Source organism: Micropterus salmoides, unplaced genomic scaffold (genome assembly GCF_014851395.1).
Source record: "Micropterus salmoides isolate LMB-PRFRI ecotype aquatic unplaced genomic scaffold, ASM1485139v1 Ms_hic_scaffold_16, whole genome shotgun sequence".
NCBI lineage: Eukaryota > Metazoa > Chordata > Actinopteri > Centrarchiformes > Centrarchidae > Micropterus > Micropterus salmoides.
This window is the reverse complement of record NW_024040707.1, coordinates 13,024,309-13,312,666: the sequence shown is the minus strand read 5'-3', so window position 1 is coordinate 13,312,666 and position 288,358 is coordinate 13,024,309. Positions and strand designations below refer to the sequence as shown.

The 288,358-nt window shown below is 40.4% G+C and overlaps 12 protein-coding genes across 27 annotated transcripts in view; 6 read left to right on the top strand and 6 right to left on the bottom strand.

Moving 5' to 3' along the window:
* LOC119906237 (protein Wnt-7a) overlaps positions 1-751 on the top strand; it is an 8,415-nt gene extending 7,664 nt beyond the window's left edge. The window contains exon 4 of the mRNA XM_038723803.1: positions 1-751. This exon is cut by the window's left edge and continues 877 nt beyond it. The gene's annotated coding sequence lies outside the window, so the exon portion shown is untranslated.
* A 21,329-nt stretch (positions 752-22,080) lies between these two features.
* On the bottom strand, positions 22,081-24,526 carry LOC119904920. The gene is made up of 6 exons (XM_038721541.1): positions 23,784-24,526; positions 23,645-23,707; positions 23,451-23,555; positions 23,334-23,375; positions 23,096-23,224; positions 22,081-22,998 (listed from the first exon to the last, which is right to left on the bottom strand). Exons 1-6 carry the CDS (start codon positions 24,088-24,090, stop codon positions 22,715-22,717), a joined length of 930 nt encoding a protein of 309 aa, XP_038577469.1. The 5' UTR covers positions 24,091-24,526; the 3' UTR covers positions 22,081-22,714.
* Positions 24,527-31,033: 6,507 nt separating this feature from the next.
* Positions 31,034-54,697, bottom strand: LOC119905735 (fibulin-2-like). The gene is made up of 17 exons (XM_038723022.1): positions 54,559-54,697; positions 50,716-52,175; positions 44,795-44,909; positions 44,287-44,416; positions 42,599-42,800; positions 41,449-41,667; positions 40,597-40,707; positions 39,918-40,019; positions 38,984-39,115; positions 35,839-35,982; positions 34,876-35,016; positions 34,639-34,767; positions 33,907-34,032; positions 33,372-33,488; positions 33,135-33,263; positions 32,609-32,732; positions 31,034-32,166 (listed from the first exon to the last, which is right to left on the bottom strand). The coding sequence occupies exons 2-17, from the start codon at positions 52,070-52,072 to the stop codon at positions 31,809-31,811; spliced, it is 3,636 nt and encodes a 1,211-aa protein (XP_038578950.1). The 5' UTR covers positions 52,073-52,175; positions 54,559-54,697; the 3' UTR covers positions 31,034-31,808.
* Positions 54,698-60,634: 5,937 nt separating this feature from the next.
* On the top strand, positions 60,635-93,267 carry nup210 (nucleoporin 210). 2 transcript variants are annotated; one of them, XM_038722208.1, is made up of 40 exons: positions 60,635-61,251; positions 61,481-61,620; positions 62,991-63,122; positions 65,253-65,349; positions 65,617-65,767; positions 66,184-66,316; positions 66,548-66,706; positions 66,943-67,011; positions 67,115-67,221; positions 67,835-67,975; positions 68,113-68,250; positions 68,460-68,615; positions 69,232-69,430; positions 70,301-70,446; positions 71,461-71,679; positions 71,943-72,116; positions 72,559-72,751; positions 73,045-73,151; positions 73,620-73,724; positions 75,101-75,202; positions 75,379-75,507; positions 75,766-75,893; positions 75,968-76,103; positions 76,188-76,250; positions 76,729-76,908; positions 76,998-77,078; positions 77,228-77,359; positions 77,537-77,695; positions 78,003-78,094; positions 78,260-78,434; positions 80,639-80,814; positions 82,437-82,657; positions 83,025-83,161; positions 83,883-83,997; positions 84,407-84,553; positions 85,394-85,644; positions 85,762-85,963; positions 86,809-86,931; positions 90,887-90,955; positions 92,030-93,267. In XM_038722208.1, the coding sequence occupies exons 1-40, from the start codon at positions 61,043-61,045 to the stop codon at positions 92,131-92,133; spliced, it is 5,697 nt and encodes a 1,898-aa protein (XP_038578136.1). In that variant the 5' UTR covers positions 60,635-61,042; the 3' UTR covers positions 92,134-93,267. The 2 variants fall into 2 exon arrangements, with proteins under 2 accessions (XP_038578136.1, XP_038578137.1); XM_038722209.1 differs by having other exon boundaries at positions 60,636-61,251; positions 86,812-86,931.
* Positions 93,268-99,097: 5,830 nt separating this feature from the next.
* Positions 99,098-194,105, top strand: LOC119905314 (IQ motif and SEC7 domain-containing protein 1-like). Of its 8 annotated transcripts, XM_038722187.1 has the most exons (16): positions 99,487-99,746; positions 115,679-115,708; positions 124,809-124,916; positions 177,638-177,917; positions 178,154-179,433; positions 180,052-180,213; positions 180,625-180,747; positions 181,302-181,468; positions 181,706-181,845; positions 182,996-183,025; positions 186,151-186,276; positions 186,375-186,474; positions 186,689-186,850; positions 187,201-187,377; positions 189,077-189,126; positions 190,459-194,105. In XM_038722187.1, exons 1-16 carry the CDS (start codon positions 99,487-99,489, stop codon positions 190,993-190,995), a joined length of 3,732 nt encoding a protein of 1,243 aa, XP_038578115.1. In that variant the 3' UTR covers positions 190,996-194,105. The 8 variants fall into 8 exon arrangements, with proteins under 8 accessions (XP_038578116.1, XP_038578115.1, XP_038578123.1 ...); XM_038722188.1 differs by lacking the exon at positions 115,679-115,708 and having other exon boundaries at positions 99,098-99,746; positions 190,459-190,995; XM_038722195.1 differs by lacking the exon at positions 189,077-189,126 and having other exon boundaries at positions 190,459-190,620.
* Positions 194,106-194,824: 719 nt separating this feature from the next.
* gp9 (glycoprotein IX (platelet)) lies at positions 194,825-207,612 on the top strand. Of its 3 annotated transcripts, none has more exons than XM_038722205.1 (3): positions 194,825-194,960; positions 195,283-196,039; positions 207,507-207,612. In XM_038722205.1, the coding sequence occupies exon 2, from the start codon at positions 195,284-195,286 to the stop codon at positions 196,028-196,030; it is 747 nt and encodes a 248-aa protein (XP_038578133.1). In that variant the 5' UTR covers positions 194,825-194,960; position 195,283; the 3' UTR covers positions 196,031-196,039; positions 207,507-207,612. The 3 variants fall into 3 exon arrangements, with proteins under 3 accessions (XP_038578133.1, XP_038578132.1, XP_038578131.1); XM_038722204.1 differs by lacking the exon at positions 207,507-207,612 and adding an exon at positions 199,483-200,344; XM_038722203.1 differs by lacking the exon at positions 207,507-207,612 and having other exon boundaries at positions 195,283-196,970.
* Positions 197,390-200,656, bottom strand: LOC119905317 (haloacid dehalogenase-like hydrolase domain-containing 5). The gene is made up of 8 exons (XM_038722201.1): positions 200,537-200,656; positions 199,481-199,684; positions 199,216-199,328; positions 199,024-199,117; positions 198,881-198,914; positions 198,580-198,754; positions 198,294-198,482; positions 197,390-197,783 (listed from the first exon to the last, which is right to left on the bottom strand). The coding sequence occupies exons 1-8, from the start codon at positions 200,654-200,656 to the stop codon at positions 197,390-197,392; spliced, it is 1,323 nt and encodes a 440-aa protein (XP_038578129.1).
* cnbpa (CCHC-type zinc finger, nucleic acid binding protein a) lies at positions 201,744-205,928 on the bottom strand. Of its 2 annotated transcripts, none has more exons than XM_038722206.1 (5): positions 205,805-205,928; positions 203,569-203,689; positions 203,272-203,337; positions 202,858-203,056; positions 201,744-202,745 (listed from the first exon to the last, which is right to left on the bottom strand). In XM_038722206.1, exons 2-5 carry the CDS (start codon positions 203,684-203,686, stop codon positions 202,628-202,630), a joined length of 501 nt encoding a protein of 166 aa, XP_038578134.1. In that variant the 5' UTR covers positions 203,687-203,689; positions 205,805-205,928; the 3' UTR covers positions 201,744-202,627. The 2 variants fall into 2 exon arrangements, with proteins under 2 accessions (XP_038578134.1, XP_038578135.1); XM_038722207.1 differs by having other exon boundaries at positions 203,575-203,689.
* Positions 207,523-220,786, top strand: raf1a (Raf-1 proto-oncogene, serine/threonine kinase a). 4 transcript variants are annotated; one of them, XM_038722199.1, is made up of 17 exons: positions 207,523-207,612; positions 210,797-211,023; positions 211,184-211,296; positions 211,383-211,485; positions 211,580-211,737; positions 212,209-212,298; positions 214,551-214,704; positions 215,456-215,480; positions 216,115-216,224; positions 217,053-217,170; positions 217,378-217,462; positions 217,622-217,798; positions 217,892-217,938; positions 218,066-218,184; positions 218,300-218,431; positions 219,300-219,434; positions 219,530-220,786. In XM_038722199.1, exons 2-17 carry the CDS (start codon positions 210,823-210,825, stop codon positions 219,668-219,670), a joined length of 1,908 nt encoding a protein of 635 aa, XP_038578127.1. In that variant the 5' UTR covers positions 207,523-207,612; positions 210,797-210,822; the 3' UTR covers positions 219,671-220,786. The 4 variants fall into 4 exon arrangements, with proteins under 4 accessions (XP_038578127.1, XP_038578124.1, XP_038578126.1 ...); XM_038722196.1 differs by lacking the exon at positions 207,523-207,612 and adding an exon at positions 208,300-208,762; XM_038722198.1 differs by lacking the exon at positions 207,523-207,612 and adding an exon at positions 208,846-209,144.
* A 6,219-nt stretch (positions 220,787-227,005) lies between these two features.
* On the bottom strand, positions 227,006-238,239 carry syn2a (synapsin IIa). The gene is made up of 11 exons (XM_038723796.1): positions 237,893-238,239; positions 232,248-232,305; positions 232,047-232,138; positions 231,670-231,826; positions 231,404-231,493; positions 231,237-231,299; positions 230,489-230,631; positions 230,315-230,389; positions 230,130-230,232; positions 229,781-229,927; positions 227,006-229,292 (listed from the first exon to the last, which is right to left on the bottom strand). Exons 1-11 carry the CDS (start codon positions 238,237-238,239, stop codon positions 229,158-229,160), a joined length of 1,410 nt encoding a protein of 469 aa, XP_038579724.1. The 3' UTR covers positions 227,006-229,157.
* A 2,483-nt stretch (positions 238,240-240,722) lies between these two features.
* Positions 240,723-250,614, top strand: vgll4a (vestigial-like family member 4a). Of its 2 annotated transcripts, none has more exons than XM_038722357.1 (6): positions 240,723-240,832; positions 241,518-241,672; positions 242,509-242,671; positions 243,343-243,568; positions 244,229-244,343; positions 247,753-250,614. In XM_038722357.1, exons 2-6 carry the CDS (start codon positions 241,591-241,593, stop codon positions 247,950-247,952), a joined length of 786 nt encoding a protein of 261 aa, XP_038578285.1. In that variant the 5' UTR covers positions 240,723-240,832; positions 241,518-241,590; the 3' UTR covers positions 247,953-250,614. The 2 variants fall into 2 exon arrangements, with proteins under 2 accessions (XP_038578285.1, XP_038578284.1); XM_038722356.1 differs by having other exon boundaries at positions 240,751-240,902.
* A 14,578-nt stretch (positions 250,615-265,192) lies between these two features.
* slc6a1a (solute carrier family 6 member 1a) lies at positions 265,193-274,529 on the bottom strand. Its single transcript, XM_038723839.1, has 15 exons — positions 274,202-274,529; positions 272,801-273,186; positions 272,489-272,620; positions 272,235-272,335; positions 271,971-272,080; positions 271,684-271,816; positions 270,828-270,962; positions 270,640-270,743; positions 269,928-270,052; positions 269,627-269,739; positions 268,858-268,989; positions 268,514-268,616; positions 268,109-268,209; positions 267,778-267,945; positions 265,193-267,657 (listed from the first exon to the last, which is right to left on the bottom strand). The coding sequence occupies exons 2-15, from the start codon at positions 273,030-273,032 to the stop codon at positions 267,217-267,219; spliced, it is 2,130 nt and encodes a 709-aa protein (XP_038579767.1). The 5' UTR covers positions 273,033-273,186; positions 274,202-274,529; the 3' UTR covers positions 265,193-267,216.
* Between the last annotated feature and the right edge of the window lie 13,829 nt (positions 274,530-288,358).

The window sequence follows — 288,358 nt, the reverse complement described above, 5'->3', positions numbered from 1 at the left end:
GCAGGACACTCTGCTGTAGCTCTCACTCTGTGCACAGATGAAATGACACAGCCATTTGGAATATTTAACATACTGTATTTAGAGAATGAAAATAATTAATATTAATTTATTCTATAAAAAACTACTGATTTTATCCATTATGGATCAACAATAACTAAATGTTGGGAGGTTTTAGTTTATTAAAACAATCAAAACGTGTCCATGGTTAACACACTGGATTTGAACATGCCTGGAATAATGCGTGTTTTAGAATATTGTTGCAGATGAAACTGCTGTAGGCTACTCACATTAACCTTCTGACCCTCTCATGAGTTTGTCTTCCCTCTGTTTGCTGCTAGTCTAGAGAATCCCACTTGTTGAGGTAGAAGGCTGTGCGCTCTACTGACTGTCTTCAATGGCATTGCTTACTTCAAGCCGATTTAGCTTAACAGGACTTATTCACTGATCTAAAACACGGGCACATTTTCCACTTTTGGTAAATATTGGTTAATAGAGTATATTTTGTAAAAGCCTATTTTTATATGAATGTCTTATTTATATCTTTTGCATATTCATTGTCAAGTCCCTGACACCTGTTCTGAAATTCTTGTGAAAAAAAGCTGATATATGTAAGTTGGCCCCTGCTGTCACTGCCATAGTTGTATATTGTAAGTGATAGAAACTGTTTATATGTGTCTGTGTTCAACCGTCTTTGTTTACTGCATTTCATGACTACTACTGATGGAATACAGGAACAGAATAACACTAACAAGACATGATTTCCATTATTGCTTCCTCATAAATCAAGCCTCACTCGTATCATGACAAAAGAACAAATGGGAATGTCATATCATAAAGAGAAAAACCTACAAAGACGTTTTGCAAGGATAAAATATACTTTCACTTGCTGTAAATGGCTAAATAACAGTAAAAAACTAGTCTATGAAGTGATTGAAAATTGAAGGAAAGAAATTGAAATTGGAGAAACATTTTTTTGCCATATACTCAACATAGCAGTGGATGGTTGAACTTTTATGACATAAATTACCGTAACTGCTAAATTGACCGTTGGTGTTATTAGTTCTACATTCAAATGAACATAAAAGTAAATCTTTATTAATGGTGGCGATATTGTGGTTTGATCATCATGGGGCAATCCTAAAGTCATAAAATACAAATTCTCAAATATATGGTCACCATGGAGATAAATCAGTTTTCAAAGTGCTTATCCTACAAGTACAATGTGTGCGTTACTTGGCCACAGAAAGAGAGACGTCCTTTGAGAGGGGAAAGTTATTCAGGCTTAATTGAGGGCCCATCTTGCAGACTGGGAAGCAGTTGAATGTGTCAGAGGAGAAAAGTGTTTTCGCTCTAATGGTAGGGTACCAGTGTAATTGATGAGACTGGTTGGGCAGACTGTCATGGTGATGACTTGCTCAGTCGGGGGAGTGGGAGCTGTCAGGTGATAGATGACTCGCACATCTGCTTCATTCACTCCTGGGCCACTAGTTGCTACAACAACTCCAGTGCAGCAGAGAAAATGCAGGGCAGTCTCCAAGAGAGGCCGGCCGACGTGTCAGGGAAATGTTAACGATGCTAAAGCCCACAGTCGTTACAGATTCCACTCCCATCGGCCTGGAAGTGGAGTGGGAAGACAGGCCCAAGGTGTTGACGGAAAACCTGCTCCCAATAATCTCCTGGGATTGACAAATGTAGCCTGTAAAGTTTTCACCTGTGCTGTATTTTACAACATTTTCACATGGGCATTTTCCTTGTAAAAAAAAACCCCAACTACCTTTTCTTCCCCTTCCTCATTTAAAAAGCTGAGACACATGAGAATTCAGGTTTAATTTACAGTAGATTAGCCGTATCATGTGTCATTGGCAGCAATAATCTGCCCAGAATAAAGAGAAAAGGGCGTGAAGGGGATAATAACAGAGGCTTGTCTATGTCTGACAAAAGCTTTCAGCTTTCAAAATATTGATACAAAAGACTGACGCATAAGAAAGGCAGCTGCTTAAAAAGCACTGGTTAAACCTAAACTAGGGTTTTGTGTCTAAGACGCACATCACATTATGTCATGAACAAAACACTTACATCTCCTCTGTGTCACTGGTTTACTTTCACTTACAGTAAACTAACATTTGAATGACAAGGGCAAAATCCCAGTTTAGTGTGAATACTTTGAATGTGGTGCTCTTAGGCTACCATGAGGTTACATTAATGCAGATAAGGTTTAGGATTTACACAATTAAACATTTGATACTATAATTTACAGCATAACATGCCTTTTTTATCAAACAAAAGAAACAAACTAGCAATGTAGTTTAGCTATTGTTTCAGATAATCCACCTGCAGTGTTTTCCAGGCAGGTGCAAAACACCACCACACAGAGGCCACAGTCACTTCATCCCACATTGAGTCACAAGCATAAAATACCACCTTGTTTGATATCGCAGTATAAGTCAGACAGACACCCTGCAGGATCACTGAAATGCTAATTATACTCTTAGCTGTGTTTCTCCATAAACACGACCAGACCCATGCCAAGATGTTCTGGGGTGTAATATCAGTGTTGCTCTGAAGTGGGGTTGCGTTACTCTTTGGAGTTTTGTTTATAAAAAAAATTCACACAGACACACACACAAACGCACTCATCACCATCACCTGCAGTAGTTGGAAATTGGTGGTAGCTGCAGATTTATGATTGGTAGTCTGGCTCACTCCCTGTGTTATTGCTGGAGACCTGCCACAGCTTCCCTATCTGCTCCCATGACCTGTTACACCATGGCGGCCTAGCAGGCTGCTCCAGCCAACAATTAGCATCAAAGCCAACAATGAGTCTTTTTAAAAATGTATTTAAGCAAGATCCATCCTGCTTTCAGTTTTATCATTAGATCGGCCTTTACTGCACAACTGATCAGATTTGACAGCTGAAATTTATACTTAACTAATGGTGCTTGCATTTGTTGAAACCAGTGATAGAATTCAGGATATATTTCCAATTCACGTTGTGAAGCTACTACTACTCCCAGAATTAAAGTAACACATGAAACATAGCATCTTGCATTGACTTTTCCAATGACAAATGGAATAAATACCACCACTGAAGAAGGAAATGACTCACAGTTTCTCTGTAAAAGAGTTGTTAAATCCTACATTTTACAGGGCCTTCATTAACACAAGGCTCTTACTGTGTGTGTGTGTGTGTGTGTGTGTGTGTGTGTGTGTGTGTGTGTGTGTGTGTGTGTGTGTGTGAACTGTTCTGTTTCAACAGCTTCCAACCTTTCACTCAAACAAGTGGACAGCACTAAAGACAATAATTTAAAGGAGGAGGAGGAGCAAGAAAATGTGCTCTCCAGTTTTTCTCTCCCCTTCGCTCTCTCTGACCATAAATCTTCTGACACATGATTATGTCAGTCATACTTTTGTTTTTCCTCTGGTTGAGACATGCACAAGCACCTGAGCGCTGCACAGTAAATTGCAGAGCACAAGGTTGTCTTTATGTGATTCCAGCGATACTGTATGGGCACAGAGCTCATTCATGCACTCTCTTAACTGCGTACTGTTTGAGACTCTGCGATGGAAGCCAGAGATAGCCAGACAATATCCACTCCCCACAAGAGATATCCACAACTGTTTGGCCCTCACAGGGTCTATCTGACTTCCCATGGCCTATCTGATTTTACAGGTAAACACAGTGGTTCAAATAGCTTCAAGGCATTGTCAGTGGCATTAAGGTAAGAACACAGACTGGATCAGCTCTGTGGGGGGATTTTGAAGGAGCCATTTACAATGATTCAAGCGAACATACTGGCCCGCTTAACCTGCCTTTGAAAGCTTTTGAAATATGGAATCATGGAACAGTAATGCATCTGAGAAATGGGGTAATGAGAACTTTGAGTGAGTATGTTAAAAGCTACCTTTGATGGTGCGAGTGTATCTTCAAATGATCTGAGCACCCCATATGATACTTTTCCTTGTTTTTGGAGTGGTTTGGAACAAGGTAATGGAGGGCCCTCATACCTGCCCCCCCCCCCCACCCCCTCCCCCGCCTTGAAAACGTCACCTGAGCTAAGCTTACTGTAATCCTCCGACGTCTCAGGCGTCCTGACACGGGATGTTTTGAACAAAAACACCAAACTCACTACAACCCCGTAAGACTCAGAGACGCTTAGGAAATATCACTGATCTTCATCCAGCATCATGACAGTCACCAGCCAGCCAGCTGGCCGGCCAGATTCTTGACAGCCCTTCCTTGCCGCTAAAAAAAAAAGAAACTGGCATCTTCTATCCTTGATTTTATTGTTTTGTTATTGGATTGACAAGACAGCTACGCAGTATCACTGGCGAGCATTAACTCCTCATTTACCTCCTGATTATGAAACCTTTTCCTCACAAGCACTCACCTCACCAAGACACAGCTTTTATACGAGTATAGAAAAAATACTGAAGTGAAACACAGAATGCTCTTTTCCATTTGTATATTAGGCATTCAAGGTTGCCGATGTTTAAATTTTTTTGGTCAACTGTCAACAAACGAAAACTCCATAAACAAGTAAACATACTGCTTGTACTGATGGTGTCATAGCTTCCAAGCTCCTGTCTCTTGGCTGAACAGTTCAGAGGGAGTTGCAATGAATTCTCTCCTCTAGCATCTTGTAACCTGTCCAGACACGCTCCCAAATGTATCATTGCAGAAAGCTATGAAACAATTTGAGCTGATGCTGCCAGTTTAAATAACTAAACCGTGTGGTCAGAGCTATTATATCATTAATCTTCTCCCTCTCTCCACTTATGCTTTGCCAAGATAAGGAAACACCCTCACCTTCAACCCAAACGAGGTAAAGAGATACCTGAAAGTACTTCTTTTGATATGTATCCCACAATGCTGGTGACAAAAGTGTTTTGAAGTCAGTGCCACAGACCTTTTCAATCATGTTATCTTCCTTTAATTCCCTTCTGCTGGATTGAAACGCATATCCCAGAACAGACTTTGAAAGAAAATGATTTTGTGTGTACAGGTCAAAGTGGCCAATGCATGTGGTTAATTGCATACACAGTTCATATCACTAATGTCATGAACTGTAATAACTAGTTGTATGAAGTTGTATGTCTCTGGCTCCCTGTAAATAATAGCCAGTGTTGGCTGTAAACAAGATGAAGGTGTCTGTAGAGATGTCTGACAGGTGGTGTCTCAGGTCTTTCTGTTTCTGTTCACCTTTTCCATTCGTCACTTTTCCCCCTCCAATGCATGCACATTCTCTGTTAACTTCCTAATCCACATTAAAAAACGCAATTGAACCGAGTAGGTAACGTGCACCGAATGACCTCAGAGTCGTGGAGGTCATCTGGTGACAGTGCTAGATGAGGCGGTGACATTGCTAGATGATCCTACAGTTCAGTGTAGGGTCAGTGGTTTGTCTGTAGGGCAGGGGAACACAGCTGGATGCTCTGCTCTGAGGTCAGCTTCAGTGATGGTAATGAGATAAAGAATAGGACAAAAGGGAAACAGGGATAAAGAGAGCGATGAAGGGGAGAGAATCTCACTTTAACTCGCCTTCAATGATTTTACAGAGACTTTATGTCTACAGTGAGTTGATTTATGGTTTTTGTAATGTTATATTGCTGTTGTTGTCTTTACAATACTGAGCGCAGGCAATACAAATGGCATTTTTTTTGGCTGGCCATTCATTAGTGAGTGTCTCCTCTTGGCCTAGTTAAACCCAGAATGAAAGCCTGATGGGCAGTGACTCCAGATACTGTGCCAGACAGTGACAAACACCCTAAAGGGTTTCTGGCAGGAAGTCTTTAGATTCTTTGCTCTTTTGCTGCCAAAGAAGTGACCCTGCCATGCAATGACAGTGATATCAGTATAGGACGTGTATAGAGAAAACTGCATTATAAGGATCATAGCTAGGAAGTGGAAGCGTATTGCCTAAAGTTGCCATGAGAGGAGGAGTATAAAAATGATCCGCACTATGATCTGATGTCACCAGCGACTCCTGAATAGGGAACAAAAGCAGTTGGAGTGTTGTCAGTTGGCACAGATACCACAGCGATCACTTCCATCATAAATCCCCGCTCTTCAAAAAGATAGGTGTCTGGTGACAGGACGAGTAGGCTGAACAAAGCGACGTCTGCTGTGACAGAAACTCACATGAAGTAGAAGCCGTGCCTCAAAGCGCCTGAGCTGATGGTTTCTGCTGAGAGGAAAACCAGCATAGCAGATTGGTAGAATTAGGATGCATTCCAATAAGGGCCTTCCTCGAGAACTGTCAAGATTTTCTCATCCCGAGGCAGCCAGATATTATCAGTGGCTGAAAAGGAAATGTGCACAATGGTGAATATTGGGAGTAATTATTTTCACTTGTCATTTTGAAAAATTTTAAGATAAGTCTCTCATCTGTGTATTATGCTGTTAAATAGCAATCAAGTTGATTTATTTAGACCATCAAATCCAGTTGAACTGTTTTTACATGTATAATAATATATGAATGTTGATTTAAAATGACATACAGATACATCAAATAGACTGGATATATTTTAGAAGGTTACTGGATTCTCATTTTCTCCCTTAATAACGCCAAAATGCAAAAATGAATCATCTTAAACTTGAAGAACTGACTTTTTGACCACTTGGGAGCAGTGGAAACAAGCTGTAAACTGACATAGGAGGTGCATTCCAGATGATTGTAGCTGACTTTCGCTGACTTGATAATGTAACGTGAGCTGCAGGCGACTGCAGGGGCGGGGTATAAAAACACTATTGTCAAGTCGGATACATTGTACCTGCATGAGCTTGCTGTGAGCTTAAAAGACAGATCAATAAAAAGGTGGTTCCTACTTTGTGCAGCCAGAGAAAAGCAACTATGGTCGCCAGACTCTGCGCCTGCAGCTGCCTTGCTCCTGCAAGGTTTTAATGTCATGTGACACGGTGATGTTTTGCAGCGCAGGCAATGATATGTCCAGCATGCATCACGTTAAGTCAGTGCTGCAAAGCGCCGCATAAAGTCAAACGCAGGTATTATCTCCTTTTAAACCTGCAGTGCCGACTTTTGTCTCCCCCTTCTGACAGTGAGAGTAATTACACAACACTGTCAGCACGTGCTTATGATGTACAGGCTCTGCCCTATGACTCTCTTCATGCTGTTGCTACGGTTTCTCCCTCTTCAGCTCTGGCAAACCAATCATTGCTGATTGGCATGAGACATTGCTACGGGTGTGCCAGCATGGAACTGCCGCCAGAGACATCAGATTTTAAATCTCTTAATAATAAGCATTCTGTGAACACGTTCGGCAAAAGCTTGAATGTAACGTTTATTTATATGTAAAAATATTTACACATCAATCAGATGAAGCGCAACATTATCTTTCACTTACGGAGTCATGTTTCTGGCCACCAGACAAATGTAATTCCAATATTACTCTCCTTTTAGCTGTTTTTTGTTCTCCACCAACTCCTGAGGGAAATATATGTGAAGTTGTGGGATGTAAAGCCAAAACATTGAGCTGAAAGATGCTAAAAAGGGCTGTAGAGCTGAGGGGAACTGCAGAGTTGGTGGCGATTTTCTGTGGTCACAAGTGACCTTTTTCACATACAAGTAGTCATGTGATCCATTGTTAATATAAAATATTGATTATAGCCGCCTTAAAGAAAACATAAACTAAAGACTAGTGATGCTCATGCTGATGACAAACAAATTGGCAAGAGAGATGATTTTACAAGATGAATCTTGGCAGGAGATAACTGGAGATGTCCACACCAGAGCAACCTATAACAGGCGGAAGCTTGCTGCAGGTGGCAGGCCTTCAAAGGCATCAGTGGGAGACGTGTTTAAACATCAAACAACTGTGTTGCAGCATATAGGGAAGCTGCATTGTAAAGTAATGAGCACCCACAGGGTCAGTGCAGTCCGGGCAGATGAACAGTAAAATAATGTCTCAATTTTACATACAAAATCAGTAACAATGAGGAGTACTGCAACTCTTAAAGGTAATGAGCAGGCACCCTGGGGGGACAAACAAGCTATAACAACAATGACTCAATTATTTAGCAAAGCATCACAGAAAAATATGGTGTATATGATCAAATATTTGGTGAGTTGTAACAGATAAAATAGTTACTTCAGGCTGTTTTCATGTCTTTTTAATCAACTGTCACCATGACTGATAATCAGGGAAGAGAAAAATAGTGGTCGTATCTATTATGAGAGAATGCAAAGGAAGAGTCGCCCCCTACAGCCATGGACCAGTATCAAAAAGTATCTCCTCTGCTGCTTCTAATGAGTACAACGTTGGACCACAACATTCTGTATTTCAAGTTAGGAACTATTTCTCTGAGAAGAAATAAAAAAGGAAAACTGAGTGAGAATGTGACAGGTTTGTCAGAGCTCTAATGACAGGTTTATCTTGAAGAGAGACAGAGACAAACATTACCTCAGCGCTGCCTCCTCCAGTGCTGCTGCAGACTTGCCACACACCCCAAAGACAGCGTCAGTTCACCGAGTCTGTACTGATCTGTCCTGGGGGAAATTCCTTTCTACTACTGTCCCTCTCTGCAGCAGACTGTAGTTGTCAGTGTTGGGTCATATGATGATATATTTGTGTGTTTCTACAATGGAAAAATTCCACCAGTGTGAACATATGCACGAGCAGCAGGGCTGAAAGCTCAAACTGAAGACACGTGCAGGATAAAGATGGAGACGAGACACAAACCTCAGGTGAATCTACTTGGCTGATTGTTAAAGCCAAATAAAAAAAATTCAACAGTTTTAGAACATACATTATGCTTAATATAAGAGAACAGCATCAGGAGGTGGTTGATATTGGCAGTTTACATTTCACACTATTTATGTTCAACTAGCCAGTTCACTGTGACACCCACTGTGTAACTCTTAGATGTGCTAACAAATTTGGACAAATGACTGAAAGTGAACCAAGTGAAATTAACTCCTGCTAATAGTAACTGGTTAGATACTATACAATGTTAAGAAAGACTTAGTCCCTCCTTTCACAAGCTGCCTCAAAGCCAGTCAGGCAGGTTTTCTGTACTTACATGAAAAATGGCTTTGGTCCCTCCAGGGTTTTGGCAACATCTGAGAGACAGAATCTTTGCGTGCTAATATATATGTATAATTATATTAGTGTCTGTGTGCGTATGTATGTGTGTGTGTGTGCATTTAATTGAGAAATGGGAAACACAGACAAATGAAATTAAACACTGAGGCGTTGTGTGTATATGTGATTGGTTTGTGTGTTTGATACCAATGCTGGAGAGCTCTTAAGTTTAAGCTGGCATAGCTATTAAAATGCCTATCAGTCTTCCTTTGATACAAAGTACACAACAGGTGGTAAAGTTTATAAACCGACATTGGTCAAATCTCAATTAACATATCTGAACATCACAAATAAGACCAGGCGTACTTTTGCAGTCTGTTTCAAACTGTACAAAACCGTGAATGCCACTGGCATCAAGCATCCTTGTTGTTTCTTCTAGTCTTTCATGATTTGTGTTAAATTGTGCGAGATTCCTCCCTAAATCCTGGTAATCAATCAAAACCTTTCAAAAACAAGCCTTGGGCAACATATTCAGGAAACCCCCTGCTGTATCAGCGCTGTGGAGGAGATGTTGAAGATGACGTAGGTGAGTATGACCCCTTCTCTCCAGAGTGAATTTTTGATTAATCTCAGTCATGTCAACAAAATCAATATTTTGTTCTGTACAAGAAACAAGCTCATTGAACTTCACAATATCAGCTAACTAGCCTAATCTACTGCCCAAACAGATGTTGTCTGTGGTTTGATAGATTTGGGTGATAGCAGAATCTGTCTGGAGCACAGAGGCCTGCCAGATGCTTCTGTATCAACACCTCTTTTATCACCTGAAGAGAGTCATCCTGCCAACTATGACAGTAATTCCATCTGAGAGGGCCACACTGACAGAGGTATCATCCCAGCATCGATGAGTGGGATTGACTGCACACATTTACGTTTTGGTAACATGTTTTCTGAGAATTCTCCTGGGTAGTAAGCACTGTCGGCCAATGTTTGGACTTCCTGAATTTATGCACTTAATAAAAAGAAGAACAGCACATTCCTTCAGAGTTCTGTGCCAACCTGCATAACTGTATTTGCACATGGAAGCTACTTTTCATTTGTAGGAGAAAGGCAATAAAAGGGCTGCATGATGGCAGGTTAATCCTCCTACATTAACACCCAAGAACAGAATGATTTAACATCAAAACTCCAGATGCTTGCTGCTGGTAAAAGCAAAGGAAACAGTCAACACACTGCCTGATGACTTTCTGGCTTAGGTAAACAGAGTGTCTTATGGTAAGAAACCATGTTGTTTTATACTGGTCTGGTTGTACAAAGTCATGAAGTGTGTCTCATGCTATAATCAACTAATCAGACTAGGGGCGTCCGACCACAGTGTGGTCTGTCTCCGCCCTGTCTATCAAGGCAACTAGGAGCCTCAAAATAGGACAGTCACGGTGTGAAACAACTACAGCAGGGGTTTTTAAAGTCTGAGGTGGACCTCCCTAGGGGGGCTCCAAACAGTTTCAGGGGAGGCTCAGTGAATGGAAGTGAAACAAGATTATATTACTTATTGCATTAGTTATCAAAAGGAGATCACATAGAATAGTCTACATGTATGAGAGTTCAGAGATACAGTAGTTTTTGAGAACTGTTGTCGCCCCATCAGAGTCAGAAACTAATAAATGCCTTAGGACAGACCTTTTTTAAAACTATTTGGTATAGTCAGAAGTTATGTCAAACAGCAATATTAGGCTATTTTGGCTCAAATGTTGTGTGCCTATGGGTGTCTATGATCAAATAATATAATCACGATCTCATGAGGCATCCAGGAATTGATCAAAACTTACCAAGTAAACTAAAGATATGGTGGGGGGGCGCCGTTTCCAAAGCTTTGTCTGAGGGGAGGCCCGCAGTCTCAGACTTCAAAAAACCCCTGAACTAGAGCATAATGTTATGTTGCTGAAGATGTGGATGTGATGAGAAGTGGACCGCTGATTCTGATGAACTGGAGGTGAATAGGGTAGATGAGGGCCGCAGCGACTTCACACTGAGATAACAGCTGACAGGAGCAGAGAGGAGAACAGCTCTAAAGTTTGACAGTGACTACATGTTTGGCTAATGGAGACTGTGGTAAAATCTGGTTGGTTTAACTAAAGGGTGAACACCAATAGTCAGCTGATTAGAGAAGCAGGAAGAGAGAGAGTGTATGAGAGAGAGAGAGAGAGAGAGAGAGAGAGAGAGAGAGAGATGTGAATGACTGAAGCATAACAATAGTCTTCCTGGTTGAACTTAATTTCTGGAAGTGTTTTAAAGCACTGCACTGAACAGCTAACTCCAGTGTTTACTGTCAGATTTAGGTCCACATTTCATCTTCATAAAGTCCTTACTCTATAGAAAATAGCTACAATTGTACTCGTGCCAAAAATTCCCAGTCCCATAGGGCCCAATGACTTTTGTCCAATAGCTTTGACATCACTCATGAAGTGTGTTGTCTAGTGTCTAGTGAATGTCTAGGGAAGCACTAGCATTTTCCCTAATAGTAGCACTTTATTAAGTACGCCGACTGCCTTGGTGAGTCTCCTATATGATGGGCTATATGAACAGGCAACCTGTTCTCATCCCATGGCTTCACATACGGACGCTTTGTCAAGACCCCTTGGTGTCATTTCTAACGCCCTGGGTACCTTTCAGTGTCGTTTTTATACGTGTAAGGCTCTGTGGTGAAGTTAGCAAGAATAATTATGCGACATCTGGTTAGAATTGTTGTGAAACATTGCAGTTTGGTTAGGTTTAAGCAACAAAACTACTTGGTTAGGTTTAAGAAAATATTATGGTTTGGCCTAAAATAATAGTAATAGTTAAATAAGATATTACATATCTTTTGTATCATCAGGGTTGGACTGAGACTAAAAATCGCCCCTGGCATTTTTGGCCGAGGCAGCCCACCAAAATTGGTCGGACACCCCTCACCAATACACCATCCTTCCATTTGAGGGATCAAATTAGGGGTGTGGTGAAACACTGAGATTTAACATTTGCACAAAATTTGTGATAGGAGGGTGGGGGGGTCCTCCACCAGAAGATTTTTAGCATTAGCATTCTGGAGACATTTTCTGCACCAATTTGGTGTAAAAGTCTTTTATAAACAAAATTCAGGTTCACAATATAAAAATATAATAAAATATAATGCAGTAATCAGTAGCTTATTATTATTTTTTGCTTAAGTTACTTTTTTTGGACAGTGCAGTTTCTTTTATATTTACATTTCATTGTAGGTTTGTAGGTTTGCAAATGTTTTCAAAAAGTGGTGGCTATGTGTCCCCAGTGTAAATGACTAGGGCTGCAGCTAACGATGATTTTAGTATTCAAAGCTTCTATAGATTATTTTAAACGATTCATCGATGCGTCATTTAAGAAGTTGGCTGCTTTTGCTGCTGTTTGTTATTATAAAGATGGCGATTATAAAGACAAAGAATATGGGTGAAAGGATGGATTAGCACACGCAGGTAGCAGGGATTGTCTGAGCTACAGAGACAGCTGGAGGGGAGTTAAAAGGTGCAGCTCCCCATCACCCAGTTAACTCATGACTGTGAGGTTACAAAAAGGAGAACAACAAACGCACGTGTGCACATTTTTAGCTGAGGACTACGGCTTACTTTGGCTTCAACTCAACAATCAATCACGATTTCAGTTAAATGCTTAAGTTGCTGATACTGTTGTCCACTGGCAGAACACCAGCTGCTCTCTGATCAGGCGTCGTCGTACTGTTGCCGAGGCGACATAAATTTCGTTTTATGGTAGACTGACAGTAACATTACAGAATTGTTGTTTTCTTTAGCTTGAAATAATCCCATACTTTGGACACTTTCTCCTTTGTCCCTTGCTATTTTCTTAGAAGCTACTGCTCTGCCCCGGCAGCAAACATATCGGTTGTTTTCACGCATTATATTATTGACTTGCGTCAAGTGACTTTCGTTACATGACTTGCATAACATACTTATTTTAACCCAGACCATGATGTTGTCCTAAACCTTACCAAGTAGTTTTGTTACCTAAACCTAACCAAACTGCAACCGTTTCACAACATTAAACGCCACGACTTACAGAACGTAGTTAAGGTCAGGTCGCCGGTCGGTGGAGTGTTAGGGAAACACTCATCTAATTTTTTGGGAGTCATTGACAAATTACCTATTTTGTCATTTAGTTGGAGTTCTTGTTGCTTTTGAGATGATGAAATGCCTTGTGATTGAAGCACCAAGTGCGCTAGCGTGGGAATGTCGCCACAGACACCAGATTCAAAAACTCCAGTACACTGCTATATCTATCTACAAGTGGCACCAGTCAACAGGCATATAATGCAGGGAATATGCCTAAATGCATAAGTGTGCTTTAAATAGCCTCAGGTGTTTAGGTAAGTTAACTTGTACTCTATTTTATGGGAATAATAAGTGCCCCTGTGCACTGTGGGAGACTAAAATGGATTTGGCAGCTACTTATTACATTCACAAGTGCTAATTAAAATGTGGTAAACACCTTTGTTTATTTATCATTGTTTATCATCTTCTCACTCATGAAAACAGCAGAGTTAGCAAGTTTGCTTAAGGCATACCTGTTGTCATGTGCATTTCATAACTTCACTACATGTGGTGATTCCTGCCTGTTCTTGTGTGCTGGAACATCTTAATTTAAAAGGGTTCATGATTTGAAACAATGCATCTGATTCAAGTCCAGAAAAAGGAACAGGCATGTTTTCAGTAAGTTAAAGTCTAGCAAACAGATTTTTAGTAGCCAATTGTGCCAAATTTTGTACACCAGTTAACAAGCCAAAAATATATGGTAAGTGTCCTAAGCAATGATGGCTAGAAAACTACAATAATTGGACTCTTGCGCCTTTGTTTATATATGGTGATTGCAGGGCTTATTATTATAGTCTAATCTCTCAAATCACATTATGTTCCAATATTTTTGGATTCTGTTTTGTTCCCTGTATTTTTTTGAACACTAATAACAAATCCCCTTCCACGTTTTCTTTTGAGAACAACGTGCCACAGCACAGTCCACATATGTATGACGATCGCACCTTGAAGAGGAAAAATGCCTTTTGAAATAACAAACACTTGAAGCCAGCTCATTACTTAGGTGACATTGTTTCTTCCAAGGCAAGCCTCAACTCTTCATCATTATACAATTCTGCCCATTGCTCACCCACAGAAAATGTATTACCCTCACTCAGATGCACGTGGAGTAGACAGTATGCATTCCATAGCAGGTTGTCTGTGAGAGCCAAGCAGTTTGTGTGGAATGCCTTGCACCAGCTGCTGAGATGTCAGGTAGCCAATGTTTTTGACCACAAATAGATTATTGCAGATTAAATAGTCTTTCAAGGACACACAACCATACCATATTATGTGTACATTAGGTTATTGTGAACATCTGTGCTCTGTCTGTACTTGAGCACAGCAGTGCTTAGAGCTAAATGCTAACATCACCACGCTAACATGCTCATAATCGCAATGCGAATATGCTGTTGTTTAGTGGACAAAATGTTTACACTACACCTTAATTTGAGTATTAGCATGCTAACTCTTTCTTTATTAACACTCACCACAAAGTCCAGCTGAGGCTGATGGGAATATCCTGATGATGGCACAAGATAAAATGTTCCATGGCAATCCATCCAGCAGTTTTCAAGACATTTCACAACAAATGTCAACCTCATGGTGGTGCTAGTGTAAAACTTGGGGGACCACCAAAATTAGAAAGCTTACGTTATATAGCACTTTATCTTAGACACTCAAAGCGCTTCAGGTAGGTGCTCCTACCTGGGTTGGTGAAATATTTCCATCTGGACAAAAGTGGTGGACTGAGTGACAGAACAACATTGCCATCCCTTAACTAAAAACAGCATCTATTTTTGACATTTTAAGCTTCAGAGCCTTGCATTCATGTCTCTGCTCTATCCCAGTCCATATTATATAGATTATATTGCTAATATTGCCATTTTTGCCCTGGAGTTACTCTTATTTTAGTTTGCATACTAATCAGTTATATTCAGAAGCTTTTGTTGTTTGCATAACCGATCTGATGGGGAGGTGACTGGGTGTGGACTGGGAATGCACTTGCCTCAGGACCTCAGGGCTTCTAATCTGCACAAAGTACAAAAGAGAGAAACACAGCTGTCCTACTATTTTCTGTAGGTCTCTGTATTCCATGTTTGCAGCATTTAGCAGTCTTTGAAGTTTTGATTAGGCTCTGTAGTATAAATGACAACAAATCCAGTTGTTTCAGACCACAAAGATCTGCATTCTCATCATGCATCTTTGAAATCATTTTGAGTCATCGGCTCCTGTGGGAACAAGTCTGAAGATAACCCATTCAGGAAGCCCATATTAGAGTCAATGAGGCAAAGTGGAGTGAAAACACAGAAAACACAGCCCTGCAGGTAAAGATACTCATGTAAAGAGGAAGCTCTAAACTGGTTGAATAGACTGCCGTGCAAAAGAGAGAATGCCATGTTGTTAAATGTCAACAGAACAGGAAGAAAATGCACATGCATAATTTTACGTCATTGCACCTGGAACACAACTTAGGCACGAGCTTTTTAAGATGAGAGATAGTCATAGATATTTCGTCAATAGATATTCCGTCATTCAGACCAAACAGAACTTCTTTGTAGAGGGGAGATTATCTGACTGAGCTGTTGAAACCGTTGTGAAAGAACTATTCCCATCATGAATGTACCTTACAAACAACAAGGTCACTTGATTTGAAATTGACTAACAAAAGATAACAAACAAAATGTTTCCGCAACTGCAACTTCAAAGTCTAAGATTGACAAGCAGTAGATAGTCACAGTTTTATATCCAGGTTTTCACTCTCAGAAACCTTTTGGGGCCACCCAACTATTTCACCAAACAGATGTCATCAAGGTAGATAAGGGCCAAGCCAAAGTAAATAAGATGGCGTCACTGTTTCTTTTTTCCTTTTATTCTTTTTTTTAGTACTGGGTTCACTCACAAACTTACAAAGCCTCTCATTCACATTAAACCTGCAGTGCGGAAGCTTTGCGTCCCCCTTCTGGCAGTGAGAGTAATTACACACAAACACTGTAGACGTGCTTGTGACGTATGCCTACAGGTGAGTTTCCAGCAGGCTCGTGTTCAGGAATAATGATAAAAAAATACTGGAACATTTTCACAGTTCCAAGACAATAATCCATTAGTACATTAGTTAGTTTCACACAAATGCAAATTTTATATTCCCATCATATTAATCCACTTTGGCCGCTGGGTGACTTGCATGAATGCGAATAAATACAACCTGCCATTACTTTTGCTGTGATTTATTTTCAATAAACGGATCAAACTGCTGCCGAAATAACAACATCATGATGATTTGTTAAAAATATAAAGTCATGCTTTGTCAGGTCTGTCAGCAAGATGACAAGCTTATAACTTTTAAAATGCATGTTTTCTGAATGTTCAAATCAGTCAGGGCTATGCTATGCTAACTTCTATCATAATAAAGTACAACAAAAGCTGGAATCAAGTAACAGACAAATACTTCCTGAACTTACACCCTGTGTGTTGAACACCTCTGCACAGTTCCTAGGTAAGGACTGCTGGCCAATCAGAAGCAGAGTAGGGCGGGCCCTGGGAAGCTGGTAAACACGGCTTCGGTCCAGCTGTATGTCCCCTTACCAGCTTAGCAACATGGACCGGAGCATTCATAAAGTTTTAACTGAGTTCTGTCTCTACATCACAGTAACAACTTTATGTCCATTGACTGCCTGGAGGGTAGCTAGTGTTTGAAAGGGAGAGGAGAGGCAGCCGGCAGAAATCACGTATCTCCGCATCTTTGCATACACTTTATATGTAATCTCGCTGCGCACAATGCTAGCATTGCGTTGGGTGTGAAATAGGCATAATACCTACAGTACATAGCCTGCTGAAATATTTTACAAATACCAACCTGTCCAAGAGCAATAACACAACATCCGTGTCTGCCCACATTCCCTTCTCTTCTCTCAGTGCTCTCCAACGAGGAGAAGTCACACCACTGGTTATCCATGTTTGTCCTTGTCGTTTCTTTTTTATCTGGACCATCAGAAACCTTTCTTGGACCCTTCTTAGGTTTTTCCGCCATAGATTCTGCCATATTCCTCATAACTGCTTTAGCAATTTGTTTAATAAACATAAAAAATTAAACAATTCTCAATTCTCAATAATAAAAGTTCTCTCCACTGGACCATTTATTTTTCAGCAATGGCAGACCGTGGAGTTCTCTACATAGCACTGGGTTGATCCCCCCCTTCTGTTCTGTCAAACCAATCATTGCTGGTTGACGTAAAATCGTAGCGCCACAGTTCAGTTCAATTAAATTTTAGTTAAATTTTATTTATGTAGCACCCATTCATAACAGATGTTATCTCATTGCACTTTTCATATTCAGCAAGTCTAGATGTACTCTTTGTAATATTATTTACAGAGCCCCAACAAGCAAGCACTTGGCGACAGACACCAGATTTAAAAACTCCAGTATACTGTGAAAGAAAGAGAGACTTTCCTGGCAATGATAGACTTAATCGGACTGACAAAGATCAGTCAGCGCCACCTATGGGAAAGGAAAGTCAGCAGTTTAGAACTGCAGAACGAGATGAAGAAGGTATGTGCAGTATTTGAATGAGTACAATCAGGTGTTTTCAGGGTTCTGAATAGATATGCATCTGTAGGCTCTGGCCACGGTGCAGGGATTCAGTTCCACTGAAATGTTGGCTCAGAGCTGCCCTCTGTGTGCTTACCTGTGCTTGTGCATGAGTCTCTGCGCACGTGTGTGGGGCTCTTTGTGTGTTTGTTGCTTGCACCTTGCCTGTACCAAGACTTGCACAGAGTGCAAACAGGGCAGCGGAAGTAGACCTGTACATTTGGTGCAAGGATCTTTTGTATTAGTGCAGTGTTCTGCTATATGCAAACATGTCATGCATAAGATATAAAACAGCTTTATTTGCTGCCAAAGAAATGTTCTAGCCTGAGCTGGGTCCTAAACTACATCTAAAATCAGCTCTTATCTTTTAACTCTTGTATGCTTTCCCCTGAGTTTATGAAACTTCAAGAAATCAGCATCAAAGGTATATCTCCAGAATGTGTTTCTACCTTTTCATGGTCATTATTTTGTTCAAGGAATGCCTCCTGCTCATCTCTGATCAACTAAGTGCATACAAAAAGATGAGACTTCTCTTTTAAATCAGGCAGAAAGGAATGCACATTTACTCTTAGCTCACCTTGGGGCTTTGGCCTGCACCAAACATGTTTTTGAAGTACAGAAAAGAAGACTAATAGCATATACTGGGGGCTCCTGCATACAACTGTATCATAAACTGCTATTATGGCACGCTTCCAAGTTCTGTAAGGCTGAATTTGTATTTTTATGGTATCAAATACAAATGATTAACAAATTGCAAACAGTAATGTCTGAAATTTGCTAATAAAAGGGGTAGACCAAGCAAAATGTACCATAATCAGATTGTTCTTATTTTTCAACTACTTTGTCTCACATCTGCATGTGTAGAAATGTTGGTTAAGAGGACATTCTATATATATCTATAATATAAATTTACTCTGCAATTACCACGATGTTATTGTCATAAATTACCCCATAATTAGTTCTTCTCTGTGAAGATTTTGATACTAATCTCACAAAATGCCCATTCTTTTTTTCCAGAGCTGACGTTATAATCCTATAATGAATCTGTCCTTTAATTTTCAAGTAAAAGAAGTACTATCATTCCCTTGTTGTCTCTGTGTGTGTATGTGTGCGTGCGTGTGTGTGTGTGTGTGTGTGTGTGTGTGTGTGTGTGTGTGTGTGTGACAGAGAACACATGCGTACAAGTGGAGGCATGAGTGCGTCTGTACACTTTCACCAACTTTTCTAACGTGATTTTATGTGACAAAGTCCTGACCTACCACGAAGATGCCCACAAATTATATCAGAGATACTTCACACAGCCTTTTCTGGTGAACTCGGTCCTAACCAAAACATTCACACTTCAATAGATAAGATAGAGGAGGCACGCAACCTTTGTGGCTCTTAATGAGCCCTCACACTTTAAGCTTCCCAGGGAGTAAAAATCCAATGAAAGACTACTTTAACGAAACAATGACTAAGGTTTTCAGATTGGGAATACCCTTTCTCATTAAAGATTCTTAACTAAGATCCATTTCCCAAACTGTCTGATTCATCAGCTACCAAAACAAATGCCAAAATATAGGGGGATTTCACAATATCACACACAGAGTCAATTAAAATGCACCGTGTTCATGGGAATAATAGGAATATTGAAAATAACAGGGATACAACTTAATATGATGTCGGTTTTCTTGTGTTCTTAGAGTCGGATCAATGATGCTACCTACCAAAAGCCCTGATGACAAAGGTTGAAAAGCTTCTTCAGCTTAGCCTTAACCTTAATAGTCGCACTGTGGGGACACCTAACATAGAATTAAATGCAATTATGAAAAAATGTTTCCAACACAAGAGGTGCCTGTGAGAGGGAAACCAGGGAAGCTGTATTCATTTCACACAGCCCCGGGTGCTGAGAGGATATGGCAGTCCTTTTCATATTGGCAGCTGTTTGATCAGACTAACTGCACTCCTTAGTCGTACCATAGCTGCAGGTCTGATCTAAACTCCTCATCAGATTCAAAGGAGACACCGCGTCTCCAATGCACTCCAGGCTCTTTCCATAAACGCAGCTGAATTATTCCTTTGAGTGCCCTTGCTTGATACTGGCCTCCCTTTTTCTTTCAGACAGCAGGAGTCTTAACAACCACCAAACCTGACAGAGGTGGATATAGAATATTGCTGCCCACAGTGTCTTTCACAGTGTCACCGTTATATCTTCCAGCAAGGGTGTGAAACTTAACCATGAGGGTATCTGATAGCTTGTAGATCAGTTGCGGATGATAGTGTTCTCTATGCATTGTGGGAAATAACAGGGAAAGTAGAGAGCAGCGAAAGAAAGAGAGAGAGAGAGAAAGAATCCACTACAGACACTGGCAGTGAATGGAGCTGCTAGCGTGGCTCTGTGTTGTGTGTTGATCACGGTTATCATCAGAGCCATAGTAGATGACTGATAACTGAGGTGTGGTGTTGTGTAAGTGTAGTTGTGTGTATGCGTGTGTGTGCCTGTGTGATCTGAGTGACTGCACAACAAAGAGTCTGAATGGATTTAGTCAAAGCTCCAACGCTGATGCTGCTGCATTCCAGGAGGTTTATGATGTGAAACACCAAAGGAAAGGAAACAATGATCACATTCATGAGATGTCATTTTCTTCCACTTTTATCTGAGGAATTTGTCAAGGTTTTTTTCTTCCTTTTTTCATAACGTAATGTGTCCACCTTATCCAAAGTGGGCCTTTGTTAGAAGGCTCTATTTGAAAAAGCTTGACCTCATTCTCACTAATAAGGTGCAGGTCAGTTGACTCTACAGTAGCATCCATCCTTAGATATACATGCACTGTAGATATGTACAGTACATAGGCCCTGCAGTGTTTCATGTACACAGATTTGAGTGTAAGAGACTCATAGCTTTATATATGAGAATTGTGCAGAAAATTAACCTTTTCTTGGATCAAATTCTCCTCAACTCAAAAGAATATGTCTTTTCTTATTGTTAATGTACGGATGTTTGACCTTACCTGTGCATGATGCAGTGTTGGGCAAGCTACTTGGAAAATGTAGTCAGCTAAGCTACTAGCTACTCTAGATTAAATGAAGCTTCACTATACAGAAGCTACCCCCCAGTGAAAAGTAGCAAGCTAAGCTACAGCAATGTGGCAAAGGTAGCTTAGTTACATCTAAGCTACTTTTAATTTTTTAATATAGTTAGGTCTATATATATGTATATATACACACACATATATATATATATATATACACTTACACACACAGCATAGGCCTAGTTTATATTGAACTTACTTCATTCCCCGGTAGCAATAGAAGAAAGACTAAAAACCTGCTCCAAACAGTGTGTGTGTGTGTGTGTGTGTGCCATAGAGAGCTAAATTAGACACACAGAAACTCTCCTACTTACTGCCATATCATTGCAGCTAAATGTATTTCCTCATGCAACAAATGGAGAACCATTGTTGTTTGTATAAAGTAACTTAATTATCACATTATTAATTAATTATGTATTTTTTATTGTTTATATGTGAATTTGTGCTCTGGCAACATTGCCACCTAAACAACATTCATGGCAATGGGCGAGAAAGAGAGAGAGAGAGAAAAAGAAGAGAGAGAGAGAGAAAGAGAAAGAGAGAGATCTCTCATCTGATGGAAACAAGTTTCTGCCACTATATGTCAGAGTTTCCTCCTCACTAGAGGACGAGCTTTCCAGGATGGACCCTGATCCTTCTCACAAGAGGTGTTCCCCTGCAGCAAAGTCGCAGACATCAGCCCAAGGATCGGTGATGTCACCTTCACAGCAAGCTACACATACAGGTCCGTGTGTGGCGGTGGCGTCCCTTACTGATCCTTCAGAAATGCATGGGAAAATGTAGCGTGCGTGGAAGCTACCGTGCTACTCGGTCAATAAAAGAGTTTCGTTAAAGCTATTTGATTCAGAAAATAGCGACGCTACCACCAAGCTACTGAGAAATGTAGTTCAAAGTAACGGCGCTACTTGTAGCGACGGTACTGCCCAAAACTGGCATGATGGTATTTTCGCATTGATCTACTGAATGTTTCTCTGTGCTCACCTTAAATCTGAGGCAAAAATGTTGGAAACCAAGTGCGAATCATCCAGTGCACATACACTGAAAATTGACTTTCAGTAGCAGTTACAATATTTGCATATTTATAGATTCTCGATTTATTCCAAGTTTGTCTTAAAATATCTGGAGGGGGGTTTTAATTAATTATAAATTAAGTGAGGCTGCAACAGCTTAAAAGTACCTTTTTAGGGCCAAAGTGTTCTGATACTCTTACATTGCAGTGGAAAGTAGAGGTAAGAGACAGTTCTCTCCAGAGAAACAGCATTGGTTGTTTCCTTTAAGTATGAGGACTTGGTTGGATGGTTGTCTTTTATTATGGTTTTGATACAAATATGACATTTTCTTACAATTTGCTGCAGGGATGTTGTAAGACTCCATGTACACTTCTTCCACTAAAACTGTGGCACCTTTTTTCATTGTGTCCAATTATTGAAACCTCAAAAAACATGGGCAGGTTAGATGTAACTTACAGTACTCTCTGGTAAAGTGGCACTGTGGGGCCAAGGTTGGATAACCCCTAACCCTTGCTCTGGAGCCCTTTGGCAAATTAATCCGGCCTTGGGTAGGGCTTTAAAAGACTTCTCAAAAGACCATGATAGTAAAATATCTGTCCTTAAATCACTTATTCTTTACTTTGTATTCATTTGAGTCCAGGTTCATTTTGCTGAATTATTTCTTACTTTCTATGCATGCTTTTTTTGTCTTTGTTTAGCACCTTTAAAACTGTTTTACCCCACATAAATCTGACTTATCATTTTGTCAGTTTAACTACCTATAAAGCTTCCAGGAACTCAAAATGCAAGAAAAATGACATAGCTGCATTTAAAAAGATTAGTATTTGTAGATCTGGAAATTGTCATTTTGTGCTGTTATTAGTATACTTTTTATAAATGATTGGTGAAATTACACAAATTGGGCCCTTAGTGTAGAAAGAGCAGAAAGCCACTAAATGTTGTTCTGTGGTACTGGTCATCCCAAACCTCTCCCGCATGTTGTACCGAGACCACATCTCCCACTTCCAACTGCACCACTGCACCATTGGACGCATTGTCCTCAAGATCTACGGATATGGTTTCTCTGTCACCTGCAGTAACTATGAGATGTCCATTCTTGACAAGTTCCATTCTCATAAATGAACCCGAGTGTGCTGCATGACCAGTAAATCTGAAGTAATACACTCCTCTTACTGGTGCAGTGAAGTAACCTAAAACAGATACAGAAAAGAACAGTCACAACTGACAGAAGTGAAATTATTGAAACCAATAGGCCAATTTCTCAAACAAGAAGCCTAATCAGACTACCTGTGTTTGGGTTGTAGTGGTTTCCAATGTTGGTAAAGACATTTTTGTAGATGAGTGGAACAATGTCTTCATTGTCTGTATTACCTTCACCAGATGCCAGAAGGGAGGCAGAAAAGGCCACTTTTCTCACTTTTAAAGAACACAACACACAATCGTTTCGATTTATTTTCTGTACTTTCTGTCCATGGATGCTCGCACATGCACCTAACACATACACAGAGAGGGAAAAACTATGTACCTTTATTGGTATTTTGGAGTTCCTGCACTGCCGCCTTCTGTCCTGAAATCGCAAGATATAAATTTCATAACCATATGCACACAATTCATCACACAAATCATAACCCTCAACCTTTACCTTCCTGCTGTTTCTCCAGCTCCTCCATGCGACGTTCACTGACTGTCAATCTTTGCTGCAGAGAGCTGAGCTTCTGCTGAGTGACTGCAAGCTCTGTAGCTTGAGCTGAAGCGACAGAAAAGGTTTACAAGTCAGAGAAAAAACAGACCTCTTTTATGTTTGGGTGCAATGTCAAAGCATGGCACAGTGTTTACCGTCATTCTCCATCTGTAATTCCTCTGCCAAGCTTTCAGCAGCGGTGATCCTGGCCTCGGCGGCTGTAACAAGAGTTGTCATGTAAGCTCAGCTACATCTATTTTTTTTTTAGAAAGTGAGTCATTTATTATAGTGTACCTGTATTCTGCTTCTGCAGGGACTCCACCAGACCTTCAGCAGTTATTACTCTGGTCGTGAGGTGCTTCAGCTCCACTCTCTGCTCCACCACCATGTCTCTCAGATTCCTCAGCTCAACCCAAATGTCAGACTGAAGCACCAGCTCTTGTTCACCTCCCTCAGCTTCAGTCCTGGATCTCAGTGTCTGAGCCTTCTCTTCCCAGCTCCCGACAGCGTGAAGCAAGAAATCTATGTCACTGCTGTGTTTCTGAGCTCTGCAAAGATGGCAGAGTATCAGTACCAGCGAGAAGACCATGGAAGTCTTCATCTTTGCTTGGGAATGATCGGTGTTCTGTTTGCTGTCTGTGGCACAGTTGTGCACTGCATCGGCCTTTTATGGGTGAGTTCAAGGTCAGATGTGTCAGGTGGATGGTGATATGTCAAAGTTGTGAGAAAGCACACCTGTAACTTAGAGTTATCTAGCGGGTGGGTTAGATAGAAGGGGGGTGAGGACACAAACAGAGAGAGCAGTAACTGTGACTCAGTGGTTTTAAACACAGATGGTAAGTGGATCGTAAATTTGTACATTGGAGCCCTGCAATCTTTCCATATGCTGATCAAAGTATTTTATTTTGCCAAACTTCTTGTTCTGGTTTGGGAAAGTCTTTTACAGAGTAAAACTGGAATCAAAATCTGTGAATTTTAAACATATGTGAATGTGCTCACTCAAATGATAAAGAAACATACAGTCAGTAGTCACTGGAGTATATTTTCTTCTTGTTTTCTGACAAGGTTTTGAGTTAACAGTCAGTAAGTTTTCTGCCACCTCCCCAGTAGTGGACGTTAATGAGATTTTGTTTCCTGTAACAGTGTCCTGTTATTCAGGATCATCCATACACAGACAGAACTCCCTATGCATATGTATGCGCAAAAGCCCAGTATATCTATGCATATAGTCTCTCTAGGTACAAGACAAATATCTCAAAACATGGTAAAATAAAACTCTCTACATAACACTACAGGGGTAAGTTGTATTTTGGGTAAACCAAGGTTTTGATCTACATCATTATGACTTATTTTCAATAGCACACACAAACAGCATCTGATGTCATTGTCCACACTCAGAACTCAATCTCTGTCATACCTTTGCAGTGGCATTGTTTCAGTATGATTAGACTTTCCACTGTAGCACTGTCACTGTAGCTTTTTTCCCCCTTTCAGCCAGAAAAATGGCTCTACATTTCAGGTGGAGTTGTTTTCCATAAAGGATCTGGAAATATCTTAAACTCCATAAGTGCAAATGGGCATCCTTACAGTCCCCTAGGCTACCCGCAAGTTATTGTGAAGAGTTAGGGAAATTTCCCACTGCAACAAGACCATTATTTGGGCGTGTCTGCTTGTGAGTCATAAGCGTGTGCATCAGTGACAAGTTAGACAATTAGACAGAAATAACAACAAATCAACCCGTCGTTAAAAAAAATATTTCTTGAAGCGTATAAAGTGCAGTGAATGACATGATTTATGCTGATTGCTGCTTGTGTTTATGAATAAGAATATTGAGCAGCTGTCTGTCAGAATGAAACTTCACACTGCCACAGACAATAGGGTTTACACCAGATAAACACACAGGCATCAGTCTTTCTAACAAAACACTGCCAGCGCTCATGTGGTGGACAAGGGAACACAACAGAGTGAGAATGTTGTCTTTAGTACAGCAGCAGGTATACTTATGGTTTCATATCGAAACATTCAAGAATAGGCAGAACTGTCTTAATACAAATTTTCAGCATCCTTTGTTCACTATTTTTCTTCTCATAAAATACTTTGCTGTGGGGGTAAACACAAACAAATGTACATATGCCGCAGCAGATTTAAAGAAGAGGTTTTTCTGGAAAGAGAACACAGGGTTTTCTACCTTGGTGCCGGAGGGGGCAGAGATAAAGAGAGTAATAGTTAGACTGTGGTCACATTGGTATGCAGACAGTCATGAAAGCAGTGCAGTACCTGTTGCATCTTGCAAATTCATCGTTGAATATTGTGAAATTTCAATGCTTTTTTATAACAACTAAATGGATTGGTGGTACAATTAGATGAACACAAATTATTTGGATTACAGATGATCTACTAATGTACACTTGTCTACTGAAGCATCCTCCTCCTCCTTATCAGTAACTTAATCATCAAAGAGACAACATAAATATATAACTATAGTGTATAGATGTTTACGACTGTAAAATGGCACCAAATATTTTGTCAAATCTGGCAAATATCAGTTGGAACAAAAGTGTAAGTCCTGTATAAATTTACACTTGTTTGTTTTCCTCTATGTCATAATCAATCCAGTATTGCCCGATTTTTAAACTGGATTGTATTGGTCAACTGGCCTTCATAAATTTAACACTGGTTCCATATCTGCATATAAAAGCTAGGGTTGGCAACACATTTTTTGTCTTCTCATGTCTTAGGTCTTCTCCTCTTCATTTATTCTTTATATTCCGACAGCAATCATTATATCAAATGCTCTGATACAAAAACATTTTTATCCAGTACCTTGCAAAATGCAAAATGTATATAGATGTAGAGATATTTCAATGGACAAGTGAAAATTTTGACCTGCGTGAGAGGTAAAGTCAGGAAATCACATTAGGATTGTCCATCTTGGCACCACAAACATATTTACCAAATTTCATGGCAATTCATCATCAAATAACTGTTGAAATATTTCAGTCTGGGCAGAGCGGTGTGGGCTGGTGATGGCGCAATGGATAAGATACATGCCTTTGGTGTGAGAGACCGGGATTCAATCCCCCACTGTCCATCCACCAACGTGTCCCTGAGAAAGACACTTAACCCCTAGTTCCTCCAGAGGCTTGTAAACTGTAAGTTGCTTTGGATAAAAGTGTCAGCTGAATGAGTGTGTAAGTGGTGGACCTGCCAACAGACAGACCAACATTGCTGTCGTAAAGCATTTTGCTTTTAATTACCTAGCTGCACTGAAAAATTAAGTTGAGCCAGAAAAGTCATACTTGTTCTTCCAAACAGTAATCTTAACAACGCTTACACTCCGCTTACAAGCTTTTTTCTCAGAATCTTACTGTTTCCCTCAGTGGAGCTTGTTGAAGAACAGACATCAACATGACCTAAACATGGAAAACAGTTATTACATTTTATTTTTTTTTAAAACAGCAAAATCCCTGTTATTCTGAATGATCCACAAAACACACTGTCAACAGTTTTTAGGGGGAGTATTTCTTCGATGAAAACTGTTACCACTGAATGTAATCATTTTCAGTTGCTGAATTTGTGAACACCACAAAGTAACATTATACGGAGGTTAAATCTATCTACTACTACGCAAACTATCAGCATGGCTGCACACCAAAGTATTTCTTTGACACATTTCATACTGTACAGTCCGACAAATGTGAGCCTAATTTTGAGTGATACAATGAAGTGCATCCAGAAAGTAAGTAAAAAAAAACATGATTTGTGGTGCCAAAAGTCAAACATGCCAAAGATGTCTGGCATTACATTCTGTCAAAATGGCAGTTAACAAGGCAGCGTATCATCTGTGGCTCCTCTCCATACGGTCAGAGAACCTGTTGCTGAGGTGTCGACCTGTCATTAAGACGCTAGTAAATCTTCCCACCCAGGGAGCCTTGGAAAAGAGCTTCCCCTCAGGACAATCCGCTCCTGCAGGGATGAGCCTCACTTTGCTCTGTGTCTGCCCTCTGGGATAAATCTCATACTCTAAACTGGATATTTGAGGCGATATTCATTCTGGCCTTCTCACAGGTCAGACTGGAGGCAAAATGTCGCTTTCAAGGGCTTGGTTAGAGTTTTCTGTGGGATCAATTCCATCCTAAAAGGTGAATATAGTAGGGGTATGGTGCAATATCTGCCAAAGTATGATAAGATGACACCTAGGCAGAGCTACCTGGCGCCTCAAAGTGACTGGCAACCTCACATACCTTCTTTCATTTTCCTCTCAGGCAAATTCCTCTCTCACTGTCTTCCTTTCTGTGTTTCTCAACTCTTCTCTCTTCTTTGCTCTTTTTTTCTTTTCCATAGGGGACAAACATAATATATCACTTTTGCTTTTCTTCTGGAGTTTTTTGTTTAATTTGAACATGCTGAGGTTTAACCTTACTGATACTTTCTCTGTGCTCACCCAGATCATGGGCCAGATAAATGTGACCCACCCATGGAAATCATATATGCTGCAGGGTTGTTACACCTTTTAATAAACTCTGCTATTGGGTTTTTCACAAGCTGGGCTCTCAGAGGCATCTCTATTGTCTCCTAATGTAATTAAGGTGTTATGTCAATGATCAATCATCATACCCTATTGTCAATATAATTGCTTTTAATAGAAATGTTGACACACAACATAATCTACAATAATAAGTCTTTTTGTGGTGCAGGTAATCACTCCACAAATTGACCAATCACACTTCTGTGCTTCAAGACCCACATCCTAACCCGCCAATCGTACTAAGCAGTGGGAGGACGGAGGTTGAGACAGCTACTGTATGCTGCAGGTAGTTAGCCTCAGCCTAATCTAATGATGCATACTTCCCCCTGTTTATGGCAGCCAGGGTAGAGGGAGCGCTAGCCTGTGCTTGTCTGCTGCTGAGAATGCCCATTAACGCTCTTTTCCCCCTCAGGTGATGACCACCTGAGCTATCAAAGACAAGCATGTCTGTAACACCACCCTCCCTCTCCTCCCCCTCTCATCAAACTATATCTCCGCCTTTGCTTCGACCTCAACCCAGACACATGCTGTACAGTTGCTTGCACAGTACAGTGCAGTTGTATTTTTTCCCTCCAAAAGTGCCATTTGAGAGTAGTTAGTTTATATAACATTGTCATCATCATTGTTATCATCATATTTTTGAATATATGTCAATATGCAATTCACATTAAAGGGTCACTTCATTAAAATTATATTTTTCTCATGCCGCTCACCTCATGTGGTATCTAGCTATGCAAGCAGTTTTGATTTGTTGGCTAGTAGTTTTGCTTTTGTCGGTGGGTTTTGTGAGACTTCTGCAGAGAGAAAAAAAAAATGTATTTAAGAATTTGACACCAAAGTCTTTCTGGCAACAATGTCCCGGGATAATACAAATATTTATATGTGAACAGTGTTCTTACTTTCTTGACATATATTGCATGTCTGTCTGCAATATATCCCTTCTCTGTTGCTCTTCCTGAGGCTTCTTCTGTTTTTATCAAGGATCCAGGGTCTAACAATGGACGTGGTCATATGCTGTACAGATTGTAAAGGCCCTGTAGGCAAATTTCTGCAAGTTTTTTTTTTTTGACCATTTTATGTCTTTAATTAAATACTGTAAAGAAGAAAGATGACAGGAAACAAAGCAGAGAGAGACATGGGGATTGACATGCTACAAAAGGCTACAGCCGCACTACAACTACAACAGTCAAAATTTACCTATTTTTGGTCTGAAGTTATGCGTTAACTTTGCCAACATGTTGTTTGACCCATTCCTAATTTTTTATTTTTATATTACTGTTATTAAGCCAAAAACAAGTATTTGACCCAGACAGCCTTACCTTGAAACCGTCACAAATGTAGTAGTACAAAATGATGTGCATGATGTTCAAAACTGCAGAGGAAACACATATTATTTGCAATCAGTAACACATACTGATAAGCAAGTTCAAGTAAAAATAGCTAGAGTATATTAGAACAGTTTGCAAAGTTTGGTAAAATGGCTCACCAGTAAGATAAAAAATAACTCTCACACTGGGTCGAAACAACCCATAGTCTTGTGTGGTTTTCTACCCATGCTGGGTGAATTTAACTCATATTGCGTTGAAGCTATATTGACCCAACTTTTGTGTGTTTTTTGTGTACACAGTCTTCTGGTTTCAGCTAAAAAGGCATCTCCACTGGAGCAATGAGAGTTGAGTGCCTTGCTCAAGGGCATGTCATCATTTACTGCTGACTGAGGGGAGAACATTCCCTGTTCATTTTCCTCAACTATAATACTGAGGCTACACAGAAAGCTTAATGATCTTTAGTACAGTTCATTACAGTTCCCTCTTCCTTTGTCCAGTATATTTCAAAACTTCCTGTCAGTGTCTCTAAACCCATGATAGATGTGTGTATCTTCCCCTGTCTGGGATGTGTGATTCACTGTCCCTGAGACATAGCACCACCTAATCTTGAAGAGCAGATAAAGCTAATTAGGGGAAAGAGACATCAATCACAGCTCTAAGGCTGGTTATGTATTGTACATACCAAGAGTGGCATCTCAGTCACTGGGTGTGCTTGAGTCAGTCATATACTCGTAGCTATTATTATGAGTTATGTTAGGAGGAGCGTCTTACACTCAAAGAATGAGAAAGCTTTACTTAATGTTTCCTTGATTCTTTTGGGACTAACCAACAACTGTTCATTTTCACCAAGCAAGGAATAAGGGACTAAAATTAATGCAGAAATCACAGAAATCAGTCTCTTTTGTTGAAATGACCTTCAACATTATAACTCATCTCAGAGACCAGAAAAACTGGCGAGCAGCCATGTTTGGATGTGCAACATGCATTAATACAGCTGTCACAGAGACACACACACCCTTTCCTGATAATTACAGCAGGTCCAGGAGATTCGCTGAACTGAGGAGAGCAGAAGATGACCTTATAGCTTTACGTAGAGCTTAGAAAAATAAAATCATCTTAGCTCCTTTGTTTATAGATGTTTTATACTTTATTTAGTTCATATTTCTACACAATTATATTTTTATTGTTTAAAAAACTACTGTTGCCTTGGAAGAAAGCCAAAATGTCCAGGTGTAGGACTGCACTCACCCTGTAGATGGGAGTATAACTCTTTCTATGTTACAATCTACAGTATGGGGTAGAACTTGTTTAGAGCCTGTAAGACCTAACATATAAATATAAAAAAGACTATAAAGAATGTTATATTATGTCAGATTTCAAACACTACATGATCATTGCTTTTATTAGATGCCGTAGAATGTGTGTGCGTCAAGGAGGCATGTGTTGAAGGATGATGCTCATGTTGAGCTCACTTGCAAGGTGTGAACAGGCATGTAAATAGGTATAGATATTTACTGTGTGACATGCCCTGACAAGAAGGGATTATATACTTTAATAATAATGTTTACTATATACAATGGTGCATAATTAAACCAGTTTGTCAAGTGGAAATGACTAAGGAAAGACTATGAAACAAAAATACACACTCCTCCTCAATAATTATTATCCATAAATGAAAGTTGCCAATACTCACCAAATCACGTAGGTGTTTATTATTTTTAGTAAAATACTGTAGCTTATGAATCTAGCATAAAAATATGATACATCCATACATAATGTGTCTCATACAAAAATACACCATATAGAATAATATAAAATGATAAAATATGAAGGGTAAAAGAAAAGAGACATACTAGTTTAGGCGCTGTAATGGAAACTCATCTTCTGCTTTTTGTCACATTGTTATCAAATTACACATCTTCATCTTATAACAGGATGATATGAGCAATAAGTCTCTTATTACAAAAAAAGAGCTGGGAAGAAGCTTGAGATTGCCTGTTATCATTTTTATGCTTTACTTACATCGGGTTAAGATCATCAAAACAATGGCAAATTGTTTCATTCTGGTGGTATAATAAATATCTTTGTATCTCTAAAGTTATTATTTTGGATTCAGATATTAATGGGTTTTTGAAAATATAGAATGTATTTTCCTTAATGGAAATTACTTACATGTATAATTCCAGTGGAAAATGAAAAAAGATAACTTGCCATTACAGGGTTTTCATGCAATTGCTGTGAAAACAAATGGGCATAAGGCAGTGTTCAACAGTTTCTTTCTGAATATTCCACAACTCTTACAACAATGCTTAAATATTAACTTCAACTGGACATAAGCAAGATTAACTACTAAAACCAATCATGACAGACAGTGGAATACTTTATGACGTTGTTAAATAGTGATATGAAAAGTCTTCAGGAACTGAATTAAGGTCCATAGTGGCCACTGCACATCTCTAACTGTTAGAGGGGGTTGGCTGTGATGAAGACGTAGATCCTGGCATGGAAAGTGGTGAACGTCCCCTGTCTCCAAAGCTTCATCTCCACATTGATTAAGAAATCCCTTGGACCCTCAACCTGTCGATGCAAGTACACAGCACCTGTGTAGGCATTCAGCTTCCGGGTGCTGAAGTAGTTTTCCTCATTGCCCTGCGTGATGCTGACGATGACGTTGTCTCCTGAGTAGGCAGGGGAGGGTCCGATACGGAAGATCTGTGCAGGGATGACGATGTTGGACTGGAAGCTGAGGTAATAGTAGGTGATCCTCAGCGGAGAGTTTTGACACTCCAGGTAGTTAGGACAGCTGATCCGCTCACAGCGCCTACAGGGGACACAGGTAAGGCAACTTTCTTTGTATTCAACATTTTTCAACAACAAGGCAATTCTAAGTTCTTTAAAAAAGAAATAAAACATGTTAAGACAAGATAAATATTATAATTAATTAAATATTTCAAGATAAAAAAGCATCATTTTATTACTGAATTATTATTAAATCAGTTTCCTATACATTAATTCTTACTGAATACTAATTCTCTTCACTCACACTCTGTCCAATAAAGACGGAATGCCCAACCCCCCCCCGCCCCCCAACCCCCCCACCAAATTGCCCAACAGTTAAACTGACTGAGTTGTCCTTATCGACTTTAAATAGATCAAACTCCAAATATATCATAAACTACATAACAGAATATCAGCATTTTGAAAGATCAATCAGGCATCATATTGAACATTGGTATGGCTTTTAAACAGATTATATCACTCACGTGTCAGACACCTTGCGGTAGTTTGGTGGACAGGTGAGAGAAAGGCAGCGGTACCCTCCTTGGATGTTGTAGCAGGTCTCGGCCAGAGAGCAGTTATGGGCGCCTGTAGCACACTCATCGATATCTAGAACAGTTAATGCACAAGGGCTGGTTTACTGCCTGGAGCCGAAGAAACGTGCTAGTTACAGTTGGACATTGAGGAAAAGCCTCATTGCCGAAACATGTAGGACAAAACTAATCCTTGTGGGGAATGAAAAAACTGCTCAAGTAAAAAAATTCAAATTAGCTAGACAAGATTTTTAGTACAATAAAGTTTTATAGCCTGTGTAATTACTGAGCCACTGTAAAAGTACCAATTATATTTATCTGTGCAGAACATTACACTCAATGTAGAGTTAAATGGGTGCAGAGACATTTTAAAAATCTGTTTCAGAGCAGAATTCAATGAGGTGCATGTGTATTGAAGCAGCTACAATACAGTGAGTGTATGCATTTTGTTGGTTTTGTTTTTTAGAAGGGTGTTCACCTCTGCAAGAGCGTCCATTTGGAGACATGGTGTATCCATATTCAGGACAGGCACACTGGTAACTGCCAGGAACATTCACGCACTTATAGGTGCACAGATGGCCGATGCTCTGGGAACACTCGTCGATGTCTGAGCAAAAAGGAGGAAGTAAATCATGTGAGATTGATTCATAAACCTGTCTGAACATTAGTTTCGTATAAATATGGTATTTGTGGTGTGTAATAGAGTGTGCCCCACCTTCACAGGTGTGCCCATCCTCCCTGAGGTGGTAGCCCTGTCTGCAGTAGCACTGGTAGGAACCATAGATGTTGGCACACTCCTGATTGCATGGGCTGGCCAAACACTCATTCACATCTGGAGATTAGAGGTTAGGGCTCATTACTGTCACAATTGACTTGATCAAAGGGTTTTCAATGTTTTTATCCTAACATATAAACAAGATGTTGTGATTAAGCCAATTATGTTTTTACTGTTTTGTGCTTGGAGGCATGGTATGACATACAGTGTAATACACTAATACCTCTAACTGCCGTTCCTCTTCAGCAATATACTGTACAGTGGCCAGCTTTAATATCAGCTCAGTCTAGGAATAACGCAAACACACAAACACACACACACACACACAGGTCTGGTACACCAACAAACACAGTCAGACATTAAACACGCATATTTTCACGCGCAGATTCACCAAAACATACAACCACATGCACCAACACGTACACATGCATGCACCCTCTCACACCTATGCAGGCAGACACTTATACACACACACCTTCACAGTTCTTCCCATTTCTGGATAAGCGGAAGCCAGAGGTACACGAGCATTCATAGGAGCCTGGGGTGTTCTCACAGGTCTGGGCACACAGGCGGCCTGGATAGCGCCAGCACTCATTTACATCTGATAGGAAGAAGCAGTGTCATCATACCTCTGTAAGTGTGTATTGCATTTATGTATATGTGTATTATGTGTTCAAGTGTACGTGTGCAACCAAGCAGGTGTTTGTGTGTATGCCTGTGTGCGTTTGTGTGCATGTCAACGTGAGTGCAGTGTGAGGGGACCAGCTGCCTGCTCATAGTCTAAACACTTGAGCAGAGTCCATTATCATGAGAGTCACAACACAGTGAATCACAAACAGAGGGAGCAGCAGCAGCAAGCAAGCAAGCAGCAGGGGCAGAACAGAGTCCTCTGCAGCAGGAGACGTGATCACCCCAGTCGCTACTGCAGGAGGCAGCAGCAGAACCCAGGAAACAGCAGCAGCTTTCCCACCACAGAATAATAAACAGGAACAGCAGAATGGGCAGACAATGAAGAGGGGCGGCTGTAAAGTAGTGCAAATGAGTGATAAAGTGATGAAGGGGGAAAAAAAGGTAAACAGAGAACAGTATAAGTAGGAAAGTGAGAGAAAGGAGGGTTAAGACAAAATGCATAAAGCTCCACTTGTGTCTCTTAAAATGTAGCAAGTGTGCTACTTCTGAATGATAATGTGTATTATGTCCAGCATACCTACACACATCCTCCTGAATGAATCATACTGATAGCCTGTCTGGCATTCACAACGATAGGAACCAGGCAGATTGTGGCACAGCTGGCCCTCTCCACATCGATGCAGACTGCCCTGACACTCGTCCACATCTACAAGGCACACAAGAGATGGAAAAATCAATTAAATGACAATTATTCAGCTGCCCCCACTTCATGAATCAATGTCGTTTGTTCATGTGTAACAATTACAAATCATACCAATACATCTGGATCCATCAGGACTGGCATGATAGCCGCGGCTACATATTATCTTCCTCTGGCACATGTAGGATCCCACTGTGTTGATGCAGTTAAAATCCTGGCTACATGGCTGGGCCAAAGCGCCACACTCATCAATGTCTGTCAAAAGGAGAGAGAGAGAAAGACAGAGAGGGATGAAGAAGAAAAAGAAAGACAGATGAAGTGAGGAGACCTAAAGGCACAAAGGCATGCTCTTTAGCCACACTGTGGTATCAAAGCAAACACACATCACACAGTTGCATTCCCATGGATAACTTTGTTGTGTGTGTGTGTCTGACATTTTCTCAATTTTGTCATTTCTCAGAGCATTTCTTTTTCACTTCTTTTACAGGGGCGTCGGCTGCCTCGACTTGCCCCAGTTCCTGCCCCTGGGGGCTAATTCCACAGCATCAGTTTGTACTGTAGGAGGACAGAGGACTGGCTTTTATCCACCCCTCTGCAGTCCCTAACAGCAACCTCTCTGATCTCCTGTCTGTGTGGCATTTAACCCCTCTGTTGCTGCAGCTATGCTGATTCACCTGCACGTCGTACTGCCGTGCGTGTATGTGGACTATGATTCACCTGTGGGGAAATTTTGTGGTTGGCTTGGTTCACTCGTGTGCTTGGGAATAAGATTGTGAATCTCTAAAAACAAAAACTATACTGACTGTTATGTAAAACCACACAGAAGACCCTTAATTGCTTGTTAAACCCTCATACAGTGACACAAATTAAAACTGAATCTTTTTTTTTTTCCCCAACCAAACACTTTCTCGGTTTATTTCCTCTGTTAGCACAATTAAAACCAGAAAAAGGATGATGAATTGAGTGAAAACCTCCATATGTTTTGCCCCCACTCCCTTGCCCAAGACAGGGAACAATTGTAAACCTCACTGTAAAAAACTTATATCATCATCTCAGTAAGAAAGTGAATTCCTTTACCTATACATTTGCCCTGTGCGTCCCAGTTAAAGCCCACTGGACACTGAGATCGAGGTATGGGGTTGCACCTGAAGGAGCCCTCAGTGTTGACACACTCAAAGCCAAGTCCACAGTTATGGGTCCGCTGCACACACTCATTGATATCTGAGGAATAAGATGAATAAATGCGCTAATGAGGACTGAATACATTTTTAATTGCAAATAAAGCACACCTCAACCATTATTTGTTTGAGGCTAATAATCCATAACGTGTTAACTAAACAGTGCATGCTACGAGATCCATACATGTAATGCCAAATTTCGCCACTGGATGGCACTGTGGTTAAATGACAGATTCGACAGGCTGCTGTTTATTTATCTTAATGCTCTCCCTGTCAATACTCTAGAGGTTAATCAACACTAAAATAATTGTATTGGAACCTCTTCTATATCATCATCTATACTAATAGCTCTTGTTAAAACCAGAATGGCCTGAATGACAGTTTATTATTTCAACTAGATGAATACATCTAATGAGTCAAACCAGCGGAAGTCACATGCAGTAGTCTTCGTGAATTAACATTGTGGTTTATTCCCCTAGAGTACTCTAACACCTGTCTACTGAGGGACTTACCTACTGTCAATCAGCCTTCCACATCTGCCACAGTATGAACCAAAGCTGGAGGGAAATCTCAAAAGAACACAAAATGTGTGTGTGTGTGTGTGTGTGTGTGTGTGTGTGTGTGTGTGTGTGTGTGTGTGTGTGTGTGTGTGTGTTTGTGTGTGTGTGCATAATGCATGAGTGTCTTGAGTTTTCAGGGAGGCTTGCAGGATTTCACTATATGTAATTGCTGTAGTATGGCCTAAACCAGCTCTGGCAGGCAGCCCTGCTGATACACTGTAGGGTAGGTGTCTAAACAGCAGATAGTGATTGAGCATCTTGCTCCTGACACAAGCCTGGCAGAGTCGGCAAGAGCTGAGTGGGCCCGGCACCGGCGGAGACAGAGACAGAAAAGCCAGGAAGTAGGATAAATGTGTGAGTGATTGGCAGTGGCCTCCCTGAAGGCAATGGGTTCAAGAAACCTACAAGGTCAAAGAGTCTATGTGCTGTACGTGAGAATTTATCCCCTTGAACACTTGGTTGTTTTTTTTTGACTGTTTTCACTCCCTGTATTCACAGGGTTATGGCATAGTCACTGCATAGTTCGTAAGTATTGTTATTTCCAGAATGAATTTGGCTGAAGAAGATAATAAGCATATGCAAGGACACTTTTTATGAAAAGAAACGTTTTACACAGTTTAATTAAAAAAATTTTTGCCATTGGCACGAAGGTTGGTCCACCACTTCAGTCTAGATGGAAATATCAGCTATTGCCATGAACTTACAGGAGTTTTTGATTCCTAGTCAATAAATCCTAATGACTTTGGTGACCCTCTGACTCTCATGTCAAATCTCAAAGTCATGGTGGTGCTAGAGGAAAGCACCACCATGACTTTGAGATTTGTGGTTTTGAGTGAAATAGCTCAACAACTATTGGATAGATTGCCATACAGTTGGTACATTTATGTCCCCCTCAGGATGAATTGTAATAACTTTGGGGATCCTCTGACCTTTTTATCTTGTATTGTGAATGTGAGCTTTTAGCAAAAGCACTGCTCTGCCTAAATACAGCCTCACAGAGTAGATAGCATGACTGCAGACTTTTCCTCTCATTTGCAGACTTTTTAAAATAATAGATAGACTTTTTAAAATAATAAAATATATGAATGAAGTATGAAGTATGATTAGAATATTGGTGTTCCATGGATATAACAACCACATTGACATTTTTTGCCTTAGTACAATAAAGTTTAAAAAATCCACTTGTGTAAAACATGAAAACGTCACTCCTTGTCACTTCTGTTATTTTTAATTCCATTTATGATTAATATGTTTTGACCCTAATATGTCCACTATGCTTTGGATGATGTGAACAGGAAGTGTAATATTGCCATGAGTTACTGTGTTAGCTGTAGGCTACACCTGAGCCCCTGAGCCCCTGATATTGTTAACATTTTGGCAAATCTGCACTATAGAAATTCATGCTGCATTGGCTACAAGCAATTCATGTTTGCACTGATGGTTTTTGATGGTTAAAAAAAGTCAAAATTTGTTGATTATGTGCCAAAATCTTAAATAAGAAACTGAAACTGGAAAGAGTAAGTTGTACTGATTTAAGCAATATGTGTGTGATATCTGGACATTCTGGTGTGATTGAGCTATGACACCAAAAACAAAGAGTGATTTTTGGCACAAAATGTGTCAATCTGGTGTTAAGGTTGTTGAACACACTGGGTCAGGAAGACAGTGAATATTAATGCAAGAATGCACAATTAATTCATGGTCTTATCTGAGTCATTCTGTTTCGAGAAGGGAGAGGGACACAATTTAGTTTCTTCCAGTGTGGTGACTTTGCTTTATTTGTCAGAAGAGGAAAAAGGAGAGTTTCATTACAGTCTCTTAGTAAGCCATGAATAGGGAATAGGTAGCGCAACACAAAGCTGTTTTTTCACTCTGCACTTATGCCAACGGCCTGAAGTGGCAGCTGTTTGGAGGCTTACTGTTAAACATACTTTCTTGTTAAATGCTCATTTTGCCTGATTAAACATTCTTTAAGGAGCTGCATATTGGCAGAGTCTCCCATCTGCAGTGGAAAACAGCACTTACAGCACATAAACTAAAACTCATCTTAGTGGTCCTTCTTCCTGAACATCCTGCTTTATGAATGAGACTTCTGCACAGGCCCAATTTATGGTGCATGGAAATAATGAGACGTATTGGGAGGTTTACTGCTTCCTCTCAAAGTTGGGCGCCACCAACAAAGACACACCAACTAGCTCTTCAGAGTTAAGGGCAAGCAAAGATTATGGAAGTGGCTCTCTGGAGTAATATTTCTTATTATTCCCTCTTGTCTATGTGCTAACATGTGAAGTTACACAATCACTGGATGTGGAGAATTAAAAAAATCTAATTTTCAATACTTACTTTCAAGGGTTTGTTTGCCTGAACAATGTGCCTTCCTTACATTGTGAAAATACAGTAATACAAATGCTCTCCTGCTGGTATTTACAACATATTCATTGTGGGTAAAAGTGAATACTTTGATACTAATAAGGTATGGTGTACCTTCACATATGTTATTGTTGATCTGGTATCCTGGGGGACAGGTGATCAGTCTCTGACAGATGTAACTCCCTGCAGTGTTCACGCAGCGCTCATTCAGCTGGCAGTCATGTGCGGACAAACACTCATTTATGTCTGGAAGTTTAAAAAAAAAGAATATAAAGGACAAATGTGTCAGTGTGATAAAAGAGAATTACTAATTGAACAGTAGAAGTACAGGATATACAAAATGCCATCAACTGAGCCGTGATCTGTGTGTAACAGTCAGCAGTTAGAAGCCCATTAAAAAGACAGGTTGGGCCCTCCACTGGGAGAGACATTAGGGGCAAGGCCACTGGGCATAACATCCACACAATGAGAAACTTGTCACCATACCTAGCCCCTCTTTGTGTCACTGCCACGGTTTGCTGCTGTCAAACAGGAGACAGACCAGTGGTTATGGCTTAACTTAAAGATACAGTAAATCCCCATGGAGACAGCTTAGAAACATATAGCAGTAGCTGATCTGCCTTAGGATAAACCACGCAGTCCATCACCAATCTGAGTGGAAATTAAGGGTAGATATGGGATGCAGTTCGTAAGATATATCGTGATAATGCATGGATAGTCTGTTAGAGACCTAGATCAGGAACAAGATGAAAAGAACATCTTTTTTTTGTGTGCATCACAGTGTGTTGCTAAGAGTGAAGGGGATTAGTGCTGTATCTCCAAATCTAGAGGCGCTGATTAGAGAAAAGACACATCAGTGGCAGACAGTCTTGCCAAGAAACTCTCCTCAACTGGAACCAAACTCCTCTGGCTGAAATAGAAGAAGTGAAATGAGGGCTGACATTGCGAGTTATTTTTCACTTCTATGATTGCACAACATTTCCACATGTTACCATGGTGTGATGCAATAAAATGTTTTCAGTATTCCAACCAAGTTTTAGGTCCTTACCCTCACAGGAGCGCCCGTCAGCCATGAGGGAGAATCCTGGGAAGCAGGAGCATTGTGGCCTTCCACCCACTGAGGTGCAGTGTTGCTCACATGGGCTGTTTCCTGAAAATAATACTGTACAGTCAAATACAATATATATGAATAATACTGTACTACAAATTCCATACAAGAGCATTCAGGGTGAAACAGAGGGGAGCTTTGTGGCTCTGGGTGGGAGACAAGAACACTATTTACAATATTGCCGTTTGCTCACTTCCTTTTTCCAGGTTGATCCCTGACCTGGTCATATTGTATTTCCTACTTTTGGCGCACAGTGTGGTAGACCTCCACCCTGGTGTCATAGAAACCAAACAAGACAAACAAAATGTGGCCCTGCACAGATTATGATATGGAGAACCCGTGAGAATGGGTGGCTGATGCTGAAAACAAACTAACCTTTGATACCATCTCACCACTTGTGTTTTGACATTTGCAGCACAATTTTAATTGAAAGGGTGAGTTTGAAATAATAACATGTCAATCTGTGGCAGCCTGATCTCGCTTCACATCTACACATATTCGACTACATCAAGATGCATGTTCCAGTCTCTGATTAAGACGTAAGGATGAATGAAAGTGCTCAGGGTGTGCTGTCAGGTCTGCAGCACCTTTTCCCATCATTAAGCTGTACGTTTCTAACCTTCACAGGAGTTGAGTGGGACACGGGGCTCGGTGGGAGGCAGAGGTGGGGAAGTAGGCTCTGCTGCCGCTCTGTCAGTCTCCTTCAGTCCGTTCTCCTTGTCCTCCGTATCTGCAGAAACATGAGTCTCATCACACTGTAATTAAAAATTCCACCTCTTCATTTACTCCGGTCTTAGTTAGAGGCTTGAACCTTATGCAATTCCTGCATTTTCATCCAACGATATGAGGATAGTTGCCACAGATGTAAGATGTAATAGCAGTAAAGGTGAGACAGAAAAAAACATTGCCTGCAGACAAACATTTGGTGTTATTAGTGATCCTCATCCCTCACTGTAATTTGCTGAGAGCTCTGGCATAAGGATCCTGTTGAGACAGGCTTGTGTTGGTGAAAAACACTGTTGATTAAAGTCTGGTACACAATGTACAGCATTACCTGAAAATACTTCTGAACCGTACACCTGAGCAGACCTTCAGTTTGTGCAAAGAATGATTTTCAAATAGTGAAAATGCTTTCTTTTTCATCTGAAAAGCTTTTTGACAACAGCAGAGATGTGATTAGTTGAGCGTTGCTGTCACTCCAGGAAAGGGATGTTAGTGTGTGATTAAAGTAACTATTATTAGCCAGTATTAGGCCTTGCAGACAGGAAGGAACTCAAAGAGACCAGGAAAATAATACACTACGAATGTGTAGACAAATTAGGACAAATGGGATCTTCCTGACAGGAATACAGACTGTAAATCATATTTCAAAGAGCAAATGGCACAGAGAGTCACTTTCCTGTGTACTGGCATCACTGGAAATATCTGCTAGATCTTTGTGACAAAATAAGATTGGTGGTCTTCACTTTACCTTGCGCACAAGTGACAGCGTCCTCTTGCAGCACGTATCCAGGGAAGCACTCACACCGGAAAGAGCCTGGCGTGTTGACACATCTGTGGTGGCAGATGTTGCCCTCATATATCAGGCACTCATCCATGTCCTCCACTTCAACAGGACCCTCCACCGCATTCTCCCCATCCCGCTCCTCACCAATGGAGAAGGCCTCTTTAGGGTACGGGCTGTCAGATACTACAGCAAACAGAGAGAGTGGCTGTTGTTCCCGCAGGCAATTAAACTGTATAATGATATAAAACTGCATTCAAAGTTTAAAATTGTTTTATCACTTCAAAGGAAAACAGCTTTTAAATATAATAATTACAGGAAAGACATAATGGCCACAATAATTAAATATAAATTTAATATATAAAATATATATTTTTTTATTGTAATGTTTATTTTTGCAGGGATAAAAATACACAGCATCATCCACTACCACATACCACATTATTTATGTTCTAAACAAGTTTGCAACACCGTTTCTTAGATGGGCTCTTAAAAATACACATGCAGTTACAATAAAATAACCATTAAGTGCATTAATAATATTATGATTGATCTCTTTCTTTTTGCTTTGTGTTACCAGAGCTGCAGCAGTGTCTCATGCCAAATGGAATGGGTCCAAATGTTTGTCATGATGTGGAAACAAAAATTACCTAACTGACTAATTAACCATAACAGAAGAAAACATAATGTATGGCACCTGATCATCCATGACCACACGGTTTTTACTGCAACATGGATGGTCAAGTTCTTCACCTTGTACAAGCCAAACCAAATCAGTGCAAGAATTCTACTAACAACATTGTGGTTTACTGAAAAAGAATTGAATGCAAAGCCAGGCCGGCAGACAGGCATTAGATCTCTTAGAGTTACATTACAGGATATGGGCTATTATACTTTGTTCTGGGAGGCCAGTGAGGCACACCATTTTTCAGCAGGGTTTGGAAACCTTACTATAATGCTTCCTTTCAACAGCTAGTATAAAGAAAATTTATTGTCTTTGGTTTAAAACAGTACTTTTCTCTGGCAGTGCATCAGTGTCTATTACATTCCCCCACCTCCCTTGGCATGGAGCATGCAATGCATGTGTATTTGCTTGTGCAATATTTGTTGACAGTACCTTTTTTTGGTGTTGGAGTGGGGTTGAGAGAGGGCCTCTCTCTGACAGAGTGCCAGTCATCCTGATTCCCAGCTGTGCTGTCCTCCCCATCGCAGCAGGTTAGAAATATGTGTCTGCAGTGGAAGCCCAGGTAGGAGTGGGCTTCGCAGCGATGCCCCTCACTGCGGAACTGCAGCCCCAGAGAGCAGCAGTCACAGCACTCCTGCAGGTCACACAGTCAGTCTTTACACATGTAGTCATAGATCATTTCGCTCTTTACAGTAGCTGTTGTACTTAACATTTCAAAATCCGTTTTTATGAAAAAGCCTACACGGAATGGTCCATACTGTTAGCAAGGTTTGTTTTTAGTCACGCTAGCGGCACAGCTCTAAGGATGGCCAGTCTGAGCACTTCGGTCAAGACTGAAATATCTTGATAATTATCAGATAGTTATCAAGATATTTCAGTATTTCAGGATTGATATTAAAATTTGTACTGACATCATCCGCATAGGATTACTTTTATGAGAAACTTTTTTGGGGGGGTAAAATATCTAAATATTGGATGGTTTGTCGTGAAATTTGACAGATATCTATGGTGCCCAGAAGATGAATCCTAAAGCCTTTGGTGAGCCTTTGACTTTTCCTTTAGTGCCACCATTAGGTCAATACCTGCAAAAATACATTCCCATCATTCTCAGCTGTACTCTGTGTTTCTTATTAGAAAATGCTAGCCTGCTAACACTAAAATGGTAAACATTACTTGCTGAACATCAGCATGTTAGCATTGTTATTGTGTGAATATTAGTATGTTGAAGTTGGCATTTAGCACCACTGTGTCTAAATAGCCTCAAAGAGTGGCAGCAGACTATTAATTTGTTGAACTGAACTTTGATAGTTACAAACATGAATTTGGACCAACTCTTCTCTTACTCACAGCCTCTCACTCTGTTTCCCTGTACCTCACAGCTAGATCACCACTTAAGAGTGCATGGGGGCAGAGCAAAACATAAAACTGAAGTAATGACCACTGTGATGTACAGTGGCTGTATATGGCATAATATTACTAAATCTACAGGGGTCTACAGAAAGGTGGTGAAAGCCAATATTTAACAGCTGCACTGCAGCATAGAGTCGATAATGGCTCCATGTTGCTCAAGGGCCTATGAGCAGGTGAGTAAGTATCCTTCAACACAGAGGTCAAGCGGAAAATGAGTGGTTTTGGGAACCTGGCCAAACGTGATAGAGTGACACAGTGCCCATAACTTGACCCTCATTAATCGCCATAATAGCTATCTACCACTGCTACTGTTTTACCACATCAATTATCAGTGTTTCAACATTTCAGAGAGGCCAACAATTGGCTTATGACATTTTTAATTGCTGAGGTCTGCTTTGATGATTGTAAAGATTTAGGACTGTAGGAATCTTCAGTTGTAATTGGCCCTAAATCATTTTGTCTAAATAAAATAAAGTAATTGAATTGGCACCACATGCTCAGAGGAGATATGATGAATAAAGTTGCTCAAACATGGCATAGAGACTCTTACTGGCTCCAGACTAGTACCATTTTCACATGTTTTCAATTCTACAATGACTAATGCATTAATCAAATCAATTAATTTGAAATTTACAATGTCATTAAGTTTGACTGTGAACCCAGTGAACTGTGTTTACCCTTTGCCGTAGCATTTGATCACATATACTTGCCTTGTAGGAATCAGTCCTACATTTATTGCTGGTGTCCTCTTGACACATATCCCCTGCTCTGGCTGCATTCATTCCAGCCAAACACCGACTTTCTCTCAGGGAACTGAGGCAGCACTGTTGTTGGGCAGTCCTGGCAGAGAAAAGCAAACAGGAGAAAGGACTGCAGAGGTGTTTGGACTGCAACGGTGGCCCTGCAGCAACAACGAGTGGGCCGTTCTTCCCACAAGTGCTGCTACAGAGCTGACTGAAATGTGTTTTCAAGTTAAAATTTAATTAGTCTTAGTCTTAATTAATCTTAAAAATTTACTTGATTGATCTTGCAAGAAAACACCTCATAATAAAATATGAGCATGTTTTGTCATTATGTCTCTAATCTAGCTTCACATTCACATTGTTGATGAGTCCGGTGAAGTAGATAAACAGCCTATGTTTCCACAGAAGGCTATTTAAGATGATTTACAGTGTGCAGAACTAAATGACGTGAAAGGGCGTTTAATAATGACCTTACCAGCAGATGGAGTGCCTATCTTTCTTGGGTAGGTCCATGTTGTTGCAGTGACCATTAGCTGAAGCCCATTTCTCCCCTGTCTCACAGCAGGTCTTCACCAGCTCTTTGGCAGACACTATAATGAAACACAAACACCCGGCTCCAGATTTATCCCTCTCAGTGCAGCCAGTGTTTCAGAGGAATCACATGAAATAAAGGTTACAATGTGAATTCAGCTGGAAACGGATAGTTATTTACTGCAGTAGAATTTCATCAGTATGATGCTGCAAAATCTGGTTATAGGATATTTGAAGTACAACTGAATTCTATCTTTTGTGAAACAGATTTAGAACTGGTTTTAGTGACTTTACGCTGAGAAAAGCAAGTACAATCTTTATTTTTCCTCTCAGACTTCTTGACTCTGCTCTCACTTTCATTGGCAGGGAGAAGTATGAAACTCAAGACTCTGTAAAATTACCTTCAGAGTAAAATTGTACTGTTTGGTTAAATCCTGGCTAATCAGAGCAGAAGCAGAGTGAAAGAGTAACACATTAGCACTTCATTTCAAACTGGGTCAGGCAACAGACAGAGCAAAAACACATTTTCCAGTTTACGGGGAAAATGTATACGTGTTCCTTCAATAACAGGGCAGCGCATTCCAGCTTTGATTTGTGGCTCCTGCACTACTGTAGGAGACACATCTCATGACATTCATGCCTTCACAGTCAGTCACACCATACAGTGCAAAACATCTGTCAATCTGGATATACACAAAACACAGTGTTTTTTACCATTGAGAGTTTTAACGGAGTGTTGAGTGTTTTAATTTTAAATGAACTAATCCAATCTAATCAGAACCAGAAATAACCCTCTTAAATGTTTATGTAACATGTTGCATTTATTTACTGCATTTTTTTATTATGTTTTATGTGCTGACACTGGCCCTCACTGGATTTCTGATTATCACAATTATGTAGAGTAGAATAGAGTGATAGTAGCTATAGACTATATACAGAGTAGGTTTTTTTTTTTGGTATTTAGAGGTTGATAGTGTAGATATGTTGCAAGTGTCTTTCCAGTTATAACACAGATGCAAATCGATATCAGAAAACAGATTATAACCAGAGTCTAAAGCCATACTGGCGGCACTGTAAGTCTGCACTTAGGCTTTGTGCTTTGAGCTAAATGCTAATATCAGCATGCTAATATGTGCCCAGTGACAATGCTAACATACTGATCTTTAGCAGGTAATGTTTACCATGCTCAGAGTCTAGCATGTTAGCATGACATTTGCTAATTAGCTCTAAACACAAGGTACAGCTGAGGCATGCTGTACCTTGAAAACAAACAAAAAATGTGAATGCTAAAGAAAAGGTCAGGGGATCACCAAAGTAAGGAAGATCCAGGGGACTGTGAATGTTCATGACAGCCCATCATATATTTGCCAACACTGCCATCCCTAGAGCCACCCCGCTAGTGTGGCAAAAAATTATATGAACAACCTTCCGTCACCTTTAATTGGTCTCTCGTAGCATGGTCTGCTCTAATGTAAGGTTCAAATGACGGTGGTGGTCATGCAGACGAAAGACCAAGCAAAAATCTTATTGCAATTATAAATAGATGAAGCTCAGTACAGACATTGGAGAGCGCCCAAGGTCATTCTAGCATTTTAACTTCCACATCCACTTTATTTGTTTTCATACTTCTTGACTTACCTATGTAAGATGAAGGCAATTACTCAGAATAGAGCAAGTGACTGCTGTAGTGTGCATAATTTAAAGGTTTAGAAATGAGAAAATCTAAACCTTGAAAGGCACAATGACTCTTTGATATATAACTACAGTATCTGTGCCAGCCATGGAGTTAAACAAGTCCCTTTGAACCTAAGTGGATGTATATTAAGAGACAGAGAACATAATGATTCATCCTCTCTCTTTTGCCTCCTATTCATTTTCTCCAGGTGGATTCAATAAAAACATGACACAAATTTGCTCCATGTGTATATCCAGAATGTACCATGTTTACAAAGGATTTAGAGGGTGAAATAACTTTGGATAGAGATTGCATTTCACCAAAATAGCTACTTGGGATGAAAACAACGATAAACTATTTTAACCAAGCTACATCTGAGACTAACCAGGTTTCTTCCTGTTTCTTTGACAGACCTTCTAATTAAGCCTGTATTGCAACTCTTTCCATTCAGCAGTGCAATAATTAGCTAAGTTGATTTATTGGGCTAGCACAATGGAGTTCTATATAGTATTCACTTGAAAGGTGTCTGAGGAGCATCTCCGTGTTCCAGGCCTGTCATTATATCTGGCCATTAGACTAACATTAACACCAGATGCTTTGCTCTTGTCCAAATCCAGAACTTGTGACATCACACCCTCTGAAATCTATGGAGCAAGAATAATAACCAAAAAGGGAAACTTGCAACATGTCTAGATGTGTCATAAAGCGCTGCCACTAATCAAGGCTCATGTGTCTTTTCTTTTGTGGACTTGGCAGTGATTTACAATACAGGTGGGCTGGAGTCAACAGAACCGACAAAGTGAATAACAGCACATGCCGAGGGTCCATGACATACGAATCATGCGGTAGTACATGTCAGATGCTGAAAGCTTAAAAACCTGTCCGTGTGTATGTGTGTGTGTGTGTGTGTATTCAGAATCTGTGTAAAGCTCAGGAGGAAGTGACACAATGTTCTTCTCACCTAAACCATGAGTACTTGAACAGATACAGTGCCTTTTGAAACACATAAACACTGTCCAAGAACAGCTGGTTGTGACATAACAGGGAGGGCTCTCCTGCGGTCACCATGACTTCATCTCCTGGCCAATTCAGGTTCCAATTATTGACAACTTATGTCTTAATCTCTCTAAGACTGTGATCCAACAATCGTGTGATCCATCTTTTTGTAGTGTTAGTCAGGATTAAAGTTAGTTGACCCAAACCCAGGGGGCTTGTCTCAGTCTTTGATGGTTTCATACCATAATGTCCAAACCAGTGACACTTCCTTTTAACCTGAGATGATGATAACCTGAAAGAAACACTAAAATAAACACTGCCAGTACTTGTCGCTAATGGTGCATTTAATTATTGTGACTTATAGCTTGTGTTTCCTAAACATACCACCCGTGTCCTTGACACACCCAGGCAGGCGCAAGCCCATGGTGTTTTGTAGTCTCTGCCATGCAACATCAGCATTAGAGATTCTTTTTGCATTTTAAATTGGTTAAGTATATTCCACTGCACATCTCTGACATAATACTCTCCACAGTCTGGTAATTTGAACCTGTTTCCCATTGCCTTATTATGTCTTATATATTCCAAGGTGTGTTCACAAACCAGAACACAGGAAATTTGCTCATTTCTTGCCAGAGGAAATCCGTCCAAATCCTGATTTTGGACCTGATGGACGAAAATAAGAGTGAGGAGTAATATTACTTAATTTGTTGGTATAAGTTCCATCAGAAGTATTACTATTTTCTGCATTTGATCTGTTAATGTGCTACTATTCACTACCAGTCTCAGAGTGGTTTCCTACATCTGGAGCATATGTTTTGTTTTATTTATGATCATGGGTGACATGTGGATAAGGCGGTTTTTCAGTAAGGAGCAGTGAGCTATCTTCTCCAAACTGATCTTCACAGTAGTGGAATTCACCCATCTTTTCATCCTAACGAAAATTATACATCTGCTCAGCCCACTCCTATATGCAGCATGTTGTGACAGTTCTGTGGATAAAAACAAGCACTCAGATGCTTTTCATGCTTCAGTTTTCTCAACTTCTCCATGTCTAATTTTCTTCTGGTTTAGTTCAATGTTAAGGTTGGTGCTTGGTAAAGTAGGAAGGTACGTTACTGAGAGGAAAAATGTGTGGAGGTATGCTTCAGATGAGGTGATTACTGAGAAGATTGGGAAACCAGCAGCCTCACGCGAGACAGGTAATCACACCAGCTCATGAGGGACCAGTGAGTAGCGTCTGGCAATCAAGCCACAACAGTGGTCTCATTCATCACATGGGTATTATGCCTCTCACAGGTACAGCCCCCAAGAAATCCTACACTAGGTCCAGCCCAGTATTGGAAAGCCTAAACAATCCCATCCCCCTTCTGAGCACACAGTCATTTGGTTGGAAAGAGAGAGGGCAAATGGGCAGGAGTTATTGACTGAAAGAAAAAAACATTTATTTTGGGCCGTGTCCCCCGGCAAACACAGCCCATTTATGTTTAGTGAAAAAAGGTTGTGTTCTTGTTATTCATGCTTTCTCTTTTGCTCGCCAAATACCTTGGCATCCTCCGCTAATAGCATTGATAACAGGCATTTGTCAAGACTCTTATCAGCTGGGTTTTTCCTGTCTGTGCTTTAACATGTCCAATGACCTTCACTAGTGAACCCTAAAAGTGTCATTCCATCCTCCAAACTGAGTGGCCAGGCCAGTTAGCTCGAGCTCCTTATTCCAGGAGAAAAAGCCATCCTGCTTTGACTTTCAGCTCAAACTCTCTTCCATGAAGCTATAATTCACAATTAAATAGCTGAACTTTATCCTAATGCACTTATGGCCGGTGTGGAAAACCTTTGAGGACGTCTGTCAACGTAAATATCATTTCTTTCCCCTTAGTGAACAAAAGTATTTCTATGTTGGCTCACAGATGTCCACACATAGTTTCACATTTTACCCAGACTTGACCTGAGTATGGAGCCAAAATGTGTCATGGCAAACAGCAACTAACGGTCAATTTGTAACCTGTATGCTGCAACTTTATGCTGGTAAATTAACTTGACAGGTACCTCTGGAGTTCAATCCCACAGAAACACCTCAGAGATGCATTCAGCATATACTATACATACCTATGGAGACCAGGTGCTGAAAGGAAAGAAAAGTCCTGACAGGTCTCAACAAACATCATACTGCTGTAAAGTAGGTTAACCACACACCTCTAGATTGCGGTTTGCTGGACAAAACACTACTAATAAGAAAGAGTCCTCAGAACCCTGAACCTATTTCTTTAGTAATTCTATCACTGAAGTGGTTATAAGGATGAAATGAAAATGCTAATACATTTCACTCATTCATAATTTAGTTTAGTAACTCTCTTCATAGGGAAGTATTGTAAAAGGCTATAGTGAGACTACCTGGTACAGCCATAATTTATGGGGAAATGGTTAAATTAGGCTTTCCTTGGCTAAAAGGTTAAAAAAGGAATCATTAACACATATGGAATTGCATAAAATCTAAAGCAACACAAATTTGCATTACTATTTTTTTCATTTAGAACGTATATGTAACCTAACTTTACATTTTAAATAAGATGTCATATGTCACATTATCCAGTGCAGTGGAACTCCTCTTCTAGACATCCTTGTAACCACTTCATCGTCTGATTTCTCTCCTAGTGCCTGCAGTTGATTGGCCTACATGCCTTTAAGGCTGATCTGTTTGACAACATGCTGATAATCACATGAAGGATACAGGCAGGAGGCACAACCCCAGGACTTACATCGGAGCAAAGTAGGGAGGGAAATTGCAATTTTTACAGATTACAGGGTTTATCAGATATTAGAAGTATAATAATGTAGATATAGCACCAGGCTTGGTATTACTCACTATTTACAAACCTCAACTTGAATGCATGAAAATTAGTACATGCTAAGAATAGTTCTTTTGTCTACTGAGTAAGGTAGATAAATGCTATCAAGGGAGAACAGACTTTCCATGGACAATTGTTTTTCCTGGAGTGCTGCCAGGTTGAATAGAGTGATTATAAATTCCTCCTCAAAAGACAGGATGTGAGAGAAGGAAAAGGAAGATGTATTTTGAAAATTCTGTATTCTGATCTAGGCATTGAACAAATCAAAACATTTTGCTTCAGATTTATTTTAAATTTAGCTGCTTTCAATTACTTTAGAAGAGTTGGGATACTGTTATACTAACTTACCTTCTGTGTCTCCCTCACCATCCTGAGAGCGGTAGTTGTTGAGTGTTTGGGGTTGTCTTTGAGGCTGCTCTCCATCCTCCTGCATCCTGACTGGAGCTCTGCTGGTGGGATTGAACTGTATTGTGGGGTGTGAGCTCCGCTCCTCTTTACCAAGCAGCTGCCTGTGCTCCACTGACACTTTTTCTTGTTCCTTATGGCCGACAGAATGGGAGCCGCCATGACTCTGTGTGCGACTGCCCTGACTATGTTTGTGAATGCCAGAGTGCATTCCCCCTTTGTTTGCATGGGCAGTGTATTCTGTGTCTTTCAAAGTTTCCTGTACCACTCTGTTTCTGTCACTGTTATGTCTAATAGTCCTTTCGCCAGTTTCCAGTTGTGGCCTGTGGTTCTCTGTGGTCTGTGTGGTTGCTGTTATTAGGGATGTTGATGTTTCGCTCTGAGTCTCTCGAGTGGTTGGATCCATGTTATGTGCAACCTCAGCCTCACTGCTCCTCTCTGGATCAGGGCTTTTTTGTGTCTTCCTCAGGTCATGTCTACTGTCATCATGGGAGCTGAAGGAAGTGGAGCTTGACTCTTGGTAAACTGGTGTTGCTGTAGTAGATTCCAGTGGTTGGGCCAGATCATGGATAGTGGAAGACGTTGGCCCTGCCAGTGTATAGTCATAATCCTCGGTGCCAAAACTGGGTGGGTCCTGCTTATACAGTGGTAGAGTGTTTCCCAGTGCCAGCTTGGAAAATGGTTCCACAGGACTCTTTTGGTGGCTGCCATGATGGCTGCTAGGGTCTCTCAAAGGGTTGTTGTTCTCAGTAGTTGTAACCCACATGGGTTTATTAGAACTACGAAGGTCACAACCAGGGATAGGTGAACACATTAGCCTTCCACCTTCATTTGGACAGTGGCAAACATGGCACGGGTCTATCTGATAGGAGTGTCCTGCCTCATACTTCTTGCTGCGTTGGGTACAGCCAATTCGCTCACATTGAGGACATCCATCTGCAGGTTGTAAAATATCAATGCAGTTGGGAGGAATTTCAGGGCACGGAATAAAACGGCAGCTTATTTTCCCTCCTCCCTGGGGACAGGAGCATTCAGTGCTTCCGAAATCCACAAAGTAAGATTCCCCCTCTGGGACTTTCCCTTTCTGGAAGCCTGCTTGGACGCAGTCGTAGTACTGGTAACGCTCACAGGTGCAGCCCATTAGTTTACATGTGGGACAGCAGGCACCTTTCTCTAAAACCGTTTCGATGCAGTTCTGCAGAACAGGACAGTCCACACCTGTGCAGTCTTCCTGGCTTAGACAGGTGTCCATGCACAAAATAATCCAACATAAAAACAACATTGCCTTCTGAATGTTCATTTTGTAAAAAAAAAAAAGAAAGAAAACAAGGCAGTTCTTCAAAGTTAGTGTCTCTTCAGGCTAGATTTTATTCCAGATGAGAAAGAATTTTGTGTCTTTTAGCCTGTGGAAGTAAACAGTGGTTAATGATATATTTATAGTTCTCTGGCACTCGGCTTGATAACAATCACTGTTCTATTATTTTTGGTTTGTTTTTACAGTTGTTATCAAAAACACATGTTTTAACGGAATAACCTGTCTGCTTTAATTTGACCTAATGCCAACTGTAAATTTTTCCATCCTACTCTTTTGGCACCACAGGGGATGAAAGCTGTGGTTTATATGTGGTTGCACATTTGGCTGAAGTTAAGGTTAACTGAGGGACATATGTTGAATAAAAACCTAACAAAAAATATCAATTGTTGATAAAACAATGCTGAAATAACAAACTTTCTATGACAATGTTATAGTTTGCTACACAAAAACAGTGTGTTAATTGTATTGCACAGAGAACTACTTATCTACGTTATTGCAGCACATGTTAGTTTATTCTCAAAAAATTGTTTTGCCTCCCCGGAATATGGTGGGGATGTTGCGCAAATACTTTGCAGTCATTTGAGTCCATTGTTCATTTCTGCCTATAATAGCAGGTGGAGCATGAACTGTTTCAGCGAGCCGGGCTGTTGCAGGGATAACACACAACTAATACCGTGTAAACTAGCAAAAGTACTAATATAAGAAAATATGACATATTGTAATAAATAAAAGTAATATAAAGCATAGAAACAACTGGATTTGGTTTTTACTTCTGTACAGATACAGAGTGGCTGCACAAAGTCAGAATGCGACAGGCTTGATCCTGTGAGTAAGTGACATGACTTCAAATCAGAGAGCATATTGAAAACCAGGTGTTTTCTATTTTACTTTTCCTGTTTTTCCTCGCAGCTTGCATTTGTGCCAGTCGCAAAAAAGACTTATGTGACATCTTATGCATACTCTGGTTCAAAATTAGAGGATAAGAACAAATCATCCTGCATGACAAACTTGTCTTTAGACATTTCCTGCTGGAATGTTTCTAACCTAAAATAGTGGTTCTCTTTTGTAGACTATTTTGTTATCACATTTTTCCCACACTGAACCTTCTTGGAACAGATTCCCACCAAATGAGGAGCAGCTACAGAAAGCATAGGGAAGAAGATGTTTAGCCTATACTTGCTCTTGGAAGTGCATCAGTATCCTGCAGCAACATACAGTGTGTACAAGTAGGTATGGTACAGCTTATTACTCTTGATGTTTTTAGGAAATAAAAGGACATGTGGGAACCTGATTATTTCAATTGCACCTGCCTACCTGTGCATTGTTATTGGGAAATCTAATTCCAGCCTGTGTGCTGAGCAAAACATGCAGTGCATCAACTTAAAATGAATAAATGCAATTTGGAGGCCTTCAAAATCATGAAGGGGTCCTCAGAATTAACACACCATCTGTAGCTCTGTCTTTCTTCATAACTCAAACAAAGCCACAGAACAAGTGCATTGCAGCTATTTGTAGAGAATCAGTTATGTCTTTGTGTGCTGCAGGTACAAAATCATTTTTACCAGATCTGGCCCACTGATGTGATATGTTGAACTCAGCCCTAAAAGCACCAAAACCCCAACTCTGTATGTTTTCTTACAACATTCATAGAAAGTGAAGGGGGATATTTAACACAGGAAAGAATGTCACTTAGTGATAAGGAAATCAGATGGGCTGAGCATGACATGAGCATCTCTTAATACCTTGATGGGGCTTTTTTCTGTTAACGAAAAATAGTCTGTTGGGTTGTTTGTTTAGCTATCTGTTCAGGGAATGCCCTACAAAGCATTTCAAACAGAGACTGTGTGCCTTGCCATCCCAGTAGCCTAAAATTGACCTTTATCCCTTTGCTCACTGAGACCCGCGCGCTCACGCAAATACACACGTGCAAACACTGTTTTCCCGCATCTACTAATTCCTCAAACCACGAGTGAAACTGAAACTGAAACGTCAGTTCCCACTGAAATGACGGACACAAGAATTCGCTTATTTATGGAAGATTATTTGAAAGTAGGCTACACACTTTGACTTCGCTCTCAAATTGAGGACTTCAGCAGTAGGCTATTTGCGGTGATCAATCCCTTCAATGATTTCTCAAGACGTAGCCTTGGAGATGAGTTTAACATTTGAACTTCACTGTCGTATCTATAGGTAAACATTAAATAAAAAATATAGTCTAGGTTAATAACATTGTTAATTTGTCGGTTTATCATATAGCCTAACCAGGAACATTTAGGCTGCGATAAATTAACTCTCAAATAAAACCTACACGGTTGGAAAAAATGATCGTATGGATATAAATCTAAATAGCCTATTTGCGCTCACATGTTTTCCAGTGGGATTCATCAAGTAGAAATCAAAATGGTCAATAAGCTAAATCAAAGCGTGCACTCACAGCGATTGTTTTTATCCATAAAAGTCCTGATGCTTACCTTGCGTCTCTGACCTTGCAGTGCTGGTGTGCTCCAAAAGGAAACTTGTGCGTAAAGTTTATGTCCCGACTACGACTTGGGAAGATGGGAGCGCCCTCGCTCCCTTTTTTTGGGGGGGCGGGACAAACTTCCATAGAATTATTTCCAATCTTTCGAAATGAGTTTTGTTCCCTTTTCTACATTAAACCATCCAAAATACGAGCGATGACTTACCAACAGACGTCGATGTGAAATGTGTGCAAGACTTATGACAAAAAAGTGCGATGTCTCAAAGTTAATTAGGATGCTGTGTAAAATTATGATACCGAAATAATTGTGCATGGCTCTTGTAATATAAGTCATATAATATTACAATTCGTAGCTTGCATTTGTACATATTGCATGTTCACAACTATTACTGTTTAACCAGTATCTTTGCAGCCCACAGCTTCCACTTAGGTGCCACATTATTCACTGATATGCTGTTTACTCTTAGAGTTGCCAACAAGCCATAGTCCTACTGATAAATCAAGCTCATACAAACATCATTAGACATCACATGATGTCAGTGATCTTTTAGCATAGGTTAATGGTATTACAGCTGTAATTACTGAAATTTGATATACTGCATGGTACAGAGGTCTGTCCAAAACAGACTACTGTGGAATTAATCTTTTCAATATCTCTCCAATTTTCTTTTAGTTTGATCTTCAGTTGGTCATTGAGTCACAAGTGAGAATAAATATAGACAAAAACTCCCTCAGTGGATGAACAGACTGATCACAGGCACAAAGGGCACTGGGGCCATTGGCCACTTTGTTTCAGGAGTCTCCCTTGACTAATCAATGACAGAGATGAGTCAGTGGCCCCATTATTTGTCCTCTCTGTTCATTACAATCAAATGCATGCACAGCTGCACCAGTCACACCCTATGAAGCCCCCCCAGATGCTCTTAAATGTCTTTCCTGATTGAGTGAAATGTTTATCTCATCTAATTCGCGATTCAGCTTAAAAATGACTCTCCATTTCTGCATATTTGTGATTTGTGAGCACTGTATTGAACAAAACTAGAAAAGAACATGCAGACCCATATAGTCTATGGACATGAATAACAACTCTCTTAAGTCCCGGATGACAGACCGGTCCTCTAAGCTGATGTCTACATCCACTTGCATACTAATGACGGTATTGATTTTCCTGGTTCAGTGTTAAATGTTATCTCAGTCTGACCTGTGCTTGGTAGTCAAGCTGTGTTATGCCACTACAGATGACACATGTATGACGCAGGTCCACTGAACACAATTTCAACTCAAAGTTAAACCACTCACATGGTCATTAATAACCTGGACACATGAGCTAAGTGGCCCTGGAGTTGGCTGTTGTCACTCTTCTGTGCAGCACTGCCCTGCTGTGGAATCTAAAACACAACACAAACAGCACCCATAATCTGCTTACCCTCTTAGGCAAGTAAAAACATCATCAAAGGAAATCTAATTTTACTTTCTTCTACAGATGTTGTACAAATGACAAAGATTACATAACACACATTACCCATGGTCACTTGCTATAACACGTCTGTTTCGCAGTTATCACTACAGAAGTAAATTATCCCTTGTGCCATTTCAACAACTATACATGCTGCTTTCAGTTCTGAATTGTACACTTTCAACAGTCCCTACATGAACATAAATCATCTCTGTAATGAAAACCAGGTGGCAAACAGAAATGAATCCCTAAATGCTTCATGCCTTGTATGTTTAGAACATTTGAGGTCGTCTGACGCCATAGAGATGTCCTCATGTCACAGGCAGGGACCAAATGGACTGTTCCCCCCACAGTAGTTGACCTCTCCTTCTGGGGCTACAAAGCCTCGGTTCAGTAATGTCTCTCAGCCTGCAAGATAATGTCATCTGACACGCACTGATTTGGGAGAGGTAATTGCACCCCACACTGTTGTAATTTCTCATTCATGCATGTTTGAATGGTGACTTATGCCACTACTAATTGCCCAAGCCTACTGACTGCAACCCTGCCTCGAAATAATGTGCCTAATGGGCACTTTCTCTGTTTCACACTAGGAATATTAAATTAAAAGTTTAATACACTGTGTTTATTATTTGTTTTCCGAGCCAAGTGAAGTAATTCTTGCTCAGTTCTTTTGTCGATAGCATAGCCTTAATATTCTTCTGGAATTTCATTAATACTGATGCCAGTGATGGTGACGTCATTGTCCACTTGGGTCCCCTAATGCAGCAGGCGTTAATGTTATCTGTCCATTGTTGATACATTGTCCTGATCTTCTGCTTTTGTTTAAACAGGTGGATAGAGCCTAGTGTTTGTTGTAACCTTTGTTAGGTCAGAGAGGGGTGGGGTGGTTTAAATTGATATATTGTATACCTCAGTCCATTAATGTAAGTAATTTCACAAGTGCATACACATACAAAGTGCCAGATAATTATTTTTAATCTTCTAATAATAGTGTTTTGGCAGTTATGTACTTCACATGTGGTTAATGACCAAGAAATGTTCTAGACTCAAAAAATATCTTACTTGCAGTCAAAAATGTTTTCTATCAACACACTGCTGGAGGTCTATAAGATAAAGTGAAGAGAGGAAGTCTTTAAAGTAAACCAGCAAAGACAGGGCACTGTGGCTCTGGGGGGGTGGGAGGGGGTACACCATAGGAAATGAGGACCCAAATGTAATGTGGTTAAAGTGACTCCCCACCTGTGTCTCGTAAAGACTTTCCAGTGTGTAGCTAAATGGCATGTCTGCTGTGGGGTTCACCTAATCACCTAATGTCACAAACTACTTTCAAATAGGTTCTACTATTAATATAATTTTACTTACTAAATGAGAAAAAAATCTCTTTGGGTTATGAATAAAGACTGGCTAGTATAAATTAAATGTGGGGCCCATGAATGCATTTTGGCAAGATTACACCTCCAATGTCAATAATCCACTCCGCTCTATCCACCTAATACCTATACCATGGAGATGGCAAGGGGATTTAAGGCATGTAGTTGAGATTGCGTAAAGAAGTTTAATACTTACAGCACAGCTCTGTTGACCTGCCCAGTAGACCAATGTTGTGTGGGCCAAGATAATCTGAAAGTGAAAAGGTGCATTACTTCTCAAGGGAAATGGTGATCCATAAGGAAATAGTTTTAGTTCTTTCATCATAATTAAATTATTATAAATAAAAAATTAATTATTAACTAACCCAACATGATGTTCACTATATTTTGCAGAGAAAGCTGTAGAGTCAAGACCCTGTGGACATCAGCAGCCTTATTATATAATGGTAATCATTTGAGCTAGTCCCACCTCCTTGTCCTTTTTTGCAATACTTGGAATACACAAGATAGCTCCCCGAGGCAAAGGCTGATTTCACTGGATAACAACACCTTTTATTATGCCTACTTACAGCAGTTTTAACTGTGGCTCACACCTTGAGGACCTTTAAGCGGTGTACTTCTATATGAAGCAGTGAGCTTTCCAAAGCCTATTACATTTTTGGTAAAAGCCGAGCCACCAGTTGAGAGCATTGCCATTGAGTAAGCGTTCAAATAAGTGCTACGGCCTTCTGCACCCACTTGTTTGGACCAAGCATGGTGGCCAAGAAAAGTTCCTGTCTTCACACCAGGAAGGACGTGACTGCTGATGCATGCCAGATGAGGAGGAACTAGACAGAAGTGGAAAGCAGCTACAACCATTTGTGACATAGGACAATATTTTATGTGCAACATATGGGTGTTGATGCACGGCCAATTACGCAACATAAAAGTGACTATACAACACATTGGAATCTGAAAGGTCATCTTTCAGGAAATAATAGGTGATTAAATGTACTGCCAGCAGTAACGTTTAAAGAGTATGGCTGTTTAACTCACTTAAAAACACAGCCACAAAGTCAGACAATTTTAAATAAAAACTATTTACAACCATTTGAGAACTTCCCATTTTTTCACTGGATATACTCAATGGTTGTTGAGATCTAACTTGGCCAGGTTTGGACTGAGGAAATCACATCAGGATTTATCCACCCAGAAACAACTCTACATTACAAGTAATTTTCTCTTTGAATGAGTTCAGTCTGGTGCTGCACTTTGTGTTGTCTAGACTTGAGTCTCCATGTGAAGTGCTACAAACACAGAGCATGGCATTCAGGTATTGTTTTCCAGGTTCTCAGACATTACATCATTCACTCCTAACATCAATTGTACACTGCCCATGGATAGGATACAAAGATGAAACTAAATGTAAGACCGAAGACCACACAGAGTGGCTTTGTCAAAATAAATGAAAGTTGTTCTGTCTCAGGTTTCATTCTCAACTGTCATCATTGTTCTGAAGAAAGATATGTCATATTAATTCAACCCCAGATAGTTTGAAAAAGTCAAAAACACGTTGGAACAGCCATAATTTTAGACCATGTTACCTTTGTAGTGTCAATGCAGAGTATATTATGTGTAGATTACTGCAGTTGCATCTACTGTATGGTCATAAAAGCCAGCCTATTGCACCACAGTACCAGTCAGTGATGGGCTTTCATTGCTAATGCACTCTGACTCAAACAATATGTCACCTTTGGCACAAAACAGCATTATGTAAGACACTTCAAAACCACAGTGTATCTGCTAATCAAGCTGTGTAGCTCTCGGTGTCTAGAAACTTGAAGCACAAACCAGGATGAGCAGTGCTGTAATAACTTCAAAGCAGATCAGAGGATGGATCAGAAATAATGCAGTCAATTGAACTGAGAATGTATAATTAAAATTCCGTTAACAATTCATGTGTTATCCCAGGACCGATTTTAATGCCAGACAATGATCTCACACACAAACATACTAAGGGGAGTTTTGCTTATGATTTTACACAGCTTTCCACTTCCAAACATATTGCCATTTAGCTAATTTTCAATCATCATAATTTGAACCAATTTGTTAAATATTACATTGGTTCAACGTGACTGATGACTATTTCACCCATATTTCACATAAGGAACATGTCCCCTGCTCATTGCTGTCATCCATGCCTGGGTGACAAAAGTATACAGGTGCAGCTTTCAGTGACACCTAGGGGTGAAAAGTCTGCATGTTCTTAACTGAATGCTTCTGACAGCCAAAACTGGGTGCATCCAAAAGACATAACACAAGAATGACTGGCAGCCAGGCGTTTATGGTGGTCTGCCTTGTCCTGTTGTTCAAATTAATTTAAAGATTAATATACAACAATATAAAATCAATCAATCTGTACACAAAATGATCCAATTACTTGTGTCAGCCAACTTCTGAATGCCCTCCTCGTCACATTCATTCAACATGCAGAGAAATCAGCCTGTTGGCTGAGTGTCAAGGATTAGTCAACCACTTATCAAGTTACCACTAGAGCAAGAATTTACAAATGTATCAGTTTACCTGTGCAAATAAGTAAGCAATGAATCATAGCTTTGTGAATGAACAAAAACAGTTTTTAATACAGTTAATCCAACTTTACAGTCATTTCCGAGGACATCTTTACCGTTGGTATCATATTGCGGTGTTTCAGGTTTTGTCCACCACTACATACAGGAAATGAGGGGGACAAATTATTACAAATAATTCTCAATTTACAACAAAACACAATTTACAACTACACTGGAGATGAATGTACTGAATGCATTTCTCTGACACAGTGCCAGTAAAGCTTAACATGACACAAAGATGGGCTTTTGGGTTGTATTATATTGTATATGTGTACCTATAAAGTGGTAACTCAGTGACGTTTTTTCAGTGACATATAAAGTTGCAGAACTGGATGTGCCAAAAAGGGATGGAGATGCTGCTTGACAACATCTGGAGCATTGTCATTTCAGTTGATTTTGTCATTTAGTAGTGCACAAACAATTTTGCATTTAATCAAATTACCACAAACCAAACACACTGTGAACACGGGGCTTTCCCCTAAGGATCTGAGGCCTCACGAAGCAGCCCGATTTATGAATCCAGGCTTGCAGTTTCGGATTATTCAATTCAAGTGTTGAAAAAAACAAACTGTCTCTTTAAGAAGGCGCGTCATCACCCCCGTTGCCCACCCTCGTCTATGACGTTTCCCCACTCCCGGCATGCACACTGGAGGTCCAATTATTGCTAATGGCGGGTATTTATACGAAATATGCGTATTTTAAGCTGTCGTTTGCTAACTGTATATATTAATATAAAACTGGGGATTTGAAATTGATAGTCGCCGTGTATTCCGAAGCATATTCGAAGATAAACAAAGGGAAGGACCTGAATTACAGGACTAAAGCTAGAAGAAGACATTAACTGTTATCATCATGTGGCTGCTAACGTTATCTGTTAACGACACAAACTGAAACTGAGTAGGAAGACTTTAGTAGCGATGTTAGCTCACCTAAACGTGTGTCCCAGAGCCACAACTCCAAAACTACTTGCACAAACAGTTCACTTAATGGGAAGGGGGAAGTTTTGCTAGTACAGAATATAAGCGTTCATTCATTCGGATGTTGGTTTCATTGCCAAAAAAATCACCGCAATCTCATAAAACGGAAATGGTTCAGTTAAAGTTATCAGTGTTGGTATTGCTATTATTAAAAATCGTGATTCAAGTTAACGGTACCTCGAAACTAAATATTCCCAAAGTGTTGCTACCGCTTGCTAGAAGTACAAAGATTAACTTCACATTGGAAACTACTGAAGGGTGCTACAGATGGTGAGTAGACAAACCTGGAAGTGTCATATTGCATGAGGCATGTAAGGCCACATGGCTAAGTATGCCGCATACACTGAAGTCAGTTCATGGCAATGCGTAAGGGCCGAAAACAGCTAAACCCTTTCTAAATTTGACTTTAATTAATGTTCAATCCAAGTTTATTGTAAAGCTGCAACTATTTCATCATTGTTATTGTGACAAAAAAAAATTTCTGGTCATATCCTTCCAGGTCCTCCACCAGACCAGAGGTAGCAAGCATCCAGGCTGTGGACGAAGAGACGAGCAGAGGCTGCTCCCGGAGAGCTGTTCTCCAGGCTCTCTCCACCCAGCCTTCCAGACTGACCAGCATCATTCTGGCTGAAGATGTTGGTAAATAAAATACAACACAAGTAGCTCATTCAAGAATTGTTCCTACGTGAAATTTGTGCATTGTTGGTTCAGTTGTTCATTTTATGAATTCCTTTGAAAGTGTAAATATGAGTCAGAAAAATAGAGCATGAAGTGTGCTTTGCTAACTGTTTACATTGTTACTTGGAGATAAACAGAAATACTTACAGGCATGCAAATGCAAGGGTCCAATGTAGAAAAGCAAGAAATCTGAATTATTCTAGATTTTTCCCCCAGCTGTGTAAAAACAGCACGGAAATGAGAGAAAATGAAATACCCTGGAAACTGTTGTCCCGGGAAATTATTTTCCTGTTCTGGTTTTTGTATTTTTATTTTGGGCTGCCTGCATTCAGAACAATTTATATAACAAATCTTTAAAAGGTTAAGATGAGAAATGCTCCATGAATTTGTCAGTTACACAGAACACCCTGGGTCATGTACACGTCACATACATTAGAAAAGGCAACTTGCTTAAGCAGCCCAGCGGTTCTTGATAGGTTTAGGATGCTGTTGTTTACTTGGTCTTCAAATCGGTACACTATGTAGGCTATACATGTGAGTATAGAAATATAAGGTGTGATATGTGTTTGTTATACCAACTGAATGTCGTAAGAATCCCCTGAAAAGATTAAAATCTTGAAATTAGCGCCGGAAGCTATTGAAATGGTCACTGTTCAAATTGCTGCTGAGATAGAAATATGTCTAGAATGTAAAATGTGCCCTGTTCTCTTTAGAGAAGCACAACTAATAGACATTCTATTGCACAACCCTTTTTTCTTCCTTCTTTGCTGTTGCAAGTTGTATGTCATCTGTTGCCTGTGACACTGTTGGCCAGTCACGGATGAGTGGCAGTTGTGAGCATTTGCATCGTAATCAGGAAAATTAGACACATTTGGCCCTTCCACATACATCCTAATTGTTTCTTTTAAAGTTCAGACCACAGTCACTGATTTTGAATGTGGCCTTACTCGCTCCAGCTGTTTAGGTTTACCAAAACCATAATCAAACATAATCTATCGCTCATGCAACGGCCCACTTAACAGACAAGAAAAGCCACAACATTTGACTTGATTGATAACTGTAGAGCATTTTGCCAAGAGAGGATGCTTTAGACCTGTCACACTCTTTTACCATTTCCATAACTATGATAAATTATTTTGTGTTTAAGCAATGAGGTAGATTATGCTTTGTGCCTCCACAAGAATTCCTGTTCTGCCTTTTTAAATTACTGTTCCTTTAGAACACCAAGCCGTTCATTTCTGAGGTTTTCCTTGTTTGCTGAGAGTACAATATTGTAGTATTGTACAGTATGTACCATGTATATCATATTTTGTCCTCTCTTCCATTCTCAGTCACAGGACAGGTGCTGCGTTGTGACGCTATTGTCGACATCATCAGTGAGATCCGGATAGTGTCGACCACCAGGGAGTTACATCTTGAGGACTCCCCACTGGCACTCAAAATTCATGCACTGGACTCTGAAGGTGACACATGCTGGCTTATTACAGGATAAAGTAATTGTTTTTATAGGCTAGCAGTGTTATGGATAATATATCCCCATAGACTAATAAAAATAATTAGGGTCTGAGCATGAAACCTGCGATGACCCTATTGAAATTGAAGCAATTATTTTTGTGCAAATGAATTGCAAATTTAAAACGTGCTTGAAAACTCACCAAACTTTGCACCAAAGTCGGGTGGGGCGAGAAATTTTGTATTTTAGGGGTCTCGCGCATGAACACATCTACATGCCAGTATTCATGAATATCATAGCACCACATACTGGCAACAGGAAGTGACTACTTTTTTGCTGTGATGAACTTCTCCTAACCGGTTGGCCACATCCACTTCAGAACTATCTCTGACAACCCTTAAGACATTGATGCTACACTATATTGCCAAAAGTTTTGGGAAGGCTCTCTACAAGGTTTAGGAGTGTGTTTATGGGAATGTTTGACCATTCTTCTAGAAGCGCATTTTTAAGGTCAGGCACAGATGTTGGATGTGAAGGCCTGGCTCGCAGTCTCCACTCTAATTCATCTAAGGTGTTCTATTGGGTTGGGATCAGAATTCTGTGCAGGCCCGTCAAGTTCTTCACACCAAATTCGCTTATCCATGTCTTTATGGACCTTGCTTTGTGCACTGGTGCGCATTCATATTGGAACAGGAAGGGGCTATCCCTAAACTGTTTCCAAAGTTGGGAGCATTAAATTGTCAAAATCTCTTGGTATGCTGAAGCATTAACAGTTCCTTTCACTGGAACTAAGGGGTCAAGCCCAATCCCTGAAAAACCACCACACACAATAATCCCCCCTCCACCAAACTTTACACTTGGCACAATGCAGTGAGGCAAGTACCAGACGGATTGCCAGACTCGTCACACAATCACTCGTGATTCGTCACTCCAGAGAACACGTCTCCACTGCTCTAGTGTCCAGTGGTGGCATGATTTACACCACTGCATCCGACGCTGTGCATTGCACTTGGTGACGTAAGGCTTTGGTGTAGCTGCTCGGCCGTGGAAACCCATTCCATGAAGCTCTCTACGCACTGTTCTTGAGCTAATCTAAAAGGTCACACAACGTGTAGAGGTCTGTAGCTATTGAATTCGCAGAAAGTTGGCGACTTCTGCGCACAGTGGCATTAGCATGCTCTGACCCTGCTCTGTGGTGCTTTATGCGGCCTACCATTCTGTGGCTGGGTTTCTGTTGTTCCCTATCGCTTCCACTTTGTTATAATACTACTAACAGTTGACTGTGGAATATTTAGCATTGAGGAAATTTAATGACTTGACTTATTGCACAGGTGGCAACCAATCACAGTACCACGATTGAATTTTTAATTTTTTTTTTCAAGTTTTCCCTAAAGTTTAATATGCCATTCTATTTTTGACGGAAGCCGTGTCAAACGTACTGGGCCATAACATAATTACTGGCTGCTGTTTAGCGCCACATGGGGGACACAGGAAGTGACGTTTAAGTCATCTATGCAGAGTCCCAAGTGCCCGTTAATTCGGAGCAGCGGCAGAGCTGCGGGCGAGGACGCGTCCAGTGCTGCTTGCAAATATAATTTACATCAATACTATGCCATACTATATTGTGCTTCTCTAAAGACAGAGTGATGTCTGAGCTGACTCTAGGCAGTGTTTTCTTTCACCTCAGGCTGGTACTGTGAGGTGGCTTGTTTGTTCTGTTTGGCTGGTTCCATTTAGGGCAGACACACTTAGTTTAATGAGCTGTAGCTACAGCCTGATTCTTTCTGATGATGGCTGTAGGGCCTGGTGTTTTGTCTTTCTTTGCTTTTGTTTTCAAAGCAAAGAAAGCTTTTTAGAGTCCTCAGATGGAGTAGATTGCAAAATGATAGAAAGTATCCTGTAATGAAACGACTGTTGGTTTTGTTTGAGCTAATTAGATTGCCAGGAGCTTTCAAAAAATTGAGCTCCGCGTCCATTATACTTTCAAGTATACCTCAGTCTGATAAGACAAAGGTCTATGCAAATATTCTCTGTTCCTCACTATATCTCAAATACCCATTAATGAATAAACCCATATTTAGATTTAGAGTTTGTAAAGTCTTTAAAGAAATAGGGTTTGACTATTGTCCTTATGTTGCAGGAAACACCTTCAGCACCCTGGCAGGTCTAGTGTTTGATTGGACCCTAGTGAAAGACGTAGATGTGAATGGATTCTCTGACTCTTACAATTCGTTAAGGTAGGCTTCCCTGTGTGAATACACCACTCAAACTCCACTGAGCAGTCTTTTTAAATTTTTAATTTAGAATGTCTGATAGCTAACCAAAAGTAGACACAATTGTCAACCTGCCTCTGATAAAGTGATACTGTTGCGTAGCCAAAAGAGTGTAATGTTTTTATTTTACTTCTTGATTCCTCTTCCTTTGAAAATTAATAATTTTTTAGGTCAGATGCAAGGGACCATACTGAGTCTCAGATGTGTTTCTGTTTCTTTACTCTCCTTAAGGGTTCTTAAATTCTCTGAGTCTACATACACACCCCATGGATATATATCTGAAATGGAGCGTGTTGGGAAACAGGGCGATATTATTTTGGTGTCAGGACTGAAAACAGGACATGCTAAATTGAAGGCTAAAATACAAGAGCCATTATATAAGGTAAGCTGTTAAGTGGTACAAAAGATGAATTTCTTGGCCTAGACGCCAGCACAAAATTTTAATATTCCACTTTATTGTTAGTTTCGTAGGTTTTTTTTGTTGCAGTATTTGATATAGAATCTCTTGAGATGCAGATATCATAAATAGTAATCACTTCTTCCTGCCTTTTATAAGTGATGTCACAGCAGTAGTGACAGTTATAGTGTCTATCTGTACAAATATATACAATAATTGTATGTATGTATATCTTCAAATATATACAATAATTAATCAAATATTAAAAAAGCATTCATGTGCACTGTAAATTGGTTTGATTTTTATCTTATTTTTGAACACAGTAACCCATTTTTTTTCAAGTTTGTTAAGGCGGGAAGATTACACTGTTTTGTTCCGTAACTATGGTAACTGTGCCACAGGATGTGGGTGCAGCAGAGGTGAGACTGCTGATTTTAGAGAACATCCTGCTGATTCCTGCACATGATGTCTACTTGCTGGCGGGAACTTCCATCCGATACAAAGTCCTGAAGATAAGACAGGGCACAATCACAGGTCCATTATTTTAGTTTTACTTTAGTTACTGTACTGTTTATGAAGCTGTATTTTGCAAACTCACAGCTCATAATGTTCAAGCATCAGTTTGATATCTAAAAATGTGAATTAAAAATGTGGTTTAGTCATTGAAGTCACTGAGCAGCTGTGCAATATTTCCCCCGAGTTTCAAATCTGTCTAGTTCAGAAATGCCAGCCTTAAACTAATTTATCTGTGTTGTTTCTGTCCAGAGCTCTCTATGCCTTGTGATCAGTATGAACTGCACCTTCAGAACAGTGTTGTTGGCCCTAATGGCAACCAAGGCGTTGCTGTGGCCAGTCTGGATCAAAGCACCTCCAAAGTTACGGCAGTTCAACTGGGACACATCAACGTGGTGCTGGATCACAAGAGTATCCTTTTGACAAATCGTACTTGCACTCTGTAGAAGTCATTGTAATGTTGTGTACTTTGCCTTAACATCAGCATGACTGGTGTTTTTACACCAAAGTTAGTTTTCTATCTGTGAGGAGTCTGATTTAAAATACTAACTAGTTATTGTGCATTTAACAAAAATTAGGCAAGTAAGTTTAGAGCTGTTCTTGTATATGTGTGCCTTGCATACTTTTCCTTAGTAACATCTACTTAGGCCTTCGAATGCAAGGAGTGTCTCACCTACCCAACAGCACGCTGTATGTGGTTGAACCAGGCTACCTAGGTCTGTATCTTGTTCTCACAATTTAAACATAATGAGAAATGTTTCACAGTCTCCATACTTAAAAGATGTAGCTAACCTCCTGTTTTCTCTGTAATTTGTTTAGGTTTTAAAATCCATCCAGGGGACAGCTGGGTTCTTGAAACAGGCAGAGTTTATGATATCCTCATTGAAGTATTTGATAAATCCGGCAGAAAAATATACCTCTCTGATGTAAGTATGCTTCATTAAAGTCACTATGATCATTTGTGTGTATTTGTGTGCGAATGCTGAATATATCACTGGAGCATGAGACAGTAATTGGGAAAGTCCGAAAGGTATTCTTCTAAAATAAATTCTGTGACCAGCATTGTGGTGTTGTAACTGTCGATTAATATCAGATAGTTCACATTTCATCAGTAGTAAAGAACACAGCCTCTGCTGTAGTTATATAAGCAGTCTAAACTGTTTTTCTTGCTTGTTTTTATTAGTGGTGATATCGGGCCTGCTTTCAAATAATTGGAATAGGATATTCCTAGTTCATGTATAATGGAAAACTGAAAACCAAACCTTGGTCATCTTTAATCAGCTGCAGTCTGAAAGGCATCTGAGAGACAAGAGATTTAGTGCACATTGAGCCTTTCTTCGCTAGCCTGTGAGTTTTATTAGCCAATATTTCAATCCGGTTATGAGACAATGGTCATCATTAAAGTATGAACAAATCAAGATCTTGACAACATTAAAAAATGACCTCAGAGTCTGTAAAAGTTTTAAACCAGGCGTCTTTCCAGAGGCATACAAAGGCAGAGGTTTAAAAATCTGCGTGTGGTTTATTTTGATTTTGCAGAATGTCCGTATTGGCACTGGCTTCCCTGCGGAGTACTTTGAACTCCTGGAGTCTTCTCAGAATGGATCATATCATCGCGTCAAGGCGCTCCAAGAAGGCCTAACTCTCATTGATGCTACTCTAAAAGCTGTCGTGGATGAAGTGAGTTTAATTGCAACTGTGACTCGTAGCAGCCTGTGTTTCAGCTGGATCATCATTATTGCATTAACCTTGGACCCCTTTTTTCCACTTGAGAAAAGAGAGCTTGAACATTTCCTGTGTCCTCTGTTCTCTTTCAGACTGGAAGGGTCCACACACTCGCCAACCCAGTCCACAATGAACAGGATGTAGAAATATATAACCCTATAGTGCTTAGTCCCAGTATTCTCACATTTCCATGGCAGCCCAAGGTTGGAGCTTATCAGTACACAATAAAGGTAATTATTCCTTTTCAGAATACATACAGACTTGGTGCTTGAATGGCTTTTAATCTGTCACAAGTGTCGTGCATGTGACACCTTTTGTATGAGACAGACTTAGTTGCAATTACTCTTATTCATACTTTACCATAACACCCATGTTTTTGGCACTGAGTGGTGTCATTCTGGTGCACATAATGACTCCTATTTTCTGGTGCTTGTGACAGGCGACAGGAGGGAGTGGAAATTTCAGCTGGTCTTCCTCCAATACAGCTGTCGCCACAGTGACTGTGAAAGGAGTGATGACAACAGTCAGTGACATTGGCCTCAGTGTAGTTTATGCTCACGATCTACGCAACCCACTACACTTTGGCCAGATGAAGGTACGTTGACCTGGAAAACTTAGTTATGACACAAATTCTAATCCTGATTGCTTTGATTACTAATTGTATCCCTTTTTATAGTCAGGATGATTATCAATTGCACTTTAGCACCTTAGCTTAACATACTGTTTCCTTTTTACAGAATCTTTCATTTTTTTTTCTTTTCAAAATGGTACCTACTTGTTTGGCATCATTGGGTTTTACATGTATTGTAAAATATATTAATCACCTTTTTGGAACTGAAAACAGTTTCAATATTTTATTTGGGAGAGCTTGAACAACTCTCCAAGTTTGGACTTTGGATTTTATTTCACTTTGTTGCTGTATATAAGTCAGGATTGGTTCTGCTTTCATTTTTATTAAAGACTGATTTGTCATATCTAATGGAAGTATTTCATATATGTGAGGAGGTCAGATAACGACAGATAATGGATCATTTACAAAGTGTGTTATTATTCATGAAAACATAAAATTGTGATGTATAGGCCTAATAATCTAACTTAAATGTGTAGCCGTAAAAATAAATCGCAGTCGTATAGTTTGAATCTCCCCATTTTACTATCACTCCCAGCCTTCAATCACTCTTTTATACCTCTTTGATCCTGTTCTCCCCCAGGTGTATGTTGTGGAGCCCGTGGCCATGGACTTTGCTCCCTGCCCAGTAGAGGCCAGGGTGGGCCTGGTTCTGGATCTGCCCCTCCGGATTTTAGGTCTGCTGGAGGAAGTGGAGAAAGAGCGGGTCATGTTAAGCGACTGCTCCCACTTTGACCTGCAGGTTGAAGAGGAGAACCACGGCGTCTTCCAACTGCTACAGGGTTAGTCTGTGTGATCTGACCTGATCATATTTTGTGATGCAACAAATGTTCCAAAAAATAAAATGAACACACACATCCTGTTGTGTAGCAGCTGGTTTACTCATCACATATTGATCATGACTCATTGCTCATGGACTCCAGGTTGAATGGCATTCAGTTAAGGGCACTAACCAATGGATGCTCATTCACTGATCACTCTGTTTTGTGTTTTTCAAGAACCCGAGGCAGGCATGAAAGTGTATTGAGGGTATGGTTTATTTAGTGAACATACATGTGGGGCTAATATGAGGACAGTAATTATGTTGCTCACTTTCTTTAATGAAAATGTGTTGTCTGCTTACTGATGTACAGTCCAGTGTGCCATGTAGGAGGGGCACCCCTTGTGTTCATTGTGGTTGTTGCAGTAATAACTAATAAATCTGTACAAATTCCCGTCAAAGCACTAGTGCAGGAAACTTTAAAATGTGAAATATGAGTACCAGAATATATTTTTTGGCAAATCGTATTAGTCTGCCACCAAATAAATTCACTGCGAAACACGTAGCCTGTACTTGACAAACAGTATGGCACAATCCTATCTAACACTGAAGCATTTTACATTTTTTATGGCTTTCAGATATTCATTACAACATTTATCTCTTTGAAAGTTCCTCTTTTGGTAAGATGTACGGTCTTTAATTTCAGAATCTTGCATTATTAATCAGAAGAGTGGACTGGGACAAAAACAAGCAAGACCACTGTACTTGCGTGGGGGGAGATAAGAGATAAATGAGTACACCTGTGTGAACAGTTGTGGTTATTTGTACATTGTCATATTGCAATTCTCTCAAACTCTTTGGCTTCCTCCAACACTTCTTTGTCCTGATCCAGGGAGGATGGCTCCAGGCCAGGACCACTGCAGTGGGGTGAGAGCCAAAGCCCTGGCCCCTGGGTACACCATGCTAACTGTCAGCTACACCCACGGCAACGTTCACCTCAGTGCCAAGATCACCATTGCTGCCTATCTTCCTCTCAGAGTGAGTCCAATGGTTTTGTTGTTCTAGGACCTTGCTTATCATGAACTTTAGATGTATAATTTTGCCCTGTTAGTGGATACTTCTCAAGGCCTCAGGTACATTTTTAGTGATTTATTTAATAGAAAACTTAGTGTTAACATTTTCTTTTTGAATGCTATAAGGTTTCTGCAGGGTGTAGTAATCTTGAACTTTACCTTTGTTTTGATTTGCTTAATTTTTTTTCAGCTCACCACAAATCACCAATTAGCTAGGAAACAAAGTCACTCATGCGGGCATGTGCACATTCATACACACAGTCTCTTCTTGCAGTCATGGCAGAAATGCGATGATCAGCAAGTGTTAAAATGTTCGCCTCCTGGGTTTCCTCTCTGCATTTTAATTATGCATTATACACTTGCTACACTGTTTTTCTGCGCCTGAGCTCTAGTACTGCACAGGAATGAAATTTCTTCATTCATCCAAGCTGTTGTAACTGTAGATGTACTGAATTTAACAGCATCATACATATTATGATGAGGTAACCAAATCTCTCAACTAAAATATTTTGTCATTCATGAACCACTGATAGCTATGGCTGTCTTTCATGTTACATTCAGGTTTTCAGTACAGTAACATGCTTGTTTGATGCACCACTTTTGAAGTTATGTATATTTAATCATAGGATTGAGTAGTATTCTTCAAAATATTGCAGACATGTTTGTGATGTTTCTTCACTTCTTTTGCCCTGGCAGCTAAAGATTGACCCAATTTTCTTTCTTACTGTGAAATACTGTGTATTTCAGCTTAGCATTTCTCCAGCTTAAGCTTAAGTGCCACTTAACACTAGAAGGCCCAGGCTTGTAAATAAATATCTGCTTTTACTTTTACATTGCAGTCTCTTTAGTTTTTTCTATGTTCTGTGTTATTACATCTTGGTCCCCTTGTTTACATTTGTAAAAGAATTTCTTCCTCAAAGCATCCAGCTGTAACTCTATGAACTTCTAGATTTCATAATAAATTGATGTTATTTGGCAGGCGATTGACCCCGTATCTGTGGCCGTGGTAACCCTGGGATCCTCCAAAGACATGTTGTTTGACGGCGGGCCACGACCTTGGGTTTTAGAGCCCTCAAAGTTCTTCTGCAACTTGAGAGCTGAGGATGAGGCCAGTGTGAGCCTTACTCTGACCAGTCCCTCATCTCACAACTACAATCAGCACTGGGTCAGAGCAACCTGCAGGGCCCTGGGAGAACAGGTGGGAACTACTGAAATCATGCTGTTTCTCTTTACTATTCATACCAGCAACTATAGAACTGTGGTTATATTTCCTCACATTTTTTTTCTTGTACTTTGAGAATAAAAACAATAGCTTGAAATCCAAGCTTTATAATTACCTACATTCATATTACCACAGGCGTGTCGTCACTGTAGTACTATGATGGCTCAGAATGGTTAAACATATACAACTGTAGTATTTTGTCATCAACGTTAACTGAGTTGTCATTATGTTTTTTTCAGGTGCTGGAGGTGATGGTGGGAAACAAGCCCAGTGTGACCAATCCTTATCCTGCTGTGGAGCCAGCAGTCGTCAAGTTTGTATGTGCCCCTCCGTCTCGCTTCACCTTGGTCCCAGTGTATACCAGCCCACAGCTGGACCTGACCTGCCCACTGCTGCAGCAGAACAAACAAGTGGTATGTATGTCAGTGTTTACCATACGTTCATTTATTTGTGGCGGGCCTGCCACAATATCAATGCTGACCGCCACAAATTGATTTTTCAACTTTTAAAAAACATTTTTTACTAGGCCTATTTGAAATCGTATTTGAATGCAATGCGGCATAGCGCATTAGCGCAGCACATCCTCACCCGTCTTTCTCTCTCTTGCTCTCCCTGGTGAACATAGCTGCACAAATCTGTCCAACACAGCGCTATCAATTTCGGAGACCCAGCTTAAAAAAGTTATTAGCAAGCATGTAAGGAGCCTAGCTAATAAGGAGAGCTAAGTTATAGTCAGAATACACCTGGGTTTTCGAGGCTAGCATGCTGTATATAGCTGGTAGTCAATGTCGACTGCAAGCGTATCTACAATATTTTTTCATAAAATGAATTGATCAATACTTTGTTTTTTTTTAGGTACCTGTTTCAAATTACCGAAACCCCATTTTGGACATGGCTGCTTTTGATCAACAAGGAAGGAAGTTTGACAACTTCAGCTCTCTGAGCATGCTGTGGGAATCAACCATGGTGTCAGTGGCCAGTATTGAACCTTCTATGCCCATGGAGCTTCTACTGTTCGAGGAAGGCAACAAACAGATGAAACTTCACGGTAAAACATTGTGACTCTTTTTTTGTGTGTTTTTAAGAAAGAGTGGGTTTTCGGCTTAACTTTACCCCTTTGTTTAGATATTTGGAAAGTAATGAGGTAAAAGCAGGAGAGAAAGCTCTGGCAGGATTTAATGCAGACAGGGAATTGTCCATTCACCTATTGCTGGGAATACATTTTTTATTGTCTTTTTACTGTCAGTTTCTATAGATTAGTGATGACAAATACTTTGGATTGGTGTTTGCATAATTACTGTTTTGATTCTGTTTTTTTTTTGTTTTTGTTAAATGTGGCAGGACGTCGGACAGTTCTTGTCCATCATCAGACAGGCATTGCAGCCATCACAGTGACAGCTCTGGAGTACCAGGCTTCACATCTCACAGCAGCCAACGTTCCCAGTCCAGTAAGTGAAAACAGTAGCTCAACCACTGTAACGTCAAAAAACAGTTTTTCACTTCCTCTTAAAAAGCGGAAGCAACTGAACATAATTACAAAAAAATATCAGTTACAGGCTTTTGATCTGTGAACATTTTGTTCCCATTCATGAAGTTTTTTGAGAGGAATGAAGATCTGACTGTGATGGAAATGTTGACCATTTAAATAATTTTTGTTGTTGGACTTGGTGTGCAGGTTATAATTTTTTTTATTGATGCTGTTTAACAATAAACTTGCACTTACATGTGATAAGTAAGATTCTTCTATTGTTCATCTGTTCCAGCTTCAACTTGCTTCCTACTTTCAGTAATACACCCAGTTTTGCCTTCATAATCTGACATTACTGTACAGCATACTGTATTTGATGTTGGTTTAATATTTACCTTTGTAACCATCACCCTAATTCTTTTCTAACTCTTATTCTTCTTATGGACAGTTTGACCCCTTGACCCCTGTCTCAGCCACACTGGAGCTCCTGTTGGTTGAAGATGTGAAAGTTTCCCCTGACACAGTGACCATATACAACCACCCTGATGTGCAGGTAAGGGGCAGATTTATTAGTACTGTGGCCTCACTACATATCACTGGGTTACCTCTTTACCCAGAATACTGACAGACACACTAGCTTTTCATGGCTTGTTTTTACTGAAGTAAATTAGCATTAGATATTTCTAGGGCTGGGGCGATTTGTCGACATAGTTGACATAATCGATTATGTAAATATTTCGACTCGCATTACGTGTGTCGAAGCGTAGCTGCATCCGGTGTTAGTGGGATTCCCAGACAAGCTCCAGCTACAAGATCGCACCTTTGACCGGCTAAAGTTTGGGAGTATTTTAGGACAGACACTCAACAATGTGGTGCTCGCTCCGTGAGCTTCTCTCTTTTTATATACAGTCTATGATTTCTCACGTGAAGCGAAAGTTTCGCGGAGCACTAGCGGCAGCTAGTTTCTGTCTCCACACGAGCATGGCACATTATCAGCATGATCACACGTAGTCCGTTAAAATGCATTTTCCAAGTATTTCTTCATCACCTTCATGTTAAAAGTAATTTCTGCCCGCTGCTGTCATGGTAATGTAAGGTTAGACCGTGTGTCATCTAATGTTCGGCCGTTTCATATTTTCTGTTTATTTAACGGCCACGTATGAGTGAGAAAACAGCTGAATCAACATTACAATCTGTGACTTGTTGTATGTAATGGTTATCATACTGCATATTACTCAATATTGAAATGCATCCATGTCAGAAACATTTAAAGTAAAGTAGTCTAATTAATGTCTGTTGTTGTTATTATCACAACACATCAGTGACGTGGAAATTTGATTCATTTTAAGATTTGCTACTATTGTCGTTATTCTAATGTGCTTCATCAGGATGATTGAATAAAATATTGATTTACTGATTATACATGTTTTTGATATTTATATTGGATAAATTGATATGTTAGTCGACTAATAGGTAAATATTTTTCTTTAGAATACACAAAATTAGTCATTAAATTAATCAACAAATATAATCGTTATGTACAGCCCTAGATATTTCATCATTAAGGATATTATTTAGTAGTTTTACCATGCAGAACAGAAAATGGAAATAAAGTTAATCACACTATTAACAATTGAATTAATTTAAAAGTTAATCATTGCTCCATTACACAGTGGAAAATTAATATCCCTTGACCTACCTCAGTGGGCCTCCCTCTCCTAATCCTGTGTGATATAGGAGCAGTGTTTGGCAGGTGTGGGGGTTAAGTAACAGCTAGTGACCTGTGCAAGAGGATTTTAAAGAGTGATTGCAGTCAGAGCCCCCCTTTGATGTCACATGCAAGGCCAGCTGGCTGTCAGAAAAACACAAGTGAACTGTAAATGAATTTTTAGCACTGTTACAAGGCACTGATTTAATTTTATTTTTCAGGCAAGCTTGGCCCTGCGAGAAGGTTCCGGTTATTTTTTTGTCAATACCAGTGTTAAAGGAATAGTGGATGTGGTATTTCAGGAGGCCCAGGGAACTGCTCAGGTAAGGAGGAACATCTGAACTGTATGTGGTGGGATTAGTTCAGGAGAATACACAATAGTCCTATTGAACAACATACTGTGTAATTTCCAAGAAATCCATACTGCTCAAAAATACTCCATTGAATGCAGAGATTTGAGAATTTGATAATATCACTTTGATTTGCTGTGTGTGCTCAGGTTTCTCCCATCCACCCAGGGGAGGTGAAGGTCATGGTCCATGACCTTTGTTTAGCATTTCCAGCACCTGCCAAGGCCACCGTATATGTTTCTGACATCCTGGAAGTTTATGTGCGAGTGGTTGACAAGGTCAGTTTCCGGCCCCATAATACCTCATTTTGGAGGGACCAGACACTACTTGACTAGATGATCCCTATTATCGGTACCACACATTCCTGAAATGCCCCAATGATGTCTGAGCACCATACATGGTTGTCATCTTCTAGCATTACTTTCCCAATTTTTATGAAAGTCACCCTGTCCTGAATTAGCATCATTAGGATTGCCCTGCCTGTGAACCGAAGTGATTATTTCCCTAATGATGGATGTCATTCATCTGTATTACAGGTGGAGATTGGCAAGTCTGTGAGAGCCTATGTCAGAGTCTTGGATGATAATAAGAAGCCCTTCCCAGCCAGCTATTTCCATTTCATGAATCTTAAACTCAAGGCAGCTTCTGCGATAGTCTCTCTAAAGTAAGTAATGTGAAGTTGAGGATTTAGAACTGGCAAGGCTTCATCTAAATTTTGACATGTCGTTTTTTTTGCAGATCATTAGTGGAATCCACAGAAAATGATACAGCTGTTTTCCTGGTGAAAGGGGTTTCAATTGGTCAGACCACTCTCTCAGCTGTTGTTGTGGATAAAAATGGGAGAAAAATTGCATCCGCACCTCAGCAAATTGAGGTATAATTTTGTTGGATTTCTAAAATGTCAAATTTTGGCTCTTGCATATGTTGCACATCTTGTAACTTTTTCTTTAACTTCTAGGTATTTCCACCATTCAAACTCATCCCAAGGAAAATGACTTTGTTAATTGGAGCAATGATGCAGGTATGTATAATATTGATGCTTAGGCTTTGTATGGAAACAGCTGGCCTCAGTTCATCTTGCCAGAAGAGTTCATCTGGTCCTCAGTTTATCTTCCAAAAAAGCCCTCTGCCAGGACTCTTCTGAAAGATGACGTTAGCCTAATTGCTTTTGGTTTAAACATCCAGCTCGCCTTTCATTTGCCTCAACTCGTGCTTTAATTAGAAAGCATTTACCATCTATCCAAGTGGCCTCCTAATTGCTTAACATCAAACTTCGTAATACACATGCACTGCACATTATTTGTGTTGGATCTCCATTTTTCTAATCTTGATTAGTTTAGTACACAAAGGATAATGGCTTTCAGCAAATTATCAGGCATTGCACTGATGAAAGCTATTGAAGAAACTGTCACTGTTGTCAAGATCAATCATGCAAGAGTGATACTCAGTTCTCTTTTGCTCTCATTCAAACTACCCATCCCTTTTTCATTCATTTATAGATCACATCTGAGGGTGGCCCTCAGCCTCAGTCCAATATCCTTTTCTCTATTTCTAATGAGAAGATAGCTTCTGTTAATGGCATGGGCCATGTCAGAGGTGGTACTATTGGTAATGTCACTGTGACTGGACTAGTCCAAGCTGTTGATGCAGAGACTGGCAAGCTAATCGTTGTGTCTCAGGTAAATATATATATATATATATAGATGATGTGGACTGGTGTATGTCTAACTTGGATTTTATAAATGAAAAGCTTATTTTGTAATTGCAGGATCAAGTAGAAGTTGAGGTGGTGCAATTGACGGCCATTCGAATCAGGGCACCTATCACAAGAATGAAGACAGGAGCACAGGTAAGAACTACAATATAAAAACTGCCTTAAGTCTAAGAATCCCTGCTTAAAATAGCACTGCAATTAACTCGAAATAAATTCATTGATCACTTTCTGTGGGCAATATTGTACTCACCGATTGACTTCATTCATCTTCTTTCCTTTTCTAGATGCCTGTATATGTGATGGGTCTGACCAATAGTCAAACACCCTTCTCCTTTGGCAGTGCTGTACCTGGCCTCACCTTCCACTGGTCCACCACCAAGAGAGACATCCTGGATGTCCAGCCAAGACACATTGAGGTACCCTTCACTCAGGATTTTCCATCTTGCATTTGATATCACATGCAGTTTCTGCCACTGAACTGTTTCTATTTTTAGCTCCTGGTGTCTCTCTCTGTCTATCAGTTGGACTTAAGATGTGCTCTCCCTGAATTATAGTATTTCTGCCATTCTCATAATGGCGCCTGTCTCCTTTAGGCTAACGTGGAGCTCCAGTCTGCGCACAACTTTGGCATGAGGGTAACTGGAAGAACGAGAGGGAGGACAGGGCTGAACGTGGTGCTCAAAGTTACCGACTCCAAGGCTGGACAACTATTGGGGAATCTGCATGAGCTAAGAGATGAGATACAGATACAGGTACAGCACTGTGGCTTAAACTCACAAACACCTAGGGGAAAAAGCACTGCTGTAAACAGCGTATCTGCGTGTCCTGAGCACCAGTATTATAAATACGGTATATTCAGTAGGGCTGAGCAGCTGAAGTTGCTGAGCTTTGGAATATCTGAAGTTGTTAACTTTGTGAAGTGATAAGACTGCAGATTAGTTGGAGCTGAATCCATCCAGCTTCAAACTGCATTAAACTATGACATGTCACTAGTGCCGACGCATCAAAGAATGATTAAAGCCCTCTAATAATTGGTTTCAACATTTTACTTTGATCAAGGTCTATGACAAACTACACATGCTTAATCCTGAAGTGGAGGCTGGAGAGTTACTGATGGCTCCAAACTCAGCCCTCAAACTCCAAACTAACAGGTGAGTTACAAGTGCCTGCACAGTGGTTTCTGTCTATTCTAAAACCATGTGCGCAGACACGTGTGAATTTCTCCAACAACTTTCATTTCACAATGCAAAATGATGATGATGAAACGTGTAGAGAACTCAGATCAACTTGCGATTGTGTTTCTCTCTATCTAATAGGGATGGTGTGGGTACACTCTCTTACCGGATGCTGGATTGCCCTGACCAGGTTGTTATCGCTCAAGTGGATGATAAGGGCTTCCTCTTCTCTGGTTCTCTCACTGGCATCTCCTCTCTGCTGATCACTTCACAAGAGACCTTTGGTGTCAATCAAACTCTCATCCTTGCTTTGAAGGTCAGTTTGAGAGCCATTTCATGAAAGGTATTTCATATCATTTTCAGATAAGGTTTTGTTGCACGTTAACACTGAAATCCATCTCAAATATCGCTTGTTTGTAGTTCATCATATAAGCTGTTTATGCTAGTTTGCTGAACCTTTTTTATGTTTCAGATCACCCATTAATTAATATGTATTAAACACTAAATCATGATACAGCAGTTTGTGATTTGCTCTGCAGAGCTAAAGAATTGTGCCTCCCAAAGGGTAGATGTTTGTGGTTACTTCAAGCAGCTTGTCTTAATATATAATGGTGTATACATACAATGCAAATTAAATCCTTGCGACTCTTTCCTTGCGGGGGTTTTATCGCTGGACAACTGCCAAGTGTTCACACACAACACGATAAGGCGAAAAAACACAACCTGCAATTACTACAGCTGAATGAACCTAAAGTAAACATTTTACTGTGATTTATTTGCAATAACTGGATCAAACTCACAATCGAAATTATTTCAATATGTCGAGAGAGAGAGAGAGAGATGTGTATGTGTGTGAGAGAGATATCTATCTACACACACACACACACACACACACACGTATGTGTGTATATATGCGCGCACTTTGTCAGGTCTGTCAGTAGGACAACAACTTATTAAATGTTTGTTTTCTGAATGGAGTTTGGATGGATCAGGGCTATGCTATGCTAACTTGTTTACAGTAAAGTACAATGATAGCCGGACACACATTTTCTGAACTCACCAGGTAGTTCAACTTCCTCGCTTTCTTTTCTCCAAGCAATGTCTAGTTTTATCTGTTTTTTTTATATAAATATTAAGTAGTAGTCCCACAGAACTCTGGGTGCCCACCGACGCTAACAACACATGGAACCGGAAATACACGGAAGCTTTATGCTAAGAAGCTCGAGTGAAGATAAATCAACGTTGTAATCCCAAAAACTAAAGTAAAAATCTAATGTAATAAAAGCAGTTAACTCTGAGCTCCTCCTGCTGGTAAATGGTTTAGTTGTCAGTGCTGAATCCAGACCGACTATGGGTGTGCTCCCGGCTCTTTCTTCTACACTTCCCCGTAGTTTAGCAGTTCTCCGTCGGCCACTGCAACGCTCTGAACCAGTCAGTGACGTCTGGACAATCTCACCGCAGATGGGCTTTCGCAACATGGCATCATGTGAATTTCTCGATCAAGTTGAAAAATTTGAACTTGAGTGAACCAGTGATTGTTGCAACAAACACATCTTCCGCACCACCCAGAGCGAATTTGCATGAATTTGCATCTTTGCATTGACTTTGTATGTTAACAAGCCGTGCGAAACACTGGATTCGCATTCGGTCTGAACACACCATAAGACATTCACATCTACTGTACATCTAGGCTATTTTTTTTGTTTTTCAGTTTGGTTTCACATAGAAAGTGCATGGCTATAAAGGAAAAAAGATGTTTTTCCGTTTTGCATTCTGCCCCTAAATCTTTCAGTATTTCTGTGTGAGGCCCTAGCAAGAATACAAAAGGGACATTCTGATATCATACATTTTTATATAGCATGTTAAAAATGTTGTCAATGTATCATTCTGAACCAGTCAGTCCTTCCAGGATTTCCCGATGTCGCAACTATTAACACAAATTCAACAATCCCTGTGCATTAGGCGCAACTTTCAATTTTGACTTATCACCTCAACTTTTCGGCCAATTTGACCCATCATTGCCGTTTCCTGCAAAACGATGTCATTCGTCAGCTTGTCACTTCCTTGTTTACAAGACGTAGCAGACATGTGATACCGGCGTCTCACATTTGCCGACAAAAAAAATAACAGCTAAGGAACGTGAAAAACAGTATCTAGATGTTCTTCACCAAAGCAGGGGTAAACTGTTTTGCTAAAGGTGCACTATTGTGGTCGAACATAAAAGAAATCGTCTATTGACAAACACATTGCCACCGCAAAACATGCTTGGAGGATGACAGAAACACATAGAGGACGTCCGACGAGACAAATCGCTTTGACACAGGCCATTGTTTAAATATGCATGGTTAGGGTTAGCCCCGCGAAATCCTAAAGGGGCTGTTTAATGATTCAACCATAATTCTAAAGTTAAAAAAATCCCGTTTACCTTTGCAGTTTTCACTTATGACTATTAAATGACCATTAACATCGTCCCTGCTTTTACTAAGTGCACAACTGGTTGTTTTTCCTTTCATCCCTCAGGTGGTGCCTGTGTCCTACGTACGTTTCAGTACCAGTCCAGTGCTCTACACGCACACCAGAGAGAGACTGAAGGCCTTCCCTCTGGGCACAGTGCTCACCTTCACTGTCCACTTTCATGCCAGTACTGGAGAGGCCCTACACAGCTCCAACTCCCACCTTACGTTTTCCACAAACAGGTATCACCACAAAATATATAGGCCTTTTAACACTTCTCATTATGTTTCAGGAGTTGCAGTCACTGACATAATTCATGCATTCTTAAACAGTGTGACTCAATGAGTGAAACATAACTTCTAGACAAGCAGAGGAAGGAGGAGGATATGTTTTTCAGTTTGCTTTGTGCCCCAAGGTTGAAAAGCTATTATCCTGCTGTCCTGGGCTATATATATTTATATAGAGAGTGAGTACCAAGGTCTCTCTTTGAGTGGTCTGTTCGTGCAACCTCGCCCAGCCTTGCGTGACCTATTGTCTCTCCGTATTTCAAATTCTGCTGGACAAGTCATGTCAACCCACAAACCTCTCCCCCTCTACCAGCTAAACAGAAAATATTTTTTTATTTGGACACCATTTATCCGTCATTGTTCTGTACGTTATAATGTTAAAATGGCAAACAACGATTCAACGCAATATTGATTTTATTCATTTATTTTAAACATATATATATATATATATATATATATATATATATATATATATATATATATATATATATATATATATATATATATATATATATATATATATATATATATATATATATATATATATATATATATATATATATATATATATATATATATATATATATATATATATATATTTATATTTGACATGGTGTAATTTTATGATATTGATCAACCCAAGATAAATCCACAACACTAACAATATTTTCTATACTTAGCCAGTGCAATGATACGCCATACGATTCCTCTTTGTTCAGACTGTGTGCGTTAATATCTGTTATCTAATACAGTACAACCAGAGTAGTTGAGGTCATGTCAGGGTTTAGTGGCAGGCTGTGCATATGCACAGAGTTCACAACATTAATTTAGTGGGCTGTTCCTTCAAACTCATTTCAGATGACGACGTTTCCATCTGGATGAGTGAGCTAAATTAATGGCAGTGTCGGGCAGGGAGGGGCATTGCTGCTCTCCTGAGGGACTCCCTTATCTGTCTGCACAATAAATTGATTCTGTTAACTTGTTCTCCAGGTGCCGACAGAGAATTTTAGGGGGAAAGTATCAAATCGGAGTGGTAAAAGGGGTTGGCCTATGATTAGATCCTGCTGAGTCTCCAAGGAGCTAATTGGATTTTTTTTTTTTTTATTGTAGCAGGAAAACAAAATGTTGTTTTCTCAAAACTCTTCTCAATAGCTTGTTTTTTTTTTTTCTAATATGATTGGCCCAAATTTTACCCAATACAAGTCCTCTGGTAACAAAGACAATGCCATTTATGTTTACAAATTAGTTTATTGGAATGAAGGAGTGTGGGGGCATAACTGAGGGTTGTGGATGAAAGGATTAAATGATAAATGACAGGAGCATGGGGTGTCGTAGCTAGTTCCACTTCTTCTTTTTTCCTGAACCTAAGTTACAATAACTTAATGTGTATTGTGTTAAAGGATATGTTTACAATTTTTCAAGTCTGTCTTAAAATAATACTGGCATGTTTTAATATGTAATTCTGGTAGCTGTAACTGTCCATACTCTCGCTTTCTAGTACAAAATTGTCTCTAATTGTTTCCCCGTACAGTCTTTAAATAGATTAAAAACCTCTGTACCTCTGTTCTGTCCTGCAGAGATGACCTAGTGCAGGTGGGGATTGGGCCTGGTAACCACACTCTGACAGTAAGGACGATCAACGTAGGCCTCACTCTTCTTGCAGTGTGGGACAGTGAAAATGTGGGTGTGGCGGACTATGTTCCACTACCTGTCGAGCATGCTATCCACCCACATGAGGCCCACAGACTGGTGGTGGGGGATGTGGTTTGCTTCGCTGCCCAGTTAACCAGCTCAGATGGTGAGAGATCTACAGACGTACTATATTGTGTATATGTGTGATCAGAAAATAACTGTTTTGAACAGAAAGAACAGCCCTAGTTATGTAATATCTAATTTGTGTTCTTCCACAATCTTTATGCAGTAGAATTTTATTTAATTTGTTTTCTGTGGTTAAGTGGAATCAGAAGCATATTTTCAGCACTTAATTTTATTTCATTTCCTTTAAGGATAAAATACCTATTTATCTTAAGTCAATTTGAACTTTAGTACATCTTTTTGCTGAGGAGATCCCTATTATTTTTTGACCTTGCATACTATAAGCTGTTTTAGTTTAGCAAAGTGTATATCTTTTTTAAAAGCTGGACATTATCTTCCCTTCTTTGCAGGTGGTCATGGTACTTGGAGCTCCTCATCTAATGGCGTTCTTCAGGTGGACCCTAAAAGCGGTGCAGCAGTAGCCAGAGATTCTGGGACAGTTACTGTGTACTATGAGATACCTGGTATTTTGAAAACATACAGAGAGGTATGTTATTTGTAGGTAGTAACTACTATCTGACCTGCAACGCTATACTGACAGACTGTGAAAAAGAAATCCCTGGAATTGTTTCCCTTCAACAGATTCTGAGTGTTGTAATTATGCTAACGTCACTGGTCTCTTTATTTCTACTCTTGACATCTCTTCTCCAGAGATTTTGATCTTCTATGCCAGTGCGTCGCACTGTATTAATCCTTCAGCAATATATCATAACGAGAAGAGTACAACATGTTTTAGGATCCATCATCACCTTTCAGCAACACACATTGTTTCTGCATAATGTGTCTGTGCTTGACATTACCGCTGGAAAGGATTAATTGGCTCTGCCTCAGTGTGTCCCCATACTCTATGCAGTCATGCTCGTGAGCTGAATGTAGCCTGCAATAGTATATGAATATTTCCTGTTACTTAAACAAGAATTGATTAGATTTGGTGCGGGGTATTTTATCTTAAACAGAAAGGTGCCCACAAGCATTTTAATAAAATGAACTGAATGAAAATGTTTTTTTTTTTCTAATCCGTGTGAGAAGAGACATTGATAGAGGTAGCAGTATTGTTATATTAAACACCCAGTTGTTTTGGTTAACTGACTGTCCAGTGTGATTGATGTAAACAGTTGTGGATGTAAATTATAACGTGATTATTCCAAGCACACACTTTGAATCACTTTAGGATTTATTGGCTGTTTTCTTTCTCTTTGGTTCCGTAGGTAGTAGTAGAAGCAGCGACAAGGACAGCAGCCATGGCGCATGCTACACCTGTCAGGAACGGCAAGGAAACAAAGGTCCAACTCACTACCAGAGAGAGAGGAACCAACCTCGTTGGTATGGAACAGACTCAGTTTTAGTGGACCATTACTTAAAAGAGTAGTTCATCATTTTGGGGAACTTCCTTGCCGAGAGTTATGTGAGAAGAACCATGCCACTCTTACATTTGTATGGTAAATATGAAGCTTGCCCCAGTTGCCAGTCTTTGTGCTAAGCTAAACTGGCTGCTCCTGGCTGTAGCTTCATAATTAAAGGACAGACATGAGAGTGGTTTCAATCTTCTCTTCTAACTCTCCACTAGAATGTAAATAAGTGTATTTCACAAAATGTCAAACTGCCCTTCTAAAAACCAAAATACTAAATAAATAAATAAATCTGTGTCATTAATAAAAAAATATATTAATGTTAGTGTGTGTAATGAAGCACAAAGGTTTTGTATATCATGCCAGTGTGCTCTACCCTGCAGGAACCTGTTCCTCTTCCCAGACTGAAGCAATTTCTCAGCTGAAGCCAGAAACCTCTGTCAGTTGCCATCTCAGCTTTACCAGTGAGGCTGTTGACTTCTCTGCTAATGGTGTCTTCAAAACACACACCAGCTTTGACCCCAGCATTGGTAAGGCTGATGTGAGAGAATCATTGTCGAAGAAGCAGTGAATCAGAGGACTTATTTACTCCTGTGTTTACAAATGGCACTGATGTAACATTGAGATGACTAATGTTGTGTTAATTTAGAGCATCATAGCAGGGTCCAGTCCTGTATTTTTGAATTTGGTGTTTGGGCTATTATTTTTCTTTTTTTTTTTTTTACCCTTAGATCATGGATTGTCCCTTTTTTATTGTTTTAAATTATTGGTTGAAGACTATCTGTTCATTCTGACATTTATTTATTTGACATTCATACGTTCTTTTCTACCTTTCTGGAAGCCTTCCTTTTTCCAAAATAAAATTACTTTTAAACCTAACCTAGGCACACTGTTTGTGTGCATGCTCTGCATGACTGTTGGGAAAATACTGTTTACAAGGGCATAATCAATACCTGCATTTCTTTTGGAATGAATTAAGCAGGAACTATAAAAAGTGTCCAGGTGATTTATTGAACTGAGGTGGGTCCCTATTTCTTGAAAGCACTGGTTTAATTATGTTTGGGGTTTGGGACTTCACCCCAGTTGTTGACTTATCTCTGATGGGGATCCCCTGTGTGTGTACAAGGCTGTAACCACTCAGCTAAGTCCCACTGAAGTCCTAATGGGAACTTGTGATTGTGAAATGATCCTGCCTGACAAATTCAGAGATTAGAACTGACTGGGAATATATATTGCTTTTATGTTACTTGTACCTTTTTTTTTGAGACCACATCGACTCACTAGGACATTCCTAATCATTTCTTGTCCTGATTGCCCACATCAATAATATATCTAATCATCCCATTTCCCACTGTGAATTCTTGCCCCAGGCCACTACACGTGTTCCATGACTTTGCAGCCAATGACTGACCAACAAACCCGTGTGCTCAGCATGTCCATGACCAACCTGCTAGTGAGGGCAGTCCTGGAGGGCAGTGCCTTCTCTGGGGAACAAGTCAGCACTGTGCTGCCTATAGAGCCAGGCCTCTACTCTGACCAGACCGAGTTGCTGCTCTCGAACCTGCACCCATCAGCTGAGCTCACAGTCTACGGCCCCACTGCCGCCCTGTCCAACATGGAGGTCAGGCAAAATAGTGTTTCTAGTTGAATCTCCAATAAAATGGGGCATTGTGGCATATTTACATTTAGCATGACCTTTGTTTAAAAAAAACAAAATAAAACATTTCCACATCTTTAGGTGGTGTCTACATCTCCCGACATTGCTATCCAAGAGAAGGAAGTACACCATGACTTCCCAAGTTTCTCAAAGTACACAGTTAGCGCTGTTGACCCTCAGACAGCGGTCTCTGCCTCCATTTCCATAAGCAGCACTTCCTGCAGCCAGACTCTCGTCATCCCAGTCACGATCCACGTGGCCGACTCCAACACTGCCAAGCAAGGTCAGATATCCTGTCAGCGCAAATGACAAGTCACAAGGTCGTTTTTTTTTTTTTATATATTATTAGAGCGGTAATATTTTAATATTATTAGAGCGGTAATGTCAAATTCTAAATTCTTCCTCACATTACTTCTCGTATGGTTTATGGTTACAAATGCCTGTACAGCATGGCTATCCAGTTTTTTTTTCACCCTGCTGCAGTACAAGACACGGCCTGTTGTGCTTATACACTCTGACTTTGAACAGATAAGATACTCATATACACGTATCGAGACTCATCCTCTGCGCTATACAGTTTACTGCACCCTAAGGGAGCAGTAAACTGTACAGCGCCTGGGTACCAACTCCAGATTGAAATGCAGCGTCTAGTCAAATGACACTTAACTGGAGAACCTACCTAACATGCACCCATGCAGACATGAGGAGAACACGTAAACTCCACACAGAAAGGCCGGGGTTCCACAGTGCTGCCAATGATTGCAGATCGTATATTTTAATTTTACGTCGTTAAAATTTAAAATAATTGACAGTCCTAAAAATAGGCATGAAATATAAAAAGGGAACCTTTGTATTGTCTTGGTTTCAGAATGTAGTATTTTTCTGTGTTTAGTTAATTTAACAACATATACAACTTGGTGTATTGCTCAATAATATTTCTGTCATCTTCAGGGCATAAACACAAGGCAGACTTTCATAAACCATCATTTCATTGAGTTTACATTTCACTTCCACAAGCATTGTTATCCCTCAGTGCCGGGGCTAATATTTGTTAGTGTGTTTTTTTTGTTATCTGCACCTTGAGGAGGTTTTGACAGCATGTTGATCTTATCCACCGCCTTCTCTCAGCAGCTCCTCTTCAAGTTGGTAACATAGAGGGGGGCCACACCCTGCACAGCTTCATAAACAGCTACCAGATGATGTTCTTCACTCTGTTTGCTCTACTGGCCGGTACAGCTATCATCATTATAGGTAGGTGGTATGCTTGTTAATTATATTATGATATACACTGCTCAAAAAAATAAAGGGAACACTAAAATAACACATCGGAGATCTGAATGAATGAAATAATCTCATTAAATACTCCTTTCTTTACATAGTTGAATGCCAACAAAATCACACACAAATTATCAATGGAAATCAAATTTATCAACCCATGGAGGCCGCAGAACGTTCTCCATGGCGTCTCCAGACGTCAGGTCTGTCACACGTGCTCAGTGTGAACCTGCTTTCATCTGTGAAGAGCACAGAGCGCCAGTGGTGAATTTGCCAGTCTTGGTGTTCTCTGGCAAATGCCAAACGTCCTGCACGGTGTTGGGCTGTAAGCACAACCCCCACCTGTGGACGTCGGGCCCTCATACCACCCTCATGGAGTCTGTTTCTGACCGTTTGAGCAGACACATGCACATTTGTGGCCTGCTGGAGGTCATTTTGCAGGGCTCTGGCAGTGCTCCTCCTGCTTCTCTTTGCACAAAGGCGGAGGTAGTAGTCCTGCTGCTGGGTTGTTGCCCTCCTACAGCCTCCTCCACGTCTCCTGATGTTCTGGCCTGTCTCCTGGTAGCGCCTCCATGCTCTGGACACTACGCTGACAGACACAGCAAACCTTCTTGCCACAGCTCGCACTGATGTGCCATCCTGGATGAGCTGCACTATCTGAGCCACTTGACTGGGTTGTAGACTCCGTCTCATGCTACCACTAGAGTGAAAGCACCGCCAGCATTCAAAAGTGACCAAAACATCAGCCAGGAAGCATAGGAACTGAGAAGTGGTCTGTGGTCACCACCTGCAGAACCACTCCTTTATTGGGGGTGTCTTGCTAATTGCCTATAATTTCCACCTGTGGTCTATTCCATTTGCACAACAGCATGTGAAATTGATTGTCAATCAGTGTTGCTTCCTAAGTGGAGAGTTTGATTTCACAGGAGTGTGATTGACTTGGAGTTACATTGTGTTGTTTAAGTGTTCCCTTTATTTTTTGAGAGAGAGTTCATTTATTTCAGCAATTCATCTTAAAAGGTGAAACTAATCTATTATATAGACTCATTACATGCAAAGTGAGATATTTCAAGCCTTTATTTGATATAATTTTGATCATTATTGCGTACAGCTTATGAAAACCCCAAATTCAAAATCTCAGAAAATTAGAATATTGTGAAAAGGTTCTAGTATTGTAGGCTCAAAGTGTCACACTCTAATCAGCTAATTAATCCAAAACACCTGCAAAAAGGGTTCCTGAGCCTCTCAGTCTGGTTCAGTAGAATTCACAATCATGGGGAAGACTGCTGACCTGACAGTTGTGCAGAAAACCATCACTGACACCCTCCACAAGGAGGGAAAGCCTCAAAAGGTAATTGCAAAAGAAGTTGGATGTTCTCAAAGTGCTGTATCAAGGCACATTAACAGAAAGTTAAGTGGAAAGGAAAAGTGTGGAGAGGGGGAAAAAAAAAAAAGGTGCACAAGCAGCAGGGATGACCGTAGCCTGGAGAGGATTGTCAGGTAAAGGCCATTCAAATGTGTGGGGGACCATCACAAGGAGTGGACTGAGATGGAGTTACTGCATCAAGAGCCACCACACACAGACGGGTCCTGAACATGGGCTTCAAATGTCGTATTCCTCTTGTCAAGCTGCTCCTGAACAACAAACAATGTCAGAAGCGTCTTACCTGGGCTAAAGAAAAGAAGGAGCTTTATTGCCAAGTAGTGTTTTACACATACGAGGAATTTGCTGTGGAGATAAGGTGCTACACATAGACAAACATACAGTCAACATAAATAAATGTGGAAATATATAAATACGGAATTGAAGAACATTGTTGCAGATATATACATGTGCATTATTCTGGGTCTGTGCCGTGCAGAAGTAACGTAACGGAAGAGAATATTATGTACATATAAATATATAAACTGACAACATAAAAATATACAACAACAAAGATCAACAATCAACAACAAATATGTGCGACGTGCCAGGTCTGTGCCCGACACAATATTAAACAGTCTTTACATGTGCAGAGACATTTGTATCGTTTGCAAGGGGGGAGTGTCGGTGGGGGACCCGGGCCTTGTTAATGAGGCTAGTTGCAGACGGGAAGAAACTGTTTATGGCGAGAGGTTTTGGTCCTGATGGACCGCAGCCTCCTGCCAGAGGGGAGAGTCTGAAACAGTTTGTGTCCGGGGTGGGAGGAGTCAGCTGCAAACTTTCCTGCTCGAGGCGTACAGGTCCAGAAGAGAAGGAAGATTGCAGCCTTCTCTGCAGAGCGAATGATGCGCTGCAGCCTGCGCTTGGCAGTGGCAGCAGCGTACCAGATGGTGAGGATGGACTCAATGAAGGCGGTGAAGAAGTGCACCATCATTGTCTTTGGCAGGGTGAACTTCTTCCGCAGGAAGTACATCCTCTGCTGGGACTTTGATGATGGAGGTGATGTTCAGCTCTCACTTGAGGTCCTGGGAGATGATGGTGCACAGGAAGCGGCAGGAGTCCACAGTGGTGACTGAGGAGTCACACAGGATGATGGGGGAGGGTGGGACTGTGTCTTTCTGAAGTCTGTGACCATCTCGACTGTCTTCTGAGCGTTGAGCTTCAGACTGTTCTGGCTGCACCAGGTCACCAGATGGTCGATCTCCCACCTGTAGGCGGACTCCTCCCCACCTGTGATGAGCCCAATGAGGGTGGTGTCGTCCGCAAAAAAAGAACTGGTCTGTTTCTCAGTGGTCCAAAGTCCTCTTTTCTGATGAGAGCAAATTTTGCATCTCATTTAGAAACCAAGGTCCCAGAGTCTGGAGGAAGAATGGAGAGGCACCCAATCCAAGATGCTTGAAGTCCAGTGTGAAGTTTCCACAGTCTGTGTTGGTTTGGGGAGCCATGTCATCTGCTGGTGTTGGTCCACTGTGCTTTATTAAGTCCAGAGTCAGCGCAGCCGTCTACCAGGACATTTTAGAGCACTTTATGCTTCCTTCAGCAGATAAGCTTTATGGACATGCTGAATTCATTTTCCAACAGGACTTGGCACCTTCCCACACTGCCAAAAGTACCAAAACCTGGTTCAGTGGCCATGGGATTACTGTGCTTGATTGGCCAGCAAACTTGCCTGACCTGAGAAAGATGAAAGACATGAGACCGAACAATGCAGAAGAGCTGAAGGCCGCTATTGAAGCGTCATGGTCTTCCATAACACTTCAGCAGTGCCACAGGCTGATAGCATCCATGCCACGCCGCATTGAGGCAGTAATTCATGCAAAAGGGGCCCAAACCAAGTACTGAGTACGTATGCATGATTTATTTTTACTTTTCAGAGGGCTGACATTTCTGTATTTAAAATGCTTTTTTTTTTTTATTGATGTAATATTCTAATTTTCTGAGATTTTGAATTTGGGATTTTCATAAACTGTACGCAATAATCATTGAAATTATATCAAAGGCTTGAAATATCTCCCTTTGCATGTAATGAGTCTATATAATCTATTAGTTTCACCTTTTCAGTTGAATTACTGAAATCAATGAACTTTTGCACGATATGCTAATTTTTCTAGGTAGGTAGGTTTGTATATATACATACACTTTGTAATAAGGGCGGCTAAAACAAATGCTGTATTTTTTATATATATATATATATATATATATATATATATATATATATATATATATATATATATATATATATATATATATATATATATATATATATATATATATATATATATATATGAAAAAACTGACACTACATTGCAAGGCACTGCTGTGTCAGCTTGTCTTTCATCACGAAGTCCCTTCAAAAGTGAAGTACTGTCACAACTTGACAATCTCTGTGTCAGTGCGGGTCACAATTTGAAGTACTTAAAGTTGTGAAGACATTGTGTGATTCCCAGGAGGTTTTTTGATACTGAGCTGAGATGATGGTGTTTTTAAATTTGTTTTTATTCCCCGCAGTCATCCACACTGTGTTCTCTCCGAGAGAACAAGCTTATCATCCTGCTTTCAGGACACCACCTATCTCAGGTAGGTCACTGTGACACTTCCCCACTATGGCTATTAAGTAAATAAAGACTGAAGCACACATTCAAAAGGATCTAGCAGTACATGGCACTTAAGCTCCATCTTTCTAACCCTTAAATCTGTGACGCCACTAGGCTGAACAGCTCCACCGAGAATTAAATAGAAAAGATAGACGAAGTTCTGACAGCATCTAGGACAATTTTAATGCAGCAGAATAGATTTCTTGAACAAATGCCATCTCAGCCATCGTGAATTAAAGCTCATTTGGATGTAAAACCAAGCAGAAACAGGATTGTATCAGTTCCCAAGTCTTCAATTTACTGGGAATGAAGCTGCCGCAGGCGGTGTTTGATGTCACAATTTTTAGCTTGTGCTCTGGTTGCTACAACATGTTATCAATACAAATTAGACTGTTTATTTATCATTTTTAAACCAAGTTGTATTTCCTTTTAAATTGAACCATATTTGCCAAAGATAAGCTGTCCTCCTTTTCATTTGAATGGGGTTAGTGTGTTAAGGCTGCAGCAGCGGGGAAGGCAAAAAGTTGAAATAGAATCAACTTTTGGAGAAACGCTACCCAACGTCATGCTGCGGTGGCCAATTAGATTAGCCAATGATCATACAAGTCAAACGGCTCCATAATCAGCCTGAAACAAAGCAGAAACCGGGCGCTATCTTGGCTGACCAAACAATCGTAGTCTCCCATTTGTTTATTTTGTGAACCCAGCTTCAACATCGGCGACTGGTTTGCAGCTATGCTGCAAAATAGTAATACTGAGAAGCTTCCTTTGGTTTGTGTGCATTTGTTTGAGAGAGAAAGAGACAGACAGAGAGAGGGCGCAGTGGTTGCGAGAAACCCAGTGAATCGGAGAAATAAAACAGCGGTGGTGTTTTAAAGCACAAATAAACAAGCCTACACTGTTGCACAACCCTGCACTGATCACAATGCCTGATTTGGTGAACAGCTGTTAGCAACTGATTTGATCCTCTTATTTCTTGTTTGTTTATAATATTTTCTCTCCACAAAGTGACTGGTTATGCTTTATTTACTCAGTGCTCTATGTGGCTCTTTTTCAGGTTTAGACTCTCCAGTAGCAAATTCCTTCAATCAAAGAATACCGTGGACGGACCCAAACAGCAGCCCGAGGTCGCGTCTCTATTCTCCAGACTACAGGTCCTGATAAAGCTCTCTGACTTTCTGGTCTGTATTCTTCGAAGGTAGAACACCACAGGCCATAAATGCATTTTGAATGTGCCTCTGTCCCTCAGTATTAAAGCTGTTGGATGTGACTGCAAAATATAATTTTTTTTTCAACTGTATTCACATGTTGGTACAGATGCTTAAAAGAAACTGCTGGATAACAGGGCTGTTCTCGTATGCGCGTGTGTGTGTGTATGGTTTGACATGGAAATCGTTTTTATACAAAACCACTGTTATTAACTGACATCTTTCAGAGTATGAAGAATGCTTATTAGAAAAATCAATAGTTTATGCTTAAATAAGGTTTAATTTTGTGTTTGTTTGCCTTTTACTTGTGTGCCACTTATCATATTTGACATGTGAAATTTAGTAACTCAGGATGAACCTCATTCTTGTATTACAAAAAGTAAACGTTACCTTGACAATGTTTATTTTGGTGAACATAAAACGTCCTTCGTTATGTTGTAGCTTATACATTTTGTGAAAATGCCGTCCACTGAATCGGTCCTCCTCATAACCCTTCAAATGTGCAAACGTTTTTGTGTTTTTTTTCTGTTTTGGGCATTTCTGGGGAAATTTAACTTCCCGTTTCCTCAACATTGCGGAGTTTTTGAGCCACAATACGTGCAGCTCCTATCTAATTAATTAATTAATTAATTAATGTGAAACAGTGAAGAAATGTGAACCATCATTCAGTTTTTATCCTGGTGTTAATTCAGTGCAAAAGCAATCAAATGTGACATGGTCTCATTTCTGAATATGTAATATTTCTGTTTCAGTTAAAGAGAAGAGAATACTGTAGCACTGTTGATATTCCGGGACATACGATACTTTGTTGTGACTTTAAATAAAATATTTTTCTAATGGATGGAAAATGTTAACCAGGAGAACTGTATTTATGATAGCTAGTGAAATTCAGTTTTATTGTAAGAGGAGTATGTGTGATGATCAAATGTTTTCAGTGTTTTTTTTTTTGTGTGTGTAAGATTCATAGCCATGCCTTACATTCATATGTAAACAGCTTTTGGTCACATAACACAGACATGAGTTTGTTTGCTTGTATGAATACACTCTTGCCTTTGCTAATTAAAGTTTTTACTTTTCATGTTCAGCATGTCTTGTTTTATTATTGACTCCAAACACATGTATTAAATCTATCTTGCACTGAAAAGTTTACATTGGAATAAACTCGCAAAAGAACATTTAACAGACAAATAACAAGTATCTTCTCACGCAGAACCTTGACAGATGAATAGTCCAACCGAAAGCATCTTTTCTTCTCTGAATAATTAGAAATGCAGATCCAGACTGAACTAAATACTGTAGCGTTCCCTCCACTTGCAACAATAAGTCTGTCATTCACACCCACTCAACCTACAGTTTTCTACACTATGAATTGATTTTTTTGCAACAGTGCCGCTTCATTTATCTTGTCTTAAGTACATTTTGTTTTCCTGCTTGGTGCATTTTGTTGACATCTAACCTGTCATCCTACTGAATATTTTTTATGTTAATCCAAAGTAAAGTAAAGTAATCAGATGTTTTCACAGTTGAATTATTTCATTGTTTTATGCACTTGTACTTGTATGTGGATAAACACTGACATAACTGCTCACCACAGTCTTGTGATGCACACAAACTGAGGGGATCGGGAGAGGCTCCTCCTCCTGGCTCCTTGAGGATGTTAAAATGTCTGACCGCTGATCAAATACCTCCCGTGTGTCTGCGACACTGCTCTGGACTGCTGCGCTGGGTCCCAGGCATCTAGCTCATTTGTAAGCCCTCCGCAGCCGCCTGTGCGTCAGAAACTGTCTCGGGCAGGTGAGCAGACTAGAATGTGCACCACAGAATTTTGTCAAGCAGCAAAACATCGGTTGTGGCACATTTCAGGATTCCATCTGTTTGACTGGCTATGGATGTTCATTGAATATTTTATTGTTAAAATGTTTCCACTTTTTAGTAATTCTGGGCTCTGTTATTTAATGTGCAGATTATTTTTTAGATTAGTCAATGAAATGTCCGCAAATAGATTAAAATGCCCAACTCAGGGCCCAAAGTGACGGGTTCAGATTGCGTGTTTTGTCTGACCAAAAAGTAATGGCCATAGATATTCAGTTTATAATGATATATTGCAAAGAAAAGAAAATCTGCACAAGAATCTGACACTAGGAAATATTTGTTACTCGAGGCTAATCACAGGGGTCTGTGGAAATTATATTTACACACACACTTAAAAACCACAAACATGCACTGCTGCAAATAAACAATAAGTGGGACACATACAGCACCAGCTATAGTCTTTGCATTATTTCCCACATGCTCCTTATTTCTCAGAAGGGGTTTTATGCAGACAGAGCTTCAACTCATGCCTGAGAGGTGTTTATGAGGAAGCTTAGCAAAACCAGCTGTCTAGCTCAGGCTATGGCCGTAACAGGGGCTCAAGGGAATTTTTTAAGGTGTTGGTTGGCTTAAGAAAAAAAAAAAAAACTTGTGTAAGGAGACAAGCCAACTGATTGGCTATCCACTTCAGCAGCTGCTTTTAGGATGCAACAGTAGCGCAGCAGCACACAAGTTTTGATTTATTGTCCTCTTCAGTTAAAATCAGATGTAATTCAAAAGTCGGAATGAGCGCTTTTAAATTACTCCAATGAAATGATTATGGCATATGGGTTTTATATGTGACCGTACAGTCTATATGTAGCTCATTAAGGCAGTCATCCATGTTAAGCTAAAATGACACTTAATTTATTCTTTCCATTAAGGGGCACAGGTTGCATAAACCCCACCTGTCAGCCTGTCGAGCTGAGAGGCATCTTGCTGCGCCCTGGGTGAAGGGAAACCGCCACTGTTCCAGATGGCTTACTGCGCTGTCAGTGGAGGGGATCAATGAGGTGGGCATTGAATGAAACCTGACAAGAATGGCAAGGCTGCTCCCTCAGGATAGTGTGAGAAGGTCTGCCTGGAAAGCAATCTCTCTGTGAGGGAAGTCAGAGGTTGCTGAGCCCAGTGAAAGCTTTAGCAGTTTGTACAGTTTGGTCATTTGTAACTCATTTGAATTGTATTTTGTGGTAGGTCATGTAGTTTGAGTGTTTTCTCAGAAAATGGGCTGATGTTTATATTGCAGAATTCAAACAGAAAATGTCAATGCAAACCTAATCAAACTCCCTCTTTATTCTTGCTGGTTCGTTGCAGGAGCACTACTGAGGAAGCTCCCTAACCTATTTGTTTTTGCTATTTATGACTTTAATTAAGTATTAGGCCTATATGAATATCAGAAAACTGAGTGTTACGTTCCTCCGGATGGTGAGTCCAGGGGGAGAAGGAGCAACAATATTTGAAATAAAAAATTGGGCAAAAGAGGACAGGAAGTCAGGGTTATGTGCAAACTAAAGTGTATTTATTCTATACTGACAAAGGAAAACCAACTCAAAACTACTCTCTCAAAAGGAGAGAGCGAGCCAACAAGGTAAGGCAACAATAAACACAGGGTAAGTAACTGAGGGAGCAATGTTCAACACTAAATGAACTGCTGAAAAGTCCTCTCTCCACTGAGGAGGTGACCAGACACTGTTCTGGACTCATGGAGGCTCTGGGCTGGTGTTCAACCCACTGGTTGAATGGGCTGCCCCTGTCCGCTGGGCTGAAGGGCTGGCAGTGGTCTGCTCACAGGTGATGATCTGCAGTATGGTTGCAACAGGTAGAAAGGGGAAACAGACAAAGTGCTGTGAAAAAACCAAGCCTTCTTATGCTCCAGGCACTGAGTGGTGATCAGGCACACCTGCTGCCACTCACTCATGCAGCCAAGGCATGGGGGGGTAAGGGCCACTACCTGAGAGGGAAAAGGAACACACAACCCAACCCAAACACACGACCCGTAGGGTCGTAACACTGAGTTAATTACTTTATTGCCTACAATGTTCCCTCTTGTGTGCCAGTTCAGGTCCATCACAAAAACGCAAGTCTATATGAGGTGCTTTTGGGGCTCAGCAGAGACTATATGGCATGCTTTGAAGAAAAAAGTTTCCCACTCTGCTGGATAAATGATTGAGGCCTTTCTTCCATCACAGCTGGCAAATGTTTTGTAGGGCTAATCTAAGAGCCGCTTCCGAGTGGCTTTGCCTCAGTGAAAATATATGAGCAATTTCACGAAATAAATCTGTTTGGCTGGCACCCGCACTGGCACCGGCATGTGACTGGTCAGCCAAAGCAGGAAAGGAGAGAGCGCTCTGGAGCATAATAACAACAAGCAGTATGTTTTGAAGTGGTTAATTTCCTGTGGTTGCTGGCACTCCTCGTCCACAAGTCATGAGTTCCAGTAGGCTACTTCCAAAACTCCCAAGAGCACACTGTGAGTTGAAGGTATGTATGTCTGTTTGGAGCTGTGTGGTTTGATAGTGTAATTGTGGAGTAGAAAATATAAAAATATCAGATTTAGGTTTAAAGGAATATTTTATGATGTGATTTTTTGGTGGTGTTTTTTTTAACCCCCCTTTTCCAACACTGGGTCAGTTGAGGAACGGCAGCACCAGAACTGGAAGGCATTCAATGTCTCACAGAAGGACATTTTAACCAGTCTAATGTGTGCTGCAATAGGGGAGACCGGGTATGGTTGTAAGACTTTTTGCTTCAGTAACTATAACTGATTTTTTTAGCTAGAGTTCTCAAATTTGTATACAAAGTACCCACATTTGTTCACTACAAATAGCACCAATTCAGTCCTCTACAAGAATATCACAGACCTCGTGAGTTGATGTCAAATGCAATGTGTTCCCTTGTTACAACCTGTACAACGGGGTAGGTTGTAACACATGCTGGGGTAAGTGGTAACAAGACAAAAGAAGCAAAAATAGGTGCCACACTATATGATGCTTCAAAAACAGGTAGTTATATAAAAGAGAGAAAAGTTTTTCTCTTGCCGTAACAGACTTGGTCTGATGACTCACGCGCATGTTCAGTATGTGTATGTAAATTTATCTATAGAATAAACTTAATCAACAGTTTACTTAATACTACTAAAATGTAATTAATTAAAGAACATCTCTGTACACCCTTAGGTCTAACTAAAAAGAGGTGTGTGTGTGTGTATGTATGTAAAAGGTCGAGTGACGATACATACGCCAACGTGTGTACAACATGTGAATGGGGAGTACTGGTCACAGTGCTGACAAATGAATGCTGGTAACCCTGGAGTGCAGGTTTGGTGGACCCAGACTGCAGGAAAAAATGCATCACATGTTGCCTGAGAAACTATACTTCAATCTAAAATAATTCAAACAATTCTATCTGCAATAGTATAGATACTAAACAAAAAATAGTCTTGGTCAAAAACTTTACTTTCTTACCTCAAAATCATTTTTTTTCTCTATATATTCTGAATGCACCTCTTTCCAGACTTGATAACCACCATGCCTGATCGGGGAGGAAGTAGGTAGATACTGAAATGATCACCTTACTCCTATCTCATCTCTATTTGGTGGAATTGGTGTTGTTACAGCTCTCCCCATGTTACAACCATACCCGGTCTCCCCTACGTGGCTTTAGCTGAAGGATGGTCTCCTTTTCCTCTAACACTGCTTGTAGAAAGTAGCAGTTTTGTTGTGTGAAGGGCCCACAACAGACACATTTACCTGATGATGGTATGCACTGTTTCTAGAGGGCATAGACCACTGGAAAACAAATGCATCAGAACTGAGGAATTAAGAGTGGCATTTGGGAGTGCTGACATGCAACACCACCCTGCGACTACTGGCTGTATACTGTATATCCTTGTGGGTGGCATATCAAGGGTCTTGCAGTCCTCCTTGGCTTCCTGCCATGTGAATAAGGGAGCCACAGAGAAAAACCCAATGCACTCCGTCTATACTCCATGTCCTTAAACTGCTTCCCACTGTCACTGCTTTGCTGCAGCTCTGCCTCCACATTAAAACAAAGTTATCCCAGCTTGTCCGAGTGCAGTCAAGGTAAAGCCCTCAAATATCATGGGCATCCAGGAATATAAAATCTCAACTGAGCTTTGAAAAAAATATATCAAAAGGTAAAAGGAGTCTTATGAAAGAAATGGATGTGAAAATGTTTGAGCGTGTATGTTGCTTTGATAAGAAAGTCAGCAATGGGGAAGCGATCACAGGGAGACACAGGGAGCAGATTATTTCTCCTAAAAAGGCTGTGACTGCTTTAAAACTATTTTTTTGTAGTTCCACTTTTAAAATGTGCTGTCCTACCATCATCTTGATCGGTTGTCAAACTGAATTCAGTTTTATCTCAACATCCTAAAGCCTCAATCTTGGTGAGAGCCCAGATGGGGATGAAATCACCCCGAAGCAGCAGCCTCACAAACCAATGCTGCAGTTTGCTCTCATGTACTCATGGGACACTGCCTGTGCAAATCTGCAGCATCCTGCCACACATACAGATGTGCCACAGTGAAGTCATTTTTGATTTAAACACTAACACGCGCTGCCCCTATATATCATAGTCATTGCAATAGGGGTGTACATCCTGCTGGTGAAATGGCAATACACAGACAGCATAGTAAACAACTCTGCAGACCAAGCCGCAGCACTACTAGGCTACTGTCTAGCTGTGCTATAGCATTACAAGCAGACGACTACAATGAAACAAAGTTGTTATCAAAATGTGTAATGTTGTGTGTGTGTGTGCGTGTGAGAGAGAATTTTTGTTATACATGCATGCCAATAAAGCTAATTTGAACTGAATTGAATTGAGAGAGAGAGAGAGAGAGAGACGCATGCTTATGTGCACACCTGCAGAACACTGCTGACTGAAGGTGAATCAAGATTTTCTGAAATTGGCTTGAGAGAGGATGGAAAAATCCGCTCAAAATCCACATCCCTTACTCCAGTAGCTGCAAAGACATTATTGCGCTCAGTGCAATCTGCAGATTCATAAAACTTGAAAACCCCGCCTACTTGACAGCCGGCGTCTGTTTACGAAAAGTCACGGGGACAGCATGGAGCGAAAGGTACCTAACAGAAAATGTCATACCGTGCTGCCAACAGGGGGAACAACCAGACTTCAATCAGCCAACTATGGTCGTCAAAATATAGTCTGTCACATTCGCTTGTTTGACATTTGCAGCTTGATAAATGATTAGGAGCTTCAAGTATTTTTGTGCAGTGGGACTTCTAAACGTGCGTACCGACATCTGATTCCGAATTATCACCCACTTCGACTTAAAACAATGGCGAGGCGTAAAAGGCGAAACCCAGTGAATTGTTGCACTTAAACCCAGCCAGGATTACACGGAACCATTTCCCCGGCTTCTGCGATACAACAGGGAACCACAGCGCAAAGAAAAGGCACTCGGAGCGACATGGAAAGCCCGATCGAGAACCCTACTAGGGCTGTGGAATATTTGAAGGAGCTTAACAAGATCATCGAGACCCAGCAGGAGTTGCTGGAGAGGCAGAGGGGAAGGATAGAGGAGCTGGAGCAGCAAGTATCCGACTTGTGCACGGAGAACCTCTGTCTGAAGGAGCAGTACCAGCGGCACCTGGCAACCTGCAGGCTGCTGCAGGGCAGCAACAGCCTGGTCACACTGGGAGCCATAGAGGAGCACATCACTCAGGAAAAGTAAGATATAACACCATCTGGCGTTTTAAAAAAAATCCAAATCAAATAATCTCTGTTAGACTATATTTACCTCATAAGTATTTAAAGTTAAAAATCGTACTTGATTAGCCTATTTCTTACAAATCAGACCAACACTGCCACACAGTGATCTGCAGTTTCAGCCAGACTACTTTGGCATCAGATGCTTTCCTTTTACTGATGTTTGCTGATGGAAACTGAATTACTAAGGGAACATTTTTCTGACAGTATCTGGAAATATGCAAGCGAGAATTTGAGCACCCAGCATCATTATGATGATTTGTGGGGTACAAACCAGTAGTTCCCCCAACAGATTAATTTCCAGCTCAGTTGTTTAATTGTCATTATGCATTTGACAGTGAGAGTACAACTATTAATGCCTATGATTTAAATATTTAGTAGGTCAAATTCAGATTGAGATTTGGAAACTACACACTGATATTATAATGTCCACGGTTCTATACTTATGCAAGTACTAAACCTTTTGTTTATAAAATGTAGGCTTTAAAATGGTCTCTGATTATTCTGCTTTGTCATCTTTGTATCGGTTTGATATTTGTCAGGCTCTGTAATTTAAGCAGACTTTAACAGTCTAAACTATCCCTGTGCCATAGTGCTCAGTGGTCTTAAAAGGGGATTTCATGTGCATGGACAGGCACATTAATCCATGATCTATGGACAGCAATAGCTACAACCCCTGGGAAAAGGCGCACTACTTGGAATAGATCCATTATGCAATGGCCCTATCTGAAAACAGCAGGTTAAGCAGAGCAGAGCAGGTAGGGCAGATGTAGCGGAGGATTATATCAGGAGTACTGGTATAATAGTCAGACACACTGTCAAGATTACCCTCCCTGCACCAGTTCTGTGTTGAAGTTCGCACTTTGTTGGCTGTATCTTCAAAATGCCTAGGCATGCAGGCATTTAACTCAGCTTTTGACAGCCTGCAGGGCCATGTGATCACGCTTGACCTTATGTGTCCAAGGCCATGTTAGTGTCATAAAGATCAGTGGCAGCAAATCAATAGTGATGACTCATGGACTGTATGTCGTTGCTGGGTGATAAAACCAGACTCATGAGATTAGGACATAGTGTAACACTAACCTTTAGCCCGCTCCCTTTATATATCTCTCTTGGGCACTGTGGAGTCTGTCGGATTTTCCTGGAAAATCAGTCTGTCACCTTCTCTTATTCTGTACGGTCACAGTGTCTGAACACTGTTTCAGTCTGGCTCTGGCAGACTGGCACATAGGTTAGTGGGGAGCCTGTGATTACCCCAGTGAACCTAATGAAATATGACAGCTGTTAATAACGTAAAGTATGGGTTATGGAGGATACAGGATTAAAAATGTAATTTAAGCGCAGTGAGCAATTTAAACAATGCAGTGGTCTAATTTAGAATAGAGAAAATGGGATATAAATAGACATGGAAATTAAACTGTATAGACATCCATTTTTTGCCAACCAGATCCGCTTGGATGTCGTCTTCTTAGCTTTACACCTGGTTTTCCCACGCTCGGGATTTTCTCCTAATCTGCCTTTGACATATACTTCCAAAGGGAGGTCTGAGCAGCTGCTGGAAGGCGAAAAGCCATTTGTAGACATTATCCTGAGCTCAGGTAACCCGTGGTAGACATTTCTTATTTTTAGCTATGCTAGTGGCAGGCTGTAGGGATGGCAATGGGTGTCTGCTGGTTGGTTGGTTGGTTCTGTCGATTCACCACTTTGTTTCAGACTTAAAGATCTAAACAAATATTTTAATGTGTCCAATACTCAGATTTATGACTAAATACTTGCAAAACTAATGACATTCCTATCAGCCTCACCTGTACTCTGTTTATTGATAATTAGCAAATGTTAGCATGCTAAAATGCTAATCTAACATGGTGAACATGGTAAACATTACCTGCTAAACAGCAGCAAAAATGTCAGTGCTAACGTTAACTGCCATTTTAAACATGTCATCATGCTGACATTAGCATTTGGCCTCACAGAGTTGTGTGGTAGACTGTTGATGTTTTGAGAAACCAAACTTAATCAAAAAATTTGTAACGCACAGTTTTAGTTGTGTCAGTCAACTGACCTCACTCTTAAATACAGAGAAGCAGAAAAACACAACTGCTGAAAAACACTCCAGTGCAAATCAGAGATCATGTGCCTGAGTATCACCATCATCTGTAAACAGCAGATGCTAATGTTGTTTAAACAGACACACTTCAGACCTTGGCTTTGCCTTGATACCCTCCTTAAGAATATCATTCACATTGGCGAAGACGGAGGGACATCCGGCTTCCAGTGACATGACAGTCTTTTTGACATTATGCCAAGAATGTACACAGTGCTCTTTGTCCTGTCAGGCCTGTTCCTTCCTCTTGTACCATGGCGGTTGTCATTCAACTATGTAATCAAGAACTGACTTGTACCTGTAAGGAAGTAGGTGAAAACAGTTACCTAAAATAACTGCCATTAGCTAGCTAATAGAATGGAAAACCAATTGTTGCCCATTCTGGCTCTTGAAAGACCATGAATTGAGATATTCTCCTACCATCTTCTATCCACAAAACATAAATTTAGCATGGTTAAGCAAAGTCCCTGCAGCCCTCAGATATCTGTGAAAGGGTAACTTCTGTAATAATTTGAATTGACATTTTGAGAAATATGCTAGTTTATTCTAAGGTAACCAGATTTCTGAAATTAAATCTGGGGACATTTTTGGTTTAGTGGTCAGTATGTCTTTATAAAATATAATGTTATTGTATATGAAATAAAAAAGGGGACAAATTAGGTTTTATAATGTGTAAAATATAACTCTTCTGAATGAAATCAAGTCATTTTGAAGCAGCAACTACATTTTAGTCAATAAGTAGAGGCTGCAATCACTTTCTGGCAAGTAGAATACTGCATTTTATGTGTTGTTTTGGCCATTTAAAGATATAATCTGTCAAATGTAACCCTGATGAATATAATCAAGTCATTTCAGGGCAGAAATAACCTTTCAATCAATAAGTAGATAAACAGTTGCTCTGCTTTCAAGTCTTTCTGGCCACTTAAAATCTGAATACAGGTATATTAACACCTTATACAGTCAGATTAACACAATAAAAAACGGGGACATTTCCGGGGACAACTCCAGACGGCGGAGACAGGCCACCAAAACCGGGGACTGTCCCCGGAAAATGTGGACGTCTGATCCTTATTCCCTTTCCTGCCTAAAGTTAGATGAGAAGATGGACACCATTAAATATGAAGCTATAGCCAGTAGACAGCATAGCCTAGCATAAAGACTGGAAACAGGAGGAAACAGCTTGCCTGGCCTTGTCCAAAGTAGAAAAAATCTGCCTACCAGCACCCCCGAAGCTTACTAATTAACACATTATTTCTTGTTTGTGTGTAAAAAAACAAAAACAAAAAAAAACACTCTTTATGCTAAGCTAACCTTACTGTCACCTGGCTCTAGATTCATATTTCCTGTAGAGACAGTGTTTATTGATCTTCTCATCTAACTCTCAGCTAGAAAGTGAATAATTGTATTTCCCAAAATTTCAAATGATTCTTATCAATGGCATGAGTGTCCTGTTTACTACAATGGCTTTCCCAGGAGGGCAAAGCTTACAATTCCTTGGTAGTTGGAACAGATCCTCTTATCGCCCTTTTTGTGATCACCACGTCAGAAATCCACACAGAACTGAACTGACATGTGACACTTTTCCATATCCCTATACTGATTAAAGGAGCAGCCTTTACTGAACCTTGTGGAAGGATTTGACAGTATGTAAGCTCCACATTGGAAAGACCCAATCAGGTTTGAACCCTGGATCATTTTGCTGTGGCAAGAGCTAACTGCTAAGCTTGTGTTGGTTGTTTTTTCAAATTATGTATATTCTTTCTAAGAATAGTATTCATAACCTCAGGTGATCCTGCTTTACATCTATGCCAAGTTCGTTTAAATCCATTACATGTATACTCTAGTTCACTCTAGTTTGTCATGTAGTGAATTTAGACATGATAGATTTGATCTTAATACAATCCAGACTGTGTCAGTCTGTGTCAGTTTGTAACTTTTCCCTTTTTGCTTCCCCTTTTCTTTTCAGTTCCTGTTTGTCATGATTTATTTGCATTATGGTCATCTTACATACAGTGGGTATTTTTCATCCTGTATGCAAATAGTTGGGAGCTATGCCATCAGTTCTCTGTTGGCTTAAAGCAACAATATGTAATATTTGTTTTTGATGGCCCCACTGTTTCTGAACATAATTCACCACTGTCATAAATAAGGACAGCTGTACATGTGCATTTGTTATTACGTTACTTATGAGCATCTGTCTTGCATCCTTTCAGCTCTTTTAGCTCATGCCAGTATCCATACTGAGAATACTGGGCTAGCTTCATCCAAAGAACTTACATTCTGCGTTCGATAGTTTGTGCTTTTTCTTATAGCTTGCTTGAAGAGCTGTGTTGTTGTGTGACATGGTGCCGTAAAGCATTACGCATTTCTTGCAATAGATTTCCTGCCTACATAGTTACATAGTGTCATAGCAAACACTGTGGGCCTGGAGTGGCAATGACAGCGACGCCATTCTCCCTACTACATATTTAAACATTTATTTTAAGATAAAATTACTATCTAGCGTTGCTTTAAGATGTCATCATTATGTGAATTTATAATGAAAAGAAAGGAAGGAAAAAAGTAAATGTCCACCATGTAACAGCCACGTTCTGTTCCAAAAACAAGTAATATCTAAAGAATTTGCTGCTACTGAATGATACATAAGATTGTTTGCTGCTATCTTGGGTTGGCTGTAAATGGAAGGCATTCCACTGTATGTTGTTTGTATGTTTTATCCCTGTACCCTCTTTTAGAAACAAAATGCAGAGAGCAGGAAATGTGATTCACCACTCATAGTGGAACCTGCGGTGCCAAGTAAACAGATTCCTCTGTGAATTCTGCAGAACGGGCTTTGGTTGTTGGTTAGGTTCTCAGGATGTGGGACAGCTGCACAGGTATTGTAAATCATCTCAGTGTGCACTGACCCTCATGAAGATCCATAAATCCATCCACCTAGATGATTGTAACCCCCAGGAAATGGTTGAGCAGAAGCAGAGGAGGAGTCACTCTCAGTGGATCGGTTTCGGTAAATCCAAAGCTAAGGCTCCTGTTTCACAGTTTGTTCACAGTTTCACGAGTTCAAGTTAAGTCTGTGTAAACAGATGGTTGGTGTAGTAATCAGGGAAGAATTAGCAATCACTCACGTATCAGGTTTTTTCTTTTCATGGCTCCTGAGATGCCTGCCCTGTCAGCCCTTTATTCCAACAGTATTTATGCTGAACCCATGCAGTTTTCTCTCCTAATTGTGTTTGCTTTTATCAGCGCTCTAAAGTTACTTGTATCCCTTGTGCTCACATAAGAATTAAATGACAAGTAATACAAGATTGGGTTGCAAGTTTTTGCACCACACATTAGTGATGAATGACTTTTCATGAGCAGTTAAGTCTGATTGACTTAAACCTTTCAAACACACAGATCTGGTCCGTCTGGTCAGTGAATATAATATAATTAACACATATTTCTTGTTTGTTTAAAACTAGAATTTGAAGAGCGGTCATGATAAATGTTTTCTTGCGTGATGCAGGAGAGGCTGGTGCTTTAATCAGAGTGGATCCCCTGTGATCTGAACTTGTCCTCCGGGGTTTGGAGTTGAATAGTGTCTGCAAGTGCTTTCATTTCTTATCTCTGTGCTGGTGGATGCATCTGTCAGCCCACATTCAGCATTCAGACTTTTTTGCTGCCTATTACACCATATAAGACAGTTGGGTATTCACTGTTTGTTGAAACAACCTAGCATTACCATGGACAATTATATTAAGAGGAGTATTCATTCTCATATAAGCACTGGTGTTAGATTTGAGTATGATGGCTGCAGTAGCAGTGTATGTGGAGGCAGATTTTTTTTTTCCAGGTAGTCATTTAAATTCAGTCTGAATCCCAGTCAGTAAAGAAGCATAAGTAATCTTGAGTGATCAAATATTGATGAATAACGCGACAAATTGTTGCTAACTCCAACTCTCTCCCTGTTAATGCTGTAATGGAGCTAATATGAATGTTTCAATGCGGATGAATGAGCAACAAAGCTCTGGAGTTGTTGATTTTGTTCCATATCTCAGCCAGGATGGATACAGTATATTAATATTTTGCAGAGTGGTTTACATTCATTGCTCATGTTCAGCTGCTACTAAACTGTAATTGCTTTCATACTGAAGACCTACAGTTGAATGTGTTAAAGCAGCTGCAGGATTATGCAAGAGTTTTAGATGGAAGATAAATGTTAGAAAAACATTTTACTTTATTCTAAAATGTTACCTGATGATCTGTTTTAGTGTTAATTGTGCCTGTGTCACTGCTTGGAGCTTTGTTTTCAATTTCAAAACATAACAACAGAGAAATCTAATTAACTGTGTTTTGCTGAAGTTTCATTACAAAGTCTGATGTGGGGTTAATGTATTATGAATAAATGTTGGATTTCATTGTTTAAACTTTGCTTAACAGTAGAGCTGAAATGACTGGTCTGTTAATTGATTAGTCAATCAACAGAAAATTAGTCAGCTATTTTAAAATTTCGATTAATCGACATCAAACACTATGTCATCAGGCTAATAATCAAGCTATTCAAACTGACTGGTTGAAAATGTGTGTCAAAATATTAATGTACATCAAATAATCATGCTGCAGAGATGTCCTGGCCTACTTATTGTATTCTACAGACAAAACATCTTTGTTTTTGTACAGATCCTTGAAAAAAAGCACACTATAGTCATTTACATATGTTTTTCAATGAAAATGAGAATAATCATGTAAAAATGATCATTTCCCCAAATATAGCTAACCATATTGCAATTGCAATATTAATATATTAATATTAATATATATTATAAAAAATAATATTTTTTCAAAATCATTCAGCCTAAACACAAGCAAGCTATAAAACCAACAACAATGTATTATTTTGAATTGTTGCATTAACTATGTAGATCATTTTATGAAAGATAAAATTGCAAATTTAATGTTACACCGTATTTTGCAATATGTCATTGATTTAAATTTTTCTGTAATCTGGTATTTTGCGATATTTCATTCATTTAATTGATTTTGTCTGTACATCTCTGAGTTTGGAATGAAATCAGAGTCATCTTTTAGGTTGTCGATTTTGGCTTTTACTGAATTATCTCTCTATAGTCACTGGTGGTTTTATATCGCCTTCTGTTTTAGTTATTGTGGCTTGGCTTCTTTAATCTAATTTGCTGCCTAAGAAAACCTCAGCTGCCCTTACTAAGTCCCCTGGATGGAGCCTGTAGACTGGAGATTGGCAAGGTCATAAATACTTTACCCCAAGGCAGCATAACAGCTTTAGCATGTGTTTTGGGACCCCTCTGCAGACAAATAATAGCATGATGGAGAAAGCTGTTTCTTGTGGCTGACGGGGTCCACTCATTTACCCGCGATCTGCTGAACAATCAGTGTGCCAAACCAAATTTACGAGCACATGAACTATATCTCTCGAGCAAAGCCCCCTCTAATGAAATACCCCTGCTAGATTAATGTCTATGCAGGAATGATTTGCATTCAGTCCCACCTATAAATTTCAAGCAGTGGCCAAAGACAATTTGCAACTTGCACTCAAAATCAACTGCAAGCTGCCTTCATCTGTAATGGACTGTCCTTCCTTGCATCTCAGTGTGGCCTGCAGCTTAGCTGGAAGAAATCCAAGCACTGCTGACCTCTGGCTCTTTCAATCAGGCCTATTAAGACAAAGTTAAGGTGGTTTGTGTCATTTGATGGACCTAGGTCCTGGTAGGTATTTTTTTAACCTTTGGATAAAGTTATCCAACTGTTTCCCCCAGTCTCCGGGTCTTTATGTTAAGTTAAGCTAGCCAGTTGCTGACAGTATCTTTACATTTAATATAAAATGTTAAGTAGTAATTGTCAAGAAATAGGGCTGTCCCCGACTAAGGATTTACATAGTCGAAACAGAATTGTCAAGTCCTGTCTATAGAGGGGTTACACAGGGTAACTCCACTTTAACCTTGAGAACCTGCAGGGCTTTTCAGCTCGGCACAACACCAGTGAAGCTGGAGCTCAGTCTCCTCAGCATGCTCCTCTGCTGTCACTGTACACATACACACTACGTCTACACATGTGTACTGATGGCCCAGGGTTAGGATTAGATTCATTTACGCACTTTAAAAACATTTGTTAAAAGTTTTATTCTTTTTACATGTTCATTTACAGCATTAAACGTTGAAATGTATATTATAATAGGCAGTATATTAACTTATTGGGAGAAAACTGGTAGTTCTATGTAAAATCAGATGTTGAACACCCCAATATCGCCAAAATGGCATGATCCTTGTTTTGCTACGAAGCTTCGACTGTGAGATCGACAGTCGAATCAGGCTCTGCCCATCGAATCTTCGACCATTTGGGGTCAGCCCTATCAAGAATAGTATAGACCATAATAGAAAGCTGTGTTCTTTCTTATATTGCTTTTATGCTATCAAATGATAGAATTTCCTCAGGATACAGAAATACAAGCAACACATTACAATGAAAGGTTTTATTTACTTTCGAAAAGTTTGTTTACTACATAGTTGGGTTTGTTCTACCTAAAACATTCACACCTTTTCCTTTCTTTGTCAGTTTGTCAGAAAAATCCAATGGAGTGTAACTCTTTAATGTATTCTGTAAATTAAGCGCACATTCTACTTTTACTTTTCATTTCAAGCTTGCTAAGTCTTCAAATCTCTCTCCACCCCCTTTTATCTTTACAAACTGTGATCAACACCGAAGAACACTTGGAGGTGCCACGAGGCCAAAGCATGGTCGCCTGTTCATTCTTTATTTCTTCACAGTTGAACCAATTATCCGCCTCGCAGCTGTCAAAACCAGCTGATGCAGCAGCTGAATCGAAGGCAATTTGTAGCATAGTACCTGTGGAGAGTTGTTTGAAAGGCTGCCACTAGTTTTCTGCCAAGTGGGAGTACTGTGTGTGTGTGTGTGTGTGTGTGTGTGTGTGTGTGTGCATCGCTGAGGTGGAGGCTGAGTCAACAGCTAAACACGGATGAGGAGCTACTGCTCACACATCTTCTTAGTTATCACGGGTAGATGTCAAACACGGCCTTCCTGACAACCAGTTTTTTGTCTGAAAATTCTGTGGGAAGTAGTTTGGAGTCGTATAAACAATACGCATTTGTGGCTCACAACATCAGCTTCTTGTGTCTCGTTTGTCTGGTTTCCAACAGCTGACATGTCTACCTTCAGTAGGCGAGAGAGTGATTGCAGTATCAACAGTTTCCATTGCTTCCACTCACAGGTGTTGGGCTATAAGTCTATGTGTTTCAGCTCTGGCTGCTTGTGTGCTCTGTTGTTTGTGTTCTGTGTAACCCAGGACTCTACAGGAGATTCTAAGTGCTGATCTAAATCCAAGCAATATGTTCAGGTATGCAGCCAGAGTGAAAGTGAGATTTCCTTGTACCCAGCTTTCTGTGTTAGGTTAGGTGCCTAATAGAGTCAAGGTTGGAGGAAGGGGCAGTCTACCTTTTCAGCATGAACAAGTTTAATCAAGGATCTGAGATATTTAAGTCAGATCCTATTGAATTCAGACCTTTAGCATTTCTGATTTACATTTGAAATGCTGAGACCACATAGATTTATTAATAAGGTATTCTTGTATTTTTGGCCAGAAATAACAGAATAATGTTTAGATGTTTCAGCCCAAATGACATCTTTAGATTCCACCTCAGCATGCTTAACCCAAATGCACCCAAGACAGATGGAATGCCTTCCAGAGGCTTATCAATAAAGACACCACTCCCGGCTTGACAACCATACTGATGAGTGACAGAGTCAGTATATCAATCCTTAAAGGTCCAGTTCCTCTGCCGGTGCATGTTATGCTCCTCGGCATTTTTCTAAATAATATATTGACCCATTAGGGAATGTCAGATGAGTAGATGATGAGAAATGAAAGTGGGTGAAGGAAGCAGGTTTTGAGCACTTTTCAGCAATGTGTACAAGCGTGTGTGTGTGTGTGTGTGTGTGTGTGTGTGTGTGTCAAAGACTGCAACCTTCCCTTTATGCAGGGAAAGACAGCCAGTGGGGTGGTTGACACACCAGTAACCCCTTAGAGATACATAAATTGACAGAGGACTGGACTGACTCATTAGATCTGCTTAGCCAGACACATATCTGCCTGTAATTATTTGCTGATTAATACAGATAATTTAGGTCTTAGTAATGTGAAGGCCACAAATATGTAGCACACTGGGCAACCTAACACATGATGATGAATGCCCTTCATTTATACACTGGACTGAGAAAAAGCCCTACACTAAGGGAAGCAGACATAAAAGCACACAAAGCATGCACCTCATCAGACAAGCAAGAGCAAAATCTACATCAAATGTTGAAACGCCTGCTTTATCCCGACTGCAGTGTTCTTTTTGAGAAAAATGGATCTTATAAAATACTGACAAAAGCTGAACAACAGCGTCAAGCTTCACCGTGTGCCTCTGAGAAACCTGTCAGTGTGAATGAGCTGTTCTAGCCGACCACAGGTTCAAGCCATTGATCATTTGGTGACATTGTTGTGAATGGAGGCCAGAGCCACAAAATTGCAAGAAGCGCCGTTCTGTTTTTGGTGGAAAGTTTTGTAAATTCAGTGTTACTTCAGATGTGATTTATTCTTTTTCATCACAGCTCAGAGGGGTTTGTTTGCTCAAGCTTAAAGCGTTTCATGGCTGTCACGGTTGTGGCCAAATTACATAGTATATTCAGTAAACCCAGTAACTGTTGGGTAACTTTTGGGAATAACTCTTCTCTAAGCAGTTCAGTTAAGGACTCTGTAAAGGTTATAATTGAATTCCTCCTGTTAGCTTCTTCAAGTATAGTCAAAGATGAAGTTAGCATCTTCAAAGTTGAAGGATGGGGAAAATAATAGAAGGAGAAAGGAAGGTGAAATATTAAGAGAGACAAGTGATACAGCAATGTTTTGCATGCGATATAATCTCCAGCATCAAAACCTTCTAACTTGGAAAATGTGTCATCAATCACACACCTTGGACAAACTTTAATTACCTCTGATTTTCTTCTGAATTCAGGATAGGAAATAGCCATTTCCTTTATTGCCTTAGCACTGTGCTTTTTTCCCCTTATTGCCATAAAAAGGGTGGTAATGTGATGACATGCTAGAAGCCATTTCTTCAAGGCTTAACCCTACTTAATATTTTACAGCGGAAAAACAAATAATGGGTTTATAATTGCATTGAAGCAGGTCTTTCCTGAAAGAGGCAAGGAAAGTGAAACAGCTTTAGGGGAAAGTGTCCAAGCCTTTATGATATATTGTGCTGTATATGAAAGTACAGAAATGATAATACCAAAAATAGGCTACAAACCATTCAGGGACTAACAGGAATGCATGTGACAGTGACATGTAGATGTTTGCATCATTTGCAGCTGTGTGGCCTATGCAGTATATGATGTTCCAGTTCCTTTGAAGCCAGGCAGGGAGCTATGATTAAATGAGCAGACTAGTGCATTTCTGCAGCCGTGTCCAGTTGCACTTACTCTTGTGGAAAGGCAGATTGATAAACTCTGAGTTAGCATTTTTTTTGCGCTGGGTGTGCCCTCTGTCCATTTCCTCCCTCACAACAGGAAACAGGCTGTCCTCATTGACTCAGACTTTGTGCCAGGAAAAATAAAGGGCACACATGTATACCATCCACACACGCATGCAAGCCACACACACACACACACACCGTTGCACTGAGGCAAAGGGCAGGTTGAAGACAATGACAAGACAGTAAAGACAGCAGTGTAATATTTGGTTCAAGAAGACGGCTGGGTTTTTGATTCTGCCACTGGAGATTTGGCTTCTGTGGGAGAAACCAATCTCACAGCTTACGGAGGCCTTTCTATGGAATGTTACCTCCGATGGGATTTGGCATTTGATGCATTATTTAAAAGGATTTGGGAATACACCTGAATGAACGTCAGCAGTTGCAGTTCTGCACCGTGCAGAAGAAAAACCGTTTAACTTGCATTGTAACTCCCATTCACTTGTCCATCACCATAAGGATGATTATATGCTGTGTTTCATATAGAGAAATGAGCTTTGTCTATACTGCAAGCGAAATTAATACTCCATCAATGTGCTAGTCTCATATAACCATGCAACATTCTGAAAGAACTGTTTCACTTTGTCTTAACCTACTATGTTCTGAAGTTATACCAAAAGGTGTAGCAGTTTTATTCAAATCCAATCTGTACAACGCCTAGTGACTCAGATTGAGCGCTATAGATTCTGTTTCACTCAAAGAGGCAGTTCATGCAAATTGTAGTACTGCAGGTATTACAAATTCAATGAAAATGAGAACATAAATAAAAGGAATGTTGTCCTCTATTGTCACCTGCAGCCTCAACACACCAAGCCAGTGGCTCAGAGGTTCTGCATGAATGACTGATGACACCTCACACTGTGTAAGACGTAGCAGACTGTCCAATTGTCCTCTGTACAATTGTGACAGTCTTGCAGAATGTACAAAAAATATTCTAGGCATGTCCCAGGTCAGGAGTTTTGTAGATTAGTTGTAATGGTATTTGTAGTGGCCTTTCTGCAGGACAGAGGAGCTGTCCAGGGTTCTGACCACTTCTTCCTTGCGCTGGTTTGCTCTGAGGAAGTCAAGTCTGCATGACTGTGTGCAGGCAGCTTAACAGATTGACGTATCAGCAAAACATATGTGAAATACGGTTTTGGTGTAATCATTTTTTTCCGTGATGCATTGTATACACACCAATCAATAGCTTCAGTAATTGCCATTGGGTCTGGTCTGCAGCACTTGTGTCAATGAATCTCATCCTACCTCTGCACTGTATTGACCCAGTTTTCACCTCAACCTAATTCCACAGTTGTCATAGGCTTTGCTCTAATAAAAACACCTGTGGTATCAAATTTGTTCTGTGCTTTACAGAATAATTAAAAAGCAGTCTTTGCTGATATACCAGACAATCAGAAGCAGATGTATGAGTAATACAGGAGATTCTGGAGTGAAGAGAAAGGTGCAAATCTTACAGAATAAAAAATCAAGTAGTAAAGTAACTAAGAGTCATGAGAAAGAGGAGAAATCAGACAATTGGCCACATCATCATTCAACATCATTCATGAGAGGACCATTATTTCTTCAAGCTAACCCAACAAATAGCTGAACAGTACACCCCTTCTAAGATGAACCTTTGCAGATACAGTACCTAATGGTATAGTTAGTCACTGTACTGTCTTTTCACCATGAATACCTCATTGTTTTCTTCATGTGAAAAGAGCCGACAAGGGGGATCATAAATTTGCACCGATGCAGCCATGCAGTCGCTTTATTGCCTCTTAGTGCTACGGTTCACAGAACAGGCTGCATTTTATTTCTGTGGTGCAGGGAATTCTTTCCTTGCTGTTGGAATGCTATTTCCTGCAGTCTATTTCGAGTGCCTATGAAATTCCATGACAGAAATGGAGAGCAATAGAGTGTATGACAGCAAATACATAATAACAGACATTCGGCAAAAGATGCATCAGACTGATGGTTTGGTGTTAAAAGTCATGTGTTTTTGCTTGGTACTTAGACTGTTATCTACCCAGGTTTCAGTCCAAGCACTATTAAATCAACACTTTTTTATATAGGCCTAGGCCTTTTTCACAGTAGACATTTTGACTTGTCATAGAGGGAAAACCACAGCTAATAACATTAATGATGTAAGCCATAATAGTGAGCCACCACGCACAACAGTGTTGCAAAGTAGAGCTTCCTCACTTTGAATTCCCATTTCAAAATGTTTTAATGATATCCTCTCCCAGATATGACCACTTTTAAATATTTCACCTCCAGTGTTGGGCAATAATATTACTAATGCAAGTAACTACAGTGTAACTAATTACTTTTTTAAAACAGTAATATTATTACTAGTTACTAATGCAAGTAACGCTGCGTTACTGAACGCACCATCCTTGACGTGAATCCGCAACTGTGCGGCAGCTCAGCAGCACCTGACTTTGTTGTTCATGTCCGCTGATAGACAAACACTAAAGGAAGAAAGTAGAACGAGGGAGAAAGGCGTTCTGTCCACAGCTGTAAGTAGCTACTGCCATTATTATGTCACAGTCGGATGCAAAGAACATTGTCGTCTAGTGTAAACCAGCAAAAAGCTTTCAACCGTGAACATTTCTACATCTGATTTATTAAAGCATCTGCTGAAGCTGCACAGCAACGTGAAACTTACAGAAAGAAACTCCGGCAGAGCTGTCACTGATGTTTGGACTTGTCGGGAGAGACTGGCTTTGACGTAGCGTTTTGTAACTACTGAATACTGCTCTTATAAACAGGCTACATGTGCAGAAAAACAGCTGTTTAAAAGTCGGGATTTACTTGCTTTATTTTTGTATTTCAGCTGCTTGTGTTAAGAAACGTTAGGCCTAGGCTATATGCTTTGTAAAAACCATACTCCTTGCTGCTGTTATGAATATAATATTGGCTAAAAAGTCGGGAGAGACAGCTTTGTTTGGGGGTGAAAGGGGGTGGTAGTGAAAGCAGTGTTTCCCATAATTAGCCTATAATTTCGATAATTATCAACACCGCCACGTATTGATTTTCCAGTTTTTTACTAGGCGTGTTTAAAATCATATTTGATTGAGGAGCATGTATTAGTGCAGCACCTCCTCGCTGGCTCCCTCTTTCTCTCTCTGGTGAACACCACTGCAAAACCTGTCCAAAGTTAGAAATCCCCCCCCCCCCTCATTCTGTGGGAAACACTGGAAAATAATATAGTAAAGTAGCGAGTAACCTTACTACTTACTTGTATCACCAGTAATAAGTAAAGTAATAATCTCACTTTTTTAAGGAGTTATAAGTAACTAGTAATATTTTACAATTTCTGAGTAACTTGCCCAACACCGTTCACCTCCTTAACTTTTCTGAGAAACTGTTTGCTCTGACAGTTTGAAATGATGAGTGAGTCTAAATACTACAATACCCATGACCATTTGCTTATTGCTGTGGAGAAAAAGGCAGAATTATTGTTCATCCAAAATTCACAGAGAATTTACAAGTGAATTGATTTGAGTTGTCAGTTTTCTCACCAGTGTCATCTGTAGTTTCCACCCACTGTAAGCAGCGCCCGTAACAGAATTTTGAGCTCGCTGATTGGATATTGCTTGGGAGTGATGTTTGTATGTACACATACTTGTACCTTTTGACTTTTCATCAAGATCCATGTATTTTCCAACACAGTTATCTTTTGTACCAACGGTTCAACTGGGAGAGTTTCAAGGCATGGAAGTGCTCCAACAATAAGTCACCTAAAAGTGAAAAATAAATGGGCGTTTTTCTTCTAGTACAAGTGCTGCCCACATTAGCTCCTCCCACCTTGCAACTCCGGATCCCTAAAACTGAAGCCGCTAAATGGAATTCAGTCATTATTCATTTTATTATTTAAACCTGTGCCTGTTCAATAGAAATATTTGAGACCGTGAGGTTTTCTACGGTTTGTCAACCCAAAAGGAAAAATGCTGTATTATAATAAGCACTGCATTGGCAGAGGCTACATTTTCACAAACTCTGTGGAATATCAATACATAATTGTGTGAAGTTGTAGCTGGAATTAAAATTTTGGCCATTTTGTTGGATGCCAGATTGATCTGTTCATAAGTGTTGCACCCCTCACGCCAGGCTGCTGTAATGTAGTTGCTGAATCAATTGATGGTGGTCAGTGAGGTGTTTTGTTACTGTACATGTCTTTAGCTGCATTACTGACATACTGCAGCACTCTTGTTTCTACCTGTTCAACAAAACCAATGAACCAGTGTTTTCCTCTCTTCCAGGTCTGAATTGGACTCTTCCAGAATGGTCAGGTATGTCTAACTGCTCTAGTCATGCACTCTATCTTCATCTGCTCAACACTGTACACCTGCATTGTATATGTGCCTGGATTTTGTGAATATTCTCTCTTTTGGGAAAATAATCTTGCTTAGGAAAAGGGCTTTGGTGAAGTTGTGGTGTTATGTAAGTATTTTAATTTGAGTGTGTAAAGCTGAACATCGATGCATCATGGTGCTAGCCAGAGGGAGTGGGTTTCCTCTGTCTGAAGGATTGATGCAGGCCTGATTTGATGCCTGTTATTGGTGTTTGTGACTTTTACAGTTTGGAGGAAATGATGAGAGTTTATGTTAAGTGCAATCCAAGGTCACATTCTACTGTTGTTAGCTTGTTCGCTGTGTGAACTTTAGTGGCTTGAGATTTGTTGGAGTGTCTCTGCTGACAGAGTTAAGATGTGGGCTGATCTAAAACTGTATTGCGAATCCATCATTGCTGTGAACACAGCTAAGAGCTATTGGTTGCATGTCGAGAGTAGATGGGCTTCTCTCACTGGTAAACACACTCCTTATCTGCAGCTTTTCTCTTTAGGGATGCCTCTCTGTGGGATCCAAACAGCCTCTTCCTCTGCCTCTGTAGCACTGTGTATTAAGGACCCGACAGTGTCTAGACAAGTTGAACAGAGTGTAGCGGAGCCTGTCCCGTGTTTTAGTAAACATTTTCCAGGCCATATCTGTTCTTTCCTTAGGTGCTCGAATGTCTGCGCTCCCCAGGCTACTTTTTTCTGCTCTAAATGTCCTTTCACAAATTTGAAGTGAATCCAGAGGGCCACAGCCTGGAGATATGTGCCAGTCTTTGTACCATCACAGTAAATGTGTGTATTTCTGTGTGTGCCCCTTCCAGAGTGAGAGATGTCTATGTGAAGTTTGTGTGCTAGCATCCCCACCAATAATAGTGAACAAAAGGAAGGAAAAAACCCTGCTAGATAAATAGGTTATATCAAAATTGTACTGTATAAAATCAGTTGAATAAAACCTCATCAATGTATTTTTTTTTGCTTTAGTGTTTTAGGTTGGTTGTCAAATGTTAATCTCACTCAAAACATCTCTATGCTGTGATGAATGCTATTTGAAAATTTTGAAGTTGGAGAGTATTTTTTTATTTGCAAACTAAAACCCAGGTGAAATTGCTTTGTGGACAAAAGAGTGACTTTCTGAAATAATTAACAAGTCTGTTCAATCATGTCATATATATTGATGCTGTGGTGGCTATTGCCATCCTGTTTGCTGTTGTGTGCTGGGGTAGCAGGTTGAAGGTAGTGGACGCCAACAAATTAAACAAACTGATCCGCTAGGCCAGTGATGTTGTTGGGGGTGGAGCTGGAGTTATGTGTCATCTTGGACAGTGTTTCCCGCCCACTCCATGATGTGCTGGTCAAGCACGGGAATGCGTTCAGTGCAAGACTCATTCTACTACTCATTCTGTGGCCATCAAACATTTCAACTCCTCCCTCAGTGTGTCAGATTTTCAGAGCCAAAAGACTGGCCCTTGGACTTATTTTGGCAGCAATAACCCCATCATTTATTTAGAATTTACATTTTCAATACTGACTTAACAGCACCGTCATTCAACTGTGCAATACTCTGGTATATTTATATTGTAAACATTTCAACTAATATTTTTTTTTAGATATTTATACAATTCTTGCATTTTTACACATTTATAGATCCCATGTCTCAGCATTATTATTAATTATACTGTTATATATTGTAGTATAATGCACATATTTTTTATTTTTACACACTTGTTATTTTCTATTTTCTTATAATTGCTTTATACTTCTAGAATGGAAGCAACTACAACATGACCATTTCCCTCCAGGTGAAGTATTTCTGATTCTGATATCAGAAGAAGGTCCACTGGTTATCAGGAAATTTTTTTTTTTCCATATGTCTCGCTAGCTAGTGCTGCTGCTGATGGTGGAATCTAAAAGCATATCAGCAGAAATGGAGCCCAAGGCTGCAGAGACAAACAATCCCATCTAACCAAATTGATGCTTTGATGTGGTTGGAAACTTCCCAAATTGCAGCAGCGCTTCTGCATGCCGTTCTTGGTTGTGAATTTGGCCACAATTCCCAGAATCTTTCCCTCATTAATGTGAAGCTTGGGTGCCAAGACTGTTAATGTGCTACTGAAGTTCTTATCATCATGTGCACATCTCTACCAGCACATTTTGGATCAACGTGACTTGTTGGCAGCTGCATACATTGGTTGGACGCAAAAGCTAAATTTCTGAATTAAAGTGATTGCTGACTTCTCCTCATCATTGAGCAATAGACATGATGACACTGATCCTGCAAATCAGTGAAAAGCTTCAAGAGCAGCTCATCTTCCATCATGTCAGGTGTAGTTGGTGATACTGTGGAAATGTTAAGCTGCTCAACATTTAACACATCCCTATCAAGTTAGCAAGGCTGGACATGTAAATTGGACTGGATGTACAAGCTGTTTTATGCAGAATTGACATTGATTGTTATATTAAATTATATGTAATTGGACATAAACAAGGGAATAATAAAAGACTTTACAAGCAAATTTATGAGTCCATCAATAAAAAGACCACATTTCAAAGCAGTCAAAAAACACATTATATAATTGGACGATACATAGTGTTGAATAAAAGACTGCACACATAAAGGAGTCCAATGGCAATCTAAAATAACTACATTAAGCAATAAAAATAGATGTATTAAAACAATAAATGGTGGATTTTTAAATGAATCCCACAAATGAATGTTATACATCCAGTTGAAATAAAAGCGTATTTTTTGGGAAATCAATGTTTTAATTAAAAAGCTGTCTCCTCATTCAGTTTTTGATTTGCCAAATTATTATAGGGAAATCTGGGGCATTATTTTGGCTGGACTTTTTTGGATTAGCTGGGGATGCATCAAGAGCTCTAATTGGTTATCATCCTTCATAGTTTCAAGGACCACAAGGCCAGGTGATACAGTAGGTGGAAGCTGTTATTTCTCAGTGCAGATAAACCGGTTTATCGACATTCAAGAAATGCTACATTAATAAGTGCACCCTGTCCTATGCACATGAATAAACTTCCTCCAACACTGTGTTATGTAAGTATTTTTTAAAGCAAAGAAAGGAGGTAAGTTTGAATCTTAATACCAACAGAATGTCTAATTGCTGAAATACCACTGAACTTATGGCACTGAATGTTTCACTTAATGAATGTGGTTTGACTTCTCCTCTTTTAAATTTCTAGTAGTGTGAAGCCGTGAAATTTTAAAAACTTGATATTAAATTGTTCACTATTTACACTGTCCACTATTTAAAACAGTATATTCTGGTCAGATTTAGTTAGTTAATTTCAGCTCTAGAAATTCAGTTTTAAAATTCAGACACCAAAATTCAATATGAAAAATTTCAATATGAACATCCGGGCTACCAGCAACAAGAAATCAAGCCTGAATGGAATCAATCAGACCTCTGTCCTGTCGGGTTCAACAGTCATACCATCCAAGAAAGAGGAGTTTATTTCATTGAATGAAAATCCTGGACACTTGAATTTTTAAATTGCAAAACCTAAAATGACATCCTTGAAATTTCACTGAGTAGGGTTCAAACCTAATAATACAGTCTGATTGGTTTCAAAGAAAAATATTTCAGTGCTATAAATAAAAAATTAACAGTAACTATTTATTAGTGGCCAAATTTAACAATTAGGGATTTATTTGCTCATATAAAATTTGCTCAATAAAAATTGAGGCCTTTTGTTGCATCTATACTGATTGAGCGCCACTATAGCTCCCTATAGATAATGGAGAAGTTAGCCTCAGTGAAACCCTGCTCTCGATGTAATTAATTTTATGTTGCAATTAATTCAATAGAATCTCTTTAAAGTGAAGCAGAACCAGTGTTAAATTGCTGTGACTGTTGATGGGAAATCAGTCACATGTTTTATCTTGGCTACAAGTACCCCTTTGTATCTCAACTGCTGTTTAAAATCACTACAACTGCCAACACAGCGCTCTGCTGACAATACACATCAGACTTACAGTCACTTAGATCTCTCACCCTGTTAATATGCCACACCATGACACAAGTGAGCATGGCTGTTTAAAATATTTTGTGTTACATGGCGTGGTAGGTTTCATTATCATTAATAATGGAAAAGCTACTGAACTTGGCACAGGCGCTATAAATAAATAAGCCCTGCTCCCGAAGGATAGCGTTGCACTGGTTTGATAGAGGTTTGAGTGTCTGTGTTTGTGTGTAGAGGGAGAGAGAGATTGGCCCTGTCTGTGATGGTGGGGATTATTCTCATACACACTCTGTGGCTAATGAGAGAGGAACAACAACATGGTGTTTAATTGGTCTGCTGTTCTGTAATCAGAATGGATGGATTCATTCAGATGTGATTAGAACCTGGGTGAGATAGGCAGGCACACGCTCAACAACCTCAGTGACCTGCTTTTATTGGATTGTTCTTCAGTGAATGTCTGATGATAAGATGTTCTTCTGCTCCCTGATGCACTTTTGTACAGCGCACATTCATAAACCCAGACTAGCACACGGCAAAAGGCTTACAGCGGAGTGGCCCGACACTTTGTCACAGCGATTGTAATGAGAGGGATGCGGGATGGAAGGGCTCTTGTCTACCACTGAACATTTTCTTAAAGTCTATTTGTGCGCTTGTTATTTATACCTGTTTACCTGTTCCCTGGTGGGCTTATGTATTGGGATGGCTGGCAGCTGTTTTATTTAGAGTGGAGTGGCTAATTGAAATTTCATATCGTTTGTGACAGGTTGGGTCCGACGCATGAAAAGGCCATGGTACTTGTCTGAGAAACAGCGGTATTGTGAGCTAGTGGAGGTTCTCTGGAAAGCCTCAGCGGGGTCTGCAGCTTTTATTTCCCTGTAATGTCTCCACAGAGAGTTGGGGAAACAGAGAGGCAGGGATTATAAAGCCCAACCCCTCCTGCCATTATTGTTGAGATGACAATGAAGAGAATAAAGCTTTGCTTGGCTGTTGTTGTGGAGGTCAAAACCTCTCTCAAAGTGTGCCTCAAAGCAACACCAGTAAGCAAAGTCTTTCCAATCGATATCAACATTAATTCAGGCCAAGTTATTGTTGTATTTGGTGTAAAATTATATTGGGATCATTTACAAAGCAGCACGGCATGCCAGAGGAATTAACCATTTTAAATGGGAGCAAAGAGACTGCATTCTTGTAACGTCGTTTACTTGTAACATATGAGGGAGTCGCTGAAGTAGCTTTGGAGCTGCAATTTTACGATCTGCAGGCAGGACATTTTTCTAAAACAAGCACAATGTGTGGACTGAACTGTTCATAATTCACACAGAAATCTAACCTAAAAAGAGATGGCTGGTCCTCCAGTGCGGTGACAGTACGTGTCAGGGCAGTTTAACTGATATTTGTCTGCAGGGACGGTAGGTGATGGTGCTGTGTTTCAGAGCTGGTCTAGTGCTGTCTCTCATCCACAGCCGGCGTTCTCCGCAGGGATCGCACAAACCTATCGTCTTCTCTTGTCTCCTTCGCTATCTCTTGTTGCTATGGAGAGTGATGCTCAACCCCGATGCATAAGATACTGAGACTGCCGCCTTTGTCCTTGTGCAAGTCCCTTTTGACTGAGCAAAGTTGATTTCAGTCCTTAATCAGGTATTGTTCCGAAAACAGTTCCCTCCACAGGAATTTAACAGAATGCGCTGGATGTGGTTTTTAAGTCTTAGACCATCTCTCACCCCAGTGGAAAAGAACTGCCACACTTTTATAAAGTGTGGGTGTTTGTGCATCAGTCATTGACACGTCTAAAACAAGGTCTGACTATCTGAGTCTGCAGCACTATCAGGGTAACTAATGGAAGATGGCAACACAATTCAGACTAATTCAAGGTTCACAGCTCCCAACTCAGCCAGAGCAGAGACATTAGCATTTTTTAAATTAATAATTCATTATGCGAAACAGCAGCAAATGGCAGCAGCCATGACACAATTAGCCAGTGATATTACTCAGGGCCTTGATACAAGATTTTTCATACAGTCTGAGTATAAGCTGTGTTTAAGAATGAAGGATACTTATATTTTTTGCAACAGATGCTTTTACAAAATGCATGACTTTGAATTAAAGGAGAACATTCAGAGTCGTATGGAATGTTATTTGGAATAAGGTTTTATTTGACTGGACAGTTAGCAGTTATTTCTTAAATATATTTACATGCACATATCAAATCAGCTGCTATGTCTGTCAGTATAGGTTGTCTCAGACAGGCCTACCCTGTCTAAGACAACCAGCTTTAAGGTGGCATAGCTCAGTGAAAACCTTAAACAATAGACAAGATAGACATGTCTCTGTGGAAATGGTATCCAGTGGAATGAGATGAGAAATGTCTGTGCAATAATCAGTTATCAACCATCAGAGGGCAAAACCTCTTTAACTGTAGTATACTGAGCACAAACTATGACGTCGCACAGACACTTTGAAGAAACCTACTGCATATAACCTTTTCTTTTCTTTGATCAACCTGGTGGGCTTTTTATCCCAAGTTCTCAGTTCATGAGCTAATATTACAAGTGGCCTGTTTCTTTCCATTTCTATATTTTTGTGCTTGTCAAAGTCAAAAATAGTTAAACTGGTATTTTGTTTTACAAAATCTGACTAAAAGAAATGCATGATACTATGTTTAAATGTATATTAATGATATTAATGTCCATTAATACAAAAAGTATAAACTTAAACTTAATAGTACTCTAAAGTATACTTACCACAATTAGGTACAGTTTAGGAAACTTTTTTACAATGTTAAACATGGACTTATTAGAAAAGGAATTCAAATTTTGAAATGGACATGAAACTGTGTCTGCTTAACTTCCGTGCAGAGACTAGATGTTTTTTTCTGATCTATAGGATGTCACAAACCAGGCATTTATAATCATTCTGTGGTTTCATCTGTATCTCAAGCAAGTTTCACGTCTTTGCAAGTTTGCAAGACCGACTACACTGAAATGTATGGAGACCAGAAGCTGTCTATACAGTAGGTTAGGAAACACAAACATCATGGCACTGAAAAGTAGTCATCAGTATTATAAACTGTATGAGTTGTAGTGAATGGGCCAAAGCACACAAATCTGATACTGACTGTATTTTAAGTGGAATATTTTAGTACTTCACAAGCTCATCGCGTCAGCGGATGAAACTAAAATGTAAGTGTTTTTCAGTCCTTTTAACATTAACATTGCATGATTGTGATATTAACTATTGCAGATACTCCAGTGTCTCTAGTCCTAGCTCTGTCAGCAGCCATAAACGGTTATGGTCTGTCAAATTAGTATTAGGTTTAGTAGTTTAACACAGCTAGGATCCACAAAACATCCAATATATCCAGCCAATTCGATTCCACAATATGGACAATACATTACTTGGGGAAAAAAGAAAGATGTGAATGAGATTAAGAAATTCACATTCCTTACCATAGTAATGTGGAAAAGCAAGTGAAATTCAAACACAATGTGTCACACAAGTTTAACAGTAATTCAAGAAACAATAACAGGAGATTATTTTGCACATAGTTTAAAGTAGCTGTGTTTAACTACTAAACCTAATACTAACTTCACAGACCATAACCATTTATGGCTGCTAACAGAGCTAGTATTAGAGACATTGGAGTGGGTCTGTGAAACTTATCAGGAAATCCCTTGTTAAAATAGTCTGGCCCACTTCACTGCCATCGGAATAATGTTTCCTGACTTCAAAACGTTGGCTGAGGTGGCGTTGGTTCGGGCCAGGAAAAGTTAATATTCAAAAATGTAATACTATAAAACATATATTTATAGGTTAATTGTCATTTTAAATAATTAAACATATATTTATAAAAGTTGTAGCCTGATATGCAGAAGTTATAATCTGTCAATCCAGAACAGGCCCAACATTACAGGTCATACACTGCAGGGGAAAAGGGAATCATTTATCTGCTCTCTGTTAAAATAAAATGTGATACCTGGTCTCTCATGTATTTGTTTCCCTGTTTATATTTTATCCGTGCCCTTATAAATGCATAATCTGTATTTTAACTGTTATTGTGATTTGGCCGTTTTTGAAAATCTAAATATCAAATGGACTGTGTCTCATTCTCATTAAAATGAAGGTCCTAATAATATAATACAATAAGGTTATTATGACATCATTATGACTGTCAGTCAAATTGATAGAAAAGAAAATCAAAGGCAACCTCTGATTCACAGCAGACATTTTGATTTGTCACAGTCAGAAAGTGTACTGAAAGTTCACAGCTTGTACCACACAAAGTTTTACTTTTATTCTGACTAACATTACAATGGAAATCAAATCCAGCACTCTAGCCAGCTAATATAGCACACGGCAATCATGTTTATTTTGTCAGGCAGACAAAGCACATGCAAGCTCAGAAATCACCATTTTTGACAACACGTGAAAACGTTTGTTAGCAAAAGGCTAACGCTAGTTTAACAACAGACATCTGCAATAGTTAATATCACAATCATGCAATGTTAATGTTAAAAGGACCTAAAAACAATTACATTTTAGCTTAATTTGCTGACAGAAAAAAGTCCTGAACTGCTGCTGCAAAACCATGGGAGCACAACCAAAACATTCTTCTTCTTCTCTGGGTTTTTTGCCGATCCAACCACCTTGTTTAGGTGCACACCACCCCCTACTGTCCCGGAGTGCGTCATTTCATGGCATTATGTACTTCAGGTTATAGGTTCAACCAAAACAAGCTAGCTGTGTGCATCACTTAAAAGGGTCCCCTGGAAACACTTCCGTTGTGTTGTTTAAATGTGTGGTGTTGTGATGAATTTGAAAGTGTTTTCTTAAGTTGCAGTGCGTTGGCCTCTCAGGGCCACCGTAGAAGTTGCAGTACAGAATTCACATATTACCTGGTTGTATGATATGTATAATACAGTACTAAAAAAAATTTTTCACCTCTATACTTTTCTCAAAGTCACAGACTCCCAGTGTGAAATCTCTGAGGGAAATGGATGCATATATATATATATAATGTTTCTTTTACATCTGCCATTTTATGTCAATAGTCTAAGTGTGTTTTGTTTGTCCTTTTATAGGAGACATGCCTCCCTACCTGTCGAAGTCACAGAGAATCCTGGGAGGTTGGTGTCTGCAGGCTGCAGACGAGTCGTCCCCTGCCGCAAATGGAAGTCTGCTTCTTTTGGGTACAGTCATTATTATGATCACATGCTTAATGTTTGTCCCATGAGTAACACAGAGTTTCCAGCTCCATTGCACAGCCGTCTTTTTCTCGTCTTACTCTTGCCTTGTTAATGTCATGGTCGCTCGTATCGATGCCCTCTTAATTAGCCTTTCTGTGGCAGATATATCGGCCACGACAGCTTGACAGCTGCAAACTTTGCTGCGTCCTAATGTTTGAGCCTTTGCAGCTGTTCCAGTCATAAGCTTTTTATTACACAGCAGTTTCAGTGCTGCAGTGTTGTTTCCTGATGTGTACAATGAACTCCAGTTGCCAAATGCACTGTAGGAGGAGATCATTAGGCTTAGCTTTAATGAAATATGATCCATGCGTATATGAGCCTTAATTGCTGCTCACCCATTAGCCTGTGCTGAGCTTGGAGCTTGAGAATGCCTTGCAAAAAAACAAGGAGAGATGAGCGCGGACAGTCAAATCGGTGGGACAGATTTTGAGGGCTTCAAAAGGCTGGAGAGAGTTTCAAAGACGCCTCCTAGTGCTGTGTGCTCCATCATCAAAAAGCAATGTGCGCCTAATCCACAGCCCACTTTTGGCTCTTGTGCAGTACAAAAATAAACCCAAGTGCATAGTGGGAACATGTTCTATTTTTAAAGAGCAGTGTTCAGGAGTTTCTGATGAGTAGGAAGAACATCTGTGGGTTGTTTTTAGATGCTGCAGAAGTGAGGAATTTGCTATTTCTTGTTGATTAATACCTCACTCATTTGTGTTCTCGCTGATAGTCCCAGTGTGATAGTTGCTCTGTAATTAATTTTCAAGCACAGCTGAAAGCTAATAGGTTAAATGGATCATGACTGTAAACAAGATTATGGCTGTGATCGGATGTTGATTGTTTTCCACTCCAGCTCAGCAGCATTGTTTTGCTTCTGTTAAGGCTCACCCATCTCACACAGATGCACTATAATGAACACCTAATTACCAAATGATGACAGTGCAAGGGACCGTTCCCCCATCAAATACCTCATTTGGATAATTTCTATTGAATATTGATGAATATTCTGTTGCAGCCTTTTGTGAATATTTCATCCTGTCAATGAATGGTATTGTGCGCAAACACTGAATGGATGTCCTCAACACATACAGGCCTTGGACACAACAATTTTTCTGTCATGTTCAACTTTTTTTTAGGCATTCTTTCCTTTAGGAAGACACAAAAAAATCACTTTGCGACAAGTGACAAAGGTCCTGTGCCAGATGTTGCAGCTATGTGGTATGTGCTGTAGAGTCGCTAGAAAACACTTTTTTTTTCTCATTGTATTGAAAGAGAAATGTGAATAAAAATGTTGGGTAATCATTCTCCATTAAAGTGGTGGAGCTGTGTGAGGCTCTCAGTCAGGAAATACAGTCAGAAAGATCAATCACTTGCTGTGTTGATGTGGCGCTGGAAAGAAGGGAGGAAGTGAAATATGAATTATTGTGGCGTTTGTGCGCTGCTGTGCCATGCTCTTCGGTATGCTGAATCACTCCTCTTATATCAGATGTTTTGGTTGAGCATACTGGAAAATTCTAAAGAAAACCTTAATTATAACAAGTGTTTGTAGGTGTAGCATTATTTGGCAGAAGAAAAAAGTGTGTGTGTGTGTGTTCAGTTATTGCAGCCCAGTTAATTTAGGCTGGTTATTCTCATCACATCTGTTAGATGCTATCGTAGTCTGAAAGTGTCAGTAATTCCTGCAGACTTAAGAAAATGGAGTTAAAGAAGGTTATAGGAATTAATGGGGCAACTTTGGTGTTGAAACGGGGATGTTCACAGAGACTGGCTCGCTCCACATGCTTAATGCCAAAGTTGGGGTGATCTCTGCCTGTAATAGCAGAAACATACCCCAGAGATTGACTTGAATCGTTGCTTTCGCTGTATATTTTTTTTCCTCTTTCCTTGTTCACACTCCTCTCATATTACTCTGTACCTATTCCTTGTTCCTTGCCTGTCTCTGTTTTCTCTGCCTCTTGCCCCAGCAACAAAGCAATCACATGCTGAAGTAGCATTTAATCAGCTACACAGGCAATGCAATAGCTTAGATGTGACGGTTTATTTCCCATGCCTGAATATACATATTTGAGTCAATGTAGTAACTAATGATTATTAGTTATAGTTGTTGAACCGTTGCTTATGATGATTCTGCCACTAAGCCTGCTAAGATGATCAGCAGAAGGGGTGTAGAGTAAATCAGCTCAGAACTACAAAAAATAAGCCCACAAACCATTCAAAGTGATACTGCAAAGGGAAACTATTCTCACCAGATTTCACACATATGGTAGTTTTTCTTGAGATGGTTCTGTTGAAAACCCCTCTCACACACACATACAGTAATTGCAGAAAAGAGATCATACAATTAAGTTTCTTTTTTGACATGTTTTTGGTCTAGCATGCTATTTTAGAGCAGCCCACTCCAATGCACTGAGTTTAGGTAGGTAGATTTATTGTGTCACAGCAGGTTATAGAGTGAAATTGAGTTTGTAACTCCCTTCTGCTACGTAACAGACAATATACAGTAATATTGAAGCAATTATAAAAATGGTAAACTATATTCAGTGGGGCAGTTCTGAGGGTGAATGTGAGCTTAGAAGTCTGATAGCATTTCCATTTTAGTTTTTTCTCTGACAACAATTAAAACAATTTCCAGTGATTGTGAAAGAACAATATGCTTCACTTAGTAAAACCTGTAGATTTTTTATTTATTGATAATTTATCTACAAAAAGTATCCACATAAATCTACAAAATAGTGAAAAATGTCCATTACAAGTCTCTAAATGTCTCTAAACGTTTCCAAAAAACAAAAATATTTAATTTAAAATACATAGAAAAGCTCAGTAAAGCAAATCTTCACATATGAGAAGCTGAAAGCAGAGAATATTACTTTATTACTTTCTGCTTGATTAGACGGCTGTAACAGTGAATTAATTATTAACATTGTTTTGATGCTCTGGTGATTGATACATTTTTTTCATCCACTAATTGTTCCAACTTCAGTTTCATTTAATTGACCAAATTGCGTTCATTTTGTTTGAAAAAACATATTTCAATTTGCCCAAATTGTTATTTTAACATCGATCCAGACAATAATGGGTGGGAGAAAATGGGAACGAAATTCCATTAGCTGTGGGATTCAGCTCCTTGGACAGGGAAATGTTTTTGTTAACGTGACTCCAAGGTATCACACATGAGTGCATGCAGCTATCATCACCCACCTAAATTGCTAGGATGTGGCATGTGTGATGATAGCCTCTAGTGCATTAGAACATCTGAACCTGAACAGAGGTTGAAGATTACCTGACCTCTATCAGAATAACCCATATCAAATCAGCATACATGGTCGTCAAGTCGTTTTAATGCCTCTCTGTTCTTGACTTGCCCACACTGCTCAGCAGAGGTGAAAACAGGAAGTATGTTTATGTCAAGTTGAGAAAGGGGAAAGTGGAGCAGTCAGCTGGGCCAATGGGGATGCAGGATTGCAGCTTATTGTGACACAGGATAATTGCTCTATACGGTCTATTGAGGGGAAAATTATCTGAATTTATCTGAAGGCAACTTGAAATAAAATGGTACACAAGCAGCATTATATATATATATATATATGACAAAATCTATATGTAGATGACCTCCTCAGTGGGGAAAAAACCCCACAACGTCCTCTATCTGCGTTACTTAGTTCCACAGTACTAATGAACCGCACGAAGCAAAAACATGTTTTAACTGATTGGGGTTTTGCCTGTGCAGTAGCTGCTGTATTCATTGCCTGCAGCTGCCTTCTAGTTCAGTCCTGTCCAAAGTTAAGACCTCTCTGCACCCATCAAGCCCAGCTCAAGGCTGAATGAATGATTTTAAATGGCCAAGATGCACTCCTTTTCCTTTTCCCTCACTTCACGCCTCTCTTTTGATTCCTTTTTTTCCTCCAGATATTCTTTTTTTTTTCTTCCATTCAATCAAAAAACATCTGCTTCTCTGTCTTCTTTCACCGTCTCTGACTCTTTCCGTCTGTCTTAGCCTCTTTCTTTCTGTCTCCTCAATTAAGAAAACATGTCTGACTTGAATAATAGATACAGGCAGGGGCTTTTCAGAGGTAAAGGTATAAGGCTGGGCGGTCATGACGAAGTGTAAATCTTTCTCCAAGTGTTTACATCCCTCTCTCTAAGCTTCCATGCTATTACCAAAGGGTCGTAAAGCTGCTAATATTGCTGTTTATTTGTGTTCTGGGTTCTGATTCGGCATCTGACCATTAGATCAGATCTGAACCAGGAGCTCCACTTCTTCTATAATTCACATTCTTTATGATATTCATTATGGTGAATGACTATTTCAGAACAGAACCTGTGATTATCTCCAGGCCCTCTAATAATACCCCTGCAGAGCCTATTGATTCCTGGGAATGGCCTGCCGTCATGGGATCACAGACCCCCAGCCTGTCAGCTGTAAACAGCCAGTGTGTTATTTGATGGTTGGAGGCAGGAAGGCAGCTCATGAGGCTGTGATCTAGCCCCAGGAGTGCATATGGTGGACAAGTAGAAATGGAGTATTACCATATGTAGGTACATGAACCCTGCATCATGTCTGTTATTGTGTGTATTTCACCGTTGCATTCCGCCTCTGTAAGATCTTGATAATGTCTGAGGTCGTTTGGAAAAGGGCTTAACGACACATTAAACATTTATTGTATATGGCAGCAAACAGTCTTTGGTAAATGAAGGAGCAAGAGTGTGCAAGAGTTAGTGTTGGTTTTAAAAACAAGCAGCAATGAATGTGCCTTTCGCCACCCATAAAAGTCAGCCAGTTGTATGAATTCTTTCTTTATTGGCCCTATTTTATTTACTGCTGTTGGTATTGTAAAGTTTTGATTTCACCAGATGGGAAGTCACAAATGCACAATGATTTAATAGGCCTGTGAAACAGAGATCCCACTTCCATAGTGTGTTTGAACTTTTTGGGAAAGCTCTTGGTTGTCTTTGAAGTTCCCAGCTTCTGTTTCGTCATCACATTCTCCAAGAGTTAATTACAGGCACCGTGCTGCGCTATGAAGATCGCTGGAAAACATGCAGCTTTTATTCTGGAGTGCATACGGCCACGTGGCTTATGATAAAGTTGCTTTGGCTTTGAGGAACAGAATGTGAAACTCTTTGTGCCTTTCTCTTTTGCTGTTGATCCTTTTGGCCAAGGAACAAATGCAAGGTTTTGTGTATTTGCATGTGTTGCTGTTCTGTGTGTGTGTGGCTTTGCATTTAGACAGCCATGCCACACATATACAGTTTTGATGGCAACGCAATAAAAAGTAGAGAGCAATCAGTTGATAGGGTATTGGGTGTGTTTCATATTTATTTTGAGTCCCTGTGAAGTAAAGTAATGCGTCACCAAAATGTTTCACTGATAATCTGATATTCAGTCACATTCCCATCGCAAAATGTATGTTTACAAATATTTAAACATCAATATTTTCCTTTATTTAAAATGTCTAGAAATGCAAAACACATAAGCAGTGGTGAAACAATTCATCAATAAGTTGATTGACAGAAAATGAATTGCCAACAGTGCTAAAAATGGATTAATCATTATAGTCGTTTATCAAGAAAAACAAAAAAAAAAAAATTTTTTTCCAGATTGTTCTGTGCTTTTTCAAAAGCAAGAGCTGTACATTGACTCTGTATTCAGTCTTCATAACCAAGATATCCTTTGATACACTGTCATCTTTCAACAGAGACACATCCTACTAGCATCTACAACCTTAAACCCTTGAATTACATATCAGCCAGCAGACCTTCTCAGTAATTGGCCATGACATTATCCATGATATGGTCATGGCTTAAGCTATAGTACACTTGTGAAAGAGGAATGACTTTTCCTTCAGCAGATGAAAAAAGTCCTTTTGCCAATCTATATGCATGTGTGACAAAAATTTGTATTTTTGTGCTCCCCTTCAGAAAGGCAGGATTTGTGTTTCAGTCAAGGTTGAACAAGTGTAGTGTGCCTGGAGCAAATGCATCCCTGCAGCAGTAATGACAAGACACCCAAGTGTCTATAGTGACAAAATCATGTGTGACATTAGTGTGATTTGTAAGCCTTTAGGTTATATAGGCACAACTGATGCACCTCGAGTCTAGTGAAAACATGTTGTTGCATGTTTTCTCAACAAATGATTTGCTTTGACTCTATTACCTATTGTCACATTCCCTGGTAAAGTAGACATAGTAAGAGATTAATGGTGTGTGCGACTCTCTCAACTTAATGCCACTGTAATATCAGTGAGCGCTTTAGATCCATCTCCCAGTCTGATGGGAGGCATTTGCAATTCCATAGTTCTGTATCGCCTCTCAGATCAAGCAGAGGGAGGGCTGGCAGGGAAGAGGTAGGGGATCACGGAATAGCACACTATTCCCCAGAAAATAAGACTGGGGAGCATGAGCGCTAGTCCCCGGCTGCTTTTTCAGCTCTGCTAGTCAAAAAGAGGGATTTCTCTGTGTATGTGCAATGACATATTAAGAAGAAAGTGCCGCTGCTGAATGTATGATCTATTTGTGTGTGTGTGTGTGTGTGTGTGTGTGTGTGGGGGGGGGGGGGGGGGAATCTCCTGCGAGTGAGGGACACAATGTGGAAATGGCAGAACGATTAGATTTTCAGAATAGAATGGGCGATATTAAGCATAAATGAGATATGCAACATGCAAACGCAGCACAATCTCATTCATTATGCCTTTGTATGTGTGATATTGGATCTTTATGGCATAATACCTACTGACCTAATGATTTAACATTCACATGCAATATATTGGAAAGTACACTTCTCTATACCGTATCAGTCCAGCACAAAATAGTTTAGTGGAAGCCCAGGCACTGACAAATCAAGCTGATATGAGATGAGATGATGAACCTGCCGATGGAAATGTGGAAATGAACTGAGATCCTTTACCCAAGTACTGCACTTAAGTACAACCAATATGCTACTATATACTTTACTGTATTCCAATACATTTATTTGAAAGCTTTAGTAACTAGTTACTTTACTAGTTAAATTAAGATTTAACATTAAAAACACCTGATTACATTTATAAAATGCAATCCATTATTAAGATTAAACCAGTGGTTCCCAATTTTCTGGCTCGTGACCCCTTAAAAAAGTAGTGTTTAGTCGGGCCCTGTGTGACGTTCGATACCCAAAGAGGAAAAATATTATAGAATATTCCTTCTTAAAAAACAAAGATTAGAGAAAAGTCCCAAAAATTTATTCAAATGTGTGTAGCAGAACTTTGTTTTCACTTTTTTTCAACCCCTTTTATCATCTCACAACACTTCAGATATATCTTGTGACCTTTTGGAGGAGGGCTGACCCCTAGTCTGGAAATAACTGGACTGAATTACTGAACAGTATATAGAATACTTAAAACTACCATTTTCAAACTAACAATCTAATATATCAGTCAGGTGGCATAAAGAGTACGTTTACTTTAAGTACATTTTGCTGATAATACTGTATTTTTTACTTAATTAAGGAAATGCAAATGTTTGCTTGTAATGGAGTATTTTTAGATTGCATTGGTACTTTACATTTACATTTATTCATTTAGCTGACACTTTTATCCAAAGCGACTAACAATTGCTATATATGTCAGGTCACACGCCTCTGGAGCAACTAGAGGTTAAGTGTCTTGCTCAGTAACACATTGGTGGATGTGTCACAGTGGGGGAGTTGAACCCGGGTCTCTCACAACAAAGGCATGTGTCCTATCCACTGCCCCATCACCACCCACTTTAATGGAAGTAAAGAATCTTAACTACTTCTTCCACAAGTGGGTGTGTCAGGAGGGCTAGTGCAACTGTAACCGTAACCCAACCAAGAAGTATAAATTTCAGCGATGGCAGCAAGGAGTCTCAGTAGAAGCCTGGAAGGGTCAAAAACGGCTCTCTCTGTACTTCACAGTTAGAGAGAAAGCTCTTTGTTTGGCCTGCTATGAAAAGCTCGTCTGTCTTCTGCTTGTGATGTTCTCAGGCTTAAGGCCAAGTCAGTGACAGAAGGAGCCTTTGCACAGCACTGTGCCCTCTGCCAGGGAGCTACAGAGAGGCTGCGCTGCATTGTTACATGGAAAAAACAGCTGGCAAACTAAACCTCTCGCCCCTCATCTCCAGCATCGGGTGGAGAGGTCACTTTCTCAGGGTAGTTCAGTTTTTACAGCCGTTGACACTATTTGGAGTGGTTAGGAAAATGTTATTGTGGAACAAAAAGTTTATAGGTTGTTTTTAAATCAGAGCAAGTTACTGGTAACTGAACATAACAATGCTGAAATAACTGTAGGTAACGTGGGCTGTGATGTTTTTTGTTGTAATAAAGCACAGAAACAGGACATATTTAAGTTAGTTCCTGGAAGATAGTGCACTGTCATCTTTTTTTCTGATTTAAAGGTAGTTTGCTGTATCTGCATATGTTTGATTTATGTTGCCTAATTAAACATACAACTTGTGCTTTCCTCACTTGGTCTGTCAAATGTGGCCTAACAATAACCCTTCTGAGGGAAATGTTTTCCCAACATCAGTAATGGTATTGCTCACAGGCTGCCATTGTTCATGCAGAAGAGGTGATACACTGCCATCTTGTGGCTTTCAGCTCTTAGTGCTGTGGTGAATGTCTTTCCCACTTGTCTCTCTCATTCTATCTTTCTGTTATGTTTGAAGAGGGTTGAAGTCTCATGAGAGGATCCCTGCGGAGCAGCACAGCTGAAGACAAAATAATGCTTCCTACTGTTAGGCACAGACAGTTCCACCAGTACTGTTGTTCCTACATGTTGTGCAGATGCATGCAAAACACTGCATAATGAACATACAGCATCTCTTGTTAATGCTTGATAAGATCCAAAGAAGCTAGCCAGCCTAAGAGGAAAAACAGAATGTGCTTTGATGGGAATAAAGTGCTGCATCAATTTTAACAAGTGTACAGAACAGCAGTTGTATGTCTCTGTTATCTGTCTTTATATTAGCTAAGGCAACTCAGCAATTCGGCAAGAAGCAAGCATGTCAGGAAATTCTGTGATTTTAATTCCAGCTGAGCAACTCCTGAGGTTTCTTTTTTCTCATATCATTTTTAAAATGTCAAGTTTATACAGCAACAACAGTGTTTAATGTAACATAGTGCCGCATCTAACAATTAATTTCATCATCAAAAACACCTGTTAATTATCTAACTGATTAGTTGTCTAGTCTATAAAATGGTCAGAAATGGCTGTTGCTCAAGAGGTAGAGCAGATGTCTGTTAATCGAAAGATTGGCCGTTCGATCCCCCGGATCCTCTAGTCTGCATGTTGAGTGTCCTTGGGCAAGATACCAAATTGAAGCCTGAACCCTAATTGCTGTCTGAATGTGTGTGAATGTTAGTTTCTACTCTGAGCAGTTACGCTCACGCTATGAATGTGTGTGAATGGAAGGCCCTGAGTACGTAGTGTACATATTTTGCCTTTTTGCTTGAAAATTAAACTTAAATATTAAGCAAAAAGCTTAAATACGATAATTTACTGTCTTGGTCTGATCAGATTGATCACATTGTTTCCATGAATGGGAAAGGGCATTGTGATTTCAAGGAAATGTTCTGCATATGTTCCATCTTCTCTTATGATTTGAATATTGTCTGCTGTTGTGCTCACATCAAGTGAGCACTGGTCATCTGGTCATCTGGTGGTACCAAATTATATGATGAAAGCTGTTCTTTAAATTCTCCCCACCATCAGACAGATCAGAAGTAGATTTCCTTTCAAAAAGTCACAAACTGATGAATCTCACATACATGTTACTTTAGTTGCTGTTTAAGAACCTTTTATATTTGGCTTGTTTTGCCGTTTCTTGTTTTACTCGTACTGTACGATTTAAAAATTTTTGCGTGTGTGTTTGGACCCCAGGAATACTAGCAACCACTTTGTTGAAGCTGGGGAATATGCTATCAGACTGGTTTCCTTACATTTAGTGAATCTAAGTAATTAAGTAAAGTGTATTCAATATAGTACCTTTGAAAGATCAAGGTTGCAAAGCACTTTACAAGAGTAAAATATTAGAAATAAGATGATCAAACATAAGCAAAAATATCATAAGTTTTTAAAAAATCAGTCAAAACATAAGCAATAACTGATCTTAAAACACACACTGCACACATTAGATAGCACACCGCGCGACAAAGGCCAGTTTAAATAAGAGTCTTCATGTGCATTTTAAAGGTGTCTACAGTGACTGCAGAATGCGTGTCTAATGGAAGAGCGTTCCACAGAGTGGGCTCCACCACTTTGCCACCTTTTGCTTTTAGTGGAGTGCGAGGAACAACTAGTAATCCCTAGTCAGAAGACCTTAGTGACATAGTGTTGATATAAGGTTGGAGCAGGTCAGAGATGTACCCAAGTGCCTTGTGCTATCAGACCTGGTCAACAGCCGTGCAGCAGTGTTCTGGACAATTTGTAGACAGTTCAGGGACGACTTGCTGAGGCAGGTGTAAAGGGAGTTTCAGTAGTCTAACTGGGATGATATAAAAGCATGGCCGATGCTGTACTTCGATTTTGTTTCCACAAATATCAGTTTGGCAATGTTTCCTAAACTGAAGGAACATGTACTGGTCAATGATTTGACATGGTGCTCAAAGTACATACATTGGCCAAATATACAGTCACCTCCAAAAGTACTGGAACGGTAAGGCAAATTCCTTTGTGTTGTTCACTGAAGACATTTGGGTTTAAGATCAAAAGATTAGTATGAGATAAGAGTTAAACCTGAATTAAAGAACTCAGGACATACCACCCTTTGTTTGAACCCACCCATTTTTCAAGTGAGCAAAAGTATTGGAACATGTGACTGACAGATTTTCAGACAGAGTTTCTTGTTGCCCAGGTGTTGCCTTTTAGGTTGATTGTCCAAACATTAAATAGATCTGCATGACTAGTCTTAAGTTTTCATTCTTGGTTCAAACCTATAAAGACTGCATTTCTTGTTAAAGAGGATAAACCAACATGAAGACCAGAGAGCTGCCTATGGGAGAAAAGCAAGCCATTGTCAAGCTAAGAAAAGAAGGAAAATTGACCAGAGCCATTGGACAAACATTGGGCATAGGAAGCACAACAATTTGGAATGTCCTGAAAAAGAAAAACTACTGGTGTACTGAGCAACAGACGTGGAACAGGTCGGCCAAGGAAAACAACACTAGTTGATGACAGAAATTTGAAATTTGCAAAGAAGTACAGAGATGAGCCACAAAAGTTCTGAAACACAATCTTATGGACTGATGAGACACAGATTAATCTCTAGCAAAGTGATGGAAAGGCCAAAGTGTGGAGAAAGAAAGCAACTCCTTATGATCCGAAGCATACAAGCTCCTCTGTGAAGCATGGTGGAGGTAATGTCATGGCTTGGGCGTGCATGGCTTCTTCTGGAACAGGCTCATTAATATTTATTGATGATGTATCTGATGATGGTAGCAGCAGAATGAATTCAGAAGTGTACAGAAACATTTTGTCTGCCAATTTACAGAGAAATGCATTGAAACTAAGTGGGAGGAAGTTTGTCATGCAGCAGGACAACGAGCCAAAGCACACTGCTGACAAAACAAAGCACTTCATCAGGGGACAAAAGTGGAAGAAGGTTTTAGACTGGCCAAGTCAATGACCTGACCTTAACCCAATAGAGCATGCATTTCACCTCCTTAAGAGGAAACTGAAGAGAGAAACACCCTGAAACAAATGAGAACTGAAAGAAGCTGCGGTAAAAGCCTGGAATAGCATCACAAATGAGGAATGCAACAGTTCTGTGATGTCGATGGGCTGCAGGCTTGAGGCATTTATTGCAAGCAAGGGTTATGCCACCAATTATTAAATGTTATTTACTTTAAGATTATTTGTTCCATTACTTTTGCTCACCTAAGAATGCTGTGGTCTAATACAAACGGTGATATGTCGTTTAACATATCTAGATGTGAATACCAGGAAATGAAAGCTGAAATTCTTTGAACAACAAAAACAAAGGAATTTGCCTTACTGTTCCAATACTTTTGGAGGGGACTGTAGCCAAAGTTTTCTGAGGTTTGACTATACAGCTAAAGACAAGGACCCAATATGCTGAGCCACCATGAGCTATGCTGTCAGATGCAACTATGACGACCTCAGTCTTATCTGTGTTGAGCTGTAAGAAGTTGTTAGCCCTTCAGTCCTTAATGGCAGTCAGGCAATTGCTCAGTTCAGCCAGCTCGTCAGTTTCATCAGGCTTAAAGGAGACATACAGCTGGATATCATCAGCGTAACTCTAAATTTGCTAATGATGTAACCTAGAGGGCCAAAGACAGAACCCTGAGGCACACCACAGGAAAGAGCAGCAGTTTCAGACATGTAATAACCCTGCGACACAGGGATAGGATGAGAACCAGTCCAGGTCGCTCCCAGATACACCCACCCACTGCCTAAAGCTTGATTTATACTGCGTAGGGTCTACGTGTGAGGCTACCTAGCCGACCAATCACAGAGCTTACGGTCCGCGTCACCTCGACGGTGCACATCAGGCTACGCCGTAGGGTATGGGGCTACGCCCTCGATTTGACGCAGAAGTATAAATTGCACCTTTCAGTCAGGATGCTGTGATCTACAGTATCAAAAGCTGCACTAAGATCCAGCAGCACCAGAACAGAGCATTCACCCACATCAGAAGATATCATTATGTCTCTGGACACCCTGTGAAGAGCTGTTTCATTGGAGTGCTTTTGATGGAAACCAGATTGTAATTTATCTGAAATGTTGTGTGTAGTCAAGGCGTGTTCAGTGAGCTGTTTGGCGCAGCTAAGGCAGCTTAGATATAGGCCTATAGTATTTGGGGTGGGATGGATCAAGGTTGCACAACTGTATGTTTAAAATAAGCTAGGACAAAGCCAGATTTCAGGGAGCTATTTACAATCGACACTACAAACCCAAGCAAGTTTTTGAGCATGGGAGTTGGTATAATGTTGCAATGACCACAGGGCTTGAGGAAGTTAGGGAAATAGGAATAAAAATGTTCAAAATTGATGGCCGAGTTGGGTAAACGGAACATTGACGGTGGTGGCCCTGACATCTCTAATCTTATCCATAAAGAAAGTTGCTGTAATAATTATTTGAGAAGACGGGCACATCAGGAGGTACAGGACTGACAATGTTGTTGTTTGTGTCAAACAGGACTTTAGGGGTGCGTTTATTGGAAGAAATTAAGTTGGCAAAGTAAGAAGCCCTCGCATCCTTAACCATGCAGTTAAACTCCGGTGAAAAGGTATTTTTAATAAAACAGATGAACGTGGAGCTTGATTGATTTCCCCAGACGCTCTACCCTCCAACATTTATGCCAGAAACAATGACTTAAATGGTCTTTTCCCCTTGTTGGAGTTTTATTCAGTTCTTGTTAAATATTCAGTTTAATGGGAAAGGAGAAACAGAAATTGACCCACCACCCTGATTTATTTTATTTTTTTCAGTTTAAACCAGCAGTCAGTCACAGTTTGAGCTCTGAGTTTGTGCTCCGATGCGTTTGGAAAGTCCAGGTGTTGGAACATACTCATTAGTCTGTTTTTATGTGTTTAATTTCCTTCTCCTTAGAATCCATGATTAACAGCAGTATGCATGCACACAAATGTGCCAACAAGGAGAAGCCATTACTCTTCTATCATTTTAGAACCAGACTGCACTGGCAACCTAAAGGACTCATTGTGGTGTCATTGAACCAAGGGGATCAATTTGCAGAGGGAGCAAGTCTCATTTTATTAGGAGCGCCAAAACAGCAGAGCAATGTGTGTTAAAGGAGTGGACCAGATTATTAATGCCAGTGTAGGAAGACAGCGCTGCACTTGGGTCAGAAGCTGCAGAAAAATTCTTAGCTGCTCAGCTGAGTGGCGATTTAAGATGCAAGAGCAACTTACACATTTACTGGGCAGAGTGTCTAAAATAAAAGACAGGTTTGACAAAACACATTTAAGGTCCGTAACATACAGCTCCCCCAAATAATTAGATTCAGTATTTAAACCACATGTAAAAACAAGGTCCAAGGTATGTATGACCCTAATGTGTGTGGGACCAGACACATGCTAAATAAAATTAAAAGACTCTGTGATACTTGACGTAAATATTAAAATCACCAACCATAATAACTCCGTCCAACCCTATGATAGAAGATAACAAAATCACTGAATTCAGACACAAATTTGTTAGAACCGGCCAGTAAATTAAAATCCAATAAAACGCAACTTTAGTGATCTATAGTTCAAACGAGGAGAAAGCCTTGTTTGAAGTGCTCAACTTGAAATCAGTTCCTGAAAGCCACAGCGAGTCCTCCACCCTCACGCAAGGTCCTGGGGGTGCTGATAAAAGTTCAATCCGGGGTGCACAGTTCGATTAGAGGGGCAGCATTCCATGCTTCTCTGCCAAGTTTCCGTCCGAAACAGGAATTCCAAGCCTTTAGAGGTGAATAAGTGTGCGTTCACTATGCAAGCTCTCCACTTGGCTCCTTCTTCAAGAGGACAGTCATGGGCGAAATAGGTTGGAACTCATCAATGTGTGTTCTTTTGTATTTGTGTATATAATGTTTGTGTATCTGTGTTTTGTGTGATAGGCTGGAAAGGCTTCTGCACACAGTCCTGCACACAATCCTGCTGCTATAGTCCAGCAGCCCACACCGTACACCAGAGCCAGCTAGATTAAAAGGGGCCATATGGTGACAGAGGAGAGTCAAGAGGTTGGCAAAGGAAGGCCAACGTATGCATTATTTGTACATCTACAAGGCCACATAGCAACATGTCCTGATGCATGCAGGGCCGTGCTAGGCCAGAAACTAAAATTAAATTCAGCCCTTATAATTGTGTATGTGCTTGTGGAGGCATTAAAGTCTGCCCTTTTGTGTTAAAAGGTGTATTGCTGAAACCATGAATTTAAGGTAATTTGTCAATTTGAAAGAGCATCTTGCTCACCGCTCTGCTCCTCTGTTGGTGTGTGTGCCCTGACTGCTAACACTCTGCCCGGGGTTTGCAGAAACACACTGTGTGTTGAACTGAACAGAGCTCACCATTGCCCCTGTGCAAACCCCTTCCCCCAGAACATTTCACCATGCATGCACACACATACAGTATGTACACACACAGTGAACAGAGCACACAGATTGGTCACTAGTCAACCCGGAGGTTAACATTACATTGAATGCCAAAATTTGGTAGAATTGTGCTCGAGTTTTACTGGAACACCTCACTAATTAACTAATTAATCTCTGTGCTCTATGACATTACAAGACAGGTCTTTAAGTCTGCAATCTGAAGTACGTCCAGCAATCATTGAATAGAAATGTCAGTTGTATTAACCTCAGAGCCTTGTCCAAACGGGGCAAAAAAACTGTAGTTTGTCAATTGATATATATATATATATATATATATATATATATATAATATATAATTTAGTTGTATCTGCCTACGAACATGAACAGGCTCAGTAGATTCAATGGCAATCTCCATATTATGTGATAAATTGTATGTAAAGTGGATATCATGGCTTGAGGTTGGCTCAAAAGGAAAGCTCATGGAGTGCCCAAAATGGACATAGCTTACCAAACACGTTAGTCTTCATCTGGGGAATGTGAGCCATGGAATGGCAATCTGGACAGCAGTTGGTCTTGCTCTGGAAATGTGGATGTGAAGTTTTAATGTGGTGATGTGATAATGTTGGAGTCAAAAATGATACAGGGTTTCCACTCTGCACTCTCACGGGTGTGCACAAACACACAAACAGGTGTGCACACACAGGCACAGTCACGCATGCGCTTATAGTTTAGTGAAGACAGGCGCATGTCAGAGCTGGAGGGATCAGTACTTGTGCTTGATAATTAGAAATCACATAGCCAGTTTAATTGCACCGAGATGACGCACATATACAATTAGCCACTACACAAGTTTATTAACAAAAACATAAAGATATGACAGTCACCTTGGCGTTAACACTCGATATATGGACAGTGCTGTGTGCCATTGAGTCCACCTGGGAAGAAATGTAACCTCCCTTCGAGACTGTGCACCATCAGCGCAGGGTTTCTGTCTCCCGTGTGTGTGTGTGTGTGTGTGTGTGGGGGGGGCTTTTAAAAAGTCCTGATGAGAGCTTGTCTCCATAGACACTCTCCTGCCTGCCTGCAGTCCCTCTTTGGATGCTGTTACCTGGTGAAGGTGTCAACAACAGTACCATCATTTCCCCAATAGATGCACAGTACCTTGTGGCTTAAGGAAGCCACTGTGCTGTAGGTCTACACCATCTATAGCTTGTGTTCATTCTGACCCATTTTGCAGCAAAAACTTTTGAAGATTCAGTCTTAATTCATTTTCCTCCTGAATTAAGACTGAAACTTAAGTAATGTTGCCTTATTTCTGCTTAATTTTTCACACTTCCTTTCTGATTTTGGCATCACTTGTACGTGATGCAATGTCTGTGCAAGCAACACAATTTCTATTTCAGTGACTTTGTGTGTCAGGCGACATGAAGTCCAGAACTGTAGAAACAGTTTGTAGCTCCTAGTCCAAATGACTTATTTTTGTTCTGATCATGTCTGAAATTTTAATTTGCTTCCATGATCCCATCCCTGTCTTCTCTGTAGTGTTTTGTTTCTGTGCAGACATAATTAATCAGAACTATGCAGCATCCTTACCTGTTAGTACCATCCCTCATTAGGCTGGAAAGCCTCATCTGTTTTGAAAGACACTACAGAGAAAAGTGCATTGATTCCAGAAGAGAGAAAGATGGGGAGGGAGGTTGGGTGTATGTGCGAAGAAGAGAAATGGGAAGAGAGAGAGAGATAGGGATAGAAGGAGAGGAGAGAGGGAGTGAAAACAAAATGGGAGGGAGGAGAGAGAAGGCATGATAATGAGCCCTACCTCTGACACATCCTTCTGTTTCTATGGAGACCAAGGAGCCAATCGTGTGGCCCTGCTGAGGACTGTACTACTTGGAGCATATAAGAGGGTGGAGAGAGGCGTATGCAGATACTTCTCTGTGTTTATGAGAGGCAGTCAATAGTAGCTCTCCTGCAGGTCGCGTCCTCTTCCTTTTTCTTTAGGATTAGCAGCCTCCCCAGGCACTGGCACCTGTAAAGAATTATACCATGCTTTTAAAATAGAGGCTTCTCGTAGGTGCTTGACAGACAGCTCCTTTAGCTTCTGGGCTCTACGACACTTCCCCCACGATTCCTCTCCATCACCATCAGCAGCACCCCCCCACCAGCCTCCAGCCTCTTGGACACTCCTTGTTACATCACACACATTGCTCTCTGGCAGCCCATGTTTGTGACTGGGAGGGAGAGGGAGAGTGAATGTGAGTGAGCCAGTGTGCGCACACCATCCCATCGTCGAGTCCCATTGACCAGCATACAGGATGGACAAACCAAGTGTGTGGCGCGCGGTGGTGAGCAGCACGGACCCCAGGCGAACGCGAGACCCCGGGTCCCACTCAAGCAGACCGGGCTCTGCCATGGGTTACCGGCTCTACGACATGTGAGTAGCATGTTCATTGTGAATGCTGTCAGGCGTGCTCGCCTGCCCGGGCGGCACTGGTGTCGCTCCCATTCATGGAGACAGCAGTCGAGTGGGTGGTGGTGGAAAACACGGTGTCTACCTCTTTAGTGTCTATGCTGAGTCACCTATAGCATCCAGACCTTGCTCTGTCCTCTCATGTTCCCTTCCTGTGCCCTTAGTAAACAACGTCTCTCTCCTGGGGAGGGGCGCTGAGGTGGAACATACGTTTGTTGGTGTGAATGAGATGCAAAAATGTCACTGGGATGATTTCATACCATGTGTCTTTACACAAAGTGATGAAACATGAATGTTGTATTGTATTTGTGAGCCCAAATCACAACAGAGTCATGTGAGCAACGGTTTTAGAGCATCGGGTGGCTGGGGGAAAATGACTCATTTGTGGATGATGCTGTGACAGCTTTTCCTGGGCACATGAGTTCCTCACATCTTCTGCCGTATATACTGTATATGGGGGTGTGAGTGTGTTCTCGGGTGTGATTTGAACAATGTGTATGTGCGTGTTGTATTGCTAGAGTGTGTGTGGTGTGTGTGTGTAAAATGCGGCTGGGTCTGAGCTGTTATTTTTGGGATGGTGATGAGTCCTGCAGTCTGTGTGTGGAAAGCTTGCATCTCTACTTCAGTTAATCACGTGTCACATCTAGCTAGGATGAAAGGTGGACAAAATTAAATTGTGTTTTTTCTTTGAAGTGTGTTAGGGTTTGTATTTTTGAAATGGTGCTGTATAAGAATTGTCTGCACACAATCTACCCTTGCCTAATACTCAGCACCTTCAGTATTTAGCTGAATAAGCATTCTCCTACCTTGTTTCTCCGCAGAGGTACATTTAAGTTTGTGTTTTCGTTGTTGTAGTGTGTTTAGATTCTACCCTGTAAGTATAACTATGAATGTGAACGCTTGAATTTTTCACACATGTACTAACCAGCTGGTGCGTAACGTTGAGCAGAATTACCCTGTCATGTCATGATCTAATCCCATACATGGTGATCATTCATTTTAATGAATATGAGACCTTCACAGGTCTCCACTGAGTCCTTCACAGGCAATCTGCCCCTGCTATTCACTGGCTTAAAGCTCTGTTTTGTTTCCATGTGTACAGTGCACATTATTGCATGAATGCATTTCTCAGATCAGTTCCTTTAGTGTATGAGTAATTATGATTGGATTATATGATTCATTCTGTGTCTGTGGTCTTCTTCCATCCTTATAGATGGAAAGTCACGTGACCAGGCCGAGGGGCAAAGATCACGAAGATCAAAGTTTGGTGCAAATCAACAACTTTGTGAAACATTTTCTGTTGTTGTTACAGGACAGAGGAGATGTGCTGCAGATCGACACTAATGTGTAGGTTTGACTGAGGCTCACAGTGTCTGGCCAATACTCATTTAATGAGGAGCTGGAACGGCATGACTCTATTCTGTTGTAAATGTAATTTCACCATTGCTGGCTCCAGTCCCTCTGGAATTGTAATGCTGTGCCTATAACACTTGACGGCGAAGAAAAGGGTATTCTGGACTTGGCCAAAAATAAGGTTACTACACTTCACTACTCTGGCCTGAAGGCATGCAGAGGTTGACTTGGTTGGAACACTCAAAAAAACGACAAGATATGGGAAGTGTATTTTGTTTCTGTTTAGCACAAACGTGTACGCCTTGAAAATGCATATTCATATCACATATATAAGAAAGAACAACTGAGGCATTTAGGTAACTGGTTGTCATACAGTTTACTGGTGCAATGTACTGGACCACACAGCAGGGAGAGACACTGAATGTTTGCACTGCACGTGTTGCATTTTGTATAATAGTACAAATATTGAAACTGTAATGGTATTGCTAAGCTCCTGCATTGGTTTTGTCAGAAGGGACATGGATCTGTAGATTCTTTGCACCAGTAATGCTGCCCGGCTTCTTTGTTCAGTAGTTGTTGTTACCTGGCTTACGCATGGTAAAAAAATCATCGCTATCTAATAATATGCAGATTTTTGTAATTCTGATCATGAAAGATTTGTATCAGAGTTGGGATGTGCATGTCTTTTTTTCAAAACCAAATGCCTGGTAATCCTATTGTCTGTGACATTAACGTCCAGGAGGTTTGATCTTTGTGCGTGGTTCTAAATCCCTTCTTGTGCTCAGCACACTGAATTGCACCGATAAGGTGACTAATAAACATCAGTGGGCTTCATACAGATAATGTCATGCATTCTCAGAGGGCATTCATGCCATGAAGCCGTTACAGCAGGAATTCCCATTTCCCATTATTGGCTGAGAGATTTTTAATGCTATGCCCCTGTTCAAGTGACGATAGCGCTGATGAAAAATAGAGTGCGTCACCAGAGCTGTAAGGCACTGACAGCGCATTCCTCCACTTTGAGCCTGAGCCTTTGACAGCAGAGTGTGCTAGGCCTGCGAGACCAATAGAGTGCACAAAGACTAGCTGCCAGCATAGCTCAGAATATGCCTCAGCCGGAGACAGAATCTTTAGGATGCATGCCGCTATTGCATGAGACAGCAACTGTACACAATGCACCGCATTGCCAGCACATGACCTGGCACAGAGCATGCTGTCAGTTCATGTGGCATCAGTGGATGGGGGCATGATGTTCCAGAGCTAGACGTGAGTCACTAGTTAAAGCAGGAAAACATGCTGTATGTATATACAGGCCTGTCCTTTTTAATAGTTTTTCATTATAATCATAATATGATTTGTGTCTTCTCTGATAGAGTGACTGTCTGCTGCCATAAATGACTACAGTCATTCTATAAGGTGGACATGATTATAGCTATTAAAGCACCGTCATTACTACTTTAGTCATTATACCAAGGGCTGTATAGCTTATATATAGCTTATCAACTTTTGATCTCTTCTTAATGGTTTTGACAGATAGACATTAACACTTTAAGTTTTCCTCTCCTGCTCCATCAATAATATTCTGAGAGAACAGACTAGAACAGAGCACAGTAGAACATAATAGATCATGAATATATTAGAATTGATCATAGAGTGGTCATGAATCACCTCACTGAGGTGTTTTGCCAGCGCAGATGGAAAGAGAGCTCCAACACTAGATCAGTCTGTCAAGTCAAGCAGCCTGCTGTACCATACTGTACCCTACTGTACCCAATGCTACAGTAGCCATTTGGCTCTTGGCTTTGGCTGAGCTCAGTCAGCTCAAAGGCTGTCATTTGCACACTCAAATGTCAGCAGCTGGACATCTGTAGGTTGGCACTGACTTTTCAGTGGCTGAGTTTGCAGCTGGAGCTGTGTCAGCCATCTGTAAGGATTATCAAACCAATGGGAGCTGCTGGGCTCTTATGGGCACATCTCTGTGAGTTAAAGTTTCCTCAGGGGAGTAGCTAGTCTTGGTGCATCTGTGGTTTGAAACCACCCAAAATAAGCCCCTGCCTTTGCCAATAGCCACGTCAGAAGCGACAGCACAGAGGAGATTTGGGTGCATCAGAAAAGGATGCATCTCTAGAACATTATGTTCCTCTGGGAAAAATGAAAACCGGCATGAGGATATGTTTATCATCAACAAGTTATATAATAACCACCATAACAAGATGTCACTGAGCATGTTATCTCGCATATTGATTCCTATTCTATGGTTTTCTGTTCACTGTGTCAGAATTGAAAAAGGGTGCTGCTTTCACGCTTTAAGCCATTTCTACAGCGTGCATACCAACTGACTCATGCTTTTACAGTATATTTATTCTATGCATGTTTTTCGTTTTTCATGACTGGAATTTCAGTCTGTGCTGTGCGTGCTTACTTTATAGCAAGACGTGATAATCCTGTCAGGGATTCAAACGGTGAATCATAGCGATGTGCAAAAACTGGCTCTGTTATAAGGCTGTACACATCATTCCACAGACTATATCATTTTTATGATTATTAAAGAAGATACAAACATCTCTTCTCTTTCAGAGTGGACTTGAGTGTTGTGTCAAATACAGCCTGGTGTGTTGAACACGTGCGCTTGTCTGGTGGTCCTGCATCTAAGTGTACCCTCTCTGACAGGGAAGACGGCTCTCTTCATCAGTTCTGTTGCCCAGCCTCAGGTTATGAAAGGCCTTCAAGATAGCTGGCAGAGACTGAAGACAATAGGATCCGCCTCCAAGCAGCCACAGAGGATTTCACCCCCCATTTTTTGTTCTCTTTTTCTTCACCTTGCTGTCTGTCCTGTGCTTTCTGCTTTATTGCAAAGCCAAAGCGCGAGGAGTGTGTCTGCTGTTATTATCCCCTCCTGATCCTGCATGCGTCTCTCTCTTTCTGGATTGTCTCCAAACCTTCCTTGTCCTTCCCTTCTGTTCTGCCCCTTTCCCCCCTCTACCTATCTTCTGCCTGGCTGCTTCCAGGCTGGGGGTTAAACAGCTGTACTGTACAAACTTGTGCGATACAATAGCTTGCACTTGTGCAAACTGTGCTGCAACTTTCATGTAAGATAGTCTCCCCAGAGCACTTCTACAAAATAATCTGAAATAATAGTAGCTGCCCTATAGTATAAGCTGACATACTAGTCAGATACTCTTGAGCTTCTGTGCCTCTCTCTTTGCCAGTAATTGTATCTCCCTGCTCACTGCAGGAATTGTGTTTTTTAACCCAAATAGAAGAGGAAGCCTAACTGTGTGACACATCAGTGAGGCACCATTATAAATCCCCCTGAATCTTAGTTGTAAACTGCATTGTCCATGCAGCTCCCATAAACTGTGTTTATTGATCTAAAAATAAACGCTGTTTTTGTGTAGAAGTTAGAGAGGTAGACTTGAGATCTAAAGTCTGCCATTTATTGCAAGCTTCTCTGATGCGGTATAAATAAGAAATAAATTAATTTCCATGATGTATTGGGTTTATGTGCTCTGAGTGAATCAGCATGCCTGTCAGACTCCTCATTCCCCCAATCACATTAGTTAGCATAGACGTTGCTCCAATATGCCACCAGGGGGTGAACTTTTCTAACATACATCCTTTCAGACAGACCCTCACACATTAATATGCGCCCAGGTTCTTCTGTATACTTTAAATACTAGTTATCATGATATTTTTATCATGAAGTTTTAGTGGCTTTTACTCTACGATGTATGATGGTTATTATAGCTTATGGAATCTGTTTATCTTCTTTTGTCCCCTTTTGAATGGATCAGTTTGGCAGGAAGGCCTAACAAGACAGACAAAGGGTTAGCATTAATGCTATTGTCCAATCAGATTCTTTGTGGGCAGGACAGCCACCCTACAAACGGGTCGATTTTAAGGTCCACCCATAATTGTCATTTTCTTGCATGTCTGTCTTATCTTTTATAGCCGTGCTCCAGGTTCTTATCCATGGTTTGTTTCTCCAGTGTATTGCACAAGCTGAGCACAGCCGCTTGTCCACTACTTCAGCTCCCCGTTTCACCCATTCTCAGGTACCATTGACCAGAGGATTTTCTGCAGCAGGTTATTTTCTACTGTGCTTATTGACTGCACATGACCCACACAGAGCAGGTCATCGTGAAATCCTTAGGGCGGCTTATCAGCGATTTACTGGCTCAGTCGCAGGGACTGTGAGTTCCCTGCATTGTAAAGCACAACATCAGCCCGCATCAGTGTACTACAGTATAATGCACTCGTAGAAACCTGGAGACAATGAGTGCTTGTCAAAAGGCTTTTATAGGCGTTTCACATGAGGTCATTTATTCAGATTGATGGCTGAACAGATATAATTGTCTGTCTTGTATAGCCTTTTGATCTCTGAAACAGTGTAGCTACATAATGATCTACCTGTGGTGCGATGGGGATTTTAGTCAGGCAGGAAAGAAGTACCTATCATATTTTTATGTCCTCACCATGCTTTTTTGCACTCATAATGACATACAAACACATGCTTTTGGTTGCTTTATATGACCCTTTACATAATTGACATTGACCATGACCTCTGCTGAAAGGCACTGACATTGATTTGCAGGGTTTAGACCTCCATCACAAATGCGGAAAAGAGCATCAAAATGAATGATGAGTGTTTGAGTCCTGGTGGCCTAGCAGTCCGAGGCACTGAGACACGTGTAACCATGTAAGGTCCCAGATGTGAATCAGTCAGGCACTGCTGTTATTACCCCCCTCCTTCGTCTGATATTGCCTGTCACTTTCCACTCTTACGTATAGAAAAATCTCTCAAAAAAATTGGTAGTGAGTAATTTGCCACTGGATACATCTCACCCTTGCCAAACACTGAAAAAAACTGACAGCCTACAAGATAACTCTCAGCTTGATAAAGTGTAGGTGGAGACATGCATCGTGATAATTAGAAAGAATGTTCATTTAGCAGGCTCTTTAAAGCACGCACACACCAGTTCACCAGACATATGAACATGCCAGTGCCATGTTGGGTGATCATTCCATCTCATTATGAAATCATATACTGTTGTGGTTGTATACAAACATGCTCAGCTCTTCATCCTGCAAAAACAAATAATAGCCTGTCATGTGTGCTTGAGTCAGAGCCATCTGTGTTTTTCTGCCAGTCAGTGCTGCAATAATTGCTCTTCTTTGCCTTTGACAGACTCCAGTATGTTCTGCTCACATAAACAGTGGGGTTTCCACCCACACTCACCACTGGCAGGCAACTTCACATGAATGAGAAACGGGGAACTAAAAGGGTTCTCCATCTGGTATGACCCACATGAGTAAGTCGTCATGATGAACAACAGCCATTATGTGCTTTTGGAAATAGTGAGGAAAATATTTATTTAAGTGCAGTCGCTTACCTTTTAACTGTGGCCTTAATTGCGGTTGGTGGATTTTATCTCCAGCATTAGCCTCTATCTCTAAATATTATCTGATAATCTGCACTAAATTCGCTTCCTAATTTTTCTTCCCGACAAATGATGTGAAACCACTGAAGTTCAGAGTGCTGAAATTTTAACAGGAAGATAAGCACCCTTGTTATGTAGGGAGAACGTGGAATGTTAACTCACTGAAAGGCAAGTTGAGATGAGGAGCACAGATAAAAGACTCAGTCAGTGTGTGGTCATTTTCTGCGATTCCTGATTTGTGACAAAGGGCTGATGAATGGTGTTTAGATTAATTAATTCCTTAGTGTCCCTGCTGTTCACACGGGCTGTCATTATAGTCTCTGCGCTGCTCTGGCCTGTCTATATCTTGGCTTGGGAAAACAGAGGAAGCCCATATTGTGCCAGGAGGTGTGTGAAAAGAGTCATGTGGAGATGACTTGTCAGACAAATCAGATCTAACTACACCAATTAGTGTGTTAATGTGTAAATATGCACACACAATAATATGTGTGTTTATTTGTGTGTTTGTACTCTGCTTGTTTGTCTAAATAAATTTTTTGTGTGTTTGGACACTGACCGTGCCTGAATATTGATGAGGGGCCCCTCCACACCCCTTTCCCATGACTGCTGGGACTGGGTGGCACTGCAGCGTGGCACTGCATCTCAGGCAGAGAAAGAACAGCTCTGTGCTTGTGTTCAAATGCAACCCCCCCCCCCCCCCCCCCTTACACATGAAAAGAGAGCAATGTTTTATGTGTCTAAGTCGTATGGCTCCTCTAAGCACTGCAGCACATTGAAACATGCTTCTAATGAAGACACACATTTCTTTGATCCAGGTCTATCATACTGGCCTTCTTATACTCATAAATTCAATTTCACCCCATTCGTTCTGCCATTGCACCATTCCTATCTCAGCAGTTAACAGTTTTAATTCAGTTCATGAATCACTCTATTGACCATAACTGAGCATTTTGCCCAGGCAATCTAGGTGCAATTGTGTTTTCTGTAATGCTTCCACGACCTTGATGAGTCAAATAAGGCAACATTTCCTTTCGTTTACTAGACACTGTGAAAACATGAAAGCACTTGAAGCTCATATTTATTTTAACAAAGCATGTGTTTAAACTCATGTGCTCATACAACATTGCAGCAACCCCTCCCCGCTGAAATGCAGACCAATCGCGGCTACTCTGCTAGGCTTCCATTTGAAGCTTCAGTAGTACGGTAGTGTTGCCCAGCAACCAGAATCGGCACATTTCTGGGAGGTCCTGTGTGGATGGCAGCAGCTGTAAGAAGGGGAGAGAGAGAGAGAGAGACAGACAGAAAGAGGGAGAGGATCGGGAGAAGGGGACATAGGTAGGAGGAGAGAGAGGGGGATTTTGCTGGAGGACGGAGAAAAGGAGGAGAAGGGATGGCGTTAGGCTGAAGAAAGAGCCACGCTGAGAGTGAGAGAGAGGACCCAGTCTCTCACCTCATTGGAAAGTTTGTTCTGGCAGCAGAGGAGGAGACTGCAGAGGAGGCCATTGATGATCCTTGTTGAGTCTGTGGAACAGGGATGAGCGAGTTTTGGAGGGTTCCTTCCCATACCTGCACTCCTACACATTCCAGTACCTGTGCCTGCTGGAGCATTGCAGTGCTTCGGCTGTAGCCATGATGTCTCAGAGGATCCTGGGCTGACGCACTGTGTTCAGGGACCGGCACAGAGGACAGACTGGCTGACCTGGATAGGAGCTAAAACAGAGCCGAAGCAGCCAAAATAGAGCTTTTTTTGGGGGGGTGGGGGGTGGATACCGAGCATAAATACTGGGGTCCAGATCAATCCTATCGAGGGTTCCTAGAAGGCCTGGCTTTCTGGGTTGGCGATGATTGAGACAGGTCCAGGAGTGATGTGGCTGTTCTGGGTGGGTTAAAACCACTCAGGCTGTTATCCAGTGGCAGTGGCGAGGCTGACGCTTCAGAGGAGGACAGACCCGACGTCCACGCTAGCGATTCACTGGCTGAAGAAATGAGTAGCGTCCTGTGCTTGTGGTGCCATCCTGGTGCCTTTTAGTGTTGTTGGATCCAGCTGCTATACTGCCCTGTTGATTGTCTGAGCTGAGGATGTGGAAGTTCAAAGCGTTTTGCCTGGATTACTGGCATGTGCTGTGTTTGCACCCTCACAACAACTTTTATAAGAGGTATGTTTACGTTCTGCGTTCTGCAGTCATGTTTGACTTAGATCATTTCTTGAACTTATTGCGCTACGTGTTCTGGACAGCTCATATTTATCAAAGAGCGCCATCAGCTTGTTGATGTTGCTGCCTGTGTTGAATTGCAGCATTAAGCAAATCAATGTGTTTAAAGCAGACATTGCTTCATCAGTCATGTCTGATTGAAAGAGAAACTGTTGTGGAGCTCAGCTCTGCACACTGACTGAGAGAGACATTACTCAGGGGCATGCAAGCTGGCTGAACCATCGATTTCTCCGAGGGAACCAGGTTATGGCTGTTATTTTGTAGGAGCACTTGGTTAAGTAACTTGGCACTTAGAATGATCTTGTTTGTGTCGGTTGTCTGTTTAGTTGGCACTGCTGAAAAGGACGAGATGAGCTGGCTCTGACTGAATTCATTCATCTCTGTCCGATTGGGAATGTCTCCCCATTCACCTTTCACCTACTGCATCATATATGCCTGAGCTTGCAACAACAGTTGACACAGAAATCAATTTTTTATGAATCTTTAATGAGTCTTTCACCACAACATGCCAATCATGACATCAGATTTAAGTTAATGTCTTTTGGTGACACTTCAAAGTGTAAATCACTGCAGTGAATAAGAGAATGCAAGATATCTAACAGCTTGAAGATCATGGTTTCCTTTTCTGTGCTTGAATACAACATATTAGAGGTTTTACCCCAGACATATGTATTCTGCAGAATCCAGGTATGTTAAAAAGGTGCACACTCGTCTCTCACACTTTGTAAATTACTCACCCCATCCCCCTGCTGCTGTTTTGAGACTCTTTTACAGCCTATCACGACACACATATTTGATGCTCTACATTCCATACATATACTTCAGCCCCTTAAATTGTGATGCACATTGAGCTTGCTTGCACAAAACTATGTTGAAGGTGTAAACAAAAAGACAGACATGAATGGATTATCCATGGGTGGTCTTCACTCTTAGCTTAATCCACCATATGTCTGATGATCTGTAATATCAAATGTATTTCACTTTTGTGTTTCAAGCTGCAATTTAAAGGACTGTAGTTGCTCAGAATCAATACTTTGCCCTCATTTGACATCATTCAGATCCCAGGTTATGCAGTTTTACAGACACAAGCTACAATATTTTGTTTCAGTCTCCTCCTGCTACTCCGACACAAAATATCTGACCAGCTATGTTTGCAGAGAGTTACTTCATACACATCCAGTCCCGCAGATGTTTGATGTCTGAATCAGAAGTGAGCTGCGGTGTGAAAACACTGATCCAGTATGAAATTCAGCGTGAAATTCAGGACCACCTGCCTTCTGTCACATCTCAATGTGCTAATGCACATATATAAACACACAATTTGTTAGTATTCTGAAGGTGAGGATACAGTATGTCCATGATTCATTAATAATGCATCACCGCTTTAGCTGGCAGCTCTTCTTTGAACATAGGCTTCAGCCCCCCCCCCCCCCCCCCCCGAACCCCCGCCCCCCAGGTGTAGGTGCTACCTCAATACCAAATGCTGCTGATCAGCTTTTATGTCAGATCTTTTATTTTGTAGTGTCATATACAGCAATTTCAAATCTGACTTCAAAAGGTGTGTGGTCCACTTAGTTCTAAATAATAAAGAAATATCTTTTGCAAACTGCTGCAAATGGCTGATCTCAGTCCATGACTCAGTGGGCTTTGGAATTATTTAGGAAGATTGTTGATTTTGTTTTTCCACACACTGTGAACAACTCATTATGTGTTTAATCCCGCAGAGTTACTGGAATATCCTGGTCATTGGGCGTAACTCATTACATTGCTCGGGCTTCAGAGTAACATAGTCGGATTGTATCCCAGGACTGAGACTGTGTTGTTAAAGCGAGGTCAGTGTAGTAACTCAAAACAGCCTCTCCCAGCTGCTGAACTGGGGTTCACCCTCCCTCCTGCGTGGCCTTCCCATTGAGAGCAGTGTGATTGTTGGCCACGGGCCCAAGTATTACAATACACACAGGGACTTAAAGCTCTCATGCTCTTTCTGTCCCTCCATCTATCTTTATTACTCTTTCTCTCTCCCTCTTGCAGTCACTTCCACATAAACACAAGCACACACATAACATAGGCCCTGCCCATCACCATTGGGGAGCACCAGATGAGTGGAAGATTGCATTGGACGGTGCAAAAAGGAACAAAAAGGAAGGGGTGTCTGCAAAGAGGACTGGTGTGGTTCAATGTGGGTGGAGAGCTTTTGTTAAGAAGAGGGATGATTTTCTTCTGCTATATGCACCGGGCCTTTACCTTACTTGGTCATCACGCAGCTTGCTAGAGCAGCAACTCTGAGCCCAACATAAACCAGGGCAGGGAGAACTTCGAAAAGGCATAGACGAAGTAACTTTAGCAGCAAAAGAATGAATTTCTCTGTGGTTTTTCTATGGAAAGTGAAGGATGTGGTGTGTAATTTGTGGTCAGGAAGGGAGTGAGCACAGACTGTACTTTTTGTGGCTCTTTTAAGGGGAGTTGCTGCAGTTTTGTGTTTTTCAAACTTTGCTGAAACTTCCTTTCGGTGCCATGCGCATTTTTTTCCGGCATGTCTGATGCCTCCGGTGATGTCACTGCCATATGGAATGCGATGTGGAAGTACTGCATCTCCAGCCGAACTATAAGGTAGGAGACCATCTGGCACGGACCAGTGTGGATGGCAGTGGCCTCCAGTATAAGTGAGGGTTGTCTTTCCGACTAACCGCAGAAGTCTGTGCAGATATTTCTGACGTCTGATCAAATAACATCCCTGTCTATATGCTCGAGCTTAGTGGTTTCCTTTCCAGAACCATGGAAATAAATTTTCACTGGCCTACAGCTGAAAAAGGTGGACAGTGAACAGTAAAGACATTTTCAAGGTCTTTCAAGGCAGTCTACTTTATCAAGGACATGTCTTTGGTAATATGACTTAAGATTAATCTGGCTATTCTTCCATTCATCATCTCTTTTAAGCCTTATTATCGCTTAATTTAGGCTTACCATAGAAGTGTACAGCAGGAATGTCCTCTGACATACAGGATTCAAATCTCTCTGAATGAACCCAGCACAAAGATTATCATTATTCTGTATTATATAGAAAAGATTTTCCTTCTTCTTTTTATTATTCAGACTCCATAGCGATAGGATTATGTGATTAATTGACCAATTTTGTATCTTCCATTGTGCCTTTCTGTTACACTCGACCTGTGATAATCATGTAGCCTGCAAGGAAAGTCAAAAGTATTTTAACACTTCTGTACCTCGCACAATGTTGACTTTCATATAATATCTCTCCTATTTTTTCTCTGAACTTATTGTTGATGTTTTTGTTGTGTTTTTTTTTTTCTTTGGTTTGTCTTTCTTAGATCAGATTTTTGTTTATCCTTACTGGCGGGCAAAGCAAATATACAGGGATGTTTTTAGTCATTATATTAAGATTTTGAGGTCAGTGCAAATGTATACATTTAAGAGTCTGAATATCTGATAACACTTTTTTTTTAACAAAAACAAATAACAGTATCACCAATCTGACTATTTCTCTCTCGATTCACATTCCAATACCTCAACTCAGGTTATCTGCCAGTCCAGAACATTGATGCAATCAGTGTTGCCAGATTGAGCTGTAATCTGGGTGGGTAAAATTGTTTTAGACAGTTTTCCGTGGATGAAAAGTTAGGCTGTAACCCAATAAATCACAGATGTCATTTCAGTTGATTACAACTAAGTTAAAACTTTATTTCAATTTTTTCTGTCATAGCTCTGTGATAAAATACTTGTAAAGGTGTACATCTGTTCATAAGAGTGAAAACCTTTTAATGCAAACATTATCTAACTGACTGATTTTATTAGAGTTTATGACGTTTATGTTGATATGTTTTCTGTATTGTAAGCATGGTTTTGAGTTTGCCTAAATAGACGAACACAGACAATAGGACCGAAAACACCTTTTCTTAAATGAAAATTTTTAATTGGGCTACTTTTATAATAACTGGATGGGTTCTAAGCTCTGATTGGGCTACTTTTTGGGAGGGCTGACAGTAGCTGCCCCAAATGAGCTCCTTATTACTAGTCCAGTCCAGTGCTGTCTATCCTTTTATATCCCCGTCCTCTCCCCCTTTTCTGGATGGTACATTGGGAAAGAAAACAAAACATAAAGAACAATATTTGTGAGCCAATGGAGCTAAACATCCTGAATAGGTTAATGCTATATCTGAGAGATTAAAGTAATGTGGAGATCCATGACTGAGACGGGAATCCAGTAACAGTGACACCTTAGTCACTAGGGCAGGGTACATCTGATCTGACTCCAGTCAGGCGACGACCGCATTACTTATTTAATGCATGTGGATCTGGAGCTTATCACTAGTGCCTCCTCATCCCATGGTGGGTATCCATGGGACAGAGTACAGGAGGAGGCTCTACAGTGTTTCATCTGAATGAACTGGGGTGTTAAACACTTCCTGACAGAACTGGACTGCTTCATAATAAGTAAATAGCTCCAACGGGACTTAACTCGGGGGACATTAGCACAAATCGGTGTTGGCCTGAGCTGGACCAAGTGCTGGAGAGTAGGTGATTCAACATCATGCTTGTAGATCAAATGAGAGCTGGCGCTGACCCCTTTGTTGGTCTCCTGCTTTGGTAGGCTGGCTTTATGACAAGCGAGGTCTCTTTTTTTTTTTTTTTTTTGGCGGGGGTGGCGGATTGAGAGGAACTGCTTGTAATGGAAAATCAGCAACCTGCCAAAGCAAGCTTGCAGTTCCACTGTGGTGAGTGAAAAAAATACACTCAGGGTTGGAAAAGCTTAGATGTGTCTAGGATGGAAGTCGTATTCTGGTCAGAAATGTCAGGATGATGGAGATGTGAAGAGGCTGTTAATGGTGGTTTCAAGTTGCACTTATCCATAAAAGAAAAGTCAACTAGTTTTCCTGCCTTGCAGATTTGGTATTGAATAGATTAAATTCATGGTGATATTCCTTTTGTAATTATAGGATTTATTTCCAGAAGTGGCACAGTCACACAAACTGGTGCCAAACCCAAATGTAGTTGATGCAGCATATTTCCACTCACCTGCTGCTCACTTGTCCAAATGCTCATCCAGTGGAAAATAGGTTTACACTGCAACACTTTGTATCCTCAGGCTATTGCCATGGGCTGGCTTCCATTTGGGGTGAATCTTCATGTATTTTTTTATCAGTGCCCTTGACCAGAACAAGAGCTTGATGCATGTTTTTGATCCAGTTTACGGGTATCTAAAGCATATATGCACAGGCCTTTTCTAATCTATGCTTAAGTTGTAGTCAGTGTCCACACTCTCAATAATTTACACTCATGTCTCTCTCAGAGGGACGTCAGCATTGTGGAACATTTTTTCTCTTCTTTAGATTACTTTTATATTACTTCCTAAGAATAATAGTTTTATGTAGCGTGGCTACCTTGTTTTGCTGAAAGGACATTTGATTGTGACAGTAATGCATTTGCTAGTGTTGTGTGACCATAAGGGAAAGGATTGAGAATAAACTACAGTTTCACTGTCTCTCCCTTGCTGCAGGGTTACAACAATATGGGAGAATATATTTGTGAACACTGCCTCTGCTGCAGTATCTACGCTGCTCATGTTAAGCTGTACAGCTTTTGAAATGCTAATCATCTGAGGAGGCTAGTTTGTTTACTCTAATGCTCAAGAATGCCACCCTCTGGAGAGACCACTTTACATGTTCGGGGTGTTTGCTGAGGTGTCTGATGAGGAAAATGCATAGAGTACAAATAAAGATTCATACGTAAGGAACAATTTTAATATTTTTGTAATGTCTCCCAGTCTTCCTTTTTGTACACGCTATGTATGATGTAAGTTGGGCCAAAACATGTGTTGTTTCTGCTCTGCCCTGCTCTTTGTGATCAGCGGGGGGACTGTAAAAGCTCAGAAGGAAACACAGGCACTGTCTCTTTCTGTGTCTTTTTTTTCCTGTTATTCTACTTTTGATGACATATTCCTTAACATCTCTTCACAGCGCTTGCCTGGAGAATAATGAGGGTGTGTGCTGCATTAACTTATGTAATGGGGGTTGCGGGTGGTGGTTGGGGGGGGGGGGGGGGGGGGGGGGGGGGGGGGTGATGAGCTCATGCTGCTGCACTGCAGCTCTTCTATACACACTCTGCACTTTGTGGTCTTTATACTATGTGCACACTCTTGCACATGCACAGATGCATATATTATGCAGTCTCAGTTTGTGAACAGTAGTCAGTTATTGGTTGATTCACATACAAATATGTAAGCACATGCTAAAAAAGAACAGTTCATAATTGTGTAATTAGAACCCAATGTAGTCTTCTGCTGCAGAATCCCAAGACTGGCATGCATCGTCTTCAGTTCTTTATCGCTAATCTCTCTAGGAATTAGTGTGCGTACATTGTCTTTACCTGCACCACTGTAGGTACTGGGAACTGATGCTCAGCTGTGAACAAGCTGAGCCTACAGAGCTCAGGTTTGTAATTGCTGATAATCCCCCAGCTCTTTTCTGTGACAAAGCAGACCCTCATTATAGAGAGAGTGTTTTGATTTATGTCAGAAATGAGCAGTTGATAATGGCACAACAGTGCATTTACTCTGTAAAACAGAATGGTCCCTTTGGGGTCTTTCAGCTCTGTCTCAGCCTGCAATAAATATGTGGATAAATTGATAAACTACAGCTGTTGGCAGAACACTAAGCATCAGAACATCATTGTCCAAGATTCTCAATGCTGATATGATAAGCACATTAATTATATGTAGCACAGCTAGGAGAAAGGACATACATCGTCTGTATACTCTGTGGCTCTATTATATAAGGCTAATTAAGAGCCAAATTTAAAATGTTTTCATCAGTTCATATTTGATGATGAACATGTTTTTTTTGCATGCATAGTGTGAAAATAGCGCATGTTCCTGCATGAGAGTGAAATAACCGTGCTGTCAGGGAGGCTGCGACTGGTGCTGGTAAACAGTCATTAAAGTTAAATGTTCATCCTGATTGGACTAATTGCTTTGAGCTGTCTGTAAAAGCAGGCACGTACACAGACATGTATATCTTATAACGATACAGGCTGTCTTTTTTTCTTTTTGTCAGCCTTAGCTGTTGCCTTGACAACTGGCCTCAGAGATCTGTGCACGTGAACGCAATTCTGATAAATCCTGCTTTCAATCTATGAGGCTCCATCCACAGAGACATCTAATGCGTGTATCACTCAGGTCCCATAGTCACATGACTTTCCCCCATGCTTCTCAGTGACATCATTCACCAGGGTTCACTCATTCCATACAGATATTGTCAGTCTACCTTGTTTTTCTTTCTCCTTTAGACTGGAATTCTGACCACATAAATGAATCAGTGGTGCACAAGAGTTGAATTATTGATAATCATCAGCTTCGTTATTATTACCACTAGCAGAATTACAGTGGGAACTCATGTGTCAACTTACTGTAGGTGTCAGGGCTTTTTACCCCAACCTTGAGACATTTCATTTGCAAATAAGGGCCACTTAAGGCTGTAATTGAAATCTCATTTCTGACAAATGAGACGAAAAGATAAACCTGCCTCCTCATGTGGACATAAACATGTCCGCCTGCAGATTAAATGAGTTCCCTCGGGGAACCAAAGAATAAAGTTCTTCTCCCTCACAATCTGTAGCTCTAACTCCTTTGTCCCTGTACATTTTACCGCGTTTTGAAACAATAACCCTCCCACTGTTGCTCTACTTTACATCAACTTCTTTCCTTGCCCCCTCTTTATAAAGATGAGTGGGAGCCTTTTTGATCAGTCATATATATATATATATCCCTAAACTCGACATCACTCCCGGTGCAGCGTGGACTGTACACTAGCACCATCTGTTGGTAGAGAGACTTCAAGACAGAGAACAGCCTCAAGGTCTGAGAAAATCTCCTGTGACCGCTTGATATTGGTTTTATGTTGATCTCCCTCCTACTGTGTGGATAGTCCACAGCTTTGACTGCACGTTTTTTTATAAAGAAACAGACAAAGTTACTCGTCAAAGTTGTCTGCCTTTTAATGGCCACTTATTCAATTGATTCGTGCATTCTGCTGTGAGTAAGTCAAGGGCAGAGAGCTAAGTAATTAAGGAATGGGAGATATTTTAAGTCAGATAAATGAGCAGTCCTCAATTCAACTGTGAGCCATTGGTGAGTGGATTGAAGACAAATTAAGGCAGATGGGGGCTCTTGCCTTGTCTGGAGTCCCACAGAGGCTGCTGCAGCGTTGTAGCCTGTTTCTCTGGCTTCTCTCCCAGATAGATGTTATAGAGATTTACTGCCAAGGTTTACTTATCAGGTCTGATATAATAAGGATTTTCCCCACAAGAAAAAATATTATTTCTTAGTTGAATGACTCATATTTCTTAGAGAGGGAGAAAGAGAACAGTTTTAGTTTCATGTGAATCATAGGAGGCCACACCACAGAATGCGTGCTCATTGCTCAGAACCTCTGCTCTTTTTTTTCTCTGAGTATTGACACATTTCCATCAGCTATGACCAACTGGACAGAACTGGCCCAAGCAGGACACAAAAGCAGAGGAAGCACGGAGGAAAGTATGTTTGCAGCACGGCAGTCTTAGACAGTGTTACTTGCAGATACAATGTCAGTACAGTATCATTCATTCCTGAATAAGTAGGATATATGGTCATTTAAGATGATTTTTCACCTGTCCTCTGACAATCTCAAACCTTTTATGTTTAATCAGATTTTTAAAGAGATTTATAAAGAGATTGTTAGATGACCTGTTATCTAACTATGTTTTGGATTGTGCTCGTGCAGTCTGAGGATGTCTTCTGGTTGAGAGCTCAGATTTCCCCTTCGGCAACACCATGTGTCCTGAAGAGTGAGGGATGAAAAAAAAACAACAATCGGTGACCTTGCAGAGCTGCAACACGCAGGCTCCGTACGTGTCCCCACTAAACCTCAGACACCAACACAGCAGCTGAATAAATGACCACAGAACAGGGTAGAGGCATGTTGGGGAGGTGAGAACGAGAGGATAGCAGATTACGGGAAAGGGAGCGAGATAGGTTAATGAAAGAAAGAGAAATTCAAAGAAAGTGAGGCTGTGAGGGACACAGCTGAGTGAAGCTGATGAGGTAAAGGGAGGGAGGGTGCTCTGTGTGAGGAGAGCCTCCTCTTTTTATTGACATTTAGGGGAATGTGCTGATTAGTGGAGAGTAAGTCAGACAGATGGAGTTTCCCAGTCTCCGGTGCTTGACAGAGCCTCTGTAGCTTTCTAGTAACCACGGTCACCTTACTTTTTTCTGTAAAGAGCAGCAGCAATTTGTCCTCGAAGCTTGTGTCTTGTTTCACTCTGTACAGGCCAACCCGGAGACAGATGTGTGGAGGTAGGTGGTCTACTCTAAAAGGTGTGTGTGTGTGTGTGTGTGTGTGTGTGTGTGTGTGTGTGTGTGAGTGAGAGTAAGAGAGGGATCTGGCTGTGAAGTGCAGGTTCATATAGGTTCTGTAAAGACAACCGCTGTCTTGGGGTTAGCTGCCAAGCGTCAGGGTAGTGCTTAAATTATCAGTTAGAAAATTAATGACCAACAATTCTGATATTTGATTATTTTGATAATAATCAGTTTTTAGACATATAAAAAGCTATGTGAAGACGTCACCCTGGTCTCTGGGAAATTATGATGGCCATTTTTCCCTACCGTATTTTAATGGCATTTTATAGACCAAACAATAACTCAATCTGAAAAATAATAAACGAGAGATGAAGAGAATAAAAGGATAGAGGAATGTGTGAGTGTATTGGTGTATTTCTGTGGAAAGTATGTAACATAGAGCTGTTGATGCTCGTACACTGGGGTGCCAACGCTGCTGCTCTGTAGTCTGATGTCACGCTGATGCACAGTGCCAGGAGGGAGGGAGAGTTCTTTGTGTTTATGTGTGTCTCTTAAAATACATATTTATCAAGATGCACTGTATATTTAAGTAAAAGTGTGTGTGATTTGCCAGCTGCTGTATAAAAACAAAAAAAACAAAGCTTCTCTCGTATTTCTGTGCCTCTGAACTGGCCCCCATTTCTAGTCCCAACATCTTTCTGCACATGTCATCCTGTTGACATCTTTTCAATGAAACCTATAGCAGGACCTCTGATGTGTTTTCCCCAATTGTTCAGTCCACCCGGACCTGCTCTCATTAAACCTGTTAACAGAATGGATGACACGGCGAGGACATCATTAAAGCCTATTAGATGCACAGTGCGTGAGACGGCTTCTCCCTCATCAGTCAGCTGTATGTGAGAATGGCGGTATGAGAATACAGAGCTGCACTGTACTCAATGCGTGCATGCTGCTTTTTCTTTGCCTCCCCTTCGCACTCTTTCTCTTTATCACGTGCATCTCGCCGTATCCTCTCTGTCCTTCCCCTCAGTCCATACTTTCCACATCTCCTCTTTCTCTGTCCTGTGTTGACACTCCATCAAGTCACATGTATTTGTTATCTTGTTGTCTTGGAGCTGAGTTACTTTTTGTGCTACAGCAAATAAAAGGCAGAATTCTCCTCTGGGATCATTATGCGCTGTGCAGCAGCTATGAATCTCATTTATTACACAGAATTCATTGGTGTTTCATCATTAAATGCAAAGTAATTGCAAAAATGGCGAACTGGCTTTTCTGTGTATGCTGCTCATTATTCTGTCATTTCCATAGGAAACAGTCCATGGTAAGGTCTGCTTAAACATGATGCTGAGGAGCAAGCATCCCCCCGAAAACAGCTTAACCTTGTTCTGAGCAGATGTTTATGTGCTTAAACAGGAGGTCCAGCAGACAATGAAGTGAACCTGTCACGCTCACACTGGCCCTCCCGTGTAACTCAAAGTGGTAATGATGACTGGGCTCTTAGAGCTCAGTTCCAAAATGCATGGAGAGATATACACGGAAAGGAATCTCATCCTGTTTGAGAGTTTGTTTGAGGATGTTACTTTGTTGCTGACTCACCATGTCCCTCTTTCTGAAACTGCTCCTTCCAGCTGTCAGTGCAACAACTTTGCTGAATGCTGTACAATGTACTGGTTAAAGGTTTAAGTGAGGCAATGAACTTATTTACACAGTGGACTTGTTTAACAGCTGTGATCGGAAAGTATATGGAAGGCTGACATAGACTGACTGAACTATGTCCTATTTCACAAACAGTGTTTGCTTTTACGGGGAAGTTTCTAGGAATAGTTAACTAATAGCTACCAGGTGGCAAGGGATTCCATAGCATTTTATCAAATCTGTATCCAGAATCGAATATGCTTATCAAATCTTGTTCCTTTATCAAATATTTTTAGGTAACTAAATATCTTTAGATTCTCTAAGCAACAAATAAATAATGTAAAGCTGCTGTAATCAATATTCTTTCTAAACTGTGACAATGTGAAAGAAGTTGCTGCAAGTGATGAACCCATAGATAATTATCACCAAACTCTGCAGTTCCTCTCAGCTCTATGAAGTTTTTCGACATCTCTCAGCTCACGGTTTTATGGCTGAGATAAACAGAGCTAAAAAAAGACAGTGAATATTGGGCATGTTACCAAGTAGAACTGGATTGAAAATCATTCCAGTTATCAGAATCCAAGCCTAGTTGGCTCCATCTGTAGGCCAAAGAAAATATGTTAAATGCATCTATATGGCTCAAGGTTCTTGCCATACTTTGTTATAGTGTTGATGTGTCCTTTTGTATAGTGTATCTTATTACCTGCATCCTTTTCATGCCCGAGGTCACCCTGAGCAAGACTCAAAACTGCAGATGGTAATGTTCAGCAGCTCATGATCTGAGGTACACCAGATGTAAAACATAGTTTGACTGCTCTTTCCCATAGACAAGATATTCCTTTTTCCACAAAAGAAATTCTGCCAAGCCAATATATGAAAAGGGAAAAAAATGGCCAAGTGAACTCCCGGAATTCAAATTCGTAGCTGTACTGTTGAAGCAGCTTGAGGAAATTGACTCCACCAGAAGAGAAAACATTCTCATATGGCCCATGTTGATTTTTACGCCAGTCATAGATTACCATGTGGGTGTGAGAATTGCTCTCTACTGATATAGCCTTTTGCTTTAGATCGACAACTGAGGCTGTTAGGAAGTTGAGTTGATTAAAATGACACAATTGGTGCTCGTTCAATCAAAAGAGAACAAGTTAAAACATATGAGTCTCCTGGCTGCACCCTAGACTCGCGAATTTCTAGGATCCCAGAAAACGGGAGTTAGAGCAACATCCTCTCTCTGTCATCTGATATTTCCACATCCTTGTCCAAGCCCATTTATTTTGGAAGCGTGTATGATGGAAAACCTAGAATAAGTCATGCTTTCGTGAAAAAACTAATGTAGCGCTTCACATTATTATAGATTGTGACACAATGAATCATAAAGGACCTGTTTGTTAATCTGTGGGCCCAGAGAGCTGGGACGGGGTCTGTAATGAGTAACTGGGGGGCTACAGATCGATGTGCCCTGCAACCTGCAGAGACCCGGGCTGTGCTTTCAGGTAATAAAACAGTAAGTTTTATGGAGCATGCATTAAACCCCCAAGGACACAGCTCAGGTAACAAACAGATTTACTCTACATTTGAAATCCATTCCTCTGTAATGGCAGGAATTTGTCTTTTTTTTAATTCTGAGATTCCTCTGAACTGGGCTGGTGTGTTTTAAGCCTTGTGTTAATGTTGATGTATGATATCGGCGGCTGGCTCTTCTCTAGCTCGCGCCTGTAGGACTTGTGTCATTATTGACTTCCAATGTGTGCTAGAGACCGTCGAATAAGCTTTGGCTGTGTGTGTGAATTAAATGGAAGCCAAACAACATTAGCCGCTGTCAGGTAGTTTGTCATAGAAAGGGTGAATTAGTCCACGTGCCCCCGTGTAACTCTTTTCTTATAAATGCCTTGGCACTGTCTCAAGTAGAGGTTATGGGAGGCATTGAAAGAAATGAAATAATAAACATGCTGCTGTGTAACCCCCCTCCAGGGGTTGTTATCATGAATTTGAGTCTGCTTGTTATTCTCAGAATGCCTCCATCGCTCTGTAAAGTCAGGCCTCATGTCCTATCCAGACTGCCTGAAAGGGGCGCATGTTGAAATGTAAGATCTGCTGAATTGCACCCACCAGGTCTTGTGGAAATGTGGTATGAATGGAACTTGCACACTCAGGATATCTTGTTCCACTGGAATATGTCAACATGAATACATTTCTCAGCACACTCGTGACCTGCACAAAAGGTTTCCTCAGCTTCCTTTCACATTCTTAAGCAAAAGGAACGTAGATCGAGGATGACTGCTTTATCTCTGTGCTTTTGTTCTGTGATTGATTGCTTCCCCCACTGTCTGTGTTACTTTGGAAAAAAAAAATGATTCACCGACCATTTAGTAGTTATTCTTCTTTTTTAATTTCTAAACAGTGCTTTTGGCTTATTTCCACCCTCCCAATACCTTGACATGGATGTCTAATAAAGACATAAGCAAGAGAGATGGGGAATCATTAATTATTTGTGTTTTCATTCTGCCTTCATTCTTGGTGTGCTTTCAACTGTGGCTTCCAATTAATATTTAAATACGGCTGATCAAGTTTTCATGGTAGCTGGGGGAAGTTCTCGTCATATGTAAACTGATCCTGAGTTTTGTCATGTTCATTCTTTGATGACTTTGTCTGGACTGGAGGTTGTTTTCTGCTTGAATGTACAGAGTTTTTGAAAACAAAACTGCCAGAATTTCCTTTGATAAATGAGATCCTGACAGCAGTTTCACTCAGTTGCAAAAATCCATGAAAAAACTCTTACTTGATAAACTAACAGTTGCAAATGAATTTAAATTTGCTTGCCAGGGAAGAAGAAAGAAGAAATCCAGTTGTTTAACGTACAGTATTTAGTCTGATTTATTTTAATTACAGCTCAGTACTTAGGATAAACTTCATTCCAAACTCCTCCGTGGCATGACTTGTATTTCCGTGTTGAAATGTGATGTGAATTGTGTCTTCAGGTGACTTCACAGTGTTTGCAAAGCAGATCATGATACTCATAGCTGCCTTCACGTACCCACATCTGTACTCAGTCCTCCAGTTTGGGGCACTTTCTCCTAAAAACAACATTATGCTTCCTGAATGATTCTATTATTGTTAGCCTAATGAGAGCCATTAAAATGAAATATGTTATATTGTTACTTTCACTTCCAAGTGGAGCAGAAACTGAAAGAAAACTTTCTCAGGATTATGACAAATATTATTTGGCAGACATATTGACATATGTCATGGCCATCGCTACAGGGTAGGTCCTGTTGTTCGGTGACTGTGTTTTCCAAAGACTGGAAAGGCGTGATGGAGCAGACATGAGAAAGGATGTCTTTATATGCAGTGCCAACACAAACAATAGCCTGCGCCAGAGTAGACGGGCGCGCCGGGAGGTGCTCCTGGGGGCTCAATAGCCGTAGTGTTTTTGCCGTGGGCTTCGGATGCCACAGAGGCACAGTCTGCTTTGCCAGTGAAGGGCGGCAGAGCAAAGCCGCAAGTAACGGAGTCCTGTCTGTGGAGTCCAGGGCTGAAGGGAAAACGAGGCAAACTCTGCTAAATTTATTAGACAGCTGTGTGTGGAGAGGTGAGTAGTGGTGGAATGTAAGCCATCGCAGTCTGGGTATTATAGGAATGTGTAGGTTTTCATCTGTGTTTCCTCCTTTTATCTGCTTCTCTTCATCTGTGTCAGCATATTATGTAGAAGGATGTGTGGCTAAACACATATGCATCCATAGTTGATGCTGAATCACCAATTCAAGAGCGAACATCAAATCAAACCCTTCTGTGCCATTAACACATCTGCCTACTAGAAACTTATTTATACTACATTCAGCTCTCTAAACCATAACATCATTTCATGCTTGACTGCTAATGAAATCTTGGGAGTGATTTGAATGATTGAGCAACATCAACATCAGCTATTTATCTGATCACTGATGCAGGCGGCATTGAATGGAATCTGATTGAAACAGCAGTTATTATCATTGTAAGCCTTCTAGTCAATTTACACAGTTCAATGGTGTCATTTAGCTTGTGGTGCCAAATTGATTGCATTGCCAGGCACACAAACATATGCATGCTTATGCACAAACAAACACACACACAGATCATTATTTTCGGGAACATCTCTGGTTTATGTCGAGTGACAGATTGTTTTTTTTAATTGTGTAGGCTTATGCTGACAAATGGCTCCTGGAAATCAATTCCAATCAGGACAGCAGAGAGAGGTTATTTTAATAGTGTTTAGCTGATGTTATACAAATATGGAGTCTGTTCGGTGATTGATTGGCCACCGTGGTGCTGCCAGGGAGGCAGATGCTTTAGGAAGGTTGTTGGGCTTTAAAATGCTTAAAAATTATTAACTGCAAGAGTACACACTGGCCAATTGTTTACACTGCACACTACATAGTTAGAAACAATATAAGATATGTTTTTGCATTAAAAGAAAAAAAAATTTGTTGAATAAACATAATGTATATACCAATACAGAAAACATTTTTCTGTACTTTTTTTAGGGTAATCTTAGCGCTTGGGAATGAAGAAGATTGATGTAAGACATGCTGATGATCATCTTTGCTGTGCGACACATAGTACATGTAGACCACAGGACTTTCTCTGTGTAACTTGAGACAGGTGTGAGTCTGCCACTGCCTCAAATAGATTATTGCACCAACCCCTCTCTCTCTCACTCACACGCACACGTTCCTGCCAACATCTCCTAACCAGAAAAGGCTGGCCTTTTTACATCGTGGTGCCTTTGAATAACCCAGCCCTCCTCCCGACTTGCAACCATGACATACACATCTGACCTCAGTCATCCTGAATGACATCCACCAGGCTTAGTGTCCCTCTTCAAGGGAATGTGTAGTATCATTTCTAACCAGTTGGTGGCACTGTCACTCTGAGAGCCCACTGTGGGATAGGTGTCATGGCTCTGACAGGCCTGTTTTGTTGGTCTGGCTATGGTGTCACACTCCTGTGTCTATTATGACCACCATGTGTATTTTTACCCGCTGTGGCCTTTGTCACATTCACAGTCAAGGCTCCTCCGAGCACAAACCACTAAACACACTAGTCTACTAAGTCTTGCACTGCTTTGCGACTGACCTCAAAATTTACTGTGTCATTGAAAAATGCTGCGCATCGATCTGCCACAAAGGAAACAGATAATGAGATGAAATCAGCAGGGCATTGAGTGGCCATTTACTGTCTCTGCATTCTTCCCCTTGTTCTTCACAGCATTGTTCGTCTCCCTCATAGAGTGTTTACCAGTGTGTGTCACCTCTGTGTATTTTTAGCAGGGCAGAACTGTGCTGTAGTATGTTTCTGTGCTGGGGTTGATCCACAGTGAAGAGCTTCAGAGAAATATGGTATCTGTTAATGGAGTGGACTGAAAGAAAAACACTGTAAATGGACAAACAACTTCTAATAATGGTAACAGTACACAACGCATGACCTTTATCTGCCTTTTATAGAGAGAGAGATAACGTGCATGCAATCAGGAGAAGGGCAGCTTTGGAGTCCTGTATTTTTGGATCCATGAAATGTTTTTTTTTGTTTTGTTTTTTTATATTTATAGAATTGCATATACAGAAAGGACTCCATAAACATGTGGTTGAGTGGTAAAGTAAAGCTTTGCTTGGTTTCCATTGAAAGGGTGTTATTCATGCCTTCATTTTCTCTGCCTTCACAGTAATTATGAGGATGGCAGAGAAATGCCCATGACTGGTCACTAGCCCCACATTTATATTTTTGGGCAGTTTAGAGACTCCACCCCACCTGTCTTGCATATGACTTTGGAATGTGAGAGAAAACCCACGCAAACACAGAGAGAGCAAGTAAAAACACACAAGTTAACAAAATGACCATTTTTGATACCTGGTGCTGTAAACACATTTCAGTCAGTACTAAAAAGGCATTGGAGTTCAATAGCCAGTTTTAGTTGTAGAGAAAGAATATATCAGACTGCTAGCAATTTAGTTAGTTAGTAAATAATGGTTTGATGCCATAAAACTAATCTCAGAAGTCATCTCCTGCAGTTTAGCTTTCAGTTTCCATGTGTCTGGACAAACATGTTGTTTCTATCTAGATTACTAAGTGATGTATGAACAGGAGAAAAGAGAAAATCTTCTCAGACATCACTTGCCACTGATGATCTTTGATCATTCCCATAGGATCCCACAGGCAACACATCTGCTCTAGCTTTGCTGCCAGGATGTGATGAGCAGAGGCAGCATATCCTTTAATTACTCGCATTTCAGCTCTTTTTATACATCTGCTGCCTGATCCTTCTTATGTACAAAAATTCTTTGTTTCTGAGAATTTACAGTGAAAATGTGTTTCTTTTTTGTTTCTTTTTTCCCCCTCCTATACAAAGTCCTCTGTGTTCACAAAGCTATCCCGGGCCACTACATCTCATTTAGTATGCTGTTGTATCAAACTATGACATCAGCCCATTCTAATTGTTTCCAGACCAGGCAGGGGCTGAGTTTTCATTTTATTTTCCGTTTCAGTCCTTCAGAATCCAGCAAAAGCAGATAATGAGAAACGGTGCATGATGTCATGTAGACAGAGCATGCAGCGCCAAAATCTTGTGACCAAGTTTCCAGGAAGCTATTCTTTCCCCTTGCTGTTTCCTTTGCTGTCTTTTCCTCTGCTCTGTCTCTTTTCAAACTCTTTGCAATAGGGAAAATCTTCTGATAATATTCAGGTACTACATCTGTGGGAATGCACCTGATAAAGGCATTTGTGTGTAGCTGACCTGCGGATGCCTCTTTGGCCTTGTCCCAAGTGTAATGTATCTAACGCTCCTTACATGCAAACAAGAGGGAAGGGGAAAAGAAGGGAGGACAGTGAAACTGAAGGTAGGGTTGATAGAGTAGGAGCTGAAATGCAGAAGACCATATGTATTGAGTTGAAGAAATGCCTTTTTATGAGCAGAGAGTGGGCCTCTGCTTGGAATTCTCTGACATCATTGTGGAGCAGAGTGCACTGCAGCCAGGACTCAGGAGATGGAGTGGGCCTTCACCAGACAGGACGACTAGACTGGATCGTAACAGTAACACTACAGGAGGAAGAGAGAGATGCAGAGGCAGGCAGACAGAGACAATTGCACAAGCTTGCTAAGTGTCCTAAAATTTGTGCAAACCTTTACAGCTCAGCTATATTTCTAATTCTAATTAGATAGTTTGAGCAGAGCTCTCCATGATGCTTAAACTGATGCTGCCCTTGAGCCTCATGCTGAAACAATCATGTCCAGCGTGGGAATATAAGCATCACATGCTTGCCTTCAAAATGAGACCATGATATTGCTTCATATCTCATTACCAAACAAATACATTCTAGTGAGACAATCTCTGTGGTCATTCAACAAAACACTTGCCTGCTCTGGGGCTAATATCTAATATTATGCACACATTTCGAAATCTAAATGCTTGCCTCGGTCTGCGCCTGTTGGGTGATAACATGTAACAAAATGATGAATAATCAGGATGCCAGTTTTATTTAAGGGACTTCCTAAATGGATTTGGTTTGGTTTCCTGGCGATCAGGAACACACTGATTTCAGTAAGAGTGGTGGTGAGAATGCGAGGCAGGTGAGATCTGTAACTTGAGTCAAGTATCTGCAGATCCACACGGCATTAGCAGCTGTAGTCACCAGAGGCAGGGCAGTAGTCTCCAACTGAAATAGATCAGCTGCCCAGTTACTAGTCTGTCTGCCTTTCTGCACATAATCATTCTGTCTGAGTCACACATTGCAAGTAAATCTGTGTGTATCCCCTGCTGTTATCCGAAACACATGTTAAAATCTGCAGTCCTTTTTAGTTTTGCTTTGTCTCTCGTTCTGTATCTTTCGTTTGAAGTCTAAGATGAAAACAGTCCAGAGAAGGTGATCATGTAGGGGTTTAGGCCTGTAATTAGACGACATCAACATCTCCCTCCAGAGACTGGTGTGTATCAGTGTGTGTGTGTGTGTGTAGATGATTGGTGTCCCTGTAAACTGGCTCCATGTGGGAGCCATTCTCCTCTGTTTCCTGTGCATGTTGTCATTAGATAGAAAATACCTTTGACTTGGGGGCAGTTTACCCCAACCCCCTTCTCTCAGAGGGGTCATTAGTCTCTGGGCTGTCTTAACAACACCGGGAAGTCCAGAGACGAGGCACCGTCAGTTTGGCGTCTGCCCTGAGCCTGAAGCTGGACAGAAGTCCTGGTGAGCTTTGCGATGATGGTGCAACATGGGTGGCATTTTAGCAGTATGACATTATGTGATAAATTAAACAATGTTGATTTAAAGGAGGTTTTTAAAAATAGAAGGGCTAGAGGTGAACCACTTCTACCGTGTTTTTTCTGCAGCAGAAAGACACAGAATCCTCTCTGAGTCTCTTCTTAGTGCACATCTTAACAGTCACGTCTCAACGCTGAAAGGTTCTATTAATAGACGTGCTTTCTTGTATTTGCCATCTCTACCCACTAAGTCATTTTCTTTTGTGCCAAAAAGGCTAACAGAAGGTAACTCTGACATTCAAACACTCCCAACCCCTGTTTCCGGTGACACTATCTTCTTCCTTTAGGCCACCGTCTCTTCATACTTTTTGTACTGTTTGACCATTCCATCCCCTTGCTGCTTATCTACTATGCCTATGTGCACCTAACTCGATCAAGCGGTCCGTCTCTCCCTCTCCCTTCTCGCTGTGCTTTTAATGCCTTATTTTATCTCTCATTCCTGACCCTCACTGTCTCGAGCTCTCCTTGTCATGTTTTCACATTCTCTGATAACATCCGTGAGAAATGTGATTTTTATTTTCCCCGTCCCCTTCTCTAGGGTCATTTGTGTGCCCCTTCCTTGCATAATTAAGTGTTGTGCGGGACATGTTTCATCCCCTTCTTGATCTTTCTACCCAGCTACAGAGGCACCACGCTCACACACCCCCTTCCCTGCACCCCACCCCCTTCCATACTGCTCAGGGCCTGGCAGAAACCCACACTCCCCTGTCTCCCAGCCTCCGCCCCCCTTATACTCCTACCAGCCCGGCGCACCGAGGACAGAGAGGAGGAAAGAGAAAAAGAAAGATCTCTGTTTGTCTGTCAGAGATTACAGACTGCCACTTAGCACTGACCATGTACGCCTACCATGCATAGGGAGCTGCTTTCACAAGGGAAAGAAATGAAAATGTCTGCAAGGAGTAGAGAGCTACAAGCTAAAGCAGATGGCAGTTTTGCATTTAGGCAGTAATGGGGACTGGTGAGGCAGACTGCTAATGTTTGGAGTACATCGTCTTGTGAGTGCTGGCCAGCATGTGGTGTTTGCAGTGTAATTCAGAGAAGACCCAATCGCTGCTGGAACTGGAGCTGAATGGCTGGTAAGAGTAATAGGAGAGTCTAAAATGTGTGTTTGCTTTTAGTGCGGGTGTGTGCATGTGCATTTTGTGTGTTTTGTCATTAGATGAGGTTATACCAGTCTGCTATAGCTTATAAGGCTTTGTTTACTAAACAGCAGAGAGACATGTATGTGTGTTTTGCGAAGAGAGGGAGCTTGGATCACATGCTGAATAAACTGCGTCTTTGTGCTGATTAAACTGCTTCTTTGTATGTTTTCATGTAATCCACACGAGGAGGTGACAGGAGTAATGCGAAGCTTCAAGCGAAGTCACAAAGATCATGAATTTTAAAGTGCCACTTCAATTTTGACCCCCTCACAATGGAAAACGGATCATGTGCCCCTCTCATATGTGTTATCATGGTGTGTTTAGTCTTACTGTACAGAATCCATCTGTGAATTGGATTGCTCCCACCTCCCGCTTGACTGAAGGGCATTCCTGTGGTGAGTCGTGGCCCTCCCGCTTAGCTGTGACTGTGTACTTTTTCATAACTGGATCTTAAAGGCAGGTGCTGAGTGTAGTGTGGAATATAGTTTAATTATTCATTACTAAAAGATAATGACAGGGGTTCTGTTGTTCTGTTGTCATTTCTGTCTTGACAGAGTCTTGACAGGAGGGACGAGGTGGGACGCCTTGATTCAGACAGAATGAGGCCTGGCAGTTAATGGGGCAATTGTATTGATTTCTGATTACTCTAAGTAACAAGTATGTGGATGTCATCAACAAAACCTCAAACCACTTGTCACACTTGCAGTGGAGTACGTATTAATTTGCTGCATCTGTGCTGTGCTAATTAAGCTTTTATTTGACGTCCTCTTGAAAAATCTGCAGCTTCGTGCAACTTCACAAACGCTGTTAGAACTCATACCAATCAATAATCAACTAGCTTTGTGTAGGAAAAATCTGGTGCCTTTCACCTATTCATCAGTATGTGATGACGATGTGATGTTAATTTCTTAAAAGGTTGTGATTGGAGTTCTCAAGCAAACTAAAACAGCTTAATAGCTTTGTGTGCATGCATTATATTGCTATTAAAATTATCACTGGAAAGGTTATAATTTCTACTTGCAGATGGAAGTCATTCACCACATGCAGATGCATTCAAGGAAATTCAAGACTGTTTGTTTCTGATTTGTAGAGACACCCACATCCTAAAGCTCTCAAACTGAAGTATAAAACTTACAGTAGTTATCAATGACAAGTCTCCAGTCGACTATATACTGTCTGCTGCAAACTCTCACGAGTGAAACTGTCAGTCTGCTGGCCGGTGCAGCTCTGAAGCTTGCAGCTATGTCATGTTGCAAATCCCCAACCAGCTCCCCGCTGTCTTTTTATAGTCGTTACAAAATCATCCATTATTATTGTTATTGGTGCTGAAATGAATTATATAACTAAGTATTTATTGGCAGGTTTACCTTCGAATGCTGCTTTTCATTAACATGTGACTGTATGGTCTACCTGTGAAATCTATTTTCCCACATTTGTGTTGTGAGGGCTGGTGCGTGCATCTGTATTTATGAGCTCTCTGAGTTACTATGAAGAGAGAGAAAACATCTGCTTTTGTAGTGTCTGGAGCACAAGTTGTCAGTGCGTGTGGGTTGAAGTGTGATATGAATGTGCTGTTTACTTTGATTGAAAGGGTCAATCAAGGCCAGAAGAAGATTAAACGTACCCTAAAATAGAAATAAATAAAAATTACACAAAGGCAAGTCTAAACAGGTGGATGAGGAGTAATCAGATTACTGTTGTGCCTGTAGATGCATTGCATATGGAAAGATGTTTCTATAAATATATAATTATTTAGCATAATGCTAATTTCAGTGGCTTTTGAGTTCACAACTGAGTAGGGAATTCAAGTATACTTTCTTATGCAGAAAAGATGCAGCATTGCCTTTTGTAGACTGCTCCGTCTTCTCTGTGACTTCGTTTGGAAGTTATGTTAGTTCCACACTACAGGTCTCTTTTCCTCCATAGTTCCAGTCTGCACTTCATTAGCCTTCTTCTATTCCCAGAACTCCTGTAGATGTGACTCCTCTTTTCCGGGATGGAGGAATGTTTCTCCCTCAGGTCCAACTGATGGAATGGGTTGAGGCCTGGGCAAGGGGCTGGGCCTGCGTGTTCAGGATGTGTTGAAAGGAAAGGAAAGGAAAGAGAGATGGTGCCACCCCCCCACTCAAAATCCCTGGATCCCATGGCTGAAAATCACTGCCAGCTGAGCTGACATGCTTATCCATGGCTCCATCAGAACTAACAGGGGCTCCTTGTGGATAAAGAGCCAGACTGAGCGACAGACACCACTGAGCAGTTGTTACTATTGTCGTGATATCATATATCAAGAAGTGTAGAGGAACTATCACAGGATGTGGTCGTGGGACATCATTGTTTCACCCTTCACCTCTCAATGTTGGTTCTATAACCCTCATACGTTATGGATACAACATGTTGATATAAATGTTAACATGACTTTCAGAGTTGTGTCTGAACCATGTGGAGTCACTTCATCCTCCTCTCTGGAATAACATCATACAACTTCCCGCTCTGTTATAGTTCACTCCCTCTTTTTTCCTTCAACATCCATTACAGCTTAAAACGACAGTACCCCACCACCCTCTCCTCCATTATGAGCAACTGACCTCACTCTGTGGAGTAGTCAATGACCTCAGAGCAAAAAGTACTGCAGCACACACAGTCTGGATGCTTGGTTGGTAGAAAGTGAAGCAGAAAGAACAAAATGGAAGGAAATATGCTGTCTACAGGTCCCTATGGGGAAAGGGAAAGCCAGAATTGTAGCTATAGCTTTGATTTTGTGCCTTGAGTAGGTTTGACTGGGTGAGAGAGAAAACCCAAGAGCTTATCTGTTTGTAGTTTATTGTGTTTTCAGTTGTTTAATGTAGATTAATTTCTCATTTCCAGAGTTATATTGTCATATTACATAAATTGAAATTTATTGTGGTTCATAAATAATTACAGAATTAGGCAAAACAATAGAAAGGCAATTACTCCCAACAAAATGGTACAGCAGAAAACAATACAGGAAAACAACATCTAATAATGAAAGAGTCTACAACCATGCTAGCAGCTCCTTGAGGCTGAATTTAGACCAGCATTAAAACTAATGTTAGCATGCTAACCTGCTCACAATGACAAGCTCACATGTTGACATTAAGTAGGTCTAATGTTTACAATGTTTAACTTCTTAGTTTAGCATGTTGGCATGCTAGCATTTACTAATTATCCCTAAACAGAAAGCACAGTCGAGGCTCTCATTAGTTTTGCAGGGATTTGGTCATAAACCAAAGCACTGGATAAAGTGACCTGAAGATGCCGCTATAAGAAAAGGTAGAATTTCATTGTAATTCGTCTAATACCTGTGGAGATATTTTAATCTGGACCAAAGTGGTGGACCGACCGGCTGACAGACAGATATCGCAGCTAATATGGCTAAAATTGTTTCCACAGACAAAATGCACACAACCTTTTTGGCATCAAAAGAACTACTAGCAAAAAGTTACAATATCTCTTCCTTCTCTGTTTTGAAAGTGTGGTACACATTCTCAGTTACTTTCTCAGTTCAGTATATTTGCCGCAATACAATGTCCAGTCCTCTCAGGTCATTTTGAAATGAATATTGTACCCAAATGTTGCCTTTCACAATCGATGTATCCCAGCCAGTAATCAAACTTCTAATGCAGAAATCATGAAAACCAAAAATCACCACCTGCTGTATTCTGGTGCTGTGACAGCACGCAAGGTGTGACTTTTAACTCCGGGGATGGCAGCATCACAGTTTGCCACGACAGATGGTTGGGGAGAGTCGTTTCAGTGGCAGTTATGCAATGAAGTATGATTTCACTGTGTTGGTTTTATGTTGGTCCCGCAGTATAAAGGCTTTCTCTGTTGGCCTTGTTGTTGTGTGCTGGTCCGTACGTCAACACTGTGTACCTCTTGCTCCACTGCAAGCAGTTAGCATTTACTTACCATGACTATGTCACGGTGGCCTTGGCTGACCCTGGGTCCTCTCTACTCTGACAGAAGGGTAGGAGGTCACTTAAGGTGATGCCTATAAATGTACTCTGCTGCAGCATTTGGAGGAAGTGAACACTGGCGCTACTTAAGGACATCATAATATATCCACTTGCATCCAAACATCATAGCTGTTGCAATAAGACTAAATGTTTTCTGGATTCTGCCTAACAACAACTGATAGTAGTTTGGCGGCCACACCATGCCAACATATTTTAATATTTCACACTTGAAAAGCAGAAGTGCCTTTTTTGGAAATAAGTATTCTCAAAGGCATTTCTGTTGGTCTAGAACGCTGAAGTGTGAAGCCCCTGCAGAGATGCAAAGTGGCTCAGTTGAGCTGTAATCACTTACAGTAAGCTCTGGATTTATAATCACTTTATATTACATTGCACTTGTTATACAAGAATCAGCAGACAGAAAGGGACAAATTGTAGGTTGTGAATTAGATTAAAATTTACAAAATGAAAAGGATGCATTGTAGGCAGCATGCCGGATCCTGATCACTACTAGGCTTTAAGTAATCATAGGTTAAGTAAACCGTAAAGGACCATCTTTTATAAACATTTTGTTGGCGTGCTGTGTAGGGTTGCAAATCAGTAATCTATATTCAGTTGAGAGTAAGACTTTACTAATGTAGTCACAAAAAGGTTAACAAAGACCTCTTCTGTTTGAACTTTTGACCATATTCAGTTCCACTTTTTCACTCATCGTTGGTTGCTGTTTGCTGGCAAGCTGTTGTTGCTGAATGTTGATTCCAGGCTGCCTAATAAAGGAAGTGGATTGTGTACACTGTATGGGTGTGTCGAGTCACAGTTCAAACACATTAGGCTGCCAGAGACCAGTGAAAACACTGTACCACGGAAGAGAAGAAATGTTAGTTAGCGTAATGTTAGTTATTGAGCAGGTGGGCACCACATGCAAACACATCTCAGCTATTTGTAAGGGACCTTTTAAAGTTGTATTTGCTCTGTCATTCTACCCTAAACTGGACTTTGTAACATGTATTGGAACAGTGTGTTGTCGCTCCGGCAAACATGATGTAACTCCCTGTTGTCACTGATTGGCTTGTATGTTGACATAAATTTTAGCTTCCTGGAGGAGCCTGTGCACTCTGGACTTCACTTGACTGAAAGAATGGTGGACAAGATTTGGAGGAAGAGTTGGCAATTTATAGAAAATAGACGGTCTTTTCGCAATAAGCAGTCCTCTTGTAACACGGCAGAATGTAAGAGTGAGTGAGTAACCTCTTGTTTTTTTTCCCACATTATTTGTATAAGAGGTTATCCCACAAGGACATCGAATGACTGGATGTCTTTAATATCTGGAGAGTGTTTATGAGGCATTTGTTTTTTTCTGAAAGTAGCTCTGCAAAATCTATGGCAAGCTATCAAATTTTCAATCGTAATTTTTACAGAGATACGGACTAGTATTAGTTAGTTGAATGAGGTGTGGGTGAAACTGTATATCATAAAGTTGTAGGATCAGCACGTACCAGAAATGGCTTCACTTACTTACACAAACTCTGAAGTTAACTTCTGTTATGCCATGCTTCTTTGTATATCCTATAACAGAGACAAGAATACAGATTTTAAGACTTTATTTTTTGGAAGCTTAGACCATAAGTCCCTGAAGTTAACCTACTTTTTACTTTGACATTTCAAAATGGATCATGACATTCTGACTCAAAAATTTATTTCTCATTGTCAAGGTCGATGTAACTAGAAGATGAAATCTCTAACCATCCCTTGGTCTCTTATTGCAGTGTGGAAGGGGATGGACGGCCCAATGAGAGTGGCCCTTCCCTGGATGGTGGTGCCAGCTATGGCCAGGGCCCGGTGACTCACGGCTCAGCCATCAGTCCTGACCGATTTGACAGCCCACTTTACAGCCACGGGGTCCAGCCTGGGCCTCAGAGACCCCGTCGGCCCAAGCTCCAGCACTCGCAGTCCATCCTCCGTAAGCAGGCCGAGGAGGAGGCCATCAAGCGGTCCCGCTCGCTCTCTGAGAGCTATGAGCTCTCTGCTGACCTCCAGGACAAACAGGTATTTCAAAGTAGTCTGGCTGAAGAGTTTGCTTTGGAGTTGCTCCAAAGTTTCTTACATTCTTGTTTAACACGAGTGATTAGAAGTGTCAAAGGATTTTCTTCTTTTAAAAGTATTGTGTGTGGGTCAGAAACCCAGCTTTGTGAGATTATTCTTGGGACAAATAAAGCAGGAAAAAGCGTTTGTTCAAATCTGTGGGTGGGACTGTTTTACAGTTTACTCCCTCCTTTCTCTAGGTGGAGATGCTGGAGCGTAAATATGGTGGACGATTCATAACTCGGCATGCGGCCCGCACCATCCAGACAGCTTTCCGCCAGTATCAAATGAACAAGAACTTTGAACGTCTCAGGAGCTCTATGTCTGAAAACCGTATGTCCAGACGCATTGTTCTCTCCAACATGAGGATGCAGCTCTCATTTGAGGGACCTGAGAAAGTGCACAGCTCCTACTTTGAAGGGAGGCAGGTGTCCATGACAGAGGATGGCACCCCGCTGTCCATGGTGCAGTCTGAACGTGGAGACATTGAAGTCCACCAACAGGGCAACATGGCATCTCACCAAACCCCGCAGGGGGACCTGACAGATGCCATCACGGAGCTGGAAGACGCCTTTTCCAGGCAGGTCAAATCTCTGGCTGAGTCGATAGATGATGCACTGAACTGTCGCAGCCTTCAGGGGGATGAGGGTCCTGAACCAGAGGCTATGGGCTGCTCTAAGGTGGATAGGGAAGTGCCCTATCAGGTGAAGTCCCACCGCAGGGCAGCTGGACGCATTCATGATGAAACGATGGCATCCTATAGTGATGTTACTCTGTTCATTGATGAGGAGGACATGTCTCCCTCTGTTGCTCTGTCGAGGTCAGGGGACCAGCCCTCCAGCACAGAATCAGACTTGCGGTTGCGGTCAGTCAACTCATCCCAGGAGTACTGGCCTATTGACCCCAAAGATGAGGGTCGTGACACAGACACGAGCTGCCGCAGCACTCCTTCTCTAGAGTGTCAAGAGCAGCGTCTTAGAATGGACCATCTCCCTTTGTTGACCATAGAACCTCCTAGTGACAGCTCTGCAGAGCTAAGTGACCGGTCTGATCGTAGCTCTGTCAAACGGCCACCTGTGTATGAACCACATGGCCACCTCGTAACGTCATCCCAGGCTAGCCCTAAACACATTTCCCATGGACCCCCACCACGGGCTTCCTCCCGTGATGATGACACACCTCTGCGCCATCGCCACCGCCAGCTGGAGAGCCATCTAGCCATAAACGGCTCAGCCAACAGACAGAGTAAGTCAGAATCGGACTTCTCTGACGGGGACAACGACAGCATCAATAGCACATCCAACTCTAATGACACCATCAACTGCAGCTCAGAGTCCTCCTCGAGAGACAGCCTTCGAGAGCAGACACTCAGCAAGCAGACTTACCACAAAGAGACTCGCAACAGCTGGGACTCACCCATCTTCAGTAATGATGTTATTCGCAAGAGATACTACCGCATCGGCCTGAATCTCTTCAACAAGTACGTACTCAGCAGTGATGGAGCATGTGTTTGACCAGTGTTTGCAATGATTAAGAGCTTGGCAAATGGGTATGATGTTAGAGAAGCCTCTTGGATAAATATTCAGTAATGGGTGTTGCACTATAAACTTTATTCAGCTACATAAATATCAAATACAAAGTTATTTTAATGGAGGTATGTAATATATGATTACAGTATAATATTTCTTTGTGATTTTTTTTGTCATATTGACGGATAAAACAGAAACTGTGCCCCATTTGTTATACTTGTCAGAGTTGCATCATACAGAGCTACATAAGCATGAGCTGTCATTTATTGGAGACATTGTGTTTGAGTCTGTGGTAACATTTACGTGACTTTGATGCAATGTAGTTTAACTTTCACAAACACTGACCACATATCTTGTTTTTTTTCTGTTTTGATCATGTCCAGGTACTTATATTCAGTTAAATATAAGGACTCAATCAACAGTTAATAGATCACTATGAAAAACACCACTGATTAAACTTTCCTCAAGATGCTGCCCATAGGTATTATCTCAGAATTCAGGATTCAGGTGTAGCAGATTCTTTTCTCCAGTTTTTAAATTGACTTGCATTTAAATGTCGGATTTATTAGGAAGCCAGAAAAGGGCATCCAGTACCTGACTGAGAGGGGATTCATTCCTGACACACCGGTTGGTGTGGCTCACTTCCTGCTGCAGAGGAAGGGGCTGAGCCGGCAGATGATTGGAGAATTTCTCGGCAATCGACAGAAACAGTTCAACAGAGATGTCTTGGAGTAAGTTTTTTTTTTTTTTTCCCCATCTCCCCTAAACCTAAGTATAATTAGATAAAAGTGAGTGATAGAAAGTTTGTAAAAATTTGTGTAAATAATACTGAAATCCAGGATCATTGTCCGCATGCACAGCAACAAAGACCGTATGAACAAAGAAAGAAAATGGAGAAAGCATGACAAAATCCCTGAAACCTAACTCATTAATATCCTGCATCTGTTAAGGATTACTCATGGCACAAATATGACCAGAAATCCCTTGTAACATACTTTTTTATAAACTCTGATATCCTCCATGATTGACTCTAGGCCAACTAAGCCCTGTAAGATGTAAAAGATCAGGTGATGAGTATAAAACTGTTGTATGCCATCTTTGTTTTTCATTTTTATGCCTCCATCTGTCCCCTTGTGTACCAGCTGTGTGGTAGATGAAATGGATTTCCAAAGCATGGAGCTGGACGAGGCGCTCAGGAAATTTCAGAACCACATCCGTGTTCAGGGGGAGGCCCAGAAGGTGGAACGGCTTATCGAAGCCTTCAGGTTAGATCATACACTGACACATAGCATGTGAAGGTATCAAAGACAGAGGGGAAAAAAAGCAACCCTGATCAAATTGATAATCACAGTGAACAATTGTATTTTAGGAAAGACAGGAGAGAAAACACCGGTGCTGTGTTCATACTTAAACATCCATAAAATACATTATGTCTGTTGCCTGTTGGTGTAGAAAGGCTGCTGACCCACAACCTGTGAGAAAAATGTATAAACTGCAATGATCATTAAAAAACACAAATTCTGAATACATATTTCCCAAAACCTTCAGTAATCCAAAACAAACACGGCATGCTGTACTGCTTTGGGATCATAATACTGGAAGCATTTTATGTAAACAACTCTTTGTAAAGTCATTGCTGCTAGGTTTCTCAATGTGCATAGATAAGAAGAGGTACATACAGTTCGACGACTACTTCTGCTGTCTTCTGAAAATGTTGAAAACATTTCCTAACTATGAGGATGAATTGCTTGTGTGTTTTGTAATCATAGTTTGGCTGTAAATTGAGATGGGTGATATTCTTCTCCTCTGATGTCTCTAGCCAGCGCTACTGCATCTGTAACCCCACAGTGGTGCGGCAGTTCAGAAACCCTGACACCATCTTCATCCTGGCATTCGCCATCATCCTCCTGAACACTGACATGTACAGCCCCAATGTCAAGCCCGAGAGGAAGATGAAGCTGGAGGACTTTATCAAGAATTTAAGAGGTAATAAAACCAATGGCTGATATAATTATGCAAGTATTTGTGAACAAAAAATATTGACTGGTATTTTAAAATGTGCTACATGCATAGTACACACTAAGACATAGTTTACAGTACATATTATGTTCTTGCAGATAAATCGCATATTACTTTCTCCCCTCTCTCTGCTAACATAAAATTGTTCCCCCTTTTTTTACATTTAAATAAAACCCCTGACTCTTACTGTGTCCTGTTTCCCAGGCGTGGATGATGGGGAGGATATTCCTAGGGAGACACTGGTCGGCATCTATGAGAGGATCCGTAAGCGAGAGCTCAAGACCAATGAAGACCACGTCTCACAGGTGCAAAAGGTTGAGAAGCTCATTGTGGGAAAGAAACCAGTGAGTACCGTTTATTATCCACTAAGTTCACAAAAACTTATTATAGTTTTCAAGGCATGACATCAATCTCTGAGGCATCTTTGGTCTATACGATGTACAGTGTTGATTATTCTCTCATCAGTACTCGCAGAGCTATATCTGCCTAGGATTACTTTTCTGTAAATAAAAATGCCACTTTTCTCCTCATTTACTGACCCCAGTGTTTACAGAGATGAAGTCATAGAAAGAACAGGGAGGTTTAGAAAATCTAAGTCCTTTGTAGCTTTGGGTATTGTTGTGTGAAAGGGGACACGTGCCTAGGCAAGACCTTCATGCTAGTGATTTTAACACACCCAAAGCCCTTGAGAGCTGTCACCCAGTGCAGCAGTCTGATGAGAAATGAGCGCACTCTGCCAACTTAGCACATTATAATTCTTCATTTTAGAGGGAGAAGTGGTTGAAACCAATGTTTAATTGACTGGCATAAGTAACATTGCAATAATCTGATTCATTAATCACTGGTCAGTTTTTTTCTGTGTATGAATACTGAAAAGAGCTATTATCTCATTTAGTTCTGACTGTGCTCCAGCCCCTCAGGAGCAGAAGGTGCAACATTATTCTGCAGGCAACAATGTCTCTTTTCCTGTGTGAAGGTCAAAAGTGTGATTAACCTATGCAGCCTCGGGAGAGGCTTGTCTTGCATGGAGGACTTTGTTTCAGTTGGTTTGCAGCGGGATGGAAGGGATGCTCTGCCAGTAATAATTTAATGTATTAAAATTATCCCTTGTCACCATTTAGCCGTAGAATGAAACGCCCAGGAGGACACTCAGTAAAACACTTCAGCATAAAAACCACATTGGAATTCCTCGCCATAGTAATCAGGTCCACGAGTGCTGTTCAGAATGGGCTAGGGGAGGATCTATTTTCATTCCAACATTATTACAGACTCCCTTGAGTCCGGCAGCAGAGAAAGACTGCCACCTTGTATACAGAACACGAGAGGTACATGCATCTTCATGGCCACTTTAATAGGCTATAGGTATACAGTCTGCAAGGGTAAATCCATGTATGGGCTCTTCGATAAGCAGGAGAGATTGCATTTTCATCAGAGACACAAGTGTAAATAGTCATAACATCTGCATATAACATGTTCTTTATCCTCTCCTTTTAGATTGGATCGCTCCACACCGGCCTCGGATGTGTAAGTAGGATAAATATCCTTAAATACTATATTTGGTCATTTTCCTGTCATTATTTTAATGCATGTGCACAGCACAGGCCTGTCCATGGGCATTTCAGTTAATGCACATCATACAGGTAGTTTTAGAGTCAGATTACCTAGAGAGGCAGGAACGTTTGCTCCCTGATGCATCACATCTGTTACTGAGAGATGAGCAGTCGTCGTCGTCGTCGTACCAGGTGCCAGGTTCATGCCTTGCAGGCGCCTCTGAGCCAGAATATACTGTGGATCCACCATTTGCATGGACATTATTATTTTTGATAATCGTTATGGGAGGAGCTATGTGCTGATTTAGCACTAGTAGTTGTACATAATTTTGTAAGAGATTATTGCTAATTGTACAGTACACTTGCAATGGTAAATACATGGTTAGGACTTGTTTTCTTGTATGTAAGGACTCCTCAAAGTTCAGGTCAACAGTTCAGTTCAGTGCATAAGTTAACCTACAGGTGAAACTCGAAAAATTAGCATATCGTGCAAAAGTTCATTTATTTCAGTAATTCAACTTAAAAGTTGAAACTAATATATTATATAGACTCATTACATGCAAAGTGAGATATTTCAAGCCTTTATTTGATATAATTTTGATGATTATTGCGTACAGCTTATGAAAATCCCAAATTCAAAATCTCAGAAAATTAGAATATTGTGAAAAGGTTCAGTATTGTAGGCTCAAAAAGTGTCACACTCTAATCAGCTAATTAATCCAAAACACCTGCAAAAAGGGTTCCTGAGCCTTTAATTGGTCTCTCAGTCTGGTTCAGTAGAATTCACAATCATGGGGAAGACTGCTGACCTGACAGTTGTGCAGAAAACCATCATTGACACCCTCCACAAGGAGGGAAAGCCTCAAAAGGTAATTGCAAAAGAAGTTGGATGTTCTCAAAGTGCTGTATCAAGGCACATTAACAGAAAGTTAAGTGGAAGGGAAAAGTGTGGAGAGGGGGAAAAAAAAAAAAAGGTGCACAAGCAGCAGGGATGACCGTAGCCTGGAGAGGATTGTCAGGTAAAGGCCATTCAAATGTGTGGGGGACCATCACAAGGAGTGGACTGAGATGGAGTTACTGCATCAAGAGCCACCACACACAGACGGGTCCTGAACATGGGCTTCAAATGTCGTATTCCTCTTGTCAAGCCGCTCCTGAACAACAAAGAACATCAGAATCGTCTTACCTGGGCTGAAGAAAAAAGAACTGGTCTGTTTCTCAGTGGTCCAAAGTCCTCTTTTCTGATGAGAGCAAATTTTGCATCTCATTTAGAAACCAAGGTCCCAGAGTCTGGAGGAAGAATGGAGAGGCACCCAATCCAAGATGCTTGAAGTCCAGTGTGAAGTTTCCACAGTCTGTGTTGGTTTGGGGAGCCATGTCATCTGCTGGTGTTGGTCCACTGTGCTTTATTAAGTCCGGAGTCAGCGCAGCCGTCTACAAAAGACATTTTAGAGCACTTTATGCTTCATTCAGCAGATGAGCTTAATGGAGATGCTGACTTCATTTTCCAGCAGGACTTGGCACCTTCCCACACTGCCAAAAGTTTCAAGGGATTACTGTGCTTGATTGGCCAGCAAACTCGCCTGACCTGAACCCCATAGAGAATCTATGGGGCATTGCCAAGAGAAAGATGAAAGACATGAGACCGAACAATGCAGAAGAGCTGAAGGCCGCTATTGAAGCGTCATGGTCTTCCATAACACCTCAGCAGTGCCACAGGCTGATCCATGCCACGCCGCACTGAGGCAGTAATTCATGCAAAAGGGGCCCTAACAAAGTACATATAGTACATGGAAATAGTACATATACATGATTATACTTTTCAGAGGGCTGACATTTTGATTTAAAATCCTTTTTCTTATTGATTTCATGTAATATTCTAATTTTCTGAGATTTTGAATTTGGGGTTTTCATAAGCTGTATGCAATAATCATCGAAATTATATCAAATAAAGGCTTGAAATATCTCACTTAATGAGTCTATATAATCTATTCGTTTCACCTTTTCAGTTGCATTACTGAAATAAACGAACTTTTGCACGATATGCTAATTTTTTGAGTTTCACCTGTATATAAAATGATTTGTGCTTCATGCTGTGTTACCAGTTAACTCCCATTGGTGAAACAAAGCTAATATGTGTTGAAATGATGACAAACAAAACTTCAATATTGTTCATTTGGAGCCCCATCAGTTGCTACCCTGGCAACAACCACTCTTCCTGGGTTCCGCATTAAAATATACAAGACAGGACAATGATTTTAACAGGGCTATCTTTTATTTATGCAGTAAGTTGTCATGGTATTGGCATGATAATACATGCCAAGGTGTCCTGATACTTAAAATGAAATTGAGGATAGTAATATAGTAGTATTTATATGAACATGTCACCCAGTGCAACAGTGTGGTTCATTTGTTATTTTAATAGTTTTTAGACAACAATGGAAGTACAGAGAAATAAGCTATATCAGGTTTTGTCTACACAGGCGATACTTTGTAGTAGGATCAGTTCATTGATAGTTTTATTTTTTTCATGGGTTTTTTGTTGACAGTGACAAAAATATAGTATATCACCAGACTTATCATATTAATGGGACTCAGTGTTAGAGATGAAGCAATGAACTGATTTCTTGATGGACAGAAAATTGATATTTTGATAACCAGTTAAAATACCAAACATTCTCTGGTTTTAGCTTTTTAATTGTGAGCAGAAGTGTGGTGCTTTTCCTTGTCTTATCTGACAATGACCTTGTATTTTGGAGGCATTTGGACAGTTTCATGGGGGAATAGCTATGTAAAGGCACTTTTCACATTTTATGAACCAAACAAGGAATAGATTAAATAGCGGTAAGTAGCAGATTGATCATGATGAAAATAATCGTTACTGGCAGCCCGACAAAATGTCGAATCCAAAATGTCCACCCCATACATTGCTGTGAAGAATGCACAACACATAGGAGGAGTGAATCGTTCATCCTTTGCCTACACCCTCTTTATATTCTGCTCTGAGGAAGAGATGACTCCTGTTCCTTATTAACTTGTGGAGGCCAAAATGACCACTGAAGTGTTGGTATCTGTGCTCCTTTTCTTCCTGCTTTGTAGGTGCTGTCACTGCCCCATCGCCGGCTAGTGTGTTACTGTCGCCTGTTTGAGGTGCCAGATCCCAACAAGCTCCAGAAGCTGGGACTGCATCAGCGGGAGATTTTCCTGTTCAACGACCTCCTAGTGGTAAAAGTCCTCTCGTTTCCTTTCTTCTCCTCTCCCCCTTATCTCCACTCCTCTCGCTTTGGACCAACCTTTAAATTATTCTCTTTGCATGATTGCAGGTAACCAAGATTTTCCAGAAAAAGAAGAACTCAGTGACATACAGTTTCAGACAGTCTTTCTCTCTGTATGGGATGCAAGTCATGCTGTTTGAAAATCAGTGTAAGTGACATTTCCTTTTATTCTGTCTTCATCCCTGTGGCGTGTTAGCTGACAGTGTTTACATCACAGTGTATGATTTAGCAAGTCAAAACAGTGGGCTGTGACATTGTTTATACTCCAAACTTCAGACAGATTCGCCCACTGTGTTTTAACTTGGTTTTGATCAATGGCCCTTGTGTAAATGTCTCTCCCTCTCTGTTTGCCTGTGCCCCAGATTACCCAAATGGAATCAGGCTTACATCAGCAATACCAGGTGCGGACATCAAAGTCCTCATCAACTTTAATGCGCCCAACCCCCAGGACCGTAAGAAGTTCACAGATGACCTACGAGAGTCGATTGCTGAGGTCCAGGAAATGGAGAAATACAGAATAGAGTGTGAGTTGCCTCCCCCCCCACCCACTCTGACTCTGTCTACCTCAAGTAGAAACAGGGCATGGTCCTCATTACTCAACTGTGGCAGTTTATGAGGGAGAATTTTTAGAGTTCACAGGATAGCTAACAAGAGGGAGGGTTTTTTTTCGCCTGGACATTCAAAAGGCAATTCCCTTAGGACATACATGAACAGGATGTTGGAAATTATATAGATCAATAGTGGACGTTCATAAGTTTCAGACAGCGAAACGCTGCTGAATACATTACAGAGAAGTTAAAAGGCCATTCCCTGGCCAGAGTGAGATGTAAAACCACTGCCACTTACTCAATCTTTCCACGGCTCTTTTCCACAGCTGAGCTGGAGAAGCAGAAGGGGGTGGTGAGGCCCAGCATGTCACAGAGCTCCGGTTTGAAGAAAGAGGCTGGTAACGGAAGCATGAACCGTGCCAGTCTGGATGATACCTACGCCATGGGAGAGGGTCTGAAGAGGAGCGCCCTCAGTAGCTCCCTGCGAGACCTCTCCGAAGCAGGTACAGCCAAAATGTTCTTGTTTTTACTGGCCGCTTCTTTAATGGAAAACTACTCTCCTTCTGTCATCCACCTCTCTGTGATGATACCAAGGGGATAAAAATAGCAAAATGTTATTTCACGGCACCATACATTGACTTTAAATCCACTATCTAACTCACTCATGATTGGATAGTTTGGTGTGGACAGTGTGTTCTTCAATTCTTCTTTTGTACTCAGCATACTTTGTTTTAGAGAGACTTAAAGTGTGCTCCACCTTTTTAACAATTCAAAGACTGAATAACAGGTTAATTGTTTAGAAATGCAGTTTTCTAGATTTGTCTTCTCAGCGATGAATGAAATTGATGGGCAGTGCTCACCCCTGATCATTTAGATGATGATTTATTTCTGAGCATTTCCATTCATGTTTTTAATCGTCACTTTTTTTTTTAACCTGACACTTTTGCACTTCTAAGTTTGTTAGACATTTCATGAGAATTTTATGTTATTTTTTTATTCAAACATCATGTGCCATTTCCTCTCAAATATATATGTGAACCAAACGAATCAGTGCTGATGTTTACAGTATCATTCTTAAGCAGCAACAATATCAAGATTTAGTTTCAATCTTGGTGTTAACAGTCATTTCACATCCATGAATATCAGTGTTTAACACAGCCACTCTGTCTCTGAAGCAAGAATACATTTCATTCATTACAGATAACAGCTATGTGAAGTTATCAGGTGATTAACTTGATAACAAAATGAAATCCAGTCAGAGGTCTGCCTCACTGTTGGTAATACGATACGCTTTGTTCTTATGATCACTACCTCAATGGGGAATGATAGGTCAGTCAGTGAAGAAGTCCGTAGGAGTCCCTCCGCCCTCCTGTCTCCTGTGTTTTTCAATGCAGGATGTGGCATGTTAGTGGGGTCATTTTTGTGCAGTGTTTTTCCTTTTCCTTTCCTGCCATACTCCATTTCATGTGTATTTACTGTGTTATTTCCATACACATCAGGTATTTTCCTGTATATGTGTGATTATTGGTCATGTATCATTGGCTGAGTGTGCCTAACAACGGCGAGAGTGCTCTGTTCGCCCTCAGACCTGTATATGCCTGTACATCCCATGTGCAACAACCACTGTATTGCTTTTGATGTGTCTCCTCCTTTGTGACTGTCTCTAAGACTGGCTTTTCTGCCAACCTTGACCTTTTTTGAAAACCTTGTGACAACATTAAGAACGAGTTGTCATATTTTATCAAGTACAAAAACTGGGAAAAATCTGTTTCGTCATTAACCCTCTTCAAAGTTTTATAGAAGCGGCCCACAATTTCCTTGGTCTATCAGACTTGATGCTCTTGGAGTCCATATTTATTGAATTTTATGTAAATGCATTCAAAATTTAGTAAACGTATTACTTGACTTAGCCTGCAGCTCGAAGTGCGTCTCCAAACTTAAATCACTAGAATTCTAATGAAGCTTTAGTTTTCAACCCGAGTGAAGATGTGACTTCGCTATAGAGCTAGCTACAGTTCCACCTGTCACCCACCACCCTCCCAGACCTGAACGCGCTCTCCTCTTCCCGCCCATATTTTGACCTTACTCACAATCACAATCCACTGCACTGCCCCCTACGGAACTGATGGGCGGCCTAAACGTCTGTAGTAAATCCAAGAGTGCTGTCGATCTCTAATCTGTGGTATTGCATGTCTCGGGCAGGCAAGCGGGGGCGTCGCAGCAGTGCAGGATCACTAGACAGCAATATGGAAGTAAGTTGGAAGCAGCTGGTATCCAAGCTACTCTCTATGTGATGATGTGCACTGTGAAAACACACCATTTATTTTTGGTCTTACACCTTCTTTGCTTCATAGACTCAGTCCATTTGTTTGGATCATTTATTTTTCTTCCTGGGATGCCTTATAACCTGCTTGCCTCAGTTAGTGTGCATGCATGGGTTGCCTGCCTCTGATCCTGCCCCTCTGTGGAAGCCAGAGATCTCCTGTTTTGGTCATGTTATATATGACCAACATACAGTTTATCTTCAAACACGCATGACTCTACTAATCCCTCCTCTGATCCCTCCCCTTGTCGCCTGTCTCTGTCTTTCATTCGATCACATCCAAGCGGTTTTCATTTGGTTCTTCTCCTCTGTGGAAGGGTGGTAGCTCTGTGAGACACTAGGAAAATGTACATCTCCTGCAGTCCCTCTCCCTGTCTGGGTCTTTCTTCTTCCCTTATCCACAACTTCTCTTAAATGCTGTAAGGTTCAGGGAGGAACATAGCCTTCATAGTCCGAGGTTTACTGCTGGGCTTCACACAGACTTTTAAAGATGTGGATTTCATTCATTCATCTTTCCCTCATTTCACGTGTCCATGAGTTCATGTGTTGGGTTGAAGTCTGGGACCCTGAAAATTTCTTTCATTCTGCCTTCAAAGATGTTATGTGGTCTCCAGCCTTAGATGAAGCATGTGCCAAAGTAAAAACTTTTCAAGGAGAATTCATACCTGGATAGTGAGCAGTGTTTGACCCAGAAAAGGGGTGGAAAAGTGTCCAGGCCTGTTGTGAAGTCTGCACACAAAAGCTTAGTTCCTCCTGCCTTCTGATTTCTAGTTGAATGCTAATGTGTGGATGATGAGTTTGCCTGTCACATCCTCTGCATGTGGAAACTATGCCTCCATTGATTATAACAAGTTGCATGTGTGACTTAGAGGGTTTGGCACACTGACTGCAATGAAGCTGAAATGATGTCTTTTCTTCCCCTGGCAATGTCATTATTTATGCTCCCCATGGTATTTATGTAATTGCTCTTGTTACAGATTTACTGTTTCAAGCAAGTTAGCTCCTTTACAGTAGACCTCCTTTGATTGTAGGCTCCCTTCATCTTGAAGCTGAAATATTCCTAGTGTTGCTGCTGCCTACCATGACAACATTTTTAGTTTCTCATTTGCATGCCCTATAACATTTTGCTACTTGTTTATCTGAAATAAGAAAACTGTGAATTCATCCTGCTGGTGCCTTGTAGCTGTAGTTTAGTATGTTGCGCGGGAGCACTTGCTCAGTGTCTGACAGACATGCTGTTACCTTTTTTTCCTGCCTGCAGGGGTCCATCATTAGCAGTCCACACACACGCCGGAGAGCCACCACGCCACATGAGGGTGCACCCCGCGGCCATCCCTCCATCCCTAACTCAGCATCGACTTCCATCCTTGGGTCGCTCTTTGGCAGCAAGCGAGGCAAACCGTCATCCCAGAGCCACCCTCCTTTCCCTGCGCCTGGTCAACCCACTCTCATATCCCACAAGCCCCACCCGACCAACCTGCACCACACAGCACAGGTAGCGCACACAGTGCAAGCCCAGCTCCATGGTCACCATTCCCAGTACTGCAAAGTCCCACAGAACCCTCCGCCTTACCACCACCATCACCACTACCACCCCCCTCCCCACACGCAGTACCACCAGCACCCAGGCTACGCCTCACATGCCCACCAACATGCCCATTCGCAGCACAGCCATTACAGCCAGCATTCCCATCACGCCTCACACTCCCAACATGCTCCTCACCACCACAGTCAGCAAGCGGGTTCGGCGCCTGGCGGACCCAAACCCAAACACAGTGGCATCAGCACCGTAGTGTGATGCTCCTAACACAGAGAGGAGAGGCATGCAGGGAACTTACTGAACGAGGGACAATTGCTTACACCAAAGGGACTGACAGCATAACTCTATGGCCTGTCCACTGTGTTTAACTGCTGCTGTGATGGAAACCAGTCACACGCAATCACCCTTTTCACCTCCAGGTCCAACTAATATGCAGGATGGAAATCAGACTCAAATCTTCCACCAGGGGCCTTTTACTAGTTTGCCTGATCATGGGCTTGGCCCCATCAGGGTTTTGTTGGTGGGGGCGGGGCTCTGTACAGGAAGATGCTCTATGTTTTACTCACTAACACACACACACCGCCGGGCCGTGACGGCTGTAGAGAAAATGTGTTTTCTCACCATGCCGCTCCCCACTGCTTCATTCCCTCAATAGCCTGTCTTACCTTCACATAATCAGGAGGCAAGACGACCTGAGACAAGAACGTGGCTGACTGTATTCTCTGTCACAACGGTGGCATCATTTCTTGTGCGCAGCCTTTTCAGAAGTCAACTTTCAGCTCTTTTGATTTGCAGATCCTACCATCATATGAATGCAATTTGTTGTTGCCTCCCGTAGAGCTCATATGTAGTGAAGAACCTAGATATAATCATTTCACACTAACTTAAATCAAAGGACAGGTAAACAGCTGAGTTGACCTTCTCAGTCATTGTAGTTCTAGTGCTGTATTTACTGTAGATGACAGCTATATGTGTTGTCTCCTAGCTCTCATAAATAAATGTGCCAATTATTAATGCATAATCTATTTAGTCAAGACTTCATGTACAGTATATTGTGCGTAAAGTTATTTGTAAGATTATACTTACAATTATTATTATCAGCAAAAATGAATTCTATCAGTATTATACTGACTCTGTGGTAACAGGATGTATATTAGAAAGGAGTGAACTCCCATTCAGTCCAGGCCTATAATCTATTCTGGAATTTTTGCCTTTCAAATGGATCAGAAGGAGCCTCTGGACGGCAGCTGTTGCATATGGGCCTCAAAACGCTGTGCTGTCACAGCTGAAGCCTCAAAGCAGACTTTTCCTGTCAACTCTGACAAATGATAAACCGGGCTGGTTGGTTGTTTTAATCTCAGTTTACTACTCATACTGTGGCTGCTTAAACTGTAAAAGACATTTTAAATGTGGGAGGCTCAGTTCATGTTACATACGGACCCGCAGAACGCGTTGAACATGCGAAGTCTGTTGCCTTTAAAATATGCGACAGCTGCTCCCTTGACTCTTAAAATCAAAAACGGAAACACTTTTGAAACCTTCTTTTACCTTGTTTAGTATGTTTGTTTTTTTTTAATTCACCAACAAGGTGTGGTGAGTGAATAAAATCGCTTCTTACATAGTAAAGTATTTTTTTCATCTTTTTTCTATCATATGTGCAATACCTTTGTACTGATTTTGTACATGAAGAACAAGGTTATCCCTCCAATTTGTGCGTTTTTCATGTTGCGTCATTATTTATTTATTTTTGTTTTTGACCCCTGTCAAGAGTCTTTCTCAGTAAATTAATGTGTGGCTGTCCTCGTGGTCTAATGAGAGGTACAGACTTGGAGTTCAGTGGAATGTCTAGTAAGTGATTTTTGCATGTAATGTTATTAATGTGAGGCTATCCTCTGCACATTGTATAACAAAATCAGTGTTACCATAGCAAGTTTAAGTGCAATCATGTTCAGAAAATGCAGACTTGTACTGAAAGTGGAAGTCTGTTGTCCAGGACGAGATTCAGGTGACAAAAAAAAACTTTTTTCATTTAAGAATATATAAATGCTTACTTACACAGTTCACGGTGGAAAGAGGAATGTGTGTATATATTTTAATAAAAGGAATATGCTTCTCTTTGGGCTGAACAGAAATATTTTGCTGGATAAGCACATATGAAAGAACACTTTCATTTTTTCAGGAAATGCAATTATAATATACAAAATGCAAACTGAACAAAGGAACTGGGTATATGTAAAGAATAACTTTCTACATTCTACAAATAAGAGTCTATTCTAGTGTGTAAATTAGTGACAGTAAACTGTTTGTTCCAATATTCAGGTTGTAAATGTATTTTAACATTCACAAAGAAAACCATTGCCATAAGTCAGGCTTACTCTCGCACGTATCTCATGAAGAAGAAAGTTCGGATGACAGACATATCACATATGGGACTTTAATGATCAGTTGAATGTCTTTCCATTGATTTCATAGTTTTGTCTGAACCTGTTTATTTTGGTGTGTGTTGTAGTGCTTCAAATGTCTTACAGTCATTCTATGTGAGAAAGTACCCCAACGATGCACTGCATGGATCATCATGTGTCCTATTCACTGTGAGCTGATGGGGAAAAAACATTCAGCCTATAAATTTTGTCTTCTCTTTTGGTTTAGATTTGTTTGGAATTTCCTGATGTTGATGTGTTCTTGTCGTTCCACATTAGGTTAGTAGTTATTGAAGTTCAGCATGCATTTCATCAACAAAGCCATTGTGTAAATTACAAACATAAAGATCATTGCACTTCCGTTGCTGAGGGCTCTCGTCATGTAAATATGGGATTTTGGTGTGCAAACTGATGAACTGCTTGGAAGGAGGGCTTATCTTTATGAAGCTGTAAAGGGACCAAGACGGAGGTTAAAGGAGCTGTACATAATGTGTATATGATCAGTACTCTATTCTGATATCTGCATTTAAGATCAGGATGTATATACATCACCTCATAGATGGATTAGAGGGGTGATATATGAACATATCGACTGTCTCTGCCTCCTGTTGTGAACTCACATTTGCTGTGGACTTCAAAAACAGACTGTTAGAAAGTTTGCTGCCATTTACATCCAGCCTCCATCCTCTTTTTGCACACAAAACCCTCCACCCCCCACCACACACACACACACACACATAAATACTGTACACACAAACATCCTGCTGCAAGCTGTTCAGTCTGGAGTGAGACACGTTTTTGAAAAAAAGGAAAACACATGAATGGCCTCATTTATATGTGCATTCTGTTTGTACAGTGAGTAGTGAGTCAGTAAGACCCCAGTTATTGTAAAACTTCAACTGTGACAATGTTGAGAACGCAAAATAAACGAATATATGACTTATGGTACGCATGTGTTGTTTTTCCCTCTCCAGTGTGTACAAAGTGCTTTGTCCTATTGAGCACTGAGTCAGCTGTCCATGTGAATCAAACAGAAATGAAACTTCCCCCCCCCCCCATAATGCATTTCACATTAGTGCCTTATCTTTAGGCTCTCATATCTTCCACTTCCAGGCTCCAACAATACTATCCACTAGTGTTGCAGTATTTCCACTAGAGGGCAAAAAATTAAAGTGCCATAAAAATGACATTGAAAATCTGTGCTATTACACCACCTATGGGTGAAAGGTGTACCTGCTACATCACCCTTCATAGGATCAACCAGTGCTTTGCTATTCAGCTACAATATGTCCATTCTGCTTTGCAGCTCAGAATTTCCATTAAGAAACATGTTCTCTTTGACCTCAAGCTCATCCAGTATTTGTCTTTCAAAATATCTCATGGGTAAATTCAATATCCACATAAAGCTGTACATACTCCCAGCGGTATTCTGCAGTAAAGTGCGCCCTGTGCCCTGAGCACCGCAGTGGATGTCTGCAGTAAACACAGTGTGGGAGAGCTTCAGATGGCATCCACCACTGTTTCTAACAGATAAGTCTTATCTCTATTAAGCAGATGAATTTCCTTCATGTCAAACGCACCATAACTGAGCAGTCATTGGTGCGTTCCTCATACTGACGTCGATCTGTATTGGGTGTGCGATTATTCTGCGTTTAATAACATGTCAGTTACAAAAAAGATAGACCTTGAGTCCAGGAGCAATTTGGAAATACTCCTAAGCTTAGACTGTATGACTATATAATGAGATTTTAAGGATGACTGGCACCACAAAAAGCAACTTCCAAGTTGGTTTGACTCTAAAAGGTCTGTATTCCTTTTTAATTAAAAAAATGGGGGGGGGGGGGGGTACATTCACTTTGTCATTTGGTTATATCTGAATACTTTTCTTTATTACAGCTTAAGGATGCACAGGGACATTTAATTCACTTCATTGGTGTATTCACTTTTGGCATAAACAAATCTTGTCCTAATACACAGCTTTAAGGACGATGCATGGTTTTAGAGCACTCCAATATAACAACTTGCTGCACTGTTAGCATCATCTAAAGCATCCTCACTGTTCCTATCATTATGCAAACTGGAAATTACAGTGCAAATAGGGAATAACCTTCTCCTGATCCTGCAGGATGTTCTCTGGTTTAAGCTTAGCTGTCTTCCTTTTCTTGGCCACATCAAGTGCCCGCATTACTGGCCAACCCTGCCTGTTATCAGCCCTCCTGCCTGCTGGTTTGAGGGTCAACTGCAGCACTATAAACCTCATTGAGCTGCCTCATCTACCCTCAGACACCACAGAGCTCCATCTGCAGGACAACCAGCTCACCTCAGTGTATCCTGGCCTGTTTGACAGATTGGTGGATCTGAAAAAGGTCTCACTATCTGGGAACCCCTTCCACTGTGACTGTAGGATCCGATACCTGAGGAACTGGCTGCTGAAGAACAGGGCTATTGTCTCAAAGGAACCCACCTGTGCCAGTCCAAGCTCTGTGGCTCAGAAAGCCATCTCGGATCTCAGTGATGACTACTTTTCTTCCTGTACGCCAGCAAGCTGTACTGATGGGACTTACAACATTGTGGTGGGGGTGGTGCTATGCTGCCTAATTGTTCTGCTTCTGTGGAGCTTGAGACTAGCCAAAATATCCACCTTCACTCTGTACATACTTGAGAGACATTCAGGCTTTGAGGCAGACTCTTTGCGCTCCCTGAAGCCTAAGCACAGGAGGAGACTGGACATTGCGCTGTCAGATGTGAGCCCTGACTCTGATTCTCTCACTTGTACGGAGGATCTAGAAAAGCCACTTATCAACATGGAGCTACTGCCACAAGTACTGGATGTGTTGCACAGGAAGCACAATATAAAGATAAAGGCTACCTGAGGGACCTCTGTAAGTGAAATTACAAAAACACTACAAGTGACAAATTGAGTTGAGGCAAGGCAGCATGACAGATTTCTTAATGGGATATTTTTGTCCTAAAGTCGTTTTTATGCTAAACCACTACAGAGAGGACGTCTGGGTAACTGTAACAATGTAACCTGATTTTATTCAGGTAAATGTGCCTCATTTAGGCATGTAAGATAAATATATGATCCAATTGAAAGGTGTCTTTTGCTGTACGCTGCAAATCTTAACATACACTATTTCAGCATTTTTTGGATAAAGCTCAATACATGTGCTCATTATAGGTAATTTAACAGAACATGTAATATTGAGTATTTAAAACTATTTTGGCTTGTAATTGTAGTGGACTCTTATGACTGAGCTGGTTGAGGATTTATGTTTAAAAGCAGATAGACATAACTTAATAAGAAAGATCTACACTATGCTGTGTGTTACAGGTGGAATGTTATTGGTTGAAAAATCACACAGACAGTTTGCAAACGTGTGTAACTATTCCTTATATTGTCTTAAGTTACAATACTATTTACAATGAGTGAATTACGACAAATGGTCAAATTTGGGGCGGTAAAAGCTTTTGATTGACATTGTACTTGCAGCTAAATTAATGTCTAGTTAGCTTTTGCTTCTGGAATTAAAAATTTAAAGCATAAAAATGAATTTGTACATCATAGCAAACAGATTATGGCGTGAAGATATGGTAATATTTAACAAAGATGATCTGTGCAAATAATGGTCAAGGCTCTCACAACTAGCCAAAAATGCAGACGGACAATACTATTACAGGACAATATTGCACATCAAACAGTTGTTTTTACAGCACAAGCATTACTCACATATTCATGCATAGATTGTCCAAGATAAATTGGTAAACAAATGGCTAAAAATGCAAATAATAAAAAGTCATCTTGAGAATAAAGGTCAAATGTTATATGGATAGGCTTCTTAGAAACACTGATAAATTCTTGTAATAAATATAGGATGGTTTCAGGATTTGTAATTATCTAAAACATTACTGTCATCTAAAAAAATACTTAGTAGGGTCAAATAAGGCAGTTCAAGAACAGGTAATTAAAGACTACCACAAAAACAACAACAACAAAAACAGCAACAAAAAATAGATTTTTTTTCTCTAAAGTTTGTCTCAACGTTAAAAGTTTAGAAGATGACCCTTACTTTGTCAATGCCCTGTCAGGTGGTTAAACAATGTCCACAGTGTTAGGCTCATACAGGTTTATGCATTAAGTGGTATACCCAGTTAAATGCTCCCCAAACCCTACCCCCACCCAACAACTACGACCTCCGTGGTCACACAAAACCTGTTGGCTCAAAGCTCTACTAGGGCACAAACTTCTCCTGCTCAAAGATGAGGTCAACAGCTTCTGCCACATCCTGTACAATGTGGCCCGGCTCCACCAGCGCAGGGTCGAATCTGAAGTCCCGGTGCCCGTGGAACACAGTCTCTTTGATGCAGTGATTTGCATCAGATGGCACCTCTGCATTAGGGTTGTAGACACCTGTGCAGACAAGGACGGACTTACAGGAAGTGGCAGAGGGCAGCGCCAGCTCGCTCTCCCACAGGTTGTCGATCTCGTCCTCCTGGGGCAACGCAGTGGTGGACCCCGTGGCGGCCACCATCTTAGCAACAGCTTTGGGGTTCTTTCTCGCAACTCTCTCCTTCAGGTAACAGTTGTATAGATTGGCACCGTAGATGTCCGTCATAAGGTTATCCCTAAGAGCAGAGAAGGGGAAGTGATTACTCAGTGGCTCGGGCAGTGGGCACAAAGCTAGCCTAGATACTGATGAGCAAGAATGTGTTTATTTTCTGCTACTCCATTCCTGTATCCACCAACTAAGGAGCAATTTAAGCAATCGCATAGTGCTGTCTCACAAGCAACGGCAACAATCGTGACAAAAAAGCTGAGGTGGGAAGGTGTGATATGTTCACTAACGCAGTTGCAGGCAGTTCTGAGTGAGGGTGAGTCCTGTATTTTCATATGATGTTTCTTACCAGATTATTGAGCATAGCCTCAGTCGACTTGAAATGTGAGTCATGCACTTTCCTTAAGTGGCAAATAAAAGCCAGGCCGGGTTAACTCAGTTTTAGTATGCAGTAGATGTTCCTGCTCTATGGCTCTTTTCATTACTTGCATCTATATTGTCATCAGACTGTCTCAAAAATGTAAGTCTCACCACTTCCTTAGTTTAGTCCACTACATTTGCAATAAACTTGATGTCTCACCCTATAGCATAAAGGGAAGTGATGGGAAGATTCCATTGCCTTTCCGTGGCCTGGCTTCTGATAAGGTACTCCGCAAAATGGTAGGTCAGCTCACTGGGTTTTCCCATGAGAGCATCATATTTCAGATCTTTGCCGGTTATCTTCTTATAGATGTTCTCTAGGCACACAAGAAATGTCCCGTGCCCAAACCTGAGACAAAATAAAACAGTGGAATACAAAGGGACACATTTACATTTGGCAGTTTCTTAAGACTGTGCTTCAGTTGCCAATGATTTTAGAACTTTACCGCGGGGAATGTGCCTCAGCCATCCACATGAGGTCCATGTTGCAGGCCAGCAGGGGGAGGTGAGGTGTGTTTTGGGTTTGGTGAGCACTGCTGAGGTTACCGTTGGTCAACAAAACGTCAGTTATTAGCTGCAGGTTGGTCTCCCATCGAATTGGCTCCCCGAACAGAATTACAGCTGTGTGTGGAATTAGGAGATTAACATGAAATCTACGTGATATCAAAAATCTGCAGATGCCAGTGAGTAACTATTAGTCTACAGCTGATAAACTTTGGAGATGAAATAAGAGGTACATGTTCTTACCTTCAACCTTAGGAAGCTTGCCAAGAGGGTTGGACTGAAATGAAATAAGAGAAACTAAATGTGTGCTGTTATATAAGACTAAAGAACAGTTTGATGTTTCTGTAACTGACACCTAATCTCTGCACCAGAATTCAATGTCTCACCGGTAGTTTGGGTCTCCTGTTGTGATCCACCATGTCCAGCAATGGGAATGATTCCCTCAGCATATCAATACTGACAACATTCGTAAAGCCCACACTAAAGATGGTGTGTTAAGGACAAGTGGAGAGTGTTATGCAAACCTAATTTAAATGGATCATGAGCAGAAAACATAACAAAGCAAGTTTCCAGGATACTTTTTAGCAATCTCCAGGACTGGTCCCTGTCCTGACACCAGCACACATTTGTCATGAAACTTCTTAAACATCCTCAGGGGACTATGGGACATGATGACTTGATCTTGTGTAATCTGGAAATCAAGTGTTAGAAGGGGTTAACAGCAGAGGTGACAGGACAGCAGATGAATTTTAAAAAAAAAGTACATGTTTTGTGTCTGAATACTTTATATTCCATCAAGAATAGTCATGACGCCAATTTTTTCAACATCTTGAAACAACTTACAGGTACTCCCAGGATGTGAGAGAGCTGGTCTGCTTTTGTTTGTCGGAGGCAATTCCCTGCATTTGTGACAAAAACCACTGGAACCACAAATTGTCCCTGAGAGTCGACCAACTTCTCAAACGCCTTCTTTGCAGCAGGGATTGGCATCCTTCCCCGGACAAGCACGCCATCAATGTCCAACAGCAGCCCAAAGCTCGGCTGTGGCTGTTGAAGGGAAGGACAAACGCAGGTTAATCAGCTAAAACTGTGGGCAAGAAGTGGAGGTTGTTGTTTTCTTTTTTAAAGTAGAAAACTAAAAACACAGCGTGGATAAAAGAGAGTGGCTAATATGTGACATGCCTGGTTAAAATGATCAAAACTGAGGTGAAATGGTGATTAAATAAATACCTACTGGACTTTGATGTGGCTGATAATGAAACATGAGCCAACGCATATTCAAAGGCTTAATTTCTACAGAAGTGGAATTACAATTTGCCATATTAACTTGAAATGACTTTTTAGTATAATGTCTGTGAATATTGTTTCCACACATGATGATGTATAATAACACAGTTGTGATTTCCTGACTCTACAGTATGACAGAATAAGGGCCTTCTACTCTTTTTTTTAACATATGTCAGCCACTGTGAATCCATAGTTGGAAATATATGGTGACACAGCAGTACATGGGGGTATTTCGTTATATTTTTAGCATATTACAAATTATCCTACAGCTATCTAAGCATATAAAAGGTCATTTTGTGCTTTTCCAGTGTTTTTTTCTGTTACTTGGGCCGGAAAAACAATCTAGGAAGAGTATCAGCGATTGTTTTTCTCATGGGGGGAGGAAAATAAACAGTAAGCTACATCTGCTGTTATCCCTGATGTCAGATCCCCTGTTGTTTCATCCATGCCTGCGCATCCACATCTGACAAAGTTGCATGCAACACTGTATGCAACGTCGATGTGATACATTGTTAAGAAGGAAAAAAAATCTGGACCAGTCACAAAATATTGCCTATGACCAACAACGCATTGTTTGCCTGACCCAAGGCGCAGCAACAGCTCGAACCGTACCTTGCTATTAGACTGAGTTCCGCAAAACCCGCACCGAGAACCGACAATCCCAGCTTTTCGTCTGGCTTGACGGTTACTCAGGGTGTGCAGGCCCCGGTAAAACGACAGGAGTCCCCTCATCTCCTTTACTTATCACAGGGTTAAAACGAGAAGAAAAATAGTCAAGGCAAACCCCGCACTAAAGCACGAGCCGGCTCGCTCCGGCCGGTCGTTTTGTTTTTTTTCCCCCCTGATATTTCCTCGCCTATAATTTGACTGGGCGACACTCGATGACGACATATGAGGAGGAGGCGGGTCTCTTGCTGCATCTCTGGCCGGAAGGAGCTGTGGAGCAGCATCTGCACTGCAACTCCCGCTGCCATTTTAGACACCGAGGTGGAGTTTACCATTTCTTCCACGCACAAGCGCCTTCCATGAAACACGGGACAGCGCTGCAGCAAAACGCACAAGCTCATTGCTCACCATTACAGCTATAGAGTTTGTGATCATCGCAATTTTATATAAATATACTTATATTACACGGTGGGTCATTTATTTGCAGCACAAAGCACAACATGGATACTGATGGACCGTAAGATTTAATTCTCCATTTTAGCTCCTCGCCTTCATAAACATAAACCTTATTGGGTTGACCCACCGGCGTCACATGCAGCAGTCTGCACTCATTTTCCTAGATGTGCTTCAGGGTACCTAACTTTGCAACAAGGAACCAAAAGGAATTTGATAGAGAAATCTGACCCGTTGCTAGAGACAGCAGAATCCCCTTTCCATTTTTACCCAACATACTCTGTAGGCGAAAGCTCCCCACCCCCACAAAGAAAAAGAGGTTGCACGAACATGATGGAAGCACATAGTTCAGGCGAAATGTGGTCGAATATGCTGCATTATGTTTTGTCAAGGTGCAGTTAATGAGGTAAGAGGAGAAAATGTTTGCGGCATAAACAATGGTCTGCTTTGTGTACCGTTAACCTACATATTAGGTCTGAGTGTTTACCCAGCAAATAATGTTGTATTTGAGCTTCTTTGAAGATGTAAATGATCAACTCATGAGTTAAGCAGATCAGCTTTATCAGTTTAACTTCTTTTACAAGACTGGCAGATTACTTGAGAAGGGATAAACATCTAAAAAAAAAAAGGGGGTTTCCATCTTGAAACAAGCGTTTAAAGTTAGGTATGTACGAAGCCACTAAAATCAGACAAGAAGTCCTCCCCGTGCTCCTCCAGCTTTATTGATAGTTTAAAATTACATTTCTATTTTCTAGGACTTCAGTTGCACTTTCCTTCCGACTTAAAAACTGAGTACAAGCAAATGGTATTTATACAGTAGTCTAAGTGATATTGTACAAAAATAACATTTTGATTTCTGTGAAAACATTTTTCATTCCCAAATAACTCCTAATTCTGCTGTTCTGACAACTGTTCTTGATGTTAAATTTTGCCAAGGTAAAAAAAAAAAAAAAAAGAAAAATTCCAAAGCCATTTTAAAGGAAAAGTCTACCTTGGACTACCAAGTGATATTTAAATTGTAAACAGATTTCTATAAAAGAACATTTTTTTCTTTTAATACCTCCAATTTTTTTTTTAATATCTTAGCAATAATAACATGTAGTTTGTTATCGCCCACTTAGCTGCTTGTAGGGCTGAAATGCATCATGTTATGAACGGTTTCCATGTCATACTCTCTTGGCCAACTCGTATCCCACTAAAACAAACCAAAATAACCATACATGGAAGTTCGGTTTCCATTTACTCCCTTCTTCTATCTCATTTTACTGAGGCTCACTTCCACAAGCTCAGAGGTCCTATAGATTCCCACACGTTTCGTCCCATTTATTCATCTCTGATCACCAGTGGCTTGGAAAGGGGGTTCTTTAACAAAGCATTATACATAACACCGCTACCAAACTAAAACATTTTTGTATTGAATGCAGAAAGATTTTTTTTCACCCCTTTCATAGTATTACATGTCGAGAGGCTCACTGGCCTGGGACTAGCCTCTGTTAGCCAACCTTTGGCCAGTGAAGAGGATTCAGAGAAAATAATACAACCAACCATCAATCTGAAAAAAGGAGGGGCAACAGAGGGCACCGATTATGCGGTGCCTTCAATGGTGCAGTCTTTTGCCAGGTGGCCTGCCTTTCCACAGTTGTAGCAGTTAGTCTCGCTGGCTTTACTGCAACGCACAGCAACGTGACCAATGTCGCCACACCTAGGGGAGACATGGTGGGAGTGAGAAACAATAAATAACTTTAAAAAAAAAAAAAAAAAAAAAAAAAAGGAGGAGGCATAATTTCCAAAACTTTCTAAAAGGTAACACTCACCTGTAACATTTCACCTTATCACAAAGCTTCTGGATGTGACCAAACCCACCGCAGGAGTAGCACTTCTGCTCATTGGCGTGATCACAGTCACGGGCCATGTGGCCAGCTTTGCCACAGGTGTAGCACAGCTGCTCTCTCTCCTTTTTGGGCTCCTTGCAGTCCCGGGAAATGTGGCCACTCCTGTGGCAGTTGTAGCACGCTGAACAGCCCAAAAAATATCAAAAGAAACAGTTTGTTAAAAATGTATCACTGTGAACTGTCAAGACAAGTTACAAATAAATGTTAAATCTTATACTGTTATGTGTACCAGGGAAATCAAAATGTATGTAATTCTGTAATTGTGCTGTAAGAAAATACCCACTTCACACCAACTAACTAGAACTGAAATAGAAGAAATAGAACTGCAATGCACACCATCCTCAGTTTGGTCACAATCCCTGGCCATGTGTCCTTGGTCTCCACAACGATAACAGAACAGTTCTGTAATGACAGACAGATTAGTACGCAAAAATGAAAAGACTATAAAGCTTTAAACTGACAGCCTCAACTAAGTGTTTCTCCTCAAATGAAATGTTCCAAACCCCACAGTACAGCCACATGTGAATACCATATGTAAAGTGCAGTAAAAGAAAAAATAAACCAATAAACATGTGACTGAGGTTACTGTAATAATTATCCTATACTGGGTGTGGCCTGAATATTATATAGTACCCTTGCCTCGTCCCCGACCCCTGCCGCGTCCACGTGTCCCGCTGGCATTAGGACAATTCTTGACCCAATGCCCGGAGCGGCCACATCCAAAGCACTCACTGTTGCTGCTCGAGTCCATTACCTAGGTTTAAAAAAAAAAAAAAAAAACACAAACACAACACCATATCAGTAAACACAATTCGTTTCAATATAAAATCTTTACGTGCACTACTGAACTTGCACACCGTCTACACTTGGCTCACATTAGCTGTGTCTTTCACCCATCCATCTTGCCGGACTTTCACAAAAAACACACAAAAGAAGACAATTGTTTTTAATGAAGAGTGTGGATATTATGTTGGCATGCACCATCTTGATTTTCAACTAGGTTTTGTGCTGAGCAAATTCAACTTTTGACACTAATAGGCCAACTTCTATGACGCACTCAGCGACATTCTGAACATGGCATTTTATTGGTGGCAAATTTGACTGCTACAATTTTAGTTATGTCAGTCAATAGCAATTATTGAGATGATACGGAAGCTAGTTTATACACATTTCATTTTCTACATTCTGTCTCAAATGAGGCCTTGAAAGCGACCTCTCGCGGAACATGTAAGCTGCTTAGTATGATGTTAAAACCTAAAAGCATTACATTATTACTCTTGCCTCCTGTAGCTAACTATTTAGACTGCTTACAAACACTTGCTGGCTTAATGCGCTTTGGCTTTTTGCACTACCACACATATATTACGCTATTTGTCAAATATGGTGCCTGTTAATAAATTTTGATCTGATGTTTTTGCAAAGGCCAGGGTCAAGCTGTCATCAAAAATGACCTGATCATGGACATAATAAACCATGTTTGTACATAATTGTCAAAAGCAACTCAAAGTCAAAATCTCTCAAATCAATCAAATTAATACCATGAGAATACCATTTTAGAAAACTTTGTATGACATTACAATAACTAGCAATTCTGAGTGCGAGTAAAATAACAGTAGACAACTCACACACCACTGCTGCAAGAGTCAGTCTAGCATAATGACTACCAGGGGATCTAATCTACTATCAAACAATGGGGTCATTTTCCAGCTCTATCATAATTGGCCACCAGACTACAACTACCTACTTAGCTAACTTACACGATGTGTGATCGCCATAGGCCACCCTTCTGTTTGCTGACGATGCTAAAGACATCAAGTCAGGGAGAATGTGAGTTAATGAGTAATCAAGCTCTTTGCAAGTAGTACCCAAAAGTCGAGCTGGAAAAATAAACGACGCACATGGATTTAAATTGAAGATATTTACGGCCAAATTGTTGCTTCTCTTTCTTGTTATGGTCATCCAAATGCCATTTGGGCCTCAACTTCTACGTTATCTTACATAATATTGCTTCACTAAATAGTTACCGTAGTGAAATAACTTAATGTTTTTTCCCAGGCGCTCCATGAGCGCTCGTTTCCACTGAAGTACTGACAGCTGAGTTTAGTCTATCTTGGATAATTTAGTCCAAAATAGCTTATTGCTACACGTCTTTCACTACTGCAGAAACGGCCATGAAAGCACGCCGTGGGTTGTATGCTAACTTGGAAAGCTAGCTCCATGGGGAAGGCACGTCACATCGTGTTATGTTGATTTTAACATCTGCATAAATAGCAAGCCCGTGGTCTACCAACGTTTGAGATAACCCGGTTCGTTTCTCATCTACGCACCATATATCTCAAATAAGTAAAGTAAACTGTTTGATCGCTCGGGGGAAAAACAGAATCAAATGCCAAAGGTTGAAGATACGCTAACGTTGGCCTAGTCACGTTGATTTTTCTGCGTACTCGCGAGACACTAGTGCTGCTGGCTAGCACACGCTAGCATACCACCTCACGATCACGACTAAGAAGCACGGTTCAGTCGACGATCGGTCATCTTTCTCCAGTAAGAACGTGTCGATCCGACACTCATAGCTATATTGGTTTACATTAAATGCTTTCTGATGGGTATTAAAGAGAATATACCATAAAAACAAAATTTCCCGCGCAGGGCGCACACGCCAAAGTCGTTGCGAGGAGCTAATGTTAGCAGGCCGGACAGAGAACCCGATGCTCCCGTTAGTAAAACCAAACCAATGCGTTTTTACGAAGAAAACCCACCAAACGCCAAATTTTCCGGTATTATAACTTTTAACACATCATGGTTTTAATGTATACATATATACAACGTCTACTGGTTCAACTGATTTTAGTGCTGTTTTATTGCTTACCTCGCTGGCTACCTAGCTGTGTCAGTGTTTACGCCTCCTTCTTTGCGCTACATGCGGTGTGAACAGGAGTTCCTGAATTGTCATTCACAGTATCCAGCGAAAACCTGCACAGTCATTGGCTACATACTTTACAAGCCACCAATCAAACAGGAGGATGTCCGGACACCGCCTCTATGAATCAGCCAATCATGGACACAGAATGGTGCTTTTTCCCTAAACTGACTTGCCATATTTTACCCAATTCGTTTTCAACATTAAAAATATCTTAAATTTACAAACATTAGGGGATGTTAGAGCTGTAATAATTACAATATACTTATACCAAAACTGGTATTACTCCTAATATGAAAAATAATATTATTACATAATAACAAAAACAGCATTAAGAAAAAATAGGATATATTAGAGCCACAAGATAGATAGTATAGAAATGCAGACTTTTCCCATATTATAACTTTTTAAATAAACTATTTTTAATTGCTTGAGATAAATCTGCATATAAAGGTGTAGGTTTCAGTGAGCAATTTCAACAGCCTACTCATATGATATTGTGTGCTAAGGCTTTACACAGACCTCTCATTTTTTTCAGTAACCACTTTCAGCTAACATTCCTGATATATCTAGAGTTTTATTTAATTAAAGCAACTGTAGTGTCTAAGACATGTCTAAGAAGCAGCTTCGTTTATAGCATCAGTGCAATAACTTGTAAGATGTCTAGTCTGCATCTTACAGGTGAAAATGGTTATATCGATTTGAAGTAAAAAAGTTAGTTCTCAGTGTGTAAAAACTAGTACATCAGAATCTTTGACTCATCACAATTATCAAAAAATATTTTCAATTAAAAGGCCAAAATCACTGATGATGAGAACAGTCTTCAAATAATAAATGAGAGGTTACTCAGTTTGTTTGTGAATGTCCCAAACTAAACTAATTAAACATACCTGAAAACAAAGACTCTGAAGTTGGAATGAGAGTGTAAATATTGATCTATTATCAAAACAATCAAACAATAATATGTTTCAGACAGATGATTTCACAAACATATTATTGTACAACCTTGATGCGAATCATTTTTAACAAGTTCTGATTGCATCATATTTTGAATACAAGAGACAACAATCCATGGGAGCTGCAACCATCTCCCCTAACTGGCTTGAGTGCCCAGTCAGATCAATAAGTGGGAAAGATGCATTCATCTCAGTCTTAAGGTGGCTTTGGTTGTAAAGCTCAGAGATAGCTATTATTATTTCCTGTGGTCTTCATTCTGCAGCTTACAAGCTTTAATACATCGCAGGGAAAATATCACAATCTGCAGTGCATAATTTTGATTTTCATTAAGAGATGTATCAGCACAATAAGCACACTAACTGAAATACAGTGGTGTACTGTTGCATGTAGGGTGGAGTACCTTAAAACGCTCCACAATGACAAAGCCCTGCCCTCATCTTCACAGAAACAGTATTTGGCATTTCTGTTATTTGTCAGATGGAATATCTTTTAGAAAATTACACTTTCAGAAAAGTAGAACTAAATACTAAAGTTAAATGGGTTGATGATGGATTTAAATTGGCTGCAAACCAGGAATATAACATGGGTTTGTGATTTAGATTCCTTTTAAGATTGTCTGCTTTCTGGAAACAGTTTATGCTGAACCCATGAAGACAAATTGACCAGGATGTTGATGAAGCTGTTTTATTCTCAGATGGTGTCAAGCTCCGCTTGCTAAAAGGACCTATGAGCCATCTGTGATTAGGGTACCTACCACAGGGGAACCCAGACCGGGATGCTACAGCGATGGTGAACACATGGTGAGTGTAGACGGTAGGTTTCACAATGGTACTGTTTCAGGGCCAGTTTGGTAAAGAATATGCCATGTTCTTGGCTGACAAAAGCTTACATGTAAGCCTGTTTTGAAACATTTCAAATCCATATAAGCTAAAGAAGGATGCATTTATGTCAATTGGTAAAACAAAAATGAAATTTACAATTAACTCTAGGTGGAACGTTTTTTTTAAAAAGATTTGTAAAATATACCATGACTGTTATTAATCTAATATTATATCAGGTAGGCTTCGAAATAATTTCCAAGGCTCCAACTTTGCACTGTCTCCAAGTCTCCAGGTGATGGTGCACTTTGAGTTAATAATGCATTACTCTTTTGCTCCAAACCGGTAGTGGGACTCTTTTTTTGCTTTTCAAAAGATACTGTTACAACTAATATTTTAATACATTTGCATAAAAACTATAATAATGTACCATACGCATTAGCCTTTTAAAAAACTGACTTTTGCCAGTATGAGCTCATTAGCGACGAGGGCTACAGAATAGGACTATGGCCTATCTACGTAAAATATGGGCATATATTAATTAACCCAACATTTTAAAAACAAACAGTTGATTCTTTTTATGTAGAAACAACGGTATCATGAAAGTGGGAGGGCTTAAGTGTGTGCTATAGTTGCGCAGTGTGAGTGATGCTTGCTTGTAAATCTTGTTATGACTGCAAGGTCCTGTTTCAATCACTGGCGTCAGACAGACGCACGACACCAACTGAATCATTTTCACCTTCTCCCGAAGAAAGTAAATATTGATTGCAACGCAAGGCATTACCGAGCAACTTTGTGGGAGTTTTAATTTGAAAGTGCTTCACGGGACTTAAAGAATATCCCTCGTCGTGTCACTTTGAGGGTCCGACGGAATTTTTCGCTTTTACCACGACTGGGAGATAAAACTTTTCCTCTGTTATATCAGGCGGCTCGGAAAAGACACCCGCCTATGACCTTCATGTCTGAGATTATTGCTACATTTACAGGATCCAAGATAATTTGATACAATTTCAGGCTCTTTACCACCTTCGACTTTTTCCCTTTTCTTTGAATGCATTGCAAATATGATGATGTCACCGACGCCAGTTTTTCCTGAAGTTATGGCGGAGCAGAACTTTTCTAACTTCTCTTGGTAAGCATACACAGGCTGGCTGTCTCCTAGCATTGCCACTCTTTGAATTATGGTTGAAATGGTCAGCTACAGCTGTTAAACTGCTTCTCCGTATGGGAACATGACAAAGACAGCCTACATCGTTCGAACAAGTGAAATTTGAATGGAGGGTGAACAGAGCTGTGCAGTGATGTTTAACGATATATTTCGCCTCTGAGGGCCTACAGTGCAAATTCACAGTAATAACTGGATCTGCCGGGCCTTATAAAAACACACGTAGCTACTTATAGCTTTTTTAACTGTGCAAGCCGTTTACGGATTTCAGTAGGCTATTTGACTAGTGTGTTTAGTAAGAAGTTGGATTTAATTGGAACTCCATTGAAGGCGTTCAAAAGGCAGTTTGGTGAGTATCTGTACCAAACTCTACCAAAATATGCTAACCTGCTGACATTAATCTCACCTACATTTATGACTTTTGTGACTTCAGTCTTGCCGCATAAAAACTCTTTTGTGGATGCAACATAAGCTGACTGTGTTATGTGGAGTGACCTGTTCTGTAGAACAGATCTAAGCAGACAGGGAGTAAAGTTCTTCTGGACTTCACTTTCTTTCTGTTGAAACTCTTTTTTTTTTTTTTTCTGGATGGATCAGTTACTTGTTTTGAACACAGTTCCTGCAGCATGGTGGAAGACCCACAGTCTTCCAAGTTTGTTGCTTTTCTTTACTATTGACTTACTGGTATGTCTGCTGACAGCATACCACTAACTTCAGTAAATCATCTCTTCAGTGTTAACAGGTCTTTGTATAAGACACACAAGAGATAATTAGAATCCTTGCAGGGTGAAAGTAGTCACACTGCAAATGGAGACCAGTGAAACTTCTGTATATATATATTATATAGGCTATTTATATATAGCCCCTATTGTATTTCAAACAAAGCAGAAGAGGGAGCGTATTTGTATGTGATGGGTAGATCCAACTTGAGTTGTAATAACTTAAGTTTGGGTTTTTTTCCACGCCCCTGCCTAGTTGACAAATAATTATGTTTTTCTTGATTTTACTTGTATATTTTAAGTATTTCTTTCCCCTATTTCTTTATTTAATTAGACCCTGTATGTGGATATTGTGATATTGTACTGTGTGTTACAAGCTGTTGTGTTTTAGTTGTCTGTTGCCTGACTGTGCACAAGAAAGAGTCTGTTGAAAGCATATACTGTAAATAACACTACTGACCTCTGTGGTGGCATGAGAATCTCCTGGTGTGAGTGGATTAGTTTGTCTACATTGCTCTGCTGCTCCCTCTCAAATGAAAAGGAAAGGACAATTGTTAGTTTTATGCCAAAACAAAATGTGGTATTCTTAAGAGTACTGCTATACTTTGATATAGTTTAGGGCTGAGCCCAGAGTTTAATAAGCACATGGGACCGCTAAACAGGTCAGAATGTACGTGTCCTCTTTACTTTTCCTGTCACACTTTCTACTAACATACTGACACAACCCCGAAATGGCCCTTATCACGCCGTCAACCAAAAGGGTTGATTGCGCTGCGTTTATGCTTAAGATTAGAGATTACGTCAAACAAGTTCTCGATGAATGAACCTAAATCGATCTTAATTTTGCTACTTTTTCCCCTGGCTTTCACCATTGTGACTGACATGCATTCAAGGCAACCACAGCTGCTTTTTCAGTGGAAAGAGAAAACAAAACATATTTTAAAGGCACTTCTCTGCTGAGTGTTTGTTACTCCAATGATAGATTCTGGGTAGAGAATATAAATGGAAACAGTTGAATACCCTCAAAAAAGATTGATGGACAAAAATGGAGCTCAGTACTTTTTTTTTTTTTTCTTAATGGTGAAAAACATTTACATTCTGCCTCTGTCATTTTGCTTGCTAGTCTTTTACACTTTGACACTGAGCCTGCACACCACCCGTATCCTTACAAAGAGAAAGAGAACTAATGCAATATTGATTAAGTAATACATTGCTGATGTGAGCTTTCAAGCATTTGGACTTCTAATACTGTTTGTGCATGTTTTGTTTCTCTTTTTTTCAGACCATTGCAAGCACTTGGCTTTACTAATGGAGCACCTCCAGGGAGCGTGGAAGACCCTGAGCAACGGCTTCGGAATGAAGGATTCTGCATTTGAGGGCCCGTGCCTTTCCCCAACCATGGTCCAGGGCTTTTCCTGCCAGCGTCGCTCCTCAGATGACAGCAAGATGCCCGACTCTAAGACGAGCAGCACTATCCGTGTCTACCTCCCAAACCAGCAGCGCACTGTGGTGAGTAGATTTTTCCTCCAGGGGAAAGCTGGCATACAGATATTGAAACTTCCAATAAGGCTGCAGCAATATTGCATTGGTACACAGTTACCTAAAGGCATGTGGAGCTACTTACGTCCTGGCCGACAAGAGTGGAATTAATACTTTTTTTGTCTATCAGGTGAACGTGCGACCAGGTATGACTCTGCAAAGTTGCCTGATTAAAGCATTAAAGGTGCGAGGTCTGCAGCCTCAGTGCTGCGCCGTCTTCAGGCTGCACCCAGGGCAGAGGAGGTGAGCTCAGTACAAATCACTTTCTTACGTGCTGCTGTTATTTTGCTTGCTCTGATGGAAAGCCTTTTGTCCATTTTTTGTAACAGTAAAAAATTCCGGATGGATTGGAACACTGACTCCACCTCGCTTATTGGGGAAGAGCTACTGGTGGAGGTTTTAGATCATGTTCCTTTGACGACCCATAATTTTGTGAGTACCTGGAGCATTTACGATGTCCTCACAGTACAACATCTCCTCTCTGCTAAATAAACACATGTACACTTTTCTTTTCTGTCATTCTCAGGTCCGGAAAACATATCTAAAACTAGCGTTCTGTGATATTTGCCAGAAGTTTCTTTTGAATGGTTTCCGTTGCCAAACGTGCGGATACAAATTCCATGAGCATTGTAGCACCAAAGTGCCCACAATGTGTGTGGACTGGAGCAATATCAGACAACTCCTGTAAGTGTCTTCACCTTGAAATGGGAGCATAACATGTAAAGTAACATACTTAACTGTAACAATACTTCAACATTACATCAAGAATAATTTATTATAGATAACTGACAGACTTAACTTGCCATCCTAAACCCATCCTCTGTACTGAAGCTTATAGTATATATCATTAAACTTCAAATCTGAGGTAGGATTCAGAAATAGTGTTATTGAGATAAAACTGGGAAAACAGGTACTGCAAAGCTCATGTTTATGGCTTTGCATACCGACACTGAAAGTAGAAGTTAGTGTTATTTTGCATGCAGGTTGCATTACTGACTGTAACCATTAAAAGATTCATATCATTTACAGCAAAGAGATAAGCCATTTTACCTGACAGCCATTGTAGTCTGTAGCAGTCAGCTGTTATTTGATAAAGCACTCACACATCCCCCTGTATATGATTCACTCCCTATCACTCTCTCTCTCTCTACTCAGGTTGTGTCCAACACCTGGTGAGAGCAGTGCCCCATCACTGCCCTCGCTCACATCCCGGCGAATGAGAGAATCCTTAACACGGTTTCCAAGGTGAGGCAAAGTTAGATACTCCACCTAAACTGTTTAGTTATTGTCCTCAAGATGAAATTCTTCCCATTCTAGGGTGCAGTTGTTACATGTACAAATAAGACTACATTTTGAAAAGGAAGCAAATTAATGTGTACACAGGATACAAAGTTTGCACTACTGTAGCTTGTTAGGGTGGGGTGTTATATGTCCATAACAGAGTGAAAATGCTTTTGCTGAATTGAGTCTTCTGCCTCCAGAGAAAAGAGGAATGAAATTACTTTTTTAAGTATGCCCCGTGAAGTTTCTTTTTAAACAAACAAAAGTTAAGTGTGCACTGTGTGTATCCTTGAGCCCTAATACACTTGTTGAATGTGTTTCCTTTAGAGCTGCAACGATTAGTCGTTTAATCAATTAACTATTTGATTAGTCTGTAACTATTTTGATAATGGATTATCATTCCGAGTAATTTCTTTGCTTCGCTGTGACAGTAAACTGGATATCTTTTAGGTTTGTGGACAAAACAAGACGTCCTCTTGGACTTTGGGAAACACTGAACAACGTTCTTTTCTTTATTTTATAGACCAAACAATGAATCGATTTATCGAGAAAATGATTGCCAGATAAATCGATAATGAAAATAATCATTAGTGGCAAATCCAGAAAAAGTTTACATCCATGTTTACTGCCTCACAGTTCTTCTTCTTCTTCTCTGCCTTTGCTGGTGCATTGCTGCATATCTTGGTTTGTTACTGCCACCTGTAGATCCGTGGAATAGTGTGAAACCATTGGCAGGAACGTGTGTGCGTGCATCCTCATCATAGATTGGGTTCTCATGCTTGGGTGGGGACCCACTCATAGAAAAACGACTCTATAGATACCAGAGGTCCCAAAATCCACAGGGAACTATTGATTATTTATTGTGTTGTTTGAATTGGATGTTTTGTCCAGAGCTAATACCTATGAAGTACTGGAAGGTGTCACCCACTGTAATGTCTTTCCAGGGATTGTTGTGGGACTAAGTTTATGGTTGGGTCCTGCAGGGAGAGCTAATAATTGTTTTATTTTTGTTTGTTTAGTGGGTTACTGGACAATAGAATTGAGGTGTCAGATCAGTATATTATAAATAGTGGTGGAGAATAAATATACATTGGCAGGTTTAGGTAGCCTTTACCATTGTCTTTTTCTGTTATTTGTCATGGTTGGCTGCAGCACAGTTGGTTATGTTAATTTGTAAAGAACCATAATCTGAATTGAATTAAATCCTGTTTTTAATGACGTCCTCAGCTTTATAGGGGCTTACCAGTCCAAGTGCTGATGTAACGAGAGACGTGAAAAGAGCCTGTTGTTTCAGGAGGACTTAAATGGTTAAAAAGCACTATGAGCTGCCAAATTAGCACTCACAAAGTATTAAGTTGTTCCAGGCAGAGCAATCTCAAATACTCTTTTGAAACAAGGTTTTGTATTGCCAAAAGCAGGATTGTTCTCGAGGAGTGCACTGCATGGTTATGAGATGTGATTTAATATGGTCTCTGTTTACATACGTCATTCAGCTGGAGTTCCGTTGTCTGCACTTTAACCAGCTGCTAGTCCAGTAATAGGAGTTGGACCAAGACTTTTTGACTAAATTCAAAACTGGTGCTTAGTTGTTTTTATGGACACGAGGCACTGTTCTTGTTCATGGCTGTGAAGATTGGTATTCTTGTTCAGATGTTTTTGAATATTTTATCAAGTCAGACTGACATTTAGATTGTTTGCAGATTAACATATTTGACTGGTGATCTTTGTATTCTTCGTCTGAGCCAATACTGATCTTGGCAAACATCAAGGGCAAAATATGGGGATTAAAAAATGGTATATGGGAGAGGCCACAAAAAAAAACAAAAAAAAGCAAAAAAAAGGAAAGCAATAACTACTTCTTCACAGTGATATTTTTTATGTGTGTGTTTAACCATAAAGTGTGCTTCTCATTGTTTTTGCATGTATGGGTGCAGTTTGTTGATGGCACAACATAAACAGATGATGCTTTAATGGGGAAAGTGAGACAAAAAGGACAGAAATGAAACCAGAAAGCCCCTGCACCAATCACCACACCCACTGCAGTCCGATTTTAAAGAAGTCACAGAATTCATTGTTTGCTTTGCCAAATGTCGTGTGTGTGTGTGTGTGTGTGTGTGTGTGTGTGTGTGTGTGTGTGTCATTTGAAGCAGTGACACAAGATGTACACAAACAATGTCTGCTTTGTCTTAATGTTTGATCCTTGTGCACCTTCACAGCTCAGCCCACCGATATTCCACCCCTCATGCCTTCAACTACACCACGCCCTACCCACCCACAGGCGGCGGTCTCTCCCAGAGGCAGCGCTCCACTTCCACGCCCAATGTCCACATGGTCAGCGCTACCCTCCCTGTAGACAGCAGCATGATTGAGGTAACTACACACCGTATGGGCCCCCCTTGGGTACTCCTGCAGGTTCAAGCCACTCCTAAAATATCTCCTGCCTGAGACTGATCTTGCCCTCTCACGTACATCTCAGGCATTCCAACTATCTTCACCTTGCCTTTTTCTACCTCATCTACCCCTGCATTACGTAATCCACCTGGACGGGGTTGAGCCTGTTTTTGTGTTATTCCCCTGATGGCATCTTTTTTTAGTGACTATTTAAAATGTGTTACACTTGACTTCCCCCTGTTCAGTTCTAGTTTCTGCTTTTTCTCTGCCATTGTTCTTGCATAATCAGCTCACTAGTTTTGCAGCCTTTGTAAAATATTTCCTCTATATTCTGTCCAGGTAGAAACCTAGGCATCACTCTTGTCATTGTTCTTCCTCACTTTCTTTTACTGTGTCCCTTTCCCTCCTGTCCTCACTGGCCTGTTGTATTGTACCCTGCTGGGGAGTAGCTAGACTGCCTGAATACTTCCCCCAGCTCCTGGTGCCATAGATTCTGGCTGAAGAGGAAAGTAGGTATTGTGCACTTCTCCCAGTCTTTTGTTGAGGCATCATCCGAGAGTCCAGAAAAGGTTAGAAAGCAGAGTGTCTGTGTGCTGTCTGTGAATGGCATCCATTGCAAACAGACTATCTGCATTCACATCTTAGTGTTGAGTGACAGCACAGCATGTGGTTTACCGCTTAAACACGCTGACAAAAGTTTTTCTTTGTGTTTTTTTTTTTGTCTCTCTAGGATGCGATGCGTGATCATGACTCGGGTAAGTGCTGGCTCTGCATTTCGTTAGCATCGTGCATCGTGTGCTTTTATGCTGTGTCACACATCCTCCCTTCACCCTCACCACATACTGTATCTCCCCATGTAATTTTGCATTCATTTAAAACATAGGTTTGAATTTGAACACCTCTTTCTTTGTGAACTGACTGTTTAGCCATCCCCAACTCCCTCCAAAATGGATATTTCTCATCACAGCATTTGACATTGAGGTCTACCCATTACATTCATTAGACACTGGAAATAGCTAAGCAGCAGAGAGTGGTATTGCAAGACTAATCTGCATGTGATAGGCCATTAAACGAAAAAGAATCAATCTTTATACATTTTTTCTGTTCCACTGGCAACTTCCATCCATGTGTACATTATCAGATGTGACGTGACGTCCCGTCCCATTATTTTACCATTGCCCCTGATAGCTCTCATTTTGGAGGGTGAGTCTGATTCAAGGGAAAGCGTGAAGGGGGAGAATTGGGACAAAGTCAAATGATGTTTCCCAAATTGTTCCCATTTCCCATCTGGCATACTATGTAGTCCTCTACATAGAATTTACTGTATATATGTAGTAAATTATTTCCCTCCTGAATTGCTTCCTACTCTTTCTCTCTGTGCTCCTCAAGCGGGGAGTTCCCCCAACCAGAGCCCTACAGGCTGGTCCCAGTCCAAAGCCCCTGCACCTGCCCAGCGAGAGAGGGCCACGTCCTTCAACACTCAGGAGAAAAATAAAATTGTAAGTCCTTTGCCTTGTCTTGTATGTAGGGTCGGAAGTAGCAAAATTACATTTACTCTCGTTACTGATACAAAGTCGGTTGTCTGTGTGTGTTTACTTGTACTTTTTTGTAGTCATTTTAGAATGTCCTTATCTTAAGTATTGTTGCTACATTAGAAGTCACATCCGTTATCAAGTAAAGAAGTCACATGAGAAGTCATGATAAACTGTGTGAAATGGAACAAAAGGAAGCTCTTTTTGCTTTAATGTGTGTGTTTGTCAGCTATAACTGCACTGGAGTTTATATTGTCTATACATCTTTATGTTGTATGCCTTGGTGAAGCTTTATTCTGCTTTTTAAGTGGCAGGCTCATTTTGTAGCCTCATGTTGCACTTGCCGAGGTGTCATTGTTGATCATTTTGTTGAAGGACTAAACATTTAATTGAAATTCGATCAAAATAGCCATATGGCCTATTGCAAGAGGCGCATTATTTGTTAAAGGAGAAATGTGTGTCAAAATACCATTTTAAATGAAATATTGCCGTGTCATGTCGTGGCCTACACATTACATTCTACAGACCCAAGAAAACATCTTTGCTTAGTACAAAGCCCCTCAGTTTAATAAGTTGCTCAGTATCATTCCCTCTAATATGGCAAAATCGTTCACCCCTAATAAAAATGTATCACAGTTATATTTACTCAGAGTACATTTTAAATGACCTTTTACTTTTATCTGTATACATTTTTACATAAGCAGAAGACAACAGAATACTGGCGTATGATAACTGGTAATGTTTAGCTTGTGTGTCTCACGTCAGTTGCATCTCTTTGATTTCTATTCTATCCAGAGGCCTCGGGACAAGAGGGACTCTAGTTACTACTGGGAGATCGAGGCCAGTGAGGTGTATCTGAGCTCCCGCATTGGTTCAGGCTCCTTTGGAACTGTTTACAAAGGGAAATGGCATGGTAGGAATGCATTTCACATGGGGCAGGGCACTTGGGATGTAACAACTAGCACCTTCACATTGTCATACATGCATATATAAAGATAATTCTTTCAAATTAGTTACCTGACACAGAAAATTATCAGAATGCATGTAGCATTGCCTTTCATATGAAGTTACAGTAGATTGTATGGGTCAAGGGCGACTGAGCAGAGTACTTTTGTTGCAGGTGATGTAGCAGTGAAGATTTTAAAGGTGATTGACCCCACACCAGAGCAGTTCCAGGCATTCAGAAATGAAGTGGCAGTCCTGAGGTAAGTAATTGCATGGAGACAGTATTTTTTCAGCTAACAGATGGGGTTTTTTCAGCTGTTATGACAGTTGCAAATTGCTGAATTCTTGGAGAATCATCTTCATTGGAAATCTTATCTTTGTTTTTGTGATTTCCTCTTCCGCTCTGCCGCTGGTCGCAGGAAAACACGACATGTCAACATCCTGTTGTTCATGGGCTACATGACGAAGGACAACCTGGCCATAGTGACCCAGTGGTGTGAGGGCAGCAGCCTCTACAAACATCTTCACGTCCTGGAGACAAACTTCAAGATAATCCAACTCATAGACATTGCAAGGCAGACAGCTCAGGGCATGGAGTAAGTCCTAAAGAATAGTCCTAAAGAGCTTTTCTGATAAACTAAATTTAAAAAGAACGGAGATGTCATCTAACTTTCTTTTCTCACCTTTAGCTATCTGCATGCAAAGAACATCATTCATCGTGACATGAAGTCCAACAGTATCCTTTCTATCTGCTGTTTCAGTGTATGTAAAGATAAAAGCATTCATTGCACTGTAATCCTGGTCAGGATCTGGGTTTGCTCCGTGTGTTTTAGCTGTGTTTTAGCTCCTTGACAGCAGCGAAGACATCTTCTTGCATGAAGGGCTAACGGTGAAAATTGGGGACTTTGGTCTTGCCACGGTGAAGGCCAGGTGGAGCGGTTCACATCAGGTGGAGCAGCCTTCTGGATCCATTCTCTGGATGGTTAGTAACACGGCTTTGATTTCACTAAAGCAATAAGGCAACTATGAGACACTTTTTGAGTTGTGAAACACAAGAAACAGACAAAATAAAGCAACTGAAACTGTATTGTCTGCAGGCTCCTGAGGTTATCCGGATGCAGGATAACAATCCCTACAGCTTCCAGTCTGATGTCTATTCCTATGGAATTGTTCTCTTTGAGCTCATGACAGGAGAGCTCCCATACTCTCAGACAGCAAACAGAGATCAGGTAAAGTCTCATCATTTACATATGTCATACCATATGTCAGGAGACAGTCAGACATTCAGCTGTAATGAGACACACCCATTTTATCCTCCACACACTCTGTAATTGTTTTTGTTTAGCAAAATAAACTTGTAAAACGCCTATGGTTGTTTTTACTACCTCGTTCGATTTGGTCATGTAGAACAGACAGATTGGTCATGTGTAACCTCACAGCCAGATACGTGTTTAAGCTGTAGTCCTCGCCTGGTTCCCACTGTCAGGCTGTGAGCCCAGGCCAGAAGGTGGTGTAAAGACACTGGGTTGCTGTCTGAAGGGAGTTGTGGAGCTGGCCTAAGGCCCACCATGGAACAGAGGCAGGCACCCTGGAGCCACTGGCCTAATTTTAGACCCCGTAACACAACCCTGTTCGTGTGTGAGAAAAGGGTTGCATATGTGTGTCTGTGGTTTTTCGTCCTCTGGGTCTGGCTTCGTGTTCAGTTCAGCTTACTGTGTCTGTACTTTAGGCTAAAGTTGCTCTACAAACTGTGCACATAAGTACTGTTATGATCCACTGTTGTACCCCGATTCTCCTTGATTCTGTAGAATGACTTTGTACTCAGCTGACCTGGCAAGCACACAGAGTACTCCTATCATCCTTTATCTCTGCAGCGTCATGCACTCATGCCTTCACAGTAGCTCCAGTGTTTCAGATGCCCGTCACCTTCGACTCACTGGCAATATTTATAAAGTATCTCAGAGGTGGACTGCTGATTTGGGACTGATCATGTGTCGTACTGTCACTTGGATCAATAGTTGAACTCAAAAATGTTTTCAGATGTGATCAGAGTTCTACACACTCTCTAATCTGCCATCTGTGGCTTCCTCCTCTCAGATTATCTTCATGGTGGGAAGAGGCTATTTGTCCCCAGACCTCAGTAAGCTCTACAAGAACTGCCCTAAAGCCATGAAAAGGTTGGTGGCCGACTGCATCAAGAAGTCTAAGGATGAGAGGCCGCTCTTCCCGCAGGTGAACTACTCACTTGTTAATTGTAGACTTCAAAGTGATTGAGGAATGTTTTCTTTAACTAACTTTTTTATCTCTTTTTATGCATTTTCTTTTAGATCTTGTCCTCCATTGAGCTTCTCCAGCATGCCCTCCCCAAGATAAACCGCAGTGCCTCAGAACCGTCCCTGCACAGAGCCTCTCACACTGAGGATATCAATGCCTGTACTCTGACCTCTACCAGACTGCCTGTTTTCTAGAGGCTCAGACAGCACTGCCCCTCCTCCTCGCCTTACACTTTCCCTCCTCCTCTTTGAAATATCCAAAATAGTCCAAATGCTCAGTACGCCCAAATTCTCTACATGCAGATGCCAATATAGACCTGAAAGTGTACATGCAATCATACATAAGCCTAGCCTAGTGCTAATCAATAAAATGTGTGAGGAGAGAGGGAAGTGCAGAGAGAATTGCACCTGAGATTTGTTACGGAAGGAAGTGAGTGAGGATGGATTGCAGTGGGATGTACACATGAAGAGGCTTGGCATAAGATACATCAAGGTGGTGCCTTGCTTATCGCTGCACGTATTAAGAAGTACGCAGAGGCTCCACGGTGGCAGTGCATTTGGTAAAATTTGTAAATACATGCAAGCACACCTGCCTATGACAACCATAAATGGACACTGAAGGAAGCTCGAGAGAAACATGAGATGTGTCTCTCTTGATTTGGGTTCTGTGATGTGAAGCACACCCTTCTATCTGGCCACCCTGGTTTCTGATGAAGAGGACCTTTAAAGCTCACATGCCTTAAGAGGAAACAAAGCCTGGACTAAGGTCCTGCACAATTCACCTCCTGTTGTCACAAACAAAGCCGTTGGATGTAGTCCATTTAGTTGCACAGTAGTAGTTGATTTTTGCATCGTCTTAAATGATAATATAGTAGAAATGGGAAATTGTTGTCTTTTTTGGTGTTTTTTTGTTTTTTTTTGTCTTTGACTTCTTTTAATTGTCTTTTTTGGGGGGGGGTCATTCTGGAGGAATTATAGCCTGTCAGACAGCGAGCATGAACGATAATAGAAAAATTTAATTTGCACATATTAGCAAAAGCAATGGTTGTTTCAAATGTCTACACATGGGCTTCATAGCTCTGAATGAACTGATATGTAGATACACAAACATTCTTATCAGTCCTTACCATGGGTAGCTTATCAGGAGCTGGACATTTGGCAGTTGTCTTAAATATTTAAAATGATTTGGAAACTAATTTGTATTTGTTTATCATGTCTCTTTCAGGAGGTTAAACATTTTCTTGTGAACTTGGTGAGAACTTGTCTATTCAATATTTTAATAAAATTAAGTTAAATTTCTTTGCCAAAGAAGACATGTTTTGTCATCCTTTTTTTTTTTTACTTCTTAGTATTGGGGAAAAGGTCAATGTTCTGTGTGTTGTATTAATAATGCAATGGAAGCAGGTGAGGTAGGCAGTTGACATCAGATTATACTGACTCTCTTCTTGTTCGCTAACACAGTAAAATCCCACACATGTGCAAGACTTTGTGGCAGGGTGTAATGTTTGCAGAAGCAGTGACGACGTGGTGTAACCTCACAGGGGATCCAGTCCAGACACGCCACCAGGGGATTCCACCATTGGCTAATGCCACTATGCATTGCATAGCCACTGGCAGGCTCAGTGGAACAATCATTCAGCAAGGGAGGGACATGTGGTGGAAAGAGTGGACAGTTATATTTTGTTTTAGTGTAAACATCCAACATGTAGTTCCTGCTAGGCAGGACCAGGACCTTGACTTGGGTTAGTCAAGTGAAAATTCAAAGTAAATATGGGAATTTTATATATTTATATGAAAGTGTGTTTTTTTGGCCCTTTAATTTGAGCCCAGGGAAAAAAACATGATGGAAGCTTTCTGAGTTCTTCATCGTATTTAAATCATATGTATCAAATAGCCCCATCACAAGGTAAAATAGACCTGATGTAAACAGCAGTGGAGCAACACAGTAAGAGCAAAGCCATCGGCTGGCTGCTAGTCGTCTATTTTAACAGTTTTGCTATATGTGTTTATCTGTTCTATTTCAGCATTCTGACAAGCCATATGGCTGGCCAAAATGAAACCAACAGAACCCAAATGTCCTACATCGCTGGCCTACAATAGCTCCATCTAGTGGGTGTTCTTCCATGATGTGTGCCTTCCTCACATATCAGTGGTGAAACAATAAGAAGCTTAAATAAAAGTACCAATACAACAATGTAAGAATACTCCATTAGCAAAAAGTCCTGCATTGAAAAGTAATAGTACAGAAGTATAATCAGCAAAATGTACTTCAAGTAAAGTACTGATGCAGAAGAATGGCCCCTGAGGCTGATATTATATCGCAAATGGCATAACTAGATTGTTAATAAATCTAATGGGTTGTGACTTGACTGATTATGGATGCAGAAAAGGAGAAAAATATACAATTCTGCCATTTGTATGCTTTTTATGGATTGTGGATTTTTTTTTGTGAAATATCGGATAATATTTGCTTTTCTGCTTTAATGAAACGAATTGAGTTTAGAGAGAAACTGCTGATAGACATCTGAAACCACAACTAGGCCATTATTTTGGAGTGGGTCACAAGCCAAAAAGGTTGTGAACCACTGGTTTATTCTTTCACTTTCACAAAAAAAAGTAATAAGTAACTATAGCTCTCAAATCAATGCATGAGAGTAGGAGTTTAAGAGTAAATGGAAATACTCAAGTAAAGCTGATGTTCCTCTCGCTACACTGGACTGACTGAAGCTCACAAATCCCTTCAGACAATGCAGACTCAAAGAGAGAAAAAGACATTTGCCTTTAACATTAAACTAATGCAATTTGACATACTCAACCTCCATATGTGGTGCCAATCTATAATAGGAGCCCTTCGATCAATTTTGTAGTGTCTGCCAAGACAGCTGCTTGCCTCTCTCTGTTATCACTATATCGGGCAATAAAAGCCTATCAGTTTGATATTCATATGAGTATTATTTTCTAATGGTGCTTTACTGTAAGACGACATCTTTATCCATGATGCTGTAAAAGTAACCTATACACAATTATCAGTTGCTTACTAAGTGTGTATGTTGTGATTGTCATTTCCGTGGTTGTATCAATTCTATGAGAAAGTGAAGGCACACTCATGTAGCCCAAGTGAGTAGTTATGTAACTATAATAACACAGATACACTGTTTGTAGGCCTCTTTAGTCTAAACTTCACCACCAGATGGCAACAGGCAGCTCTGTGTGTCTAATGTGGTGTCTACAGTTTTATAAGCTCTTACAATTTTATAAGCTCTTATAATAAAATAGGCCTTCACACTATAATAGCAGTACTAATAAATCAAATTACAATCACAATTATGATATCAAGTATTGGGCTAGGCCTATATGATGATCCGGCAGTTCACATATAAAGTAGTCTCTCACTCTCTCTCCTGCAGAGGAGCACAACAGCAGATGGAGGGAAAGAGTGGGAGCACCATAACAGAGGCCTGGTCAGAATAAAACAGTGCTGTTCTCATTGCAAATTGAGTGTTTATAATATAATATAATGTAACAATTATACATTATTTCAAAAATTTGTAAATGCCCCTAGGATCAGTTCAAGGGGCAAAAAAATAAAACCCTCACCTACTCTGATAATTATTGTTTTCATCCAGTCTCAGTTTATTTTCTTTCTGATAATGTTGTGTTTTAAATAGGAAAACTGTGATTCCTATTCTGTTCATGAAGGACAAAAGTTACATTTGATTTATTAAATGAACATGGCAAGTATGATGTACAAGCTTCAATTCACTCAATAAGTAACCATATCAATACTTATTAAATAATCAATATTATTTCTTGAGCCCAATTCAATCAATATTACTTGATTTCATACAAGATAAGCTGAATGTGGAATTATTTTCTTTCTTTCAATTACTGTATGTAGGGTTTCCCCTCGGATGAAGTGGTGGCACGCTATTTTCTTACAATGTTAAAATCTGCCATGTTAACGTGGGTATTTCAAATTTGCTGTGTTAAACTAGTTGTTTGTCATCTTTAAAGGACCATTCCCTGCTCTCAGGACGAAAAAGACATGCTTCACAGTGGTTTGGTCCGCTACCTACAATTTTTAGACCCTCAGCTACTTTTTTTCTAAACCCTCCTGCTGGGAGATGTGTTTATTGTCTCCACCAACAGTGACATGAAACATCCGCCCTTGGGTTAATAGTTACTAATCAGGTGCATTACGTGATATTGAATGATCCCCATGTTTATCCGCACCTTGACATTCTCCTTCATTATGAGATGGAAGCATTCTCTTCCGCTGTGTTCTTCAGCAGATGGTCAGTGCAGCGTGCCCCCACAAGGCACAACTTGTTCATGTTGTGCAGCAGCTTGGCAGACAGCTGGGAGGAGTCTAGACGGAAGCTCCTCAGCTGGAGCTTCAGGGCCCATAGTGTCATCTCTCTGAGGTCTTGTGGCTTTTGCAATCACCAGGCCAGGTCAGCTTGCTTGTTATGTGGGAAAAAACATCAGTACCATCTGGAAGCCTTACAAATACACAATGTTGAGCACATTTTATCTGCGGGAGATGTTTGCTGATATTTGTTAAAGCAAACAACACGAATCTGCTGTTCTAAGACAAATAACAGATATGATAATCTGATATGCAGCCATCTAGATCCACTAATCAGGCTTCTCAGTACACTTGTGCTCCCATCAGGAGGAGGACAGGCCTCTGCAGCCATGTCAGTGACTTTAACTATAGGTCATATGTAGGTAGAAACACCTGTGCTGATGACACAGTTTACAAAGTTCTGACCAGTCTCTCTTGTCATGAATGACAACAGGATGACCACAGAGAAGCATGAAAAAAGCAAACTAGAAGTTTTCAGAAGAATTTTGAATTGATTGTGTGGCTATGTGCGCCAAGATTAAATGTTAAATTAAAATGTTACACACTGTTAAAGTCCTCCTCAAATCAAAAAGGTGTTTTGCTTATTGTTAACATTGCTTGAATGTTTAACATTCACTGTGCAGAACGATATTTGTGCTATTTGAGTTGTTTTCACATTCATCTGTTGAAAGAGGAACGTTTCTCTGTGTTCACCTCAAATCTAAGTTTAATCTGATGACATGTTACATGAGAGCATGACTTCGTGAAATCACAACAGATTAATCCTGTGGGGATCTTTAAGTAATGTTGTATCTCAGGATACTGTTGTTAATACTACTACCACTACTACTACTACTACTACAGGTTGCAAAAACACCAAAATAGTGCATAAATGCATATGCTGTATATTCTTCTTTTCCAAAACGTTTACCACCAGCAATCAGATTAATCTAGCATAAAAGAAGAGAACAGAAATAAATATTTTGCCATAGCTGACAAGAGTATATTAAATTTAAAAGAAAAAATCTGCCAGCTCCTGCCAACGCTAACGGTAATCACTGAGATGGGTTGCCTCATAACCAACCCATCATGTTTTCTTCACCTTATCTTGAAATAACAGGAACTGAGCAGGTGCCTACAGGGTGATATATGTGGTATCACCGTATCTATCACTTCTTCTTTACTGTGAATCACTGTGCTCTCTCAGTGATGGTAGCTCATGTGTAGAAGGAAGTGTTTGGTTGCTGCACAATGTCTCCGAGGTGAAGAAATTAAGATGTGGGACATTGTAATGCTGCTACCAGTTAGCTGATACAGTATAACTACAATGGCAAGAAAAAAGAGCAAAGAAAAAACTGAACAAATACTGTGATAATGGTCTCTAAACATGTATTATAATTTTCTGGGATATTGTTCAATGTGGTAGAAGCGTATTCAAGAGAATAAAACCATCAAACCTGAAAGATTATTAAACTTTGGTTTGTAATGAATGCACCCAATAAAGTCGACTTGTCTTGATGTCTATTCTGTGTCAGGAATCAAAAAATGTAATAAAAATGAGTCTGTCATACAGTCGGTGTTTGAATGAAGCGTTAATCAAATTTTATTCCCCGCACTTGTAAATCAGGACATCATTTGCTGCTTCAACTCCCCTTGTACTTAATCCCCTTGACTTAAAGTCAGGAACTGCTCACTTTCACAGCTCAACTACTTACAGAAATGTGCAGCTTTATGCTTTAAAGAGAGGAAGTAAGTCATGACTATGGATCTAAAGCAAAAGTTATTAGGAATAAAAACACTTCAACCACTATTTAGTACACAGTATTTACTAAGAGAATCACTATAACCACAATTTAGCAAACGTAATGTAATAAATTTACTTTATGACTGTATTATTGATAATAATTATCTTGTATAGTTTTACATGGATATCAGATAGAAATCAATAAAAATACATCTCTAGTGAAGCAATATAATCGCAATGATTATACTTGGAATGGGTATACATCTCATTTGAAACGACACTCACCTTACAGCTTGGTTCATATTGTTTCATTGACAGAACACCTAATATAAAGTATTAGTCATTATATTTCTCATATAGCAAAGCAAACAGGCAGGATGAGAAGATGTGGAATGATACAGGTTGAAAATAAAGCTTCTTCATTCAGTAAATAGAATTCCAAAGGACTTCCTCAAATTGTGGACGGTCTCAGCTTTCACTGTGTCGTCTCTGGCAGCCTTTCAGACCAAAGGCACAGATCTGGGATTGGGATTTGCTGGAAGACAAGAGAACCATGACTTTGTATGTGCAGTCAAGATATACAATCAGTGGCCACTTTATTAGGTACACTTGTGCAGTCTAATGCAATCCACTACAACAGCTCTGCAATAAATTCTACTTTTAATGATGTCTGTAATGTTCTTTTTTTCACACTGTTATAGAGTAGTTTCTAATATGCTGCCCCCATCATGTATGTCAATAAAATGGATAAAAAAATTAAATTATGACATCAATTATAAACATAACATTGAATTGACACATTTTGGACAATGTCACGACAACGCTGTAAAGGTAGAATTTATGCCAGAGCTGTCATAATGAATTGCATGAGATTGCACAGGCCGCCGAGTGTATGTGAATCCAAAGGAGAGTTGAACATACACTGTCTGAATAATTGAGATAACTGAGGTCCTTATTTGAGCATTGACAACTTAATATATTCATTCTCACTTCAGCTTTGTGAAAGAAATCCCAGGGATTCCACTGCCCCCCCCCCGACAATTTATGCACATCATTACATAATTTAATATATACAGACAGGCATCTTACCTATCTGGACAGAATGATGAATGAATGTGATGTTAGTATGTTCATATGTCTTGCATGTCCTCACAGATCACTGGTTCATTGAACGGATCTGACACAAATACAGTGATCCGACATTGTTAGCGTGTCAGACAGACACCACAAAATTAAGCCACAAAAAAAGCAGAGGGAATACATTATCACAACACAATGATCTCTAACACAATACAGATATTGCTTCATGCACTGGAAGCAATGCAGTGTGTGCAGTGCAGTTTTTATGCCTAGCTTATTGCATATTTTATAAAACCTGCCTTTTCTTCAGAAATAGTATTACTCACAAAATAACACATATGAGGACACAGACCAAATGTACATATTGCAAAGGAAGCTTTATTGCCAGTGACAGAAGGGAAATATCCAGAATGGATTTTTTTCCACAATATATTGTATTCTGATCTTGATTTAAACAGTCCTACACCGGTTTTAAAAGTACATATATTTAGCAAGTTACCATGGCCCTTAACTAGTTACAGTCCTGCAGGTCTGAATATATGAGTTTCACCAGAACACAATGGCCAAATTAACACATCCAGTTATAATTGATCAAATAGTCAATCATGATCACTGAACCAAGGCCTAAACTTCTGTATGTTCTTCCCTTGGAAAACAATGCCATGGCATATTTCCTATTAAACAGAACAACACATCCATAAAGCCTCAGGCATGGCTTTTACAAGGATACGCTCACAGATACAATGGCACTTTAAACAACTTGAAAAAGAATTACACACAAAGCTTGCTGAACATATTTCATACTATAGTAACGAACAAATTGTTGGCAAACGGTACATATTTCTTTTTACAGTTGATTTGGTTGCTTTTTAGCTGTTTCACCATTTAGGGTATTAGATAGATGAAATGGCCTCCACAAAAGCCACTGGACAACAACCAAGTGATTGTGACATTTGTGTTATAACGTTTTAAAACAACTCAATGTGTGGATGATAGCTTTTTGAATCAATTTGATGGAAGATCTGATTTAAAAATAAATACATCTATGATTAAATAAACAAAAACAAAGATTTATATTGCTCTTACCATCAGCCCACAGGAAGAGTGTGATAAGAGTGAACGTGTTGAATCTTTGAATGGCAGTAACACAGGCACAAGTCTACACTAAACATCAGAGCACTTGCATTGTTGTCATGGCAACACCACCATGATAGTCGATATCCAATGTGACGGCCACGGGTGGAGGACTTTATAACTGGCATTTCATGTCAGATCATACATTATACACCTTTTCATTACCAGCCGTAATATCTGCTTCCACACAACCGAAAGCAAAAACAATATCAATTTGAATACTGCATCAGTTCACCAGCATGTGACTTACAACAGGCTATTTGAAAGCACGGGTTTTGTCTTGGATTGCTGTTCTCTGATGACATTACACACTCTATGTAACACACTGCAGGAATAGTCTGCAGTCCCCTTGCTGATATTTACATTGTGGGCTACTGGAGTGCAAAGACTGATTGAAAGTAAATAATTCTTTGGTTAAAATTTATATAACTATATTTAAGTTATGTGAGCAAACCTGCACAACATCCTGCATAATAAAATCTTTAATAAATCTTAGACTAATCTTTATATTTCTAATGTGTCCATCTATTAGTATCTTAAAATCACTCTAAATACTCTCTTTTCTAGTGACATTATAGATAGAAATTTACTTTAAGAAAGGCCACATACTGCATGTGTCTATTGTATGTGTAAGCAGTAGTGTACACTGTCACACTCACTGTGCTAATGCATGTTTGGTAATGAATACATGTATCCTGTAAAACTTATATAATATGCATTTCTTCTGACACATTCACAATGCATGAATCACAGGGAACACAGCTCGGGTAAAACAGTGATGTTACGTGAACATCCCGCTTGATCACACATTGATAACTGACTTGCACCTGCAATTGTATCAATCATGCAAAATAAAAATAAAAATCTATTAGTATAAGTATGAAAATAATCACCACTACAGCCATACACACTCACATACTGTATACATATTGAGATCTACACAAACTTCAAACTGTACGATAGTCCACAGTTTGAACAATATCTAAAGGTAGACACCAAAATAGAAATCAGGAAGGGGTAGGGGGCAAAGAAAAGGTTCATAGCTGGGTCAAACACAGAGCAGCACTGAACTCAGTGTAGGCACAATCTGCTTTTTACATCATCAACAACAGCCCCAAAGAAAAAACCACAGCTACTGAAACAGAGGTGACCTATACAAGCACACAAATCAACAGGTCAACAAGTAGACAGTACATTTTGACACTGCATAGAGTTAAAAACACAGTCCAGGCCAGCACTCAGCTGTACCAAGCTCACGTCACCCAAATCTGATTCTAGCTATCAGCATCCACACACACGTCTGCGCTTGTGTTCAGCTAAGGTACGTCATTGTTGTCATCTAGACTCTGGAACTTCCTCCCTTTCTCTTGGGTGACTCAGTTGGCCTGGACTGGTTTTGGACCCACTGCAACGCCATTACAGTCGAGAATGTACTGCAGACAACCTTGAGGCGGGCGCCCAGCACCGTTCTTAGTGGGTTCACCAACCATTTCTCCCTTCTGGCCAGCTCCCTAAAGAGACAAACAAATAACTTATTCATTTACCCTTTTTTACCCCCAGTGTGTTACTATATGATGCTTTTGAATTAATATTACTAGTGCATTAATATGTATGCATTTGACTGCTGTAGTTGTAGGTTGCAGGTTGTAGAACTACTTTCTGTTGGGTAGTTTAATCTACAGCAATGCATTATATTCTATAACATATGTTTGTAGCGTCGCTGTCCTGTGAGAACCATAACCACCAAAAAATCTATAAAAAATCAATTTTTCATGAGCTCACACAAACTCTATTTTCAGCTCTGTGACTGCATACTACTACTAACTTGAATAGGACATTACCATTATATTAACAATGAAACTAAACTAACACACACACCCTGATTGTAATCTCTGTACCTGTGTGTTACAATTCAATTCAATTCATCTAGCTTTATTGGCATGAATGTAGCACAACAATATTGCCAGAGCTACAATAAAATTACAAATTGTTGCTTTACCTGGGATGGCTGTATGGTGGTGGGTCTCTGGGGAGCATAAGCTTCCCTCTCTGCTGACTGGTTCATTGCAGCCAGCACCATGTCAGCGATGAGCTGCCTGTCCTCGGCCTGGTGCTCCCCTACCAGGGGCATGGAAGAGCCCACCACCTGTGCCACAAGGAGGATGGTTATAGCAGCGAGAGAGGATGTCAACACCACTGAGTAGTGCCTTATGTGAACCATGTCTTATGTCATAGTCATTTTGGCTTGAAGGAACAGGCAATATTTGTACTTTCATGTATTCATACAGTACAGTGTGTTCTAAAAATATCATTTTATGCTTTCAAACCAGATTAACCAAGACTCTTACCTCTGTGATGTAATCTTTGCCATCTTTCCCATGGATAGCTTTGACTGCACATATATCCAGACCTCCAAAAATCTCTGAGCAGGTGTCAACCCACAGCCTGTACCTAAACATACACATGACTAGCATAATGACACACTTCTACAAAACATGTTACTATATATATGATACAAACAGGTAGCACTCACCTGTCAGTCATGGCCACCTGTTCGAGCATAGCAGAGCCAGTATTGGTCTTCCAGTTACCAGATATAGACGTTCTCCTGAAGTGTGTAAGGCACACAAATTACAATTCCAACAATTTCACTTTTGTTTCTCATTCACTTACAAAATTGAGGTGACACAAGTATAATTATACATACATATAGGCTTTGTAGTCAGTGCCGATCTTCTGGATTCTAATGTCGTACTTGGAATCGATGAGAGGTTCTGTGGTGGTGTACGTCTGGGTGAGAGCCACGACGCTGGCTATGTCCTGGAACTTACTGTGATTGTCCACCTTCACCTGTACGCAAAAACAGACACATGAGACGGAGCCGAGAAAAATGCCCTGGATTTAAGAAAGCATCTGGCACTTCATTGACTCCTGTAGGCAACAACGTGATGCAGTCAAATGTGTCCTGATATATTTGATGATATTCCAATTGCTTAAAGCTAGAGTGTGGGACTTTTATATATAAATGTTCATTACATTCAAGCCCTTGCCAAATGAGTTCACACAATGCTGATTAAGCCTGTCATCGGCAGGTAAATCTTTCTTTACTCGCGGTATACTGGGGTTTTTAAATCTGGTGTCTGTGGTGACGTTCCTGTGCTGGTGAACAGGTAGTGATGTGTATATGAGCCAGCAATGATTGGTTTGCCAGTGCTGAAGGGGGAGCAACCCAGTATGGCAGAGCCAAAGGGCAGAGCCTATACGTCAGAAGCACGGGTCAACAGTGCTGTGTCACTCTTCTTGTCAGAAAGGAGAGATAAAAGTTCTGCACTGCAGGTTTAAATTAGCAGAATATGTACTGTAACATATCTAAAGTTCCTGAAACAAAAGCCAGAAATATAACAAAACAAATGATGCATTCTTTCATATTACTGCAAGAAGAAAAATCTCTATACCTTTCCAATACCGGAGTGGGCATGTCCAATCTTCACAACAACAGGGAATGATGGCATGCTTACCTAAAGTAAGAAAGTATAGAGTTATAGCCTTATATTCTGCTTCATTCCCCCCTTTTGAAATCATGTTTGGTTGCAGTAAAACGGGAGTGATGACGGGTTCTCACCATCTCCTTGTAGTTTGGGTAAAAGGTCTGCTCAATCAGAGGGAACTTCTCAGCACCCAGCTTCCTGTAGGTGTTGATAAGTTGGGCAAACTGGACACACAAAAAGGTAAATCAATCACATATAATTTATAAATCATTTCACAGAGCACATTACAGTTATTTACTAGATCAAATGCAACACAGACAGAGAATAGATCATTGTTATTGCTCCTTTCCATTCTGCATTGCTTTACAATAAAGCAGTAAAGCTCTCCCTGGCTACCTACCACCCATGGCTTGTCACACAAGTTGTAGATGGACTCAAGAGAGTTGATGCAGGGGACACCTCCATACTGCAGACCAATGATCAAGTTCCGAAAATCTTCGTTCTGGGTCATACTGAAGGCATGTTGACGAATGAGGACAAAGTCTGGCTTGAATGACCTAGGTGATAAAATTATAGCAGAGTTGTGACAAAACTCTAGACTAGAAAAATGACAAACTGTGGTACGTGGCACTCTTAGTGGATACACAACATCCCTACTGATTAAACACTAAGTAGTATCTGCAACTTTGGAGGATAAATCTTCCCTTGTTTTCTTACTTATTTGTTTTCTTACTTATTGTGTGTGTGTGTGTGTGTGTGTGTGTGTGTGTGTCTCACCTCATAACCTTGGTACCATTTCGGAGAACTTGCATGTTAACATTGCAGGTCCCGTTGGCATGAGCCACAACGTTGATCTCATTGAATTCAGCCTGAGGAGTCGATTGTAAGAGAAGCATATGAGGGCAAAGTACTTAAACTTTTCTATTCTGTTTTACACAAGTACTTAAAATGCACATCACCAGCTTGGTGGAACCATACCTGCTCCACTTTGATGTCATAATCCCCATGTACTTTCTTTCCACGGAATAATTTTGCCCTGGTTAAAACAGAAACACAGAGAATGTATTTAATTTTAAGGTAGTAACAGAAAAAGGATTTAAATAACAGACATTACTAAAAAAAAAAATTTCCAATGAATTACCAAGTGTAAATCTAGCATTCACTAAAAATGACTTTACAACATCCTGGAATATGAAATAATGTTGAATATATCCCATGTTGTTGAGTGTATGAACAGTACAAATGCTTGTAACTGCTGATACACAGCCTTTCTAACACGTCTCCCCTTCCATCTGGCAACAAGGATAGCGATAAAACATTACTTTAAAAAAATAACACTTTTAAAGGCTGCTTAATTTTGAAAGACGAGCTTTCCACAGCATACAAACAGAAGCAATTAAGCAGTTTCCTACTGCCTGGTCCACTAGCAGCACTGCCCAGTGGGGTTAATAAAGGATAGTGTAGTGAGGTAACATTTCTACTGAACGCACTGAATTCACATTTTCAGAAAATGGCTACACCTTTCACGCCTTGTGATTCAGTACTCCTGGATCACTGATGAGGAGGAAGTCTTCTCCGAGGGATTTAAGATTAAGATGGATCAGTGTCTATATGGCACCACACACAGATGAAAACTGCAGAAGCCATACAGTGATTGTTGGTGTGAAGAGCGGGTTCGATTTTTCTGTACTGTGCAGGAGCTGGGCTTGACAACATAAGCTTCGACAGTAGAAACTACTAGGGTGATCTACAGCAAATCAATGCTAAAGGGGGCCATCTACTGTGCTGTAACACTGGTGTGGTGAAAAACATTATGAAACCACCTTTATCCATAAAGGATTTGTAGAATGTCCATGCTTCAGTATGGCTGTGTCGATATATTTGGAAGGCATGCTGTGGACTTCGCGCTTCCTCTTCCTCTTTGTATCACCCTGCTGTCACATACCCTGCACTCCCTGCCTGTTTACAGAGGAGGTAAAGCTGAATAATTCATCTCCATTCTAATTAGAGCATGGGGATCTATTTGGCTGTGGAGGAAAACAAGTATTAAAATATGAATCACCGCTCCTATATCTGGGAAAAGGAAAAGCCTCCTCTGCACTGTGATGAATGTTTTTGCCGATACATTACTTTAGACTGAGACAGTGTTTCCAAAACACAAACCCCAAAAACAAGTACAAAGACGGGACAAGCCTCTGAATTAATTTTGCCATTCAAAGTTCAATCTTTGTCGGCATGGGGAATTGGTCTGTGGAGGAAGAATAACATTATGTGTTTGATCTATGCTTTATCACTCTGCAGAGCCCTTTCAGCAAAGTGCATTAACATGAATTAGTATTCAGCAGTCACCTGACAGTCACCAGCTCCTCTGGTTAAAATCTAGGCCCTCTCTGTGTTGTCCTTGTGTTAGCTTTCATCCAAAAGACATTCTTGTAATGTATTAGCAATACTGATGCCATTGCCTTGACTAACGTACTGGAGTTCATCTCTGGGCATTGTGCCTATAGCTGCTCATTGAGAGAGAGACAGAGAGAGAAAGAGTGGCATGATAGCAGAGTTTACTTGGATCATTCATTTGTAAGAATCAATATTGGTATACTTGAATTAAAAATGAGACACCAAAGAAGACCAAAAAAGATGTTCCTCTTTTGTGATTTCAAGAGTTAGTAAGACAATATACTCCATGACAAACTAATCGATTTCGTTAATGGTTGCAGGTTGTGTTGCCAACATTATATATTGCTGTGGCAGACTTTTTCATTCAGATGATTCACCCAAGAGCTTGTTAAGCAGGGGCCCTTGCTGAATTTTAATGTCTCATCACTTAGCCTGCTTACCATTCAAGCTCACATGTGGATAATGTTAGAACAAGGTTAAGCTCACAGTACCATTCCTGTCCCGATTCCGGTTAAAACAGTGCCATATGTATTTTTGTAATTTTGAACATTAAGTGACTGAATAAAAGGAATCCAAGCCTCTCTGCTTAAATTTGAGCTACACTATAGACAAAATAAGGAAGCAGTACGAGTTGGCCATTAGTCTGATAAGACTATAAGACAGTGGAACATCTGCTCCTCCTGTCACAACAGCAATTTATAGCACAGCATTTCTGGCACAGAACAACCCTCCCTGGATGACTGGCAGCTTCAGCTAACGAGTAAAAACACTGGCTGAGTGACAGAAGGCTTCTGTCTCCACATGTGCTGTGACCCTAAAAATCGTTATGACGTTATCAGCACGTTTTATCCTGCAGTTAATTATTCCACTTAACACAACCTGTTGCACAACAAATTCATTATTCAAATAATTGTCCACGCTAATGTCTTCTGCTTTCTTTATATGGCTGATTCCAAAATTGCAAGACATTTTGCATTCGGAGGCCTCCCTGAAATGTAACATTTTCACTATTTGCCAAGCTCCCGGTAACTGCCTGTATGTTAGGAACAAGATGTATAACGAATATTACATTAAAAAACATGTCAGACCCAAGACATTATCCTCATTTGTTGCTGGATATGTGTCCAATATATCTATCTATATATATATATATATATATGGGATTTGACTCATTTTATCTGATAAATAGATGTTGATGGCTGAACCTTCTGCCAGATGCAATTAGTCTGGAGGACTCTTCCCTGATTACATTCTGTGCGTCTTGGGGACACCAGGTCTCATTACTCTGACTTTCATGGCACCAGGAAGAAAAAAGTCTTTTAACAGCCCAATGAGATACAGCACATAAACAAGCCCTCAGACTCAAGGTGTGCCAACATTACAGAGAGTATTAAGTACTCAGACATTTCATCTTCTTACATCTTGCCAACAGCTATATTTTCTATGGTTTTCATCCTGCTGCTGTGGGAGCTGAATACAAAGAATTTAGTATTTCAAACATGTCAGTACTTTCCTGAAAATCTTCCCCTAAGAATCATTCTCAGTGTGATAGTTGTTTCTTTATGTTATTGTAAATAGTCCAAACAGTACCATTTCAAACAATAGCACTACATAAGCACCTACAGCTACAGAACGCTGAATGTCAACAAAGCAGACCTACACTATACTGATAAAACCAAGGAACATTTCTACTGCCATAGCTACAACCACTGGGTGAAAGGTCTCACAAAAGAAACCAAACCTAGTGAACAAACAGGAATGACTCCCCTCTCGGTGATACTGAGTAACCATAAAAAATAGATTCAGCACTCAGACAGAGGAAGCCTTTTGAATGAAGTATTTTAGCTGATCTCCCAGGTGGATGTGTACTAGATATACGAAGCAACAAAACATTAAGAGCAATACTAGTCTGTGGAGCTCATGAACTTTATAAACTAACATTACTACAATTATGAAAACGTGTCCATTGGCCACAATGGGAAAATCTGAAGACATGCTATAAAAACATATAAGTGACAATACATACATAAAAAAGGAAATACAAAACAAAATGATGGTGATGTCTCAGCAATGTAAATTCATAAAAACTGCAGCAATGTCTTCAGCATCATCCTATGCGGATCCTAATATTGAATAAACTGCATTTGGCAACAGAAATAATGTCAGAGCAGGAAATCACTTGACATTTCACAAATACAAATTTTACAAATACAGAGGAACTACTTCATATCAGATCTTTTTAAATATCATCAGTGAGAATGATGGAGTGTGAAACATTATCTTACTCCGAGCCCAACACACTCAATATTCTCAATTAGAATGACCTTTGATGAATGACATGGTTTTAGTTTAATGTATTATATGGTGTTCTTCGGCCAGAACTGCAGAACAGCATCAGTGTCTTGGCACATCAGACTGAAATCCTTATTCTTCAACAAGCAGCCTCCTTTCCACTCATAACAGATGTGGAACAAGTGAATGCATAAGGGCAGCATCCATCCCGCTAATGAGGGTCTGATCTTATTAAGATTGATGAAGGTATCTATTATATAAATGGCCAGTCGTGCACACATAAACAGGATAAGAGGACACGTGAATAAGGCAAGCCCATATATTAATATTTGTGTGATTTGGTGTGTTTTGAAGGCAGTTTCCTCAGAAAACGTATATCTATCTTATTCAGTGTAAAATGAAGTCCCGCTACATTGGCCATCTTGATAAATTCTCTACATGATACACGATATAGACGAAATATTAAGCTTGATGTGCCACACATGTATACAATATGACATCCAGCATAGATGGATTCCAAATATGAAGGTGTTTTGTCATTTGCACAGTGCACAAATAAGTCAGAGGATAGTCTGTTTCCTTGCTCTGTCAAAAAAAAAAGTTACAAAATTACTGTAGGTAATGAATTACTTCATTTCTCTTTACTGAAATCTGACTGAAATAGCCAAATATTTTGGTGCTTAAAGAGGGGGGATGTAGATTTAATTCAGATTTTAATATTTTCATGCCTTAGGAAAGCCCAAAGATTTCACAAGGTCAGCATATAATCTAGTGTTAAAGTATGTCTTTGATCTGTACATTAGTTAAGCATCTCAGAGTTGAGCTTAAGTTTCCTGTTTTCTATAGGTAGCATCTGATAATCCTCATCGTGTAAATACTACACAACAGGAGGCAAAAAGAAATTACATTGATGAATTGGGCAAATGTGTGGGGAATCCACTGTACCATCCAGCTGCACGACTCTAGCACACACAAACTGTGTCAGCTGTGTAAACAAGTGTTGTTCACTTTTCAACAAGATATCAGCCTCTACGCAAAATAGGTTTCCTCTAAATCCATGTGCATACTCATTTAGAGCACTTTAATTCCTTACCACAGTAGACCGACAAAGATGCTTGTTCTGTGTGTGTTTGTAATGGCTTAAATGCCTCAAGGTAAGCCCACTCTTAACATTACTGGCATGCCGTCCTTTCTCCCATTTTTCTATTCTTTTTCATTTTAATGATTATACTTACCTATCTACGGTACACCTCTTGTATGATCCACTAATGGAACCCTATGCACCATGGTCTCCATTCAGTTACATTTATTGTTCCCTATGTTAGAGCAGGGTATGTCATGTGATCGTCTGTCAGTTAGCAGGGGGAAACCCCATTGATGGAGGGAAAGCACTGCAGCATTTAGACTACATCCAGAGAAATCATGTACATTTCCAAATTCTGCACAACCAGCGGAACATCATTTTTTAGGAATGATAAAATGCCACATTACAGGACAATACCATTAATAATTTGGTTAATTCACTATTTTTTAACAGACAGCTGTCTTGAACTTTTGCTTATTGCTCCAATATGTATAACACAACGAAATAATATTTCATACAACACACATAAAATAGAAGACAATAAAATTCCTTGGTATCCTGTCATTACTGCTGAGAATCAACGGTGTATTTCGTTAAGTATTTGTTGATTTTATGTATTATCGTAACACTGGTTTGCTGTACCATCCAATCACAGCAGCAACACCCATTCACATCTGTAGGGTGCTCGATACAGATGTTGTTTCAGCGGTTCTTTAGCCCTTACTTGACTACTACATTCAGAGAAAAATCAGCATTAAGGATGAGCAAACAAACAATACCGCAACCGCATAAATTTTTCAAGATTGACTAAGGATGACTAATATGACTAAGGAGAGCAACATTGTCTTACCACTCCTGTTGTGGTTCGTCAATTACCAGGAGAATCTTGAACTTCTTAGGCGTCGTGACTTGGGTCTGCTCCACTAGCCCTGCTGAGGCAGCTGTCTGCTTAACAACGTTGGTGATGGAGCTAAAGAAACCTGCTCCGGTGGAGTGAGATGGTTGGGGTTTCCTCTCTGGAGCAGGGGAAGTGGCCGGAGGTGTAGGCCCAGCTGTAGGAGACTTGGCAGGGGTGATGATGGTGGTGGCAGGTGGAGGAGGCTGAGGTTGGTCAGGCCTCTGGAGGTCTGTCATGTAGCCATTGGGCAGGTTAGAGATGAACGTGCTGTCCGAGAGACGCCGACGCAAATAATTCATGGCTACAGCTGAGAGAGCAGAAGAGTCAACAAGCACTGGTTGTGGAAAATGATTCTGCAGAGGAGTCCCTGTTCTCAGTGTACAGCTGATAATGGCTGTGCTTTCAATGCAAACTCCCAGCGAATGTATTCCCTCCCAGTTCAGCGGAGCATCCTCAGCGCTCCCCCTCACTGGCAGTGACGCTACATTCTCCCTCAACCAATCGCCTTACCCCGTGCTTTCCTCAACCATTGTCAGGGATGCTCTGGCCGTGCCTCTCCTTCCTCCTCTCCTCTCTCCATTCTCACTCACTTTTGTGCCTGCCTTGCCTACCCCTCCCCCATTTTCTACTGCCTTGCAGGCGTCATGATTTTTTGAACCACAGCATTTAAAAAAAAAAAAGGGGGGGGGGGGTTCCAGTGTAAGGGTATACTGAGTACTACATTATAATTGCGCTACTCCTTCTTCCTCTCTTCCTTGTCTCTGCCCTCTGTCCATACACAGCATTTCTGTGAGTTTAAATTGCAGCAATGAAACCTAAAATGGCTGTTAGGACTAGTGGCCAATGTTGAATGAGAGATGTCAGCGTCAGCAGCACTCCCTTGAGACATAAATGAATGCAGTAAACCCTCTCTCTTAATTGATTTATCAGTCCCTAGAGCTACTTATTTTACTTATTACAATTTCCTGCAAGACATTCTTTACCTCACTACTTGAGACTAAATTGGACAGCATATGTCCACTATGGCTGAAACAGTTTAACCTTATGTGCAATTACATTTTAATATGTACATTCACTTCTGCACAAATAAAATCTAAATGCTCATGATAGCACAAAAACACCACTGGTACTCCTAAAAATACATTAATAGGCTGCTCTAACATGGACGTGTGATGAAACCATCACAGATCACCCTGTCTCCAACACAGGTAACAGATGGATATTTTGAAAACTGATCTGGAAATAGATCATAAAATCAATAACTTTACCACAAATCTGGTCAAGGGGCTGCAAATTTTTAACCTGATACACAATGACATATGGGTTTATACATCTTATTACTGAGGCAATGAAATCCTCATTTTTCAGCGTGAATTTTTTTCTATCAAACAACCATAAAGCCAGAATGACTAGTTGATTGGTGCCATCATTCTATTAAAATCTCCCCAACTGGTTACCTGCTAATATTTGATCTCCTGCTGCTTGGATGCACTTGGATAATAGGAGGTTATATAAAATATATAACATCAGGCAGGCTACTTGCACAAAAAGACTCTTAGCTTTGAACTATTCTTCTGCTTGTTTTTCTAAAACTAATGTTGCACTTGAAAACATTATACACACACACACACACACACACACACACACACACACACACACACACACACACACACGTGTAACATCACAAATGTGGAAATGAAACAAACTCCTCTGTTTCTAGCAAATGGAACAGAAGAGGGAATTGATAATAAAAGATTAAATAATCCTGGTGAAAAAAAAACACCATTTGTCAAAGCTGAGCTTCACATAAACAGTGTTTTGTTGAATCCCTGACAGTGACAACCTCCAGCTGTAATTATAGCATGTAACATTGCATTTTGTTTATTATTGTTATTCTGTTTCGCTGTATTGTAATTTTAGCATCACTGCCCAGTTACTCTTTATATACATAATCTGTTGCATAACTATTTTTTCCCCTGTTAAAGAGCATGGAGTAGGATTTAATTACAGAAGGTGTAATATGTTGTACTGATTTTAAAGCCATTTTTGAAGTGTGTGTGTTGTATTCTTTACAATATACAGTATAGTGTGCAGAACAGCATACTAAGATGAGTATGGGATGCAAGCTTTTCTTGGCTAAATATCCGTGGAAACTGGACCTGGGTGTCTGATTTTCTTTTTGAATATTGGTCATGAGGGACCATGATAAGGGGAGCCTAATTATATTACTTGTAGTATTTTGGCTTAGGAAAAGCTGCACCGTGCATTAAAGCTTATGTCTGGATGCTAGGGTGACATCAACTGGTAGCAGTGGTGTAGTGAACATCAAAACCAACCTCCTCTTTGATGAAAGGGAATAAGTTATTATGCGTTATGTTTTGCGACCACAGGGGTAACGTTAGTGTATATTGCCCTGCCTATCTATGAGTACCATAGACTGGGTCAAATATGCAAAATCATAATGAATGCCATTACAGATTAAGACAAATTAAACATCTGAATTATTTACAGTAGCTAAGTTTGCATATGTAATTCCTCAGGTCCTTATAACGTTAAAAGTTAAAAAAAACATGCTTCCTTTGGCTGATACAAAGTCTTAAAGTTTTTTATGGTCGCGTTAATTATTTGAGTTTTATGTTAGCTAAAACATTTCTCAACTTCTGCAGTGTTGTGTATCTAAATTAAGTTTATTGTAAATGTTATCGGTTGTAGTGTTGCTAGGCAGACCTACACACCTTGGTTCGTAGCAAATACCCCTTTTAGCTGAAAGTCATAACACGTTTTTGTGTCGAGAAGATCCCCAAACCAAACACCGTGTCCTCGCATCTATTCGCCTCTTCTCCGCTAGGGCCGATCATCAGTCTTTTGTTTGAAGACTGCTGCGGTGGGAAAGTACGTGAGTGCAGGCAAGCTGGGCTAGCTGTGTTGATGTTGTGGCTGGAAAGCTAATTTTGTCGATGAAGTGAGTAACATTAACTGTTAACGTTAGGCTACGTTACTTCGGAATTTTGTTGTTGGACATAAACTCATTGAACGTAACTCAATAGGAACGTTAAGTTGTCACTGACTCTAACTTTTGTTTGGATTTGCTGGTTGAATCGGGGACATTTAAGCTAACGTTAACTACCGCTAACTTCAAAGTTGGGGGACTAGCTGTTAATGGCTAACGTTAGTTTGTGTCATAGACAAAGTAGCTAAAGTTAGTTAGCTAGTGTGCTAGTTCCTTCAACTAGATAACATTTAGTGACAAAAATAACTAGTGTAACAATATTTACAACCCTGTTTATTGTATTAATAACAATTACTACTATCTCAGCGGATATAACTTTATAGTTAAAGCTATGGGGACCTTGTAGTAGTTAGCCGAGCTTACATGTTTGAGCTAGCGGTGCTGCTAGCCTTCGAATCGTTAACGTCAGCGTCAGGATGCCTATCGATAGCCAGCTAACCGCTAACGTCAATAGAGCACTTGCTATTTCGATAAAATAGCTTCCAACTTATCACTGTTTTATTTTACTGTCACTATTGTTTACATTGCCATTTACAATCTGATTTGCCCACATGTTCTTCTTTTCAGGTTATAAGTTTTTTGTTGCCTTCGCTGGTGTATCTTGCTAACATCGATGTTAGCAACTAGCCTGTTCGTGTAAATGCTATTCACTAGAATGGACCTGTTGAACTCTCAGTTCCTGGACAAGATGAACAATAACATTGGGCGACTGCACTACGAAGGTTAGTTTCCCATAGCATGCTTGTTATGTGTATTTATACTGTATATTTAACCTAATTGTGCAACTAACACGCTGGGGTTTCCCTAATGACATAACTAGTTTGTTTTGGTTTGCGACTTGCATAGATTTCTACATATCCTGTAGCTGGAGTCAACACACAACTTTACGTAAACTGTGATGCAATATAAGTCGAACTAGGTCCAACTCATAATTGGGGATAAAGTGCGTGTATGTTTTATTTCTTAGTCGAGAGTACTGCAACTCTTGTGGTCAATGTAACGTTAGCGTTACATTTTTAATACCGGAAATGAGACCTTAAATTACATATTAGCTGTCTAACACTACAAATTATGCCTAACTTGATGCAGCAGGGTCAAACAGAACCTTTGTGCCCCTAGAGAGGACATATTCCCCCCCAAAAATCTTAAGAATATACACAATTTTTTTGCCAGGAAATGTCTTGTCCATAACAGTGTGTGCAGTTGTTGTACACAGAATTTCCTCAGTCTTTAGGAAGTGATTTTACTCCAGAAGTTAATGCTTGTTCTTTGCTCAATTGACTTTGAGTAAAATGCACTTACTCGAACTGTTTTACTTCCTTCTTCACAGGCTAACACATTGGTTTACTGAAACTATAAATCTGGTTAAACCGTGATAGCTTAATTGTATGCCCTGGCCAAGTTTTACTCAAACAGTTTGGAGGAAGTTCTTACAAATGATTGTCGTGCAAACCTATTAAGCTGAAGTAGTTCATGTTCAGTGTGGAGTTATGTACTTGTTGCTAGACTAAAGATAAACTTAATTAGATTTTTTGTCATGCTGATTCCTTTCCCACAGATGAGTCCAGGACACCCTCCCTGCCCACTGCTATGTCCAACGTCACTGGGCCTCCTCCACATTGCCCAAGCAAACGGAAGTATGGCGAAGAACAAATGGAAGACCGAATCAACTGTGATGATGACCACATGACCAAAATGAGCAGATTGTTTGCCACTCAGCTGTAAGTGCCTTTCAATTGGTCAAGTAAATTGCATCTTGTCCTAAATGTACTAATCAATACATGTGGCAAGTAATATGAAGTTACATGCAGTTCACTGGATACTTTTCTCATCATCATAATGCCAAATTCTTATGAAGCTTGAACTGTCTTTAGTATGACGTTGTGTTCAGTTTTTTACAGTACATCATCTGAATCTTTTTACATTTTGTTTTAATATGGTTTATTAAAGTGAGCCACCATGTTTACCACAGATGACAAGACAGTTTATCTGGTCTTACTGTGGCATTCTGTATTACAATGTCAGGGACTCACCACAACTCAAATTTGTGTATTTATTTCTCAATGCGTGGGAGCTTGAATTAAATCTCAAAATAAGTTGGTTTAACTTGCCCAACTAATTTGGATTTACTTCTTATAAAAATCTTACTTTACCAGCACAACAAAGTCTGTGCAAGACAAGTGTGCAACCATGCATATAATCATTAAGGAATTCTAAGAGATGCCTACAACTACGAAAGGGCTGCACACTAAAAAAGACAAACAAGACCACATCCCTAACTTACGCTGTATGCTGTCATCTTTTTATAGAGAAGAAATGCAACAGCCGATGTATGAATTATCCATGAAAAGGTGTTTGTGGTTATTGGTTAATTTGTACTCTCTTTATCAAGGGCCCGTCCCTCTGCTGGAGAAAACCGTAATGAGCAGTGGAGCCTCAGTCACATTCCTGTGGAGCACATTACTTCCTCCTCCAACGGTCTCCATGGGACCCACCTGTATGCTTCCATTTCAGGCTATGCTGTAGACCAGCCCCTACCGCTAACCAAAAGCAGCCATGACATTGGAGTCGGTGCCAGAGAGAGGTCTGTCATGAGTGGGGCTGTAGAGCGGCAGCAGGTACGTCAACTTGTAACACTTATGGAAGGTTCAACTGGGTTCACGGTGACGGAATGAAAGCTAAACCTTAATAGGGTATTAATGATAAAATAGTATGTTATAAAATAAATAAATGATTTTTATTTTGAATCATCGATCAGTCAGTCGTCATCTTTCTGTTTGCGTGAAGGTCCACCAGGTGTTGCCGCCAAACAATTGTAACTGTGCGGACTGTACGTGCTACAAACGTGTCAACTGCTCATGCGCAAAAAAACTGCAATGGTTCATCTTGTCATTGCAAACTATTGCCAGGGTCTACTCTTGTTACATTGTTGCACACCACTCTTGCGTTTCCCTTAGGGTTTCTTGGATGTTTGCCTTTGATAATCCAGATTAACGTAGATGAATGTGTACACATTAACATCGAATCGAATCAAGTCTCTCTGGAGAAGATCCGTACGATGTGTACCAACCCCTACATAGTAGTAGTAGTAGTAGTAGTAGTAGTAGTATACTTTATTGTCCTTGAAAGGAAATTTGTTTTGGACTGCATGGTTGCTGCATGTACATAGAAGTATACAATATACAAGTATAAAAAGAGGAAAGACAATTAATTTACAAATGTAAATAGTACTTTGTCTGTGTAAATGTGCTGATTTCATGTAATTTTTCCACCTATAGAATCGTCCTTCCGTTATTACCTGTGCCCCCGCAAGCAACCGCAATTGTAACCTATCACACTGCCACATGAATGGCTGCTCACCCAGCCCACCTGCTGATGAGAGGAAGACTGATGGTAAGCCATTCAAAAGTAATAACAATACACAATGTGCACATACAATACTTTTAAATAATATATTATGTAATATATTTGCCTCATATTTCAGCATATCAACATATTCTTAAAACCAGAAAAAAATTAAGCTTAAACTGGTTAAGCTTAATTTACCAAAACCAGCCTTTTTTTGAAAGCAGTTACTGACAAAACACATACATTAGTTTAGTGGAAGTGTCTCTAAGATCAAAATTTAATTTGTTCTGTAGTTCGTTCTAATAAATTTGAATGCAAACCCCCATAACCTTTTAACAGCTGTATTCACAAATCAATATAATAATAATGTACTTAATTTGTACTGCACTTCTCATTCATAGTGTAACTCAAAGTGCTACAGTATTATTAACATAGAACACAGAGTGTAATAAGAGTTAAGATTTAAATGCCTTCCTGAATAGTACATGCAATAAAACCTTTGCAAGTAAAAAGACAATACTTTATCAATACACCTGACTGTAAGGTAACGTTAAACATGTAGAAATGGTTATTTTAATCATCTTTTTTTATACAAGCACAGCTAACTCTAGCTTGGCATTAGCCAAATGTTAAAAACAAGCTAAATAGAAAGCTGTCTGTCTGGAGCACAGACTGGTCTGTAGTCTTAAAAACTCAGCTGCTGGCTGAGACAAACCAGCCGCTCCTTTTTCTACCTGGTAACGTTACCTGCAGCCAGCGAGAGAGGAGGAGGGACTGATACAGACTGATGTTATTCTTTCTAAACGTCACTCACTACTTGTGATGTCAGATAAAGTTATTGAGTTACTTTGCTGTTGTAAACATTAATGTTGCTGCTCTAGAAACAACATTTAGCTGAATTTAAAATATTAAATTAAAAACAACCAGGCAGTTAATATGCACACTTCAATATATGTTTATTTATCACAAGTGATATGTCATCTCAATATATAACGTTATTGCACATTGAATATTTTCTTCATACCGTGCAGGCCTACCTCATGCCCCTTGGGTCTGGTCTTACCAAATAACCATCGCTAAATAATAAAGTATCGATACAGAATTGAATCGTTAAGCAGTCTCAATAAGGGTGTCAATATCAATAAAAATTAACGATCCTCATCCCTACAGGAGAGAGAATGCCGATAGCTTTGATCTGAAAATGAACCTTCCAACATAAATTATATTATTATTAGCCAGAAACATAAGTCGATTGACTTGATCAAGTGAGACTCTTTTTATTTACAATATTACCTGTCCACAAGAACACCTGTTCAGAGCGCTGCTCTGCTTGCTTGTGGTGCATCTGCTGCCTCACTTTGCTGGCAAGCTGGCAAGTGACTGCAGATTTGAACCAATGTTCAAATTTTAACAAAAAGTGGACGGCCCTAGTGTACATGAACATACATACACTGCTCAAAAAAATAAAGGGAACTCTAAAATAACACATCCTAGATCTGAATGAATGAAATAATCTCATGAAATACTCCTTTCTTTACATAGTTTAATGTGCTGACAACAAAATCACACAAAAATTATCAATGGAAATCAAATTTATCAACCCATGGAGGTCTGGATTTGGAGTCACACTCAAAATCAAAGTGGAAAACCACAATACAGGCTGATCCAACTTTGATGTAATGTCCTTAAAACAAGTCAAAATGAGGCTCAGTAGTGGCCTCCATGTGCCTGTATGACCTCCCCACAACGCCTGGGCATGCTCCTGATGAGGTGGCAGATGGTCTCCTGAGGGATCTCCTCCCAGACCTGGACTAAACTAAAGCATCCGCCAACTCCTGGACAGTCTGTGGTGCAACGTAGTGTTAGTGGATGGAGCGAGACATGATGTCCCAGATGTGCTCAATTGGATTCAGATCTGGGGAACGGGCGGACCAGTCCATAGCATCAATGCCTTCCTCTTGCAGGAACTGCTGACACACTCCAGCCACATGAGGTCTAGCATTGTCTTGCATTAGGAGGAGCCCAGGGCCAACCGCACCAGCATATGGTCTCACAAGGGGTCTGAGGATCTCATCTCGGTACCTAATGGCAGTCAGGCTACCTCTGGCGAGCACATGGAGGGCTGTGCGGTCCCCCAGAGAAATGCTACCCTACACCATTACTGACCCACCGCCAAACCGGTCATGCTGGAGGATGTTGCAGGCAGCAGAACGTTCTCCACGGCGTCTCCAGACTCTGTCACGTCTGTCACACGTGCTCAGTGTGAACCTGCTTTCATCTGTGGGAGAGCACAGGGCGCCAGTGGCGAATTTGCCAATCTTGGTGTTCTCTGGCAAATGCCAAACGTCCTGCACGGTGTTGGGCTGTAAGCACAACCCCCACCTGTGGACGTCGGGCCCTCATACCACCCTCATGGAGTCTGTTTCTGACCATTTGAGCAGACACATGCACATTTGTGGCCTGCTGGAGGTCATATGCAGGGCTCTGGCAGTGCTCCTCCTGCTCCTCCTTGCACAAAGGCGGAGGTAGCGGTCCTGCTGCTGGGTTGTTGCCCTCCTACGGCCTCCTCCACGTCTCCTGATGTACTGGCCTGTCTCCTGGTAGCGAAATTGTCAAAATCAGTGTTGCTTCCTAAGTGGACAGTTTGATTTCACAGGAGTGTGATTGACTTGGAGTTACATTGTTTTGTTTAAGTGTTCCCTTTATTTTTTTGAGCAGTGTACATAAACCATTCTGTCTGTAGCCTACCATACATTTACAATTTGAAACACAATTTACTGCGGTTGGGCAGCACAGATCATGCTGTTAACGTTTGTATAGACCTCAGTGGAAAAAACTATAATTGCATAAAGACTGCATGAAACAAATTATAATTCATATAAAATAGACAACTTCTTGTTCAGCGCAGGAGTAGTGAGTAACCTACGACTGCATGCGTCAACCTTTTTTTTAAACACACAACAGGCATGAAATCAGTTATATATATTTTAAGTATAAAGTGATGAAGTAATTTGATAGCACACAATGTTGTTGACTTGGTTTGTCTGGGTGTCACAGTGTGTTATTTGCATAATAAATTATGCAAATCGTTATTCCAGTATTACCTGACTAGACTCTGTAGACTTGGTAAATCGGTAGATTTTTTTTTTTTTTCTTATTTCCCTCATGGTTCAGAATTAATTAAAAATGAGCCTTGGTGAGAACAGTGTCATTTGTACTCCAGCTTCACTACTATGTGAGTATTATATTTTAATGTATATAATAATTGCAATCCAAACCATTTTTCAAATAACCCTTTTATCTATTGCCTCGAGTTTGACAAAGAAATCCTAAAACTAGTTTATTTTTATTGACTTGATAGAGTAATCATGAATATGTTCTTCTTTTTATACATCACATGTTTGTTAATAACCCGGTTTTCGGTCTCCTTCCTTCACACATAATATTATTTTAGCTAACACAGAAAGTGATCCTGTGATTGAGGAGCACTTCCGCCGCAGCCTTGGAAAAAATTACAAAGAAGCAGAGCCTATGTCCAACTCTGTGTCCATCACTGGTTCAGTGGATGACCACTTTGCCAAGGCGCTGGGAGATGCCTGGCTCCAAATCAAGGCCAAGGGTGGGGGTCATCAAACCCCGGAAGCAGATCCATGAAGCAGAGGGGAGTAAACATTACAAGCACTTCCTTGGTGTTTGTATATGAGAGTGGAGATTGCCCACTGTCGTTTCTTGCCAAGCATCAACTTCCCTTAGCCAAGAACAATGTAAGACACATGGTGCTCACATAGGCAATTCCCTTGTAGACCTGGAGGTCGACCTTTTATTAGAACACTCGGCTCTGATTTTTACTCTAAAATTGGCTACATCTCTCTGTTGAAGAAGAGATCATAAATATTGCATAGTTGGGTTGACAGTGTTAGTTGTGGATAGATTTAATTTTGCATTGATAAGAACAGTGTGGTCCGTTGTTAGGAGCTCATGTTCTGTTTTACCTGCCTTAATAGCCAAAGAAATTCCCTGCCTTTCCCATCTACATATAAGCCATAGATCTGGTCTTTACTTTTTTCATTCTAAAATCACACTGCTTTTTTATGTATATTACTTGAAAATGACAGCCAGGTCTCATTTGCATTGTTACGTTTCTGGCTGTTTATGTAGCAGGTTACACCCCCCACCCCTTTCTTAAGACACTAGACTAATCTGTCTTTTTTTTATGATCCTCAACTGGACTTATCCACTGTTAACTAAATCATTTTCTGTTTCCTTCCTATATGCTCACTGTGGCTGATTACTTAGTAAACTAATATTAATCATAGCAGATGTGTCTAATTAGAAAGCATGTTTCAAATAGCTGGTTTCTATTACAAACCTTATTCTATACTATATATTTACTTATGAAGTTACTTTTGTGTGTTTATTATGCAATCAGAAAATAGGTCTGAGAGCAAAACTTTTGTCACCCACAAATTTGTGATTTAAAAATGTAATCAAAAAGTTTGGTTTGCAAATCCAAAAGTTTTGAGGATTGATTGGAGTGACTGCTTGGTAACATCCACCTTTAGTAAACTTAAGAGGGAGTTTTGAAGGCTGTGGAGAAGAAAATCAATGCCGTCTTAGTAACAGCAAGAATGCTGTGTTTGAACTTGTGCATGTAGATTGCTTTTTGCCTACGTCAAGCGAGCCATCATTTGTATAAACCCGGTTGATCCAGCCGCTGTTTGGACGTTGTTACACATCTATTCATGCAAGGCGGCATTGATTTTCTTTGATCTAGCTCTGTCTTATCCACGGATTTCAAAACTCCCTGTCGTGTTTACTAACTGTGGATGTTGCAAAGGTGTCACTCTGATCCAGACTGGCCAGTAGAGACTTGTCTTTCGTAGGATTTAATTTTGGATTCATAAACAAAACTTTTGGATGATGTTTGTAATCATAAATTTGATTGTTGATAGTTTTGCTCTCAAATGAATTTTTTGATTGTATAATAATGACACAAAAGTAACTCCATATTTACTCAGAATTTATTTTTTATCTGTAACATTTTAGAAATACTCACTGCTGGTACAGTTGTACTCAATATATTTTTTGTATCTGGTTTTCATTACTATATGTAGGTATATATCTTAGCATCCATCTACAAGTCACAGCCTCTGGCAAGGTTGTCTGAATGCAGTTTGAAAGGCTTCATTGCTTTTTTATTCTGTGGAGCTGGATGCTAGAGCTTTATACATGACTGAATACAGCTAAATCTGACCTTCTGTAGCACAGTCTATTTGCAGTGACTTTATTTATTCTGAACATGTCAATAGTTTAATGTTGTGGCAAAACATAGTAGCAACAGAATTCTAACTGATTTCTTTCTTTCTAATGAGAACAACAGAGGATGTCTCCATTGCTTCAGTGACAAAGTGGTTGATTTCCCTTAAAACAAAGTCCTTAATTCACCAGTAGGAATCAACGTGCCTCTGTGACTACCTGACACTTACCAGTCCCTTCAGTTGTGTTTAGCAAACACACCTGAAGTGACCTGTATGTTTCTTTTTTAGAATCACGGTGATGTCATGGTATGAGCTACAAAAATCGGGAATTTCTCACCCATCTGAAATTCTCTTGTTGTAGTTTAACATATTTGTCAACACTGATTAAGAAATGGTATTGTAAATTCAGATTTTTTTTTTGTATGTCAATTAACTGTCTGTGAAAACATAAATTTTTATTAATATTCTACAGTTTTTCAATTGTTACATCACTATCCTGTCTTTGTATTTTATTTCACTCATATAAGACTATCATTGCGCCGCGCGGAATGATCATAGATACTTTGTTTTTATTCAGAGTAGTTTCCTCATATGTAGCATGGATGTTCATTATCTTCTAGCCATGCTTTTTTTATTTTATAAAAACTTTCTAAAAGTCGATTATTTTCCCACAATTGTTCAGATGATGAATAAGTGCAGGAACACAACAGTCTTTTGATCAAAGACTTGGTGCAGTGTCAGAGAGATGTCTGCACTAACAGTTTAAAGAGTTTGTTTAGCTTTCTGTGTGTACCATAGTGGAATTTAGGGATTATCATGGAATATGCTTGTTTGACACAAGTACATTTTTCAGTAATATGTTTGGGGTATTAGGCCGTTGTTATTTAATTGCTATATTTAGACTACCTATATCTCGAAGACTGTCTGCAGTAAGGACCTGCTCTAGGTGTCATCCACATAGAAAAAAGTAACACTTGTTCACTTTTGTCCTTATTTCTCTGGAAGAAAATGCCACTGTTTTGTACTTAATTTCTTCCAAATAAACATACAAATGCCTACCTTTGCATTTTTCTTGTCTGAATTGTTGAATGCGGGCTGTTGCTTATCTCGTGCTTGCTTATTGTTTTATAGTACAGCTGTATTGGTCTCTATATAGATATCTTGCACTTCAACTTCAATGCTGCAGACACTTGAGTCAATAATGAGGTGGTTCAACTGATTAGAGCAATCCTTTTTAAACCAAGCAATCAGGAGTCCTAGCTCTTTTGCTATTTTCATTGGGCAAGCGCCATCACGACTACAAAGTTAAGTGATTTATCAACCAATTACCCAGACCTCTGGCTCAGAGGGATGAGCTTCGGACAAATATCATTTTATAGGAGAGGTAAGATGTTAAGTGAGATTACACTGTAGCTATTAATACATCCCTAAATCACCATTGTTTATGTTGGACAATGCCTGATATTTGTGTTTGTTCTTGAAGCAGCTCTGTTACATAGTGTTTTCAGTGTCCGTTAAGGACAGGAGGGGAAGCTGGAAAATTGGATATTTAAAATGTCATTGTAGGAACTGTTGCTTTTTAATGTTAACTACTGAAGTATTTACTAAATTGGTGGTGTGTCTCTGTCCTTACGTCTTTATCCTACGTGCAGTTTTTTGGTGGTTCTTCTGATTCACACACATTTATTTTTCCAGATGTTATTTTTCCCACTGGAAAAATGAAAAAGGCCTGCTCACAAGGTGATCTCAAACCAGCCAAAGAGTTAATGTCTTTCTATTTCTACTGGCTGAGTCATCGTGTTCTCGACAAGCAGCTGACGTCTTCCCCCTGAAACAACGCAGTTGAAGCCTCTTTGGACTCAGTTGGCCCAAGATGTTTGGTTGATTGTGTGTCATGGTAACAAACAGCCGGATGATTGCTGCTGGAAAAATCCATTACTTTTAAAGTGAGAAAATGGGCAGATTGTGATGTGACTCAGTGATGAGGATTGATTGAAAGCCTTTTAGCCTTCATGTTAATATGTTTAATGAAAATAGGACAATATGACTGATAATTCTTGTGGAACCAGGCTGTTGTCTCCTCCTCCTCTTCTGTTTCCCAACCAGCAGATGGTGGTGTTAAACCACTGTACGGGCCCCTGCTAAATTCTCCAGTCCTTGGAGATCGAACAAAGGCAGAAGCGTCATCACTCTGGGAAGATTGATATGGATGCAGCATTTCTTGAGTAATTTGAAAATGTACTTTGCATGTAAAAAGGTTCTATAGGTAACAAGATATTCATGCCGACAGCAGAGTACATTGTAGATGTTACCCAACATGACTCCAGATCCCAGACTCTTGCTTTAGAGGATCAATTGTAGATGTATTTATGTGTTGCAAACATTGTGAAGGATTAGCATATCCATAGAATTTTAAGCTATAAATAGGATCCTTAAAGGCTGAATGAAAATGTAAATGAGTATACCTCCACTTCAGTTTGGCTGATTTGAATTTGCTGAGCACCATTCATAACGCAAAATCTTTAAACTAGAAAAGTTTTTGGTTGTTGTTGCTTTCGCTCCTCAGGCTCAAATCGGTTCGAAAGCCCCTCCAACAGATCACTGCCTCCACAAGATTAGCCCCAGCCATTCACCAGCCACAATGCCCATTGCTTCTGCTGCACCATTCCTTCCAAGAACGCCTGCTCGTGTGGGATTATGGAGAGGAGATCCACATTTTCCCTTCTTGCACAAAAAACTATCACGGACCCACACGAGTGCACGTACACAGATATCAGGGCACATTGGTGGATGACGGGAAACTGGTGTCTAAATGAAGATGACACATCAGGGTCACGCCAAATTCGGCTTGGCCCCTTCAGTGAGTGTGAAGGCCACAAGGAGCATGACATCTGTGCTTGCGATGAAGGACTGGTCTCTAAGTCGCTGCCTCCAGTTATTGCTGTAACAGGATGGACTCTTTCAGACACGGTCAAGACACACATGTTGAACGCTGTCCTCTCCATTCTGCTCTCGGCTACGTTAAAGGAATGAACCAACCAGTTCAACACAGTGCGCTATGAACAGGGTGTGGAGTTAAAATAAATCTGATTTTAATACAGACTCATTTTAACAATGACTAAATTGGAAAAGTGGCCTTTGTGGTCAGCCTGATAGATTCCATCCTTTCTTTTGCATATTTCCACATATGTTGGTCCTGAAATGAATGCAAGTCTTGCACTCCTCTGTACAGCATCCCCGAGTACACGTCTGGGGAATTTGCATGATTGCCTGTAGATTATTTGAACATTATCTATTCCCCCTCCTCTTTTTCTTATTTCTCTGGCTCTCTGCTGTGAGGATGCACACACATCCTTGGGCAAAAGAATCTAAAATAGATCATACAAGCAACTGGAGTAGATGCACAGGCACAGGAAGCAGCTCACGGGCAGACTTGAGTCATGCTGGCAAGATCATGCACCCTGAGCTGACAGCCCAACGCACCCGATTACCGAGCATGTCATTTCTAAAATGCAGCCGCAGCCTCACTATAGGTCGCAAACAAGGGGGGGAATGTTAAGATCCAACTCTGATTTACCCATAAATGACTCTTGAATGCGGTATGGATTGAGTGCAGGGTTGTACACACTTTAAGACTGACGCGATGAGCGTCTCTTGCTCCAGCAATTGTGGCTCATTCATTGTGTCATGTGGACTGCTGGCAATGGCATAACCTTTGTGGAGGGAAGGGAAGACAACACGGTCACTCTGGATAACAGTCTTGCAATGAACAGAAACAGACCCTGTCAGGCCATCTCAACATCAGTTTTCAGCCGCACACCACCACCACCAACTCGCTCTACCAATCGCTCTTTGCCTTTTCCTCACTTCCTCTTTCCGTCAGTTAAGACAGATCCTTCTTGAGAAGGCCCTCTTGTGTGGTGGGCATGTTAGATTGATTTGGCAGGATCCTATTAATACATTTCTCCTTTACATCCCCCTGTTGCATGCTGCCTCAGCTTTGACCTGTTTTGTTGCGCACACTTGGCCTGCTGAATGGCCGTATGGTGCTTGACACAGCCAGTGATTTCCTACTGATACAGTTGGCTTAAATTTCATACATTTATGCATTATGGATTGATTTGTAAATGATTGATTTATAGGGCCATCTGCTGCACAATAGCATGACTGTGCTGCCGTTTTGTTGTTCCTTCAACAGAATGAGTTGCTTCCAATTAGGACATACAAATGATGGGCTAATATTTCTTGTTAGCTAGAGACAATATTTTTCTTACAAGATCAGAGCCCCATATAATTATCCAAATTTCCTTTCTTTACAAAGGGCGGAAAAGGATGTGTATTAAGACAGAGTGTTGTGGGCACTGAGCAGCAGATAAATGTTTGAAACATCACTAAGGGAAATTCTCATGTCTCATTATGAGGCTTCTTGGGGCCTATATTACAGCTATTTGATTGAGCATCCTTAATAAGGAAAGTGACCCAACACCAATATGAGCAGCAGTGTTTCTCCTCTCACGTCCATCTACTACTGTCTTCCATTGCCCTATCTCTTTCCTCTTGTCTGTCTGCCTCCCCCGCTTTGCCACAGCATCCCACCACCACCACTACCACTCCCCCCGTGTGTTTGGCAGTCACACAGTCGGCCATGTGTGTGCTGAAGACGTTACATAATGCCCTCCTTTCACTGCACTCTAGATCAAAGAGAACAATCCAGCACAGAAAAATTGCTCCTCGCTGATTTTTCTTCTCTTCTACCATCACATTGTTTTATCAGACTTCAGTACCCAGAGACTGTACAGTAGACTGCATTATTATCTGCTTCAGCATTCCCCTTCATGTTGAAAACCAAGCGGAGCAAATGGGGAATGGTTAGAGGTTCACTGTATATTTACGAAAAAGAAAAAGCCAACCAGGTTAGACCAGATAGGCAAGACGTGACAAAGATGCTTCAGGCATAGAGATCTTACACCTCACTGTTTTTTCTAAGTGCTCTCATTCATTTATTGCGTTGTTACGTGCATATGCAGGGAAGTCAACTTTAACCCAGTCAGGGGAAAAAAACATCAAGAAGGTGACGGGCCTAGAATGATTTTAATAAAAGAAAATTGAGTCGCCTCAAGGAAAAGCTGCAAAAATATTTAATTTATTGTATCTTTGTCATGAAAAACACCCTTAAAAAAACAGATGCAATTATGATGAAATCATATTGTGGAAGGGTTTCCGCAACATTTTTGCAGAACGCTCTTTTTACTTCAATGTGTGAACACGCAGGATGATACAAAGTAACCTAATGTCATGAAATGTTTCACTGCACTTGCTCACACAAAGCCAGGTAACCTTGATAACATGTAATTTACAGCAAAAGGCAAAAAAAAGAAAAGGGGAAAAAAAACTCTCTCCATCAAGTGGAAGAAGTGGTGACACAGAGAAAGAGCATGAGAGCATCAAACGCTGTCAGAGAGGCCGGGCCTGTCCACAGCCTTGTGAGGATTGAAATAATGAGTGTGTGCTAGGGGAACATTTACCTCCAATGCCAAATGTAGGCAGCACATTTTGGAACCAATGGGCACAAATGACAAAATAAAGAAGAGAAAAAAAGCTGAGCCTTTTTGTTGTGCAGTTTTGAGAGAACAGAGCCTCTGAAGGAGGGAAAACTTGTTTAGCTGTTGTACAGTGGTGTACAATAATCCAATAGGATGACATACAGTATATTTGTTGTATGAAGGTTATTTGTATATGCATGCACCATTGTCTCTGACTATCTAAGTATCCCACAGTGAACCTCAGCTGATCTAGAAGCATTTGATTCCCTCCAAAGAGATGGGATCAGCAGCAGTCCTTATCTCTGTAAATCCCCCCCCGGTGATGGAGAGTGGTTCGTTGGTCTGAGGGAGCAGAGCGGTGGAGTTATCTCTGGCCCTCAGCCTGTGGGGAATGTGCAGGTGAACCAGGAATAAAAGCATCTTTAGGGCACAGCACATGCTTGCAGTAGTGCATAGCAGAACGTGAGCTGTGTGGCTGCAGCATCAAATGAATTGTGGGGGAATGTTGGAGGGCAAGGCTTCAGAGTGGGTTTGGCGCTCAAACTGTTATCACACCTGACAGTGTCTGGTTTGGAATCCAGTGGTGCACGCGGCATACGTAAGCGGCTGGTCATCTGTAAGGCAGAGTGATCGGGTGTGACGTGTCACACGCCACATTAGGCCCTGCCAGAGGATGTGTTTGACAGACCACAGGAACTTCACTCCAGCACAGCGTTTTGCCTGCACTAGTATTGTCAGACCTACTTGATAGTCCCAAGCTAACATCTGGGGTCTCATTTATAAAATATCGACTTGAATATCATCCTTGATTTAGTCAGGAAAATTAAAAAGATAAAATTATTAGGGCAGCCATTGATTAATTTGAAAGATATTTCAATGTATTTTAATATAGAAGACACTGAAGAAGACTACTATTCATCATTTAACTGTAAGATAGATGTTTATGTTATTGCATTTACACTATACCTATACCTAATATATACCTATACACTATACTATACCTAATGTATGAAAAATAAGTAGAACTTTCAATACCATTTTAACTTCAGTGTGAGTCAAGTATTAAAAAACAAAACTCCATCAGATTTGTCATGAATTGAGAAAGAACGGTAGAGAGAAAGTTTGACACAACCAAAAAATAAATATGTGCAGTAAATAATGTACAGTAAGTAAATAAATAGTAAATAGTAAATAGTAAACTGACTGAACTACAGGAATGTTAAAGCTCTTGAGCACAAAACCGTAAGAACTGAAATGCTTCTTCAACTGTGTGGCATTGTAACACATCAGTAAGTAAATTATTGTAAGTAATGTATGCACTTTCAATTCAGAGTACATATCTTTCCCTTAAGCTGTCATGTGAATCTGGGATATTTATTCTTGTCCACATATTGCACGACAAATGATATGTGGGTCAAAGTTCAGAGATTTCAACGCATGCACTGACTTAAAGCTAAGAACCAATACTTTGTAGGAAAATCAACCATTAGATTGAGGAAGTCTGGAGCACACAGTATAAATAAAGTTTTAATGAGGTGCAGGAGCTAATGCACACACATCCAGGTTACGTTTTTACTATGGCATCTTGTATGCTGATACATATGTTGCTGCAGCTAACAATGCTTATTTTGTAACTTCTCTGAGCAATGTGTGAGCTTTCAGTACTACATGTCCTCCTCCTAAATGGGATTAACACAAATTAAAATCTTGTCCATATTTCCTTTTTGTCATGACTACAGGCCAAAGTTTGACTGAACCAGCATCATATAACTGAAGTCAAATTTATCAGAATAGCTATATATAAATATATAAGTTTTTTCTCTATATATTCTGAATGTGTCTGTTTCCAGACTTGATAACCATTCTGCCTGATCAAATAGAAAGTAGGTAAATACTGAAACTCCCATCTTATCTCTGAAGAATTTTGAAATTTGCATACAGGTAGGGGAGTCCAGGTATGGTTGTAACATGGGGAGTTGCAACAAAACCAATTCCACCAATTAGAGATAAGATGGGAGTTATGTGATCATTTCAGTATTTACCTACTTTCTATTTGATCAGGCAGGATGGTTATCAAGTCTGGAAACAGGCACATTCAGAATATATAGAGAAAAAACTGATTTTGACATCAGAAAGGACATTTTTCGACCAAGATTATATTTTGTTTAGTATCTATACTACTGCTGATACAACTGTTTGATTAATATTAGATTGAAATGTAGCTTCTCAGGTAACATTTGATGCATTTTTTCCTTTCTAATTTCAAACCACTATGCTAATACAGCTAGTTAAACATTGGCTGACAGGGGTGGGGTGGGTTGTAACACTTCTTTAAAAAGTGTCACAACATTCCTCTGTACATACTACTAGTGACTTTCTTGATTTTAAGCCTGCACTCCAGGGAGACCAGCATTCATTTGTCAGCACTGTGACCAGTACTCCCCATTCATATGTCATATGACACTTGATCTTTTCCATACTCCGTCTCCACCAGTGGAAAGGGCAGAGAAGCATACGGGCAGCTTGTGAGAAGTGCCGGTGCGCATGTAAAGGTCCAAGTACGCCAAAGAGTAAAATATAGAAGTGCTGGTACTGCATACCGGTGAGTACCGGCCCACTTCAAGCACTGACTGTGACTCTGATTAAGAATATACACACATTGACACACACAGACACGCCTCTTTTTTGTTAGACCTAAGGATGTTCAAAGATGTTCTTTAATTAAGTACATTGTAGTAGGATTTATTAAGTGTTCTGTTAAGTAAGTTTATTCTATAGCCTAGATAAATTTACATTCTCATACATGTGCGTGAGTCATCAGACATAGTCTGTTACAGTAAGAGAGAAACATTGTTCTTTCATATCACCACCTGTTTTTAAAGCATGTGTGGCATCTATTTTTGCTTCTTTTGTCTTATTGTTACAACTTACCCCAGCATGTGTTACAGGGTAGGTTGAAACAAGGGTGAATTGGTGCCATTTGTAGTGAACAAATGTGGGTAGTTTGTATAAACGTTTGAGAACTCTTGCTAAAACATTCAGTGAGTTATAGTTGCTGAAGCAAAAAGTGTTACAACCATACCCGGTCTCCCCTACACTGAGGACGTGTGTCTCACACGGAACACTGCTTTTTTTTACACTTGTACAAAGTTAATCCAGTATTTTTCCAACACATTTAGTTTTTTTTCAATTCTCAAAATGCTGGCCAAATTTAATTGGTGGAAATTGACCGTGATGTGTTTGTGGGATCCATCTTGACCCAGGACTTATGTTTGTTGATTTGTTCGGAAATGTTAAGTTAAGTTACAGACCTTGTGTGGTGTTGGAGCGCTGATGGTGGTGCTACAGAAAGCAGAGCTGAGGTGCCCGAGGAAGAAGGAGGACAGACTGGGACCAGACCGCTGTGGCCCTGCCTGGTCCGGCTCACTCATCAGTGAGCACAGTTCCCAAGCCTCTCTGACAGATCAGAATTGAAAGCATGCACCACATCATATCTATGATTCACCGCAGTCCCAAGTCCAAGCGAAGCGTGCCCTGAAGGACCTCAGACTTCTTAATCATCGAGTGTGCCTGTGTTTGTGTTTGTGTCTGTGTATGTTGTTTAAGGAAGTGAGACAGGCAGAGAATGAATGGGCTTGTTTGCATATGACAGTGCTTCTATAAAAGTTTCCCATGTGTTTTCTATGTGTCAGAAAGAGTAAACCGCTTCATAACAGGCCTTCAAAATGTTTCCCAGAGCACAGCACTGTACGTGTCTCATGTGTTTGTCTCAGTTTTTGGTTTGTATTTGAGGGAGGGGGATATATATGCATGTGGGTTGGCTAAAATGTGTTTTTTTCTGCGCAGTCATAATGTGCAGTCAAGGGCATAACTTCATGAGTGAAAATGTCATGCAACAGTAGGGTTAATGCATGCAAAGCACATGTGGAGGTCACTTGGTCACATTTGCATATAACGATGTGCCAAAAGTAATCAAGTCAAGATTTGTTTGCATACACAAACACAACTGTGATTCTCACCTACAATATATACAAATTGTTTGTCACGTGTCAGAATAAAGAAATCAGTGATACAATCCAGTTGCTCGACTCCAATTTAGTATAGCTTGGGGTCATGAACTTACTTAATCACCTGCTCCTCACCTTTGACCGCGCTTTCAGTTCCCAGCTGTAATAAACAAAGGAGACTCAGACAACATCCTGAGGAGTGAAGTGTTAAGTGTGTGCTGGCGTAATCTGACACAATTTATTTAGAATGCAGGTCTTTACTGAAGCTGTGCCTGGAGCAGCTGCCTAGTCTCGTCTTTACTCCTAACAGGATTATTTGTACACATCCACATACAGTAGATCCATTCACACAAAGTCACATAAACATAAGCATGCATACAGCTATGTTAACACAACTGCATGCATGTATATATGCACATAATTTGCACTGTACACACACACATGCGCATACACAGGTGCTTGAAGGTGCAGCGTTGCTAGTCAGGATGGGTTAGGTTCCAGGAGAATAGCTGCAGTATAATGAAATTCAGTGGAACACAGAGTATGTTTCGTCTCTTGTCATTTCTGTGTAAGAGCAAGGAAACAAATAACTCAATTTGATGTCAGCAGAGTTTTTTTATTTGTCAGCTATTATCAAAGTCCCACAGCCTAAAGAGGCCCAGGGTAGAGCACAGGGCCTGAAACCCTTTGGGCAGGGAATGCAGGAGGAAGCCATTAGAGGAGCTTCACTGGAGAGCTCGCCCCTCCTCCCACTAGCTCCACATCAGGGCATAAGATCATCCAGAGCACCTACTGTGCGTGACATCAAGTAACGTTTCTTGAACACCATGTGAAATTTCTTCCCTTGGCTTACGTTTGGCATGTGCTATTCAGTCCTGTAAATTAGCCAGCCTGGAAAATAGTCAATTAATATTAGAATACACTGGTTCAGATATTACTCCCTGCAGATATGAAATTTAGAGTATATGACAAATTTATAGAACTAGAAAGAAAATTACAGTTTCTTGCGCTCTGATTCTTTTTTCAGTATTTCACTTTGCCTGTTCCTCGGCCTGATTTGCATTCAGCGTTTGACCCAGGCAGTAATCTACAATGACTCCCCCATAAGCCTCTGGCACATTGGGGAGATGTTATAAGCTGTGACAAAAGACAAGAAACGCTACAGCAAACTGCATAGCAGGGGCTACTTAGCTAAAATTGTGACTTGAAATTCATTCTCATTAGATTCCTTCTAATTACAGTTGGTTTTTTGTAATGTTCCTTGATTGAAAATGATCTCCCTTTTTTGGATTATAGGAAAACTGTACCATTGTTTGTACAGAAATACAGAGGAGAAATTCAAACAGTCAAATATTGACATTAGACACCAGATGGGACAGACAGGTTTTAATCATACGATATTGTAGGTTTATTAGTTGCCAAAAGAGGCTAGGTGGGGGATGGCAATGTAATTATTTCTGTATAATTTTTTGAAGAGGGGTATTTATTCATTCAAACCCATATATACTCTTTAGCATAGGCTTCAGGATCTGATATTTGCATCTGTACAGAAATCATATGCTCTGCATGACTCCGAGCTTTGCTGCCTGAAATAGCCACTATATTTGCTGTGTCACGGGAGCACAGTATTAAACAGCAAAATCATTGGGAATCCGTGATTTCACACCCATTAATCTCAGATCTCATGCAGCTGCACACAGCATAAATGTATGCACGCTACGTAAGCAGTGGTGCAGTTTGTGTGCATGTGCAAAAAAAACCAAAGGAATCTTGGTCCCTTAAAAGTGAACTGGTAAACAAGTTCATTACAGCAAGGTTCAGATTGGAAAATGGAGGCCAATTAGCATATATGCAGAGAGACTTTGCATGCTTGACATCCTCTCAGCCCCTCTGCTGGAAATAGCCATGCACACAACATCCTCTGATTACATTGATATGTAGATTCATGCATCTGCAAAGATTAGTTATTCATTAATGTATTTGCTTTGAATTCTCGGGTGAGTGTACCTCAGACAGAAGTCTGGGCCAAGCCAAATGCATCAGAAGAAAAATGTCACAAATGATCACGCAAAATCCACATCAAAAATATGCAGGTTCGGTGACCCACAACAACATGAACCCAATAGGGTTTTACGATTAAGAAAATCCTTTGGCACTGGGGTTAAAAACAGAGAAAGTATAAACATAATTATCAGCCTTTTCATCTTCACAGTAGAATTAGTTTTTCTTGCTCTAAGTGGGCTAGGAGGATTAATCATTGCAGCCTGTGTGAGTTTATAAGCTGTAGAGTTCTGTCATCCTTTCATAAATACATCATGGATCACCAGTTTGCTTCTTCAGTGTCCTCTCTTGCGGCCACACTGCAAGCACTTTTTAACTTTAAAAATAGGCTCGCGACAGAGAGTGCCAAGAAATGCTAAACACCAAACAATGTCCCCTTCCTCAGATCTGGCCACAAAATGGAGCTGATAAGCCACAGAGACTGTGCAAAAAAAATAGTATCACATTAATTAATGCTATCTTAAATCAATTGTGAGTGCAGTACTGATACATATATACACCTAATGTACAGTGTCAGTTTATGGTCAAGTATTTATATTCGCCTTTACACACAATCACAGTTACAGAATCAATTGGCTTCATATCCACATTACGTGACAGGAAATGAAAATGACTTTGGGAGATTTTTTATTTGCTTGTTAAGACGAAGTAAGAGAAAACTGTCTGAACATGAACATGGGCTGACGAAATGAAAACAGAATACTAAAAAGAGGCAAGACTGGTTGGTTGAAAATCCAAGCTGTTTGAACATCAGCACCAACTTGGCCACAGATCCCTGCTGTCAGTGAGGTCATTATAGGAACAGGTGTTACACTGAAATCTGTGACCTGTCAGATTCAGTGACGCCACAGGGTGAACTATAGGAAAACAACTGATCAAATATTGACAGGTGAGGTGTTAGTGCGCTACAGACAAACCTATACACAACTACCTCATCAAGATTTGTGACCCAATCCAGACATTTTGGGGTTACAATTTTTGTTTAACAACAGAGCAAAAATAAAGCTCTTGACATAACAAGTGGTCCGTCCTATCCATTGTATCCACAATTTGAATTGCTTCCCTCAGAAAGGCACTTTAGGCTGCCATGAGCCACCAAAAACTTCTATAAGAAATCATTTATCCCAAGCGCTGTTAGATGATTAAATATAGTCAATTGTTCAAGGCCACACCCCACCCTGCTGGATTTGTACATTTGTCTTATGTTTGCGGAATTTGCAGTTTGTACTTTTTGTACAGTAACACATTCTGGTGTGACATGTATGATTGGCTGGAACCTTATCTCCAGTCTCTCTCCAATTTCACTAGAGATAACATCACATTTGGAATTATAATGAAGGACAAAAACTATGAACTGCTTTTAAACACTTTAATTATCTCGGGTAAATTTTTCATCCACAAATGTAAATGTTTGAAAACACAGCCTCTTTTTACTGTCTTCAAGAAAGAATTTGCATTATAATACAAGAAGAAAACAGCAAAAAAAACTTCTTGATTTTATTGATGCCTTAAAATTATCTGAAGCCCCATAACTGTTTTACTACTGTTTCTTTATCCTGTTTTTTTTTTGTTTTTTTTGTATTTTATTTGTACTATTACATACATATTTTCTTCTCTTTTAATTTATTTTCTTCTTCCTAAAGCATATGTGCTCCGTTTCCTGTTAGCACTGATATTTGGTGATCTTTGACTATGCCAGATACTGTTGTAAATCTTCACCTCAAAAAAAAAAGTTTGTAATATTGTAATAGGCCTATTGATCTGTATTTTTTCGTATTACCTCCGTCGAGGTTCCAAGCGTGCTGAGGCGATACTAAAACGTGACATGAAAACACAGCAGACTACTGATTGGTCAGAGAGAATCCTCTATTCACTGCATCATCATTGGCGTGCCCGACAGAGGCCAGCAGCAGAAAGATTTATATTTTATCACTTTCATGCCTTATTTCATCACTAGATTCACTTCTGAGAAGTTTTGAGGTGAGAAATCAACTTTGTAGATTTCGAATATTGACAGTTTTACAAAAAGTGATGGCGGAACAAAATTGTGCTTGAAGTTTTCGGGAATTTAGGAACTCAGCAAGTGGCTGCGGGGGAAGCCTGCGCCATCCCACGGGAGGAGCTCGAGGCCTCAGCCGCCCGCTCACAGAGCCCTCTGTTCCCTCTGTCACACAGACCGCTGCAGCAACAACGACAGAGGAAAACACAGCTGTAAAGTTTTCATGCCGCTTATCTGTCTTTAAATTCTGAGTAATGTTGAAACTTTTTAACTTAAATCAAGGGAAAGCTGTGTGGGTCGCTGGTGTGTGTGTCGCATTTAAAATTACGTCGCGGCAGTTGTGTGTGGCTACATTGAGGGGTATCTCTGGGTATTATCTGCAATGGAAAACGGAGCACAGCAAAACCGGGTCGAGTCGAGGAAAGTTGAGCTGGTACTGGTAATCGAAAAACGCCATGTTTGTGAGCAAGTGGGAAGCTTCTGGTCTGAGACCAATGCTGAAGTCCCTTAAACCTGTATTCTATTGAACATCCAGCAGGGGGCGACTCTTCTGGTTGCAAAATAAGTCCATCTCCTCCAAATATGGTCACGTCCGGTGCCGCTGGTTGCAAAAACTCAACATGGCGGTGCCCTATTGGTCAAACTCGAGGCTTCCAAACCAAGGGGGTAAGCCAGAGATCGGACAGTGAAGCCGACCAAAGCCTGCATGGAGGGATCCATGTAGGCCCAAAAATGACGTAAAAACCCTGTTACACCCCGTCGCACATGAGAGATGTAACCGTATTGCTTAGATTATAAACTCAGCAATCTAAAAAAAACTATTCGGCCATCAGTGACGCTGCGTTGGTGTTTCACAGGTGAGCCTTGTAGGTGGGCTGATTTAATATTTAATTTAATTTTATATTAATAATGTGTGGCACCGTAGAGCTGGTCACACAATAGAGCTAAACGCTGGGAGGTCAGTAAGTATTGGTCAAAGAGGTTAAAAAGAAGGAAGTTCCCCTCTGGTAGAAAAACAGTCTTGCTTGCACCCTGCTAAAACCCAGGAAAAATATTGGTTGTTTTTTTTTCTGTGTAAAAGTGTTAATCATAAATAAATAAAAAAAAGTTAAATTCATCACTGCTGAAGCAGCTGAAAAGTGCCGGCCCTAACTGGCCCTAAGACTAATTGTTTTCTGCTAGATTGCTCCCAACTAATCAGAAGCTTCCTCCTCCTGTCCTCCCCTGCCAAAATGATGATCTATGGCTCTCATAGACGTAAGACATCAGTGGGTTGTCTTGGTGGTGACTGGTTTTCACAGGTAATGATGTTAAATTACACAACTGGGAATAAAGGAGGGTAGTAAGTCATCCATCAGGGGATAGTTTATATGAGCTGCCATCAGGGGCATTATTTAAACCCCAGTCCACTCAAACCCATAGCTTTCTGTCCCTAACCTCACCCTCCTCCCACCCCACAGTTTGCCACGAGCTACTAGAGGGGACATCTCATTCTTTTATCCATGGCGAGGCATTGTGGTGGTGTCAGCTGGCGCTGTCTCTTTTATCACACTGGAAGCTAATGGAAACAGCAACTGCAGGAGGTGGGGGAGAAGATGCAGACACAAACACACACACAGATACACACAGAGCCATAAGAGGTTGGGGAGATGGGGCGGGTGGGCACGCCAGGCCCCGGGGCAAGAGCTGGTTTGTGGTGATGTTTTTCTTGCCGAGGCCCCTCCATCAGCTTGTGTTTCTGACACTCAGTAAACCACAAGGAAGGGCTTCAGACGCATTTCTCTCGTTCTCTTTTGATGTTTCTGTTTTTGTTACAGTTAATGTTTAGCTCCTTTTTATATATCCCCATGGTAGAGTTAAGCTGGATGTCATCCTCACTCAAAACTACTGAAGAGAGGTTTTGTTTAATTTTACACGTCCCACCTGGCCTTATTCTCTCTAAGCAAAAAATGAATCCAGCTATATGACGCTTTGTTTGTTTTTTCTTCCACTTCATCCCTGCTCGCATTTTTATTGGTCTCACATTTTCCTATATCTATTGGCTAGCAATACCCTATGGACAACAACAGGGTGTTGTCTACAAGACAAAGAACAATAGCCAATTACTGCAGGAGGATTCAGCACAGCGTACATCTTTTGATAGGATAGTGGGGTTGACCTAATTTCTTGATAACAGTGTTGAAAAGCACGCGGCTGCTACTTTAAACACACATGCTATGAGGGACATATGCCAGGCATGTATTGTATTTATATTTTCTATAATTCTTTATTTTTTCAGTCTTTTTTCTCTTTGTATAACATAACAATCGTGCTTTATCATGTGACACCATTTAGATACATATCATGTTTATATAATGTTTTACATTAGGCAGTGAGACAGTTAAAAATATACAAAACAATATTGTTTTACTAGACATAGTTTCTATTTTTAATATAATCGTCAGTATCTTCATTGTCATCATCATTTCGTATATTTCTGTAAGATATGTGCTTTAGCTTCTGTGATCAAAATATTATTGCAGAAAACAGCAACTCCATTTTTTCAACATTTAGACAATAACTTCCAGTGTAATACAGACATTCACAGTTACATGTTTTACACAGTACAGTTTTACAACAAAGTTCCAGAGAAAACTGTGGTAGAGTAACTTTATACAAAATTCACAGGACATGAACTGTAGCCATTTCACATTTTCGCTCAGTTGTTTTGCTTTTCAAAGTAAACATGTTCTGTTCAACCAGATGCCTTTCACAGTAGCTGCCATAGAAGCAAACTAACATTGTCCTAACACGCCATGGCAAAAGTCTGGGGAAATTAAAGCTTTGTGCTTTTCACTAGTAAAGCAAAGACAACACAAACAAAAAGAGAAACAGACCACTTGCTTACTGGCCTGCACTTATACATCTACATATGTATTGCTGAATACATATTGATCAAACTATAATTGATCATCACACACAAAGAAAAAAAAATGACTGTACTTTAACACAGAGTTGGTCCAGGTTTTTGTGCTAGCATACAAAGTTATATTTTATAGTTTGGCCTAGTCATGTAAATAGACTATGGCTTAGTTGAAATTGGTGCATTGGCTTAAGGCCTTCTCTCTTCTTTCTTTTTTTTTGTTTGTCAGGAGACATTTCAAGAATTCTTTTCACTGATGTTCCTGAGGAAAGCATGCAAAACGTAAACAGGATTGACTGTCAGCATTAAGGGATAGTCGATGGTTGTAAATCACTTTTCTAACCCTGTGCTTTTTTTTGTACTTCTTTGTACCCTGTGCCTTGCCAACCGAACGCTAAAATGGCATAGTTTTTGCTTTTGTCTGCCTATTGATTTTGGTCCTCCATCACAACACATATAGTATAAAACATCCTAAAAATAATTCTAAAAATGTTTCGATCACATAAAAGTTTTCCCTTTTTTTACTGAAAAAAAGGAAGGAAAAATAACAGTCTCTCTCACACACACAAAAATCTTTTGCAACAAATACTGGTTTGCTCCAGAGCTCCTAAACATGAAACTTCTTATTGGCATTGTGCTTACTCAGAGCTCCCCGTTTGCCTTGTGGCCTGTAGTTTACCTCACAGAGTGCAACGTTTGGAAAAGAGACAACTGCGTGAGGTTTAGTAAACATCCACAATAAAATTGACACCATCCCTTCCACTCTTCAATGATGTCAATTTTGTTCACTACTTCATCTACTATATTCACACGGTATTTACTTGATTCATGAAGATATTCAACAAATCTCTAATCTATATCTCTATGTTTTTTTGTTTTCTCACAGTATTACACAGCATGTTTACATTTTTTATTCAGATTTATGGTTGTATTTGTGAACACTAACAGTCTTTGATATTGTTTTCAGAACTCAAACCAACAATAAGACATCATTGGCTTGGTTTTACAAATGCAGAAAAATTAAACATGGTTCGAAAATCTGTTTTGATCACATATTGCCTCTGGAGGTAGGTGAATCAATTAAAATCTTGGAAGTCCTTTGTAATGTTCTCTTTTGTCTACGTGCTCCATGAGGGTTTCTTTGTTGTCTACACGTTGGCCTCGGCATTGGTCAGGTTAGAGGTGGGGCTTGTTGGGTTTGGGGGGTTAACGGGCTCCGTTGGGCTAGCTGGGTTGGGTGGTGGACTGCTTGGGCTAACAGTTGTGGTGGTGGGGTTAGCCGGACTGGCTGTGGTGGTGGTGGTGATGGTGGTGGTGAGACTAGTTGCTGGGGTCACTGGGCTAGTGGCGGTGGCTGGATTAGCTGGTGGAGGAGCAGGGTTAGCCGGGGTCACAGGGCTTGTTGAGTTGATAGGAGCCGGGTTGGTGGGGCTGGAAGGGTTTGCGGGAGCTGGGTTGGCAGGACTAGCGAGATTGGCTGGATTGGTGGGGCTGGATAGGGTAGCAGCGTTGGTTTCTGCCTGCTGATCGGGTCCATTCTCCTGGGGTCGCCTGACAACTGCAGGGGGTTGAAGCATTATCCGAAGTCGCTGGAAGAGGAAAAACAACGCAAATGAATTACACAGGAGAAGGGGTATGTCAGGTTACCAAATCAGAATACATCTTAATGTAAAAACCTGGCTACACAGCCCCAACAATTCACTTCTTACCTCTTTGTAAGTGCCCTTGAGTCCAAGATACATATAGATCATGTATCCTGGGATGAGTACCATAGAGGACAACGCCATGAGCCATCCCACTCCCTGACCCCAGCCCGGGAACACATAGTCTCCCATTTTTAGAGGAACCATTTGTACGGCGCTGAACAAAAACACCCCCTGTGGGAGACATGAGACGCTTTATGCATCCTGACACCACTGACTACAGGCAGCGCTGTCTCAGCCTGACATGGCTGCAGGCTGTTAATATTGACTTTATTTATTGTTTCATTTTTCATGTCATGACTTTAGATGTACTGTTGTATTAGTTCAAATTACTCACACCGACATTGAGAGGGGTGAACAAGACCCAGCACATCTTCCACCATACACAAGGCCTGTAGCCAATCATCTCCTGAATGTTGTCGTAGAACTTGTTCACACCTGCAAGACAAATTAATCTGTGATCAAAATATTCATATCCAATTTATTTCAATTTGCTGGTGGTCTGCCATGCATGATCGTGAGGATGGTGAGGTGGAACACATGAATGCTCATGACCTTGAGGCTGAATAGCGTTTGAAGCTGCGCAAATATTTTTTTCCAGACAGGTGTGATGTTTTTTTTTAACCCGACTTTTCATATATGTGATATTTTCCCATCTTCACTTATTAAATTGTGAAGAAACAAAGAATTTTAACAATAACTTTCTGTTTATTATATCGCAAGAAACATTGATGATACACACCGTAGCACCAGGATATGGAGATGCATTCAAAGAAGACCAAGAACAGCAGACACATTCCACTGGCAGAGTAGTAGTCAAACAGTTTGAACACATAGATTCCACCCTGGTTACAGAAAAATGGATAACTGTTACAAAAAGACTCATTGTACAGTACAACACAACATACTGTGGTAATGTCATAAAGAGAACAAGTCCAAATTTAAATTACCTCTTGCCCACTACATAGAATAAATGCATCAATTTCACATTTATCTTTTAATTACATCTTTTAATTCTATTACTCATTTATTTAATCTTGTGCTATTAATAGTAAGGGGTAACAAAAGAGAGCTGCCCTGCTGTACCTGTGTGATGTTTGAAAGTCCAATCACATAGGACACCAGACAGACAACTGCGATGAAGATCTCTCGTCTACCTCTAAGAACTCTGGGAAACTCGTCCACCAGAGCAGTGATGAAGCCTTCAACTGTGCAGAACTGAAGGACAGAATCATAGAAACAGCATTAGTGAGAATATATGCACAATACATTATGTACAGATCTTTTTTTTGTTTTGGTCTAGAGCCTGTGAATATTTTACAGAATATATTCTTCCACAAAATACATTTTGTTTTAGTGGTTAAGGCTGACTGATGATGACAAATGACAAAGAATGGCAGTGTGCACCAAAGCATGAGACAAAAACACTAACGTAATCATCTGAATGACCAAACATCCACTTCTTGGAGGCCATTTTGGTAATAGCTCTGTTATGCAAACTCTCAGTAGCTATGATATTTAGAATAGGGTTATAATTTATGTCAATTACTTTGAAGTGCTGGTGGTCAAAGTCATTGTATAGCTGCATTTATGGATTTTTTTCAATTCTCTGTGGCCTTAATTCAAATATCAGACATAAAAGGAAGAAACACAGACAGTGAAACCTGTGGGCACATGGAGGTGATAAAGTTGCATTAAAAAGACTTGACAGCTGATGTCAAAACTCAGCTATATCTGTCTACAAGAAGCAAATTGCGTGCTTATCATGCAGAGAGCAGGGGTGAGCTGCATGATATGTACCCGCATTTTAAATATTTAGGTCAGCCCATGAGCAGATCAACTCCAAGCCCCTTACCTGGCTGTCTATCCCCAGCATGAGCAGCATGGAGAAGAACAAAATGGCCCAGAGAGGAGACACGGGCAACTGGGTTACAGCCTCCGGGTAGGCCAGAAAAGCTAAACCAGGGCCTGGATAGTAAACAGAAAAATCACATTTCATCAGGGTTATTCTCATAGCACTCTGAAATGACTTCACATATTCTCATAGAAGTGATGAAAAAAAGCTGTGTTTAGCAGCCCGTACCAATGACAGTGCACATTTTGTGCAAAGAGACAGAACCATTACAGAAGAAGGCATCCATGCAATCCATAGTTACCTGAAGCTGCTACGTCGGCAATGTCTTTCTTTGTCACGTGTGCCATGAAGCCAACAATAGAGAAGATTACAAAGCCAGCAAACATGCTGGTACATGAGTTGATGCAGCACACAATGATAGAGTCTCTGGGGAGAGGAAACATAAAATAGGTCTGTTGTCAAAGATTTAAATTTGCTCAGGTTTTTCTTTTCTGTATTTAGCTTCTTTACACACAGGAGAGACTGAGGTCCGAAAGAGTAGCTGTGAGAATGCATCACTGCTATTAATTCCTTTTGATCATACAGATGTTGGCAAACGCACAGTTTTTTTATTGTACAGATTTAATATAAGAACTCATGACTAATAATACAAACTCTCATGTATTTTTTGCAGATATAGATGTAGAAAGATACATCCATTTGAAACAAGGACAACTATTTTTATGTAACTGATTGTTTATGTGACCCAGAACTATGGGGCTGCTGGAGAAAACACTCAGGCTTTGCAATCATAGTGGGGGGTTTTTCTCCTCCAGCCTGCACACCGACAACAAAACCAGCCTTCTCCTTAGATTGTTATTATTTTCATGCCAGCAACTCACATTGATAAGATCCTTTAAGGGCTGTTCTAATATAGTTAAAAAGCAGCAATTTAATTAAGTCACCTATATGAAATTCAGTAGAATTCTCTGTCTCATAGACTATCTCTATTTATGAATCACCACCAGTCTTACCTGTAAACATTGTTATTGAAAGGGTTATAGCTGCCCAGAGCTATAAGTGACCCCAATCCCAATCCGTAAGAAAAAAAGATCTGGGTAGCTGCATCCAGCCATACCTGACAAAGGAACACAAGCATTTAGCTGCGTGAGACCGAGCTCTACTCACTCAGGCATGCAGTACTATGATCATATGTCATTACCTCGGATTCTTTGAGTTTTTCAAATTCAGGAGTGATATAGAAGAGAATTCCCTCTCTAGCTCCAGGTAGAGTCACCCCACGGATGAAGAGAATTAACAGCATGAAGTATGGGTATGTAGCGGAGAAGTAAACGACCTATGAAATGTGAGAGATTTATCAGCAGGATAACACCATTGCAGCTTAAGCAAATTTATGATGCAAACAGAATTTGTAAATTTGGAATTCACTCACTATTCAGAAATGTTCATGAGGTTTGAAAAAATTTCTAGATTTATTTTGTTCTGTCTCTTTCAGACAAAACAACACAACAGTCAGAGAGGCCAAGTATTCAGCAAAGACATCACTGCACACTTCACTTTGAATCAGCTCCCTGTGTCTCTGTGCGTTTATAACACTGTGCAAGCAATTTGTGAGCAAAATGTGCAGGGGGATGGGGGGTATTTTGTGACCAAAACTAATTTTATTTGCCATGGTCACATGATGCACTAGACTTTTTGAAATGTGGCACCACAAGGGAGGGAAACTGCTCCAAGTGAAGGGAGAGGACAAAACCAGATTGTAGGGTATGGCTGTTTGTTGCCCCTCCTATCACAATCCACACTCAGTATAGACAAAGTGTCAGGAGAAATGGAATTAGAGGAGCCGCCATGAGGCAGAGTAGGATTAGTGAACATGAGTGTTTGATGTCTCTTCTCTTATTTTAAAATCAATCTGGGCAATACTGACAGCAATCTCAATGACTGATGAGGTGATATTTGACTGATTAATTTTGCATAGCTGTCACATTCTATTCCTTATCGAGAACCAGTATAGCAGCATAAGAGGTCTTGGATACCCAACCTGGCAAACTTCTTACCTTCCCTGTCCAGCTAACCCCTTTCCAGATACAAAAGTACACAAGGACCCAGGCGATGGCCAGTGTTATTGCCAGAGGCGCTCGAATCTGGCCTGGTTTTTCCAAGCCATCGGTCATTTCATGCATGTTGCGCCTATAAGTCAGAGCAAGCAACAATGTGAATATTATACACACAGGAAAATAAGCATGCTGCAGAGGAGGCAGTCTTTTATGATTCATGGGGATGCATGCAGGATACTTTAAAGCTCTACTGTAGTGAAAGCAAGAATAAACAGTCAATAGCTTACTCCCAAAACTCCATCACTGAACTGGTGAGATTGGTGGTATCTACAATAGAGTGGTTTGTATAACATCTCTCTGTGTTCCATGGATTGTTACATGTGCTCCATGGAAGTTCCTGAAAAACAAAAACAGTGTTTTTTTTCCCTCACTGACACTTTTAGAGCTTTTAAATGTCTTACAGATACCACAGGCTATCATTCATAATGAATTCATATAAAAACCTTGACCCTATACTGGTTTCAGCACAGAGTACACTGTGTAATACTTACAGTGGTGAAGGAGTTGTACAGGTAGTAAATGGCCCAAGAAATGATTACAATGTAGTAAATGTTAAGCCAGAAGGAAAGGACAGCTGCTGCAAGGCCCACACCTATCATACAGAAATGAATTAGGCAGTGTAGTAAAACTACCTTGGGATATGTGTCTTATGTGGCCTCCATAAATTCTGATAGTCAAACATATTTCCATGAAACACCATAAATATTAAAAAACCATAAAACCTGGTATCAAGACAAAATTGTACCTTTAAACATAGGAGCCAGTTTCCACACACCAAGCCCTCCAATTGAGGTGTATTGACCAAGGGAGCATTCCAGTAGAAACAAGGGGACCCCAGCAAATATGAGGGTCAAAAAATAGGGAATCAAGAAGGCTCCTGGATGACAAAAGTAGATCACGTTATTCACCAAAAATCTTTGTCTAAAACTACACTGACTTAAAACGCCACAGCACAACACTTAATTAGGGTTGCAAATAAAGGTGATCGGTATGCTCGACTATATGATCATAGAGCTGAATGGGCCTGCAGTAAATTAGCTATGAAAATAATGTTTACCTCCACCGTTTTTTCCACAGAGATAGGGAAATCTCCATACGTTTCCCAGTCCAATTGCATAACCAACACACGACAGGAGAAAATCAAATTTGCCCCCCCATGTTTCCCTGGCAGGCAATTCCTTTTTCTGCTTTTCGGGTTTCACGTCCAGTGACTTGGGTTTGTCGTTATTAGTGGCCACCTCGTTCAGTTCTGTGACTTGTCCATCCGTTTTGGTGCCGTTCGTCGCCATGTCTCTGGATTTGGCAGAGGTCCTGGCAGTCGGACGAGAGGCTTCAGCACCAGTCCACGCAGACAGCAGCTTCGCGGTTTTTAGACCTAACCTTTGGACCAAATGTCTGGAGATGAAGCCTGTGTGCACACACGGCTCGTCAGTCGCCGTTAACCTGGAATCGTGAATAGAGCATTTGTTTGTTTTTCAGGAGGCGCTGAAAATGTGGTTACTTGTGAAGCAAATGTGGACACATTTTGCACTACATTCATTTATTCCTCGGCAGGTACAATAAAACAGTAAATTCAAACACACACTGTTTTACTGAACTGTGCATTTTAAAACGCAGACCAAAGCATCACATGAACATTTGGCTCTCTGACAACATTTTCATTCATGGCACACTAAAAAAAACATCGATTGCAAAGTCATGTTGGACTTGCTCCTATAACTAAAACACAGACGACAGATTGCGCGTAAATTAACAGCAGCCAAACCCAGATCAGCACACACGATAACCTAAACAAAGTCTGCAATAAAATAAGCCAAAAAAAGAAAGAAAACGAAAACTGATATTAATAACATCAACGAACAAAAGAAAACTTTAAGACAAATTACAGCATCCAAAACATGCACCTCAAGCGCAAGACGCACCGTAGTAATAGCAAATAGCCTGTGAGATTTAAGCATAATGAAGTGGAGTCTACCAATTACCATCTGCAGATTCTCCTAATAGTTATCAATATATAGAATTGCAAGCAGCAGGGATACAGAGAGGTATCAAACAAACTGGAACACAAAACGCATAGTAGAGACAAAGAGATGTCCAAAGCGTAAAGGCTTTACGCATCAGGCTGCACAAATAGCCAACCCATTCTATCCGGTTAAATGAGAATCCAAACGCGATTTTAAACGCACGAGAATGCGACTCCACAGTTGCACCATCCAATAGACTAGCAATCAGCAATCAATTCTGCATTTAATTGGCTATAGCGTATAGGCGCAGAGCTCATCGTCTTTTCATTGACCCCAGCAACACATTGACAGTCTCATTCACAATTTTATCACACTCACTATCGCTGCAAATACAAAAAAAATGTAATTATGCATTAACCAGACTCTTTTGTATGAGGGTTCAAACACGCACACACGCACAGACAGACGCCAGAATTCAGCAAGCAGTTACTCACAATGATTCTGTGATCTGTGCCGCCGAGGATTCGCTGCCTGCCACAAATCTCCAAACGAGGTATCCGTAGATTCCTCCTGTGGGTGAAGTTGTAAACTCCCAATATTTCTTGGAACATAAATAGATTTTACTTCCATTAAAAGACTTAAAGGGACCATGCAGCGTTAGAGGTGTCCAAGCAGGAGCTGTCCAGCGGGGAGCAGTGCTGAAGACCAGGAGGAGGAAGAGGAGGAGGAGGATGAGGAGGAGGAGGAGGCTGAATCAACACGGGCAGCAGCCGCTTCGCCTTGTGCGACTGTCTAACATCAACAACCAGAGACTCAACTCCCATCTACACAGCCTCAATGTCATCTCAAAGTCGCCCCCCCCCCCTTCTCATCCTCATCTATAGGCTGCACTGACATCGCACTTGCAGCTTGTTTATTTTTTAATATTTGACATTGTTTCAATCTCCCCCTATTTTAAGAAATACAAATAATGAAATATTCACATTGTTTTTCTATAACCTCTCATGGACAGGCAAGCAGGTTTTGTAATCCATATGTAATGTAAGCATACAAACTGACCGAAAATGAAGACAAATCCCATTTCAGAGTGATACATTTTGGTCACTTTGTGGGGCTTTTTTTGGTCTTTAAATCGGCACAAACACTTATAGGATTCATCTGTTTGAAAATGTAATTGCCTTTGCGCCCAGCTACACAAAATGTGACACCCCCCCTCCCTAAAAAAGAGACCCCCCCCCCCCCCCCCCCCCCCCAGTGATAAAATGTATGGTCGAGGTGCAAAATGGAAACATATGGAGGCTAATATAAGCAGCATTATCAGTTCCAAACGCGTGTATTTGGAAGGTGAGGCCAGTCAACGGCTGTCTGCAAATCTGGCAAATTGTGATAAAGGGAGCCCGTCAATAAAGGGAGGGAACATTGGCTGGTTGTCTAACTCTGCCTGTAATCGTCAAAAGCCCGGCGTCTTCCACAAATGAGGGGTTGATATTCGAGGAATAAACTCGTCGACTATGCGATCATAATAGATAGATATATATAAAAGAAAAATTATAGAAAGGAAAAAAAAAACTTGTTTGAAGATTGAGGAGAGAGCCTGGGGAAAATGTTTACATGGACAGCAAATCAGCGAAGAATGGATCCAAGAATTGGATTTTAATTTTCTTCTTTTTCTAAAAGAAACCACCTGGAAAGTGAAACTCGAGAACAAAGCCTTTCTTTAAGGAGCAGTAGGTCAAGTTGAAGTGCAACGGTAAGTGTTTCACAACCTGCATAAACAGGCCCACTTGTTTGATTTACGTGAATATTTAGCACAAGTTTTTCTTCAGCTCAGCTGTTTTTCTTGCGTGAACAGTGATGTCACGTTGGCTTCTACTTGTCTGTGCCTTTACTAACGTCACTTCATTTGGAGGCTTTGCAGAATGCCTTCATGCTTTTAGTTTTGTTTCCTAACTCCACTGGCTGCTCACTTAGTTTCCTGCTCCAGATACAGTATGTAGCCTAGATGCACTTTTGTTTATTATTATTATTTTCAATGTTAATGAGTTGAGGAAATGCACACTGACTGCGGTGCAAACTTCTGGAAATGCTCTGGCAGGGAGATCAAGCGCATTTAGACTCCAGTGCGAATATGCCTATCACAGGCTGAGAGGGCACCAGATGGCAAACCAATGAGGGGTGAACTAACCTACTAAATGATACCACATGAAATGCAGCATTTAAAATCCCATCTGGGTTGCCGTCCCTGCGGACATGGAGTGTGAAACATGACACGTATTTATACACCTGCCGATGGAGCACACAGGCATGTCCAATAGGCTGGTGACATGTATGCTCAGCCAGCTGACCTCCTAACCCCGCTTTGGTTTGATTCAGTGCACTGCCATTTTCACCAGCAGTCCTCAGCCTCTTCAGTCGGAAGCTTGTATTAGGCTCCTTGTGAATGCTGCAGGTACTACATTAGGCTAGGATTACTTGTCCTTTCTTGTAATGGCCTTTGGAGTATGTGACTGAGATTGAGGCTTGGGTTACGCCTCTCTACTGGCACTGTATATGTTGAGAAATTTAATTTGAAAATTACGTTTTGTCCTAAAGATGGCTATTCTTTGGATCTAATAAAAATTGTTAAAATAAACACAAATTTAGTCAAAGATAAATTAATAATTAATAAATAAAAATCAAGTACTTAAATGTTTTCAAATTGCGTTTTTAAATATCAGCTCAAGTAGAATTTCCAAAACAGATGAGAATATAACACAATTTAATGTAAAAAAACAAACAAAAAAGCTCCTCTGTGTGTGGCTCAAGCAGTGTTGCAATATCCTCCTGAGGATGATGACAAGGCCCTCTGTATGAATGTGCCCTCCATTTTCTCCCTTGATGTCTGTTTTAATAACCTACCTTGAAGTGATTGTTTTAACTGCATGCTAATCTCTATGCAATTTTGTGAGCATTTCCCAGTTTTCAGAATGCATTTTCATGGACTCACATTTCCCAACACCAGTCTGCAATTTGAGGCCACAAAATTAACTGATTAGCATGATGATTAGTCATTAGTATGCTAATCATAAGCAATTCACATATTTTATTCATATTGTCACAGGCTTGTTTTTCTCCTGCTGAAATTGTGTATACATCCCATATTATTTTTTATTGTAAACATGCAATTCACTCTGGTGACTGCTGTTACAGTGAGAATGCAGATTTTTTTATACATATAGTGCATCATAACGTAATGTCACCATTTGTACATACAATAATGCTAATCAAAAATAACCTAATCATGTTAAATTATACTGTATACTGTATATGATAACAGAAGACAATATTGCTTCAGTCCCCCTTTCAGGATAAACCTGGTTGCTAAAAAGGTGCTGCATCAAAACAAAATTTGCAAAATGGAATTAAAAAAAACAAAAAATCAACACTAAATATTTAGAAAACCCTTGTTTTGACAGCTAGATAGCCTTCAACAGGATTTATAAAACATAAATATGTCTTATTAGGTAATCCCACAAAGAGTTGTGCAGCCTCTTTTCTGTTGCTGTCTGATCTTTGTTTTCCTCAGCCACTAACCGTGATTGCTGCTGTACGTTTTCCTTGACTGGGAGAATATAGAGTACAATACCGCTGTGGTGCACCGTGTCTTGATGATAGGGGGATTGGTGTACATGTCACTTGGGAAGTAATGCATAACTGAGTAACCACTCACTCAATATTTCTATATAAAGCATGAGTAGGATCTGGTCTGCCCTCCCAGGAACGATTGATGAATCGATGATTCATTGATGATTTACCTCACACCTGCACATGCTGCTCAGAGACATTTGAGATATTCACTGCATATATCCAGCTTTTTTTATTCTATGGCACTACACGGTGATCTCCACAGTGTGTAGCCTCCGAAGAAGCTGAAATCACTTCATGGCTACATGCTCTTATTTGTCTGTGCTTCTTTAGTATAGCATTTGTTTAGCTTGACCTAAATTGCTGTGAAGTGAGTGCCTCAGCAGCTCTGTCTCGCCTCTCTATTTCTCCCTCCCTACGTCTTTGTATGCCTCCTTTTCTCTTTCACTCTCTCTCTCTCTCTCTCTCTCTCTCTCTCTCTCTCTCTCTCACACACACACACACAATTTACAAACAAGCAAAACAAGCTGAGAGGACAGTTTAAAAAAAAAAAAAAAATAACAAACAGCTTTTGCCAGATATTATTTACATATGTAGTGAAGTATTGTGGGACGTAAGAATCAGTGAGGTGGGCTGGCCAATGATATTTCAGGAATAGCGAGTGAATCATCCACCAAATTTGTGGAGCATGCTCTGTTTCTCTCCTTGGTGTTTTTTTTTCTGATTTTACCTTCCTGAAGGGATCAACTATGCAAAGAAGTTAAATCCCACAGCTACAAAAAAAGACTAGCTTTTTTCCCTCTGTTGGGATTCTGATGTAGCATTTGCCACTCATTTAAAAGAGATGCCGTTTGCACAAATCCATGGAATTAGACAGCCGTGATTTAAGAGACATTCAGCCTGGTTGCAGGTTTAACATGTTTGGCATCGTCATCGTGCACCAAGCAGGATGAGGACAGGTACTCGTGTGTGATCTGTTGACAGCTCTGTGTGACAGCCAGCACACGGTGTGGATTTAGTTAACATATGACCTCCATGATAACCAGTATGGGGGCACTAAATCGCTTCAAATTTTGTACATGTGTTGCTAGGCAACAGCATAATCGGTCTCCGTCTCTCCCTCCTTATATGGCTCTCTACTGGGATTGCTGTGCTGCTATCATTGAAAATGGTTAATTAACTTCTACAAAAAGTCCATTAATGGTGCAGATTAGGCATCTGAGGGTTAAAAAGCACATCTAGGCAACGCAGAACTATACGCCAGCATACAAATGCATGTCAAAGGGCCTTTGAAATGAATTATCCTAGAGCCACACACCTGGTTGTGTTTTAGCGATAGCAGCTTAAGGACTATTATAAACAATATTATCACCATAAAAAAGGTTACTGGTTCCATTTAACAAAGTTAGATAATCTGTTATGATTGAATCTCAGAATAAGCAAACAATTTAATGCAATTACAAGGGCAGTTAACAATGAATGCTACCCTGTCAGGAAAAATGTGTATCTAGATAGTCTAGATTTATACGGGCGGCTGTGACTCAGGAGATGGCCGTTAATCGGAAGGGCGGCGGTTCAATCCCGGCCCCCACCAGGCTCCATGTCGAAGTGTCCTTGGGCAAGATACTGAACCCCGAATTGCCCCTGGTGGCTGTTCCGCCAGTGTGTGAATGTTAGTTTCTGTTTGAGCACATAGGCTCAGTGAATGAATAGTGAATGCAGATGTAGTGTAAAAGTGCTTTGAGTGGTCGAAAAGACTAGAAAGGCGCTATACAAATACAGAACATTTACATTATAATGTAACACAACACACACTTTTTTGTTGTTGCAGTGAATACAGATATAAAGTTAAAATATGACTGGTGCTGGGATGCTGATACTGACCTTGTATTTAATATTTATCACAACAATGTAAAAATGAGTAAAAGTCTAATTTTGTAGATTTTAAATATATAACTTATGTGCAAACATAGATGGCGTGCCAAACACAATTTAAAGATTCATTGTTATATTAAAAAAGTGCACTAAAATGTGTCATTAATTACAGGTAAGTTCATGTAAATACTATATCTTGTGATATGTTCATAACAAATAAACTACTTGTTCAAATAATATCATGTTGTAACATCAATGCAAAGAAATTGCACCACAATATTTGAGAAAAACATTGCGTACAGTGATCTGAATCTTTAATTTAAAACATGTCTGGAAGGAGACATCACTTCATTCATATGTTAGAAAATTCCTGCATGAGGAATTTTCTAACATATGATGACTCTAGAAAAAAGGGGGATATAAAGCTTGCCCAGAGAACAGTGTGTTTAGTATTTCTATACTTCTACCTGCTTGAGTTTAACTCAGTCTCCGTTACAATGTATGTTAATAAAATACTTCAGCAAAGGGACTAAATAAATCTCAGTGTGTCAAAGGTAGAGTATCGTATAATACCTTGAATTATTATTAATTGAATTGTCACTGGCTTCTTCTTGATATACTGCATCTCCTGCAATTAAGAGTTGAATTTCAGCTCCCATAATTCTGTTGTGTTCTTTGCTTGGTCCTCATTACAACCAGGGTTACAGAGTAATATATGGAAATATAAATAATAGGATTAAAGCAATTTGATTGCAAATGAATGACAAACCCACAATAATCAAATTGCTGACACTTTGGGGGCAAGATGATTTATTATCATATTACTGCTTTTTTATTTAGGGGAAATGTACTCTGACTGAGATAATTTAGCCATAACAAAGCATTACATTCTTAAAATTACTATGTTTACCTTCACATTCTGCAGATTTAAAAGGCAAATTAATCCATACACTATAATCTGGTTTATGAGTATGTACTAAGAAAAAAGGAAATTGAAAGTTGGACTACATAAAAGTTGTGTATCATGCAGCAAATGAGCACTTTCATGGCATACATGTCACAATATCTGGCTTTGTCATTTAAAACCAACAAGATCATTCTGAATGTTTTTGTGTTAGATTTGGCTGCACAGTTTGCACTAGATTCATATGCTACTGTGAACAACTGGCTCATCAAACATTGTACACCTGAGAAACCACCACAGAAAAGGAGACCACAGTTTTAATGCACATTAACATGTCTGCGTCAGGGGAAAGTGTGGGGAGTGAAGGGAAGCGAAGGGTCCATCACCAGCATCACCAAACAGGAGGGAACCACAACATAGAGCTCTTTAAATGCAAGCTTTGACAGAAGCTTGCAATCTTTTCTCCCCACACTGCCCCTGCTAATCCCCTCTATTCAACCACATCACTATGGAAACTGACTGGATGTCTCACCCTTGCTGCCTAACTTCTGCCATGCAGCCATGTCCGCCACTGACATGGAGGTTGTGTAGTTAAATGCTGCCTGATCGCTGCTCCACAACACTCCCCATTTCTCCAAGTTGTAACATTAGTGGCTATTATTGGCTGCCGTATTGATGCCAGATTGATCATTCAGTTAATGTTTTTTAAGATCTAAAAGATGGCTCCAGAAGAGACAATCACTGTAGTATAAGTTCAAAGCTATGCAAGAGTAAGCACCTCAGCATTTAAAAGAAAAACGTGGCCGGGGAGTTTGAGGTGGATGGAGAAAATTTTCATATTCCTGCGCCTTCTACCTATTTCATTTCTTTGCCTCTCCTCTGGCAAAATTGCAGGAGAATATTTGTCATGGTTTTAAAAGGTTTATCAGCTTCAAAGCTGAGGGAGCTGGTCGTCCAACCCATCAGTGAGACCACGCAATCCTTCCAGCACTGACAAGAATGGATGAGAGTATGTGGACAAAATTCCCCAGCTAAGCTCCCAATTCAGAGCTTTTACATAAAGCTTGGAGAAGCAAATTTGCATTTGCCATTGATGTCAGCTTTAATCCATCCCAAACAACTTCTTCAACCCCCTCAAAATCTTGGAGTAGAGCTTCAGTAATTGCTAATTACAAGAAAAAGATGGTTGTAATCAGTGGCACCATCAGCCTGGTCAGCACTAACACTGTTAACCTGAGATAAGCTGGAATCAGCTGGAGAACAGAGCCCACAGGTAAACACAACCTAGACATAGGCAAGTGAAAATGAAGCCTGTGCGACAGCGTCTTGAGATAGTTTAAACCTTGTGAAATTTACCAGGAAAGCAGCATAATCACAAACTCATTTTTTAGGAAAGCCATATTGAAATTTCTCAGATTTTTATTTGCATTCTTCTTTTGGTAAACGCCATATTGCAGCCTACACCGTATGAAAGTGAAATTCACAGGTATAGACTGCTGCACACACCTCAGTTGCAAAAAATAACACGTCCACTAGCAGGTGGTGCTATTTTCAAGGTAAATGTGTTTTGGTCAGTAACTTTCACATAGTATGTCGCACATTCAAACACCTGAATTGAGCTGCATCTCTTGATATAGGCCAAGCTCATTTTTGCCAATATATATTCTTTGCAAAATTGTGAAATGTTCTAAATCTACTATTTTGATCTTCTCCTAGGCAGCGGATTTGACCTGCAGTTGAGCACATAGACTCTATTGACCCCCATGATTGAAAGTTATTAAAAGAATTTTAATAATCCAAAACATTTGCAAGTTATAAAGAAACAACTTCCTGTAGGTTACGGTCAAAACAATAAGTGATGTCATATCTCCACATAGGTCTGTCCGATTAACAGGAAACTTGGGTCAGTACTTTCCGTTGCCATAGCGAGGCTCAAAAGTTGGAGCCTATCGGCAACTAGGTGGCGATTTTGTTGCAAAATGATGAAATATGCAAAACCTACTTTTTCAAACTCCTCCAAGGCTGAGAGTCAGATCTACACGAAACGTTGCACATAGAATCTGTGGAGTCTCATGGTCAACTGTGAAAAGAATTTTGATGCTTAACATGTGACTTGGGCCAGTAGTAGGGCCTTGCCACACTGAGGCTCTGTGGTAATTTTGGCACCAATCAGCCAATAGGTTGTTGTAAAATAATTGAAAATATGCTAAAAAATTTCCCAAACTACTATTTTTTTATTAAATGTTTTCCAATGTCATTGCAAGGGGCCAGGAGCCTTGGACCCCATTAATACCTCCTTCTAGTCTAGTTTTGCTTGTTGCTATCGTCTGACATCTTTTCATAAAAATGCCAAAAGCCAAAAAGAAAAAAAGAAAAAAAAAGCTCAGTACATGAATAACTTGCCTGACTTGTTTGAATGCAGCTACTCCAATGTGTGGATATTTACTAGATAACTGACTTAAAATGACTATCACAAGTTTCAACACTATGATAATCATTTAATTTCAGAGCCAAAAATAAGTTCTGATGTAAATGTAAAAGAATGTGTATTAACTTGTCATTGGCATTACTTGGTAGACATCTAAAACACCGTCAAAGAAATTAGTATACTGGAAGGGTTGAATAAGAAAAGGTTTGTCATAATTAATGAGAAAATATATATTTGCAAGGTAATATTTTGTGTCTATATCGCTTCCCCAGAATGTGTAGTCAGCAAATAGTGAACAATGAAATAAATAAATGATGTCCTTGATAAATGATTCATAAGTCATTTGTTCTTACAAATCCACATCTAGCAGTGCAACAATCTACAGTATTTTAACATTTATGAGGTAGTGTTAGGACTAACTTGCGTGTTGTTGAGACAGTGTAGATTCGGACTCAGAGGAGAAAATAACATCTGGACTGACATGTTTGGCCAACCAAAACAATTTTCACAAACTCAGATTGTGGACAAATTCATCATTTTTGCAGCTGCAAGAAAATTTATATGCAAGGACAAGCTTTCCCCTGGACAGAGACACACAATGTAATGTGCATTTTTATTTTATTTGTTCAACTTTGAAAACTGATTGGAAGGATGAGGTTCCTCAGACATTTATAAAACCAATTCTAAACCATTTCATCCTTTCCCCGACATGTTATGTTTAAAAATTCTCCTTTTTAAGGAAATTTCAGAGCTAACTTCTTTGTGACATTTCTTAGGATGTAAAGCATATATGGTCACATTAATCAATACAATTATCATTGGTACTAGTACCAAAAGTGCTAGTATTGTAGTATTTATGAGCATTGTAACTGTCTCCACCAGCTGTCTCTGTGTCATCTACCATGGGGCCAGGGTGACCGATGTCTGTAAGGGCAATTAAATTGTATAATTCTTTAATGTTCATATGTCTTGCTGTTGATTAACAAGACTAAGTCATGCTGGCAGCTCTGTGAGGCTGTACTCAGGCACAGCAGTGCTTTGAGCTAAATGCTAACATCAGTCCGCTAGCATGCTTGCAATGATGATGCTAACATGCTGATGTTTAGCCCGTATAATCGTTTATCATGATCACAATCCTATAATTTAGCATGCCAATTAACACTGAACAAAAAGGACAGCTGACGCGAACCTCATGGTGGTGCTAGAACACAAATCAATATAGAATATGTAAGTGGAACTACGCAACTGTCTAACATATTCAGTTTTAACTTTACATGGGCAGATATTCAATATTAAAGGACACCAACTGGGATCAGGAGCAAAAAAAAAGGTCAAGTTCAGTCCATTTTACTTATATAACCCACTAGCACAAACTTGCCTCAAGTAGTTTTATTATCTGTACAGCAGGACACACTCTATCCAGTAGCATGTCCAGACTATTTTGACTGGGTTGGCACTGACTTATGCAGGGCTGGGACACACAGACACACACACATATGCCAGAATTTCATTAATTTACCATTTCTGTCTCCACTACTAATAACTTTAATTACTAACATTAAAGTATCTTATATATATATATTAGATAAATAGACACTACAAAGAAGAGGTTTTTGTACTCATCAAACAGTTGGTTTGAACTAAGGCCTCTTACTGGGAAGATAGCCGATGAGAGTCGGTCATAGTTTTCACTGGAGTGGCCAATCAGGTCAGGGGCTTGTGCCACCCCAGGCCACTGCCTGACCTCTATCCTTACACCCTAGATACAGATAAGGGAAAACTCCTCCCAAAATACCCTTAAAAGGGAAAATTTGAAGAAACCCTAGGAAGCGCAAAAGAGGAGGAACCTCTCTTCCAGGATAAACAGACATGCAATAGATGTCGTGTGTAGAGAACTGACTAACATAGTAAAATTACAGTATGGACAATCAGTATGACAGTATTATAGATTAATTGTAAATATACTTGTACATGATGAATATGGATCCTGTATTGACCAACTTCCAGGAGCTGCCAAACTGACAGGACATGAGCTACACAAACAGGCAAGAGGCAAAGCTGAAGCTTGACATTCACACAGATAGGAGAAAGAAAAACAAACTCACAGAGAGAAAGAGAGACAAGGACAACCTGCACACAAGGGAGAGAAAGAATCTCCTGGAGGAGGAAGATCCAGATCCAAAACATCTGTAATGAGGCGCCGACAGCCAGGGGAGAGAGAGAGGTCCCAGGACACTCGACGGTACAGTGCAGAGAAGCCTGAGCAAAAAGAGGGGACACAGAGAAAATAAAGAGTGAGAGAGGGAGATAGCCACATAGCTTTGATACTCATGCATGTAGGACATCAAACAAACAGAGGGTTAGAGAGATGAAGTTATTTTCAGAAAGTTTACAGCATCTCGTCGGCAGGACAAACATGGACTATAAGCATTAGGCTCAATAGATTAACAGGTACAAGGTCTGAAGTAATCAAAGAATAAGCAACTAACTGAAAGTTAAGGCAAAAAGGTGAGTTTCACGTTTGGACAATACTCAATAGAGTCGGACTGTCTGATGTCAGTGGGCGGGTTATTCCGGAGGAAGGGGGAATGACAGGAAAAGGACCTGCAGCCAACTTCTTTTTAACTCTGGGGACAGGCGGGAGTATTCTGAGAGCGGAGAGCACAGGATGGAATATAAGGTTTAAGGAGATAAGACAGGTATGAAGGGGCGAGCCCATTTTAAATTTTGTAAGTCACCAGAAGCACGTCTGATCTAACATGGATAGGGAGCAAATGAGGGGAAGCTAAAATTGGTGTAATATGGTCAGATTTTCTAGTAATCCAAATTCTAGCTGCAGCGTTCACATTTTAAAGACTTTTACAACTAAAGTAATTAAGTCTGAATGAAACAAAGGGGTGAATTAGGATCTCTGCATCAGCCTTGGACAGAAAAGACAGGCTTTTAGCTGTGTTGCATGAGTGAAAAAAAGGCAGTCTTGGGGATTTCTTTAATATGCTGATGAATAGACAGGGTACTGTAGGATCAAAGATCATAGGTTCTTGGCTGTTGAACTTTGAGACATCATACAGCTGTCAGGAGTTACTGTTGGTGATTAAACTGGTGTCTATGTCGTGCTAGGCCTATGATCAGCGTCTCAGTTTTATTTGAATTTAAGAGCAGGAAGTTACGTGACATCCACATTTTCAGAGCAGACACGGAGGCCTCTAATTTGTGTATGATCATCTGCTTTGTAGGCACACACAGCTGAGTATCATCAGCATAGGTGGAAATTAATTCCATGACTTCACATAATATGGCCCAGAGGTGAAATATAAAGACAGAAAGGCAGAGGGACAAGAACAAACCCCTGAGGTACTCCATATAGAGTAGAGTGAGTTAATCCAACCGCCCTACTTTTCACTTAGTTATTTGACTTTCTTACAAAAAATTTCACTTATACTACCTGAGTCTCTGCCCCAGGGGCCGTCTGAACACTTGGGTCCCTGAGCCTGTGCCTGGTAGGCCCATTCAGTAATCCATCCATGACCAGAGCCTGCCAGAATTACATTTTAAATTAAAGACAGCTATCTATTTTGAAACTGCACTGCAACCAGTAGACTGCCTGCAAAAATGAATTTTTGACACTATAGAAAAAAGGCTAACCCACTTTGTATGTGTTCTTTTGCATTATTAGAACACTGGCTATAAGCTTTACAGACAAATCCCAAACTGGTTAGATTTGTCACCCCTCAGCCTCACAAGGGAAGACCCATGAATTAACAGTCTTGCTTGTGTGCTTTGGCTGCTTGTTCTAAATAACTTAATTCCTCCGTGATCTCCCATGTATCCCCATGGCACAGTAAACTGTACAAAGTAAACCACATTTTATTTAGAGAGCATCAGATTTTTCACAGGCATAGACCAGTGGTGGACTGGAAAATGTATTTAAAGTTGCACAATTAATCAGCATGATGAGTGTTTTAGCACATGGGCAGATATTCAATTAGGGGCTTTTCCACTTGGGGCGTTAGGGTTTTTGGATGTTTGTCAGCATCTATTTTTTCTTTGCTTTAAAACACCCACTAGTTATAGCTCCCTTTCTCAGCTTTGCATTTCCTTGCAACAGACTACTTTATATTTGACTGTTCTTAATGTATTAATGTATCAGGTTCTGGGCTTCTTTACATGTAAACAGCAACTTACTTTGTTTAACAGGACTGTTTCATTTTTTTGTCTCCTTGTGCATAACATTTTTGTGGTCTCAGAACCAGCAGAAACGTTTTGTTGCCTTTGCACATAAGTACAAATGCATTAGCACTAAGAAGTGGAAAAATTAAAGTATGCAAGATAAATACAGATGCTCCAAAGTTACTGCCCTTTTGATTTCAAGTATAATTTCTTTCGTGTAGCGAAAGTATTCGGCCCCCTTGAACTTTTTGACCTTTTGCCACATTTCAGGCTTCAAACATAAAGATATAAAACTGTAATTTTTTGTGAAGAATCAACAACAAGGGGGACACAATTATGAAGTGGAACGAAATTTATTGGATATTTCAAACCTTTTTAACAAATAAAAAACTGAAAAATTGGGCAAAATTATTCAGCCCCTTTACTTTTAGTGCAGCAAACTCTCTCCAGAAGTTCAGTGAGGATCTCTGAATGATCCAATGTTGACCTAAATGACTAATGATGATAAATAGAATCCACCTGTGTGAAATCAAGTCTCCGTATAAATGCACCTGCTCTGTGATAGTCTCAGAGGTTCGTTTAAAGCGCAGAGAGAATCATGAAGAACAAGGAACACACCAGGCAGGTCTGAGATACTGTTGTGGAGAAGTTTAAAGCCGGATTTGGATACAAAAAGATTTCCCAAGCTTTAAACATCCCAAGGAGCACTGTGCAAGCGATAATATTGAAATGGAAGGAGTATCAGACCACTGCAAATCTATGAAGACCCGGCCGTCCCTCTAAACTTTCAGCTCATACAAGGAGAAGACTGATCAGAGATGCAGCCAAGAGGCCCATGATCACTCTGGATGTACTGCAGAGATCTACAGCTGAGGTGGGAGACTCTGTCCATAGGACAACAATCAGTCGTATACTGCACAAATCAGGCATTTATGGAAGAGTGGCAAGAAGAAAGCCATTTCTTAAAGATATCCATAAAAAGTCTTGTTTAAAGTTTGCCACAAGCCACCTGGGAGACACACCAAACATGTGGAAGAAGGTGCTCTGGTCAGATGAAACCAAAATCGAACTTTTTGGCAACAATGCAAAACATTATGTTTGGCGTAAAGGCAACACAGCTCATCACCTTGAACACACCATCCCCACTGTCAAACATGGTGGTGGCAGCATCATGGTTTGGGCCTGCTTTTCTTCAGCAGGGACAGGGAAGATGGTTCAAATTGATGGGAAGATGGATAGAGCCAAATACAGGACCATTCTGGAAGAAAACCTGATGGAGTCTGCAAAAGACCTGAGACTGGGACGGAGATTTGTCTTCCAACAAGACAATGATCCAAAACATAAAGCAAAATCTACACTGGAATGGTTCACAAATAAACATATCCAGGTGTTAGAATGGCCAAGTCAAAGTCCAGACCTGAATCCATTAGAGAATCTGTGGAAAGAACTGAAAACTGCTGTTCAAAAACGCTCTCCATCCAACCTCACTGAGCTCGAGCTGTTTTGCAAGGAGGAATGGGCAAAAATTTCAGTCTCTCGATGTGCAAAACTGACATAGACGTACCCCAAGCGACTTACAGCTGTAATCGCAGCAAAAGGTGGCGCTACAAAGTATTAACTTAAGGGGGTTGAATAATTTTGCACGCCCAA

What these genes read in the sequence shown, in the direction of transcription:
- LOC119905735 (XM_038723022.1), bottom strand. Translation starts at nt 52,072, where the DNA reads ATGAACATTCAGAAGGCAATGTTGTTTTTATGTTGGATTATTTTGTGC. An exon ending in GATAGGCACTCCATCTGCTG is followed by an intron (nt 44,417 to 44,794) that starts GTAAGGTCATTA and finishes TTTCTCTGCCAG; the next exon opens with GACTGCCCAACAACAGTGCT. An exon ending in TGACGGGCGCTCCTGTGAGG is followed by an intron (nt 39,116 to 39,917) that starts GTAAGGACCTAA and finishes TTAAACTTCCAG; the next exon opens with ACATAAATGAGTGTTTGTCC.
- raf1a (XM_038722200.1), top strand. Translation starts at nt 210,823, where the DNA reads ATGGAGCACCTCCAGGGAGCGTGGAAGACCCTGAGCAACGGCTTCGGA. An exon ending in CTGCACCCAGGGCAGAGGAG is followed by an intron (nt 211,297 to 211,382) that starts GTGAGCTCAGTA and finishes TTTTTGTAACAG; the next exon opens with TAAAAAATTCCGGATGGATT. An exon ending in GATGCGTGATCATGACTCGG is followed by an intron (nt 215,481 to 216,114) that starts GTAAGTGCTGGC and finishes GTGCTCCTCAAG; the next exon opens with CGGGGAGTTCCCCCAACCAG.
- LOC119904920 (XM_038721541.1), bottom strand. Translation starts at nt 24,090, where the DNA reads ATGAAGACTTCCATGGTCTTCTCGCTGGTACTGATACTCTGCCATCTT. An exon ending in CCTGCAGAAGCAGAATACAG is followed by an intron (nt 23,708 to 23,783) that starts GTACACTATAAT and finishes CTCTTGTTACAG; the next exon opens with CCGCCGAGGCCAGGATCACC. An exon ending in CCACTACAACCCAAACACAG is followed by an intron (nt 22,999 to 23,095) that starts GTAGTCTGATTA and finishes TATCTGTTTTAG; the next exon opens with GTTACTTCACTGCACCAGTA.
- cnbpa (XM_038722206.1), bottom strand. Translation starts at nt 203,686, where the DNA reads ATGGACTCGAGCAGCAACAGTGAGTGCTTTGGATGTGGCCGCTCCGGG. An exon ending in GGGTCGGGGACGAGGCAAGG is followed by an intron (nt 203,338 to 203,568) that starts GTACTATATAAT and finishes CTGTCATTACAG; the next exon opens with AACTGTTCTGTTATCGTTGT. An exon ending in GATAAGGTGAAATGTTACAG is followed by an intron (nt 202,746 to 202,857) that starts GTGAGTGTTACC and finishes TGTCTCCCCTAG; the next exon opens with GTGTGGCGACATTGGTCACG.
- vgll4a (XM_038722357.1), top strand. Translation starts at nt 241,591, where the DNA reads ATGCTATTCACTAGAATGGACCTGTTGAACTCTCAGTTCCTGGACAAG. An exon ending in GGGCTGTAGAGCGGCAGCAG is followed by an intron (nt 243,569 to 244,228) that starts GTACGTCAACTT and finishes TTCCACCTATAG; the next exon opens with AATCGTCCTTCCGTTATTAC. An exon ending in TGATGAGAGGAAGACTGATG is followed by an intron (nt 244,344 to 247,752) that starts GTAAGCCATTCA and finishes ATATTATTTTAG; the next exon opens with CTAACACAGAAAGTGATCCT.
- nup210 (XM_038722208.1), top strand. Translation starts at nt 61,043, where the DNA reads ATGTTGGTTTCATTGCCAAAAAAATCACCGCAATCTCATAAAACGGAA. An exon ending in TCCAGCCAAGACACATTGAG is followed by an intron (nt 77,360 to 77,536) that starts GTACCCTTCACT and finishes TGTCTCCTTTAG; the next exon opens with GCTAACGTGGAGCTCCAGTC. An exon ending in GAGATGAGATACAGATACAG is followed by an intron (nt 77,696 to 78,002) that starts GTACAGCACTGT and finishes ACTTTGATCAAG; the next exon opens with GTCTATGACAAACTACACAT.
- slc6a1a (XM_038723839.1), bottom strand. Translation starts at nt 273,032, where the DNA reads ATGGCGACGAACGGCACCAAAACGGATGGACAAGTCACAGAACTGAAC. An exon ending in TCACCCCTCTCAATGTCGGT is followed by an intron (nt 267,946 to 268,108) that starts GTGAGTAATTTG and finishes TGTCTCCCACAG; the next exon opens with GGGGTGTTTTTGTTCAGCGC. An exon ending in TCAAGGGCACTTACAAAGAG is followed by an intron (nt 267,658 to 267,777) that starts GTAAGAAGTGAA and finishes TTCCTCTTCCAG; the next exon opens with CGACTTCGGATAATGCTTCA.
- gp9 (XM_038722205.1), top strand. Translation starts at nt 195,284, where the DNA reads ATGTTCTCTGGTTTAAGCTTAGCTGTCTTCCTTTTCTTGGCCACATCA.
- LOC119905317 (XM_038722201.1), bottom strand. Translation starts at nt 200,656, where the DNA reads ATGAGGGGACTCCTGTCGTTTTACCGGGGCCTGCACACCCTGAGTAAC. An exon ending in GAACTCAGTCTAATAGCAAG is followed by an intron (nt 199,685 to 200,536) that starts GTACGGTTCGAG and finishes TCCCTTCAACAG; the next exon opens with CCACAGCCGAGCTTTGGGCT. An exon ending in GCTGAGGCACATTCCCCGCG is followed by an intron (nt 198,483 to 198,579) that starts GTAAAGTTCTAA and finishes ATTTTGTCTCAG; the next exon opens with GTTTGGGCACGGGACATTTC.
- syn2a (XM_038723796.1), bottom strand. Translation starts at nt 238,239, where the DNA reads ATGAATTATTTGCGTCGGCGTCTCTCGGACAGCACGTTCATCTCTAAC. An exon ending in TGTGTGACAAGCCATGGGTG is followed by an intron (nt 231,494 to 231,669) that starts GTAGGTAGCCAG and finishes TTGTGTGTCCAG; the next exon opens with TTTGCCCAACTTATCAACAC. An exon ending in ACTGACTACAAAGCCTATAT is followed by an intron (nt 230,390 to 230,488) that starts GTATGTATAATT and finishes TACACACTTCAG; the next exon opens with GAGAACGTCTATATCTGGTA.
- LOC119905314 (XM_038722187.1), top strand. Translation starts at nt 99,487, where the DNA reads ATGGAAAGCCCGATCGAGAACCCTACTAGGGCTGTGGAATATTTGAAG. An exon ending in GAGCACATCACTCAGGAAAA is followed by an intron (nt 99,747 to 115,678) that starts GTAAGATATAAC and finishes CCTCTCTTCCAG; the next exon opens with GTCTGAATTGGACTCTTCCA. An exon ending in GACTCTTCCAGAATGGTCAG is followed by an intron (nt 115,709 to 124,808) that starts GTATGTCTAACT and finishes GTCCTTTTATAG; the next exon opens with GAGACATGCCTCCCTACCTG.